The following is a 288,358-nucleotide window of genomic DNA, read 5'->3' as shown; positions in this document are numbered from 1 at the left end:
TCAGGAGTATCCAGATTTAAACACTTCCTTCATTATAATATGTCACTAATTCTCTATTCTTATTACAACTTGTATTGTCCGTGGGTTCGTTAGTCAGTCTCAGAATCTTCGTTTTCTTCGTTGTTCCAACTTACAGCTAACACGTAAGTGCTCTCATATATAAGCAAAATCGGCAATAAACGAATAAAATTTTTGGTGTCTCTCAGTCTTTATCTAATGATGACGTAGTCCAGTTTATGTACTACATTGCCACTCGAACTCTTAAAAGTAATTATAGCTTTTTGTACTGGTGCTTACCATCACCTTCACTCGCAAAGACTTGGCGTGATATCTGCCCCGTTTATAGTTTGTTCGAAGAAACTTTCGAAGTAACGACACATAACGCCATAAGCTCGTATCGAAATTATTCCGTAGTAAGCAATCGATTTTCGTCAGAGACTACTTTGCGGCAGCTCTTGGGTTAACAGTAAATTTATGTTGGAATACCATGACGTCAAACATGAAACACTAGAGGCAAAAGTCGAGCTCAAACTGTATTGTCTGCAAGTATCCTCAAATTTCGTGCGTAAATGATAACACAGTCAAACAGCAGATGTAATATGAAGCATTTTATAGATTTATTCCGGTGAACAGAGACACTGTAACCACTGTGCATCGCGACACTGAATGACACAGAATGGCATTGTGGCACGTGACGCGTAGGGAAAGCATATAAGCGGTGCAGAGAGGAATGGCGAATCACTGTAGCGACGAAACGGGTCGTAAGTGGGGAAAGCCACTGACATAAGGGACTTAGACATAGGGCGGATTGTTGTAGTATGGCTCCTGGAAACTAGCACATCGAAAACGGCGAATATGGTCATTGTTCGCCAAATACGGTCACGAGCGTCAATGTAAAGTGATTGTAGGACGGTGCGACAACGAGCAGGCAGCAAAATGTTTGACATCACAGAACGTGGTGGTCGGAGGGTTTCTCGGTTTGTGAAGTAGGGTAGGCAGTGATCTGCGCCAGATCTGGGAAAGAGAACAGTGACGGTGCCGGTAAAAAATTTTCGGAACACACCGTTCAGCGCGCAATGTAGAATATGCAGCGGAGACCCTTAAATATCCCACCCTGACCCAACGATATATTCAGTTGTAGTGGGAAATGGGACCGTTGATTACTGAAAACAGCGCAGTTGGTGGGATGAATGACGTTTCATGTTTTGCCAAGCCAATGACTGTGCCTGGACAGGCTATCATCTAGGCGAAAGACTGCACGAATCCTCCACCGCGTCACGAATACAGGCTGATGGGCACAAAATGACTAACCTTGGATAGACGGCGTTGGCATATTCTAGCAAAATAGTTGTCCACGTTACAGAGACAGTGATCTGAGGAGCATAATGGCGATCTACATTGATGTCTTGGCCACCAAAATTCCGTTGATGTGATCACGATGAAACCTATCTGAGACGCTACCGAGCGCCAGTCCCGCGCTCGCAAACCACTGGGTCACAATTTATAGGAATTTCTTGACCTGTGCGTAGACATCTGGTGTGACGCGCCTCCTGAAACCTACCATGGACTTGGCGAATCCACGCTGCGCAGAATCGCTGTTGAATTGCGCTCTAAAGGTGGACAACCTGGACAGTAAACAGGTGGTCGTAATGTTTCACTCATAGCAACACAACGTCAGATAGTCGTCTTGAAGCTGTCTAGAGAGTAAACACACTCATATTGTACAGAATATGTAAATCATAACAAGAGAACCACAGACGTGATTTGAAACATTTCATTAACATATATGGTCAGTGTGCATTGGCTTTATGACATCCTTCAATTCCAATGCAAGTTTCGCTGTTAAGCTGTCCGAAAAATGGTGTTTGTCTGAAACCACTCGTTTATTAAAGAATGCTTGTAGCGGCATTTCACGGTGTTACGAGACGCCATTTTTAAAGCTGCGGAATACAACAAACTGATTTGACAAAATTCTCTCGAGCTTCCAAGCGTGTCAAGTGCTTTAAAATCCACTGGCTGTCACTCACTCCGTGTTGAGCTGACAGACTGGGAGAATCAATATAATATTTATCTAAACTATTTTACACTGTTGATTTATTTATTTAAACACTTAGGAATGCCACCACCAGAGGACATCCCACCCCTCCTACAAAAAGTGTCGGGAAAAATCTCTCAGTCTGTGTTGGACTGTTGAACTGGGAAGATCTCACGACACTACGTTAATATGTGGCCAGTCACATTGCATTAAACAATTTAAGGCATTAGAATATTGTTTAAGCAATTTGTGGATGTCCTCCTATTGCATTGACGCGGGATTAAGCTGATGATATATATATGACAAGAAGTGCCACCACAGCTGTATCTTGAGAATGTCTTTGTCTCACACGACCAGTTTTCGTGGCACGTAACCGCCATCCTCAGGGCCTGTCCACCACTGCCAAAAGAGTATTAGATTTTGTTGGCGCATTTATTGTGGAGTCTTTGTTACTAGTACATTTAGGCCAGCTTCCATCAGAAGTCTCTACTGGACACCGACATTGGAGACAAAACGGTGTCGAATAGAGACTTCTGATGGAAGCTGGCTCACATGTGCTAGTAACAAAGACTCCACAATAAATGCGCCAACAAAATCTAATACTCTTTTGGCAGTGGTGGACAGCGCCTGAGGATGGCGGTAATGCGCCGCCGAAACCAGTCACGTGAGACAAGGAAGACATTCTCAAGATACAACTGTGGTGTTACCTATTCTCATATATTGTTTAACAAACTTGAAGTAAGGCAATGCAGAATGTTTATTCAACCAGTGTGGAGGGATGGATTTCACATGACTTATTTATTTATTTATTTCCAAAGATCAGAATACAGCTTGAAATTGACCATGTCAAACAATTGGTGAAATTCACAGTACCACTCGAAACAAGTATCACGCAGAGTCAGGCTCTACATAGAAAGTCTTTTCACTTGTTGTTGTTGTTGTTGTGGTAATCACTCCTGAGACTGGTTCGATGCAGCTCTCCATGCTACTCTATCCTGTGCGAGATTCTTCATCTCCCAGTACTTACTGCAACCTACATCCTTCTGAATCTGCTCAGTGTATTCATCTGTTGGTCTCCCTCTACGATTTTTACCCTCCACGCTGACCTCCAATGCTAAATTTGTGATCCCTTGATGCCTCGGAACATGTGCTACCAACCGGTCCCTCCTTCTTGTCAAGTTGTGCCACTAACTCTTCTTCTCCCCAATTCTGCTAAATACCTCCTCATTAGTGGTGTGATCTATCCATCTAATATTCAGCAGTCTTCTGTAGCACCACATTTCGAAAGCTTCTATTCTCTTCTTGTCCAAACTATTTATCGTTCATGTTTCACTTCCATACATGGCTACACTCGATACAAATACTTTCAGAAACGACTTCCTGACCCTTAAATCTATACTCGATGTTAGAAAATGTCTCTTCTTCAGAAACGCTTTCCTTGCCATTGACAGTCTACGTTTTATATTCTCCCTACTTTGACCATCATCAGTTATTTTGCCCCCCAAACTCATTTACTACTTTAAGCGTCCCATTTCCTAATCAAATTGCCTCAGAATCGATTCGACTACATTCGACTACAGTCCGTTATCCTCGTTTTGATTTTGTTGATGTTCATCTTATATCCTCCTTTCAAGACACTGTCCATTCCGTTCAACTGCTCTTCCAAGTCCTTTGCTGTCTGTGACATAATTACAATGTCATCGACGAACCTCAAAGTTTTTATTTCTTCTCCATGGATTTTAATACCTACTCCAAATTTTTCTTTTGTTTCTTTTACTGCTTGCTCAATATACATATTGAATAACATCGGGGAGAGGCTACGACCCTGTCTCACTCCCTTCCCAACCACTGCTTGACTTTCATGCCCCTCGAGTCCTTTAACTCCCATCTGGTTTCTGTACAAACCGTAAATAGCCTTTCGCTCCCAGTATTTTACCCCTGCTACCTTTAGAATTTGAAAGAGAGTATTCTAGTTAACATTGTCAAAAGCTTTCTCTAAGTCTACAGATGGTAGAATTGTAGGTTTGCGATCTTTCTTCTAAGAAAAGTCGTAAGGTCAGTCTTGCCTCTCGTGTTCCAATATTTCTACGGAATCCAAACTGATCTTTCCCGAGATCGGCTTCTACCAGTTTTTCCATTCGTCTGTAAAGAATTCGTGTTAGTATTTTGCAGCTGTGACTTATTAAACTGTAGTTTTCACATCTGTCAACAGCTGCTTTCTTTAGGATTTGAATTATTATATTCTTCTTGCAGTCTGAGGTTATTTCGCCTGTCTCATACATCTTGCTCACCAGATGGTAGAGTTTTGTCAGGACTGGTTCTCCCAAGGCCGTCAGTAGTTCTAATGGAATGTTGTCTACTCCCGGGGCCTTCTTTCGACTCAGGTATTTCAGTGCTCTGTCAAACTCTTCACGCAGTATCGTATCTCCCATTTCATCTTCATCTACATCCTCTTCCATTTCCATAATATTGTCCTCAAGTACACCGCCCGAGTATAGACCCTCTATACACTCCTTCCACCTTTCTGCTTTCCCTTCTTTGCTTAGAACCGGATTTCCATCTGAGCTCTTGATATTCATACAAGTGGTTCTCTTTTCTCCAAAGGTCTCTTTAATTTTCCTGTAGGCAGTATCTATCTTACCCCTAGTGAGATAAGCCTCTACATCCTTACATTTGTCCTCTAGCCATACCTGCTTAGCCATTTTGCACTTCCTGTCGATCTCATTTTTGAGACATTTGTATTCCTTTTTGCCTGCTTCATTTACTGAATTTTTATATTTTCTTCTGTTACCCAAGGATTTCTACTAGCCCTCGCCTTTTTACCTACTTGATCCTCTGCTGCCTTCGCTACTTCATCCCTCAAAGATACCCATTTTTCTTCTACTTTATTTTTTTCCCCCATTCCTGTCAGTTGTTCCCTTATGCTCTCACTGAAACTCTGCACAACCTCTGGTTTAGTCAGTTTATCCAGGTCCCATCTCCTTAAATTCCCACCTTTTTGCAGTTTCTTCAGTTTTAATCTACAGTTCATAACCAATAGATTGTGGTCAGAGTCCACAATTGCCCTCGGAAATGTCTGACAATTTAAAACCTGGTTCCTAAATCTCTGTCTTACCATTATATAATCTATCTGAAACCTGTCAGTATCTCCAGGATTTTTCCATGTATACAGCCTTCTTTCACGAATCTTGAACCAAGTGTTAGCTATGAAAATTCTGCAAGGCGGCTTCCTCTTGCATTTCTTAGCCCCAATCCATATTCACCTACTATGTTTCCTTCTCTCCCTTTTCCTACTCTCGAATTCCAGTCACCCATGACTTTTAAATTTTCATCTCCCTTCACTATCTGAATAATTTCTTTTCTCTCATCATACATTTCATCAATTTCTTCATCATCTGCAGAGTTAGTTGGCATTTAAACCTGCACTACTGTAGTAGGTGTGGGCTTCGTGCCTATCTTGACCACAATAATGCGTTGACTATGCTGTTTGTAGTAGCTTACCCGCACTCCTACTTTTTTATTCATTATTAAACCTACTCCTGCATTACCCCTATTTGATTTTGTATATATAACCCTGTATTCACCTGACCAAAAGTTTTGTTCCTCCTGCGACCGAACTTCACTTATTCCCACTATATCTAACTTTAACCCAGCGATTCCCCTTTTTAAATTTTCTAACCTACCTGTCCGATTAAGGAATCTGTCATTCCATCCTCCGATCTGTAGAACGCCAGTTTTCTTTCTGCTGATAACGACGTCCGCTTGAGTAGTCCCCGCCCGGAGATCCGAATGGGGGACTATTTTACTCCGGAATATTTTACCCAAGAGGACTACGTCATCATTTAACCATACAGTAAAGCTGCATGCCCTCGGGAAAAATTACGGCTGTAGTTTCCCCTTGCTTTCAGCCGTTCGCAGTACCAGCACAGCAAGGCCGTTTTGGTTAGTGTTACAAGGCCGGATCAGTCAATCATCCAGACTGTTGCACCTGCAACTACTGAAAAGGCTGCTGCCCCCCTTCAGGAACCACACGTTTGTCTGGCCTGTCAACATATACCCCTTCGTTGTGGTTGCACCTACGGTACGGCCATCTGTATCGCTGAGGCACACAAGCGTCCCCACCATCGGCAAGGTCCATGGTTCATGTCGAAAAAATATCTCACTTCAGCTACAAGTCGAAATACATCGAAAAGACGCTCCTATACTAAAAATACAGAGCGCGAATCAACTAAAGACACTTGCACATGGGCTCTAAACCACTTATACACCATATGTCAACACCGTTAAATACATATAAATGTTGCCTACAAAACACTGCATAAGGAGAACTGTAGTTCGCTTTGCAGATGACATGCTTTCCAAAGTTGGAGATGTTTCACAGGAAATATATCGTCTCAAAAGACGCTGGAACTTTTAGCACTGTCCTACAGACGAGAAACCCACGTATCTAATTGTCACCACTACACACTCAGAAAAAAATACCTGCTTTATTAATAATAATAATCACTACGCCCCGTCGCCGTGCGCGCGTGCTTAATGAGTGGAACGAATGCCGCGTGGCGATGCGCTCGCTGCCGCTTACCGCTATTAAATGAACACTGGCTGGAAGAGGGGTCGTCGGCTGTTGTGACATTAAGGATCGGGCCACCGCGTCCAGTACAAAGACCTGCTGGACACAGCTCCCGCCCCTGACAAGGAAGTGTGACGTCATGGATCACAGTGGGACAAGTGATTTCAGGAACTTTCCATCCATTGCCCTTCCTGATTGTGTACCCAAGCAAAATGAAGCCCCCTGATTGGCTGCCTGAAAAATGTGGTGAGTCTATACAAGCCTCCCACCCACCGCTCTCATCCTCACTTAGCTCTTGTCCACTGTGGAGACTACAGTTCCGTGTCTGTCCATACCAGCAGCAGTATCTTCGAGAGTGTTGCGGGCGAACGGCGTAGAGAGGTCGAAGACACAGCATTACCCCGTAAATAGACATTGAAAAGTGATTTTCATGTGTTCATAAACGAGTTTCATAGAGTGTGCTAATTTACTTTTCTTTTCTTTTTCTTCAGCGTTTTTCCACGAGATCTTAGCTGTTCTTGATCAGCAGCTGGTATCTGGAGGCTGAAAAACAGCAGAGGCACTCTGCAGTAATAGTAGAGGCAGCAGCGTATCAGGAATGTGAGCACATATATTTTTTTCGTAATATGTTGCTTTTAAACCCATTCTAAACATTTCATTGTTTCTGTGATATGCTCTCGGCTGAGCTATATATTCTTTGTTGTATATTCTTGATAGTGCCGATGGTCTAGGGGTAGCTCAGCCGTAGGAAAGCAGACACGGTACATTGGCGTGTTCGGTCAGACGGTTAGCTGCACTCTGTAATAAAAAACTGAGCGAACGGATCAGCGATGAACCTGAACAGGTGTCATGGGACACTCGCCTCGAACAAATGACACGAACCAGTTAGAACAAAATGAGATAAAAAAAGGGGGTAGCGTCTTTATTAGTAATCAAACTTTCTCAGTCACAGGTTCGAAACCAACCACCACTTAAATTTTTATTAATAATCAGCATTGGCGGCCGAAGACTTCCGGCATAAGAAGTCACTCTCATTCCGCCAAATGGCTTGTCAATGAGCGCGGAGGAGCAGACAGAGATTCAGGGCACTCTCTTGTCCTTGGGGTGGGAAACAGCTCCTAAGGGCGGAAGAATCAGCAATGATCAAAGGCTTGAGGATGAAAAAGGCAATGGGAGAAACTGCATTAAAGAGACATAACTTGTATCCACAGGACATGTGGGCTCTAATTGAAAAACTATCATGATGATCTCTCTATTGGCTAAAGATTTAGGAATAGTCCCTTATTCGGATTTCTGGGAGGGGACAGCCAAGGGGGAGGTTACCATGAGAAAAAGACTGAATAATCAACGAAACCATAACGTTCTACGAGTCGGGGCGTGGAACGTCAGAAGCTTGAATGTGATTGGTAAGCTAGAAAATCTGAAAGGGGAAATGCAAAGGCTCAATCTAGATATAGTAGGGGTCAGTGAAGTGAAATGGAAAGGAGACAAGGATTTCCGGTCAGATGAGTAGAGGGTAATGTCAACAGCAGCAGAAAATGGTACAATGGGAGTATGATTCGTTATGAATAGAAAGGTAGGACAATGAGTGTGTTACAGTGAACATTTCATTGATAGGATTGTTCTTGTCGGAATCGACACCGACAACGATAGTTCAGGTATACATGCCGACGTCGCAAGCTGAAGATGAAGAGTTAGAGGAAGTATATGAGGATATTGAAAGGGCAATACAGTACATAAAGGGAGACAAAAATCTAATAGTCATGGGGGACTGGAATACGGTTGTAGGGGAAGGATTAGAAGAAAAGGTTACAGGAGAATGTCGGTTTGGGACACGGAATGAGAGAGGAGAAAGACTAATTGAGTTCTGTAATAAATTTCAGCTAGCAATAGCAAATACTCTGTTTAAAAACACAAGAGGCGGAGATATACTTGAAAAAGACCCGGTGATATGGGAAGATTTCAGTTAGATTACATCATGGTCAGACAGAGATTTCGAAATCAGATACTGGATTGTAAGGCGTATCCAGGAGTAGATACAGACTCAAATCGTTAGATGAGTCAGGAAGAAACAACACGCAAAGAAGTGGGATACGGAAATACTAAGGGATGAAATATACTTGATGTTTTCTAAAGCTATAGATACAGCACTAAGGAACAGCTCAGTAGGCAGTATAGTTGAAGAGGACTCGACATATTTACAAAGGAAAATAACAGAAGTTGGAAAGAAAAACGTAGGTACAAAGAAGGACACTGCGAAGAAATTATGGGTAATAAAAGAAACGCTTCGGTTGATCGGTGAAAGAAGGAAGTGCAAAAATGTTGAGGGAAATTCAGAAATACAAGTCGCTGAGGAATGAAATAAATAGCAAGTGCAGGGAAACTAAGACGAAATGGCTGCTTGAAAAATGTGAATAAATCGAATCCATCGAAGATAGGAGCGCTCGGATTAAAAAGGATGTAAGACTGGAATGTAATATTTCCTCCCTGCTTTTCGATCTGTACATCGAAGGACCGACTCAGCATATAGGAAAGTCAAAACAACCTTCGGTGGCAACATGAAGAGTGCAACGGGAATTCCACTGTTAAACGCAAAAGAGAGAGCTGATAGATGGAAAGAGTACACTGAAGGCATCTAAGAAGGGGAAGAGTAACGCGGGATTAGCCGAGCGGTCTTCGGCGCTGCAGTCATGGACTGTGCAGCTGGTCCCGGCGGAGGTTCGAGTCCTCCCTCGGGCATGGGCGTGTGTTTTTGTCCTTAGCATAATTTAGGTTAAGTAGTGTGTAAGCTTAGGGACTGATGGCCTTAGCAGTTAAGTCCCATAAGATTTCACACACATTTTTTTGAAGGGGAAGATTTGTCTGATGTCATAGAAGAAGAAACAGGAGTCGACCTATAAAAGATATCGGATTCAGTATTAGAATCAGAATTTAAGAGAGGTTTGCAGTACTTAAGATCAAATAAGGCAGAAGGGATATATATTCCATCAGAATTTCTAAAACCATTGGGAGAAGTGGCAACAAAACGACTATTCACGTGGGTGTGTAGAATGTATGATTCTGGCTACATATGATCTGACTTTCGGAAAAATATCATCCACACAATTCCGAAGACCACAGGAGTTAAGAACTGTAAGAATTATCGCACAATCAGCTTAAGAGCTCATGCAACATTAAAGAAAAATAAAGAGTCGTTCATAGGATTTTTCGACTTGGAAAAGCGTCTGACAATGTAAAATGGTGCAAGATGTTCGAAATTCTGAGAAAACATTGGGATAAACTATAGGAAAAGACGGGAATACACATTAAGCAGAAAAGGCCAGAGGGAATAATAAGAGTAGACGACCAAGAACGAAGTGATCGGATTAAAAAGGGTGTAAGACTGGGATGTAATATTTCGCCCCAACTGTTCAATCTGTACATCGAAGAAGCATTAATGGAAATAAAAGAAAGGATCAGGAGTGGAATTAAAATTCAAGGTGTAAAGATATCAGTGAGATGATTCGCTGATAATATTGGTATGCTGACTGAAAGTGAAGAAGATTTACCTGATATGCTGAACTGAATGAACAATCTAATGAGTATGTAACGACAACTGTACATATAATAATTTTTTTCTTTATGGATTTAGATAAATTAATGTAAGCAATGTTTTGAACTTCTTTTTCGGTTCGTATCGTTATGTTAAAGAAACTGTGAGCAACTTTTGAAATGAATATTATTATTTATGTTAGATTTCAAATAATGTGGTAATCAAAGGGAAGTGTATTTAATATTAAAAACTATTGTAAGATGTGAAAATTGTAATTTATACACTTAGTCCATTCGTAGGTAATGCATTAGGATATGTGTAGTAGAAAACCTGTGGTGAATACCCTACCTGTAGGGGAGCGGAAAAAGGTGGGAACAAGCGAGCGCGGGAAAACGCACACTGGCGCGGTTCGGCACAACGGGCACAGTATAACAGTCGGAGGCGAGCAACAGTCGGAGTTATGAATCGGTCAGAGGAACACGTAGGCGGCTGCCCAGGAAAAGTGGATTCCATTGAGCCTCGGATGAACCGATTCCGACGACTACTTGGCATGGCTATATTCTGAGGCACAAAATTGGAAAGATTACGACGCTAAGAAGAAGGAAAGTGCCGATGTAGTGTGAGCCTTAGCCGTGCTTGTATGTGTGCCGTGCTTCTCGCTATCTCGCTGCCCGCCAACCGCCGCACCGACTTGCACAGGTCAAACATTTATTTCATCTTTAGAAGTGTATCTGTGTGGACCAGTGTCGAAACTGTTGCTAATTGTTCGATAATAACGTGACTTTTACCAGAATTGCCTTAGCCGTGACTTATCCTGATCACTGACCTAGACAGGATCCTTACCTCGTATTGTGCAACCCGAGTATCCTGAACTGAAAGTTTAAAAATTAGTGTTATCAGCAGACAAACCTATGTTATAAAGAAGTTTAAAGTTCTATGTGTTATTGCAAATGTTGGTAAAGAACAAAAGTATGACTAACTTGGAAGAGAGTTTTTTTTTTGAATTGAGTTAGCGATGTTATTTAATTAATTTGAGACAGAAATAATGACAGTTAAATTATTCAGAAGTAAGACAAAATAGTAGTTATCCATAGATTGATAAATTTGAGTGTTAATTTGCCTTCAGTATTTAATAGTTTCAGTATAACGACCATAACAGTTTCAGCCCCCCCCCCCTTTTCTTGACCATCCTTTCAAACCTTGAAATGTGCTGATCAGATTTGACCAGTAAAGCTAAATTCTATATTAATCCTAAGTGTATTAGTGTTTTTCCATCCTTAATAGTGACATTGTGTGTGTACTTTCAAGATTGTCGATGCTAGGGCAATCTATGCCCGATTTCAGTCTGATCAATATACAAAATGCAGTTCGTAGTAATCATTGCTGTGTGGTGTTGTGTAAATTTAGCTCGTCCAAATTAGTACAAAAGGAGAAAACTTTAGTTCAGTGGATTTTTCCGGTTCCAAACTTTGCCATATAACGCAACGTTACTACGTGTAGTTATGCTTGTACATGCACCCACTTGTACAAGGAAAAACTCACTCATTGCCTAAGTAGGCTGGCGACCGAATTATTAATTATAGGTAGCATCTACTGTGTGTACTTCTTGTCCATGCGAAAGAGTGACTATACTTTACATTCGCTTGACTGCATCATTGTAGTTACTGACTGGATATAAGTCCGATCTTGCTTCTATTAGGTACACGCGGTCAACTTATGTACTAAAATCCTTGTTTATAAGGTGAAGCCCGTGAACTTATTACAGTACAGGCTTTATACAGCTAACGTACGTCCGAGCGGGCGGTAGCGTTACAAGTACAGAATATGGATTGAGACTAATTGAAGAAAGACGAAAGTAATGAAAAGTAGCAGAATAACTGATAGAAGTAGCAGAGAGAAACATAACATCTGGATTGATGGTCGTGAAGTGAATAAAGTTTAGGAATTCTGCTACTTAGGCAGCAAAATAATCAATGACGGACGGAGAAAAGAGGATACCAAATGCAGACTATCCCTGGCAAAAAGGGCATTCCTGGCCAAGGGAAATCTCCTAGTATCAAACATAGGCCTTAATTTGTGGAAGAAATTTCTGAGAATGTATGTTTGGAGCGCAGCATTGTATGGTAGTGAAACAAGGACTGTGGGAAAACCAGGACAGAAGAGAATCGAAGCATTTGAGATGTTGTGCTACAGGTGAATGTTTAAAGTAAGGTGGAATATGTGAAAACACTGACAAGGAGATTCGACAGGAAGACAGAACATCTGTTAAGACATCATGAATGACTTCCATGGTACTAGAGGGAGCTGTAGAGCGCAAAAACTGTAGAGGAAGAAAGAGATTGGAGTACATTCAACAGCCGGCCAGAATGACCGAGCGGTTCTAGGCGCTTCAGTCTGGAGCCGCGCGACCGCTACGGTCGCAGGTTCGAATCCTGCCTCGGGCATGGATGTGTGTGATGTCTTTAGGTTAGTTAGGTTTAAGTAGTTCTAAGTTCTAGGGGACTGATGACCTCAGATGTTAAGTCCCATAGTGCTCAGAGCCATTTTACATTCAACAAATAATTGAAGTCGTAGGTTGCAAGTGCTACTGTGAGATGAAGAGGTTGTCAGAGGAGAGGAATTCGTGACGGACCGCATTCAACCAGTCAGAAGACCCAAACAATAAAAAGAAATAAAGAAAATGGAAGCAGCATTGATTGTTGATTCTGACGAGCACGAGGTACCAGAATGGGCCAGGGAAACTGGGGTGGAAGAAGAGTTATAAAGGCGCCATGACCTGGCCCTTAGACGAGGAGGACTTACCTGATTGGGTGGAGGATATCCCTGATGACATGGATGAAATCTCTTGCCCAGAACGGAAAACGTAATCACTATCTATGCTTATAACTATGTGATCGTCACACATAAGATATTTATTCTTCTTCTTCTCCTCTCTGGAACGTTGTACTTAATTTTCATTATTGTGCCTCCTACAGCGATGCCACTGCTCACGGAGGCTAGGATACCGGGTGCTGTGGCGGCCAAAGCAGCGGCTGCGAAACGCGGCCCGACGAGGCGTGTGCAGCCGTGGAAGGCACGTGTAGTCGCGACACGTGAAGCTGACGCAGCCGCGGCCGCGGCCGCCGCTCAACCAGCTCTCGGTGCTGCCCAGCTCTTGCGTCCTTGGATAGGACATTAGGAAGGGCAACGGTCTCCCATCCCTCAGGCTAACGGGTCGACAACCATCACCACAGCCAGGGTGTCCTCACTGGCCTGACCCAGTAGCGTAGTCTTTTCCTCCGCCATTTCGCCCCGGCAGAATCTGCGGCAACAAAAGTTATGCGCGCCCCAGTGCATACCCTCGAACACATCAGCGCAACCACAACAGGGTGGACGCAGTCTTCATCTAGTTATAGTATTAGTAATAGCAACGATATTGTGGCTAGCGGTATTTCCCTCTCCCGTCCGTTTAGTGAAGGGCATCAGAACAGTAACACCGTACTGCATTTAGAATACTTGGTGATTCTGACGCCTTTGAGGGGCGAATCTAGTTCACTAGGATCGAGAATCGAGACGGACGGTACGACGACCCTGCTGGGTTTCTAAGAATGTGCTTCCTCTCGTGGAAACCGAATCCTCAAGGTTGTTATTGATCCGCGGTATCCCGCCATTAAATAGGGTGCAATGCTGTGGATTGAACTGTCACACCTACCCCCCCTGCCCCCCTCCCACGCCACCAAAGTTGCCTCAAGAGACAAATCTTCATTATCTTTGGGGGGAGGAAATGGCATGACAATGTGGAACACATCAACCATCGAGTAGTTTCGTGAATCCACCATGAGAGCTACATTAGCCCAGTTTCCCAAGATTGAAGTTACGGGTTCAGCTAAAGCACTCAGCCATATACTACACCCGGACATCCATACACAAGTCTATGACTCAGTAAACAGAGGATCCAGCTATACAGAGCTACATAAAGATATAGCTGATAAGAAGGCATGCATTAATGTCCAAAATAAAACTGGTCACCCTTGTTTTGCGTGGCCAGTCCTGGCTTTCGAGAGAAATTAAACAAAAAATCCGCAGCACACATCTCCATACGACATAGGTATTGGCGTTGCTAAGTGTTGTAACTTTGATGGTATCGAGTTACCCGTCCAGATCCGGGACATACCTAAATTTGAGGCGCAGAATATCGCAATATCGGTTCATTTTTATAGCCTGGAGAAATGCAAGTTAGGTGAGCAGCGCAAGTATATAGTCGTTGGCTGCTCCATTTCTCAAAATTTGCTGGTGGGAGTAAGAAGCGTCTAAAGATACTCTTACTCTGCGATGAGAAAAATAAGGAGAAAGGCAATTATCAATATTTGTGGATCAAAGACTTGTGTAAAGCACATTGGCTTAAGGGTGTGAGTTATGTTTCCTCAGACAAGTTATTAGGACCATATCTAGTAGATTGCGCTTCCAAGGACCCAATACGTGTTACTGTACCTACTGAGGAAGACAATTTCTTAAAGTTTAAAAATGTTCACCCTCAGGAGCGATGCCTGTTTCCAGTATATGCCGACTTTGAATGCCTACTCATTCCTGTGACCCACTGTGAAGGTGACCCTACGACGTCACATACTACCTTTACGAAAAACACGTACCGTATACGGCAGTGTACCAAATTGTATCGTCCTATGGTTCAAGTCTTAACCACCAAAAATCTTTTGTTGGTGATAATCCTATGGTTTGACTTTTAAATGAGCGTCGAGAACTTTCATGGGAGACTGATAAGCTTTACAGCGACAACATTCCCATGACCAAATCGAAGGAAAATAACCCGTAACTTCTCTCAAACGGCTTTCCACGCAACGATGACTTACCGTTAGGTGACATCTTTCTATATACTAAGCGGCCTGTCTCATAGGCTGCACCTTATATACAGTCAGTTCCACAAGAAAGCGCACACCATAATTTTAAATGTGACGTCCGCAGCAACATTTCTGGTAGTGGTCTCGAATCTGTAATCAAAGCGCTTTTGCCCAATGTAAAGATAAACAGTGTGAGAGTTGAATGTTTTGTTTTGTCGGTTGCAGTTTAAAATGAGTGCAACATATCTGAAGCCTTACGACGCAGTGTTCCTCATAAATCCCAAACATTCACGTGGAGCTGCTGCTAAAACTCAAAGACATTCATGGTAATGCGGGTCAAACGATATTTAGAGCTGGAAACGTGGATGATTTACCGGAGAGAGGGCTAAGGTGCCTTGTGATAATCGATAATGGCGACGACTGGATTAACTGTTAGGTAACTGTGCAATTAGTAACAACATGTATTTTCATGTAAACTTGTATTTATAACAGCGTCTTTTATTTTATACAGATAACGGCGTAAAATTTCTTGTGGAACTGACTGTACATTTCGCTCAACCTTTACAATTAAGTCATGTACTTTCTTTTCAATTCCATCAACTCTTACAGCTAAGTCCTCTATTTTCTTTCTCAGAATGATGCAGGTGTACATCTCTAGTTACTTAACCCTAGCATCTAACGTTAATTAGTCTGAGAAGGGTCTGGGCACATGTTTCTAGCTCCTTAACTTTACGATCGAGAAACTGAAGTTTCCCATCCATATAAAAACGCCTTCTCTATCTATGCACACCTTCCCTCTCGGGCTGAGTGCCTTACATAGTAGTGAATTTGTCCATGGTATAGTGTATACTAATATACTCATCACCTTTCTCATAGTTGCATATACAGAAACTCCTGGAAGTTCCATTTACACTTACCGTCATTCAGTTTTCTTGATATACAGTAACAAGAAACCTGTACCATGTGTGATTCCAGCAATGTGCACATGTTCTTGTTGTTGTTGTGGTCTTCAGTCCGAACACTGATTTGATGCAACTCCCCATGCTACTCTGTAATGTGCAAGCCTCTACATCTTCGACTGGGGGACTATTTTACTCCGGAATATTTTACCCAAGAGGACTACGTCATCATTTAACCATACTGTAAAGCTGCATGCCCTCGGGAAAAATTACGGCTGTAGTTTCCCCTTGCTTTCAGCCGTTCGCAGTACCAGCACAGCAAGGCCGTTTTGGTTAGTGTTACAAGGCCGGATCAGTCAATCATCCAGACTGTTGCACCTGCAACTACTGAAAAGGCTGCTGCCCCCCTTCAGGAACCACACGTTTGTCTGGCCTGTCAACATATACCCCTTCGTTGTGGTTGCACCTACGGTACGGCCATCTGTATCGCTGAGGCACACAAGCGTCCCCACCATCGGCAAGGTCCATGGTTCATGTCGAAAAAATATCTCACTTCAGCTACAAGTCGAAATACATCGAAAAGACGCTCCTATACTAAAAATACAGAGCGCGAATCAACTAAAGACACTTGCACATGGGCTCTAAACCACTTATACACCATATGTCAACACCGTTAAATACATATAAATGTTGCCTACAAAACACTGCATAAGGAGAACTGTAGTTCGCTATGCAGATGACATGCTTTCCAAAGTTGGAGATGTTTCACAGGAAATACATCGTCTCAAAAGACGCTGGAACTTTTAGCACTGTCCTACAGACGAGAAACCCACGTATCTAATTGTCACCACTACACACTCAGAAAAAAATACCTGCTTTATTAATAATAATAATCACTACGCCCCGTCGCCGTGCGCGCGTGCTTAATGAGTGGAACGAATGCCGCGTGGCGATGCGCTCGCTGCCGCTTACCGCTATTGAATGAACACTGGCTGGAAGAGGGGTCGTCGGCTGTTGTGACATTAAGGATCGGGCCACCGCGTCCAGTACAAAGACCTGCTGGACACAGCTCCCGCCCCTGACAAGGAAGTGTGACGTCATGGATCACAGTGGGACAAGTGATTTCAGGAACTTTCCATCCATTGCCCTTCCTGATTGTGTACCCAAGCAAAATGAAGCCCCCTGATTGGCTGCCTGAAAAATGTGGTGAGTCTATACAAGCCTCCCACCCACCGCTCTCATCCTCACTTAGCTCTTGTCCACTGTGGAGACTACAGTTCCGTGTCTGTCCATACCAGCAGCAGTATCTTCGAGAGTGTTGCGGGCGAACGGCGTAGAGAGGTCGAAGACACAGCATTACCCCGTAAATAGACATTGAAAAGTGATTTTCATGTGTTCATAAACGAGTTTCATAGAGTGTGCTAATTTACTTTTCTTTTCTTTTTCTTCAGCGTTTTTCCACGAGATCTTAGCTGTTCTTGATCAGCAGCTGGTATCTGGAGGCTGAAAAACAGCAGAGGCACTCTGCAGTAATAGTAGAGGCAGCAGCGTATCAGGAATGTGAGCACATATATTTTTTTCGTAATATGTTGCTTTTAAACCCATTCTAAACATTTCATTGTTTCTGTGATATGCTCTCGGCTGAGCTATATATTCTTTGTTGTATATTCTTGATAGTGCCGATGGTCTAGGGGTAGCTCAGCCGTAGGAAAGCAGACACGGTACATTGGCGTGTTCGGTCAGACGGTTAGCTGCACTCTGTAATAAAAAACTGAGCGAACGGATCAGCGATGAACCTGAACAGGTGTCATGGGACACTCGCCTCGAACAAATGACACGAACCAGTTAGAACAAAATGAGATAAAAAAAGGGGGTAGCGTCTTTATTAGTAATCAAACTTTCTCAGTCACAGGTTCGAAACCAACCACCACTTAAATTTTTATTAATAATCAGCATTGGCGGCCGAAGACTTCCGGCATAAGAAGTCACTCTCATTCCGCCAAATGGCTTGTCAATGAGCGCGGAGGAGCAGACAGAGATTCAGGGCACTCTCTTGTCCTTGGGGTGGGAAACAGCTCCTAAGGGCGGAAGAATCAGCAATGATCAAAGGCTTGAGGATGAAAAAGGCAATGGGAGAAACTGCATTAAAGAGACATAACTTGTATCCACAGGACATGTGGGCTCTAATTGAAAAACTATCATGATGATCTCTCTATTGGCTAAAGATTTAGGAATAGTCCCTTATTCGGATTTCTGGGAGGGGACAGCCAAGGGGGAGGTTACCATGAGAAAAAGACTGAATAATCAACGAAACCATAACGTTCTACGAGTCGGGGCGTGGAACGTCAGAAGCTTGAATGTGATTGGTAAGCTAGAAAATCTGAAAGGGGAAATGCAAAGGCTCAATCTAGATATAGTAGGGGTCAGTGAAGTGAAATGGAAAGGAGACAAGGATTTCCGGTCAGATGAGTAGAGGGTAATGTCAACAGCAGCAGAAAATGGTACAATGGGAGTATGATTCGTTATGAATAGAAAGGTAGGACAATGAGTGTGTTACAGTGAACATTTCATTGATAGGATTGTTCTTGTCGGAATCGACACCGACAACGATAGTTCAGGTATACATGCCGACGTCGCAAGCTGAAGATGAAGAGTTAGAGGAAGTATATGAGGATATTGAAAGGGCAATACAGTACATAAAGGGAGACGAAAATCTAATAGTCATGGGGGACTGGAATACAGTTGTAGGGGAAGGATTAGAAGAAAAGGTTACAGGAGAATGTCGGTTTGGGACACGGAATGAGAGAGGAGAAAGACTAATTGAGTTCTGTAATAAATTTCAGCTAGCAATAGCAAATACTCTGTTTAAAAACACAAGAGGCGGAGATATACTTGAAAAAGACCCGGTGATATGGGAAGATTTCAGTTAGATTACATCATGGTCAGACAGAGATTTCGAAATCAGATACTGGATTGTAAGGCGTATCCAGGAGTAGATACAGACTCAAATCGTTAGATGAGTCAGGAAGAAACAACACGCAAAGAAGTGGGATACGGAAATACTAAGGGATGAAATATACTTGATGTTTTCTAAAGCTATAGATACAGCACTAAGGAACAGCTCAGTAGGCAGTATAGTTGAAGAGGACTCGACATATTTACAAAGGAAAATAACAGAAGTTGGAAAGAAAAACGTAGGTACAAAGAAGGACACTGCGAAGAAATTATGGGTAATAAAAGAAACGCTTCGGTTGATCGGTGAAAGAAGGAAGTGCAAAAATGTTGAGGGAAATTCAGAAATACAAGTCGCTGAGGAATGAAATAAATAGCAAGTGCAGGGAAACTAAGACGAAATGGCTGCTTGAAAAATGTGAATAAATCGAATCCATCGAAGATAGGAGCGCTCGGATTAAAAAGGATGTAAGACTGGAATGTAATATTTCCTCCCTGCTTTTCGATCTGTACATCGAAGGACCGACTCAGCATATAGGAAAGTCAAAACAACCTTCGGTGGCAACATGAAGAGTGCAACGGGAATTCCACTGTTAAACGCAAAAGAGAGAGCTGATAGATGGAAAGAGTACACTGAAGGCATCTAAGAAGGGGAAGAGTAACGCGGGATTAGCCGAGCGGTCTTCGGCGCTGCAGTCATGGACTGTGCAGCTGGTCCCGGCGGAGGTTCGAGTCCTCCCTCGGGCATGGGCGTGTGTTTTTGTCCTTAGCATAATTTAGGTTAAGTAGTGTGTAAGCTTAGGGACTGATGGCCTTAGCAGTTAAGTCCCATAAGATTTCACACACATTTTTTTGAAGGGGAAGATTTGTCTGATGTCATAGAAGAAGAAACAGGAGTCGACCTATAAAAGATATCGGATTCAGTATTAGAATCAGAATTTAAGAGAGGTTTGCAGTACTTAAGATCAAATAAGGCAGAAGGGATATATATTCCATCAGAATTTCTAAAACCATTGGGAGAAGTGGCAACAAAACGACTATTCACGTGGGTGTGTAGAATGTATGATTCTGGCTACATATGATCTGACTTTCGGAAAAATATCATCCACACAATTCCGAAGACCACAGGAGTTAAGAACTGTAAGAATTATCGCACAATCAGCTTAAGAGCTCATGCAACATTAAAGAAAAATAAAGAGTCGTTCATAGGATTTTTCGACTTGGAAAAGCGTCTGACAATGTAAAATGGTGCAAGATGTTCGAAATTCTGAGAAAACATTGGGATAAACTATAGGAAAAGACGGGAATACACATTAAGCAGAAAAGGCCAGAGGGAATAATAAGAGTAGACGACCAAGAACGAAGTGATCGGATTAAAAAGGGTGTAAGACTGGGATGTAATATTTCGCCCCAACTGTTCAATCTGTACATCGAAGAAGCATTAATGGAAATAAAAGAAAGGATCAGGAGTGGAATTAAAATTCAAGGTGTAAAGATATCAGTGAGATGATTCGCTGATAATATTGGTATGCTGACTGAAAGTGAAGAAGATTTACCTGATATGCTGAACTGAATGAACAATCTAATGAGTATGTAACGACAACTGTACATATAATAATTTTTTTCTTTATGGATTTAGATAAATTAATGTAAGCAATGTTTTGAACTTCTTTTTCGGTTCGTATCGTTATGTTAAAGAAACTGTGAGCAACTTTTGAAATGAATATTATTATTTATGTTAGATTTCAAATAATGTGGTAATCAAAGGGAAGTGTATTTAATATTAAAAACTATTGTAAGATGTGAAAATTGTAATTTATACACTTAGTCCATTCGTAGGTAATGCATTAGGATATGTGTAGTAGAAAACCTGTGGTGAATACCCTACCTGTAGGGGAGCGGAAAAAGGTGGGAACAAGCGAGCGCGGGAAAACGCACACTGGCGCGGTTCGGCACAACGGGCACAGTATAACAGTCGGAGGCGAGCAACAGTCGGAGTTATGAATCGGTCAGAGGAACACGTAGGCGGCTGCCCAGGAAAAGTGGATTCCATTGAGCCTCGGATGAACCGATTCCGACGACTACTTGGCATGGCTATATTCTGAGGCACAAAATTGGAAAGATTACGACGCTAAGAAGAAGGAAAGTGCCGATGTAGTGTGAGCCTTAGCCGTGCTTGCATGTGTGCTGTGCTGCCCGCTATCTCGCTGCCCGCCAACCGCCGCACCGACTTGCACAGGTCAAACATTTATTTCATCTTTAGAAGTGTATCTGTGTGGACCAGTGTCGAAACTGTTGCTAATTGTTCGATAATAACGTGACTTTTACCAGAATTGCCTTAGCCGTGACTTATCCTGATCACTGACCTAGACAGGATCCTTACCTCGTATTGTGCAACCCGAGTATCCTGAACTGAAAGTTTAAAAATTAGTGTTATCAGCAGACAAACCTATGTTATAAAGAAGTTTAAAGTTCTATGTGTTATTGCAAATGTTGGTAAAGAACAAAAGTATGACTAACTTGGAAGAGAGTTTTTTTTTTGAATTGAGTTAGCGATGTTATTTAATTAATTTGAGACAGAAATAATGACAGTTAAATTATTCAGAAGTAAGACAAAATAGTAGTTATCCATAGATTGATAAATTTGAGTGTTAATTTGCCTTCAGTATTTAATAGTTTCAGTATAACGACCATAACAGTTTCAGCCCCCCCCCCTTTTCTTGACCATCCTTTCAAACCTTGAAATGTGCTGATCAGATTTGACCAGTAAAGCTAAATTCTATATTAATCCTAAGTGTATTAGTGTTTTTCCATCCTTAATAGTGACATTGTGTGTGTACTTTCAAGATTGTCGATGCTAGGGCAATCTATGCCCGATTTCAGTCTGATCAATATACAAAATGCAGTTCGTAGTAATCATTGCTGTGTGGTGTTGTGTAAATTTAGCTCGTCCAAATTAGTACAAAAGGAGAAAACTTTAGTTCAGTGGATTTTTCCGGTTCCAAACTTTGCCATATAACGCAACGTTACTACGTGTAGTTATGCTTGTACATGCACCCACTTGTACAAGGAAAAACTCACTCATTGCCTAAGTAGGCTGGCGACCGAATTATTAATTATAGGTAGCATCTACTGTGTGTACTTCTTGTCCATGCGAAAGAGTGATTATACTTTACATTCGCTTGACTGCATCACTGTAGTTACTGACTGGATATAAGTCCGATCTTGCTTCTATTAGGTACACGCGGTCAACTTATGTACTAAAATCCTTGTTTATAAGGTGAAGCCCGTGAACTTATTACAGTACAGGCTTTATACAGCTAACGTACGTCCGAGCGGGCGGTAGCGTTACAAGTACAGAATATGGATTGAGACTAATTGAAGAAAGACGAAAGTAATGAAAAGTAGCAGAATAACTGATAGAAGTAGCAGAGAGAAACATAACATCTGGATTGATGGTCGTGAAGTGAATAAAGTTTAGGAATTCTGCTACTTAGGCAGCAAAATAATCAATGACGGACGGAGAAAAGAGGATACCAAATGCAGACTATCCCTGGCAAAAAGGGCATTCCTGGCCAAGGGAAATCTCCTAGTATCAAACATAGGCCTTAATTTGTGGAAGAAATTTCTGAGAATGTATGTTTGGAGCGCAGCATTGTATGGTAGTGAAACAAGGACTGTGGGAAAACCAGGACAGAAGAGAATCGAAGCATTTGAGATGTTGTGCTACAGGTGAATGTTTAAAGTAAGGTGGAATATGTGAAAACACTGACAAGGAGATTCGACAGGAAGACAGAACATCTGTTAAGACATCATGAATGACTTCCATGGTACTAGAGGGAGCTGTAGAGCGCAAAAACTGTAGAGGAAGAAAGAGATTGGAGTACATTCAACAGCCGGCCAGAATGACCGAGCGGTTCTAGGCGCTTCAGTCTGGAGCCGCGCGACCGCTACGGTCGCAGGTTCGAATCCTGCCTCGGGCATGGATGTGTGTGATGTCTTTAGGTTAGTTAGGTTTAAGTAGTTCTAAGTTCTAGGGGACTGATGACCTCAGATGTTAAGTCCCATAGTGCTCAGAGCCATTTTACATTCAACAAATAATTGAAGTCGTAGGTTGCAAGTGCTACTGTGAGATGAAGAGGTTGTCAGAGGAGAGGAATTCGTGACGGACCGCATTCAACCAGTCAGAAGACCCAAACAATAAAAAGAAATAAAGAAAATGGAAGCAGCATTGATTGTTGATTCTGACGAGCACGAGGTACCAGAATGGGCCAGGGAAACTGGGGTGGAAGAAGAGTTATAAAGGCGCCATGACCTGGCCCTTAGACGAGGAGGACTTACCTGATTGGGTGGAGGATATCCCTGATGACATGGATGAAATCTCTTGCCCAGAACGGAAAACGTAATCACTATCTATGCTTATAACTATGTGATCGTCACACATAAGATATTTATTCTTCTTCTTCTCCTCTCTGGAACGTTGTACTTAATTTTCATTATTGTGCCTCCTACAGCGATGCCACTGCTCACGGAGGCTAGGATACCGGGTGCTGTGGCGGCCAAAGCAGCGGCTGCGAAACGCGGCCCGACGAGGCGTGTGCAGCCGTGGAAGGCACGTGTAGTCGCGACACGTGAAGCTGACGCAGCCGCGGCCGCGGCCGCCGCTCAACCAGCTCTCGGTGCTGCCCAGCTCTTGCGTCCTTGGATAGGACATTAGGAAGGGCAACGGTCTCCCATCCCTCAGGCTAACGGGTCGACAACCATCACCACAGCCAGGGTGTCCTCACTGGCCTGACCCAGTAGCGTAGTCTTTTCCTCCGCCATTTCGCCCCGGCAGAATCTGCGGCAACAAAAGTTATGCGCGCCCCAGTGCATACCCTCGAACACATCAGCGCAACCACAACAGGGTGGACGCAGTCTTCATCTAGTTATAGTATTAGTAATAGCAACGATATTGTGGCTAGCGGTATTTCCCTCTCCCGTCCGTTTAGTGAAGGGCATCAGAACAGTAACACCGTACTGCATTTAGAATACTTGGTGATTCTGACGCCTTTGAGGGGCGAATCTAGTTCACTAGGATCGAGAATCGAGACGGACGGTACGACGACCCTGCTGGGTTTCTAAGAATGTGCTTCCTCTCGTGGAAACCGAATCCTCAAGGTTGTTATTGATCCGCGGTATCCCGCCATTAAATAGGGTGCAATGCTGTGGATTGAACTGTCACACCTACCCCCCCTGCCCCCCTCCCACGCCACCAAAGTTGCCTCAAGAGACAAATCTTCATTATCTTTGGGGGGAGGAAATGGCATGACAATGTGGAACACATCAACCATCGAGTAGTTTCGTGAATCCACCATGAGAGCTACATTAGCCCAGTTTCCCAAGATTGAAGTTACGGGTTCAGCTAAAGCACTCAGCCATATACTACACCCGGACATCCATACACAAGTCTATGACTCAGTAAACAGAGGATCCAGCTATACAGAGCTACATAAAGATATAGCTGATAAGAAGGCATGCATTAATGTCCAAAATAAAACTGGTCACCCTTGTTTTGCGTGGCCAGTCCTGGCTTTCGAGAGAAATTAAACAAAAAATCCGCAGCACACATCTCCATACGACATAGGTATTGGCGTTGCTAAGTGTTGTAACTTTGATGGTATCGAGTTACCCGTCCAGATCCGGGACATACCTAAATTTGAGGCGCAGAATATCGCAATATCGGTTCATTTTTATAGCCTGGAGAAATGCAAGTTAGGTGAGCAGCGCAAGTATATAGTCGTTGGCTGCTCCATTTCTCAAAATTTGCTGGTGGGAGTAAGAAGCGTCTAAAGATGCTCTTACTCTGCGATGAGAAAAATAAGGAGAAAGGCAATTATCAATATTTGTGGATCAAAGACTTGTGTAAAGCACATTGGCTTAAGGGTGTGAGTTATGTTTCCTCAGACAAGTTATTAGGACCATATCTAGTAGATTGCGCTTCCAAGGACCCAATACGTGTTACTGTACCTACTGAGGAAGACAATTTCTTAAAGTTTAAAAATGTTCACCCTCAGGAGCGATGCCTGTTTCCAGTATATGCCGACTTTGAATGCCTACTCATTCCTGTGACCCACTGTGAAGGTGACCCTACGACGTCACATACTACCTTTACGAAAAACACGTACCGTATACGGCAGTGTACCAAATTGTATCGTCCTATGGTTCAAGTCTTAACCACCAAAAATCTTTTGTCGGTGATAATCCTATGGTTTGACTTTTAAATGAGCGTCGAGAACTTTCATGGGAGACTGATAAGCTTTACAGCGACAACATTCCCATGACCAAATCGAAGGAAAATAACCCGTAACTTCTCTCAAACGGCTTTCCACGCAACGATGACTTACCGTTAGGTGACATCTTTCTATATACTAAGCGGCCTGTCTCATAGGCTGCACCTTATATACAGTCAGTTCCACAAGAAAGCGCACACCATAATTTTAAATGTGACGTCCGCAGCAACATTTCTGGTAGTGGTCTCGAATCTGTAATCAAAGCGCTTTTGCCCAATGTAAAGATAAACAGTGTGAGAGTTGAATGTTTTGTTTTGTCGGTTGCAGTTTAAAATGAGTGCAACATATCTGAAGCCTTACGACGCAGTGTTCCTCATAAATCCCAAACATTCACGTGGAGCTGCTGCTAAAACTCAAAGACATTCATGGTAATGCGGATCAAACGATATTTAGAGCTGGAAACGTGGATGATTTACCGGAGAGAGGGCTAAGGTGCCTTGTGATAATCGATAATGGCGACGACTGGATTAACTGTTAGGTAACTGTGCAATTAGTAACAACATGTATTTTCATGTAAACTTGTATTTATAACAGCGTCTTTTATTTTATACAGATAACGGCGTAAAATTTCTTGTGGAACTGACTGTACATTTCGCTCAACCTTTACAATTAAGTCATGTACTTTCTTTTCAATTCCATCAACTCTTACAGCTAAGTCCTCTATTTTCTTTCTCAGAATGATGCAGGTGTACATCTCTAGTTACTTAACCCTAGCATCTAACGTTTATTAGTCTGAGAAGGGTCTGGGCACATGTTTCTAGCTCCTTAACTTTACGATCGAGAAACTGAAGTTTCCCATCCATATAAAAACGCCTTCTCTATCTATGCACACCTTCCCTCTCGGGCTGAGTGCCTTACATAGTAGTGAATTTGTCCATGGTATAGTGTATACTAATATACTCATCACCTTTCTCATAGTTGCATATACAGAAACTCCTGGAAGTTCCATTTACACTTACCGTCATTCAGTTTTCTTGATATACAGTAACAAGAAACCTGTACCATGTGTGATTCCAGCAATGTGCGCATGTTCTTGTTGTTGTTGTGGTCTTCAGTCCGAACACTGATTTGATGCAACTCCCCATGCTACTCTGTAATGTGCAAGCCTCTACATCTTCGACTAACTACTGCGACTTGCATCTCTCTGAAACTGCTCACTGTGTTCAACTTTTGGTCTCCCTGTACGATTTTTACTTCACACGCTTCCCTACAGTACTAAATTGGTAATCCCTGGATGTCTCAGAATGTGTGCTACCAAACCGATCTCTTCTTTTGGTCAGGTTGTACCACAAATTTGTCTTCTCCCCAATTCTATTCAGTACCTCCAGATTAGTCTCATGATGTACCCGTCTAATCTTCAGCATTCTTCTGTAGCACCACATTTCAAAAGCTTCTATTCTCTTCATGTCTAAACTGTTTATCGACCATGATTCACTTCCATACATGGCTACATTCCATACAAATTCTTTCAGAAACGACTTCCTAACACTTAAATCTAAACTCGACGTTAACAAATTTCTCTTTTTCAGATACCTTTTCTTGTCATTGCCAGTATGCACTTTATATCTTCCCTACTTCGGCCATCATCACTCATTTTGCTTCCCAAGTAGCAAAACTCATTTTCTACTTTATTTGTCTCATTTCATAATCTACTTCCCTCAGCATCACCTAATTTAATTCGGCTACATTCCATTATCCTTGTTCTGCTTTTGTTGATGTTCATCTTTATCCTCCTTTAAAAATACTACTGCTCTTCCAAATCCTTTGCTGTGTCTGACAGAATTACAATGTCATCGGCGAACCTCAAGGTTTTTATTTCTTCTCCCTGGACTTTAATTACTACTCCAAATTTGTCTTTTGTTTCTTTTACTGGTTGCTCAACATACAGATTGAATAACATCGGAGATAGGCTACAACGCTGTCTCACACCCTTCTCAACCATAGCTTCCCCTTTGTGCTCCTCGACGTCTTATAACTGCCCTCTGGTTCCTGTACAAATTGTAAATAGCCGTTGGCTCCCTGTATTTTACCCCTGCCACTTTTAGAATTTGAAAGAGAATGTTCTAGTCAACATTGTCAAAAGCTTTCTCTAACTCTAGAAATGCTACAAATGTCGTTTTACCTTTCCTTCGTCTCTCTTCTATGAGAAGTCACAGGGTCAGTTTTGCCTCACGTGTTCGTACATTTTCAAGGAATCCAGTTTGATCTTGCCCGAGGTCGGCTTGTACGAGCTTTTCCCTTCTTCTGTAAATGATTCGTGTTAGTATTTTGCAGCCATGACCTATTGAACTGATGGTTTGGTAATTTTCACATCTGTCAACACCTGCATTCTTTGGAACTGCGATTATTACATTCTTATTGAAGTCTGAGAGTATTTCGCCTGTCTCGTTCGTCTTGCTTACCAGACGGAAGATTTTTGTGATGGCTGGCTCTCCCAAGCCTGTCAGTATCTCTATCGGAATGTTGGCTACTCCTGGGGTCTTGTTTCGACTTAGGTCTTTCAGTGCATTGTCAGATTCTTCCTCTACGTCCTCTTCCACTTCCATAATATTGCTCTAAATTCATCTCCCGTGTATAGACTCTCTATATATTCCTTCCACCTTTCCCTTCTTTCTTGGGACTGTTTTTCCTTCTGTGCTCTTGATATTCATACAAGTGGTTCTCTTTTCTCCAAAGTCCTCTTTAATTTTCCTGTAGGCAGTGTCCATCTTAGCCCTACTGATATATGTTTGTACATCTTTACATTTGCCCTCTAGCCATTACTGCTTAACAGTTCTGCACTTCCTGTCAATCTCATTTTTTACACGTTTGTATTCCCTTTCTCCTGCTTAATTTAGTGCATTTTTATATTTCCTTCTTTCATCAATTAAATTGAATATTTCTTCTGTTACCCAAGGATGCCTACTAGCCCTCGTCTTTTTCCCTACTTCATCCTCTGCTGCCTTCACTATTTCATCTCTCAAAGCTGCCTATTCTTCTTCTATATTCCCTTCCCCTGTTCTTGTCAATCGTTCTCTAATGCTCCTGAAACCCTCTACACCCTCTGGTTCTTTCAGTTTATCCAGATCCCATCTGCTTAACTTCCTGCCTTTTTGCAATTTCTTCAGTTTTAATCTGCAGTTCATAACCAATAAATTGTGATCTATCTTACAATTTTAAAATCTGATTCCTAAACCTCTAACAATTATATAACCAATCAGAAACCTTCCGTCGTCTCCAGGTCTCTTCCACGTATACAGCTTTCTCTCATGATTCTTAAATCAAGTATTAGTTATTACTAAATTATGCTCTGTGCAAAATTCTACCAGGCGGCTTCCTCTTTCATTCCTTTCTCTAGGCCATATTCAGCTACTACTTTTCCTTCTCTTTCTTTCCCTACTATCGAATTCCAGTCCCCCATGATAGTTAAATTTTCGACTCCCTTAAGAATCTGAATTATTTCTTTCATCTCATCATACATTCCCTCAATCTCCTCCACATCTACAGAGCTTGTTGACATATAAACTCGTACTACTGTGGTGGATGTGGGCTTCGTGTCACTTTTTGCTACAACAATGTGTCCACTATACTGTTCTTAGTAGCTTATCCGTGTTCCTATTATTTTACTCATTATTAAATATACTCCTGCGTTACCTCTATCTGATTTGGTATTTATAACCCTGTATTCACTTGACCAGAAGACTTGTTCCTCGTGCCACCGAACTTCACTAATTACCTAACTTTAACATATCCATTTCTCTTTTGAAATTTTCTAACAGATCTGCCCGATTAAGGTATCTGACATTTCATGCTCCGATCCGTGGAACGGCAGTTTTGCAGTTTTGTTTCTCCTGATGACGACTTAATTGTGAGTAGTCCCCACCTGGAGATCCGAATGGGGAACTATTTTACATCCGGAATATTTTACCTATGAGGATGCCGTCATCATTTAGCCGTACAGTTGAGCTGCACTCCCTCGGGAAAAATGACGGCTGTAGTTTCTCCTTGCTTTCAATTGTATGCGGTACCAGCATAGCAAGGCCGTTTTGTTTGATGTTACAAGGCGAGATCAGTCAATCATCCATACTGTTGCCCCAGTAGCTACTGAAAAGGCAGGGACCACATGCTTGTCTGGTCACTCGACAGACACCCCTCCATTGCGGTTGCGCCTATGCTGTGGCTGTCTGTATCGCTGAAGCGTGTAAGCCTCCTCACCATTGGCTAAGTCCATGGTTCACGGGCGGGGGGTGGGGAGTGGGGGAAGCGGAATCTGCGTATATGCGCATATCTCTACAAACATTCATTTAATGGTTTTGTAATCTGCATGTATCGTTACAAAATCATCAGATGACATGTCGGTTCCTACATGCACATGGTAAACATGTTTTAGAGTCAAATTGTCTTGTTTGAAAGCTATAATGACATCTGCATTATCTCTTCTTGAATATGACTGACTCTAATAAAATACGTCAAGACCCATACGACGACCAAAACATAAATATCATAGAATTTGAGCTTGGTTTTTCACAGCAACGTCGTCAAATACGAACACTGTGTTTGGCTTTACTATTTCTGGCAGGGGAATTTGTCTGCTTTGTCTGAATGTCGTGTGTTATACCATCCACACCCTGCAGTATATTTTAGAGTAGGCAGTACTTAGGTTTAAACAGCGCTTTTGAATCGTTTTTGAAAATACACATACATGCATAAAGCGGACTGCGTCTGGGTGTGTTAGTAGTGACATGAGAACATTTGTCTTGCCACAGTTAGATGGACCCACAATTATATCTATCAGGAATGAGAATTCTACTCTTTTTCTTTTTTTTTATTCTTCTTCCAGTCTTCTTCCACCCCATCACATCACTACTCACTTACAACAAAGTGCTGACGCCTCACCCACCATGTCATAATGCCAACTATATCAGGTCTTGGTGTACAATGGCTTTTGTAGAAAAATGGCCACTTGTAATGATGGTGATAATAATAATAATACACTCCTGGAAATTGAAATAAGAACACCGTGAATTCATTGTCCCAGGAAGGGGAAACTTTATTGACACATTCCTGGGGTCAGATACATCACATGATCACACTGACAGAACCATAGGCACATGGACACAGGCAACAGAGCATGCACAATGTCGGCACTAGTACAGTGTATATCCACCTTTCGCAGCAATGCAGGCTGCTATTCTCCCATGGAGACGATCGTAGAGATGCTGGATGTAGTCCTGTGGAACGGCTTGCCATGCCATTTCCACCTGGCGCCTCAGTTGGACCAGCGTTCGTGCTGGACGTGCAGACCGCGTGAGACGACGCTTCATCCAGTCCCAAACATGCTCAATGGGGGACAGATCCGGAGATCTTGCTGGCCAGGGTAGTTGACTTACACCTTCTAGAGCACGTTGGGTGGCACGGGATACATGCGGACGTGCATTGTCCTGTTGGAACAGCAAGTTCCCTTGCCGGTCTAGGAATAGTAGAACGATGGGTTCGATGACGGTTTGGATGTACCGTGCACTATTCAGTGTCCCCTCGACGATCACCAGTGGTGTACGGCCAGTGTAGGAGATCGCTCCCCACACCATGATGCCGGGTGTTGGCCCTGTGTGCCACGGTCGTATGCAGTCCTGATTGTGGCGCTCTCCTGCACGGCGCCAAACACGCATACGACCATCAGTGGCACCAAGGCAGAAGCGACTCTCATCGCTGAAGACGACACGTCTCCATTCGTCCCTCCATTCACGCCTGTCGCGGCACCACTGGAGGTGGGCTGCACGATGTTGGGGCGTGAGCGGAAGACGTCCTAACGGTGTACGGGACCGTAGCCCAGCTTCATGGAGGCGGTTGCGAATGGTCCTCGCCGATACCCCAGGAGCAACAGTGTCCCTAATTTGCTGGGAAGTGGCGGTGCGGTCCCCTACGGCACTGCGTAGGATCCTACGGTCTTGGCGTGCATCCGTGCGTCGCTGCGGTCCGGTCCCAGGTCGACGGGCACGTGCACCTTCCGCCGACCACTGGCGACAACATCGATGTACTGTGGAGACCTCACGCCCCACGTGTTGAGAAATTCGGCGGTACGTCCACCCGGCCTCCCGCATGCCCACTATACGCCCTCGCTCAAAGTCCGTCAACTGCACATACGGTTCACGTCCACGCTGTCGCGGCATGCTACCAGTGTTAAAGACTGCGATGGAGCTCCGTATGCCACGGCAAACTGGCTGACACTGACGGCGGCGGTGCACAAATGCTGCGCAGCTAGCGCCATTCGACGGCCAACACCACGGTTCCTGGTGTGTCCGCTGTGCCGTGCGTGTGATCATTGCTTGTACAGCCCTCTCGCAGTGTCCGGAGCAAGTATGGTGGGTCTGACACACCGGTGTCAATGTGTTCTTTTTTCCATTTCCAGGAGTGTGTGTGTAAACAGTATAGAGCAACATCTTACCGACTGAGCTACTGTGGTTGTGTTATAATGAGAGAGTTACAAAATAAGAAATAACACACGGGATTTGCGATTTCATACATTGGATGCGATTGTCTTACATTAGATGCAATATATCTGGCAAATCAACAGGTTCTTTCTTCACCATCACTCTCATACAGAATAAACCAGATAACAGTTTCTTGTGCACATTGAATCCAGTTTGAAATTATTTCAAACTTATTGGTTGTTCTTTAGTTTCCTTTGGCACTGTATTGATATGGGGGTGTAAATCGTTAGCATGTGCACTATTCACTTGGAAATAGTCTACAGTGCCTTTATACATACTTTTAACACAATGCAGGCATGTGTTCAGCATTTCAAACAGTTCAATAATGGCATTCCTAGACTGAACATGTTTGTAACAGTGGAGTGTCACAGATAAATTACATCAATGGAGTGCTGAGTCAACATACACTGCTGTTATTGAGAGAGGTAAGGCACTATAGTTAACATCTTGTGGGATACCAGTTGAATAACGCTCTGTGGTCGTCTGCTGATCGCCGCACGGAGTGACCGTGTGCTCTAAGGCCCCATATCACTGATTGCGCGGCCCCTCCCGCAGGGGATTGGAGTTCTCCCACGGGCATGGGTGTGTGTGTTGTTCTTAGCATAAGTTCGTTTAAGTTAGGTTAAGTGGTGTGTAAGTCTAGGGACCGATGACCTCAGTAGTTTGGTCCCTTAAGAATTCATCACACATTTTTGTTCATCTGCTGATCGATAAAGACTTTGGCACGTTTAATCTCATCATATTCGTGCCCAGTAAACTGCACATTTTCAATTTCTAACAACACACACCAGTCATGGGCTTCTACAGCTGCTAGTATACGTTTTGACGCGTATTTAACCGTTTTTAATCTGTACATGTTAAATTGTATACTAATCGAGAAGCATCAGAGCGCTAGGTGGAAGTGGTAGCTTCTGATTTACACCTCGTTCATCTAGGAATGACATCGGAATCTTCTGTGATGACTCGTTTGTTGTCAGCCAGTACTGACCTGTAGGATAGGGCCACTCGCATACTCATGCGTGTCAGGACAGACTGGGTGTATTCATCATTGAGTCGTATAGACAACTGCACATCAGTGTCCTGCTCCAGCATGCTGACCAGGTGAGCAGCAGGATCGCACGATGCCAATGCTGATGGTTGTCCTGAAAAGTCGGACGTTGTTGCAGTCCCTGACAAGTCGGTGGTCGTTGCTGCTGCTGATCTGGACATGTTGGAGGTCACCATTGGGCAAAGAAGAAGAAGCGATAAGCGTCCGCCCAGACCAGGAAAATGGAGTTCAACAAACGAAAAAATGGAACTGCAATGAAGCTATACACACACTGTATGTATATATATATCGTGTAGGGCCACCATGACCACACAGAAGTGCTATAATACGACGTGGCATGGACTCGACTAATGTCTCAAGTAGTGCTGGAGGTAGCTGACCCTACGAATCCTGCAGGGCTGTCCATAAATGCGCAAGAGAACGAGGGGATGTAGATCTTTTCTGAACAGCACGTTGCAGGGCATCCCATATATGCTCAATGATGTTCACGTCTGAAGAGTCTGGTGCCCAGCGGAAGTGTTTAAACTCAGAAGAGAGTTCCTGGAGCCAATTCTGGACGTGTGGTATGTCGCATTGTCCTGCTGAAATTGTCCAAGTCCGTTGGAATGGACAATGGACATAAACGGATGCAGGTGATGCTTATGTACATGTCACCTTTCAGAGTCGTATTTAGACTATAAGGGATCCCATATCACTCCAACTGGACACGCCCCATGCCATTACAGGGCCTCCACTAGCTTGTACAGTCGCATGCCGACAGCAGGGTCCATAAATTCATGAGATAGTCCATCCTCTCAATGCAATTTGAAACAAGACTCGTCTGACCAGGCAACATGTTTCCAGTCATCAATAGCCCAATGTTGGTGTTGACTGGCCCAGGCTAGATGTAAAGATTTGTGTCATGCAGTCATCAAGTGTACATGAGTGGGCCTTCGGCTCCGAAAGGCCATATCGATGATGTTACATCGAATGGTTCGCATGCTGGCACTTACTGATGGCCCAGCATTGAAATCTGCTGCACTTCTGTCATGTTGAATGACTCTTTTCAGTCGTCGTTGACTTCGTTCTTACAGGATATTTTTCTGGCCACAGTGATGTAGAGATCTAATGTTTTACCAGATTCCTGATATTCAGAGTACACTCGTGAAACGGTCGCACAAGAAAATTCCCACTTCATCGCTACCTCAGAAATGGTGTGCCCATCGCTCGTGCGCCGACTATAACACCACTTTCATTCCTACCATTGTAGCAGCAGTAACTGATCGAACAACTGCGCCAAACACTTGTTGTCTTATATAGGCGTCGCCGACCTCAGCGCCGTATTCTACCTGTTTACGTATTTCTTTCTTTGAATACACACGCCTATAGCAGTTTTTTGGCGGTTCAGTATTTTCTATTCTTCTATCGTGGTGTGCTGCATGATCTTGACTGCTGCTGGTGATGCTTCATTGTTCTTCTTCCACGTGCTGACTGAGACTGGCGAACTGCTGTGTCTGCATTATATACCCAATGTAGTGATCAGATGACTACATGTGGTGTTCCTGCATTCCTATTGGTTCATGAAAATTTTCAAGTGCTGGTGGAGGGGAGCAAGACCTCTGGTGGTAGCTTTTGCGAACTTCCTCACTCGATCTGGGTTGTTGCAGACATTCGTATCTTAGACATATTGACGCAGTATTTCGAAAAAGGCAGACACTCCCTGCACAAGTAGTATTCTCTATGAATTGTAAAATGCATCTTCACTCCATCTCGCTGCATCACCATTATTTGCTGGAAAGTATTCTTCCTTTTACGCTCATCCTTTATCTTTCCTTTCCAAACTTCAAGTAGGGAGCTATGGACGCTGTCCTCAGCTCTGTGCTTGCATGTAGTATACTTATTAAAATTATCCCTGCTCATTACCAGCATCTCCTCAATCGCATACACGGATTCTTGCACTGGAGGAGATGAGCGTGTTGTCTTCTTGTGTTACAGAAGACAGACTGGACTTCTGTTTAATGGCCTACAGTTCCAGCAGAAGCATTTATCAACATGTGTTGTGAAGTGTACCTTACACCCACCCTGCTGCATCTTCAAGTATTTCATGAAGCGTATTTATCTTATTCGTACATTCATCCAGTATCTTAGCTTTCCGAGCACAATGCAGGTAGCTTTGGACACAGTCCTCAGCTGCATGATTACAGGTAATGTAGGTGTTGAATTCTCCCTTGTCCGAAACAGACAGCTCGTCCATTGAACACACTGTCCAAAATAAAGTATTATATCTGTCCTGCCTGGCAGCTGAACACAGACTGAAGCTCCCTCACAAATGGAAATGGAGAGGGGGAGTGGGGAGAGAAGGGAATGGGGAGGGCAAACAGCGCCATCCATTGGTGGTGTTGTGAACCAGGTCAGCTAGTCTCTGAACCTTAGGGCAAACACACAAAATTTGAATAAATTTCAGTTCCTCGCCGTTTTTTTGGGAGGGAAGGGGTGTCGTCTGGTAGTGGTATTCTTAAATGTTTAAATAAATAAGTAATTGGGGCAAAATCGTTTAAAGAAATACTATATTGTTCCTACCAGTATGGCAGCTCAACACAGACTGCTTCATGCCATTTCCAGGTGTGGAGTTGGTGGTGGGTGGTGGGGGGAGAGGAGTGGGTGGGGGAAGGAGACGGGGTAGGGGTTGGGTGAAGAGTGGTGGGGGAAGGGACTGATGTGCCATCTGGGGAAAACCAATGGCATCATCAGGGGGTGAGTATAGTTAAATGAATAAATAATTAACTTGGATAATTAGTTTGATATCAATTTTATGTCAAAAGTATGACAGAATGAACATTGCCCGATTACTAACGTTTGAAGCTTTGTGGGCAGGGCCCTCCACCCAGCTCGAGATTTTGATAACCTAAAGTGCCAACTGGACAGAACCCAGGAGGATAATCAACAACTCTGTTAATCAATGCGAAGTCGAATAACTGCTTGGATAATGGCCAAAGGTGGACAACCTGTTACTGACTTGCTTAGTTTGAGAAGGTCTTTCTCTTGAATAAATCATCCTTTTTTTTTATTAAATAGTAATTTGTTTGACTATGCACGTGCATCACACCTACCGATTTCCATCTCATTTGGATAATTTCTTCACAGTGTGTCATTACTTTATTTTTTAAAGCTTTAATTTTATTTTGTTTTTGTCTTAGAGTGTATACGCCTGCCATTCTGAGGCCTACATCGTCCTTCACAGGCCTCAAGAGCTGCTGAATTTTTCCTGAAACCCTGAAGACAGAGTCAAATGTAGGAGCCGGCTGATCTTTCCTGTTACTGAGCCATGGAACGACAAAACCGCAAGATGCTTCGAATCCTCCTTGAGAACCGTCTGCTGAGGTGTCTTCGAAACAATGGATTATGACATTTAGCGGTTGTTGTAGCCGTTTTCCTTGAGTACTTTCCATATATGTCTCAGTTCCTTCGGAAAATTTGCAGCTCTGAGACTAATTCCGCTCAGTGCACTAAGTTCCTCAGAACAGAATGTTTCTGCGATGGATGGTGATAGCAGTTAGCGTGCACTCCATGTGAATGGGTTTCTGGTAAACACTGTGGGTAATAATTTGCTTTAGGGTGGACGACGACGTCAGGAAACGGCAAGCCACCATCTATGTGAATGTAGACTTTCCCGGCTTATACAGATGATGAAAGGCTCTCGGATTTCCAGCCAGGTGGAAGTACTATAAAACCGCAACGTTTCTAAAGGTTGCGAGGAACATACCAGGTATGTGCGGCTGGGACAGATGGAGAATTCGGCTGTAGTAGTACACAGAATCAAGGAAGAGCATGCATTTGACTTCGAGAACATCAGTATGCTCTGACAAGTCATCGGCTACTAGGACAGTGTCGTAAAAGAGTCCATCGAAATACAGATTAATGTGAATCTTGTAAACAGAGACGAAGCATACCAACTGAGTGCGGAATTGAACACAGTGAAAGCGGAAATTATCGAATGATGGCGGCAATTCGTCGAGTGCGCGCCCACCACCGACCTCCTCGCGAGACAGGACCAAAATGTTCTGACAGAGATGGGAACGGAGGCCCCGCTACTCCCACAACCGTGACTTCACCCCCCACCCTCCCATCAGCTTCTCTGTACCCAGCCTTACGGAGTCAGGTGGAGGGAGGCGGGGGGCACAGTGCAAAAATTACTAGGGCGGCGTCCGCAAAATCTCAGCAGTTCGCCAGAAGATGATGAGTATGTCACTCATCGAAACGTCGTGGTTTTTTAATACCGCCACACGGCTGGAAACCCGAGAGCTTTTCTTCAAAGGCACCATCTCTCTCTACCGCCATCCTGGAAGTGATGTTTCATAGATACTGTTGATGTGGTCGAAGAAACTACTTGACGCTACTGGAAAGTCGAGAGAAGTTTATCTGCATAAATCGTCACGAAACCTTGCATTCCTATACAACTAATTTCGTATGAAGAAAATATGAAAGTCTTCGAAGCTTGAAAGTAGAGGATAAATTAGCAGGAATATTTGTTGTTGTTGTCTTTCAGTCCGAAGACTGGTTAGGTGCCGTTTTCCAAACTACACTCCTGGAAATGGAAAAAAGAACACATTGACACCGGTGTGTCAGACCCACCATACTTGCTCCGGACACTGCGAGAGGGCTGTACAAGCAATGATCACACGCACGGCACAGCGGAGACACCAGGAACCGCGGTGTTGGCCGTCGAATGGCGCTAGCTGCGCAGCATTTGTGCACCGCCGCCGTCAGTGTCAGCCAGTTTGCCGTGGCATACGGAGCTCCATCGCAGTCTTTAACACTGGTAGCATGCCGCGACAGCGTGGACGTGAACCGTATGTGCAGTTGACGGACTTTGAGCGAGGGCGTATAGTGGGCATGCGAGAGGCCGGGTGGACGTACCGCCGAATTACTCAACACGTGGGGCGTGAGGTCTCCACAGTACATCGATGTTGTCGCCAGGGTCGGCGGAAGGTGCACGTGCCCGTCGACCTGGGACCGGACCGCAGCGACGCACGGATGCACGCCAAGACCGTAGGATCCTACGCAGTGCCGTAGGGGATCGCACCGCCACTTCCCAGCAAATTAGGGACACTGTTGCTCCTGGGGTATCGGCGAGGACCATTCGCAACCGTCTCCATGAAGCCGGGCTACGGTCCCGCACACCGTTAGGCCGTCTTCCGCTCACGCCCCAACATCGTGCAGCCCGCCTCCAGTGGTTTCGCGACAGGCGTGAATGGAGGGACGAATGGAGACGTGTCGTCTTCAGCGATGAGAGTCGCTTCTGCCTTGGTGCCAATGATGGTCGTATGCGTGTTTGGCGCCGTGCAGGTGAGTGCCACAATCAGGACTGCATACGACCGAGGCACACAGGGCCAACACCCGGCATCATGGTGTGGGGAGCGATCTCCTACACTGGCCGTACACCACTGGTGATCGTCGAGGGACACTGAATAGTGCACGGTACATCCCAACCGTCATCGAACCCATCGTTCTACCATTCCTAGACCAGCAAGGGAACTTGCTGTTCCAACAGGACAATGCACGTCCGCATGTATCCCGCGCCACCCAACGTGCTCTAGAAGGTGTAAGTCAACTACCCTGGCCAGCAAGATCTCCGGATCTGTCCCCCATTGAGCATGTTTGGGACTGGATGAAGCGTCGTCTCACGCGGTCTGCACGTCCAGCACGAACGCTGGTCCAACTGAGGCGCCAGATGGAAATGGCATGGCAAGCCGTTCCACAGGACTACATCCAGCATCTCTACGATCGTCTCCATGGGAGAATAGCAGCCTGCATTGCTGCGAAAGGTGGATATACACTGTACTAGTGCCGACATTGTGCATGCTCTGTTGCCTGTGTCTTTGTGCCTGTGGTTCTGTCAGTGTGATCATGTGATGTATCTGACCCCAGGAATGTGTCAATAAAGTTTCCCCTTCCTGGGACAATGAATTCACGGTGTTCTTATTTCAATTTCCAGGAGTGTAGTTTGTCTTGCTCAAGCCTTTTCACCTCTATGTAACTACTGTAGCCTACATCCATTTGCATCTGCATTTGTATACAAAGCCTTGATCCCTAATATCTACCTTCCACACCTTTTTAGATTACCAAACTACTAGTTGATACCTCAGGATGTTTCCTATGAACCGATCCCTAGCTTCAATCAAGTTGTACCATAAATTTCTTTCTTTCCAGTTCCTTTAAGTACCTCTTCATTCTTTATTCGATCTGTCGTCTAGTTTTTAACGTTCTTCTTCAGCACCACATTTCAGAAGCATCTGTCCTCTTCTTATGTGCACAGTTTATTGTCCGCTGTTCATTTCCCTACAGAGCTACACGCCATACAAACGCCTGGGAAAGATTTTTCTGAAACTTAAAATTGTATAGGATACTGTAAATTTCTCTTTTTCAGAAATGATTTTCTTGGAATTGCCAGTTTAATTTGATATTTATTCTATTTCGGTCATCGACATTTCACTGACCAAATGTAAAAACTAATTCTTTTAGAGCCTCATTTCAGAATGTGATTCTGTAGGCATCAGCTGATTTAGCTGAACTACCTTCCCTTACCTTTGTTCCACTCGTTCTTATAATCTGTTTTCAAGAAACTATCCATCCCGTTCTCCTGCTGCTTCAAGTTACAGGAGGGTATTCAATAGCAATACAATGACATCGGCAGGCCAGAAAGTTTTTATTCGTTTTCTCTGAGCATTAATTCTTTTTCCAAATTTCTTTTATTTTCTTTATTGCTTGCTCAAAGTACATATTGAATAACATCGGGTAGAGACTAATAGAGTATCTCACTCCCTTCTTTACCGCTCCTTTTCTTTCTTGCCCTTCGACTCTTAGAACTGCTGCCTGATTTCTGTACAGGTTAGAGATAATTTTTTGCTTTCTGCATTTTCAAATCCTGTATTGAGAATTTCGAAGTGTACATTCGTTTCCACAACATTGTCAAAAGTTTACCCTAAATCTACAAATTCTACACAAGTACGTTTGGCTTTTCTATTTCCTATGATGCTTCGTAGGTTCAGTAATACATCGTGGGTCCCTACATTTCTCCAAAACCCGAACTGATGTTACCGGAGGTCGGCACTTACCTCAGTTTTGCCATTCTATGTAACAGTTTCTGTGAATATTTTGCAACCATACCCTTCTTTGGAATAGTAATGATTACGTCCTTCTTGAAATCTGGTATGCAAGGGGCGATCAAAAAGTACACGTTCGAAAGCCGTAGATTGCAGAATCGGTATGCCAAGGAGGCAAAATCGCAGTGAACATTGCGGGAATCATCCTACCGATGCACCAGGTTCAACATGCCCGTTAAAACACAATGTTCTGCTGTGTGAAGAAGTCAGCAACTGCCAGCTGCACATCCTCGTCCGACTGGAATCGCCGACCCTTCAAGACCCTTTTTAAGGGACCAAAGGTGTGATAATCGCGTGGGGAGATATCAGGACTATAGGGCTAGTATTTCAGTGTCTGTAACTTGAGTTGGATGAGGGTAGCCTCCCAGATCGACCGGCAACTTTTGTCGAGTCACGACCAACTCACAACTTGAGGCATCATTCCTCAACGGAGGTTTCGACACACATGTACGTTCTTATCTCTAATAGATGTTTACAGGTGTTTGACCTTAATTCTTATTGTTTTTATTTGTTGTCTTTCTGGACGTGCCTCTACAGCCATGTCAACAATGTAATGTCAATTATGACGTTACGAAGGCAAGGACAACAGCCAGTCCCCGAGTGGAGAATATCTCCGACCCACCTGCTAATCGAACGCGGGAACCTTCGGTAAGCCATCAGCTGCACTGATCGCGCAGCTACCGAGGCTTACGGTGTTGGTTTTGTTTGGATGCATTTGGTAATAACGCCGCATTTGTCACACGCACGTCGGAAAGACACAAATGCCCAACTAATTCCTTGTCTACATGTCGGTGTTTACACTACTGGCCATTAAAATTGCTACACCACGAAGATGACGTGCTACAGACGTGAAATTTAACCGACAGGAAGAAGATGCTGTGAAATACAAATGATTAGCTTTTCAGAGCATTCACACAAGGTTGGCGCCGGTGGCGACACCTACGACGTGCTGACATGAGGAAAGTTTCCAAACGATTTCTCATACACAAACAGCAGTTGACCGGCGTTGCCTGGTGAAACGTTGTTGTGATGGTTCGTGTAAGAAGGAGAAATGCATACCATCACGTTTCCGACTTTGATGAAGGTCGGATTGTAGCCTATCGCGATTGCGGTTTATCGTATCGCGACATTGCTGCTCCCGTTGGTCGAGATCCAATGACTGTTAGCAGAATATGGAATCGGTGGGTTTAGGAGGGTAATACGGAACGCGGTGCTGGATCCCAACGGCCTCATATCACTAGCAGTCGAGATGACAGGCATGTTATCCGCAAGTGTGTAACGGATCATGCAGCCACGTCTCGATCCCTGAGTCAACAGATGGGGACGTTTGCAAGACCAACATATCGACGACGTTTGCAGCAGCTTGGACTATCAGCTCGGAGACCATGCTGCGGTTACCCTTGACGCTGCATCACAGACAGGTGTGCCTGCGATGGTGTACTCAACGACGAACCTGGGTGCATGAATGTCAAAACCTCATGTTTTTGGATGAATCCAGGTTCTGTTTATAGCATCATAATGGTCGCATCCATGTTTGGTGACATCGCGGTGAACGCACATTGGAAGCTTGTATTCGTCATCGCCATACTGGCGTATCACCGGGCGTGATGGTATAGGGTGCCATTTGTTACACGTCTCGGTCACCCCTTGTTCGCACTGACGGCACTTTGAACAGCGGACGTTCCATTTCAGATGTGTTACGACCCGTGGCTCTTCCCTTCATTCGATCCCTGCAAAACCCTACATTTCAGCAGGATAATGCACGACCGCATGTTGCAGGTACTGTGCGGGCCTTTCTGGATACAGAAAATGTTCGACTGCTGCCCTGGCCAGCACTTTCTCCAGATCTGTCACCAATTGAAAATGTCTGATCAATGGTGGCTGAGCAACAGGCTCGTCACAATAAGTCAGTCACTACTCTTGATGAGCTGTGGTATCGTGTTGAAGCTGCATGGGCAGCTGTACCTGTACACGCCATCCACGCTCTGTTTGACTCAATGCCCAGGCGTATCAAGGTCGTTGTTAACGGCCAGAGGTGGTTGTTCTGGGTACTGATTTCGAAGGATCTACGCACCCAAATTGCGTGAAAATGTAATGACATGTCAGTTCTAGTATAATATATGTATCCAATGAATACCCGTTCGTCATCGGCATTTCTTCTTGGTGTAGTAGTTTTAATGGCCAGTAGTATATATACCCTTGTCGGATTCGCGCTAAACTGCATATACACTGCAGCAGCGTCCTCAAACGGTAACTTTTTGGTCATCCCTGATATCTACCAGATAAGATGGAAGAGTGGTCAAGGGTCTCGTTAATTCTGATGGAAAATCGTCTACTCCATTGGACTTGTTTCCACCTAGGTGTTTCAGAGCTCTGTCAAATTATTCTAGCAGTATGGTCTTTTCCACGTCATTCTAATTTACTTCCTCTTTGCTTTCTATAAAACTGTTTTCAAATTAAATTTCTTTGTGTAGTCCTCGTGTATTCCACTTTTTAGCTTTCTCTTCCTTGCTTAGAAACGCTGAGGACTTCAAGTGGCGAAACCACGACAACACCACCCACTCCAAACAATGGTGGGCGCCGTGAGCTGAGGGCGAGGCCTGCGGCTGAAGATTGGCGGCTGGTCCGAGCAGTAGGGCGGCCGCCGGGGTCAAGCACGGCCGGCTCATCTCCATTGTGATTGCGCGCGAGTTGCGCCGCCGGCCCTCGGGAGCGGCCGCCCTGCAATTGACGGCGCGGCCAGCTGGCTTCCTATCAGCCGAGTTTGAGAGCGCGCAGTTGGCGGAACTGCGTCCGAGAGGAGCTAATTTCGCCATATCGCAGCCTGCAATGGTGTCCCAGGGGTAAGTGACCGCCGACCAGGCGGCGGCGACACGGAGGGGCCGCTGCCCGCCGCGTGCCGCCAACTTTCGGGGCCTCTGGAGGCGCCGAGTGTCTGTCGCCTCTGCCATTCGTCGACCACGACACAGGCGCTAAGCTAAATTAGTCTTTGTAATAAAAACTGCGTTAAAGTAATACTAGCCAACATCTGAAATGTGACTTGATTGTAACCAGTTGCTCTGTTCCAAATTTTCCACTGAAAATGATTACAACACTTAATGGGGTATCAGATGATTTATTCTAAATACAAAGCGGTTAAGCCGTAGTGTCTGCTTGTCTTTCTGCTGCAACACGCTGATCTCCAAAACTACAAAATGAATTTTGGTTTTCAAAGCAACTTGAGCGTATCTTGGGGTAACGCACAGGCTTTATTTCATAAAATAAAAAAAAATGGTTCAAATGGCTCTGAGCACTATGGGACGTAACTTCTAAGGTGATCAGTCCCCTAGAACTAAGAACTACTTAAACCTAACTAACCTAAGGACATCACACACATCCATGCCCGAGGCAGGATTCGAACCTGCGACCGTAGCGGTCGCGCAGTTCCAGACTGTAGCGCCTAGAACCGCTCGCCCACTCCGGCCGGCCATCAAAATGAGATAACACGAAAAAATGTCAGACTTCAAAGCTTTAGCTTAAAATCGTCTGCTCACCTTAGTAGTCCGGATGTTTAGTCATCACGGCGTAATACGCTGAAGACTCAATAGATGGCACAGTTAGTTTTTTCAACTCAGTGACAAATATATTTTCGTAAGTTTACGTCAGTGTCGGAGTAAGGAGCCGCAATTTTCTCTTCACGAATACAAACTAACAATGAATTTACCTGGCTGATTTCGCTTTGTGTATTAAAATCTTAATGACATTGATTTGTTTGTTTAGATGAGTTTTATTTGTATTCTTTGTGAGGAGAAACGGATTTACTAAGTTTACGTTATGATTTGGGTGCTTACTTGTAACATTTTGATTTCGTATTGTTAATGACTAAGACCACACACAAACGCTTAAAGTTGCTTTTCCCCAACGTAAGATCATAGAAGCGAGAAATTTTGACTTGAAGTGGAGCAGTATAGTGAGTTTTCACACAGAGAATCCCGTTTATTCCTATCAATTTAGTATTTTGCTTTAAACACGTACAATTCTCGGTGGGCCTATATTACGCTATGAAATTAACAAAGCACAATAGTAGAGGCTGAGTGTCGTAGGTATCAACCTCTGTGTCAGTTGCTTTTGCACAGCCAGTTCTACGTGCTCTCTCCCGTGATAGTGAAGCTAAGAAGCACTCGATTGATATCCCCAATAATATTAATTCAAACGTAGTATACAAAGAAACTTTATAAGTAAGATATAACTTCCACTTGTACAGAGTCTCAGGCTCAGCTACAAATACATGGGAAACGCCGAGTTTCGCAGGGCTAGCTGAACTGGACTAACATATAAACTGTTATCACACCACTGTTTACACCAATACATGGGTAACACGCCACACCAGCCGCGAAAAGCGAATGTCAACACATACTCACAGATCCCGTTTTGGAATGCCAAAGGGATCGCAAACAAAAGAGCCGAAATGGTTGCTTGCATGGAGTGAAACGGTATCCGAATCGTCTTAGTGACCGAAATGCCGGCCGGGGTGGCCGAGCGGTTCTAGGCGTTACAGTCTGGAACCGCGCGACCGCTACGGTCACAGATTCGAATCCTGCCTCGGGCATGGATGTGTGTGATGTCCTTCGGTTAGTTAGGTTTAAGTAGTTGTAAGTTCTAGGGAACTGATGACCTTAGAAGGTAAGTCCCATAGTGCTCAGAGCTATTTAAACCATTTAGTGAACGGAACACTGCTTACGCCTCACAAACAGCTAAACATCCCAGGTTATTGTGTTTATCGTACCGACCGAGCGAACGGCACGAAGTGGAGCTGCACAGCCGTCATCATACACAATGACGTAGAACACACGAACATCGAGCTCCCTGCGCTTGAGAGACTACAGACCACGGCTGTCAGTTTCAAGTTCAACAAAGCCAACACCGCACTAGTATCGCTGTACAACCTTCCCAAAAACAGTAACACGTCATATCAGCACAGTTCCCAATATAGCACCGCGGGTAATCACCGCTGGAGATCTAAACGCGCCGGCCGCGGTGGTCTTGCGGTTCTAGGCGCTGCAGTCCGGAACAGCGGGACTGCTACGGTCGCAGGTTCGAATCCTGCCTCGGGCATGGATGTGTGTGATGTCCTTAGGTTAGTTAGGTTTAAGTAGTTCTAAGTTCTAGGGGACTGATGACCTAAGATGTTAAGTCTCATAGTGCTCAGAGCCATTTGAACCATTTTTAGATCTAAACGCAAAACACCGCCACTGGAATTCACGAGTACGTACCTCCAACGGCAAGAAACTATACGAATATGCACTAGGCTGAAACTACATTCTATTTGGGCCAGAGGTTTCCATATACGGGCCAAACGCGTTAACATAACCCTCATCAAGGGCATCACATCTACTCTCAACCTTATGGTTGAAAATGATCGCCAGCCGGTGTGACCATGCGGTTCTAGGCACTTCAGTCTGGAACCGCGTGACCGCAACATTCGCAGGTTCGAATCCTGCCTCGGGCATAGATGTGTGTGATGTCCTTAGGTTAGTTAGGTTTAAGTAGTTCTAAGTTCTAGGGGACTGATGACCATAGACGTTAAGTCCCATAGTGCTCAGAGCCATTTGAACCATTCGAAAACGATCTGGACTCAGACCACATGTCTGTAATACTACACGCGGAAGAAACACTGCAGGACGCATAACTACGCAGAATACCGAACTACAACCCGCGAATTCGACCCTGTTCAAGGAAATGCTTGATAGTCGTATTCCAGACACCCACGAGATTAACAACGCACAACAAATAGATGAGACGGTGGAGGCTCATACTACTGCTGTCCAATACGCCATTCCACGTATAACAAAAATGGTTCAAATGGCTCTGAGCACTATGGGACTTAACATCTATGGTCATCAGTCCCCTAGAACTTAGAACTGCTTAAACCTAACTAACCTAAGGACATCACACACATCCATGCCCGAGGCAGGATTCGAACCTGCGACCGTAGCAGTCGCGCGGCTCCGGACTGAGCGCCTAGAACCGCTAGACCACCGCGGCCGAGGAACCGCCTCAGAAGATACTAGCAGCGTACCAGCCTCCCGTTCTATAAAGTGCACGTCAACAGACTCCAGGCTATAATACGGGATAAACGACAAACATTTCGAAGCGAACAATTGAGACAGAAACTCGTAGGGCTAGATATCACTCGGACTGGCGTGTGGAAGCTAACCAGACACTTCACCAGGGAGAAACATTACATTCCCACGCTACAAGGACCAGACGGCCCAGCCTACTCCGCGAAGGAGAAGGCAGAGCTTACGGCTACAACACTTGCAGCGTCTTGCATGCTGAATCTGGCTCCTTCAGACCCAGTATTCAAAATTGTAACGTCCAGGAGGTTACACATAGCCCAGCCCTCGTGCGACGAAAACAGACGTACCAGCACAAACGAAATTACTTGGGCTATCAAGCATACCAATGCTAGGAAAGACCATGGGCCCGATGACATTCAAAACCGTGTTCTCCAGGAGTTACGGAAAGAGCCGTAGAATACCTGGCACACATAACGAATGCCATCTTAAAACACCAACACTTCCCTGACTTTTGGAAGGCGGCCAAGGTACTGATGTTCAGGCAGCCATCGCTCCCAAAAAATTACCGACCTATCAGTCGGCTGTGCTCGCTCAGCTGATTATTGAGAAGGTAATACTTAAACACATCACTAGGCACTGCATCACCAATGACACCATAAATCCGGAGAAGTTCGGCTATAGGAATCACCACCCAACAACACAACAACTCCTCCGCGTGGTCGAACATATAACACAAGGCTACAACACGAACAAAGCTGCAGGGGCCGTGTTCCTGGACATCGAAAAAGCTTTCGATCGTCTCTAGCACAACGGTCTTGCATGCAAGCTAAGCGATGGTGGTTTCCCCGACTCGTACGTCTCATACACTCATATCTCACAAAAGATGTTTTAACACAATACAGACTGCACTCAGAACTGCCGAGCCTTGGTTGGAACAATGGCGTATTAAAGTAAACGTCGACAAGTGCGAAGTAGTTCTCTTCACACGCAGACCCTAGCTACTACGCAAATATCAACACTGTTGACAGGTAACACTACATGGACACCCAATACGTATCCAAGAGTAAGCCGGATATTTCGATGTCTTGATGGACCGCAAACTTGAATGGGGGGATCACATTGATTGCTCACAGAGCTCACGCGAGACTCAAACAACTCTACCCAATGCTCAACAGTGAAAGTACACTAAATAGGAGGGTGTCGAGATCCATAGACATGACACTGATTAGACCTCTGATGACGTACACAGCTGCCATCTGGGGATATGCCTGCGCTGCCTGCAGATCATACAGAACAAAGTCCTACGCATCATTAGCAAGGTTCCACACTACACACGCACCGTGGATCTTCACAATGAATACCACCTTGAAATCCTCAAGGAGATATTCAAAAAACTTCCCACATGATTATACAGGTGCTCGAGACACTCAAACAGTCCTTTCATCCCCACTCTGGTAGTCTATGATCATGACCACAGGTGGAAGCATAACCGGCCAAAGACTCTACTAGCTAGGGCATAACCACCTATGACAAGCTAACATACATCCACAAGCGACAACATCGGCAAGCTCCTGCATAATAGCAACGTTGACTAGATATGCTAGCTGCTCTTAAAGCCGACCAACAGGCTACAGCAGGGAAACGGACAAGCTCGCTCACCGACGCCAAAAAATCCGCCAAAAGTACGCTACTCTGTGAATCTGATATACTAGCTATCGGACACAAAATGATTATGAACGTAACTGTTAAAGGTATGCTGACGCTGACTAGAAATCAACACCGACACCCAGCGGTAGCCACCGAGTAACACCAACGCACAACGACATTGGCACCGAACTGCATGATACCAACCACTACTAACAAGGCCTACCCTTGCGTGATCTGTAGCAGGCAGCAAGAAAACCCCTATTGTTCTTACAGCCAGACCCACTATCGCAGAGGCTTTTTCCCACGGCTCTTACCTTGGCACTTTTTTTCTTCTGCCCTTCAAACCGCTACCCTTTGCTCAACTTTCGACCCTATCTATCTCCAGATGAGCGCGTATTAACGGTTAACCTTAACCATACGTACGCGAACATCACAGAACCCACATCCTGCGAGGCCTCACTTTAGTGAAAATTAAATGTAGAGATGGCGGTAGACCTTTTGCGTTGGCTGTATGCCAGTGTGGGAGTGGAGGAGCTCCACCTTCCGTAAAAAAAATTGGGTTTCCCAGGTAGATAAAAATAAATATGCATTCTTAAGCAGTTATTACGCTAGTTTCAAAGCAGATTTTACTTTTCTTCTTTCACGTACACTTCTGCAAAAATGGAATAAATTTTTCTTTATTTTTACAAGCGTTTTATTATGAAAACAAGCTGCATATTTGAGAGCGTCCTGATTTTTATGTCAGTGAGGTAGAATGGGAAGGAAAAAGCATTGGAGTGCAAAGGTGTGGCCAAACCGGTTGCATGTTGTGTCCTAGACTAAAAAAAATCTTGCATTGGTCGCTTATAGACTAAAATAAATTGCTTCCACCAATAAATTTGAATATGGGATTCATGAAGCAGTTTTTCACGACTTTCTTCTAGATGGATCTTGCTTCATGTACCTTGCTGTAAAAATTCAATTCATTAGTAGAGAAAAGTGAAGTTTGAAGTTTTTGTTCACCCGAAATTAACAAATTTGACTGTATAATCGATGTCAGAAAAAGATGCAGTTACCTTTAGGACTGAACCCCAAAAGTTTCTCGTGGAATAAAAAAATCCAGATTACAAAAGTAGGACGAAACTATGCTGCTAAATTCGAAGAAGCAAAGTATATTCAAGGGACAAGAATATAATTGAAGAGGAAGGGAAGATTAGAGCCATTAAGGTTGAAATTGATAGTGATATGAAGGAAAACTGATGAGGTTAAGAATGGCGAAGGATGAATACAGGTGGGAAGTCGTAGCAAGGAACAGGGGCCACAGAAAGAGAACAGTATCTCACAGTTCCGTCATTGGTACAAACAATAGATTTGCCTTTCCTCCTCAATTAACTAAAGAAGAGACTCAGGTAGATGTAAGTGTAGTTAATACGTGACAGACTTTCACCAGGAAACTAACTATTTAAAGAAAAAGTAGAAAGTTTGAGGAAAGTTCTGTTGTTAGGTAGTAGCCATAGAATGGCCGTGAGCCAGATTGTGTAGGAAAGATTAGTTGAGAGGTACCAGGTCATTAGTTATTTGAAGCCCAGTGACTGTCTTAGCCAAGTAACGGAGGATGTAGGAGCATCGTACAAGGGTTTTACAAAGCAGGATCATGTTGGTATAGTGCACCGAGCAGAAAACAGTATTGAAAGGGATCAGGGCTACAATATTGAATGTGACTGCGTAAAAATAGCATGTGCAATGAACCGTACAAATGGTGCGTTGGTTCCTGATTTTATGCTATACGGTCGGCACCAGTTGAACAGTTCTGTCGGGAGGGTCAATATGGATTTAGATCAGCTGCTTCAGGCGGCTACTTAGTGAGGCATAGGGTGGTTTCCTGTTGATGCTATTGGTGAGTGGGACTTCACGAGGTATGGACTGCATGTCAATAGAAAAGGGAGGGGTAAATTGGCCAAGATGATACCAAAATCCTGAAGGGAGGGGGCACAGAAACTCATGTGAGTACCTCCTTTTTTAGTATAAGATCAGTGTCCAATGTTTCGAAATTGAAAGATATCACAAGATGCTCATAAAACTACAGTGAAAAATAATGTTTGTATATTGAATCAGAACATAAGTGGATTAAAAAGCGAAATAGATTAACTTCTTGTTTATTTAGAAGATTCTGAAACTCAGAGTAGAACAGATGTACTAGACATGGAAAAGATAAATGTTGGTGGATATAAGCTTTCACAACATGTAAGCAGAGACATGATGGAGAGAGGATTTCCCTTACATGTTAAAATTTATCTTAGTGTGATAAATTTAGAAAGTAAAAAAATTTATGTAGAGCAACATATAGAAGTATGTGCCTGTGAGCGTAAACTAAATGATGATACTTTTATAATTGTAGCTGTGAGTAGGTCTCCATTGGGAAATTTTCAGATGTTCCTGAAGAACTTGGATTCTTTGTGGGCCTATCTGTCAGACAGATGAAAGCAAATTAACGTTTGTGAGGATTTCGGTGTAGATTTTCTGAAAGAGTCCGATACAAGGCATGAACTTGAAGTATTAGATGGTTCGTTCAATTTGGTATCAGTTAAGGATTTTCCTACTTGGATAGTACAGGAGAGCACCACACTGATAGATAATGTTTTTATAGACCAAGATGAATTTAATCAAACAAAAACTTTCCTGTTAAGAATGGTCATTCTGATCATGATGAACAGCTAGTTACGGTATGTGACATACCTCCATAAACTAATGCAAATTGGTCTTCCATAATAGTGCATACAATTGACGATCTGACAATAGCAAATTTATCAAATTTTAGAGAAAGCTTGCAACACTTAGACTGGGATGAGGTTTACAGGGAACCTGATGTTACTTTAAGATTTAACCCATTTCATAATACCTTTGTGATTATATTTGTAAACAGTTTCCCTGAGAAAACAGTGAAACGTAATTGTAAGAAACCGTCTAAAAAGCCATGGTTTACTAAAGGGATAAATATATCTTGTAAACAGAAAAGGGAACTGTATGTTATAGCTAGAAGGAGTAATGATCCAGAAACAGTAAAAAAATATAAAAACTACTGCACTGTATTAAGAAAGGTTATTAAAAAGTCCAGAAGTATGCACATTATGTCTGAGATTAGCGCCACTGATAGTAAAATTAAAACAGTTTGCAATATTCTTAAAAGGGAAACAGGGTAACTTAGAGCACAGGAAGACTGTATTTCTATCAAACTCAATGAATTTTTGTTAAAAAATGTCTGAAGAAATTACTTTTAGTAGTCATTTTTAAGTGTTGTAAAGAAAATAGGATCCAGCTGTTCATTAGAAAATGCAAGGCTGTATATGGAAAAGGCAATGTCTATGGAATCTGATAAAATTGAAGTTCAGCCGACCACTCCTACTGAAATTAAGAAAATAATAGAGTAGTAGTTCATTGAAACAGTACATTTTTCTGAACAGACTGAAATATGCTATTGTTAAACTAATCCATGAAAAAGAGGATACGCATGATGTGAAAAACTACCACCCAATCTCACTTCTGACAGCTTTACCCAAAGTTCTTTAAAAAGTAATATATTCAAGGATAGCTTCACATATTTATAAGAATGTAGTACTAACAAAATGTCAATTCGTTTTTCAGAAAAGCGTTCTAGCAGAAAATGCTACATAGGCTTTCACTGATCAAATATTAAACGCTCTGTATAACTGAACAACACCCACCAGGATTTTTAGTGAACTTTGACTGTGTGGATCATGAAATTCTTCTAGATAAGCTTAAGCATTGTGTTATGAGTGGGACAGTGCACAAATGGTTTATTTCATATTAAATGGAAGATTACAGAAGGTTGAAGTGAACAGTACAAATAGTCTGCAAAAATCAGCAGAGTCTTCTAACTGGGGAGGTATCAAGAGTAGTGTCCTACAGAGTTCAATCTTATTAATGACATGTCACTCTGTATTCATGAAGATGCAAAGCTAGTTCTTTTTACTGATGATGTAAGTATAGTAATCACACCCAAAAAACAAAAATTAGCTTCGGAAATTCTAAATAATGTCTTCCAGAAGCTTATTAAGTGGTTCTCTCCAAATGGACTCTCAATAAATTTTGAGAAAACACACTATATACAGCTCTTTACAGCAAATGGCATAACACCATTGATAAATGTAGACCTTGAACGGAAGTCTATTGCTAAGACAGAATATTCAAAATTTCTGGGTGCGAGCATTGATGAGAAATTGAACTGGTAGGAACACATTGATCACCTGCTGAAATGTTTAGGTTCAGCTACTTATACTCTTAGGTTTATTGCAAATTTTGGTGATCAACATATCAGTAAAATAGCCTACTGTGCCTATTTTCATTGACTGTTTTATCATGACATCATATTTTGGGGTAATTTGCCATTAAGAGAAAAAGTATTCATTACACAAAAGTGTGTAATCAGAATAAAAGCTGGAGCCCGCCAAAGACCACTTTGCAGACATTTAGTTAAAGAACTCTGGATAATCACAGTACCTTTACGATAAATGAATTTGTTGTTAATAGCTCATGCCATTTAAAAAATAGTGGCAAAGCAAATAGCTGCAACACTAGAAGAAAGGATGAACTTCACTATTATGGATCAAATGTGACTATGGCACAGAAAGAGATGAATTAGGTCATTCAGTGTATTCGGTCTGCTGGTCTTAGTTTGGCTGTGGCTGTTTTTTCGCGTTTCCACTTCACAGTCACATCACCAACAACCGTCTGTTGCAGCTTTCCAAGGACTGAAATGTCACTGATGAATTTATTACTCAGGTAACAGCCAGTGATTAGTCCATGCACGAAGTCACTGAGCTCTCCTGACTGACTTCTTCTGCCCTCAATACTTCTCTGCTGACAATAATGTAGTCTTGTTTCCTTGTATACTGGCGGGTCCACCTACCGTAACATCTTGTGGTCAATTTCGGATTACATAGGGGTGACCAGAGACTTTTGATTGTACTAAGGAGATGGAAATGTATGAGGAAACTTGAAATGAAAGTATTACGACCGAGTATTGTTGGGTGTCGAGGAGGGACAGTCAAGATAACAGTTCTGCAAGCAATAAAAAATGATGAGGTTAGAATATTAAATGTATATGCTCAACTAAGAGAGCTGTTTGTAGTATCTTTAATAAGTGCCTACAAACAACAGAATATTTGTAATTTTTCAGATTTACCCTGCGATTTGTTGAGATTCTGAGATGTCGGGTATTCTTCCAGATATAACGTCACCCGTTATCTTCATCATGTTCTAGCTGACACTGATTGTCGAGTGTATATAAGATGCGCGCCCCCTTTGCAACCGCACTAGCATGGTGACCATCACAAAACACTTTACATTTTTAGACATATGAATCTAGGTATCACAGGATACGGGGACTGTGATTTTGTCTGTATGTCTGGGAACGATTACCCATTAATATGGACCTTCATGGAGATACAAAGTGGACGGAAACGGTTGAAGGACAGCAAGTTTAAAGGCATTGGGAAAAATCTGCATGGCAAGCGTCATGGAGGAAAAAACCTTCGCCACAATCTGGATGGATAGCAAGAGCAGTGTTTTAGCAGTGGGTATCACGCAGCTAGATACCAGCGTCAAATCCACCTGTTCCTCATAAAGAAGTCAGTCCCAATCCGTGCTGCATTTTTTTTTTCATCTTCCTCACCCTGAGGGAGTGAGGCGGGCACATGGAGAGCCTATTGCTCTTTGGTACCTTATGTTAACTTAAGGTATGCTGTGGTGGCACTTTTTATTTTGAGAAGTGGGGTTTGGGTTTCCTAATCTTGTTCTGACTCTCATCTCATAAGTTATCGCTTTCTGTCGCGTGGGACGGTATTGAGATCCTGGCATTTGCCCGAGTGCTGAGAGAAACCTCCCTAAAACCTCAGCAAGGATCTGTTGAAGCTTCTCTTTCTTGTGTTTTGTTGTTTTCTCTTCTTTGTTGTCTTGTTAGTGTCCGGTCGTGATTTTCATTCTTGTTTTATGTGCCGTCTTCCTCTTCCGATTCTTCGTCCTGTAGGTGTTTTATCATGTCCTGTTGTATGTCATCGTCAGTGAAGTTTGTTGCTGAGTTCGCATCTATTACCTTTATGCTTGTTTTGATTACTATAGGCGGATAGGGGTATTTTGTTTGTGGGTATCTCAGTACGGTGTAATTTCTTAGTAAAATGTCTGTTGAGGCTGTTCTGTTGTGCAATCTGTTGGTGCCGATTTTAGCAGTTAATTCTAGCCATCTTCTCCTTAGGGGGTGCACTTGTGCGTTCCTGTATACTACTTCATTTCGTGTCCTGGGGTTCATCTGGCCTGTTATCCTTAGTATTTTCCATTCTGTTGCCATTATCCTCCAAGTCACTGTTTTATTCGCCATCCATACCGGAGCGGCATATTCCAGTATGGGGCGGACAAAAGCTTTGTAGGTGTATATCATTGTATCCCTTTTGGCTCCGTTTGTCCTGCCTCTGAGTAGGCGGAGTAGGTTTAGTCTTGTTTTGGCTTTTATCGTGATGTCCCTTGAGTGTGCCTCCCATGACATATATTTGTCGAGTGTAATGCCCAGGTATCTTGCCGTGTCTTTCGCTCTTATGGTTTGTCCCCATAGTTGTAACCTGCAATCTTCTTGGTTCTGTTTGCGCGTGCGGGCTCGTTTGTGTTTGAACAGAATAAGTTGTGTCTTGGTAGCGTTAGGCTTGATTTTCCATTGGATGAGCCAGCTTTCTAGGAGGGATAGGTAGCCTTGGGTTTGTCTGTTGGTTTCTTGTGTTGTTGGTGTATGGCACCAGTACGCTGTGTCGTCATCGCACGTCAGACCCTCGTTCCACTTGTTGGATAGTGGGATGTCTGCAGTGTACAGTGTATATAGCAGGGGAGATATGATGGCTCCCTGTGGGACTCCCGCTTTTGGCATAAAAGGGTCTGATTCTGCATCGTTGACGACGACCTTGGATGGGCGATTTTCGAGGATGTTCGACAAGAGTGTGTTGATCTTCGCTGTTACTCCCATTTTTAGGAGCTTGTAATATAGGCCATTGTGCCACACTTTGTCGAACGCCCTTTCAATGTCTAGAAATATGGCAGCGGCGCAGTCCAGGAGGTTTAGGCTTCTTGTGACGCCTCTACGTAGCTGTACTATTGGGTCTATGGTGGCGTGATTCTTTCTGAAACCTGACTGGCAGTCAGGTATTAGGTGATTTGTATCCGCAAAGGTGATTAGTCTGTTCTTGATTATTGTTTCGAAAACTTTCCCTATTACCGGAAGTAGGGTGATGGGCCGATATGATCTTGGGTCATTGGGTGGTTTCACTGGCTTGGGGGGGGGGGGGAGGGGGGGGGAGCATTAATATCTTCGCTTGTTTCCAGTGTACTAGGATATTGCCTATTTTCAAGGACGCATTGTATAAGGTCTTTAGACTGGTGATTATCTTTTCTCTAGGGGCCAATCGTATCTGCATTCTTTTGATGCCATCTTTTCCCGGTGCGCTGTTTTTTCCTTTTAGGATTGCTTCCTCCACTTCTGAGTCTGTAATTTCCGCCGTTAGCGCTGCTTCGGCTTCTGTCGGTGTAACGACGGTTTTTTGTAGTTTATCTAATTCGAGTGTGATCTCCCTTTCGTGTCTTAAGTCGAATTTTGGGTCAGTTGGGAAGCTGTGTACTTCGTCTAGAACTTCTCTAACTATATTAGCTTTTTGTTTGTCCTCTGTTATAATATTTCAGTCATGGTAAAGGGGTGGATCTGATTTGTGGTGGATTCCTGTTACTTTTCTAAAGGCATGCCAATATCTGTTTGTTTTTCTGTGGCCTAGGTTCGTGCTTATTTCTGCCCACTTGTCTGCTCTGAACTCTTTCAGCTGCTGCCTGACCAAATTGTTTAATCTATTCCATTCCCGTTTATATTCGCAGTTTGTTCGAAGTGCTTGTAGATGCGTCTTTTTCCTTTTATTGTACTTAGTATTCTCTGCGGAATTCTGTCTGCGTTAGGTTTAATGACTTTGATCGGCGCGTTGTTTGTCGTCGCGTCCGTGATCGCCTGTATAATGTTGGTGTTATATTGTTCCAGATCTTCAATGCTTGCGATTTCTTTGGCTGGTGGTAGGCTCTCCGTGAGTTCATTTTCGTAGCTTTGAACGTTTAGATGTTTAATGTCGATTATGGCTTCTCTGTTTTTGTTGTTAAGTGGTGAGTGCATTAGGTGCGTTCGTATTATTAGCGGTAGGTGATCTGACCCTGTGCTGTCCCCTTCCCATGGAGAGCTGAAGTGTGTATATATAGATTTTGCGCAAATGATGTGGTCTGGGATGGAAGTTCCCTGGTGGTTAATAAATGTTGGTTTGTTGTAGGGCAGTCTTACTCCGTTTTCGATGTCTTCCAAGTGCGTTGGCTGGCCGCGGTGGCCGTGCGGTTCTAGGCGCTTCAGTCCGGAATCGCGGGACTGCTACGGTCGCAGGTTCGAATCCTGCCTCGGGCATGGGTGTGTGTGATGTCCTTAGGTTAGTTAGGTTTAAGTAGTTCTAAGTTCTAGGGGACTGATGACCTAAGATGTTAAGTCCCATAGTGCTCAGAGCCATTTGAACCAAGTGCGTTGTTAATGCTATTCCGTTCCTGCTGTTCTTGGTGTAGCGCAATGGCCGTCTATGCCTCGCTTTGGCGCGGCAGCAGGTCCAGGTTGACTGCAGCTTCATCCACCAATGTCGTCTTCTTGCAGCTTCAGGCCGTGTAGCTCCCATCCTGTGCCGTCATCAGCTCAGTCGGTGAGGTTTCGGGGGCGCAGCTTCTTTACCTGTAGAGACGCCTAGAGCAACATCTCCAACGTGACGCAGCCGTTAGCGCTAGGCTAATCGATGTTCAGCCTAATATAGGCTCTCTCAACACGTGGCTGCAGCTGCTAGAATCTTCGCCCTATCGTCTGCTTCTTGTGATGGGCCATCTCGGTGCGATGGTCGTCTACTTGCAAGTTCCTTTTCTCTCCCTCCGCGGCACTGTTGAAGCTGTAGCAGGGCAGGAGCCCCTCGCTCTATTTGGTGGTCGCGTTCGAGTTCGACACACAGTTGCCCCTGCTGGTGGCATCGCTCCTATTTCTCGGCAGCAAGGGCGCCCACAAATGCAGCACTTCCTGCCACCATGACGGCTTTGAGGGTCGCAGCTGCTTCGCTGACTACGTTGTGTCTTGCGGCATGCACGCTGTTCGCTGCGTCTTCTTTGGATGAGGCAGTTTCTCCTGCCCTCCAGCTTGTGGCCGGCCTCTCCCACCATTGATAGAAGTTGAGGCTTTCGCGGGTGAGAGAATTCGCCACCAGGTCATCCCTCTGCTGTTCTGGCCTCGACTTTGCCGGCCGGCGACGTCGTCTTCTTCGCCGGTGCGTCCTTGTGGTCGCGGCTGCCATACCGCCGACGGTCACGCTGCGGGTTGAGAAAGCCCGGCAGCCTCGTCAGCTGGCAGTCTGAGGCCCACCACATGGTGGACGCAGGCACTGCTGCCTTGCCTGCAGCGTTGCGGCATTGCTGATATCCGAAATGCTGCGACTTTCCTGGCTGCAGAGCTTCCACCTTCACAGGGAAGCCCACACGCTTCCACATTTGGAAGAGTCGTCGCTTTTGGGAGCATCTGGTATGGCGATGGCAAAAAGCGGGGCCACTTCTTGTTTGTCCGGTTGTGTAGCACAGTTCTACATCCCGCAAGCTGGCACGTAACAGCACTTCAGACGATGCACTTTCGTCGCATATCCAAGGCAACCCATGAGCAGTGTCTTGTTAGCCTTCTCTCGCTGCTTTGGAGTTGTCTTCATTTCAGACGTCTCTATGATGTGGGCGACTTATTTTTCTTGGGTCAGCAGTCTTCTGACAGGTTTTATAAGGCCCACTACGAATTCCTCTCCTGTGTCAACCTCTTCATCTCAGAGTAGCACTTGCAACCTCCGTCCTCAAATGTTTGCCGGATATATTCCAATCTTTCTCTTTCTCTACAGTTTTTCACCTCTGCAGCTCCATTTAGTACCATGGAAGTCATTCCATGATGTCTTAACAGATGTACTACCATTCTTTCCCTTCTGCTTGTCAGTGTTTTCCACATATTCCTTTCCTCTCCGCATCTGCACAGAACCTCCTAATTGCTTTCCTTACCTTATCAGTCCACCTAATTTTTAACATTCGCCTGTAGCACCACATCTCAAATGTTTCGATTCTCTTCTGTTCCGGTTTGCCTACAGTCTGTGTTTCACAACCTTACATTGCTGTGCTCCAGACGTACATTCTCAGAAATTTCATCCTCAAATTAGGGCTAATGTTTGGAACTAGTAGACTTCTCTTAGCCAGGAATGCCCTTTTTGCCAGCGCTAGTCTGCTTTTGATGTCCTCCTCTCTCTGTCCAACATTGGTTATTTTTCTGCCTAGCTAGCAGAATTCCTTAACTCCATATGCTTTCTGACCATCAGTCCCCATGTTAAGTTTCTAGCTGTTCTCATTTCTGCTACTTGTCATTACTTTCATCTTTCATCGATTTACTCTCGACCCGTACTCTGTACCCATTCATTCCACTCAGGACAGCAATGTCATCAGCGACTCGTATTATTAATTTCCTTTCACCTTGAATTTTAATTTCACTCCTCAACCTTTCTTTTATTGCCATCATTGCTTCTTCGATGTATAGATTAAACAGTAGAGGAGAAAGACTACATACCTATCTTACACCCTTTTGGATCCGAGAGCTTCGTTCTTGGTCGTCCACTTTTGTTATTCCTTCTTGGCTCTTGTACATATTGTATACTACCCGTCTCTTCCTATAGCTTACCGCTGTTTTTATCCGAAATTCGTTCGAATTTTACTTTGTCGAATGTTTTTTCCATGTCTACAATCCTATGAAGATGTTCTGATTTTTCTTTAGTCTTGCTTCCATTGTCAATCGCAACGTCAGTTGTCAGCAACTTAGATGCATGAGCTGTTAAGCTGATTGTGCGATAATTCTCGCACTTGTCAGCTCTTGCAGTCTTCGGAATTGTGTGTATGAAATTTTTCCGAAAGATATTGGCAAACTCTTACATTGTACACACCAACATGAATAGTCATTTTGTTGCCACTTCCCCTAATGATTTTAGAAATTCTGATGGAATGTTATCGACCCCTTCAACCTTATTTGATCTTAAGTACTCCAAAGCTCTCTTAAATTCTGATTCTAATGTTGGATCCCCTACCTCTTGTAAATCGACTCCTGTTTCTTCTTCTATCACATAAGACACACTTCCCCTTCACAGAGGCCTTCAGTGTACTCTTTCCACCTATCCGCTCTGTGTTCTCTATTTAACGGTGGAATTCCCGTTGTGCTCCTCATGTTGCCACCGTTGCTTTTAATGTCACCTAACGTTTTTGTGACTTTCCTGTATGCTGGGTCATTCCTTCTGAGAATCGTTTCTTTTTCGAGTTCTTCACACCTTTCATGGAGCCATTTCGTCTTAGCTTCCCTGCACTTCCTATTTATTTCATTCCTCAGCGACTTGTATTTCAGTAATCCTGAGTTCATCTCAGCATTCTTGTACTTCTTTTTTTCATCGATCAAGAGAAGTATTTCTTCTGTTACCCATTGTTTCTTCGCAGTAACCTTCTTTGAACATATGTTTTTCTTTACAATATCTGTGATGGCCCTTTTATGAGATGTCCATTCCTCTTCCGCTGTACTGTCTGCTGTGCAATTCCTTATTGGTATATCTACAGTCTCAGAGAACTTTAGCTGGCCGCTGGTGGCCGAGCGGTTAAGGCGCTTCAGTGTGGAACCGCGTGACCGCTACGGTCGCAGGTTCGAATCCTGCCTCGGGGATGGATGTGTGTGATGTGCATAGGTTAGTTAGGTTTAAGTAGTTCTAAGTTCTAGGGGACTGATGACCTCAGACGTTAAGTCCCATAATGCTCAGAGCAATTTGAACCATTTTTAGAGAACTTTAAGCGTATCTCTTCATTCCTAAGTGCTTCTGTATCTTTGCTTATTGATTCTTCCTGACTAATGTCTTAAACTTCAGATTAATCTTCATCACTACTATGTATGTGATCTGAGTCTATATCTGCTCCTGGGTACGGTTTACAATTCAGTATCTGATTTCGGAATCTCTGTCTGACCATGATGTAATCTATCTGAAATCTTCCCCTATCACCCGGCCTTTTCCAGCTATACCTCTTCCTCTTGTGATTCTTCAACAGAGTGTTCGCTATTACTAGCTGAAATTTATTACAGAAATCAGTTAGTCTTCCTCCTTCCTCAATCCTTGTCCAAAGCCCATATTCTCCTGTAACCTTTTCTTCTTCCCCTACAATTGCATTCCAGTCCCCCATGACTATTATATTTTCGTCTCCCCTTACGTGGTCTGTTACTCCCTCAATATCCTCACATGCTTTCTTTGTATCTTCATCTTCAGCTAGCGGCGTCAGCATGTACACCTGAACTATCATTGTCGGCGTTGGTTTGCTGTCGATTCTGACTAGAACAGCCCTATGTCTGAACTGTTCACTGTAGGACATTCTTTGCCCTACCTTTCTTTTCATAACGAATCCTACTGCTACTGTTGATATTACCCCGTACTCATCTGACCAGAAATCATTGTCCTTTTCCCATTTCACTTCACTGATCCCTACTATAACTAGATTGAGCCTTTTCACGTTATCCATCTTCCCTACCACATTCAAGCTTCTGATATTCCATGCCCCGACTTTTAGAACGTTAACCTTTCGTTGATTGTTCGGTCTCTTTCTCATGGTTCAGATGGCTCTGAGCACTATGGGACTTAACATCTGTGGTCATCAGTCCCCTAGAACTTAGAACTACTTAAACCTAACTAACCTAAGGACATCACACACAGCCATGCCCGAGACAGGATTCGAACCTGCGACCGTAGTGGTCACGCGGTTCCAGACTGAAGCGCCTAGAACCGCAAGGCCACACCGGTCGGCTTTCTCATGGTCACCTCACCACTGGCAGTCCCCTGCCGGAGACTAAAAAGCCCTTGAGTTACCTATAGTCGGCTACGCTCGCTGCCCGCGGCTCGATTGTGGTGTTAAGAGTCAACGCACCCGATGCCAACTTCGTGTTTGCAGGAGCTGACTACGTCATCGTACAAGTCTGTGCATCCGGTACCTCTGCAGCGGATGGGCTGTACAGAGGAGGGACGTATGTGTGGTCGTCTTCTGTCTCCTGTTGAGCGGCAGACTTGCTGATTTGCACGATCGAAAGCCTCTTGACTTTGTCGGCTCTCTTGCATCCGCGTCGTTTGCCCACGATGTGACAGTTTGGTTTGCGACATAAGAATGACACTCACGACAATTTGCTCTTGCACTCGCTACACTACAAGCACACCATCTCATCTCTTGTCAATCGATATACCGGAGGACGCTTGAACAGATATGCGCTCGCTGTGGCTGCTTGAGATGTAGAAGTGTGCTTGTCGAGTAGAAAGGAGTGGAGCCATTGCACGCCCACACTAGCACGGTGACCGTCACAAAAAGTTATACTGTCGCCTCTGCAATATGCTTAGTATTCAAATGTAGGCGTCACAGTATGCAGGTCTGTGACGATGTCCATAGGTCTGAGAATGATCACCCACCAATACAGTCCTATTAGGAGATCGTTGACACGAAGTGATTGATGAACAGTGGCGTTAAGGGCAGAGGAAGAAAAATGTTAAGGAATGTACCATGGAAAAAGAAAAAAGAAAACTCTGTGATAGCTGATGCAGGTAGTAGATCTACTGGCGTGCTTGTGCCACTAGCGAAAGTGCACGCTTGGGTCTTCGGAAATGTTAGTGGAGAGGTGCTATCATTGAAGCTAGGGTTCAACGAAATCTCCTAGGGCAGTTGCAGCATCAATGTGCCTGCAACATATCGAGTCGTCATCTGCGCGGTCAGTCTGATTATAAAATGGGCCGCTTGTGTGAAGTTGTGTGTGGCACAGGTTGAAAATACCGCTTCAGTTGTAAATTACTTTATTTGCGCACGACCAGTTTCGGACTGTTATAAGCCCATCCTCAGGTGTCGTACTGGAAACAGCAAAAGACGGGAGATAATTTTCACACGTTGCAACATACATAAAAAACTAAAAATAATATTTTTCTTTTTTCTAAAAAGTTTTAAAAACTTTTAAAAGACATTTCGGAACCGCCGGTCTGGATAGGTGCCGTGAAAAAAAATTTTTTTTTAGTTTTTATGTGTGTTGCGACGTGTGAAAATGATCTCCCGTCTTTTGCTGTTTTCAGTACGACACCTGAAGATGGGCTTATAACAGTCCGAACCGGCCGTGTGAAAATAAAGTAATTTACAACTGAAGCGGTATTTTCAAACTCTGCTACAATGCTCAGTTGCAGATCTGCTGCAATACAGGAGTTGGTTGTATGATCAATTTAAGCCTTCCGTTGGTGGTTCATTTTCCCTAAGCGCCGCACGGGATTAGCCGAGCGGTTTAAGGCGCTGCAGTCATGGACTGTGCGGCTGGTCCCGGCGGAGGTTCGACTCCTCCCTCGGGCACGGGTGTGCGTGTTTGTCCTTAGGTTAATTTGGGTTAAGTAGTGTGTAAGCTTAGGGACTGATGACCTTAGCAGTTAAGTCCCATAAGATTTCACACACATTTGAACATTTTTTTCCCTAAGCGAAAGTGTTTTTGGATGGTTATGCTTCCTCCTGTGGTTGTGATTGTAGTTCCCCAGGTTCGAATGTCTTGAGCTCTTGTACAGTCATGTGGCGAGTTTTTTGAATACCTCTATGTGATTATCTTTTTATTAATGTTAAGATCGCCAAAGTTAAGATCGCAATCAAAGCTACATTAGCCAAATTTGCCATTATGTCCAGTTATAAGTTGTAAATGTTGTCCTACCTACATACCGAACAAAAACTAAATAAGATTTTGAAAGCATTTTACATGTATGAAGATAATTTTAGTACCAAAAGAAGTTACGATTTAATACACGATAAACAGCATTGAAATCCGTTGATGGTGCAAGGTCTACGTAATTAGGTACTAAAAATTTGTATACAAACGTACAATAAAAGGAATTAATAGACAAGAAATAGATGACTTTATAGACCTACTAGAAAATGCGCTAAGTTCAACTGTTTCTCATTTGATGATAAAATATATTATCAAAAATGAGACCTAGCAACGGCCAATTCTTTAGCCGGTACTGTAGGTGATATTTTTGTAAATTTTATTGAATTTTAAAAGTAATCCACAGAATGCAAATAAAATTCTCTACTCTAGGAAGGTATGTGGATGATTCTATAATTTTATATAACCGTTCCAAAGAAGACGGTGTCACTAACGTTTTTACCAGTATTCATCCCAAGTTAGTATTTTAGATTGAACATGAGAATAACAGAAGTATACATTTTTTGTGTTCTACGATCTCAAATTGCAATAGTAAACATCGTTTCACAATTTAAAGAAGCTAGCCGCATCTGATGTGATCATAAATGTGTCATCTTGTCGCTCACTTAAGTACAAAATGGCGTTTTTATGATCTATGATGAACACAGTGTTGAAACTGTCCCTTGAACCCACTGATATTCAAAGAGAATTAGGTACTTTAAAGCTAATTTCTGAAGCCAACAATTTTAACACTAATGTAGTTGACGCTTTATCTTATAAGTTACAACCGTGCAGTAGCACTTCTGTAGCTCCTAATAGGAAACTTGCTAAAATGACAAGTATGGGAACTACTTCAGACAGAATAAACAGATTATTTAAGTGATCATTTCTTTTACTACTAACGATCTAACACAAACTACACTGAAGCATACAAATGGCAAAGTGCAGTAATAGGTACTTAAATTCTGGTGTATGTGAAATATTGTGCCAAGATTGTGAAAAACAATGTACTGACCAGGCTGCAAGAAACTTTCTTTGCTGTTCAAGGAACATACAGTAGGTGCCTCTCCAACAAACAGCTAGTTATCAACATTTGACTCTGAATAAGCATTCAGAAGGTTCCACTGAAGAAAGCTTCAGAATTCTAGAGAATTCTACATAGTGCATCTACGGGATTAATACTCAGTACCCTCATGGAGATGAAAATGTATGCACATTTTAAAACTAAACCACTATGAGTGTTGAATGAACAATTTCATTTTAGGGAACGATAATTCTCTAAAACTGTTAAATATTTACTGCAGGGCTGCCGCAGCCTTTTATTTATACTTTCATAATAAAGAAATCACGAGCGCCTTCATCTCACACCAACAATACTATTAAGAATATTATTGCTCTATATATTATCGTACCATTGATACACCCATGGATGGCCTCTTACATTATCTTTTAGCCAAATATTTTAGGATTTGAATTATGCTTATATAAATACTACTGTTTGTTGTAACAGTCAATCATTCCTTTACCGTTATAACCAGTGTATTTCACATACACTGAATGATCTTCCTTTATTTCACGTTTTTCTGTAGCCAGTGAACGTGGTGACGATTATATATCTTTCAGAGGACGTCACATTATTGTTATCTCACACAGAATTTATTTATGAAGCCATTCTACTGTTACATTAAAGAAAACACTTCGTGCAAGGCTAGGTAGTTTATAGAAATTTGAAGCCAGCACTTGTCAAAGCTTTATAACGGTTCTTTTGCAGTAATGTACAGTCTTCGGAAGTGATCTCTTCAGTTGTTTCTTGCGATCACTGGAAGCCGAACTGTGGCAGCCAGTTTCTTTGCTACTATCGTCTACCAAAGCTGAAATACGACGATCGACTTCGAAGTCATCTGGTAACTGCCACCTCCTCAGCGTTCTGTCCTCTACCATAGTGTTTGTGGTGGGCATCACTGGGACGTAACTATTGATACAAGCAAGCAGTTGCTGTGTAACAATATAGCCATGTCTGCTACGACTAGTTTCAACAAGTTCACACAAATGCCCATAAAGGGCAGTCAACACACTAAACCGATCAAATTATGTCTGTTATTGCGTTTCTTTATTTTAAATAGATGATGAAAGGATTTGTCGTGAGCCAATGTGTATTTTTGTATCTATTTTTCTTGTAAATTTCAGCTGTACTTTTTAATATAACATACCTCACATAATGAGTAAATGACAGGTTGTCAATGAGATCATGTCATACGCGATGGACGAGTCTTACACTATGTATTCTCGAGCAATGTTGTCTTATTCAGCGTGACGGACCGCAGTCCTAAGGGGCCCGGGTTCTCTTCCCGGTTGCGCGATGATTTCCTCCGCTCAAGGAGTGGGTGTTGTGTTGTCTTCATCATCATTTCATCCCCATCCGGCGCGCAGGTTGCCCAATGTGGCGTCGAATGTAATACGACCTGCACCAAGGCGGCCGGACCTGCCCCGTAAAGTTGCCTCCCGGCCAATGACGCCAAACACTCATTTCCATTCAGCAATTGACGTCCGTGTTTTTACGGATTTTGCTCCATCCATCACCATCAGTCGTCATCATGGGTACAACATTTTACTGTGTTGATATTGTAGCCATTATTTGTGATGTTTTTAGCCATGTTACCATCTCTTCATGTGGCACTCCCTCTTAAAAAGTATTACTATTACATACTATTACATTGCAGTGTTTACAACCTGAAGATGGTCTTAATTATAGACCGAAACCGGTTGCCAACTAAAATAAATATTGTTGTGATCGAGACTTTTACTGAATTTTAATATTTCTGTGTCATAAATATACATAATTATTATCTTAATGGTAGATGAACACAATCAATTTCATTTATCGTTACTTATTATTCAATAAGACTTACATGGACAATTTTTTGTACAAATACAAGAAAGAAGGACACAATACAGTAGCTAACACTACAGGAATGAAGTGAGCGACCAAAAATTACACAGTTTTCTATTTTACACAAGGAGATAAAAATTAAATCAGCGTAATTACAGTACAAGTCCAAACGCTATATGAATTCTTTTCTCGTCATAAAAGTAATGTTTTCTGTTCAATGAAACAGCACTGTCTGTTTAAGGTATGTTACACAGGCTAAGAAAGGAAAAACATAATTGTGATGCTTCACTTTCCGCTTAATTTAAGAACAGGAATGGTTACATTACAACGCTGAAATAAATTAGATGTAATTTTAACAGAATTACAGTTTTCATACATTACGAATACTTAGTAACGTCAGTGGATTATAAATTCTCCTTTTTTACATATGTCAGAATTTCCCACCTACAGGTCTGGATCAATATTCGTAATACACTCATGGGGTTTAATTGATTTTTTTTCCTTCCATTCAGGTGAAGCCAACTGGAAAAGGCTGAGAGCAAAAACTGCTACACGATCTGTAGACTTTACGTTCGATTTGTACAATTGATTAGCTGTGAGATAGAACAAATCATTCATTATGTACTTTTTGAATCATACACATTATTCAGGTATACGCGCATAGAGATGAACTTTTCACCATATAAAGCTTTCAATTGGCGCTACAAATACTTATTTTTTAAGATCTACGCTCGTTATATAACCATTGTGAATAAAAGATTCATTAATTGTTAACTTTTTTGTGCTCACATTGTGACTTAACAATAAGGCACGAATTATTTAATTGTTACGACAGTTTCTTTCTTTGAAAGAGTTTTAGATAAAAAATGAGTTCTTTCATTTATTTCAGTTTCAGTGGGAACATAGACTGGGATGGATTGGCAACGGTTGCATTGCCGACGAACAGACTACAGACACGGTTGCATGAGGACCCAGGAACCATCATTAGAGAGCAGGACCATGCAGGAAAGGTCTTCGGAATCAGTAGACGGGACACGTGGAGGTCGCTCAGGATAGGATACAAGGATGTTGTGGACACGTCCTTGTTTGGTGGATTGCGAGAAAAGATACAGGTGCGTAGATTAGAACAACTGCACATACGGAACACGAATGTGTGCAGAAAGAAAAGTTCATGTTAGTGTACAACTTGTTCGAGTTTAACAGAGTTCTTTTGGACTAGCTACCGGAGCGGCGGTGCTTACTCGTTTGTTGGATAATATCCTTGGTGACTTGAAGTTAGTCTGTGTCTATAATTATTCGGACGACTTGGTTATCTACAGTCGTTCGTTTGCGGTTCATTTGGAGCATACCCGGCAAGTTCTCTTGAGGTTACGGGGAGCCGGTATAACTGTTAAGCCTAGTAAAATCACGCTAGATAAGCAGGAGGTGTCTTTCTTAAGCCATTTAGTGTCGGGTCAGAGTATTCGCACTGACCAAGAGCGAACGAAAGCCCTGCGGGCATTGTCTCCTCCTGCTGATAAGCGGGGAATTGCTAAATTTATAGGCATGGCAATTTACTTTAGGAGCTTTGTTCATAATTTTGCTCAGTTAGCGGCACCCTTAAATCAGTTACGCCAAAAGGGTGTGCCGTGTACCGTTTGAAGGGGGACCCCCCCAGTAGGCTGTAGCTAACCCGCGACAAGAAGAGAATAGAAGCTTTAGAAATGTGGTGCTACGGAAGAAAGCTGAAGATTAGATGGGTAGATCACATAACTAATGAGGAAGTATTGAACAGAATTGGGGAGAAGAGAAATTTGTGCCACAACTTGACTAGAAGAAGGGATCGGTTGGTAGGACATATTCCGAGGCATCAAGGGATCGCCAATTTAGTATTGGAGGGCAGCGTGGAGGGTAAAAACCGTAGAGGGAGACCAAGAGATGAAAACACTAAACAGATTCAGACGGAAGTAGGTTGCAGTAGGTACTGGGAGATGAAGAAGTTTGCATAGTGTAGAGTAGCATGGAGAGCTGCAACAAAGCAGTCTCTAACCCGCCGTTTCTTGGGGTATCCGATTTTAATAAAAGGTTTATTGCGCAGAACGACGCTTCTAATGCGGGGATTTCAGCTGTTCTCCTCCAGGAGTTTGAGGTGTGCAGAGACAGCCATTAGCTTACGCGTCTCGTCAGTTAACTGATGCCGAGCTTAAGTACTCTGTCTACAGGTGCGAGGCCTTGGCCGCTTTGTTTGCCTTAGAGAAGTATCGCTTCTGCCTTGAACATCGGGTTTTCCAATTGGAAACCGACAATCAAGCTTTGAGCTGGGTATTGGCTAGGCCGCGTAAAACTGGCCGTATTGCCAGGTGGGCAGTGCGAATTTTGGCATTTCAGTTTAAAGTTAAACATGTGAATGGTTCTGAAAATGTCCTTGCTGATGTTCTCAGCCGGATGTTTACCGAAGCTATGGTTAAAGAGAGAAGGGAGCAAGTGGGGCGCGACAATCTTAATTGCATGCTGTTGGGTGAATTCCCCTTTTGGTCGAAATTGCTCAGCATCAGGATCAGGACCCTGTTTGGGCAGGTATTAAGCAACGTCTGTTGGAAGGGGAGCTGTCAGACGAGTATGAGGTCAAGAGGAGTATTCTTTGCAGGAAGGTTGGCAATGCTAATCGGTCTAAGATCTGTTTTCCTGTAACGTTGGTAAATCCGGTTTTTCGTTATTTTCATGATTCGTTGGTGGGTGCCCATTTAGGGACTTATAAGACTCCCCATGAAATCAAGAAGCATTTAACTTGGCCCTCCATGGAGTAGGATGTGAGACAAATGGTATCCCAATGCCGCTTGTGTAATGTAGCCAAACCCAGCAATGCTCTTCAACAAGGGTGGTTGAGTTATGAACGAGAGTCCTCTCCCATGCACAAGCTCTATATTCATTATTTGGGGCCTTTACCTCGTACTAAAAGAGGGCACCGATATGTACTGGTTGTAATCGATACGTTCTCTAGATTTACTTGGCTCCTTCCGAGCCGTAACGTTGCCGCTACCATCACCATTAATCATTTAAGTAGTATCTTCAGTGTTTTTGGGCCACCCAAGCAGTTAGTTAGCGATAACGCTCGTGCCTTTCTTTCGGGCCCTTTCAAGGCCTTCTGTTTTCAGAGCAGTGTCAAGCATGTCACCACCTCCCGGTATTATCCCCAGGGATCGTTTGCGGAGAGCGTTAATCAGAATCTTAAGTCAACTCTGTTTATTTGTCATCAGAACACTCCCAGTAAATTGGACTCCAGTCTTCCCTGTCTTAGTTTTGCCTGTAATACCGCCAGTCATGAAGGCTTGCGAGCTACGCCTGCATTCTTGATCTTTTCCTACCCAGTTAATTCCTCTCTTTCGAACTTGTGGGAAATTCAAGATCTTATTCCAGCCGAAGTTAATCCACGTGTTATCAAGGAAAACTGGAACCGGACCAGGCGTAATATACTTAGAGCTAATTATAAGCAAGCGGAGCGTTATAATCGTAGTCGGGAAACCTTTAAGGGTAGGCCTGGGGACCAGGTTTATATGCGCAATTTCCAAGGGAGGCAGGTGCGCGATGGGAATGTTAGTAAATTTACTCCTCTTCTCCTGCGTCTGTGCACTATCATGCGTATGTTAGTCCCAGTAAATCTGTTGGTCAAGGAGAACAGCTAAGGTAAGCAATATTGGATTCACCTTAGTCAGGTTAAGTTCAAGTAGCTCAGCGTTTGGAATATCCCCTCCCTGGGTTAAGTTAACGGGGGGAGGTTGAGCCATGTTGTCCCCGGCTTATCTGTGGTTTTAAAACATGGCTGTTACTCTGCGTTTGGTTTCCCGCGGTTATTGCGGTTATGCTGTGGTTATTCCTCCTTTTACTTATGGCAGCAGTGGTGTGTATTGATATTTGCACCGTATGCTATCTTTGTTCTGGTGTTTATAGTTTTGGCTTGGTAGTGTGCAGACAGTTGGTCGGTTGGAGCGGATTAGCAAGCAAATCTCCGCGCGGCGCCGTTAGCCGGACCTGCCGGCGGTCTCTATGCAGTGTCGGAGCGTGTGGGGGCTATTCCGAGTGCTACGAGGTTCATGGCTCACCGACCCAGGACATGAAAGTTGAGTGGTTATTTAACTACCGAAGACACGTCTGTTCACGTTGCCTCCTTGGTTGGTGGTTCGCTGTTGGAAGTATTCCTGGGAGCAACAGCGAGTGTTCGAGGTAGTGAAGATTTAGCCGATGTGTGGTGGAATTAACTATATTTGTCGGTTTTGAAATTCAAGTGCACCAGCGGATTTTTCTGCCTTGTAACCGTTAGTGTTCCGGTTACCTGCTCTGGTTGCTGGCGTAAATTCAGGCAGTGTCCTTTCCTCACCTGTTGTCGCTGTCCAACATGATGTGTGGTTTTTGATAGCTTAGTACCCGTGGTCTAGGGGTAGCGTCTTTGATTCACAATCAAAACGTCTTCGGTCCCGGTTCGATCCCCGCCACTGCCTAATTTTTGATAAATAATCAGCATTGGCGGCCGAAGACTTCCGGTATAAGAAGTCAGCCTCATTCTGCCAACGGCCTTGTCAAAGAGGGCGGAGGAGCGGATAGAGGTTCAGGGCACTCTCTTGTCCTAGGGGTGGGAAATTGCCCCTAAAGGCGGAAGAATCAGCAATGATCAACGACATGAGGATGCAGAAGGCAATGGAAACCACTGCATTAAAGACACGTAACGTGTATCCACAGGACATGTGACCTGTAATTGAAGAAGTGTCATGATGATCTCTCCAATGGCAAAAGATTCCGGAATAGTCCCCCATTCGGATCTCCTGGAGGGGACTGCCAAGGGGGAGGTTACCATGAGAAAAAGACTCAATAATCAACGAAATGATAACGTTCTACGAGTCGGGGCGTGGAATGTCAGAAGCTTGAACGTGGCAGGGAAACTAGAAAATTGGAAGAGGGAAATGCAAAGGCTCAATCTAGATATAGTAGGGGTCAGTGAAGTGAAGTGGAAGGAAGACAAGGATTTCTGGTCAGATGAGTATCGGGTAATATCAACAGCAGCAGCAAATGGTATAACAGGTGTAGGATTCGTTATGAATAGGAAGGTAGGGCAGAGGGTGTGTTACTGTGAACAGTTCAGTGACAGGGTTGTTCTAATCAGAATCTACAGCAGACCAACACCGACAACGATAGTTCAGGTATGCATGCCGACGTCGCACCTGAAGATGGACAGATAGAGAAAGTGTATGAGGATATTGAAAGAGTAATGCAGTATGTAAAGGAGGACGAAAATCTAATAGTCATGGGCGACTGGAATGCAGTTGTAGGGGAAGGAGCAGAAGAAAAGGTTACAGGAGAATATGGGCTTGGGACAAGGAATGAAAGAGGAGAAAGACTAATTGAGTTCTGTGACAAGTTTCAGCTAGTAATAGCGAATACCCTGTTCAAGAATCACAAGAGGAGGAGGTATACTTGGAAAAGGCCGGGAGATGCGGGAAGATTTCAATTAGACTACGTCATGGTCAGACAGAGATTCCGAAATCAGAAACTGGATTCTAAGGTGTACCCAGGAGCAGATATAGACTCAGATCACAATATAGGTGTGATGAAGAGTAGGCTGAAGTTTAAGACATTAGTCATGAAGAATCAATACGCAAAGAAGTGAGATACGGAAGTACTAAGGAATGGGGAGATACGTTTGAAGTTCTCTAACGCTATAGATACAGCAATAAGGAATAGCGCAGTAGGCAGTACAGTTTAAGAGGAATGGACATCTCTAAAAAGGGCCATCACAGAAGTTGCGAAGGAAAACACAGGTACAAAGAAGAAAGATGCGAAGAAACAATGGGTAACAGAAGAAATAGTTCAATTGACAGATGAAAGAAAGAAGTACAAACACGTTCCGGGAAAATCAGGAATACAGAAATAGAAGTCGCTGAGGAATGAAATAAATAGGAAGTGCAGGGAAGCTAAGACGAAATGGCTACAGGAAAATTGTGAAGACATCGAAAAAGATATGATTGTCGGAAGGACAGACTCAGCATACAGGAAAGTCAAAACAACCTTTGGTGACATTAAAAGCAACGGTGGTAACATTAAGAGTGCAACGGGAATTCCACTGTTAAATGCAGAGGAGACAGCAGATAAGTGGAAAGAATACATTGAAAGCCTCTATGAGGGTGAAGATTTGTCTGATGTGATAGAGGAAGAAACAGGAGTCGATTTAGAAGAGATAGGGGATCCAGTATTAGAATCGGAATTTAAAAGAGCTTTGGAGGACGTACGGTCAAATAAGGCAGAAGGGATAGATAACGTTCCATCAGAATTTCTAAAATCATTGGGGGAAGTGGCAACAAAACGACTATTCACGTTGGTGTGTAGAATATATGAGTCTGGCGATATACCATCTGACTTTCGGAAAAGCATCATCCACACAATTCCGAAGACGGCAAGAGCTGACAAGTGCGAGAATTATCGCACAATCCGCTTAATAGCTCATGCATCGAAGCTGCTTACAAGAATAATACACAGAAGAATGGAAAAGAAAATTGAGAATGCGCTAGGTGACGATCAGTTTGGGTTTAGGAAAAGTAAAGGGACGAGAGAGGCAATTCTGACGTTACGGCTAATAATGGAAGCATGGCTAAAGAAAAATCAAGACACTTTCATAAGATTTGTCGACCTGGAAAAAGCGTTCGACAATATAAAATGGTGCAAGCTGTTCGAGATTCTGAAAAAAGTAGGGGTAAGCTATAGGGAGAGACGGGTCATATACAATATGTACAACAACCAATAGGGAATAATAAGAGTGGACGATCAAGAACGAAGTGCTCGTATTAAGAAGGGTGTAAGACAAGGCTGTAGCCTTTCGCCCCTACTCTTCAATCTGTACATCGAGGAAGCAATGATGGAAATAAAAGAAAGGTTCAGGAGTGGAATTGAAATACAAAGTGAAAGGATATCAATGATACGATTCGCTGATGACATTGCTATCCTGAGTGAAAGTGAAGAAGAATTAAATGATCTGCATAACGGAATGAACAGCCTAATGAGACACAGTATGGATTGAGAGTAAATCGGAGAAAGACGAAGGTAATGAGAAGTAGTAGAAATGAGAACAGGGAGAAACTTAACATCAGGATTGATGGTCACGAAGTCAATGAAGTTAAGGAATTCTGCTACCTAGGCAGTAAAATAACCAATAACGGACGGAGCAAGGAGGACATCAAAAGCAGACTCGCTATGGCAAAAAAGGCATTTCTGCCCAAGAGAAGTCTACTAATATCAAATACCGGCCTTAATTTGAGGAAGAAATTTCTGAGGATGTACGTCTGGAGTACAGCATTGTATGGTAGTGAAACATTGGACTGTGGGAAAACCGGAACAGAAGAGAATCGAAGCATTTGAGGTGTGGTGCTATAGACGAACGTTGAAAATTATGTGGACTGATAAGGTAAGGAATGAGGAGATTCTACGCAGAATCGGAGAGGAAAGGAATACGTGGAAAAGACTGATAAGGAGAAGGGACAGGATGATAGGACATCTGCTAAGACATGAGGGAATGACTTCCATGGTACTAGAGGGAGCTGTAGAGGGCAAAAACTGTAGAGGAAGACAGAGATTGGAATACGTCAAGCAAATAACTGAGGACGTAGGTTGCAAGTGCTACTCTGAGATGAAGAGGTTAGCACAGGAAAGGAATTCGTGGCGGGCCGCATCAAACCAGTCAGTAGACCGATGACAAAAAAAATAGTGTATTTATGGTTGCGGTCTGCTGGCGGCTATGTCTGTAACGTTTTGGATTTAGAATTCTCGTTTACTGGTCGGTGGTTAGCATGTCGTCTTGTCCGTCTCTTGGTTGTGTTGCCGGCGGATCGAGTGTAGTTGGTCCGATTTCTTGTCTCACCACAGCGAATGTTAAAGATTTCAAGAGCAGACCGAGCCCCCTGGAAACTTCTGAGCGCCGTTGCCTATACTGCCTTTCCTGTTGGCGTTTAATTGTGTACTTTTAATGGCTCATAGCCGATGGTTGGAATTTGTGTGCTTGAATTTTTTTAAAAAAAATCAAAGGCCTTCTGTCGTTTTAAAGATAAGTTTTTCTAAATTGGGAAAGTCTTACATTGTCTGAAGATAAAGCTTGGGCCTTCTGTCTGTTCAAAATTCAGTTTTAAGGATCCTACCTATCAAGATTTTGGGAAGATAAAGCTGTGGGCTTCCTGCCCGTTGAAAATTTATTGTAGCGTATTGTTTTTAAAAGCATTGGCCTTCAGCCACTTTAAGTTTTAAGGATCCTAATTATCAAGTATTATCTTTTGGAAGACAAAGCTGTGAGCTTTCTGCCTGTTGAAACTTTAATATAGTTGTATTGTTTTTGAAAAGCATGGCCCTCAGCCGCTTTAAGTTTAAGAGTTCTTACTTATCAAGTAATACATTCCTTCAAGGTAAAGCTGTGAGTCTTCTGCTTGTTGAAAATTTATTGTAGTTGTATTGCTTTTAAAATTATGAGCCTTCAGCCACTTTGAAATTTTGGGTTTTTGCTTATCAAGTCTTACAACACTTGGGCTTAAATACTATTTAAGGTTCAAGACCAGAGCCTTCTGTCTCAGTCCTGAGACTGGTTTGATGCAGCTCTCCATTCTACTCTATCCTGTGCAACCTTCTTCATCTAGCAGTAACTACTGGAACCTACATCCTTCTGGATCTGCTTAGTGTATTCATCTCTTGGTCTCCCTCTACGATTTTTACCCTCCATGCTGCCCTCCAATACTAAATTGGTGATCCCTCGATGTCTCAGAACATGTCCTACCAACCGATCCCTTCTTCTAGTCAAGTTGTGGCACAAGATCCTCTTCTCCCCAATTCTATTCAATACCTCCTCCTTAGTTATGTGATCTACCCGTCTAATCTTCAGCATTCTTCTGTAGCACCACATTTCGAAAGCTTCTCTTCTCTTCTCTTCTCTTCTCTTCTCTTCTCTTCTCTTCTCTTCTCTTCTCTTCTCTTCTCTTCTCTTCTCTTCTCTTCTCTTCTCTTCTCTTCTCTTCTCTTCTCTTCTCTTCTCTTCTCTTCTCTTCTCTTCTCTTCTCTTCTCTTCTCTTCTCTTCTCTTCTCTTCTCTTCTCTTCTCTTCTCTTCTCTTCTCTTCTCTTCTCTTCTCTTATAGCATTTGTATTTAATTCATGGGCCTTCAGCCACTTTACAATTAAAGACGTTTTCTGACGATAGTCAAGTTTAAAAGTTGCACTGTAATGTTTGGGCAACTAAAGAAAGTGTTATGTTTGGAGTGTAACTGACAGCCGCTTATTCTGGCCCCCTTCCACAATTCCCACTACTTGTCCTGTCCTGCGGGTTTAGCAGGGCGTCTCACTAGTAGCAGAGCTTGGTTGCGCTTGTGCTTGCCATTCTAGTTGCTGTCAGTTTCACTCTTGTTTCTGTTTGTATTTAGTGGTACCGTATTGCTCTCGGTGTGACTTGTTTCAGGTGTGTGTCAAAATGGCAGTCAGACAGTGTCCGGGGATCGGCCTGCTCAGGAAAGACGACCTCGTCTACGAGTTGGCAATAAGGCGCCAACCGACTGAGGGAAGATTTCTGGAATTGGTGGCCCGTTTGCGCGCTGCCGTACTGCAGCCGGTTGACGTCACGTCGGCGGCGAGACAGGAGTGCTGATTAAATTTCTGTTTGAGGTGATTAAGGGCCTTGAGGACACTATTTGTAATAAAAAAACTGGTTTCAGATGACGTTGTATAATATGATGATGTTGTATAATACGATGATTTGTAATAGGACCTGTATCTTTATTAATTTCATGGAATTTTTTACTTAAGTATACGCCACAATGTTTTTATCGGTGTTAATACAGTGACCATAAATTACAGGTGGCCTATTATTGAACCAATAATGTTAAAAAGGCTAGTGTAGATATTCAGTAGTTGAGTTTGGTGTAGTGTTCGTATGCAAAAAGTGGATTTAAACGGTAGTCATTATGTATTTACAATGCCTTAAGGTCTCCATTGAATGGCTTTGACCCACTTCATTCAGTACACACTTGCGTCTCTAAGGTCGAGAGAAAGAGTCAATAAATCCTTCTGCTTGCTTTTCAACAGTGTGTGTCAATTCTCTTATTCAATTTTTTGGAGTTTATTGATACTGCTGTTTATTCTGTATATCTGCTTCACGGATGGATGTATTATTTCCAGTGTCTACTATCTGCTGATGTGTATTACGGACTAAGTTTGATAAAATTTGGGTTAGTTTTTGGGTATGTCTCAGAACATAAAAATTTGTTTTGAAACTTGGCCGCAGTGGTGAAAAAGTATAATCTGCTTTAAAGTTTAGAAAAAGGAAGAAATCCGGCCTCTGTGATAAACCAATAAATAACTTTATTCTAAATATTATTTTATTTTTGGTCAGCACTTTACTTCTCCCGAATCCTAGTCCACTACGTGTTTAATAACCCTGCATGATGACTTTCACAAGACAGGCAACATTGCTTTCAGAGCAGTTCGTAGTTCATTCTGCATGTCATCAGCCGGCGATACAAAATTAATCTTATCGTCACTGACTGTGTCATATTCAACAAGAAGTAGAGTACTATTACACGTGATAGTTATTTTTAACAATTATACCTCGATAGTTCTCACATGAAGTTTCTGATAGTCTTGAGTCTTCGCTTGTGTGAATCAACGGGAAGCTAATTGTAGAGCAATCATCGCCACTTTCGACGTGCTGCGTAGAAACTTCACTCCACGCTCAGCTTGGTAGACTTTTTCCTGATATTTTGGTTTCCCTCCATCTGATGTGTACTGCAGTTTAATGCAGCTATTAATCAGAAGTACTTTCGCTGACAATGAACTATCAGCGATTATAATGTAATCATTATGAGTAGATCACATCATTCGTTATTTTGATTATTGCAGACTAAATGGCAGTTACTGCTAATGAAATATTTCAGACGATGCAGCCAATACTCTCAGCGTTATGTGTTCCTTGTTACATATGCTGATGATAGCTGCCTATCCCTTAATGTACAGACAGGAATCAAATTTGTGCCGCGCTCCCTCAATAAGTCCATTTCTTTGTGAGTTTGAGCGCCCTTGACTAACTTGATAGGAAACTTTACGTTACTCGTAGTTTTCCCGATAGTGCCAATGGAAATATGCTTAATAAAAATTGTTTGTAAGTTCATAATGATTAAAATAATATAAAGTTTCACCTCATCGCAAGGTTTACAATATAACCACGGTCGGGGGTTGAAAAAAAGAAGTTGAAATTTAGACGTTTTTTGGGGGGGGGGGGGGGGGGGGCGGGGAAAGTTGACTACTGATTCTACTGTGATGTGCATACACAAATTCTGAGTCTAAGATAATATTATCGCGAGTGGTAGCGAGCGAACAGTTGTTCAGAGTAGTTGGACGCAGCCTGTGGTACAGAGAAGCCGCGCGACGGATGAGGTCGCAGCCTGCCTTGATGGTGCTAGTAGCGCTGGGAAGCATTTTTTCAGATTTTTGTACGCATAAATTGCGAGTAATATTTGTATCTTTGTTGTGTCTAGATACGTGATTATTGATTTCAGATATTGTGGAATAATTCAAGCTTTTGCTAATGATACAGTCCAAGAAAAGGATAGATCCGTGTAAAGTTTGTCAGTGTATAAATTGTCAAATTTCAGAATACAGTAAATTAAAAGTTTTATTTGCTTCTTTCATATTTTTATATCGCGTAAGGCTTCTTGACGATACCCCTCCTGATAATTCTGATTCTGTATTCAAAAATGGCGGTAACTCTATCAGTAATTGTGACTATGCATGGCACTCTGAATGGATCGCAGTATTTCTTTTGAATTATGTTATCGTGTTGCTGGATGGAGACGAGGCAAGTTATCCGTTGCGTGCAGGAGTCTTATTGTATTAATTGTTACAAGATGTTAAAAAATATTTTTATAATCGCAGTCGGATCCAAGAGAATTTGATTTTTCATGATTTATAGGAAGAGTAATATTTTTTTTTAAAATCAGAATACTAATATTGTCAGAGATACAGGTTTACACATTTCCGTATGTCTTTCACCAGAACGATAAAAATTACAAATAAAGAACTAAACAACTTTCACCTGTCGACTGTCTGCCAGGATTTCGGTTCTTTGGATGATTTTGCAGTTAGAGATGCTTACTGCATTTGAAAAATTTTCTGCAGTAGTAGTTGGCTAGCAGTCACTGCATTTTTGTTGCTTGCGCGCTACTTTGAATTAATTCAAAATCTTTTATTTTAGAAGTTTTCTGGTTCAGAATTTATTTATTTATTTTGTACACTGAAGTTTTTTTGTTAAGATATTTGTCTCGCATTTTGTCATTTTCTTTCTTGCTACAGCGACAGTGAAAACTAGGGTACAAGAACAAATGGACAAGACTGAAGAGCCTGCCGGAGTGGCCGAGCGGTTCTAGGCGCTACAGTCTGGAACCGCGCGACTGCTACGGTCGCAGGTTCGAATCCTGCCTCGGGCATGGATGTGTGTGATGTCCTTAGGTTAGTTAGGTTTAAGTAGTTCTAAGTTCAAGGGGACTGATGACCACAGCACTTAAGTCCCATAGTGCTCAGAGCCATTTGAACCATTTTTTGAACAAGACTGAAGAAGTAGCTACAAACAAAGTTTCGGAAAATTTGAGACATAATGTAGAAAATTCTTCTCAGAATGATGAAGATAGTGAAATTTCGATCAATAATGTGAATGATCGGAGTGTATGCTATCATTTTCCAGTCATGCGTGATGAACCGCAGGGAACTACACGCAGTTCAGGAGATGAGCATACAGTGACACAATCCGATTTTGTTATGAAACATTCTGATATGGGTTTTACTTCTACTGAGCAAAAAAACTTTGTTCAAAAAATTAGTTCAAATGGCTCTGAGCACTATGGGACCCAACATCTATGGTCATTAGTCCCCTAGAACTTAGAACTACTTAAACCTAACTAACCTTAGGACATCACACAACACCCAGTCATCACGAGGCAGAGAAAATCTCTGACTCAGCCGGGAATAGAACCCAGGAACCCAGGCGCGGAAAGCGAGAACGCAACCGCACGACAACGAGCTGCGGACAAAATAACTTTGCCCTTCCCTCTTAAAGTAATAATGTTACATAATTAATATTATCTCAGCTTCATGTGATTAGAAAGTTCAATAATGAAATTACAAAACCCAACAATAAAATTAAATAATCCAATGATCAAATTAGAGAATTTAATAATGAGATTAAAAAATCTAATCAAGATCTTCATGGAGAGATCAAAGAAGGTAGGGATGAGATTAATGACAATTTAAATCGTAAATTCTAGTAAAATTCAGAACGGTTGAAAACTCAGGTATATGAGGAATTCAAGTCTGATAATAATATCCTTAGTCCAGAGTTGACATGTACAGTGTGGTGTGTGTACTGCAAGACCTTCGGTACACACACCATCAGATTATTTGACTTGTCGCTCTAACGAAGTAGGCGAGTGTCAGCAATATGTCTCATGGTCTTATTGTGGCATATTTATCTTCTGCCGTTAGGTTAGACGATAGAAATGCCACTTGCACGCTTAGGGTAGCAGATTGATGGTGACCAACTTTAAACAGAACTTGATCAATTTTCACACACATTTATTAAAATAATAAAAAGCATTGACATTACGTAACTTGATTCTGGATGCTGTTTACAATTGACAATCTGAAGTTCCTTTGGTCTTGGTACGTTAATCTTATTCTCACATATCTCTGATACTTGACGAAGTGTCTATACATTTATCTTTACTGCTATGTACAGGAATATGATAATCTTCTTAGGTGCAGACTGAAACTTGATTATAGACTGGTGCAGACAAATGAAGACTGGTACAGACTGGTGCAGACAAATGCAGACTGACTAATCGGAGGTCTGTACACTCGTTATAACACCTCGCGTGTTCAGGTATCACTGCGCGAGTGTGATCCGCGAGGAAAAAAGGATCTACGTTAGCAGCAATCTCATTAGTTGCGTTACATATTAATACGCGGATTGGCGAAAGCAGAATTTTGTCCGCCTCTAAGGCAGTGCCATCTCGTAGTGCGGAGACGGACGAGCGCTGCGCCTGCCCTGTTGTGCTTAGCGGGGCGCGCTCTAGTGGGAAAGTTGTGTATGCGCTGACTACGCGGAACTATCTACACAAATACAGTCTGTTGATATTGTCGAGTTGAGATAACAGACTACACAAAAAGAATTGGAAGTACAGGAATTAGCACAAAAGTTCGAGTCATTACAGTTACAGTCTAACACTGAAGTTTCAAAGACGCAAAATCAGTTGATGACTCTTGCTAAGCGAGTCGAAGAAGTATGAGAGAGTGTTATGCAAACGAACAGTGAATCAGTTTAAAGGTTAGACGACACTCAGTCGGTTCCTTTCTCTGATACCAAAGAATTTCAGTCCCTGCAACGTTTTAAAGAAGGGCAGATGACATTTAATCAGCAAAATAAACGTGACGTGAGAAAGATGCAGGAGCAGCTTGCCAATATCAATAAAAAGATCGGTTGTGATAGCGATAGCAGTAGGTTCAATAATTATCGTGCTGGAAATCACAATGAATACACTAATTTTGGAAATGCTGATCACTTCTGTCGGTTACATGATATGCTTACAGGACACAATGACTAGAATGCGAGTTACACTATGACAGAAAACTCATCCGTTCAGAAAATATGTGGTTTTGATTACATACATTTTCTCACAGTCAGGATATTAAATTTTTTTCGCAATGCCAAAGAAAATGGTTACAACAATTTGACTATTCTTTGCCACCAAGATTGCCAGTCTGCCGTAAACTTGAATTCATTTGTAGTTATCTCGAAGGAAAACCTGCTACAAGAATAAGGTCGATAGCATGTAAACGTAACACGTATAGTAATTTTTATCATGCATTTCTGTCCACATACCGGTCTGAAACAACTCAAGATCGCATCAAACATAACATTATCATTATGCAAAATTATGAAAAATCGAATATCTCAACTCCGGTAGGATAAATCTAGAAAGACTACGGGTTTGCTGCCGAATCTCTAAACTAGAAAATATCTTCGGGTTTGCTGTCTAATCTCCAACTCCATAGTCCAATGAATATGTTTCTCAGATTATCCATTTTCCTTAAAAACAGCCATCAGATGTGTAAGTTCTTGGACTAAACGGTCCACGTCGGAAATGACACTCTCTGCGTACCATAGTACTAAGGACGCCACTGCGTTGGTTTGGTGGACAACAAACCTCAGCACGCAGATACCGATCAGTGTACGTCGGCTTTCGGTGAATACTACGTCCCAGAGTACCATCTGGTTTTTTGTAACCATGACGTCCAAGAATCCAAGAATGGAAGTATCTCATTACTTTCGACTTACGAGGTAAATTTAATTCTGGGTTGAAGACAGTTGAAGTGGTCCAACAATCTGTTTAGAGCATCACGTGCATGTGATCAGACGAGAAAGGTATCATCTGGATACCTCCAGAAGCACGTTGGTTGCAAAGCCGAAGTCCTCTGTGCCATATCGTCGAAGTACTCCATAAATAAATTAGTGACTATAGGTGATAAAGGGCTTTTCATAGCCACTTCGTCATTCTGTTGAAAAACGGGGCTGTTAAGTGAAAGATACATGTATGTCAGTAAATGACCAAAAAAGCTAAATCAGTTCGTTATCCAGTATTTCAATAATCAAACTAAGGGACTGTTCCTGAGGGACTCGTGTAAACAGAGATACCACATCAAACCTCGCTAATACATCTGAAGGACCCAACCTCAAAGATTACAACTGTCGAAAGAAATCCTCCGAACTGGATACCTGTATTCACACTTTTCAACAAATGGACTGAGAACAGATGTTAACTACGTCGCCAGGTTTAAGTGGGTTCACCCAAATTACTAACAGTAAGGTGTAGTGGAACCCCCTTCCTTGTGTAACTTAGGCAGACCATACATCCTTGGCCAAATTTCAGCACCACGATGAAGTTTCGTAAGTGTATCTTCTGCAAGTCGGGTCGTTGAGTAGTAAATCCATTTTATGGACGTAATCATTCTGTGATATTACAACCATTGCATTCACTTGTCAAGGCCGGCCGCTGTGTCCGAGTGGTTGTAGGCGCTTCAGTCCGGAACCGAGCTGCTGCTACGGCCGCAGGTTCGAGTCCTGCCTCGAGCATGGATGTGTGTGATGTCGTTAGGTTAGTTAGGTTTAAGTAGTTCTAAGTCTAGTGGACTGATGACCTCAGATGTTAAGTTCCATAGTGCTTAGAGCCGTTTGAACCATTTGAACCCCCTGTCAGCTGGTAAAACTACTACTTCATCATCATTCCTAAGCGAACGAATGGTTGCTCTCTTTGGGGAAGGATGTGGCCGAGCCCAACATAATGTGTGTGACACTTCTTGCCTTATGTCTTCCGCCTGGTCCTCAGGGAGGCTGTATACTGCTTGTTCTACAGAGCTGATAAATTCTGTGACAGGACTTCTCTTTGGAGTGAGAGCAAAATTTAAACATTTCCCAACACCGCCACTGTGGCCCTTTCCGACGCCTTGGTAGAAATATTTCTCGTCCTACGGCATCAGAAGGGGATACACTTCGACGCACTGTGGTTAATGTTCCCAACAAGGCTTTGGGTGGGCCCACAGTGGCGGTGTTGGAGAAAGGTTTAAGCCTTACTCCCACTCCAAGGAGACTTCATGTTCCCAACAAGGCTTTGGGTGGGCCCACAGTGGCGGTGTTGGAGAAAGGTTTAAGCCTTACTCCCACTCCACACTGCGACAATCTTCCAAAGAAGGTGACCCATTGGCCTTAACCCATAAATGAAGATTGGAATCAGAATTTATCTTAAGACGTCTACGACAAGTCAAAGACAAACTCCCATGTGGCATAATGTAGGAACCCTCACCAGAGATAATAATCTCTGATACAGGTATAGTACGGGAGGCCAAAATTTCACGGGTTTCAAAGGATTCCAAACCAGCTCTCCCTGCACTGTTACAGGCAACGAAAGCAACAGTTATCCATCCATTACCCAAACTCGAAGAAGTTGAAGTTTTCATTAGAGAAAAATTAAACCTCGCCCCACAAAACAATGTAGGTCCGTTTAAAAGAACAAATTGAGCTTCCGCATCTTCCTCGAAGGGAAAAAAGAACGAAGTACGGGGAGTAGGTAAAACTGCTCAATTTGTTCTTTTAAACGGACCTACATTGTTTTGTGGGGCGAGGTTTAATTTTTCTCTAATGAAAACTTCAACTTCTTCGAGTTTGGGTAATGGATGGATAACTGTTGCTTTCGTTGCCTGTAACAGTGCAGGGAGAGCTGGTTTGGAATCCTTTGAAACCCGTGAAATTTTGGCCTACCGTACTATACCTGTATCAGAGATTATTATCTCTGGTGAGGGTTCCTACATTATGCCACATGGGAGTTTGTCTTTGACTTGTCGTAGACGTCTTAAGATAAATTCTGATTCCAATCTTCATTTATGGGTTAAGGCCAGTGGGTCACCTTCTTTGGAAGATTGTCGCATTGTGGGCGACTGTACAGTGTATAACCATTGAAGCAGTTCTCAACAAATCTGATTGAAATGTGATACTGTTACATCATTTCATGAGCTTGGAACTTTTCTCTTGTGATCTTGGTATAGCAGAGTAGACATGGTTTTGAGGTACGAAGATTACCATTTTTATTTTCTTTAGGAAGATTGTTTGCACATGTAATGAAGGTTTCTTGTGACTTGTGGTAACTTGTCACGTGCATTTTGCTTATCTTTACCAGACAAAATACTGTTTTATTTTTGAGGGAAGTGCATGAGATGACCTTTTCCGTAGGTACATTTTTGTGAGGAAGGTCATGAATTTTAGAGGTATAGCCAACTGTTGACTTTATTTTGCATAAGAGGCTGTATTAGTGGTTCTGAGTTGAAAATGATATTCGGGATGCGTGGTTATTTAACTAGGAACATTTCCGACTGATGCTTGTTCTGCTCTAGAGCAAGTATCTTACAGAGTAATAATTTCAGAGTAGTGTGCACACACATAATAAATCTGCGGAATACTGTGCGATATGGATATGGAAGATGATGAGGAATTTTGCTTGACTGCCATGTGAGCCTTATGGTATTACTTTGTTATGGTGCAACTATGGTACATTATGGTGGGATTGTGGTATATTATGTTAAGTAGATTGCGATTCATAGGACATTATGCTGACGGTTTATGAAATATGTTGTTCTGAGGAAGACACACGAGGTATTGTATATTATTAAGTGAGGAAGCATTGTTTTTGCAGCTATTTATGGAATAAGACAAGGTAAGGGATGTACATTCCTTAAATGGGGCAACCCACAGCCTTACTAAATACGTGAAGGTTCTGTTTGTGCACATTTTGTTTGAAGGTAGAGTCACAGTGATATTTTCAAGAGAGATTTATTTGTCACGAACGGATTTCTGAGAGGACAGTACTATTGAAGTTTTGTGGCTACTGCCGAGATGTATTATGATGTTAAGAGATATCGATTTTGGAAAGAACACTAATTACAGTTTGAGATACCAATCATACCCGCTATATACACTGCAAACTGCAGGAAACGCGGAACATTTATCTGTATGAAACATCGTCGCTTACAGATGATACATTTTCTTTTTATATATTTGGGGATGAGAATGCATGGATGTAAATGGGGAGCAATGAGCATGAATGGTTTTACAAAAAATTTTTTGCTCTGCTGCTGAATAATGTGATGTAAGAGTGAGATGAATTTCCTAGCTTTGTGAAGTTGTGGAATGAAATTGTCTGAGCTACAAAAATTTTATCTCTATTTATTACTGTTTACATTTATTATACTATATTTTGTGTGCGTGATGTAATCATAATTGAATATTTCTATTGGAGAAGTACTAAAAAACACACAACTGTGGGCATTTGTACAAACTAATTTGAACTGAACAGTATTTGCAGATCGGAGTGTAACGCACATAGCGAGCGAGTTATATTCTAAGAATGCAAATGCTGCCGTGGTCTGTCACGGAGTACTAGACATCCCAGAAGTACCCAGTCATGTTAAAAACATTGATCCATGACTTGTATGTAAATATGTTATGCATTTTGACAACTTTTTCTTTTCAGCTTAGAGTATTTTTACGCCTCAAAGCAAGTTGATCTGCTACATTTTTATGCACGTTATAAAGAGGTGTATAAAATAAGTTACTTCAACACTTTAAACGATTTTATCTCAGAAATTTTCTTATGGTGATGAATGAAAACGCAGGTCCTGCCACAAAAGTGACGCAGTGCTGATTCTAGCAGGTTAACTTAATGATTGTAGGATGATGATTTTTTTATCTTGTCATTAAGCAATACTGAAGCTTAAGAGGAGTTGTCTGCTTTATTTTTGGTTAATAAATCACGTATTTCAGCTATTACTGAACAGTTTGAGCATAAATATTTTTTGTGTTTCATCTTAGAGTATGTTATGTCAATATCTGTTGCTTTATAAGCTATACATTTTGAATGTCATATTTGTTTTACTGTTGTGATTAACTCCGTATGGCCATACAATTCTGACTCCACACAAAGACAAGTTGACATCCGACGATATTGAGCTTGTGATCTACTTGCTATTTTCTGTTCGATAATCATGTAAACATTAGTCTGATCTAACGAGAAATGAAATATTTGTACTGTAATAAAAAGAAAGTGCTCTAATAATCACTGACGCAATACTCAATGACTGAATGTGTAGTAAGTTATGTAAATTGAACTGACTATATAGTAATAAAAAATGATCCTCTCTACTAGCTTATGTTGAGTGGAGATCAGGTCCCTTATAATGTATAAAAGGGAATTGCATGTAGCACACACATAGTTTTCTTTAAAAATATCTACCACAGAAACTGGAGTATATGACCTTCATATTTTGATTGTTTACCTTTAATTTTACGGTGTACATGAATGCGTCTTTGAGAAATACTAATTTTCTATTGTATTATAATTTAAATCATGTGTAATTACTATGTATAGATGCACTCTGTTAATTATGATTAATTTTAACATTTTTAAATACGTCACCATTAATGTCCTTAGACAAATATGTATGTCATTCAGTGATGTTATATGTCACACATTTTCCTTGTTCTAGATCGAAACATGTGCTTCATGGTATGCTGTGTACTGCACCATGAGCAAATGAATTAGTTTAGAACAAGTTTGCCACCATGTGATTGGCCTGAACTCAGTATTTACAAATGTTCTTCAACAATCGTGCCACACTTATATAATTATCTGTAGCCATACATATTTTGTTTGAGTCATTAACTGAGCACTGCGCTTATGTGCCTATTGATGTGATATATATTTCATTTTCAAGTGTATAAGTTACTATTATTCTTTTATTCACTATAATTCGCTTCTTTTATTTTGTCATATATGTAACTTATGATCTTCTGTATCAACTGCACTAACCTGTTTTCTCAAAGGAACACAATTTCAATGCTTTTATGATCCTATCAAGAATTTTTTTGTTACTCAACAAGGTATTCTGTACAGTCTCTCTATCTGAACACCAAAAAGAGTGACACACTAAAACATTTAGATGTAGTAATCAGTGGACATAATGTATGTAACTAATCCCTTAGTCTGCTTACACCTCAAATTTGTGCGTTCTCAATTGAATATATTAACATTTAGCTGTAGTTGTCAGTGGACATGGTGTATGTAACTAGTCCCTGCATCTGCTTACACCTCAAACTTGTATGGCCTCAAAGGAATATATTAATACTTCGGTGTGCTTGTCAGTGGATATAGTGTGAGTTGTCCCTGAGTCTTTTCTTTGCTTAGTTTTCTATTGCCAGATGACTTTTACTCTCTTGAAGAACAGTAAATAATATTTTGTTATCTTGTGAAATGTACTACAACCAATGTAGTGCAGAGTGCTCACTTGCACAGTGATACTTTTGTATTTATTTTCTCTCTATTTACACTATTTTCATATACATAACTGGATGACATTTCTACTGTCTTGAAAAATTGTAAATGACATTTTGTTATTTTGTCACATGAACTACCGCCAGGGCCATGCAGATACGACTGATTACCTGCACAGTGATGCTTGTATATTTATTTTCTCTCTCTTGGCGCTATTTGTAATTCCATGTAATATTTGTATCTACACACCCGAAACAATTTTTTTACACTCTTTCAAGTGTAGTACTACCAATGTCATGTGGATATGAGTGCTTGCATGCACAAGATGATACTTGTATATTATTTTCCTTGACTACATTGTACAGATTATCAGTTTCCTGTTATGTATATAACTTACGTAATCTTATGGTTATGTTTATGTGTTTTTCCACTCGTTTAAAACATGTGACGCTATTTTTCTCAATTTTGTTATGTGAGAATTTTGCGTTTGCTCCTTGCCAACATGTTAGACAAGAATCACCCCAGAAACTTATTAAAAATGAGGTTGGGGTTTATGAAAGTTGGATTTTAATGTTTCTTTAGAATGCTGGCCATTGATTCTGCTGTGGTGTGCATACGCAAACTCTGAGTCTGAAATATTATTATCGCTATTGGTAGCGACTGAGCAATTGTTGAGAATAGTCGGACGCACCTTGCGGTGGAGAGAAGCAGATGCGGTTGCAGGCTGCTGTGATCGCGCTGGTAGCGCCGGAGGAGACTGGTATTAATGGAAGATTTTTGGGAGTGTGTCTTTTTTCTTCACGTAGTTATTGTCTGATTGCGCACTGGAAGAATTTTATCAGATTTGTGTATGCATATATTGAGAGTGATATTCGTATCTTTGTTGTGTCTAGGTCGTGATTATTGATTATAGCCATTGTGGAATAACTAAAGTCTTTGCTTATCATACAGTCGAAGAAAAGGAAAGGTCCGTGTAAAGTTTGTCAATGTTTAAAGTGTCAGTTTTCAGAAGGTAGTGATTTAAAAGTTTTAATGGTATCTTTTACTTTTTCACATCGCGTAAGGCTTTTTGACCAAACACCCATTGATCATTCAATTTCTCTATAAAAATGGCATTAGTTATATCAGTTAATTGTGACAATGCATTGCACTCTTCATGGATCGCAGTATTTCTTTTGAAGTGTGTTAGCATGTTGCTGGATGGAGAATATTCATGCAGTTGCAGCGCAAGACGAGGTAAGTTGTCTGCTGCGTGCAGGAGTATTATTGTATTAGTTATTAGGAGAGATTAACAAATATTTTCATAGTCGCGTCAGATACAAGTGAATTTGATTTTTCATAATTTATAGGAAGAGTAACAAATTTATGTTTTACTTATTTATTTATTCTTTATTATCGTGGTGCAGTCTAATCATCCGGATACTGTTCGTAAGTACACTTTAGACCCAAATCATAGTTATAGAAACTCGATTAAACCTTGTTGGGCTACGCTTTAGGGATTATGGCTACCAATTAACGGGGTAGCAGTCAGCGTCGCCACATATTCAAAGCCTCTTACCGAGCTGTAAGCTTCCAGATCAGAAGCCATTCAGGAAATCTTAATCATAGTACCATAACTCTTATCGTAATCTCCATTTAGTACCCGTAGATGAAAAGGTGAAAAATTTAAGAAGTTCTGACATATCCTCGATAAATCTTACATTTTTCTCGTTACATCGTCATACTTCTCTCGTTTAGTAAGAGTATCCAGGTAAAGTGCAGTTCATTTGTGTTAGAACAGTTCATATTTTTGCAGCGTTTCTCTTTGATTTACTGAATACAACAGAAAAACATGAGAGCGAAATAAATACTCAACAATATTTTTCCCCACATTACCTTTTGTTTTTTTTATCGAATGGCTAGGGCCCCCCATCGGGCAGTCCGTTTGTCGGGTGCCGGTCTTTCAATTTGACGCCAGTTCGGCGACCTGCAGTCGATGAGGATGATAGGATGATGATGAGGACAGCACAACACCCAGTCCCTGGGCGGAGAAAATTCCCAGACCCAGCCGGGAATCGAACCCAGGCCCAGAGGATTGACAATCCGTCACGCTGACGATTCAGCTACCGGGGTCGGACCCCACATTAACTAACACTGTCTGATTATTCCCAGACAGCTTTTGGATTCAAAGTCCGTTGGAAGCTACTGGTTCGGATATGAAGGCGTCATCATTCCAAGCATAAAGTGCATTTTCGACCCAAAGGAATTCTAATTATTCCCAGGTAGTTTCTGGATTCCACGTTCGTAGAAAGCTACTGGTTCTGAAAGAAATAAGTCACCATTCTAAGTATAAAGTATATTTTCGTCCGCAAAGAAATTTTCTTTATAGACGTTCGATTAAGACCGAGAAAGGCAAGAGCTTGATGGTGCAAGATAAGAAAAATAAGTGTGGTAAATATCGCTTTCCGGCCACGCTCTGAGCTAAGTTCTTTTGTGAAATCAACAGGATATTAACGGGCGCTTTCATGCTTTAACAACACCTATTGCATTTCTCTCGGTAGCTTTCGTATACTGCGACCGTAAAAGTGTCTCACATGTTGTCAATAGATTCTACTTGCGATGTACACACTAATGGGATGCACTTGTCAACACGAAACTCCTTTTCCGTGCCACCAGACGCATAACGTCACATTCTGAGGACATACACTGCATTTTGCTTCAGACCTTATTTTATTTTCATGAAATTGATATACAGTGGTTCAAATCCGCGGCTAATCATACTGTTTTAGACATCCGTTACTTCCCAAAAAGCAGCGAAGCAAGTGCTGTCATTTTTACTTTGAAAGGGCACGCTCAATTTCCTTCCTCGTCCTACTCAGTTGCAGCTTCTCCTTCGTTCCTAATGATCTAGTACACAACAGGACGCTTAACATTACGCTTTCTTTCTTTCGTCTCCTCAGCATTACCCATTGGACGCAAATATCTTACGAACGTTACATGGTCACAAGTTATCACATTTTCCAGTAACCGGCTGCACCATGTTGGTAAACGACAAATGTATTTCATCAAAGCCTGTTCATGTACTTTCACCTTTGCTGCCTGCTCAAATGTTTAAATTGCCAAGGGACCAAACTGCTGAGGTCATCGATCCGTTACATACTACTTAAACTAACTTATGTTAAGAATAACACACACACTCATGCCCGGTGGAGGACTCGAACCTCCGGCGGAAGGGGCCGCGCAATCCGTGACATGACACCTCAAACCGCGCGGCTACTCTTCGCGGCTTACTGCCTGCCACATTCTTTTAAATGAAAAGAGAACAAAATGTCACAAATGCCACAATTTTTCCCCGTTTCACCCTCCGTTTTTTATCTCTTTCAGAACAGACCCCATAATCTTTAAATGTGCACCATCCAATAAGTAACAGCAAAGGAACGGTAAAACCTCGAATAAAATACTACCATTGATCAATATGCCTATAGAAACGTGCATGACAACAGGAGAAACAAAACCACCAGGAACTCATGGACCAACATTCTTTCTTCTGTTAAATTTGATCCTGGTGGGTTACCTACATCGATATTCTTGCCACACTATGCTGGATGAGTAAGGGTCACTACTCCCTTGGCTAAGCAATTAGGTGAAACAAAGTTCTGTTTAAGAAATTAAAGAAGAGAGTGTGCTCTGTATCTGGACTTTGCGTTTGCATTATGCCACATTTATTAGTAGATCAATAATGCAGTATATACATCCGCACAGAACCTCAAGTGGAAAGCAACACTTCCAACAGAAATTTCCGAGCCCTTCTGCGATACCAGTTAGTGCAGCTGGCTGTTATGTGATTTTATTTCACTAATTATAACATCAGATCAAAAGTAAGCTTTAGGCAGCCAAGGCTTCAGATGAGGACTGATGTGACCGAACAAGGAAATTTGGAAATTTGTGGTAAGGACTATGGGACCAAACTGCTGAGGTCATTGGTCCATATTCTTACACCCGACTTAATCTAGTTTAAACTAAGTTACGCTAAGGACAAGACATACACACATGCCCGAGGGGGCACTCGAACCTCCGACGGTGGGAGCCGCTCGGACCTTGACAAGGCGTCTCAGACGCATGACTACCCCGTGCGGCCCGATCTAACTCCAATAAATCCTTATGACAAAATCATGAAGCAATGCTCCGTGTGGTCGATGATCTGTTGGAATGATTCCTGCTTTGTGTGTCTGAGACCTTATTTCGGTTTACACATCAGACAAACACGAACAGACCCTCATCACCTCTCTTAGCACCAGCTGAACAATGTAGGGTGCCAAATCCACTTTAAACACAACGTCTCTGTACCAGATACTGAAGAAAAGCCGGTATAGCCTGTGTAAGTTGGGTCAGGACACAGGCGGAAGTTACGACAACTAGAATCTCTGTCCGCAGTAAGCTTTCTTACACGAAAAATTTTATTTTATTGATGTGCCAATGAGCATTTGGATTTGAGATGAAAAAATTCAAATTGGGCTGGGATTCGTACACTGATCTCCCGTTTCGCCGGGTCTGTCCTCTTTGATACGACAGTTTCATCATTTCCATGTTGCCCCAAGGTTCCACATTGCTCAACATATCCGATATCGAATCTTGGTCGAGCACAAAAATTTTCGTCGTGTTATTTCCAGCTGTAGTAGTATGCCCACACCAAACTACAAATGAAAAATAGTTACGATGTTTAACCCCTCCCCATGGGTTGACAACTATTGAGAGTGGTGCTGGTTTCGTGTCCCAGACACAGAACAATTTATCACGTCATTTAAGGTTCAAATGTGTCACACCTAGTTACTGGTTCCACAAGGTTCCACATTGCTCAACATATCCGATATCGAATCTTGGTCGAGCACAAAAATTTTCGTCGTGTTATTTCCAGCTGTAGTAGTATGCCCACACCAAACTACAAATGAAAAATAGTTACGATGTTTAACCCCTCCCCATGGGTTGACAACTATTGAGAGTGGTGCTGGTTTCGTGTCCCAGACACAGAACAATTTATCATGTCATTTAAGGTTCAAATGTGTCACACCTAGTTACTGGCGAAGAGGGAATTCAGTAGTGAACGTCTCTTCGTGTGTAGCCAACAACGGTGAAATGTGCAGCGTCCGCTTTCCACTGAGCGCAGAACTTTTCGTCACGTTATTACCAATTCAGTCATGTACACATCTCGCCACGGTGATATAAATCTTTATTTAAAGTATATTTGTGTTCAGAAAAGAACGACCACAGGCGCTGTGTTGGAACCCCGGTCAGAAAAAGTTTTTGTCACATCATTTCAGTTTCAGTTATCTCGCTACCGGTCAAAAATTTCGATATGTAACATTTGTTTGTGCTTAGTTAACAATCCGATTATGTGCTTCTCTCGAATTCCCGTCCATCACAAAACTTTGTGATACATCATTTCAAGGTTTAAACGTGCGCATCCTTTCTTACTTGTGTTTGAAATGTTTGAAAGCTGGGCTCGAATTCCAGTACAACATAAAACTTTGTGCGTCACATCATTTCAAGTTAATACGTGTTCACACTTTCTTACTTGTGTAAGATCTTTCGTTGACTGTCAGCAGATACAATAGTTACTAGATTGATGTCCCGTGTCCCAGTCCAGTACAAAATTTGTTGTGTTATTTCAAGCTGAAACTTGCATTTTGAAATATCATTGCTATAAACTTGAGTTTACAAGCTTCAAAGACTGTGTCATCTCAATAACGTTATGGCGTTATAATGGTATTAATTTGCATATGAGGGCATAACGATACAACACAGTTATCTCTAGTGCCCCTTGTGCAAGACCCAGAAAAAAGACCTCTCGTACTTGGAGCGACCGCTATGTGAGCTGTGGTGGAATTGATGTGGAGGGGATATCGGTCGATAGCGGTGCATGCGCTGTTTTCAGTGAGCACAATGGTTTGGGTACGTGAACATCGTGTGGTTATGGTGAAGGAGAATATCCGAAACGGCGATTATGTGGTTACTGTTCAGCGAGAATTTTACATCCGGCTCGAACTTGGTCTATAGGGTTCTGTTCCTGACAGAAAAAATATTCGAGTTTGAACATCAAACTTTAGAGCATCAGTTTCTTCAGTGGTAATAAAATCTGCTGGCCGACCTGGGACTGCAAAAAGGCAGGAAAATGCGGCGCGTTGGGGAGCGTCTGTTCAGCTTTCCTGGGATTGTCTGACAGGAGTGTAAGAAGTATCCTGTACAGACACCTTCACATGCACCCGCAAAAAGTGATGGTTACGCAAGAATTAAGCGAGGGAGATTCTGAAATTCACTGAGCTCTGTGTGACGAAATTCATGAGAACATTCCGTCTGGCGCTATATTGATTTCTTCTGATGCTCACTGCAGTTTCTCAGTTATTGTGAATAAACAAACTCTTCGCTACTGAGCAGCAAAAGACCCTCAGGAACTTCGTCAACGACCATTTCACACCCGTCGCTCACAGTTTGTGAGCCGTTCCTGAATTTGGTGGGTGGGATCCGTATTTTCTCGAAGAAGATGGGGTAATGGTAACGGTTAGTTCAAATTGATACTGGCATATGATAGAGGCCTTCCTCTGACCTAACTTAAACCAGTTCGAAATGTTCAAATGTGTGTTAATTCTGCTGAAGTCGTCGGTCCCTAGCCTTACACACTACATAAACTAACTTACGATAAGAACAACACACACACACACACACACACACACACACACACACACGCGCACACACACACACACACACACACACACACACACACACACACACACACACACGCACACACACATGCACGAGGAAGGACTCGAACCTCCGGCGTGAGGGTAAACTAGTTCGTTGAGGATCATTAAAAGGAAGAAGTCTGGTTCCAGCAAGATGGAGCCACAGCTCACACTTCTAGGTATTCTCTTGAAATTTTGAGAGAGTTGTTTTCTGGACGTCTTTTCTCGTCGCATGGAGATATTGCCTGCCCTGAAGGCCAACTGATTTATTGCCTTGTGTATTTATTCTGTGAGGACACTTAAAGGCTCAGGTGTACCAACATCGCCCCACAACTGTGCGAGGACCTAAGGAGGTAACCACCCAGGAAATGGCTGCCATTCCACCGGAAATGACACGAGTAACTACCGACAGTTTTCGGGAATGTGTGTCAGCAGTTGAGGACGCCATTTACCAGACATAATTTTTACAACCAACTAATTTAAAATGGTGCAGTATTTGTTCGTTTATAATCATATTCTGAAATATGGGAGGTATTTTTGCGAGACGGTGTAGTAACCATTTTGTACAGACAAAAGATTATGCCGAAAAGAAATCAGGCGCCCCGCAAGACTTGTAAGTTATGTGGGTTGCATGCAAGTCAGGTGAAACGCAGTTCAGGTCTTCGGATACTTATGAGTATAAAAGAATTTCATTTCATTTGTATGTATATATCGCTTCTACCTAGAAAAACAACTATAATGAACTATATGAAACATGGACTGTCGGAAAACCGGAACAGAAGAGAATCCAAGCACCTGAGATGTGGTGCTACAGACGAATGTTGAAAATTAGGTGGACTGATAAGGTAAGGAATGAGGAGGTTCCGCGCAGAATTGGAGAGGAAGGGAACATGTGGAAAACACTGATAAGGAGAAGGGACAGGATGATAGGACATCTGTTAAGACATCAGGGAATGACTTCTATGGTCCTAGAGGGAGCTGTAGAGGGCAAAGGCTGTAGGGGAAGACAGAGGTTGGAATACATACAGCAAATAATTGAGGACGTACGTTGCAAGTGCTACTCTGAGATGAAGAGGTTAGCACAGGAGAGGAATTTGTGGCGAGCCGCATAAAACCAGTCAGAAGACTGAGGACAATAAAGAAAAAAGCGATTGAAAGGAACTCTGACTGCACAACTGTATGTTAAGGAGATTCTGGCGGAGATTCTGCCTCCTGATGCGGTACCTGTGATGCGACAGTATAGTGGTCCCGTTAGCTGCAGGATAATGCTCGCCCACAAATTCTCGTATCTCTATGAATTGACTGCATGATACTGAGGTACGTCCATGGCCAGCAAGAACACCAGATCCATCCTGTGTGGGTCCGGTGCCAATTCCAACTGTCGTGAAGCAGCTTGCCACAGAGAGGATTATAGGACAGTGCTGTTTCAAGGAGAGAGTTGGTGCAACGTCGTACTGATAAGCTGGCTCTTATTGCCAAGTACTTCGTAAATTTTACTCGATTTTGCTGTCACCGAAATAACATTGCATTCCTTTCACTAAAATCTTTACGATTTACAATAATCGCCACCTCGAATAAATCACTCGAGCTGTCGATAGCTATCCCCACCTTCTACATCTACATCTACATGATTACTCTGCAATTCACATTTAAGTGCTTGGCAGAGGGTTCATCAAACCACAATCATACTATCTCTCAATCATTTCACTCCCGAACAGCGCGCGGGAAAAACGAACACCTATACCTTTCTGTTCGAGCTCTGATTTCTACCTATGTAGGTTGGGCTCAACAAAATATTTTTCGCATTCGAAAGAGAAAGTTGGTGACTGAAATTTCGTAAATAGATCTCGCCGCGACGAAAAACGCCTTTGCTTTAATGACTTCCATCCCAACTCGCGTATCACATCTGCCACACTCTTTCCCCTACTACGTGATAATACATAACGAGCAGCCCTTTTTTGCACCCTCTCGATGTCATCCGTAAATCCCACCTCGTAAGGATCCCACACCGTTCAGAAATATTCTAACAGAGGACGAACAAGTGTGGTGTAAGCTGTCTCTTTAGTGGACTTGTTGCATCTTCTAAGTGTCCTGCCAATGAAACGCAACCTTTGGCTCGCCTTTCCCACAATATTATCTCTGTGGTCTTTCCAACTGAAGTTGTTTTTAATTTTAACACCCAGGTACTTAGTTGAATTGACAGCCTTGAGAATTGTACTATTTATCGAGTAATACAATTACAACGGATTTCTTTTGGAACTCATGTGGATCACGTCACACTTTTCGTTATTTAGAGTCAACTGCCACCTGCCACACCATACAGCAATCTTTTCTAAATAGCTTTGCAATTGATACTGGTCTTCGGATGACCTTACTAGACGGTAAATTACAGCATCTGCGAACAACCTAAGAGGACTACTCAGATTGTCACCCAGGTCATTTATATAGATCAGGAACAGCAGAGGTCCCAGGACGCTTCCCTGCGGAACACCTGATATCACTTCAGTTTTACTCTACGATTTTCCGTCTATTACTACGAACTGCGACCTTCCTGACAGGAAATCACGAATCCAGTCGCACAACTGAGACGATACCCCATAGGCCCGCAGCTTGATTAGAAGTCGCTTGTGAGGAACGGTGTCAAAAGTTTTCCGGAATCAGGAGTTAAAATCACTGACTACCGTGGCTGGTAAGGTGTTCTGCTAATATAGATGTCATGGCAGCGTCATTGTGACCCATCCACGGAAGGCTAGTTGGGTTTCTCCTATCAGTTCCGTACCGCCGCGGGACTATGTGACGTGAGGTGGCACGAACGGGCCTGTCCACGTTTCAAGCTGCCATTCCCTTGTCTCCACAAGCGTAAAGTCTTAAGCTTTGCTTTCGCTCAGTGTCAAAAGCCCGCCTTCTTGCCCGACTAAGTGTGTATATATACCTGGTGTCCTTCGTAATTGTTACTGTTTGTTCTAATTTCGGCCGCTTCTTTAATGACAGAATCCTAATATGAATATTTTTTAGTCAGAACTACCGTCTTTTCTGGTTGCCAATTTCTAGGCACGGCCGACTTCTCAAGTTCACTTTTGGTTGCTCCACTATGTTTTTAAGTTTTCTTTCAAGCAGTGCACAAATCAAGTCGACATTAAGAGTGTAATCACACAACCACTGTTAAACGCATGTGAGAGAGCACAAAGTTAGAGTGAGTTCACTGAAGGCCTCTACGAGGGGAAGGAGATACCTGATGGCTGCCGATGTGGAAGAGATAGGGGAACCAGTATTAGAATGAGGGAGTTTAATAGAGCCCCGCAAGACTTGCGATCGCAGCAGAAGGGATAGCTAACGTTTAATCGGAATTCCTAAACTCGTGGGAACCAAGCGATTATTCAGGTTGATTTCTGAAATATAGATGTAGATATATACCATCAGATGTTCGAAAGAATATCATTCAAATAACCCCGAATATGCAAGGGCATACAAGCGTGAGAACTATCACACAATCAGCTTGACGATTAATGAAACTATGAATACTCCACAGAAGACTGGAACTGTAAAAACACCAGTGACACAGTTCTGACGATGCTGTTGATAATGAAAAAAGACGGAATATGATATGTTCCTAGGATTTTTCGATCGAGAAAAAGGGCTTGACAGTATGAAATGATACACGATATTCGATATTTTGATTAGAAGTAGGAGGAAGCTATAGGGAAAGACGGGCAGTAAACAACATGTACAAGGATCGATAGGAAAAATAAGACTGGAAGAGAATGAAAGAAATGCTCAGATTAAGAGGGGTGTAAGACAGGAATGCAGTCTTTCGCCTCTTACTGTTCAATTTATACATCGAAGTAGCAAAGATGGACGTAAAAAAAATGTTTCAAGTTGGGACTGAAATTTAGGGAGAAAGGGTATCACTGTAATATTCGCTGGTGATGTTGCTATCCTGAGTGGAAGGGCAGAAGAATTACAGAAGCTGTTGAATGGAATGAACACTCTAATGAGTACAGAATATGACTGAGAGCAAGCGGAAGAAATATGAGAGCTATGAAGAGTAGAAACAACAAAAGTAGTGATACACTTATCATAAAAATCGAAGACCGTGAAAGAGACGAAGTTAAAGAAATCTGTTACGCTGCAAGTAAAATAACATACCTAGGATAAAGCAAGAAGGAAATAAAAAGTAGACTAGCAGAGGCAAAGAGGCATTCCTGGCCAAAAGGAACCTACTGTTATCAAATATCGGCCTAAGTTCGAAGCATTGCATTTTGAGGTAGTGAATCATAAACTGTGAGAAATTCGGAAAAAAGAGAATCGAAGCGTTTGAAATATTGTATTATAGAAAGATGTTGGAAATTAGGTGAAATGCTAAGCAATGAAGATATACTCCATAGGAACGGTGGAAGGAGAAACACGCGGGAAAAAAGTGACAAGAAAATGCACAGAATGATAGAACATGTCTTGAGACATTAGGAAATAATTTTCAGGATGCTAGAGGTACCTGTAGGGCGTAAAAATTGTAGGGGGAAACAGAAATTGGAATAAAGCAACAAATAATTGAGAATGTTGCAAGTTCTATTCTGAAATGACGATATTTACACAAGAGATGAATTCGTCGCGAGCAGCATCAAACCAAACAACAGATTGAACACCGCCCCCCCCCCCCCCCCCCGGCCCCCCAACGCCCGGCCCAAAAAATAAAATGCTGACCAGGTATTCAGTGTCATAGGAGGGGACAGAGCTCCTTTGAAACTGGGCACACTATAGCCTCTGAATTACCTAATTACCAAACAAATTCTTACTTTTCAGTAGGGCACGAAAACTTCGTTGAAGGAAACTGAAAAATGAGATGCAGATGGCTTGACGGATTAGATTGCTTCTGTAACATTCTAATGCCTTATCAGATCTCTTTGATGGACACACACTCGGCCCTTCACTTTCGTATAACGTTCCAACTTTACTTTGTCCGCTCCAGGCAAGTGCTCTGCCAGGGTATAGAGTGTGACATTCACTCATTTATATGTGGCCATATCTGACGATTTCTTGACACCAGGTCACGGGGACGTGAAGAATGAATGTCGGCTCATACTTGATATTACTCAGAATCAGTCTTGAACACCAATTAAGTGCTGTGAAATGCCTTGCCACAGCCTTCTCCTTTCAGATCTTACCATACTTAATAAAAATTCCACTCTCTTCCGCCTCATACATGTGACTCTGTTTTTCTGTGTTTATCACTCTATTGGTGCTTGTACCTTACTTCTAAAAATGTTAACTTGTATCTACACACATCAAAAAAAGATTTGCATCACCTCGCTTCCGAGAGTTCCGCAACTTGTACCGAAAATTGGAATAGAGATCAATATAAACATCATTTCCGCCCTTTTTATTGCGCATGAAAACCACACATTGCATGTTGTACTACCATACAGCGATACCTTCAGAGGTGGTAGTCCTTATTGCTGTACACACAGGTACCTCTAATCCCCAGTAGCACGTCCTCTTGCATTGGTGCATGCCTATATTCGTCGTGGCATACTATCCACAGTTCATCAAGCCACTGTTGGTCCAGACTGTCCCACTCCTCAACTGCGATTCGGCGTAGATCCCTCAGAGTGGTTGGTAGGTCACGTCTTCCATAAATAGACCTTTACAATCTATCCCAGCCATGTTCGATAGGGTTCATGTCTGGAGAACATGCTGGCCACTCTAGTCGAGTGACTTCGTTATCCTGAACGAAGTCACCCACAAGATGTGCACGATGGGGGCGCGAATTGTCGTCCATAAAGACTAATGCCTCGCCAACATGCTACCGATATGGTTGCACTAACGGTCGCAGGATGGCATTCACGTATCATACAGCCGTTACGGCGCCTCCCATGACCACCAGCGGCGTACGTCGGGCCCACATAATGCCACCCAAATACAGCAGGGAACCTCCATCTTACTGCGCTCGTTTGACAGTGTCGCTAAAGCGTTCAGCCTGACCGGGTTGCCTCCAAGCACGTCTCCGACTATTGTCTGGTTGAAGTCATATGTGACACTCGTCGGTTAAGAGATCATGATGCCAATCCTCAGCGGTCCATTTGGGTATGTTGTAGGGCCTACCTGTACCACGCTGCATGGTATCGTGGTTGCAAAGATGGAAAAGATGGACCTCGCCATGGACGTCAGGAGTGAAGCTGCGCATCATGCAGCCTGTTGCGTACGTTTTGAGTCGTATCACGACGTCCTGTGGCTGCAAGGAAGCATTATTCAACATGGTGGCGTTACTGTCAGGGTTCCTCCGAGCCGTAATCCGTAGGTAGCAGTCATCCACTGCAGTAGTAGCTCTTGGGTGGGCAGAGCGAAGCATGTCATCGACAGTTTCTGTTCTCTGTATCTCCTCCATGTCCGAACAACGTCGCCTTGGTTTACTCCGAGACGCCTGGGCACTTCCCTTGTTGAGAGAGCCCTTCGGCTGAAAGTAACAATGAGAACGTGATCGAACCACGATATTGACCATCTAGGCATGGTTGAACTATAGACAACACGAGCCGTGTACCTCCTCCCTGATGGAATTACTGGAAATGATCGGCTCTCGCACCCCCTTCGTCTAATATTCGCTGCACATGCATGGTTGTTTACAGCTTTGGGTGGGTTTACTGACATCTCTGGACAGTCAAAGGGATTGTGTCTGTGATGCAATATCCACAGTGAACGTCTATCTTCAGGAGTTCTGGGAACCAGGGTGATACAAAACTTTTTTGATGTGTGTATATGCCTTTCCATGCTGCCTTAACTTCCATTTCTGCATGGTGGAAGCAAACGTCTTTCATGCGACGTCGATCACACATTGTTTTTTGATCCATGCAAGGGTGTTGCGGCTAGTTCTCCATGAGTTACGGCAATTGATGTACTGACGTGAAGAACTGTTTCCTGTTATTTGCAGCTGTACGCACCAGATTCTTCTGCGAATCTTAATGTATGTTCGTCCTGATCTGCGAGCGCCGTCCATTAACCGGAGCAGCGAATCTTGCCGCAACTACCAATCTACCACCGTTAGGTGTGCTGTCCTCTATGGATTCTGGATGACGGTTTGTTGCTGGGAACGTTGTTTTCACATTGAAACTGCACTAATCCATACTAGGAAATGCTGGCCGGAGTGGCCGTGCGGTTCTAGGCGCTACAGTCTGGAACCGAGCGACCGCTACGGTCACAGGTGAATCCTGCCTCGGGCATGGATGTGTGTGATGTCCTTAGGTTAGTTAGGTTTAATTACTTCTAAGTTTTACGGGACTGATGACCTCAGAAGTTAAGTCGCGTAGTGCTCAGAGCCATACTAGGAAATATTACAAGATTAAACACAGGAAACAGGTTTACTTGTCTCAGGGCTGTTTTACGACGATAATGCATAGTTAATTTTCAGTACCTCTTATTGTAGTATTATAGGCTTTTTAAACGTGTCTCAAGAAGGGTGATATTTTAAAAACGTGTTGCAGTATGCTTCTTACAATATATTGTCGTCACCGACATTATCAATACACTCCCAAATGCTGAGAGGTGTATCAGCCAGTGTAGTTAATGCTCCTGTTTGCTGGATGCTTAAACCTGCGATCGAAATTTAATTTTCCACGGCGCACCATAACCAAGATTAGGAGCCTCCATATATAGCGACCAGTCCTGCAACAGTCACACTGAGGTGGGACGAATTCCAATCGTCTGCCTGATATTCGATAGGCAATCTCGAGAAACAGCACCCACACCATCAAAGAGACAATAAAAGTTTGTGACGAGTAGGAAATGATTTGCAGACTTCAAAACGCAGTGTGCTGTCTTGATGTTAATAATGTAAATAGCTTACGATTAGATATGAGAAGTACACACTACTTTATATGTGGGGCAACCGCTGCCGGAATATTCCATGATTTGAATAAACAAGACTGCTGCGATTGTTACAATTCTTTATTGGAGAACACGACCTCTTTCGCAGATTAAATTTGCGTCTTCAGGTGCTTCACTGTATACAAAGGTATAAAAAAAACATCAGAAATTTAGCCATGCCAAGAAACGGACAAATAAAGCCGATAATATCAATATCTACTTACAGTCAAAAGATTAAAGGTTCTATTTAAATCGGATAAAGCCATTCACAACATTTATATCCGGGTATTTAAAACTTTTGACTCACGAATGTGCGAGCGTCTATGATAAATGTTTTGGGGGCTAAAGCCATCCCCAAACTAAACAAGAACGTAGTAAGAACGTCAAAGTGAGAAGGTAGTAGTATAAAAATAATTCATAGCAAAAATTGATGAAATACTTAGCAAAAACGCCGCATTTGTAACGTTAAATGAGAAACAGTTTTCAATAGTGTCGCACTTTAGTTCCTTTGTTGATAGGCTGCGGAGGAAGCGTTGTTGTTGCCGGCGCAAATGGTAGAACGATGGGTTCGATGACGGTTTGGATGTACCGTGCACTATTCAGTGTCCCCTCGACGATCACCAGTGGTGTACGACCAGTGTAGGAGATCGCTCCCCACACCGTGATGCCGGGTGTTGGCCCTGTGTGCCTCGGTCGTATGCAGTCCTGATTGTGGCGCTCACCTGCACGGCGCCAAACACGCATACGACCTGTAGCCGGACCTACGCGGAAAGCCGCGCATATGCGGTGCCACAAACATTAAGTAATTAGATACCTTGACTGAAATGTTGGGGGCCGGCTGGACATTTTAAACTACCAAACTGCAATAATCGGCAACAATACACTTTGCTTATGAGTCGAGTCGAATAAGTCAGAATTACTGTTACAACTAATTTCAAAAGAATTCCCGATACTATCTACGGTCCTATACGTTATATGTCAGCACTATCCAATACAGCGTCCTTACAGTTAATAAAATTGTTTTCACAAATGAAAAGCCTCTTACATGAATAAAACAGAGTGTGTTATTTCTGATTACCGCATTTTGGTAATTTAAAATGTGCAGCCAGCTTCCAGCATTTCAATCAAGGTATTTAATTACCTAATGTTTGTGATACCGAACAGGCGTGGCTTTCTTCTAAGGCCTCCCGCCAGATGGCGGTTAACTGGCGCCGGCAGCAGAGACGCTTCCTCGCAAGGCCCTCTACAATGGAGGTAAAGTGCGACACTGTTGACAGCTGTTTCTGTTTTAATGTTAGAAACGCGGTGTTTTTGCCAAGTATTTTAATTATTTTTCTCATAAATTATTTTAATAGCTACTACCTTCTCACCTTGACGTTCCCACTAGGTTCTTTTTTAAGTTGAGGATGGCCTTACCCCCCCCAATAATTTTATCATAGACGCTCGCATATTCTTGAGCCAGAAGTTTTAAATCCCTGGGTATAAATGTTGTGAATAGTTTTATCTGGTTTACATGAATCTTTAATCTTCTGACTCTAAGCAGACATTAATACACTCCTGGAAATTGAAATAAGAACACCGTGAATTCATTGTCCCAGGAAGGGGAAACTTTATTGACACATTCCTGGGGTCAGATACATCACATGATCACACTGACAGAACCACAGGCACATAGACACAGGCAACAGAGCATGCACAATGTCGGCACTAGTACAGTGTATATCCACCTTTCGCAGCAATGCACGCTGCTATTCTCCCATGGAGACGATCGTAGAGATGCTGGATGTAGTCCTGTGGAACGGCTTGCCATGCCATTTCCACCTGGCGCCTCAGTTGGACCAGCGTTCGTGCTGGACGTGCAGACCGCGTGAGACGACGCTTCATCCAGTCCCAAACATGCTCAATGGGGGACAGATCCGGAGATCTTGCTGGCCAGGGTAGTTGACTTACACCTTCTAGAGCACGTTGGGTGGCACGGGATACATGCGGACGTGCATTGTCCTGTTGGAACAGCAAGTTCCCTTGCCGGTCTAGGAATGGTAGAACGATGGGTTCGATGACGGTTTGGATGTACCGTGCACTATTCAGTGTCCCCTCGACGATCACCAGTGGTGTACGGCCAGTGTAGGAGATCGCTCCCCACACCGTGATGCCGGGTGTTGGCCCTGTGTGCCTCGGTCGTATGCAGTCCTGATTGTGGCGCTCACCTGCACGGCGCCAAACACGCATACGACCATCATTGGCACCAAGGCAGAAGCGACTCTCATCGCTGAAGACGTCTCCATTCGTCCCTCCATTCACGCCTGTCGCGACACCACTGGAGGCGGGCTGTACGATGTTGGGGCGTGAGCGGAAGACGGCCTAACGGTGTGCGGGACCGTAGCCCAGCTTCATGGAGACGGTTGCGAATGGTCCTCGCCGATACCCCAGGAGCAACAGTGTCCCTAATTTGTTGGGAAGTGGCGGTGCGGTCCCCTACGGCACTGCGTAGGATCCTACGGTCTTGGCGTGCATCCGTGCGTCGCTGCGGTCCGGTCCCAGGTCGACGGGCACGTGCTCCTTCCGCCGACCACTGGCGACAACATCGATGTACTGTAGAGACTTCACGCCCCACGTGTTGAGGAATTCGGCGGTACGTCCACCCGGCCTCCCGCATGCCCACTATACGCCCTCGCTCAAAATCCGTCAACTGCACATACGGTTCACGTCCACGCTGTCGCGGCATGCTACCAGTGTTAAAGACTGCGATGGAGCTCCGTATGCCACGGCAAACTGGCTGACACTGACGGCGGCGGTGCACAAATGCTGCGCAGCTAGCGCCATTCGACGGCCAACACCGCGGTTCCTGGTGTGTCCGCTGTGCCGTGCGTGTGATCATTGCTTGTACAGCCCTCTCGCAGTGTCCGGAGCAAGTATGGTGGGTCTGACACACCGGTGTCAATGTGTTCTTTTTTCCATTTCCAGGAGTCTATTATCGCCTTTAAATGTTGTGAATGGCTTTATCCGATTTAAATAGAACCTTTAATCTTTTGACTGTAAGTAGATATTGATATTATCGGCTTTATTTGTCCGTTTCTTGGCATGGCTAAATTACTGATGTATTTTTATGCCTTTGTACACAATGAAGCATCTGAAGACGCAAATTTAATTTGCGAAAGAGGTCGTGTTCTCCAGTAAGGAATTCTAGCAATAGCAGTAGTCTTGTTGATTCAAATCACGTATATCAGAAGTGTTGTTCTGCTGATAATACTATTTATTCATTCACTCATCAGTTTCATCAGGGATGGAAGTCGAAACAGCACCAGGCGGTATTTTCCACGACTTTTCAAGAGGCATAACGCAAATTACATTTTGTTACAAAAAATGACATTTATCGAGTTAACGATGTTTATCTTAAAAAATGCGGAAATTAAATGTAAAGCTCTCAAGTTTTTTGTTGAATGAGTTCGTCGAAACGCCGTGGCGTTTCAGTTGAAAGTGTTGTGCTTCAAAGGTCATCGACGGTGGGCAGGGGAAATTTTTCTGATTGCGGAGAAATCTTTAACGCAGTTGCAAAAAATTCAGTATTGGCACCACTGTTATTTTCTATTTATGTCAATTATCTTCGATTTAAAAGACATACCTCAGATTTTGTTCATTTTACACATTGGAAAAGCAATAAAATCAATCAAACGTGCGCCAGGAAAGATTAAAGATTACAGCACAGGTGGCAAATCTGAATCATGGGTAAGAGTTAATAAGAATGACAAAATCTTCCAAAATTTTTGGGTGTGTTATTGAGCATAATTTAAAAAAACCCTTATAGTTTCTCAGACAGCTAAATTCAGCCACTAAAATGTTAGAAGAGGAAGCAGACCTCCATCATTAGTCATTTAAACTGCCTCTAGCTCATAGAGAATAATTCTGCTACAAAAATCTTTGATTACTTACCCACTGATATTAAATATATGACAGATAACACAGATTCTCGGTAACTCCTGCTATTTCGTAGAAACATTTTTGTTTAGAAACGTGTGTATTTCAGCTTAAAAGTGTTAAGTACTTAATTCTATTAATAACATAAATATTCTTTTCTGTTACGTGAACTTATCTTTAAATGGTAAATATGCTGTAAACTGACTCGTTCCTTGTCATTACGACATTTTTACGTTGTTAGTATGTAGCTCCATGCAAATAAGGGCCTGAGAAACCCTCTCACAACGAATGACATAAGGAAGTTACAGACTGTCGAATGGTTAAGTGACAAGCGGTAGACGCAGAGGCGCTAGGCGCTACTGCGACATGGAAAGATTTAGCAACATTTTGAAAACTTTCCACTCACACTGGTAGCCACAGCAGTGAAAAAGAGCTGCCAGAAAGAATTCAGAGAAGGTAAAAATAGTAATGATTTTAATACAACACTCATGGCTGACTGAGAAACTAAACAAACCTGTCTAATTGAAAGAATAATGCTGATTCGACGCTGAGGGTGTGAGAAGAGTGCCAGGTAGTGAGCTTTTACAGGCTCGTTTATAGGGAGTAGGACTACGTTCTGAGACAGGGACTTTTCGCCTCAGACTCTACCAGCGGTAATGTGCACCATGGGAGAGTACTGCTGACGCGTCTCGTCCAGGAAATCCCTTGCTGTCTGCTGTCCAGTCACCTCTTACCCCTTGCCTGCCTGTACGACAAAGTTAAGTGTAACATTACCAGTAACACTCTGCCCCTGTTTGTTGGGTGTCATGCTTAACGCCATATGTAACGTTCCAAGTAACTAGCAACATTACACGCAGTTTCTGTCATTCTCTCATACGCTGCCCGTCGATGACACTGATGAGATGAGACATCTATAACAAAGTAGCTGTCGCAGAACGCTGGAGCAACTAAGTGTACCTAGCGACTGGAAAAAATCGCAGGCCATTCCCGTTCTCAAGAAGCCCCTTAGGACAAATGCACATAATTAGAGGGATGTATAGTTGACGTCAGTTCGTTGTAGAACGATGGAAAATGTTTCTTGCTCAAGAATTCGGTTGTTTTTGGAGAACGAAAATCTCCTCTATAAAAACTGACATGGATTCCGCAAACAGAGATCTTGCGAAACGCAGCTTACTCTGTTCTCCATGAGATCCACAGCGCTGTAGACAACGGCGCTCAGGTTGATACCGTGTTTCTTGACACGACTGACAACGTCCAGCACTGCAGGTCAGTGAAAATAAGTATTACCTGATTGAGTATCGGACCAAATTTGTGACTGATTTCAAGGCTTCAAAAATGGTTCAAACGGTTCTGAGCACTATGGGACTTAACATCTGAGGTCATCAGTCCCCTAGAACTTAGAAATACTTAAACCTAACTAACCTAAGGACATCACACACATCCCTGCCCCAGGCAGGATTCGAACCTGCGACCGTAGTGGTCGCGCGGTTCCAGACTGAAGCGCCTAGAACCGCATGGCCACAACGGCCGGCTTCAAGGCTTCCTTGCTGACATAACTCAACACGTTGCCCTTAACGGAACGATATCGACGAATCTAAAGGCAATTTCCGGAGTGGCTCACAGAGACTTGATAGAACCGTTACTTACTGTTTACAGTGTATATAAATGATCTAGTAGGAGGCGTCGGAAGCTCTTTAAAGACTGTTCGCAGCTGATACAGTTGTCTATAGGAAAGCAGCAATGCCAGAAAACAGTACTGATTTGCAGAATGATTTGCAGAGGACTAATGAATGATGATGATCTCATTTGAACTAAGATTGCAGTACACGCGAGATGCCTAGTTGTTTCCACCACCCCGAGTGGAATGCATGACTGAATAATGATCACCAACCTGCAGTCTTCTGTAGTTCTCCCTTCCGCAGAAAACAGCACATAGGTCGCGAGTCCATTATCTTGAGGCTACAATAAACTGTTAGCAAGGAACTGTTACTGGTTAAATAATTAAATTTTGATCTGGTTTGTTTAAACGGGAAGCAGCTCTTTTTCTTAATAGCAGACTACTGTAAATTTATCGACCACTCTATGAATCAAAAATAATTTGCATTCTTCACACTTTCTCAGTGCATAAAAATAACAATGATCTGTGTGAGTGCATAATTACTATCACACTAGTTCTCAAATACATGTCCCAAAGACCGGAGACTGCTGTTGAGGATATTTGCCTGAAATTTTGATATCATTAATAATAATTTACAATCAGATCTTTTGTAAAACGAAAGTATGTATTTATTTTAACTGAATTTCTTATTTTGGCATAAACATTGTACACAAAACAGTATATTACTATAATTACAATATACACAGTATCTGGTTTACAGCTGTAATGTACATAACTATTTCATAGGAAGAATATTACATGTTACAATTTACACACACATGTAAGGTGTGACAACAATATAGGATAGAAGTATATTTTTTTATATGTATCATTTTTGTGGACAAGAGACAAGAATTACAATTTTCTATACAAAATTATACACTTTAGCTACAAATATTACTTCAATAAGGAAATGTATATATATATATATATATATATATATATGTGTGTTATGTATTACATTATATTTAATCACTGACACAATTAATGTTATAACTTGTTAATTGCATATCCTGTAATATCTAGATATAACACAGATCGAGTAATTATTTTACATATTAAATATCGTGCACTACCTAGACAATAAATTTAAAAAACAATGACGTCACATTACATACTCGAATCATTCCTTACACATCATTCATGACATAGCGCAAAGTATGAAAATAGAGACAAAAGTTATTTATAGTGTTGCATTTATGACACACCCTATACATAAATTTGAAAATGAAATGATATAACACTGAAGGAAAATTTGGGGCTCAAAATTTCCCAAAAGTGTTAGCACTTCTGTGAGTACACACATAACTTCTCACTCGCAGATAGACATAAGTTACATATGACAGTTACGATGTAATGTATTTACACTTTATACTATTTAGAATTCATGTAAGCATAATTTCTTAATTCTGCTGAAGACACTCACTTCTATATGAATTTCATTCTTGTTCATATGAAGTATCCACATACACAATGAGTTAAAATAAATTATTTACTAAATATCAGAATTTATCTGAACAGCTAATGTGAAACCCAGATGGAACTTCCATTACAAAAGTTTCTTTATTGTCGACAGAAAAGATGAAAATAGATATCCAAATATAACAGACTCGTAAATAACATGATAACTTACTGTGCGCTTGTAAATTGTTTATCAGGTTGGGTAAAGAAATTCCAGTTCCTGCATATTAACATTTTTCTGCGATAAGTTTGACGCTTTGAAATATTTTTTAGATTTTAGCTGACACAAGTAATCTGAAACACAATCTATATCAAAACAAGCTGAAGAAGTCATTGTAATTAGTGAAATTCCTTCACAGTCACACTTGGGAGAAAATTAGTGTTTTCACAGGTATAAATCGAACTTTTTATTTGATATTGAGTAACTATTTACTAACAGTACACAACAAGTATATATTTAAATAATTTGTAACATGTTGCACCTCAAATTTAGAATTTAAAAGTACATCCAGTTGGATGTTGTTCTGTTACACGAAAGACATCAGTATGAGTCAGTCATTTGAAAATTGCTATACCTGTACATACAATGTCATTTATTCATAACTGTAATGACTAAATGCATCATATAACTAGCACCATCCTTCGTTGCAGTATTTATAACTAAACTGTTAACTGTTTAACTCTGACACACAAATCAGTAGATAAATAATTAAACTACCAAGATAGCTAAGAAATCAATCATGTACTTCTAATAAAATTTCAGTCTATCATGTATTTCTAGAAGAGTAACTTTCTTCATACCGATATAAAAAAAAAACATGAAATGAGTTTTGCTTATCTAACAAATACTGCACTACCATTCATTTAGATACGAATATTGTTTCGTTTGGAAAAAGAATTTAAAATTTGGAATGAATGTTCATATTGTTATCAATTCTCCAAACATAGCTTGTTATCAACTGATTTTATTTAATTATGCATAAGAAAACTTCCTTTGGTTTCTTGTGAAGAAATTCCCTAATGAAGTACTGTGAAATACCATAAATAAAAGTAAAAATGGTTACTCATATTTGCAACAAACAGTAAGTAAGCATTATTTTCATAGAATGAAAGTCATGATAATGTATAAAAGGATGAGTATGGAGTAAACGATACGATAACGAAAAGAAACTGAGACAACAGGTAATTTTTGCCAAGAAATATCGAAACGTCGTTTTGAAAGAGAGATAACTAGCATCCTTTAAGTCCCCCATTACGTCGTTTTAAGGCAACAACAAGTATTCAGTCAAAACATTTACACACTGGACGTAGTACAAAAGATACATTCACTTCTGTGAGTGTGTCCTCAATGATTGTACTAGCAATTGGTGGTGATAAAAGAATAAACCATCTTTCATTCTTATCGCCATAAAATGTATGCACTACATGCTATTTGAATTTAAAAATCAGGGCATTTTCAAGATTATTAAAAAAATTACAACTGCTGAATTAACAATCATCCACTCTTCATACAACGATAAAGAGAAAGTTATTGGAGCCCTAGATGGTCCGTTAACGAAAAGAAGAAGTTTCTGATTCAGTTGGAACGTTCAATTTAAAAACATTATCCAGGAGGCTTATTTGTCTTAACTTTGTTTAAAACAATGTTTCATAATTCGTAGTGCTGTGGCGCTATAACAATGGAGAGGAACACAATGATCGCTACTCTGTTCTATGATGACATAGAGATGGTTGACGATGATGGCAGTTATCATACAGAGTATTAACATTTACATTACTTAACAAACACTTCTTTATTTATTCAGAAATATGTTGTTTTTCATCTCGTTGTCAGCCGAAAAGGTCTAAAACTTGAAGCAAAGTTAAGAGTCAGATGACAGTCACTTACAAATTAACACCTTATTGAAATACTTAATAAAAGATTTATACGATCACTGTCTAAACAAGAGTGTGTAGCAAGAACTTGCTAAACTTCATAAAAAAATATGCTCTGAATTATTTGTTGTTATTATGGCGTTATGATGTGTAGAATTCTAAACATGCAATAGTTTCATCTTCTGCTGACAAGGTGCATGTAAATTAAGTGCGTAACTTTGACACGCTAACAGGGTTGGTATGTGGTACATACACTGTTCTTTGATTGACTTTGGTTATAAGCGAGTTAACATCAGAACAAGCTGATCGCACACGTCTCGATGACACTGTGAAAAATTTCTGCTCTGTGTTTTTCAAGTTTATAGTGATTTTTGTACCTGATTCAGTGTTTCAGATACTTCCTAGTCATTCACTGATGTGTTGTATGAAATATTGGGAAAACTGTATACAAAATATAAAACAACAAATTCTGTTTCTGCGTGTTGCCTAGCTACTGTCGTGGGGTGACTGAGGACAAATAATTTCATAGTAGTTTTTATCACTTTCATGGACAACCGAGGTAGGTGATACAATAGTAAATGAATGGAATTTTTTTCCTGTTGGTTCTGTCCTACAATGAGATCACGAGGACTCGGAAAACGTTTTTTAGTGAGCTAATGGTTCCGGCTGTGGTATTTGCAGTATGAATGTTAACGTAATAGAGGAATATGTTTGTACACCATCTTTAGAATAACTTGAATAATTCTTCCAGGCGTAGTAAAACTATATAACTGAAACAAAGTTGTCCTGATTGCCAGAGCTGGCAGTGCGAGAGCAAACTCCTCGCAGGAAATTATCCTCAAACACGTCCAGTGTCAAGGCGATACAGGCCACATTTTAAATTTATGTCTCCACTCACCAGTACACACGTACTCTACAGCGGCGTTTCTCTTTATATGGGGCGGGTGGCAACTTGTACGAAAACTACACCTTAGCCTAGTTATTGCTGTATGCGTGTCACGTTATAATAAAGATGGTGTTTCGTCTTGGCTTATCTTTTGTTTTGTGATCCCAAGCTTGTCTTGCGGTTTCCTCCATGCCGCTAGGAACATGAACAGCTCAGCGACTCGGACGCCGTCGCTTTTTATGTCCGGGCTGTGACTATCGGCGGCGTACAACTTGCACTTGACGTCCACCGCCGTCACTTGGCGACGCGTGAGGGGGCCCAGTGGTGGACGCTGCAGCCGGGGCGACGACACATCACCTCCGCTGCGGATGCTGCTGATGTTGGTGGTGGTGCTTATCTTTTCCGGGTTTGCCCTGGGCATCGCGCCCCCGCCGGCAGCGGGCGCAAAGCCAGCAGCAAACCACAAACAAACATCATTTGAAGAGGATCCTGCGGAACGCCCTGCGGAAGTCCTTGTTGAAGATGGTGTAGATGACGGGGTTGAGCGCTGAGTTGGTGTAGCCGAGCCAGAAGGCGGTGGCGAATGCGCTGTCTGGGATGTCGCAGCCGGGACACAGTGGCAGCAGGATGTACAGGAAGAAGAAGGGCAGCCAGCAGGCGATGAAGGAGCCCATGATGAGGCCCAGGATGAGCGTGGCGCGCTTCTCCTTCTTCCGGGCTAGGCGGCGCTTCTCGCGCTCGGGGTCGCGCGGCTTCTGAGGCGCAACCACCTGCGGAAGACAACAAAAACATTATAAACATGTGCGCACTAAGTCGTATAGAGTGCTCCTAGTTAGGGAAAAATCGTTCTTAGGCAAGTTACCGGAAAGGATGAATAACAAATTACGATGTTGGCCATGTGGTTTGACTAGTGACGTAGTGAACATGCGACAAATAATTTGAACAACATGGAGATGGTGATGTCATATTATTAACGATACTTTGAATCATGAGCAACACATATAGTTTTGATGACGAGAATTTACTGTATTTGGGAAAAAATAATTGGAATACGATTTAAAAAACGACACACTAAGAAGTAATTATCCCAATGGGACAAAAATCTGTGGGTGTGACGTCCATGTACAGATAAGCGAATGATTACAATTTCAGAAAAAAATGGATGATTTATTCAAAAGAATGAGCTTCACTAAGTGAGCAGTTAAATAACTCGTTGGTCCACCTCCAGCCCTTATGGAATCAGTTACTCGGCTTTGCATTGATTGATAAGAGTTGTTGGATGTCCTCCTGGGAGATATTGTGCCAAATTCTGTCCAACTGGCACGTGATATCGGCAAAATCCTGAGCTGGTTGGAGGCCCCTGCCCATAAAACTCCAATCGTTCTCAACTGGAAAGAGATCTAGGTAGGGTTTGACAAGCGAGCAGACAAGCAGTAGAAATAATCCTGGCCGTGGGTGGGTGGGCATTATCTTGCTGAAATGTAAGCCGAAGATGGGTTGCCGTGAAGGACAACAAACGGACCGTGGAATATCGTCGACGTACCTCTGTGCTTTAAGAGTGTCGCAGATGGTAACCAAACGGATTTTGCTATTTAAGAAATGGACCCTGGAACATCAGTCCTGGTTGTCGGGGCGTGTGATGGTGGGCATCAGTCAGGTTGGCATCCTGCCCCTGTCTGGGATGCCTCCTTTTCTATCTTTGTCCTGGAATCTCGTTAACCGTAGTAGAATTGCCTGCAGTGATGTGTCTCACTTCCAGTTGAGTCACGATGACCAGAGAACACGTGTCTGGTGCGTAGGGAGCAGAGGTAAATCAACGAATTATTGACTTGCTCAATTTACGAAGCTCTTTTGCTTGAATAAATCATCCAATTTTTTTTGAAATTGTAATCATTATTTTGTCTGTACATCACATCTACCGATTTTCACCCAATTCGGATAATTCCTTCGTTGAGCGTCTTTCTTTTGTTTGAGTGTATTACGACCTATCAATATGTTTCACTAAATTAAAGTACCATGTCACTTTTTCTGCCATTGTTTGAAGATTAGTTTCAGAAACTACTGTAGGCATTTTGAGACAGTTTTCACTAACAGATACATTGATTCACAAAGCAGGTTTGTCTACATAATTCGTAGTTGCAGTAATGATGACTGAGTATTTATAGGGTAATTCCATGATTAAGTTACAAACTTTCAGGGATGCTGGAGAAGAGTAAACTTATCAAGACGTAAGGCACCCTGGACCGGAAACGAACGAGTCGAAAGCTGTAAACGAAAATCGCTCTGATAGATCTTACAATGGACCTCGTCCACTGCAAGCTCTTTGCTTTCCATGTTTAGGGAGGCTGTATTATTTAACAAAATATTTGCTCAAAACGTACGCCCTAACCCTCGCAATGCCCGAAGTGTGTGTGGTTGCGATTTTTTAGGAATTGTCAGAGTAATGCCCTTAGTACTCGCACATTATGTTGTTTTATCGGACTACTAAAGGTGTACAAAGTTTGAAGCAAAGCTGTGCCCCCAACGTCTCCCCTTGTGAAAGTTACCAGTGCGAACCCGTCGCTACCCACACATAAGTAAGAGAAACATTTCCTAAAATGTAAACGAGTCGAGTACCGCGAAAACAAGCACTACAGCTGTGTTGGTCATCATGACACACAATACGAACACAGAAATAACCTGTCGTAAATAAATCATAGGTGGTATCGGAAAATACACGTTGCCTATGTAGCTCAAGCGGAGACTCGCAAGAACCAACTGTGGAAAAGAAACCGAATCGAGTATCGCAGTACACAGTACGAACTAAAAAATAATATTCATCGTAGAAAGAAATCGAGGCTAGAATCGAAAAATGTTTTCCAGCTATGTAGTTTAAGTTGAGATTGCCACACACACATACCGATATATGCATCAGTAGTGACTCGAAACAGCTGTCACAAAAGAATAATATATTTATTGGATAGAAAACGAAACGAGTGTCATAAAGCAAATCTCCACCACGATAAACAGTCCGTGAGAGTTCGTAAGCTTCCACAGCCAGAGTCATCTGAATAAAATAATTCTGCGTGTTGGGCTGCTTCATTATGAAACACGAGATAAACTCAGCGGTTCCAGTCCAGCGGACGGCGTGTGTTCGCCAGCCAGCAGCACCACTTGACCCGGGTTGCGCAGCATAAACTGTGGTCACGAGAGAACTGCGGTACTGCTGTAACGCTTTGCTGCAGGAAACCATAACCCCTGCATACCAGCTGCCAATTTGCTGTTGCCTACCTATCACATACAGCACTGGCAAAATCCTGCCGATTCACTATTCCAAATCAACACCTACTAGAGTTGTCTTTCAATCACCTACCGCAACAGCGCAGGGAATAGCCTACTGCACAACCATCCCCAAATACAGCACTTCCCTTCAAATTGTACAATGGCTTTCCTGATATGTAATGTCAGTAGCCGTCAAATAACACAAATAGACAATTTATAGAGTAAGACATACACCAGTATACGGCAGTCAACCGCCCTGAATAGGGCCGTTACAATCCAGTCAAAACTGGGAAACTCAGTTTACTCAGTTTAGTCTTTTATAATAGTGTGCCCCAACACACAAAATTATTTGATTCAAACGCAGGGCAGAATGTTGTACCTTTGAAAACTTTTCAAACATTCATGTCTAGCCACCCCTGCAATAAAATATTAATACACTTGCTTATTCCAGTTTGAAATGACAGTATTCACGTTTTCTTGCTGCAGTCTTTTTCTGAAATTAGAAAAATTGCTCTGGAAAAGTAAATTTCTTTTTCCAAACGTTATACGCTATTCGATGGTACATCATGGTCAAGTACCTAGGAATAAACATTCTACTCAAATTTGCTGTAACTGAGAAAATCTTGTCGGTGTGGTATTCAATAGTCAATGTGTTACATTAGTACTCCAATAAATATTAATAATGCGTAAGTGAAATGAAATTAATATAAGGTATTATGAAAACCAGTTACAAGTAAAAACATTTAGAAATAGTGGCTCATGGCACTTAATATAAATTTCCATTTTTAAGACAGCGCAAATACTTATGGCATTAAGGAAACTGAGTTAATTTGCACATATCACATGTTCCATGTTAGAAGACCATCAGTCTCAAGGTACAAGCTGGTGCACTGTCGCAATGCCCTCTTACTACCGCCTCATTTTTATTTATTTAGCATTGTCTGAGGCGTTAGGATATAACATCCCGCTCAGCTTCGCTAATACTTGACGACTAGTAATTTACTAGATGAAACCCAACGAGACTTCGCCCAGCACCATAATAAAACTTCAACTACAATGTAAATGAAATGAGTGTACGACATTGTTGGACGGGAGGTCCCAAGCGGGGAAGTCCGGCCGCCAAGTGCAAGTCTTACTGCGGTCGACACCACACTGGACGAGTTGCACGCTGGTGATGAGGATGAAGTAAGGACGAGGACAACATAACATTCGGGCCACGAGCGGAGAAAATCTCCAATCCAGCCGGGAATCGAGACTGTGTCCGCTGCACGGAAGGCAAACACGTTACGATCCAGCTAAGCAGACGGATTTCAGCTGCAATAAAAGTAACAGACAGAAGGCGAGTATCACGCGTTTCTCAAATTTTACTTCTTTTGTAGTGTTGACTAAAACAGCCATTTCTTTCCTCCGTGCCCACAACGAAGGTTTCACTTCTAAGTGATGTGGCATTTGGCTTGCAGAAAACTAAGACATGAGCATCTGCGCACACAAGGTTGAAGATTGACGGTAGCCACCAAAAATACTTTCTTAAGCAGGTTACAGTCAATGCCATCTCAAAATCCTTCGTGTTCAGATAAGCATATACCGAACACCTTATTAGAATGGTAATAAGCCAATATGGTAAACATAAAAAATCGGCAACTCCTTGGGAATCACCGGTCTTCTGACTGGTTTGCGCCACATTACTAATTCCTCTCCTAGTCTAACCTTTTCGTCTCACAATAGCACTTGCACCCTACGTCTTCAATTGTTAGTTTGATGTAGTCCGTTATATAATTCCCCCTACTCTTTTGACCCTCTACAGCTTCCTCTGTTTAGCGAAGGTTGTTCTACGCATATCTTATCATCCTGTCCCTTCATCTTGTCAATGTTTTCCAAATATTTCTCTCTCCGCCAATTCTGCGGAAAACCTCTTTCTTTATCTCACCATTCCACCTAATATTCAACGTTCTTGTGAAACAAGAGATCTCAGACGCTTCGATTCTCTTTTGTTACGGTTTAACCAACTTATCACGTTTCACAAACATACAATGCTGTGCTAGAAATGTACAGTCTAAGAAATTTCTTTCCTAAATTAACGCCTATCTTTAATACTAGTGCACTTCTCTCTTTGCTTGAGCTAGTCTGATTTTCATGTTCTCCTACCTTCGTCCGTCAAGGCTTATAGAATTATGCAAGAAATTTCAGTTATTAATAAGAAATACGCTATTCAAAAACCATGAAAGGAAAAAGGTTTCTTGGGAAAGGCCTGGATATGTGAGAATATTCCAGCTGGACATCTTGCTTACTCAGGAGATACTGAAATCATATGTAGGACTGTAAGGCGTACCCAGAAGCAGATACAGACTCAGATCACATCTTAGTTGTTATGAAGAACAGACTGGAGTTCAAGGGAAACGGCCAGAGGAATCGTTGTGGAAAGAATTGCGATACTGAAGTACTAAAGAATGATGAAGTACGTTTTACGTTTTGTAAGGCTATAGATAATGCGCTGATTATCACGATAAGTAGTTCAATGGAACAGGAATGAACATCTCTAAAAAGGGCAATTACAGAAGTAGAACAAATACGTAACTGAGACGAAGCAGTGGGTAACAGAAGAAATAATTCAACTGGTAAAGAGTATAAAAATATTCAGGATGTTACAGGAATACAGGAATGTGATTCACTAAGTAATGAAATTAAAAAGGCGTGCAGGAAAGCCAAGGAAAATCGACAACAAGAAAAATGACAAGAAATTGGAAAATAAATTTTCCTTGGAAGTTTACACACTGCGTCTAGAAAAGTCAAAACAGTCTTCTCTGAAATTAAAAGAAAAGGTTTCGACATTAACAGTACAAGAGAAACTGCACTTGAAGTCCTCTAGTGAGGGAGGAGTTGGTAAGTGCTAGGAGAAGAAATAGCAGTCAACAGGAAGACATAGGCGATTCAGTATTAGAGCTTAGGACAGCTTGGGAATAATTGCTATCAAATAAGCTGGAAGGCATTGATAATATTTCTTTGGAATTCCTAACATAGTAGGGGAAGCGGAAGCCAAACGATTATTCAAGTTGGTTCGTAGAGACCGTGACTCTGGAGATACACCAAAAGACCTTCACAAAAACGTCATCCACACAATAGTAAAGATAACAAGATAAGTGAACGATGTATCAAAAATCAGTATTATATTTAATGAATCCAAGTTTCTGAACATCAACAAAAGCAAAACGAGGATAATGGAATGTAGTCGAATTAAGTCAGGTGATGTTGAGGGTATTGGATTAGGAAATGAGACACTTAAAGTAGTAAAGGAGTTTTGATATTTGGGGAGCAAAATAAATGACGATGGTCGAAGTAGAGAGGATATAAAATGTAGACTGGCAATGGGAAGGAAAGCGTTTCTGAAGAAGAGAAATCTGTTAGCATCGAGTATGGATTTAAGTGTCAGGAAGTCGTTTCTGAAAGTATTTGTATGGAGTGTAGCCATGTATGGAAGTGAAACATGGACGATAAATAGTTTAGACAAGAAGAGAATAGAAGCTTTCGAAATGTGGTGCTACAGAAGAATGCTGAAGATTAGCTGGGCAGATCACATAACTAATGAGGAGGTGTTGAATAGGATTGGGGAGAAGAGAAGTTTGTGGCACAACTTGACTAGAAGAAGGGATCGGTTGGTAGGACATGTTCTGAGGCATCAAGGGATCACCAGTTTAGTATTGGAGGGCAGCGTGGAGGGTAAAAATCGTACAGGGAGACCAAGAGATGAATACACCAAGCAGATTCAGAAGGATGTAGATTGTAGTAGGTACTGGGAGATGAAGAAGCTTGCACAGGATAGAGTAGCATGGAGAGCTGCATCAAACCAGTCTCAGGACTGAAGACCACAACAACAACAAGTTTCTGACAAGACTGTTATAATGAACAGTGAAAAATAAAATTGAGGATATGTTAGATGACGATCTGTTTGACATTATGAATGATAAAGACACTAGAGAATCAATTCTGAGGAGTGCTTGATGGTAAAATAAATTCTTAAGAAAAAGTGGATTCAAGTGTTTGATAATGTAAACTAGTAGGATATATAATATATGTCCAAGAACAAAGAGGGAATAGTACGTATGGTAGACAAAGATGAAGTTTTCGGTTTAGAGGTATTCTGTCTGTCACTGGAACGCGAAGGCTTCATTAATTTGCTTGATTTAACAGTACTGTCTCGAACAGTGTTGTATTATGGGACATATTTTCAATAGGCTTGCAGAAGAACTGGAAAAATCAAGTCATAAGCCCCATGTAGTCAATCCAACTTGAAAGGTTTCGTTGTGGCACACTCATTCTGATCTGTATATAAATTCCTCGCAATAGTTCTGCAATTGTTATTTACTCGTAGGCTATATCCTCTTACATGTTTTTCGTGTTTTATTAATTCCTTCATTTACAACCGCTGTAATTAGTATTCTGTAAACCAAATACTGACTCCTTTCAAGACTAAGTAGATGTGATTCGCATGGTTTAACGGATACTGATAGTGATACAAATTAACAATTCAGGACGCTAGGTGCTAGGTGCAAATACTACTGTGAGATACTGAGATTGGCACAGGAGAGGACTGTTACTCCCGAAATTACATTAACCAAATACTCCTTTGCCATTGTAGCAGTCTTTTCTTATTATTTTTATTATAATCATCATTACTATTAAATTTGTGTTGTGGCACTTGACTTACTGTCATTCGCCTTCTTGCTTCACAATACAATGTGGTTGAGTATGAATTACAATCACTTAATTTTCTACGTTCTCTTAAATGCTCTTTGTTCATGATCGAAACAATCTTGTGACACAGTACACATTCTGGGAACAGCAGGTTGGTGATTTTATGCAGATAAGCGGCAGAACTATCAGGTGCTGTAGTCAAGCCCAATATGTTTACTGCAACTTTTCTTTGCCTGTCAGGGAATATCGAGTCGTCCACGAGCTTTTTTCCAGATCTTTTCCTCACCGACACGTTGTTGGATCATTGTAATTCCTCTTGAAATATCTTCATAATAATGCATTTCAGTGCAAAATCTGACCAGGTAGTTTCTCCAGTCTGGTTAATTTTTGCTACAAAATCCGCTTTGCATTACAATATAAGGTACACAGAGATGATACCCACTGAACTACAATTGTCTCGTTCTTCTCTTGTATATATTTAATTATTTCTTCGATATCTTCAACTTGAACGATTTTGGATCTTATGTGTTGATAAATGCTATATTTCTGCTCTGGAATCACATAATTTAGTTGCTTCGTCGAATGTGTGTGAACAGTTGTTTAACTGATTTGCTGAAATTCTCTTGCCATCAACTTCACCTTCAAAATATGAATGGCGAGGACGTAAAGTTCAATAGAACGAGAAAATTTTGTTGTAACGTGTGCCAACGTTTCCTTCTTTTTCCATTCATGAAGCATCTGTGTAGATATGGAGCCACTGATCTTCAGGGCTTATGAGACATATTGCTTCCAGTGCAATAGCTCTCGTTATTAATCTAGTGGTTTCAATTTTTTTGGAATTAACCATTGTATCTAACTGGCATTGCAACTGAAGAAGCAGAATTGACGTAACTGAGGAAATCATTTTTTAGCATCAGCTTTCGGTAGTCGATATTACGATCTTACGTTTTAATATTTTTGAGGAAGCTACTTTGTATTTTCAGCTAAGTACTATTATTGTTACATTGATTTTTATATTTAGCCATTTAATATGATCGGGTGGATGAATCACTTTCTCACTATCAAGTAGTGCTAATCTTTGGAAAATCACTTCAATTTATTTGAAGAAATTTTTAATACGGCTCCTGGTAAAATTCTTTATTTACCTCACACGTTTTCGTCGACTGGCCATCATCAGGTTCACAAAAGTATTCACAGCTTCATACTAAGCGAAATATAAAGTCATTAACGTCAAATGATAAAACCATGAATTAGACCATTTTATCATACAATGTAATATAAATAACATCGTCAGTCTATAAAAACGGTGGTAGGTAGAGTACGTATTCATATTATAACTACAATAGGCGTGAAGATTCGTAACAAAAAAATGGCTCTGAGCACTATGGGACTTATCTTCTAAGGTTATCAGTCCCCCAGAACTTAAACCTAACTAACCTAAGGACATGCCCGAGGCAGGATTCGAACCTGCGACCTTAGGGTCGCGCGGTTCCAGACTGAAGCGCCTAGAACCGCCCGGCCACCCCGGACGGCGATTCGTAACACACTTCAAGAGCGACTGCAGTTATAACATAAATAAGTACACTGTATAGCAAAGCTTTATAGACTGACGATGTAATATATGTTATAATACGGTAACAGTGTCTAATTTAGGGTTGTATCATGTGAAGATAAATATTATATATATTTCACCTAACATTGAGGCTTTAAATATTTTTATGAAACTGATGATAGCAAAGAAAGAATTTTTCCCAGAAGCCCAAGGTGGTAATATATACGAGCTATGGGGCACCATCTCCTGAAAAAATATCGCCTTATAATGTAGTTAGAACTCAAATATGTGTGGAAGTTTTTCTAAACTGTTGACATTTTTAATATTACCCGCAACAACTGCTTCGTTACCATATGTTAAAATTGATATTTTGTGGTGTTTTAGGTGAATTTGAGTACTGTCCTTGAACATCCCCATTTAATACGAGGAAATCTTTTCACTATGCAACTTCCTCAGCGGTATAATTTATATGGATCTACTAACTTAATTTTGGCACATGTATACCCCTTTTGTAGAAAGTTGCATCGTGAATACATATCGTTATACGTACGAGAACGTAAAATAAGTAAAGCAACACATTTTTTCCTCGGCCAGTTTCAGTAGAAAAATGCGGCGTTTGTTGTGGGACTTCCTGGAACATTCCCGTTGCAGCCCCTATAGTTTCATGAAGTTCCGACTGGTGGCGTAGCTGTACGTAGCCTTCAAAATGGCGTGTATAACGTACATGAGCTCCAGGCGGAGAGCTGGGACTGACTTTCTTTTGGCGGAAAACCAGAATATCGCAGGATTTATATGCAGACCTGGCAGTGAACAATACCTACGCGAGTCGCTGGGGGAGGCGTCAGTCATCACCACAAGATCGCGCCCACTTGTCTGATCTTCCACCTGCCGGCCACACACACTGTTGTGACTCATCTATTACTGGAACGTGAGGACACCATCATTCGACGGAATCGACGGATCACAAGCGCACACTTGGCTGCTGAACTGAATGTCTCGGCTCGTAGTGGTGACACACTCGTCCAGCAGTGGGTTATTCATAGGTGTGCGTCCGCTGGATTCTAAGCTATGTAACAGAAGCCCGTAAAGAGAAACTTCCAACTGTTTGGCGCAATGAAGGATGCACTCGGCGGGAAGCAAGGCATGGGTGATGGGGAGGCTATTGATGCAGCGAGACGTTGGCTGCGACGCTGACCAGTAGAGGGGTACACTACTGGCCATTAAAATTGCTACACCAAGAAGAAATGCAGATGATAAACGTGTATTCATTAGACAAATATATTATACTAGAACTGACATGAGATTACATTTTCAAGCAAATTTGGGTGCACAGATCCTGAGAAATCAGTACTCAGAACAACCACCTCTGGCTGTAACAACGGCCTTGATACGCCTGGGCATTGAGTAAAACAGAGCTTGGATGGCGTGTACAGGTAATGCAGCTTCAACACGATACCACAGTTCATCAAGAGAAGTGACTGGCGTATTGTGACGAGCCAGTTGCTCGGATACCATTGACCAGCGTATCCAAAAAGGACAGGACCTGCAACATGCGGTCGTCCATTATCCTGCTGAAATGTAGTGTTTCGCAGGGATCGAATGAAGGGTAGAGCCACGGGTCGTAACACATCTGAAATGTAACGTCCACTGTTCGAAGTGCCGTCAGTGCGAACAAGGGGTGACCGAGACGTGTAACAAATGGCACCCTATACCATCACGCTGGGTGATACGGCAGTATGGCGATGACGAATACACGCTTCCAATGTGCGTTCACCGCGATGTCGCCAAACACGGATGCGACCATGATGATGCTGTAAACAGAACCTGGATTCATCCGAAAAAATGACGTTTTGTCGTTCGTGCACACAGGTTCGTCGTTGAGTACACCATCGCAGGCGCTCCTGTCTGTGATGCAGCGTCTAGGGTAACCGCAGCCATGGTCTCCGAGCCAATAGTCCCTGCTGCTGCAAACGTCGTGGAACTGTTAGTGCAGATGGTTGTTGTCTTGCAAACGTCCTCATCTGTTGACTCAGGGATCGAGACGTGGCTGCACGATCCGTTACAGCCATGCGGATAAGATGCCTGTCGTCTCGACTGCTAGTGATACGAGGCCGTTGGGATCCAGCACGGCGTTCTGTATTACCCTCCTGAACCCACCGATTCCATATTCTGCTAACAGCCATTGGATCTCGACCAGCGCGAGCAGCAATGTCGCGGTACGATAAACCGCAATCGCGATAGACTACAATCCGACCTTTATCAAAGTCGGAAACGTGATGTTACGCATTTCTCCTCCTTACACGAGGCGTCACAACAACTTTTCACCAGGCAACGCCAGTCAACTGCTGTTTGTGTATGAGAAATCGTTTGGAAATTTTCCTCATGTCAGCACGTTGTAGGTGTCGCCACCGGCGCCAACCTTCTGTGAATGCTCTGAAAAGCTAATCATTTGCATGTCACAGCATCTTCTTCCTGTCAGTTAAATTTCACGTCTGGAGGAGGTCATCGTGGTGTAGCAATTTTAATGGCCAGTTGCGTATCATCCCGACATACGGGCCCTTGCATTGAGTTGCCATAAGGCCGTCGCACTCAACGGAGATAATATTAAAAAGTAGGATTTTATAGTGAAAAGAGTGGGAAATGGTATGGTGTACTGGAATTCGAGTAAAATCAATCAGCTTTCAGAAAAAAAAATGTGCTGCATTACTTATCGAATGCCGCTCGTATTTTTCCATCACTACTCACGTTTATACGTGTTCAGTTATGATAGTAAGGCTTTCTTGCGCATTTAGTACTGAACTGAATTGTGTGAACGGCGAACCATTCAACACAACATGGTTAACAGCAAAGTCTGATGGGAAGGCAATACTTCTAGAACAGCCGATAACACAAACCATATGTAGCCGTGAGGAAGGAGGGACCGCGGGGAAAGGGTGTTTGCCCGCTATGCGGCGTGAGCCGCCGCGGGCATCCTACTGGTCTACTCACCTCGACGCCTGGCCTCTTGCCCGCCGCTTTGGACTTGCGGCCGCCGAAGATGGGCTCGCAGAGGCGCAGCTTGAGCGGCTTGACGACGGCGCAGCGGCTGATGACGCCCGAGTCCGAGCTGGAGGGGTCGAACTCGCTGACGAGGTCGGTGTCGATGCCGACGCTGGGCGCCCGGCAGCGCGCCACCACGTCGCCGTTCACCGACAGCGTCGAGCCGCTCAGCCGGCACGCCGACAGCCGCGACACCTGCCGGCCACACGAGGTGCCCGTGTCAGCTAACTGCAGCGTCCCGTCGGCAAGCACTCTCACCGGTACCATAATCCATACTAAGAGTCGACATTTGTGATGGCGAAGAGTTCTCGGGCTTCCAGCCGGGTGGCGGTGTCTTCAAACTGCGACGTTTCGACGAGTAACGTACTCGCCATCTTCTGGCGAAGTGCCGAGACTTAGCGGATGCCGGTCCCTTTATACCTGCGGCGTGCCCACCACCACCTGGCCGCGGGAGGCTGGATCCAGAGGAACCGATGGGAGGGGGTGGAGGGGGAAGCGGGTGCGCCGTTCGTGTCTCCGTCAGAGCATTCCGGTCGCTTCCCGTGAGCTGGACGGTTCTTGGTGCGTTCCTGGCGTATTGCGGCTAATGCTGCATTCCAGGCCGCGCTCAGTTCACAAGATTGTCGTAGACCCGTATTTCTATTGATTCTTTAATGACGCTGTCCCAATAGCTCCCGGCTCGGCACAGCACCCTGGCGTTCTCCAAATGAAAGGTGTGGTTTTCTTTGATGCTATGTTCCGCTATAGCAGATTTCTCTACCTGTCCAAGTCGGACATGCCTGATGTGTTCCTCGCACCTTTTAGAGATGCAGCGCTGCGTTTGACCAATGTACTGCACACCACATTCGCAGGCAATGCTGTATATACCAGCTGTGTTGCGTTTGAGTGGGTCTTTAGCTGAGCCCAGCAGCTCTTTCGTCTTCGGCGGTGGTCGGAAGACGGTATTTATGTTTGATTTTCTCAGTAGCCTCCCGATTTTGGCTGATATGGGCCCCAAATATGGAAGAAAGGCGAGTCTCTTGTTAACTTCTCCTTCCTCTTCTTCCTCTTCCTGCAATTTGTCAGCCTGTCTCCTCTTGAAGGCCCTACCAATCTGTGTTTCACTGTACCCGTCGAAACTTCGCAGTTTGAAGACACCGTCACCCGGCTGGAAGCCCGATAACTCTTCGCCAGCTGTATACGACGGGAAAGCATACATTAACATTTTTGATGTTTCTATAATGATATTTACACTCTGCAGCGGAGTGTGTGTTGATAAGAAAGATCCTGGTAGCTTAAAACAGTGTGCCGGAGCGAGACTAGATCTCGGAATCGTTCCTTTTACGAGCAATTGGTCTATCAACTTAACTTTCGAATCATGATGGCTGGTTCAAATGACTCTGAGCACTATGGGACTCAACTGCTGAGGTCATTAATCCCCTAGAACTTAGAACTAGTTAAACCTAACTAACCTAAGGACATCACAAACATCCATGCCCGAGGCAGGATTCGAACCTGCGACCGTAGCGGTCTTGCGGTTCCAGACTGCAGCGCCTTTAACCGCACGGCCACTTCGGCCGGCTCGAATCATGACCCTGGCTCCTTCCTCAGAACTGTAGTTCCGCCGTACCTCATCTCCTACCTCCCAAGTTTGCCTTGCATGCTAAAACGATTGCGGGTGAATTGTGCAGGATTGCTCAGTCGGTAGAGCAATTGCTCGCAAAAGGCAAGGATCAAAATGTTGAAATGTGTGTGAAATCTTATGGGACTTAACTGCTAAGGTCATCAGTCTCTAAGCTTACACACTGTTTAACCTAAATTATCCTAAGGACAAACACAGACACCCATGCCCGAGGGAGGACTCGAACCTCCGCCGGGACCAGCCGCCCGGCAAGGATCCCGACTTCGAATATTGGCATGGCACACAGTTTTAATCTGCCAGGAAGATTTTGCGTTTGATACTAATTATGGAAATTACGTCCAGTACTGCAATTTCTGCAGAACGAATCGAGAATGTGGGTGAAAGACTGAAAATGATGCTGCTGAAACTGATTAGGACAATCTGCAACATAGGAGAGACACCAAGGCGACTTCCAGTAACGCGTCATGATTCCTAAACCAAAGAAGGTGGTAGCTATAAGAAGTGCACAGTACCAAAATTAAGCCCATTACGCATGCATTAAGAATCCTCAACAGATAATTCTTATGAGAGCTGAAGGTGGAGGGTAGAGTGAACAACAGTTTGTATTTACAAAAGGATTAGAAACAAGACAGGCGACTCTGGCACAAAGTCTACTTATAGAAAATAAAACGGAGAGAAAAATAAACATGTAGGGTGTAATGGGTGTTACCTTAGATATTTCTATACATGACTGAGTATGGTGTACTGAACAATATTACATCAGTATTAACGTCAATTACAGAATAATAATTATAGCTATTTTTAGGTTGGCAAGAGCGAGGTATTAATGCTTATTTTCCCCTGAGCAGCAAGTCAGCTGCTGCACTAAGTGATTAATGACTCCCTGGGGATAATTAGCCCTTCGGAGAAACCCGCTACTCCTCTCCCCCCAACCCCAACTCCAGGTCCCATCCACCTCTCTGGGAAAAGTGATGCGGATCCCAGCGCCATTTTGATACCAAATAAATCGACTAATTGAACTGATCAATTAGTTAACCATTTTTCTCTGGGAAATGTCCATCCCATTGAAGGGCCGCGCTTCTCCCCACCCAACCTTCCTACTGGCGAAAAGCTCACAAATCGGTGGGAAATACCAGATTCCGTACTAAATTTGAATTTTGGCGATAAATTCATATGGTGATTATATAGTATTTCAGAGGACACAACAACAAATAATAATAATACACTCTTTATTTTTAGAAAATCAATTTGCACATTGCTCTTGTGGAACGATGTAGAGTATCCGCTTTGTTTTATCATCTTTGGAATAGTGGTACAGTCTGTGACATCACAGTGCAAAATGACCGACCCAGAACACGAGTTTAGTCTAACTTCCCTTCGCCTACTGGCGGGACATTCAAAATTTGGTGGAAAAATAAAAAAAAAATTCTCTGGCTGTGAGTCATGGGAGTTGGGAAGGGATAGTTGCCAGCACTAGACAGTTCCGTCAGTAACTACTACATGTAGAGAGGACACTTTCGCCATTCGTCCAGCAAAAGAGAGTTGCTCCAGCCAGTCTACACAATAGCCATATGTGGGAAGGATGGGTAATACGACCGGAAGCTACCATTCAAGCGCATGGAAGTAGCTTTTTGCTGATCTACAAGTTAATAGCAGGTGGGAGGGACATAACGATGGGTAACAGTATTAGAACAGCGACCTAATGTCCTAGTGCGGCTGCAAATCCCTGTCACTTATGTACAGGACTTCTGTATCAACATCACTGGAGAATGAAACATACCTACACCTACGGTATTTACGAGTTGCAAGTCACATCCTAGTTAACAGAAATATGGGAAATAGAATGTATGATACTTTTTACAAGTGTAGTGCTTATTATCTTACTTGAACACATCATCTCAAGAAGAAAAATTTTACCACTCACCTCCAGTCTAGTCCATGGCCATCTAACGAGTGTATAGTGTACCTGGCCGACTAGTCACAATTTTTCTTTGTTAACTGCCACTCATGACGGGCTTAAGCTGCAATGTCCGTTCACTGAACCTTTGTGACCACTGCTGCCGATGGCCATGGCACAATGCAAACAAGCAGACGCAACTTGTACTAATAGTTCTAACTGCAATTCCAACACCGACATAGCCCCTCCTGTTTAAAAAAAAACCCACTTTACCCAATCAAAAAGGGGACATTATTTTGTCAATAAACCTCGAATTTCTTACTCGAAATGTAGATTCCTTCTTTTGTACGACGTTTTTTCTTTTTTTTTTTTGACAAAGCCCGCATCTCGTGGTCGTGCGGTAGCGTTCTCGCTTCCCACGCCCGGGTTCCCGGGTTCGATTCCCGGCGGGGTCAGGGATTTTCTCTGCCTCGTGATGGCTGGGTGTTGTGTGCTGTCCTTAGGTTAGTTAGGTTTAAGTAGTTCTAAGTTCTATCGGACTGATGACCATAGATGTTAAGTCCCATAGTGCTCAGAGCCATTTTTGAAAAATGAAAAATCGGAATATATACACGTTTCACATCACTAAAGTATCGTTACTTTGTGTAAAAATCCTATACAATACTAGGGCATAGGCTATATTTCCTGTAAGTATGATCTCATCAGGTAGAAAATTTCTTATCAGCTTAATATCTGCCACAGCCTGTATTACAGGGCTAGAACATTAAAGTCATTTTTGGCTCATGATGGAGTGCCAAAAGCATAATGTACCTCTATCGCAGGGTGCCTCCTCACCTTGAAACTCTCTGAAACTAACCTCATCATCTACGAGGTAGCGGCACAGAGGAGTTGTAAATAAAAGGTTTATGTAGCATAACACTTTATAAATTCGGTAATATAGCTGATTTTATTACGATGATCGTCTGTCTCTGTAGCTGTTACATTGAAATTCCATTAAAAGATCTCCCTCGCTTGCACCCACGCAGTGGCACCTCATTGATCGTGAAAGTCGCTTTGCATGGCGGATGACATTTTTCCTGCAGTCGCTTTACACTCACCAAATAACTGTTACAGACGTTTCCATGACGTCTGTGGAGGGTTTCCACAGGCTAGGTAGTCACTTCATCTGATACCAAAATGAGTGGTAACTGTCGTCAAATAGCTGAGGGTATCAAACGCTAACTGCGTCCTGCCTCTCCGTTGCCTTGTTATGCTAATGGAAGTAAGTAACTTAGAATTCTGGTTTACTGCTCCCGAACTAATCCTGCTGAGACCCGTCGGTTTTGGGGGCAGTGGAACGAGATTTCACTCTCTTCTCCACCGGCGCGACGCCACTGCCGCCATCTCCGCCGCCTCCAGCGGGGTCACTGTAAACAGCTACCACCAACGCCATCAGGTTGCAAACCTTTGTCTGAGGATCAGGGCTGTACCGATGGTGGCCGACAAACCACCGCTCGCCCTATCGGACAGCTGATACTGATCCCAGACTCACTGAAGTTGTCCCATCCTTTCCACAAGGATTGGGTGATTAAATGTCACTTGGGGGAATTACCACGATGTTGAACAATGTGCTTCGCTTCAACCCTCTTGCAAACCAAAAAGTCCTGAGATTTTTTTAAATTTCCCCGGAAGACTAATCCAGCGAACAAAAGTAAAATACTTGTCTGCTCACCACCCCATCTCAAACGTGTATGAATCTGCAAACCTACGTCTCCCTCAGAATGCAGCGCTGTAGATGTGTTCCTATTGGCTCCCGCCAAATGGGTGGGTTGGTGCTTCAATAAATCAAACTGGAATCCCTGGAGGTAGTGCAATGTTCTTTTTGAGCAACACTACTGAGAACCGAGATTTGAAGCTGATTGCAGACGGATTCTACTGCTGCGAACATACATTTCACATACGGACAACAAAGATAAATCAGCTCTCATACGGTGGCATATAAATAGTGTTTTTCTCTCTCACCATATTTGTGAGTGGTTCAAAAATGGTTTAAATGGCTCTGAGCAATATGGGACTTGACATCTGACGTCATCAGTCCCCTGCAACTTAGAACTACTTAAACCTAACTAATCTAAGGACATCACACACATCCATGCCTGGGGCAGGATTCGAACCTGCGTTTGTGAGTGGAATAGGATATGAAATGAGTAGTAGCAGTATAGGGTACCCTCCACCATGCACTACATGGTGGCTTGTGAGGTATGCTTATAGATGTAGAAGTACAGTCCTCCTATTAAGACGTCAGTGTACCCTATTGTAGGCACAGAAACCTCACGGAAGTATGTGGTCTCTTGCTTATCGAGAGAACAAAAGGTGGAACTTCCACTGGTGATAGTAACCCTGTGTAGGCACAGAAACCTCACGGAAGTATGTGGTCTCTTGCTTATCGAGAGAACAAAAGGTGGAACTTCCACTGGTGATAGTAACCCTGTAGGAAACTTTGCATTAGATCTTAATTTTATCATTGCAGTCACTTCGCGAGTCTTTTGTGAGAGACTGTAATATGTTTGCCATCAATATTTAGATGGAGCGGTATGGAACTCAGCTATCAAATTGCCTTCCGTCAGAGTATCGCTTACCTGACGTATTCCCACGAATTCTCCAACATTTGAATACACCTAATTTCGACGAGTAAGAGGTGTCCCACGCCAACTCACATGCCCCTGCTAGTTATCTTGAAATCCCATCACGTTCCCACATCACTGTTCCATTGATCAAACGGCCGTCTACTAATCCACTAGTCACTGATTAGGTAGAGAGCTATCACAAAGTGAAAAACTGCACACGAACGTACGGGAGGAAACTCATAACCGTGCAGAATATACACAGACTGCAGAAAGAAATTCAGAAGCGTAACACATACAATTAATCGAAACTGAATGACTGTCTATAATGTCCCCCAGTATATAACCTAATCTCCTTTCTCATATTCCTACGATTACTGCGCTAGAAATACGACAGTGTAGTGGTGCCAGAGTCTTCGTTAACTGCGCAGTCTCTCTCTCTCACATGCTTTCTCTTCTCATTACTTTTCTAACATCCAACGAAGTAGAACTACAAAGTAAAAAGTTCCTCTGTTAGAGAACTCGATAAGGCTTAACCGCGTTTCTGTCTACTGATAAATCGAAAAAAAATACCATCTGCACTGCGCGTGGTAGCCTCGCGGTCTTAAGCGCCTTCCCACGGTTCGCACGCCTCCCCCGTCGGAGATTCGAGTCCTCCCTCGGGCATAGGTGTGTGTGTTGTTCTTACATTAGTTTTAGTTAGATTAAGTAGTGTGTAAGCCTAGGGACAGATGACCTCAGCAGTTTGGTCCCACAGGAACTTACCACAAATTTCCAATTCTGTCTGCTTGTTGACATCAAGCGTGTGTGGTGATCTCATCGAATAGATTCGTTTGGTCCACTGTAGCAGGTTGGAAGACCTGCGTAATGTTTTGTCACCTGTACTGGAGGAAGAGCACTGGCCACAGATTGTCAATCACAACAGAAGGTTCTTGTGTTACCGACGTTGCAGAGCATTTGCAAACAGGTCTCCGAAAGCGATGACCTGTAGATGTAATCTTATTTTCCACAGTATTGGAGTAGGAGATGTCTCTATGTTCTGTTTTTGAACAGACCAAGAGCATTGATTCCTCATATTGGTGGCGCATATTGCGTCCAGGTATATCATCACCGTATTGTCCGCCCATGGTATCTGAGTGGTCAGCGCGACAGAATGTTATACCTAACGGCCCGGGTTCGATTCCCGGCTGGGTCAGAGATTTTCTCCGCTGAGGGACTGGGTGTTGTGTTGTCCTTGTCATCCTCATTTCGTCCTCATCGACACGCAAGTCGCCGAAGTAGCGTCAACTCGAAAGACTTGCACCAGGTGAACGGTCTACCCGACGGGAGGCCCTAGCCACACGGCATCACCGTATTGGCGTCCTAGTTGATGGTCATCCTGACCTCCAAATCTCTGGACTTGCGTCTATCTTTCTTATGACTTACAGTGCATAACCAAATGAGGAACAGGGGGTATACTGCAGGACTTAAACTCACAGAGCACAGATAGTGAGCTCCCCAAATTTTTGCCGTACACCTCAGTTTTACGTACTTACCACCAAGTTTCGTAATTTAATCAGGTTTTCCGTAACTTAATCGCATTTCACCCAAGTACTCGAGTTCCAAACCACCACTTTTGATATGACTTGTCATATGAACAAAACATTTCACTATGTTCTCTCGTGATGTTATCAGCCATGACATTGCAGCACGATTCTCAATTTATGTAACACTGTTAAACTACCCCCAACGAAATTATTACTTTGTGAGAGCTATAGACATGTGTACATATCGTGAACCCTATTACACTGTCCCATAACACAAATACTGTTTCCTGAATGAGATTTTCACTCTACAGCGGAGTGTGCGCTGATATGAAACTTCCTGACAGATTAAAACTGTGTGCCGGACAGAGACTCGAACTCGGACCTTTGCCTTTCGCGGGCAAGTGCTCTACCAACTGAGCTACCCAAGCACGACTCACGCCCCGTCCTCAAAACTTTACTTCTGCCAGTAGCTCGTCTCCTACCTTCCAAACTTGGCAGAAGCTCCCCTGCAGACATTGCAGAACTAGCACTCCTGAAAGAAAGGATACTGCGGAGACATGGCTTAGCCACAGCCTGGGGGGTGTTTCCAGAATGAGATTTTCACTCAGCAGATAGGAGACGAGGTACTGGCAGAAGTAAAGCTGTGAGGACGGGGCGTGAGTCGTGCTTGGGTAACTCAGTTGGTAGAGCACTTGCCCGCGAAGTTAAAATTGAAGCAATGGGAACCAGGCAAAACAATCGCTTATCGTTGGAGTCGTAAGACTAATGGAATAGACTGTTTAACTTGGATGACCAACAAATGTGGAGAAATAATTTTATATATGTCGGATGACAAGCCCAGATGTAGCCACAAAGTTATAGGCAAACACGATATACATTTCTATAACGTGGCCGGACATGTGACAGTGATAAATTTTGTTCTCCTTAACTAAAGAGCATTGTATTACCAGCTTTTATATTGCAGGACTGCAATATACAACTATAGATGGGATCATATGCTTGACCCTGTGCAAGACTGTTCAAGCGTTTTAAGCTCTGACAAACAGTATTTACAAAGTGCTTCTCTGTACTCTCTACCAATGACAACCATGCGGTGTCAGCTAACAAATACCATACAAAACAGTTGCAGCATGATTCAACATGTTTTGGTTACGGGAATACATGTAAGTTGACTACTGTGTTGGATGCTTCCCTAGAGAAGAGAATCATCTGACATGGATTGGCGTTATAGGCTGGTAGAAAGTGGATGGACTAATCGGTTGCGATGGGAGGGGTTTATAACAAGGTGGGATCTAATGGTGATGACAGATTCTAGAGAGAGGGACAGAGAGAGAGAGAGAGAGAGAGAGAATCAGATGTTGTGGTAAGTCATTTATCGCACATTTAGCATTTTTTACAGTGTTCTCTCAAGCTGTAGCAGTTGTGTGGTGCAACCTACATCTGACCCAGATACAACTGCGTAATCTGTATCTGGCTTAGAGCGTTACGTATCTGCAATCGTTAACAGCAAACCTCCCGATATCATAGTCAGCAGAGGACTTCCAACGCATGTGTGATGAATCACATCCACCAAAGCGATCGAAAACCTACTTCAGCACTCTCCTCTAGATGAACGAAGATGCAAAGTACTACATTTCCCTGCCACATCTTGGACGTAAATCGAGTCGTCAGTTACATCTCTGTAATGATTCTAAGTAATTAACAGGTGTTTGTGAGGTACTGCAATCCCTATGTATACATTTGCTTGAACAATGCTGTCTGTAGAACAGATTATGTAATTTCACATGCCAAACACTGCTGCTATGAATTTATCTATTTCCTCATAAAACATCGTTGTTTCATGCATTTTTCCGTCGCTGACGATAATTTTATAGGACTGATGTGTGGACAGCATAATTTCCAAATCATAATAGGATGTGAACACTGAGTACTGCAACTTCCGTGAAACTATGTCTTTTTTTTCCCTTGGTGTAGAAAGTAGTAGTTTTATCATCTTAAAATTTCTCGCCATAGTGAGTGGGATAGAAAATTTCCAAGCTGAATGTATGTCGGATGTTGAAAATATATTTCCTGCATTGGGGTATTAACAGCGTTGAATTCCAAGTGACTAATATATTGCAACCACATGGTTTTCACATTATGCATATTTAAGTGCAGTACTGTGTCGCCTTAGGAGTGTGTGTTTATGTTCTATGATAATTTCTATCTTTTGAGTACCTTCTTTGTATAATATCCAAACATTAAAACAATATAACTGAATAGATAGCACAAGTGATTTACATAAAATGTGTAAAACTCTCTCCATGTGGAGTTCCATCATGCAAAACCATGTTTCTTCTTGTTTCTTCTTCTTCGAAGCTGTCTGTTATATCACCACAATAGTCTAAAAAAAAAAAAAAAAAAGGTTCAAATGGCTGTGAGCACCATTGGATTAAACATCTGAGGTCTTCAGTCCCCTAGACTTAGAACTACTTAAACCTAACAAACCTAAGGTCATCACACACATCCATGCCCGTGGCACGACTCAAACCTGCGACCGTAGCAGCCGCGTGGTTCCAGACTGAAGCGTCTAGAGCCGCTCGGCCACCGCGGGCGGCTACTCACAAATGTATCAGACTCATACCTACTATATACCAATAAGGAGTGCTAATATCTTCAGCATGCAAACGTCCAGAGAGATCATGTGTAATTGGGTGTGTGACATGAATAACATTGGTACAGAACACTCTTCGCTGAATGGCGATTACATTAATATCAGTAGCGTCAGCCGGTTGTGGCGCTTTGGATCATACGTTATGCTCTGTCTGAAGGCAAAATATCAAAGTGTATTGCTTATGTGGAGCTCAACTAGCCTTATTCCTTCACGAAATGTATAATGTCATTTGTACAGTTCCCTCCAACTTCTGGTCAGTTCCAAATTAACTTGGAGACAATGTTACAGGGAGGTTTGGTTTAAGACAGATGAACACTTACAAGACGCATGGAGGGACAACTATGGTTTTGCTCAGGATCCTTGAATGCGAAAATACTTTGTGACCGCCATCAACATAGGGAGAGATGGGTAACCATAATAAAAGCGTATGGAATTTATAAAGCGTTTTGGTTAAAGAACGTAGTTTTTGCGCTTCCTCTCTTTTGATGGCTATTTGCTGCACTAATAAACAGTGTTTAATTGTGTTATATGTTGTAAGCAATGTAACACGGCACACGTCATGTGCACATGTTCAAAAATGGCTCTGAGCACTACGGAACTTAACTTCTGAGGTCATCAGTCCCCTAGAACTTAGAACTACTTAAACCTAACTAACCTAAGGACATCACACACATCCATGCCCAAGGCAGGATTCGAACCTGCGACCGTAGCGGTCCCGCGATTCCAGACTGTAGTGCCTAGAACCGCTCGGTCACTCAGGGCGGCCCATGTGCACATGAATATAGCACTCAAAACTATTATTTGGCAATGATACATAAATTGAGAATCATGCGGCAATGTCATTGGCTGATAGCACCACGATATCGACGTGATAAGAAGTTTTGTTGACGTGACAAGTCGACGAGAGTTGTGGTTTGGAACTCAAGTGAGTGGATAAAATGAGTTTAAATTATAGAAAACCTGACGAACTTACGAAAATTGATGGAAAATACGTAAAACTGAGATATATGATCAAAAATTTGGATGAATGAGGATACTTACATGCTCGCCTGGATGTGCGAAAATCTTTCTGTTTCTCCACAGGTGCGATTGACAACTGATGGTGCGTACTATCCATGCTATTCCTGCAGAATACCCCTTGTTAACGAGCATTTCGCTCTCATTTAAGTTATATCCGAAAGAGTCAGACTTCAGAAATTGTGAAACGAACCCTGTCGTCCAGGACTGGATGGCACAAAGGGCGCAGAATCACCAAGATGTGGGGAAACTCACAGGCGTCTATTGTCTATTGAGGCCTAAGCGCTGTAGTGTGCGAGGGAGACAGACGAGAACCTACGTCATAGGGAAACCCAGTAGAAGGCTTTTATGTCCAAGGAGACGTAGCAGTGTTAAATAGGCAGACTTAAGATAGGCCATAAAGGGAAACATTCATGAAAACTATTTAATTCCGAAGTAGTGCAGTGAATCAAGTCACAGTAATTTTAATCTGCCATCCTCCATAAATTTTCGTTGTGATCCCAATGAAACTTGAATATTGTCGTATCTGTAATAGTTTAGGATTTACTGTTAAAGTGAAATTAACAAGTTTTGTAACAAAGACCTGAATGCTAAAATCTGAACGCTTTGGTCGATCTTAACGATCGACATTTCACATAGAAGCGCATCATTAAAATGACAGCCATTGTAAATATCAACTATGTAACTTAATTTGTTTAAAAGAAGTAGTAAATTTAAATTATCAGTATTTTCAGTTAGGCATCAGATCATCATTTTCTACAGACAAAACGCATTGAACGATGACAGCATGACACCTTATTGAATCATTAGGCAATGTAATATTTTTTGTAAAATTTAGTGCATAATATTTACTTTTGTTCTTTATTTATTTATCAGAAAGCACATTGGTGCAAGGCTACTGGCCTGACACTCAAAGTTAAGATGGAAATTGTATTGGTCTTTTGTAAAAGAATTTAACGTTTATTATGTAATGGGTATTAATGTCGCTTTATTTAGAACGTGAAAGTGGTCAACCTTTGATCATTTAAATATATTAAAATGTAAAGTAATGTACAATAAACCGTAGCCAATCAGATGGACGGCTTCAGGAAAGGGAACTGCGCTAGTCAGTTGAGCGAAGATGTTCAGCGCGCGGGAAACGCGGTCGGAGACGGGAACAGGGCATTTCTGGTCGAGATACGAAAGGGGACAGTTCGGATGGAGACGCGAAAACGGACAGTTCGGCTGGAGACACCAAAGTGAACAGTTCGGATGCAGACGCGAAAGCGGACGGTCGGTCTTTAGGCAGCTAGGAAGTGAAACGACTTGGAAAATTTCGCGTTGTGTGGTATCGAGGGACTTAGCGGTGAGCAGCCGTGCGCTTGGTGTGAACTCCAACTTTTTGTGAAGATAAGGAAGTGGAATGTTATATTAACTTTGTATTTCGCAAACTTGCCATCAGCCAGAAAATTTAACCAAATGGTCACAAGTGTCTAATTTAGTGCGTGTAATGCGACATGTGCGGTTCAACCCCTTGACGAGTTTGAGCCAAGACAATTCGACGGAGAGGAACCGCATGTGAGCCTGAACATCTAAGGGATGTTATGCATTGTAAACCATAAAAATGAATGACGCAGTTTTAAGAGATTTGGAGGTGAGGATAATCATCTTCGAGGACACGATGGTTTCTATAGAGAGACAATCAGCAGAAGAAGTTCCATCTTTTGTTATCTCGATTAATACGAGTAAGAGAAAACACTCTTCCATGAGTTGTGGCTATAAATGGATGAACTGACATATTAACAGGTAGACAATATTTGCCCTCTATATATATTTGTATATCTCGCAAGAAATCGTATGGTGCAGGGAAGAGTGTTCCCTGTACCACTGCGAGTCATTTAATTTCCTATTCCACTCGCAAATAGGGCGCGGTAGAGAAATACTGTCTGTAATCCTATGTATGCACGAAAATTTGTCGTATGCTATCTTCACGGTCGTACACAAAATGGATCTGGTGGCATTAGAATCCTTGTGCTGTCACCATCAAATGTCAGTTCTTAATATTGATCCTCATTAGCATTAGCTCCACGAATTCCAGTTTGAGTTCTCGAAAGATCCGTCGACTTATTTGAGGAGAGCCAATAGCAGCGCTTCTGCAGGGCTACATTCTAAGAGAAACTTAGGTCTGCAGACTCATACACGCTTGTGATGAGGCGGTCAGAAGGCAGGTATTTTTCTATTGCTCACTGTTTCATCTTTTCTGGGATATTGCGAAATCACATCTCAAAACGTTTCATTTGGTAGGAGGGATGAGGGAAAGCATATTGCTCAACATCCTCGTATTTATGTCAACGACATCTAAGCGTCCAGTCCTTCTGAGACTGATAGGATAACGTTTACGAGTGTGGAATCATTAACAGCTGGCCGTATGGCGAACAGATGTTGTCGGTCGGGAATGTTACAGGCCTGACGCTCCGGCAGAAGTTCGCTACGTAGTAGCAGAAGTGGCAACTGGTCACACGCGACTTGGTGGCGGCGGCGGAGATAGAGGCAGAGGTGACGCAGTGGTGGAGAATATAGTGAAACGTCCTACTGCCCCCATAGACGGGCATGTCTCAGCAGAATTCGATTTTTCAGCAATATACCAGGATTCCAAATGATTTAGCTGGCCATTGTGGACGAGCGGTTCTAGGCACTTCAGTCCGGAACCGCGCTACTGATAAGGCCGTAGTTTCGAATCCTGCCTCGGGCGTGGATGTCTGTGATGACCTTAGGTTAGTTAGGTTTAAGTAGTTCTAACTCTAGGGAACTGATGACCTCAGATGCAAAGTCCCATAGTTCACAGAGCCATCTGAACCATCTAAATGACTGACTTCTACAAACATGACAAGGCAACTGAGAGTCAGAACATCATTAGCATTGCATATCTTCAGATATTGATGACGGTTACCACCCATTTTTGTATCAGAGGAAGTGACTACCTAGCCTGCAGGCAGACTCCATGGACATCAAGGATATGTCTGTAATGATTACCTGGTGAGTGTAGTCTGACTGTATGAAAAAATGCAGAGGGACTTTCACAATCAATTTAATTAATTAATCAATCAATTTGATATCAATGAAGAGCCGTTGGGTGGATGGAAGCAAGGGTGGGAATACTACAGATATGGTTCGTGAGTTGGAGTGGTGATAAGGCATTTACTCATTGTGCCAAGATCTTCTAAAGGAATTTCAATCCCCCAACTACACAGGGGGAGTTAACCATCGTAATGAAATTAATTATTTTACCGAATTTATAAAGCGATATCTAGCATAAAACTGTTAATTACAATTCCTCTGTGCTGCTAACTTTCGAGACATTGTAGATGATGAGGCGTTTGATTACTTTAAGGGAGTCCATTGGTGAGAAGGCATCCTGTGATAGAGGTAGAACATTCTCTTAGCCGTCCGTTATGTGCCAAAATTTTGTTTAATATTCTAGTCCTGTGATGCAGAACGTGGCAGATATTAAGCTGATAAGAACAAATTTTTCCACCTGATGTGAGAATACTGAGATGAAATATAGTCTATGCCATAGTATTGCACAGAATTTTCACCCCAGGTAACAATGTATTAGAGATGTGAAGATGTGTGTATGGTCAGATTCCTTCTATTTCGAAAATAACTTGTATAAAAGGGAGTAATCTACATTTTGTGCGAGAAATTTAAGGTGTATTGACAAATCAGCATCCCTGATTTGGACTGGGTACAGCGGGGCGGAACTGCAGTTAGAATTACATGTCCAAGATGCTTCTGCTTGTCTCATTTTGTGCCGCAGCTATTGGCAGGAATGGTCACAAGAGATTGGCAACTGGAAGCCACGGCTTAAGCCTGTAGCGAATGGCGGTTGCAAAGAAAATTTCTGCTGACTAGTCTTCAGGTACACAATACTCTTAGTAGATGGTTATGGACTAGACTGAAGGTGACTGGAATGATTTTTCTTCTTGAGATGCTGTGTTCAAGTAAGATAGTAAGGAGTACATCTGTAAAAAATATCATTCGTCGTGTTTCCCATATTTCCTTTTGCTTGGATGAGACTTGCAATTTGTAAATAGGTGCAAGTGTGTTTCATTCCCCAATGATGTTGCTACAGAAGTCCTGTATATAACAGGCAGGGATTTATAGCCACGCCGGGACAGTGGGTCGTAGTTCTAACATTACCCTTCCTTATATCCTTCCCAGCAGCTATTCACTTGTAGGCCGACAGGAGGTTACTCCCTTGCACTTCAGTGTTGGCTTGCTGCCCTATTATCTTTCCCACATAGAGCTACTGGCTAGACTGGTTGGAGCAACTCTTTACTACTAGACTAATAGAGAAAACGTTCTCTCTGCATCCAGCAGTTATTGATGGAACTGGATAGAACTGCTGTCTAGTTCTCAATAATAATGTTTCACAGCCAAAGGGATTTTCCTGCAAAATTTTGAATTTACCACCAACAGGAGGAGCAGGGGAGCTAGACTGCACCATTATTCTGGGTTGGACATCTTCGAATGTGATTTAATGAACTGTGTCAGTATCCTGAAGATGGTAAAATAAAGGAAGTACATTACATCCTTGCAAACCATTGATGTGCAAATTTATTTTCTATAGTAAAGAATATGCACTCCGCAAAGCCATTTATTTAGCATATGAATTTAACACCAAAATTTGAATTCATTACTTATAGTTTCTCGCCGATTTGTGAACGTTCCGCCAGTAGTGAGGTGGGTAGGGAATAGAAGACGCCCTCTGATAGGCTGGGGATTTTCCGGAGGGAAAGGGGGTAATTAATTGATCAAGTAAATTAATTATTCAGTTGATTTGGTATCAAAAGTGCGCTGGGATCGGCATCCCTTTTTCCAAAGGGGTTCGTAGGGGGAGAGATGGAGGAGTTCTCAGAAGGACAGTTGGTCATAAACCACTTAGGAGAACAATAGGCTAAGAGGAAGGGAGGGGAATGTTAGTTTAATTGATCTGATAAACAAGCACCCGATCTTCACCGATGAGGACTGGCGCTACATGACTGACCCAGCAGTAATGTACATCCAGGCAACAGACGCCGCCAGTGGACTTCTCCCGCCTGAAGAAAATAGAATTCGGGCAGCCAGGAAGCAGCAAGAAAAAGAAGAATAAGAAGCCGCTGGAATCAGCCGGCAGATAATTCTTCATCTACGGAAACCAGAGGCCAATCCTAACCGAGAAGAAAAACATTCCCAACAGAAAGGATTCAGGAGGAACAGATTATCCAAGCTTGAACTCCTATACCTCGGGCCAAGGCAGGCCCGTCAATATAGTGAGTGAGTTAGTGAGTGAGTCAGCACAGCATTCGTCAGGAACCACCTTAAGATGGCAGCGGGTGCGTCTGCCGAAATACTGTGGAGAAATTACGACGATATCCGGTCAGATACTCGAGAACTGTTCAAATTGGAAATATGCCGGGAAAACTCCAGATCGATTTTATTCACCATGTGGAATTTTGGCTGTTGTTGTTAGACCTCTAAAATAATATTTGCGCAACTCCAAAGAGAGAGTAATATTTGTTACGTTTACCTATCTAAATAATTATTGGTTTCATTTATCGTTTTTCAAGATTTGGGGGCAAACACATCTGGCACTCCCTGTGTGTGTATGTAGATGAAGGACGGTGGCTTGGCAGTGTGGTGGATTTCATTATTTACGGTAGTCGACCTTTGCTGCTGAGCCTTCCAGTTAAGTTACGTACACCGTAAGCGAGTCGGCAGAAGTGCAGAGCTGCGCTGCTTACCCTGAGGGTGTCCTTGGCGGGCGCCTGCAGGTAGCAGGTGGCAGAGGCCTGGCCGCCGTCGGCCGCGGAGTCGCCGTTGTCGGGCGCGTTGTCGCTGATGCTGAGGTCGGACGCGAGGTCGCACGTCACGATGGGGATGGCGACGGGCGCCGAGGCGGGCTGCGCGATCGTGGCGATGCCCCCGCCGCCCCCTTGCTCCAGCGTCACGCCGCCCTGCACCACCAGGCCGCGCTGCGGAGACGCGCCGCCGCCGCCGCTGCCGCCAGCACCTGCAAACGCCGTACCCGCTGGTGACTCCTGCCACAATTTAACAATACAACCGTCGACGTCGCTAGATAATATGTCCTTATTTATTTCGACGTTTCAGCATCTGCCATCATCAGATGTCAAAAAACCTTGAACTTGCGAAACAATATTTATTGTCATGTGGAATAATCGGGTCTACTGCCGGATGTTTGTGTCGCTCTGCCACAATATTTCGGCCACGTAACTCGTTGCCTTCTTCAGGTACTACCTGAAGAAGGCAACGAGTTACGTGGCCGAAATATTGTGCCAGAGCGACACAAACATCCGGCAGTAGACCCGATTATTCCACATGTCAAGATCTCGCCGGGAAAGCCTGAAGAGTTACAATATTTATTGTGTCTCACTGTTTAGAGTCACAAAATGCGTGGGTGTTTTCAGCTCCTTACTAAATGCAAATAAGTAGGAGGCCGAGTTGCTAGGAGTTGAAGGAGTCCAGGTTGCAAGGCTGTCAATTCAACTAAGTACCTGGGTGTTAAAATTACGAACAACTTAACTTGGAAAGACTACATAGATAATATTGTGGGGAACGCGAGCCAAAGGTTGCGTTTCATTGGCAGGACACTTAGAAGATGCAACAAGTCCACTAAAGAGACAGCTTACACTACACTTGTTCGTCCTCTGTTAGAATATTGCTACGCGGTGTGGGATCCTTACCAGGAGGGATTGACGGAGGACATCGAAAGGGTGCAAAAGAGGGCAGCTCGTTTTGTTTTATCACGTAATAGGGGAGAGAGTGTGGCAGATATGATACGCGATCTGGGATGGAAGTCATTAAAGCAAAGACGTTTTTCGTCACGGCGAGATCTATTTACGAAATTTCAGTCACCAACTTTCTCTTCCGAATGCGAAAATATTTTGTTGAGCCCAACCTACATAGGTAGGAATGATCATCAAAATAAAATAAGAGAAATCAGAGCTCGAACAGAAAGGTTTAGGTGTTCGTTTTTCCCGCGTGCTGTTCGGGAGTGGAATGGTAGGGAGATAGTATGATTGTGGTTCGATGAACCCTCTGCCAAGCACTTAAATGTGAATTGCAGAGTAATCATGTAGATGAAATATGCGGTACGACACACTGTTAGAGAGAAGGATTATTATTCAAGAAACACATAGTACAATGATATTACTTATCTTCAGTAGTTTGTAGGACTGCAGCTATGAACTGACAATCTCGTAACTTGAAATACCATGAACTAATACAACGTATTCTCAGGGACTAAGCCCGATGGGCCCTCCTCAGAGAATCAATGCAAGCATTACAGAACTGACTGAGGGCCGATTATGAAAGTGCGTCTGCCTAGGTTGAAATCTAGCTAAGAAGTGCACGAGGCACACACCAGTTCGGTCGAGCTGCACAGCCCGCTAGAGTGCGCTGTGCTCGGCAGACGACGAGGTGCCAACCATGTGTTGGCGCGGCGTTGTAGTAGTATCTGTGGCAATGATACTACAATATTCATCGCCAGTATTAATTTTAATCTATTAATTATGATGCTGAACATCGTTTAGCAAGGACAGAAGCTGAAGAAATGAATTAAATTTTTTGCCACAGGTAAGACTTGTAGCCAGGTGTCCTGATTAATAGACAGATACGCTAACCACGACACCACTGTAATATTCTGGAAGAAACAGCTGCACGGACATCCCCAAGCCAATGCGTTCCCTACCAGTACTTCAATTAACTCCTTCAATTCCTGTTCGGGCGTTGGACTTGTGCAGTCCTTGCAGGTCTGTTAGCGACACTGCTACGGTAGTGTAATGGTTAACACGATTGCCCAGTAAACAGCACACCTGGGCTCAAGTCCCAGCTCTGGCAAAAATCTTAATCCATTGCTTCAGCTTCCGTCCTAGTCAAAGATAAAGTTGACACTCATATGTCTGCAGGAAACGGTAATTCTATCAAATCAGCTGCTTAACAAGATAATCATAAAAAACTTCGAACTTTCAAAACAAGTTTTAGTTACAATATCAACAATAATTTTCTTATGTCTGAGGATACGTGATTCTTTGGAAATTTGTGGCAAGTTCCTATTGGACCAAACTGCTGATTCATCGGTCCCTAGGCTTACACAGTAATTAATCTAACTTTAAACTAACTTAAGCTATGGATAACACGCACACCCATGCCCGAGGGAGGACACGAACCTCCCACGGGGGAGCCACGCGAACCGTGACAAGGTGCCCGAGACCGAGCTGCTACCCCGGCCGGCGATGATAACTGCACATGCCGAAACTTTGTAACACAAAAAGACATTTTATTTAGCGATGTAGATGGTTTTATTCATAAAATATTCATGACAATCATGCGGGAAATTTGTTTTCATTATTAACCTGTCAACCTGCTACGTGCAACGGATGAGTACAGTACCATGACATGATGTAAAAAAAGAAAACAATTGGCCAAGCACTAGTAGGACTCGCTCTCGGAGAGTCCCGTAAAAGCTTAATTACGTATATTGTTAGTTCATCCATCCCAGGAATAGAGAATAGAGAATATCGACCATTTTTCTCTGTTACTGATGTCAACATTTGGAAGATACTTGTTCTGGGAACTCCCAGACTTCCGAGAATGTTTTAATTTTAAGTTTGTTGCGTAATTTTGTATTTGCTATTCTTATTTTTCATTTACTTTATTAATTCCGGAGTGCTATGCTAATTAACAACACCAATTACTTTTTGTGCAATGTAATCACTAATTAACAATTTTCTGATTTTTCCTTTTCTGGTATTGTGAAACCTTCTTTCTTGCCAACTTATGTGAATCCCGATCAACAGGAACTATCGTACTGGCTTTGATGAGTAAGTTCGCGTGTTTCAAACAATATGACATAAATGGCCACATCATATGACTGCATTGACTTAGAAGCTTAAATTTTTTACATCTTTAAAGGAAGATAAGCCTTGGTATGTGACATAAATTTCACCTTTCAACTTCCTGAGGAGAAGGGGTCTTATGAGACGGACAGGCAGACAGTCGCATAACAAAGGGTACATAAATGTTTTTTCGTGGAATATAACTATAAATTAGAAATATTCGGATTTTTTCTTTATTTTTACTGTGAATCCTCGCTTCTTTTCAAATATCGTGATTCTAGGCCAATGAGAAGTTGATGAGTGAATATGCTTGATTCAGAATATTTGGCGTAAATGACCACATCCTTCGCGTTCATTGTCTTAGAAGCTTAAAGGCTTAATGTCGCCAATGAACCATAGCATGTGACATAAATTTGAACGTGACACACCTAACCATTCATGAGAAAAGGGGGTCTTAACAGTCGGACAGACAGACAGACAGATAACAAACTGATCCTATAAGATTTCCACTTCTACCGATTGTGGAACAGAACATTAACTATGACACTGTACCACACTCATAAAACTTTTGTATCAATTGACTCTGACTGCGGAAGCCTACGCAATCATATCGAGACGAATGACTATCAGTAAATTAAATGTGCCTTATTGTATGCCTTCGACCCAAGTGCCTATTATTTATAACCATAAATAATTCCGATTCCCGCATGACAATCAGTACAGGTGTGCCTCAAGACTCAACCCTTTCTCCACTCTTGTGTATCCTTTACATGGCCAATATGCCTAACTCCTCTTCTGTATACAAACGGCAACGTCTTCTGGACCGTAAACTCCACGAATACCACTACTCTTCTCAACTCCATGTCTAACAGTTTACCTGCTGTTGCAACCAGTTTGTGCTCAAACCCACACCTTCTATGATTTGAGCAATAATTACAGTAATTATAAGACGAAAATTCCGCAGCTGCGTCCTAATGACTTCTAACTTACAATCGTACTGTCTTTTTAAGCAACAGACTAGAACACCCTCAACTGTATTCTGAAGTGAAAACCATTTCTATGTTGTGGCATCAGCTGCAGGCAAGACTTCGCAACAAGGCAATGGGTGTCCAGGCATGTCTTTGAAGAAATCCTGCATCTGACTAGTAAAAGTAATGCAGGTATGACATTCTGCAAAGCAGAAGTCTACCACAGCACTGGGTCGGTGATGCCATAGGGCAACGCTGCACTTCTACAACTGTGTACATGATGGGACATGGGCTCCTACCATACCACAGGTGGACCTGTGAGTAAAAATATCTACACTGATGGACTTCCAACTTCCGCCAGCACCATTATAATCTCCACACTGTTTTAGAAACCCTATCGAGGTTTTCCTGTTTAAAAATCTTTGACATCGCCGCATATGTGAAATGACTACGGTGTACATTACATATTAGAGAAAAGTTTTGAAGCACGGTGTCTTTTAGTTTTTGCGCAGTTTAGTGTACAATGTACAACTTTTTACTGAGAAGAGTTTTTCCTCATGGATTTTGTTTTCCAGTCGATGAGATGTTAATAATGCACTTTTCACTTTTAAATGGCAGCCACCAGATCTGGTCTTTGGAAGAGTTCCATTATTTAACACCAAACTGACGTCACTAACTCAGGTTAATTACTATTTCCTCGACTTAGGGCTGAAGGTTTAACATAATGAATAGTTTGGAAATTCTTACTGAGTGAGGCTACTGCTTTGGAACAGAACGATGAAAAGGAATATTCTAATTCATAAAAATTATTAACTTCGGTTTCACTCACAATTTCACTCGCTTAGGGCGTTTGGTAGTCCTTGTTACTTACTCGACATGAAAAAAACAACTATGGGTTTCCCAGTGGGCAATGGAGCGATTCATTGTGATAATTGGTAGAACAGCCTGGAAAATAAACCGAGTGATCAGCAAACAGACTGAAGTGAGAGATGTAATTGCGGTTGTAATGATAGTAAAATGTAGATGGGAGGGACATGTAGCTAGATGCATGCATAACAGATGGTCGAAGAAAATTCAGTGTTATATTACAAGTCACGTGATGAGATCGAGGCTTTCACGTGATGTAAGGCGAGCAGACGAGATTAAACAACAAAAGGAACGTGGACGCGCTTCACGGAAGAGGCCTTTATCCAGCAAAGGATCTCGACCTGTTGATGACGTGTTAAAGATGAAGAAAACCCAAAGACGTGTCGATGATGGACAAATCCCAAAGACGTATCTGACAGTAAAAAATTTCCTTAGAGAATATAGCAGGTCACTTCATTCCTTCACGGCATAAAGCTCAGCAGTCTTTATAATCAATCATTTTCGTAGTCGTTTGGTAATTTATTTCTTATAGTCCTTCATAGCAAAATATTACGGAGCCAACGTTGCAACTTTCTAATGATTAACACGTTGTACAAATCCAATATTTTCATTTTTCTTCTTTACACTGAAGTAGTATTAAATTGCGACGAAGGAAATAAAATATTTGCTGTTCCTGTTCTATTGACTGAAAGTGAACAAGGTATCCCTGAAACTTCATTTGGAAAGTCACTCGAACCTAATCAGCTGATATAATCCAATTTTTCCTGCCACTGTTATTCTGATTAAAAGTTAACAGAGTTTATACACTCAATGCGTCGTTAACTGGATCGGGTGATCTGTTTTAGGCAGGCCACATAATGCACACAAATCCGATCTACTTGGTAAATCGATTGGCTTTCCGAACAAGCAAATGGTGTTTTGGGATTACCTTATATACTTCTCTCTTAGCTTATATACTTTTCTTGAAATAGTAAGCTTTTTTGACGGGTACCGCGAGATTTCTAACAAATAAAATTGTCATTTGAGACAAGTTAAAGAATATTACATTACACAAATCAGAAAAATAAGTTTAAATGTTAAAAGGTCTGAAGATTGAAATCCTTGTGCTGTGTTGAGCAGGAATTAATGAGGTGAAACTTTTGGAAGAGGTCAAATATTTTTGGTCAGGCAGTATGATGTAAATTTTCGATGGCATCAGCACATAGTGTAATTGGGTTTTGCCCTAGGGAAGTAGGTAAAAGAGTGAGTTACTAAGATTAACATACTGATGCATTTATTCTTCTGCGGTCAGAAATGAAAACAACAGCAGGATGCAAACACTGCAAGCTCAGGATAAAATTCATAAAACATATAGATAAATTGAGGAACAGACAAAATAAACGAGACACGGTGAAAAATCACATGGAAGATAGTACCCCTAAAACAGAGCGGAAAACATAGCACTATTATTGGAAAATTATCTCATTCAGAAAACAACGAAAGGGGCCACAAGCTCTGGGAATTCTGAGATACGTTTTCTCAGACTGTTGCGTACATCGCTTTAAAGAAATCGCTAGAAAACGTTCTCTTGCAACGACTTGTGTGTTGTACAGAGTGTATACAATGTTCACTACCACCAACTGCCAACGATCCAAATTGTATGTGTGCTTCTGGGAGATTGGAAAGAAAACAACTGATTAAAATCCGTTGTTAACTTTCGAATGCATGGTAATGAAACGGCAATATTCATAACAGAGAATTATGTATAAAAGTGGCTTGTATTTAACAGGATATAATGAGGCTTTATTATACTAGGTGTTTCACAATTCCTGCAACAGTCTCATTAATGCTGTAGAAAGGATTTATTAGATACAAATTTGACAACAACCAATGCATGGAAATAATTTGTTTCGATGCAAAATAGTCAGATCCACAAGAAAGTTTACGTCATAATTTTAAATGCAACGTCCGCAGCGACATCTCTGGTAGTGGTCTCCAATTTGTAATCTGTTGTGCAAAATATCTGAAATGTCACGACGCAGCGTACCCTTTTAAACCATCCAAAAGGACCAAAGCTTTCATATGGGGCTGCTGCTAAAATTCTGAGAAAGTCACAGACATTCGTTGCGAAGTGGGTCAAACGATATTTAGATGTTGCATGATTTACAGGAGAGAGGGCTATGGTCCAGGCTATAATCGATAACGGTGGGGATTGGATAACTATAAAGTAACAGTGAAGTTAGTAATAACATGTACTTCAATGTAAATATATAATTATAATAGTGCCTTTTAATTCATACAGATAACGGCGTACACTTCTCTGTGGAATTGACTGTAAGTTTTAAGATCGGTCCATTCTCATATCTACCGGTTAACGGTAGACCACTAAATGAAAATTTCAAAATGTTACCGACTAAAGAAAGGTCATAAAACGGACTTGTTGGAATAATGGGAGGTATATTCACATCACAAAAGTATGAAGACAAGGTATTAAATGTAAAAAATGGCAAGGAAATCAGGGAATTTCTTCCAGTACTTTGATAGTATGCTCAGATAAAAACAGTGGTACAAGCAAAGAAGTGCCTTTGTGAATACTGTACGTATAAGAAAATAATGATCCAAATGTTTAAGATAAATATTCACTACACGAAAGAATATTATAACATGCCTTGCGAACAATATGTAAAAATATCTTTCGTCACTGTTTTATTTCCATACGTTTGCTATTTACGTTGTGTACTGTGCACAGATAGTTGCGTGCGACGTTTATACGTGTGAATTTCTGCACAAGTTGAGCACAAGGAAATTGTAAGTAGTAGTTTTTGCGACTTTGCCACTAAGTCTATATAAAGATCAGTAAATAGTTAACAATTGGACGTGTATTTATACATTACAGTAGAGTCAAGAGAACAATGCAGCGTTTTACACATCGGAAACATCAAGAATAAATGGCATACTACTCGGAAAATGCAGCTGAATATGGGAATCATTTCCCGAAACGTATAGTGAGAAGTATAAATAAAAAGAAAATCGTGAATGGTAACAGACAAAGAAAATTTATAAACAAACTCATTGTTTCTACCGTTGTACGCTTTCACCAACAGTTTTTAACGGATAAAATCAGATTCAGCGAGTTAACACTCTTGAATGTGCTAATGAAAATCATCTCTCGTATTCTCTATAAGCAACAGCGTTTCTATTACAAAACGTGTGCAGACGTCGCGCTCGACGTCAGTAAATGTATTTGGTGTACCGGTACTTCAACAAGACAGTAAAATTGACCAACAATCCTCAAACACAGCCACAGCTGAAAACTCTATTAAGTAAAGTCAAGCATTACTTTACTACTCGATCTTGAAAACAAAAATAACAATCGATAAATAGATTAACGATATCTGTTGTAACAACATGGGAAAAAACTTGTCTTTATAACCAGCTGTATAACTATTACTAAAAATTTCGATACATATTATATGAAACGTTTAGAATTAATATGTACTACCTCCTCCCAAAAATTTCACTGTTGCTTCTAAAACACCCACTGTACACAAACATTGCTGTATGCAGTAAGGTGACATGAAACTTGAAGCGTGCAACGGTACTTCGCGGCTGTCCGAGCGGAACTTATTGATACTCACATATAAGACCAGTTTACCGTCTCCGAAACCTAATCTTCTCACTGTACTCCCAGATAAATTCAGTGCAGTCTTTCCAAGTGGCTGAACGCAGAGCGTTGTCTTTTAAGGAGAGAAATCGCCGAAAGTGACAGGTACTTAATCAGACTCGTGTCTGTGTTATACCGACTAGTAAAACTACCTAAGGAATAGTCTTAGATTCTGATCTGGTTTTGAATACGTTGTAGTGCAGAGCAAAATAAGACACATATTTTTGTTATACATGCGCAACGGCCATTAAAGGGATGAAGCATGCCCTTGAAGAAAACTGAGTTTAATATTTCTGAGTGAATATGACTGAAACGGTAACAATTATAAAAAAGATTAAAATAAAAGTTCTAGGGTTTTAAATCTACGTTACAACAGTGCACACAGATTCGTTTAAAAAGTCTCCTCCCCCTCTATTTTGTTTTTCATTTCGGCATTTCACTAATAACAAAACGTATAGCATCATTAATACCAAATTCTCCCATATATGATGAAGTGGTATTCCAAAGCAAATAAGCTAGAAGTATCTCTATGTCACTGAACACGCGTCTCACACGTGTCCATTCGAACGCTAGTTGTCATGCGCGGTGTTGCCCAGGTAAAAATATTCCAAATACTTATTCTTCATATATCGTTCTGTATAAGTCTTTTAATGCTATGAAATATAAAAGAGCTTTGGTTTTATTTGTGTTTTCTTTTTACATTTGGTGTAACATTTGTTTTAAATCTGTAGCCTTTCCAGATTTGATTACGTTACAATTGAATTTGTTTCTACATTATTGTTGTATAATTATTGGAAATCTGTACATTGATGGGGAGGTGCAGAATTATTTGGGTCAAAAAATGCTGAATGTTCTTCAATTTTGGGCACCAAGCCCATAGGACAGTCGCAATTTCAAGACAGGAACGGAAAGGAAAAGACAATGTCGGTGAACCCAAAAAAATTTTGGATTTACTACGTAAAAAGATTCAGCAGCCACAATGCAATGTGAAAACTACGATCACTAGTGAAGAAATTACTTATGTTTAAGATGCTGCTAATAATAACGTATTTATGGGAAGTCACCCTAAGGTTTGATGACGAAAGGACAATTACAAATCCTATTCTGATTGAAGAATATCATAAGACGTATTATGAAGAAACGTTAAAAAATGATAAAAAACCAAATCGTGTCATCATTTTAAACGAAAAAAATTTGACTGAGTCAGTCCATTTCGTCGATTGTTCACACCAACTGGACACAATTTACGGAGACGGTACCACGGAATGTTGTCTCTGTAAGTTTTGTTCAATTAATGTGTATGAAATGGACCGGCGCTGCAAAAGTTTTTTTCTATACAAGTGATCTAAAAACGGTGATTTAATTTCGTTGAAACTAGTAATCATTCTGTATTGTTGTGCGATCAAATAAACTTATGTTACAACCGTGTTCAGAAGCTGAAATTTCCTCTAGTACAGCTGACAATGTCAGATAATCATTATAGATTTGAAACTTAAAACATGCAAAGAGAAAGGTCACAAAGAGAGAAGATAAAAATGGGAATCGCAAACTGCTACAAGTGGGATGAGAAATGAAAAGGAATTTCCATGTACATATTAGATACATTTCAAATTTCCGTGGAGAAGTCAGTAGCGGTACATGATCTGGATATAAAGAGGTGGGATTTGCATGGAATGGACGATGGTACTTTATGACAAAATATTTTGTTCAAGTCTTCTTCAAAATTGATTCATAATTTTAAAGTAAGACACCGGATTGTTTCAAGGAAAATCAATATTCATAATGGAAGCGCGAATAGCAAATAAAAGAGAGTCGAGGGGGAAAGCTTAAGGGTTTGTGGAGACTGTGAAATCGAAAAGTGTGCAAGTCCGACCAGTCAGGTTTTAATTTTGAAATACATGGACGACGAACGTTATTATTCAGAGGAACAGCAAAAGTTGCAATTCTGAATCTTTTAACATACAAATATACAGTACAACCCATTATATCTGCAAGCGGAGAGTTTATGTCCCCATTCTCAGAGACTTGAAGAAAAAAATGGCAATTTTGGACCAAAAGTTGAAAACTATTTGCACAAAGCAGATAATATCCTCGTGTTCGCCTCTACATCCGGTAAAATGGGATCGGGGCGTGTAAGGAAATGGTTTAGCAGGCTTATATACGTAATACAAATGAAAAATCTGTCTTACGTTTAGGTTCATGGACCGGGAAAAAGAAAAATATATTTTAACGATTCCTGTCTGAACGACCAATATGTATCAATACTGGACTTCGAAAAAAAAAAATGTTTATTTGGAGAAATTTGGGTGCACCATTCTTACAGTAAAAACCATTGAACTTTCATTAGAAGTTTTTTTTTTTTTTTTCTTTTTTTTTTTTTTTTTTTTTTTTTTTACATCCGTCACCATTTCAACGGTATTCACTCAGAAATATTAAACTTAAATTTTTGGAGGTGTGTGTCACCTCTTTAACGGCCGTATGGATGCATGTACATTTCTCTTATTTTGCCCTATACTACATCATATTGAAAGCCGATCAGAATCGAATCGTATCCCTTGAGTAGATTTACCAGTACGTCTACATCATCACGTACGCCTTTCTAATCCTCTATTGGGAAAAAATGCCTTAAGGCTCAAATTAATATCTGTATGGAATCAATCACGAGGGATTTTAAGATTTCTGTATATTGAAAGCCATGGATATCTCAGATGATGACGTGAAATGGGAACACTATCTGGAAGGAAAATATTAAGAATTTTTTATTGTGGCGTCAGTGTGTTAACTGGTTTAATACGATATTACATGGTTTCCTCTCTACTTCCAGCCTCTTCAAATCAAAGAAGAACTTTAGCGCATCGATATCAATTAGAGATATTCCAATCTTCCCCGACAATTTTCATCCTCTGCGACTCTTTCCAGGAGCACGCTCATGTCCTATTATCCTGTCCCATCTTACAGCAAGTGTTTTTCTTGACAAGTCTGCGATTAATCTCCTCATTTATTCTCATATGGGCGCATTTAAATTTCATCAAATTTCTGTAACACAAAATATCCACCGCTTAGAATCTTCTTTTACAGTTTCCCCACCGACCGTGATTCACTTCCATACAAAACTGTGCTCCAGACGTACATATTTAGAATTTTATTCCTCAAATTAAGGCTACCTTTTGATACTAGTGAACTTTCTTTAGTCATCAATGCTCTATTTACCTGTGCTAGATAGCTTCATTTAGCCTACTTTTCAGGATTCTTTCACTTCATATCCTTTATGGTCCACGATTTTCATGCTTAATTTATCTGAGTTCTTCTGATTATCTTCGCATTTCTTTGGTTCACTCTCAGAGCATATTTTGTGATCATTCGACGGTTCATTACATTCACTCTTACTTTTATCGAGGATAGAATGTCATCATTGGATGTTATCACTGATATTTTTTCAGATTGATATTTAATACCTCTCCTGAAAATTTCTGTCATTGCTTTTGTAATGTGCAAGTTGAACAGTCGGGGAGAAAGGCTGGATGCCTGCCTTACGCTATTTTTAATCCGACCTCTTGTGAAGCTACTACTGAAGTCCAATGTAATTCTTTTCCCATTTATTTGTTTTTTTTTTTTTATTTTCGTTTCTCATACAAAAAAATGTTCAAATGTGTGTTAAATCTTATGGGACTTAACTGCTAAGGTCATCAGTCCCTAAGCTTACACACCACTTAACCTAAATTATCCCAAGGACAAACACACATACGCACGCCCGAAGGAGGACTCGAACCTCCGCCGAGACCAGCCGCACAGTCCATGACTGCAGCGCCTGAGACAGCTCTGCTACTCATACAAGACAACCACAATCGTGCAGGTTTTCTGTTTCTTGTTCTGTACGTCCAGCAACTTCTGTCTCTGGCATCTTTCATTTTCTGCTGTTATTTGGTCAAACATTTATTAAGATGTTACTAAAATACGAAGGGCGTTCAATGAGTAATTCAACACATTTATTATCTCGGCCAGTTTCGGTTGAAAAAATGTGGAATTTGCTACGGGACATCGTGGAATATTCCCGCTTCAGTCCTTATAGCTTCGTGAAGTTACAACAGATGGCGGCGGTATATGTAGCGTTGGAAAGGCTGTTAGGAAAGGAGATGCGTTCCAAGCAGAGAGCTGTCATTGAGTTTCTTTTGGCAGAAAATCAGAGCATCATAGATATTCATAGGCGCTTGCAGGATGTCTATGGAAACCTGACAGCGAACAAAAGTACCATGAGTCATTTGGAGAGGCATCTGTCATCATCGCAACAAGGTCGCGCAAGCCCGTCCGATCTTCCGCACGCCGGCCGGCCGCACGCAGCTGTGATTCCTACAAGATTGAAACGTGCGGACACACTCATTGAAGGTGATCGACGGATCACAAACAAACACCTCTCGGCAGGACGGGACGTCTCAGTTGGTAGCGCTGACATACTCATCCATCAGAACACAGAGAAAGCAACGAAGGACCATCTTTTTCTTGAGGCTCACCGTGACAGTTTTTTGTCGAACATCGTCAAAGGCTGTTAAACATGAGTTCATCACTTCGAACCGGAAACAAAACGGTAATTCATGGATGGCGTCACATCGCCTCTCGTCCGAAGAAAAAATTCAAAGTCCCTCCTTCAGCCGGTGAAGTCATGGCGACGGTCTTCTTGGACGCCGAAGTGGTTATTGTGTTTGCTACCCTCCATCATTGTGCAAGGATCACCTCTGAAGTGTATTGTGCTATCATCGGGAAACTGAATAAACGACTTCAGCGATTCGTCGCCATAGAAATGCAAACGAACTTCTCCTTCTCCATGACAACGCAAGGCGTCATACAAGAGCTCACAAAACCTCATTGGACTGTTCTTCCTCATCCATCCTACAGCTTGGATCTCGCACCTTCCTACTTCCCATCTGTTCGGCCAAATAAAAGATGCACTCCACTGCAAGCTGTACGTGGATACGTGGATGATGAGGAGGTTATTGAGACAGAAAAAACAGAGCCTCCGACGTCGACTAGTAGAGAGGTACGACGCGAGCATGCAGGCCTTCTCATTAAGGTGCCGTAAGGTGATTACGTCGAAAAGTATGGTTTTGTAGCCAAAAGAGTGGCGAATAATATGGACTATTGCAATCCTGAATAGAAGTACCCTGTTTTCAGAAAAGCAAGTGTTGCATTACTTATTGACCACCCTTCGTATTTCTATGTGCATTAAATAGTACATTAATGTAAAATTCTAATTAATGTAACACGCTACGAGAGAGACGAGCTTCAAAATGTAGGCGATAGGCCTCTACGCGTAGTGACGGGAGCAGTTACTGACGTTTTTTCTTCACAAGGGCGTATCATTTGTTGCCAGACCTCCTCCCTCTCCCCTCGTAGACTTCCACCCCTGTCAGTTTTCGCTACTGTTTTCTATACGCACATATACAAATTTTGCACCTACGCGACCCTCGCGGCCACCGCCTATTGGTGCCCGAAGCGGCCGCTGTTAATTGCGATACGTCCTGTGTAGAAATCATACGGCTGTGGCACCCTCTGGCAACCCAAGCGGCGAACGACGGCTTGCGTCGCTTTGGCCTGAAACAGGCCCTGTGTAGTAGTAACAAGGATCAGGAGGGAAGTGGCGAGACTGATTACTGCTGCGCTTGACTAAGGAAATGGCGCGTTGATACCAACAACTTTAGCCTGTGTATTAGGTATATAACGCGAAATATTTTCTATATATATCGCGGACTGTGGAGATGAAATATACGACAGTAATCCCAAAAGAAAGGTCTTCTATTTTTTCATAAGTACAGAACGCTGTTTGTGTGGCAGTTGGTCACACTGTTGGGAAGAGTGCTTCACGCGATGTGTGTAAACAAGCGCACGCCGCGCTGAGGCTCTCAGTCTTGGCTTGGCAGCCATAGAGAATGGAGGTCCTGTTGGATGTAACCGCCAAGTGCGAATTGCGCGCAGTTGTTCGGTTCGTGAACGCAAATAACACTGCGCCAGTTGGAATCCATCGGCAATTGATGTAACTGTATGGTGAGTCGTGCATGGATGTCAAAAATGTTAGTAAGTGGTGTAGAGAGTTTGCAGCTGGTCGGACCGAAATTCACGACGAACAAAGGAGCGGGAGACCATCAATTTCTGAGAAGACAGTGTTGAAGGTTGAGCAAAGCATTTGTGAAGATCGGCGGATCACCCTGGATGATCTCTGCATGTTGGTTCCTGAGGTTTCCCGAAGCACCGCTCACAGAATTTTAACGGAAACATTGAACTAACGGAAGGTGTGCGCAAGTGGGTGCCACGCTTACTGACTGAGGACCATATGCGGCCACGAGTCGATGCTTCCCGCGCACTTCTTCACCGCCTTGCAGCCGAACAACACAACTTTCTAGTCTCAAGTGTCACGGGTGACGAAACATGGGCATATCACTTTACACTTGAGACAAAGCAACAATCACGCCAGTTGGGGCATCCTTCTTCGCCAAAGCCGCGGAGCTGGCGGCGAGCTCGTATGACATAGGCATACAAAAACTGCCACAGAGTCTACAAAAGTGCATCAACAGAAATGGTGATTATGTCGAAAAATAGCTAAGTGTTCAAGACGTAAACCATTGTAGAAATAAACGGGTCTATGTACTTATAAAAAATAGGAGACCTTACTTTTGGGATTACCCTCGTAGGTACACTTCCGGAAGTGACTGATGTACAGTAAAGAAGTTTCGGGCATACATTTGTCTAAGTGACATATTTAAGTTATTAACATTGCAACATCATAAGTTAATTTAAGCGCGAGATAATCCATTGCAAATGCGCAATAGTGGTGCATTAATAATGGTGTAACCGACAGAATGTTGAGTGCAAGCGTGTAAACGTGCATGGATTGAGTTCCACAGTTGCCGGATGTCATTTTGCGTGAGGAATTCCATGCCTGTTGAACTTGGTCGGTCAATACAGGGACAGTTAATGCCGTTTGTGGATGACGCTGGAGTTGTCGTCTGACGATATCCCATACGTGCTCGATTGTATACATATTTGGTGGTCTAGTAGGCGAAGACAAATTATCGACACTCTGTAGAGAACGTTGTTACAACACCGGTGTGTCCGCTAGCGTTATCCTATTTATTTTATTCTCGAGTCAGAAACATACAAATTTACAGTAGCCATACACATAAGTAAATATGTACATATATATATGTATATATATGTACATATTTACTGATGTGTGTGGCTACTGTGAATTTGTATGTTTCTGACTCGAGAATAGAATAAAGCAAGCCACTCCAAGCGCCTTGGTGTTGCAAAGTACTGGGCACATATATAAATTGTATTGATATTACATATGCCCAGTACTTTGCAACACCAAGGCGCTTGGAGTGGCTTGCAGGAGATCAATCATCGTGCAGGATGCAGGGCACAAAAGGCACTGGAGCATGTGATTTGTGGTTTGTTCTTGTCCACAATCACAGGACGTATCTTCTATTATGAAGCCCCATCTCTTCAGGTTGTCTCTGGATCGTCCAACTCCTGATCGTAATCTGTTTAAAGATTTCCACACCAGCCAGCTCTCGTTGTGTCCAGGTGGCAGTTCTTCAGCTTCTGGCGTCTGCAGGTGAGGCGTCGACTTCTTCCATAACTCCAGCCTTGCCTCCTCTGGTGAAATGGTGAGCTTCTCGCATGCTCTCAGGAAGCTCTTCCGCGATCTCAGCCGTTGCTGTGGTGGATTATGTCCGTGCAGTGGATATGCACTGTCCTGTTCCACTTTCAGTCTCTCCTTGTTGGCAGCCACTGATCTGCCTACCTATGGTGGCGCTATTCCAGCCAGGCAGTATAGCTTATCAGTTGGGGTAGGTCTTAAGCAACCTGTGATCAACCTGCAGGTTTCGTTGACAGCAATGTCTACTTGTCTGGCATGAGATGACCTGTACCAGACTGGAGAAGCATATTCAGCAGTAGAAAAGCACAGTGCCATTGCAGAACAGCGAATAGTTTGTGGATGTGATCCCCACTGTGTCCCCGCTAGTTTGCCAATTAGGTTGTTTCGAGCGGTAATTTTCATTTTGGTGTTCTTGCAGTGAGTTTTGAATGTCAGAGTTCTATCGAGAGTGATTCCCAAGTATTTAGGTGCGTGATGATGCTGGAGTTGGATGCCTGACCATGTAATATGTAGCTCACGATTAGCTTCCCTGTTCCATAAATGAAACGTCGAACAGATGTGCAGAACTATAGACCTATATCGATAACGTCGATCAGTTGTAGAATTTTGGACCACGTATTATGTTCGAGTATAATGACTTTTCTGGAGACTAGAAATCCACTCTGTAGGAATCAGCATGGGTTTCGAAAAAGACGATCGTGTGAAACCCAGCTCGCGCTATTCGTCCACGAGACTCACACGGGTTCACAGGTAGATGCCGTGTTTCTTGACTTCCGCAAGGCGTTCGATACAGTTCGCCACAGTCATTTAATGAACAAAGTAAGAGCATATGGACTATCAGACCCATTGTGTGATTGGATTGAAGAGTTCCTAGATGACAGAACGCAGCATGTCATTCTCAATGGAGAGAAGTGTTCCGAAGTGGGAGTGATTTCAGGTGTGCCGCAGGGGAATGTAGTAGGACCTTTTGTAAGTAGGCTGTTTCGGTTTTTATATGGGTAACGCCACGTAGCGCTCTGATGAAAATCACTCGCTGTGCTGTGTGCAGTCAGTGGCTGGTTGGCATTGTTGTAATACTCGCCATTGTAGTGTTGGGCAGCTGGATGTTAACAGCGCGTAGCGTTGTGCAGTTGGAGGTGAGCCGCCAGCAGTGGTGGATGTGGGGAGAGAGATGGCGGAGTTTTGAAATTTTTAAGACTGGATGTCATGAACTGCTATGTGTATTATGACTTTTCAACACTATTAAGGTAAATACGTTGTTTGTTCTCTATCAAAATCTTTCATTAGGTAACTATGCCTATCAGTTGTTAATGCCTTCAGTAGTTTGAATCTTTTATTTAGCTGGCAGTAGTGGCGCTCGCTGCATTGAGGTAGTTCGAGTAACGAAGATTTTTGGTGAGGTAAGTGATTTGTGAAAGGTATAGGTTAATGTTAGTCAGGGCAATTCTTTTGTAGGGACTTTTGAAAGTCAGATTGCGTTGCGCTAAAAGTATTGTGTGTCACTTTAGTGAATGTTTGAGTACGTTCAGTTTTGCTCAGCCGTTTGAAAAGCAAATAATGTAAGAGGTTTATCAGCACAGTAATTCAGAAATTTTTCTAAGGAGACGTTTCATATGTTGACCCTTAGCCGAGGATACCCCACTGAAATCTTCTGATTTTTTCTTGTAGTTTGTGTAATTAGTGTAGCTTTTGTTTATTGCTAGCGCGTAATTGTAGAGAGAATCTCCTTCGTAGTTGCAGTCTTTCATTGTTGTACAGTAAAACAGTTGTGGCATGCATGCAGATTTGCACCAAGTATTCCGCAGCTGCGCTTGCGATTAACTAGATATTATTTTCAGTGCTATGGTAATGTGTTTTCTTATTTTTTCTCTTCAAATTGTGCTTTTCTGTGTTATCGTGTGAAATATTGTGACAATTATGGCGTGTGAAAAACGTAATACTAGGCTTCAAAGTAAACTGAGAAATGACAGTGAAGACGAAAACAGTGTGTTAGCGTCACCGTGTAATGAGTTAACTAATGTTCAACATAGTAATTTGGTAATTGTGCATAGGGAAATGGAGCGGGCGGCAAACAATGGCGTAGACAGTGAAACAATTAGTGAACAGGGAAGCATTATCGATCGTTCGGTCGGCAACAGCTCACCTCAGGATTCCGAAATGACAGGACACAATCTTGCAAATACTGTAGATTCAGGTTTTGCGTCCTCACCGTTTTCTCAAATAAATCAAGACACATTTTCTGCTTTTCAAAATGCGAATATTGCCGGTTCAAATGCACTGCCGAATAGCACTGAGGAACATGTTTCAGACACCAGTGGACTGTTATTACAGTTAATGCAACAAATGGGACAAAGACACCACACTTGAACAAACACGTGAAGATTTAACTACTGAGTTACGTAACATTGAATCGAAATGTCAAAAAGTCTGTAATGACGAAAAAACACAAATTTGTGAGCATTTTCAACCTATTTTTTCGCGGCATGAAAATGCATTACAGAATCACGAAGCAGCCATAAAAGAACTGCGAACCATTGTTCATGAAAATAATGAGACCTTGTGGGCTAAAATTGACTCAGTTGCATCTACCGATTCGGTTACGCAACTTGCAAAAGCTCGGGAAAATTTAAAGGACACAGTACATGCGATTTCAACACAAATGGACACTCTGAAACTTGGTTCAGAAAAACACACTGAGGAAATGTGTTCACTATCGGAGAAAGTAGCCGAACTTTCGGATCAGTTCACTAACTTATCTACAAAGGTAGATGATGATCTGAATGACACAAGGCCCGTAGCCTTCACTGACACGGAAGAGTATGAACAAATTAAGAAATTCAAACAAAATCAGAATCAAATTAATACGCAACACAAAAGAGAAATCCGGGAAGTACAAGATCAGTTGACGCAGGTAATACAAGAATTACATATTTCAGAGGACACTCGCGCTCCAGTACGGGAAGAGGGACATAGAAATACGGAAAAGCCACAAAATAATAACACAGGGCATTTCGGAAATTATGAAAGAAATTGGCAAGGTGCACCGAATTTTGAGATGGAACCGCCGACACGACGTAACAATGACCGATATGCTACTCGCCGACACGATGATTTTGACTATAAGCTGTTCATTACTACACGTAAATTCAAAACATTTAAGAATTCTGGCAACGACATTCATCCACAAGCGTGGCTCCATCAATTGTCTCATTGTTTTCCTCCCAGCTGGTCATTAGACAACATATTAGAATTTATGTGTGGCTATTTAGAGAATGAACCAGCTGTAAGAATGCGATCGGTCATTCACGATTGCCACAGTGAAGGAGAATTTTATCATGCATTCCTCTCAGCATATTGGTCTCAACCTACACAATACCGAGTAAAACATAGCATCATAATGATGAAACATTTCTAACAATCTGAATTTTCCAGTCTTGTGAAATATTTTGAAGACATTTTGCATAAGAACCAGTATCTTTTAAACCTATACAGCCCCTCAGAACTCATCCGCATTTGCTTAATCAAACTGCCTGAACATTTACGACATATTATTTTAGCAGGACGTTTCAAAGACGACATTGAAGCATTTCAGGGACTGTTCCAAGAACTGGAAATTGACACTGACAATCGCGGAACGCGAAAACAGGAGCACAACAATTACAGGTCATATCTGTCACAATTCCGCGATGACAGAAATAATACACGATAAGGATATTCTTACAACATAAATTGTGACCAAAACAGACACCACCCGTATGACAACCGTTGGCAGAGTAGTAATAATTACAGGGAAAGATCACCTCTTCGCGGTAGTGACTATAACAGAGACAAACATAGAAACAGACAATATGGCAACCAGAACTATTATTATCACGGGAGACAGAATAACTTCAGATGCAACGGTTCAGCGCGCAGTTACGTTTCAGAGAGAAATTCTCCACCACGTGACCGACAAGAAAGAAACTATGGAATCTACCGACATGACGACAGACGATACGATCGTAACGACAGACCTGAATTCCATCAGAACTGGCGAGCTTCAAGCAGGGCAGGGCCTTCTTGTCAAGGTGAATTTGTAGAAGTTAGGTCTCCTAATCCCAATAACGACGCTCACCAACAAAGAGACAGACAATGACTCGCACCGCAGGCAACCACGTGCGCCGGCTGGCTCAGCAAAAAATAACATAGACGCAAACCTTGAGAAAAATTTTAGCATTCCTTACCGACGTATACAACATGATAACTGCTTTGAAGTTTAAACTCTGTCCACTAGGAAGAGTAAAAGATTGCCACACATTTCACATGTAAAACCATATATTGAGAGATAATCTGCCTTTTTAACTTAGTCTTTGCCATAAAATTTTTCACTTCACGCTACTAGTACGCGTTGTCACACTTAGAAACCGTTATCATGCAACAATGTTTTGAAGTTAAATATCTAACCAAGAACCAAGATAACTTATTTAAACAGAAATTACGAATGCATTGTTATAGTGAACAGGCGTCACAGTGTTATTGTGTGTGTACATTCTTTCTTGTTAGTTGCACGATTACATAACGACTATAAGGCTTACATACTTAGAACATATACTGGTACTGCTAATGAGATTTTATTGCAGTATTTTGGTCCTCAGGGGGTACACGCCTACTTTGTGTACCATGTGTTTGGCAAGCACAAGGAGCCCTAGGTAATATGGTATTTGCTTATACAACTTTACACATCGGTACCATATTTCTCTAACAAATAAATTACATCGCTATCTGATCATTTAACTGAGAGACAAACAATTTTTTTACTACATCAGTGACAAATGTTTACGTAATTACACAGTTGGATAACTTCACACTTATGAAACTGTATTTTGTCTGTACTTTGTGAACTGTTCATATTTTTTCAGAACCATTGTGATACTATGAGAGCTTTGAATGATGTATTTGGTATGAGATCATGATTTTTAAAATACGTTTAAGGTAGATGGCGCTATTGAAATGAGTAGAGAATTTTTTTTAGGGTTTGAAATTATTGCAGAAAGCTACGACGTTTTTGAGATTTGGCTGAGGTTTTATGATATTATTATGATGACAATATGTATTATGCTGTTGAGGTATATTTATGATCAATAAGCTGATGCTATATGAGGAATTTGATTCTGCTACATATTTATTATGATGAAATATTGAAGAAGTGTTGACAAATATGTATATGTGTAATAAGGTAAGGAATAATGAGTAGTGGTTAGGGGCTCTGATTTATGAAATGTTGGAAACCAAGAATCGTACTTTAAGAGTTATGAAATGTGTGTAAATGCGTGAATGTATCACAATGCCGACGAAAATGTTTTGGACACTTTTATATTTATAGGATTTTGTTTCTATACATTTGTAACTTTTCGACCTGTGAAATTTTTATATGAGACTATCACTGTAGCAGAAACTGCTGTCGTGAATATTTCGGTAAGAAAGGTAAGTGACGGTGACGTAATGCGTTGTGAGTGGGCAGGTGTGCCAGCTGCCTTGAGAAAAAGCCATTAGGTGGGGAAGAAAGAGGCCATTATCCTCGCTATTGACATTTCTTTGTAGAAAGCATCGCAAATACGACACGCTCAAACTTGAAAACATATGATTATACTGTGGAGCTGTTAATTTATAATATTTACTAAAATGCCTAATGAAATGATGAGGAACATTTTACATCTATTGACTTTCTAGTTGAGAGAATTTTGTTTTTGCCTTTGGAGAGGCCATTTGCCTAGTGAACGATGTTTCATATGTTGCTTTATATATATATTTGCTCAATTTGTTTAATATCTAGTTTCTAGCTGCACTGCAGCATTGGTTAAAATAAAATTTTATGGATGTACTAATATAAATATTTTATGCCTACAGATCCAGTAAATAATAACTTTATGATGTACTTAAAAAAAACGATGGAGCACAAAAAGACATTTCCCTTCACAGGAATTGCATACAGAATTTTCTTTTCAAGTACTTGGTAATTTCTTTTGTAGAGTAAGTTGAGGTGCACCACTTTAATTACATAGACATTAAGATGTAAATAGACATTTCCCTTATCTGCATTGTTGTCTTTAGTGTACTATTTTTTTTTTATGCTTGTGGGTTTGTCATGATTAGATATACATTATCGCATTTGCTGCTGAATTTCACTTTGTATTATTCTGTTAAGCCAGTTTTTCTACTGATTTATTTTTCTTATTTGCTGCACATTGCCTTATATTAGTTGTAATATTGCAATTGCTTTGCTAATTTAGATATACTGCTGCTTGCTATGCCAATTTGCATTTTTTTGTCCTTGCAGTTTGTGTTAATTTGTTATGTGCTGCTGCATTGCCTTGTCCATTGGTATATGTATCTGAGCTCAGTAGATTTAAGTTATCTTAAGAGAGGGGTAGACTATATAAGAAACTAACTATGATGGATTGGAAGAAATGCATTGAGAAGCTATAAGAAAATGGTTTGGCCAAAAAAAGTAGTGTACAGTGGAGAAAAACTATATTTGAAAGAGGATATGAACAAAAAAGTAGGGTTTAGTGACAACAGGTTTAACTAGGATTTTCTTGGAAATAAATGATGAGGTAAGATAATGGAAAATAAATAATGAGGTAAGAAATATGTGAACATATAAATACAGAAAGCATGCTTGGATATGATTTTTTTTGGTGGAAACAGATGTTGAAATAAGACGAAAGATCTATGGAATGAAGTTTTGGGTTGGACTGCAGTATCAAATTTTACACTGAAAACAAACCCTGTCCTTTCCTCCTGTGTTATTCTGCTATGTGTTTGTGTACTCTTGTGTATTTGTGTTTTTCCTGTCTTTATGTGTTTAGCTAATATGATTTATGTTGTCGAATTTTCTGGTACTAAGCTACATTCACTATGATGAGGAATACTGTTATCCTCAAATATAATTTGCATTTATAATATGTCATTTTCTTTGTAAACATGTTTACACTTTATTAATGCTGTTCTGTTTCAATTCTCATGTGTGAAATTAATGTTTCGAAAACTATTCTCATTATTTTATTTATTTACGTATGTCGTAATTCTTGTAACACTGATGTATATGTTTATTTCTATTCTTTTGTAAAGTCTGTGTTACTACAAATGTTATCTGTACTGTTTTGTTTTTAATGATGTATTTTGTACCATTATTACTGTATTCTTATGTTACAAAATTGTAATTGGCACCAGTTCATCAAATTAAGTAACTTGTATGTTACATTTCACCGCACACGTTTCTGTTGGTCATAGTATATGGACAATATTTGAGAAGTAGGAACTGATAGTGTTTGCACGTGTGTTAATAATTCAGCAAGGGACTGATTAACAGCATTGCTGGTTCTAAGGACAATTAGGAAAAAAAAACTTTGTGAATGCACAAGTGGTGGTTTATGGACTTGCTGTATTATCCGCAAGACTCTTCAATGGTGATTGTGCACCTGCACAGTTAACAGATGGCTGCTGGCCATCTCTACAAGCACTACAGTGGGTCTGCACCTCTGGTGGCCCACCAATACCGTAATCTCGACCAGGACTACAGTGGGTCTACTCTGTGATGACCTACCTACCAATATTCTTCAAAACTTCGAATGACTCTGCTGTGGGTTTGCTCTGTTGTGGCCCATTACCTGTCTGCTTGTCGAGAGTCAGCACTGTCTTTCCGTTGGAAGGACAACACTACTTCTTCAGGACTGCTTGGAAATCCACTACTTCCGTGTGCATTTTCTTTTACTGCTCAGACTTTAAGAAAAAAAAACACTGTAATTTTACTATGATGAACGATCAGGACTATCTTTATAGACAGTGAGAAAATTTTAGCTTTTGACCAACATTGTATCAAGAAGTGTGTGCCTCTGATTTCTTTGTTATTGTTATTATGAAAATTTTTTTCAAATCTGTATTGGCCACTGCCCAAAACAATTTGTAAAGTTTTTTGTGGGGAGCATGGGGGTATGTAAGTAGGCTGTTTAGGTTTTTATACTGGTAACGCCACGTAGCGCTCTGATGAAAATCACTGGCTGTGCTGTGTGTAGTCAGTGGCTGGTTGGCATTGTTGTAATACTCGCCATTGTAGTGTTGGGCAGCTGGATGTTGTCATGAACTGCTATGTATATTATGACTTTTCAACACTATTAAGGTAAATACATTGTTCTCTATCAAAATCTTTCATTTGCTAACTATGCCTATGAGTAGTTAGTGCCTTCAGTAGTTTGAATCTTTTATTTAGCTGGCAGTAGTGGCGCTCACTGTATTGCAGTAGTTCGAGTAACGAAGATTTTTGGTGACGTAAGTGATTTGTGAAAGGTATATGTTAATGTTAGTCAGGGCAATTCTTTTGTAGGGATTTTTGAAACTCAGATTGCTTTGCGCTAAAAGTATTGTGTGTCACTTTAGTGAATGTTTGAGTACGTTCAGTTTTGCTCAGCTGTTTGAAAAGCAAATAATGTAAGAGGTTTATCAGCACAGTAATTCAGAAATTTTTCCAAGGGGACGTTTCACTTTGCTATTCACAATATACATAAATGACCTTGTGGATGACATCGGAAGTTCACTGAGACTTTTTGCGGATGATGCTGTGGTATATCGAGTGGTTGTAACAATGGAAAATTGTACTGAAATGCAGGAGGATCTGCAGCGAATTGACGCATGGTGCAGGGAATGGCAATTGAATCTCAATGTAGACAAGTGTAATGTGCTGCGAATACATAGAAAGATAGATCCCTTATCATTTAGCTACAATATAGCAGGTCAGCAATTGGAAGCAGTTAATTCCATAAATTTAAGTGATTTAAGTGATTTAAAATGGAATGATCATTTAAAGTTGATCGTCGATAAAGCAGATGCCAGACTGAGATTCATTGGAAGAATCCTAAGGAAATGCAATCAGAAAACAAAGGAAGTAGGTTACAGTACGCTTGTTCGCCCACTGCTTGAAAACTGCTCAGCAGTGTGGGATCCGTACCGGATAGGGTTGACAGAAGAGATAGAGAAGATCCAACGGAGAGCAGCGCGCTTCGTTACAGGATTATTTAGTAATCGCGAAAGCGTTACGGAGATGATAGATAAACTCCAGTGGAAGACTCTGCAGGAGAGACGCTCAGTAGCTCGGTACGGGCTTTTGTTGAAGATTTGAGAACATAGATTCACCGAGGAGCCAAGCAGTATATTGCTCCCTCCTACGTACATCTCGCGAAGAGACCATGAGGATAAAATCAGAGAGATTAGAGCCCACACAGAGGCATACCGACAATCCTTCTTTCCACGAACAATACGAGACTGGAATAGAAGGGAGAACCGATAGAGGTACTCAAGGTACCCTTCGCCACACACCGTCAGGTGGCTTGCGGAGTGTGGATGTGGATGTAGAGTTGGTTCCGATTGTAGTAGCTTGACAGTGTTCTAAGTGCTATTGTCAGGTTTCTTTCCAATCTTTCAAAGCATGAGCTGTTCATGAATAGCAGCACAACAGGTGCAATCTCGAGATTGACGTAGAAAGTTGCTGCCGTGATGCGTGTTATAACCACGACAGTGCTCCTCCTCTCCTACGAAATCGCACCCCAGACTATAGCTCCAGGCGTAGGTTCGGTGTATCCAGGACGCAGACAGGTCCACTGCAGGCCTTCAACTGGCCTCCTTGCAATCAACTCGAAGCCATTACTGGCACCGAGGCGGAACCGACTCAACGGACCTGCCTTCCAGTGAACTATCAATTGACACAACTAAAATCGTAAATGGTGGTGGTGGAGCTGATGTAATGCACCCTACAGGGCAACTGGTTCGGAGTTGTGCTTGAAGTAACCGATTTGTAATGGTTCGTTGTCACTGTATGCCAACTGTTGCTCAAATTGCTGCTGCAGGTGCAGCACTATAGACCAGATCCATACGAAGAATATGATGGTATTCCCTCTCTGTCGTCCCACATCACTGTCCGGAGCCAGGTCTTCTTGCGACCGTACATTCTTCTGATCACTGCTGCCAGCAATCACGTACTGTGGCTATATTCCTGCCAAGTCGTTCTACAATATCGCAGAAGGAACATCCAGTTTCTCGTAGCCCTGTTACACGACCTCGTTGAAACTCAGTGAGTTGTTGACGTCCTTGTCGCCTGAAGGGTATTGTTGACTAACATCGACTCACCAACTAACTATCGCTCACGACCGATACTGTGTGTATTTTAAGGCAAGTCAGATTTTAATCAACACAATAGCACTACTAGCGTTACTCTTATGTGACTGGCGGTAATTCTGAATCGATATCATCTTACATATGTAGAAACAGGCCTACCAGTTTCCGTTTACGTCGCATAACGTGTTTCACGTGTTGCGAATTTTTCCCGTCAATGTATATAGAAGTGTTTCATGTTGTGCGCTACCATCTCACAAAATAATTGGAAAATTTCAGTGTTTTGACAGTGTAGTAATGTGTTTTAGGTGCATAGAGCGGACTGTGAACCTGCTTGGGGTATAAACAAAGCGAGTCCCGTTACAAGCTATATTAACGTGAAACCTACAAAATTGGAATTGTAAAGAGACAAGTTAACCAAACTGACTGCCTTTGACACACAGGACGGACTGTGAAGTACAAGTATGCTTGATAAAAAAGTTTCATGAGTATCGTACCATTTGATAATGTGACAAATTTTACCGGAGAAACCAATGTTACATTATAACGCTGTACGATACTCAGAAAACTTTTGTCAATTGACTCTGGGCACAATTATACAAATATGTTCCTTTTCATGGGCTAATATGTCGGAAAGTGTTCCAAAAACTACGATGTTCGCACAGTCGAGTTATATGTTTACAATGTGGACTGTTTTCGACATTTAGTAAGTGCCCTGAACAATAAATACACGTAACCGACCAAAGGTATATCAACTAACGAGGAGGTTGTAAACAACTCGTTTATTACTGACTCGCATTAGAAATCGTAATTTTCCAGAGATCAGTAACAACAGCAATTCTGAATAACGATTACACTTCTAGTTTATGGGCCGCCATCAAAACAAAAAGACGTATGTAATAAACGTATCATATTTTTACTGAAATTACTTTTACGAATTGTTACCTCATTTATGCAACTCAAATCTCTGGCACTTCAAATCATGCTTTCTGTAATTTAAAAAGGTTAAACAAAAACTGATTTCTTTTATTAAATAATTTTTCGTGGCAAAACAATATATATTTACAAACACTTTCTCTACTGACATTTCTTTCATTCTTGTAGCATTTGATATAAAATTTTTCATTTTAAGTTTTGTTCATTTTCATTACAAATAAATGTGCATTTTGAGTATTTGTGAGCGTTATTCCATCTTTTGTACATTTAACCAATTTGCATGTAGAATTATGTGGTTTTGTGCACTTTGCTAGTAAAAAGGGTCCGTCGTTTAGCGTCCACCGTTCAACCAGTAGCCTACGACCGGTCAGGAAAGAGAAGGTGGATTTTCATTGGTGAAAACTGAAACCCAAGTGAAACACTTGTATCTTATAGATGCGTGTTGGCGGGAGTTTGTTTACATTTCAGAACTCATCATAGTATGGTATTCGAGAACCATGATTAGACCTTACCTGTTTCAGAGATCGTAACTATTTCTGTCGCGTTTCAGTCTTGCTTTCGTTATCAAGCGTAATGTTATAACTGCCTCTCCGGTCCTCTTATCTTTCTGAAAGGCAGACTGCTCTTCTAACAGACCCTCAACTTTCTTACCCAACTTCGTTATACTGTTCTTGTTGTCAACATGGACGATTGAGTTGTTAAGTTAATTTTGCCATACTTCTCACACTGATTTGTTCTGTTACCTCCGGGAGTGTGTGAATGACTTTTCTCCGACTGATGCCGTATTTCCAATCTTAAAGACCTTAAAAAGTAACCTGGAACGACAATATACTTTCAAATTAACTGACGACGAAGGAGAAGAAAAATAATAGGGAATTAGGTATCTCAAACTTTTGTCCTACATGATAGGTTAGAAATAAAATGTCGTGAAAATGACGATACACATATTGTTTTTCTTTATTTTATTGATCCTTTTACTTTCTTAATTTAGAGAGCCAATAGTTGGAAAAGTTTATCATGTATGTTGTTCAGTTTTATGAGAATGACTAATCTTAATATATTTAGTGGAAATAATACTGTTTGTAATTATTTTTAAGCAGGGTTATAAATATGAAGATTCTCAAGAAGCCTGTTGAAAACAGGTGGATCACATGGTGGCGAGATAAATACGGTACGCCGTTTTGTATCAGTCCAGATGAGCATCTGAATATATAAACAATCAGTTATTTCCGCCTGTTAATGCATACTATCTTGTACCTGTTTGTAAGGGTAGCTAGCGTTGGTACTCTTTCTTGAGGTACATCGAGAGCTGTCAGTAATTTCGCTCTTGGGTGTTTCTCCCCCTTTATTCGCACATCAACTGTTGAAACCAACCGTATTTTAGCCACTAACGAGAAAGCACGTATTTTGTTTGGCAGGTGGCGAAGAAACGTTGCTACCATGACGTACTCAATGGCGGGGAGGAGAGGGGACTGAATGGCAGCTGCTCCTCCAAAAAAATTGTTTTCACAAACCCAACTCCAGTCTTTCCCTCAACGTAGGTGGACGTATCAGTTTTCAGTCTGAATAAAGGCGGAATATGTTATGATTAATGAGTAGTAGCAAGATTACTCAGAATAGAGACGCTAAAATCTCAGAACTACTTCATCATTCACTGTGAAAATTATGTAAGTTGGCGCGCCTCTCACCCCCTCCTCAACCCACACATATAACAAACTTTCTGTATACGCTCTTGATTACACCAACAATCAGAAATTGTGTTGTGTACTCATAAACGAAAATAAAGTGGAATTTTGTTTTGTACGATCAGTTTTTCTATAATACAAGGCAATTCTTGAAGAGGGAAAGCTTGGTTTGTATATTAAAAACGCTCGTAAATTTACAAATAGTAGCCACCAGTAATATAACTGGGTTGTTGTTGTTGTTGTTGTGGTCTTCAGTCCTGAGACTGGTTTGATGCAGCTCTCAATGCTACTCTATCCTGTGCAAGCTTTTTCATCTCCCAGTACCTACTGCAACCTACATCCTTCTGAATCTGCTTACTGTATACATCTCTTGGTCTCCCTCTACGATTTTTACCCTCCACGCTGCCCTCCAATACTAAATTGGTGATCCCTTGATGCCTCAGAACATGTCCTATCAACCGATCCCTTCTTCTGGTCAAGTTGTGCCACAAACTTCTCTTCTCCCCAATCCTATTCAATACTTACTCATTAGTTATGTGATCTACCCATCTAATCTTCAGCATTCTTCTGTAGCACCACATTTCGAAAGCTTCTATTCTCTTCTTGTCCAAACTATTTATCGTCCATGTTTCACTTCCATACATGGCTACACTCCATACGAATACTTTCAGAAATGACTTCTGACACTTAAATCAATACTGGATGTTAACAAATTCCTCTTCTTCAGAAACGCTTTCCTTGCCATTGCCAGCCTACATTTTATATCCTCTCTACTTCGACCATCATCAGTTATTTTGCTCCCCAAATAGCAAAACTCCTTTACTACTTTAAGTGCCTCATTTCCTAATCTAATTCCCTCAGCATCACCCGACTTAATTAGACTACATTCCATTATCCTTGTTTTGCTTTTGTTGATGTTCATCTTATATCCTCCTTTCAAGACACTGTCCATTCCATTCAACTGCTCTTCCAAGTCCTTTGCTGTCTCTGACAGAATTACAATGTCATCGGCGAACCTCAAAGTTTTTATTTCTTCTCCATGAATTTTAATACCTACTCCGAATTTTTCTCTTGTTTCCTTTACTGCTTGCTCAATATACAGATTGAACAACATCGGGGAGAGGCTACAACCTTGTCTTACTCCCTTCCCAACCACTGCTTCCTTTTCATGTCCCTCGACTCTTATAACTGCCATCTGGTTTCTGTACAAATTGTAAATAGCCTTTCGTTCCCTATATTTTACCCCTGCCACCTTTAGAATTTGAAAGAGAGTATTCCAGTCAACATTGTCAAAAGCCTTCTCTAAGTCTACAAATGCTAGAAACATAGGTTTGCCTTTCCTTAATCTTTCTTCTAAGATAAGTCGTAAGGTCAGTATTGCCTCACGTGTTCCAGTGTTTCTACGGAATCCAAACTGATCTTCCCCGAGGTTGGCTTCTACTAGTTTTTCCATTCGTCTGTAAAGAATTCGTGTTAGTATTTTGCAGCTGTGACTTATTAAGCTGATAGTTCGGTAATTTTCACATCTGTCAACACCTGCTTTCTTTGGGACTGGAATTATTATATTCTTCTTGAAGTCTGAGGGTATTTCGCCTGTTTCATACATCTTGTTCACCAGATGGTAGAGTTTTGTCAGGACTGGCCCTCCCACTGCCGTCAGTAGTTCCAATGGAATATTGTCTGCTCCGGGGGCCTTGTTTCGACTCAGGTCTTTCAGTGCTCTGTCAAACTCTTCACGCAGTGTCATATCTCCCATTTCATCTTCATCTACATCCTCTTCCGTTTCCATATAACTGGGTAGTGGAGCATATCTGACCTGCTTCCTTTCTAGAAATCCGGATCACTCAATATGGATTTTTAATCACTTTTACGCTTCATTATTTCGCTAACTTGCGATTAACTGGAATTATACAAGGCGTTAGACCCTTTACTGAGGTGTTATGTAATGTGAATGAAATCAGTTTCGTCCTACGTTAAATCGCAGCCTTAGGAAGCTGTTCCAGCTATTATCACCTGCGGGAGACTTGTGACTACTGTCATTGACGCGATGTACGTACTTCGAGGACGAAGGAGCGTTACACAGCACTAAGAGACGCGTCAAAACTATGCACTTGCAAAAAAGCGGTCTCTGGCTACACTCGGCGGGGGTGATCCACCGCAGGAATGTAGTCTTGGACTCAAATGAAACGAGAGTGATAGGCAGTTAAGACACGGAGGGAGAAGTAACTTTTCAGATGTGATGCTACGAGAAAATGAGGAAGATTAGATGGGTAAATCGGATAACTAGTGAGGATGTACTGAATCGAATTAGGAAGAAAGAAATGGTAACACAATTTGACTAAAACAAGCGATTAGTTGACAGTATGCATCCTGAGGCATCATGGGATCGGTAGTTTAGTGATGGATATAGGTGTGGGGTAAAAATTGCAAAGGGAGACCAAGGCTTGACTAGACTAAGCAGGTTGGCTTAGTTGTGTAGAGATTGACACACTATAGTGGAGAGCAGCATGAAACTAGTATACAGGCTGAAGCAAACATCAGCAATGGTGGCTAATTTTTGAGTATCACTATAAAAGGAAATGCTCTCGCTCACTGACTGACCAGTCATCGCCCAGAAATAAATAAAACTACGTGTTTCAAAAAGGAGTGAAATAATGGGTGAAATTTTGTAATTGAAAATAAATCATTGTTAAAGAACTAGTAAAATAGTTTTAAAACAATATTTTTGAAGATAGGTATTTGACTACATTGTTAGAAATAAAACATACTTGTTTCAGTGTTTTTTTTTTTGGTAATTCGGCTCCTAAGGGTATATAACACGGCCTTACTGATTCACTGACCCACATAGCCTAGTGCAAGACGCTAAGAAGATAAATTCGAAATTTGGGGAGGGAATCGATCTTATACTGCAGGTGTCGTTGAACAAGGGATTTTTCGAAATTTTGCCCCTAAAGAGGTGAAGCAATGGATGAAAGGTCTTATAAAAATATGTTTGTATTAAGAATAATGGAAGCTTGAACTTTGGCGAGGGTGTTGGTCTTGTACAGTGGGAATCGTTTAAGAAGGGATTTTTCAAAATTCCATACATAATTGTATGAAATGGGTGAAATTTCTATTAAAATATATTGCTATTAAGGTCACTTTGAAGCTATCAATACGAAAACTGATGTTTGTTTTTACAGTGTTTGCACAGCGTATTGATTTACAACAACACAATTCAATTAATGAAAATAAATTGTGTTGGCCATACAGTGAACGCGCGGAGGAGCGGGCGCTAAGCTTGTTTCCTGTAAAGTATAAAACAAAATATGCATTATTACTACCAATTTCCCTTACTTTACGTCAATGGTCGCAATTTTTCGTCGTCAAACTACCGGTTTCGGTCTATAATGACCATCTTCAGGTCTCTTTTATTATTATTTTTGTGTTAATGTGTACACAAATTGCATGGTAATGTGTATTTCATTTAAAAGAAAACACATTTCTCTTTATTTGCCTATATCTCGTTTCGCTGAATGATCTGCCTCCCAGGTAAAACCTAAGTCCTCCCGTGTATTAATTAATCAAAAGCCAGTGAGTCACCTCATGGCCAAACGTAGAAGCTACACGATATATGTAAGATGATTAGATGCGAATCTCGGAAAGGCAAGTTTTGAAGTGCCGGTTCTAATATGTTGGTCGGAGAACGGGGCACCAAATCGAAGGAGACAAAGAGAACCTACGTAATCAAGGGAAATGCTTTTTCATGTTGTGGATACAACGAATGTCTTGTGGCCTTTAGTATTTGGCACATCAGTGGCCATACAAGACGAACAATGGGACACTTACGTATAAGAAAAGGCACCACTGAACGCTAATAACGATATCTGAAAAAGGAAATTACCTTAAAATTAAATTTATCCCGTAAATCATTCTTGATAATTGCCTCTCTGCAATTAAAGAATCAATTTTGTGAGCGGAATAAATTTTACCGTCCCTTCCTAGCAGGAGTCAGCTTGGCGTCAGCGGTTTTGCAACAACTCGGCGAAAGTCGGAGCCGCCGTGAGAGGGACATCCGTTAGGAAGAAGGCTGAATTCGCTCTGCACTGATGTAATTATGGAACTTGTTGCTTAAAAAAAAATTAATGGGGCATTTAATTCACCTCGTCTGTGAAGGAGGGTGTTTCAACATTTTATGGCCTACGTATGGGGCGTTCCTTAATCGCCACCACTAAAAAGTGACGACAAGAGGGAAAATTCATCTACCTTGTTCAACAGCTCCTATGATTAGCAATAGCATCAAGACAGCGGAAGGCCGACGAACGTTTCTTTTGTCAGCAACACAAAGTCTATGTTCCCTCTAGAGACGCGACGAATTTAGTACCACAGTGGTTAACAGATGGGGTTGGTAGTTGAGTGAATCACGATCCAAATCCATCTCTTGACGTAATTTGCCAAGGAAAATCTTGTTCTTAATTCCAGTTCCAGCGAGCCTCAATCGCCGGAAAGATGTGAGATCCCTGGTACGTGGACGCGGTAGGTACGTAGAAAGACTGTGTGGTAGGGCATAGAAACTGCACAAGTCATAATAATCGTCACTCGTTAGACAAATAGATTTTCAGCCACGTGAGTTATCTCTGTCCAGCAAAACGTGTCGTTTTAACTTCAGTATTGACATGATGCAAACCTTCTTCCTTCTCGAGCTGCTGTCGGACTAACAACTTTGGAAAGAGTGTTTCGAATGAAACTTGCAGTAACTGCCGAAGAGTTCGCTGACGGGAATTAACTCATAAAGTGACGAAGAGCTCCAGGTCAGGATATTTTTACAGTATAAAAGTGCCGCTATTTTCCCCTTCGAGGACTGAAATGTAAGTGAAAATATCCCACGTACCGATATTGTGAGACCCACGTTTCGAACACCTAAACGCTTTTAACAGAAGCTCAGACGCTCTGCGACGGTTTTGAACGACGTTTTCCCTATCTCTGCTATCGAGAAGAGGATTATGGATGCCCTCAATAGGTACAGAGCGCACTACATGCAGGAGGCGACTTTACTATGGTAGCGGAGTACGTGTGGCACGCATATGTGAGTTTTTGAAGATAAGAGAAATCCCGCTACACACACGACAATACGTTCTGATTGCAGACAGGAGGGAATATTATCTCCATAACATTCGCCGTGGCAAGCTGGAGAAAGAAAATGTATTATTTAACTGCACGTGTGTCTGTGGGAGGGTCCCGTAACTACTTGCTCTTATGAACGTCACGAATACTTCCACAGTATTTGTACGTGCACGGAAGTGCACAGTACCAGCATGTTCGAAAAATACACATTGAATGGAATTCTCAAAGAAATGAAAATATATTGAGGTGTTGAAGTGCTGGTAAAATAGAGTGAGTGTCCAATTTGTCGCGTTAGCTCTTTTATTATAGTCGCTCAAAGACGTAATATTGTTTGCAATGTTCCAAAAAGCAGCACGCGAAAATGCGATTTTTCAGGGAGTCATATCGCTGGTTATGTTGATCAGAAAGAAAAGGAATCAAGTGTTTTGGACAGCCCCTGACCGAATGACCATTTGTATACCTATCGGAAGAAGGACCATGCTGTATCTTACTGGATAGGGTCAAAATTTAAACATTATACATTTCCTCCAACAGGCAAATTGAGCAAATCGTTTGGTTATTCTGCATTAGGTGTGGTTTAGGGTCGACCTTCGGCGGCTAACAAAAGCACCATTTAATTATTGGTGGCCCTGAGAAAAGCACGAAAAACCATGATTTTTGAGTACTTAAGTACCAATTATGGGGATGGCCACTTTAATTCCTACTCATGTCAGGTCGTTAAAAATTTTACAGTATGGTCTCAAAATGCTATTATCGGAGAACTTCGGAACTTTTTTTAAATGTCATTATCCGTTACTTAAATCCAGACGTTCAAACTTACCGTACTTACGCAAGAAAATAAAAGAAAGAAAAAACAGCTTTAGCCGTTTTTGCACCGTGGGCCGCAATTGCCTAAATAACTAACAACATCAAATAGCTGAAATTTTAGCTGTACATTCTGTCGACGCTAATCTTGAGATGCCATTTTCTCGTTTTCAAAAATATATATACATAATCAAGATACAAGGAAAAGCCATGATTGTTGGTACTAAGGTACCAATTGTGGGGATAGCCACTTCTATAATACTTACTATGCGATATCATCGAAATTTTTACCATATGCTCTTAAGATGATGTTCTCGGGGAACCTTGAAACTTTTTTCGTTATCATTACCCGTTACCAAGATTCAGAAGTCCACTTATTTCTAGAGTTCTGACGTCACCAAACTATGTTGTTAGTATTTTTTCACCAATAAAACTTTATGACGCACTGTCTCTGTATAATGGGCACTTCAAGCCTATACAGATATGCCCAAAGTGATACTCTAGTGACAAAAAATGGTCTTAATTTGCCTGAAAGAACTAAAACTTACTGCCAAAAATTACGTAAAAATGGAAAGACTGAAAATTCAGTAAAATATTTCTAATAACATTTCTACTCTTTTAAGTTTCAAATCACAAGCAGAAAATTTGGGAACCAGTTGCCTAAATCCCTATCCACCTTTCTCACAAAATTCTGTCATTTTTTTGTGAGAACGACCAACAGAGAGTCAATGACAATAGAAGAGAGAGGAGACAGTGCCGTTGGGAGAGAAAGAGAGAGGTGACAATGAAGGTGAGAGATAGAAACCGACAGTGGAAGAAAAACAAAGATGAATAAAGACAATAGCATTGAGAGTCAGAGAGGAGATATTGAAGATGAGTAAGAGACAGTGACAGTAAAAGAGAAAGAGAGATGGATGGAGATAGAAGCAGTGGAAGCAAAATGGAGAGGAAACAGTGGAAACGAAAAATACAGATGAGTGGAGACCATACATAGGCTCCAAGACTTGGAGCGTCTGGCTCCTCCCAAACCGGCGAACTTTAACGAGTAGGTACAGGAGAGGGCACTTTTTGGACCTAAATTTTAAACACGTGAGTATAGGGGAAAAATAAGTTGGGTCTCCTAGAATTTTTGAGCTGATGAGTTATGGTGGCGACAGTGGCAATGGGAAAGTACCACAAACGTATACAGTGTAATCGAGAATGCAGACAATGGCAGTGCAATATATTATAAATCAATAGGAGAAAAAAAGAGGGCAAGAGACAGGGGACCCAAATAGAGATTGGCAGTGAGAGGAGGATGCTGAGTATGAAGGCTTGACTACAAAATGATACTGGGTAAAAGGATTCAGAACGTTTTGTGTTAAAAAAATTCGAATATGTTCGCATGCCAAAATTTTGGTTGAGAAACGTGGAATGAGGATTTAAGCAACTGGTCTCTAACTTTTGTGTCCTTTAAAAAGGGAAATATTTGCTTTCCTTATACCTTTGATTCTACCAAACGGTAAATAAAAAACTTTCTGTTCATCTTAGTGCTCCAGTTTCATCTTAGTGCACTTGGAGTCTCATTGCTGTTTAAAAACGTTGTACTGCAGCATTGGAACTCAATACGACAACTTGCAACGAGATAGCGAGAAGAAGAAGATTCTGTTTTCTCTTAAGTTATTTGATTTAGTAATTTTAAAGGGTTTTTGAAACAGAAATATTCTGAGAAAAAGTTTCATGTGTAGTAGCCAATGATACGGGAGCGGATTAGGTGCAACCTTCTTGAAATAAATGTGCGGAATTTCCTAAGGTGACAGGGGCTGACTGTCGGAAGCATCTACCAAATCATTCGAATTCTAAGAAAGCTCTTTCAGAGAACAGTCAATGAAACTATCAAATCAATTTACAAAACCTGATTGTATTGTTTCAGCGCTGCAAAGCGGATTAAATACTGTTTTAGCAATAATTTGTTTTGTGTTATATGTTACATCGTATGTAAAAAAAAATGCCGTAAATTTTGAGGTTCTATAGTGAACGAAAAAATGAACCTTCGGATTGCTAAAGTTGTGAGGAGCAGTTTAACTGCGTGTACGTGAAATGTTTAGTTGAAGGAATGTTCAGTAGACATAATAAAATCAGAAGCGATAGTCCGAACCGAACACAAAAGAAATTAGGAGTGGATTAACCAAAAATCAACGCATATAGCATCCAGTCGACAGCAGGAAGTTCGTCTTACTAATTATCAGCTTGCTTAGTATTCATATAACGGGCAAATCGAACATAACAACAGCATCTGGATTCTGCAATAAAAGATATTTACTTGAGCAGTGTACCAGGAAGGAGTCAATACTTAGTGAAGTATTGGATCATATTCGTCACAAGTACAAATCACGACCACGGTATTTGCTATCTGCACAACGATCAGCTCTCTTCGTTCAGAGATGAAGATTTTCTCTATCTGTATTCAGTAAACTGCCTAATCACCAGTTGGATGGTCTACTTGATGGTCTCTCAAGATTATTTTCGCAAAATTCCAACGTAGTGCGGTCAGATGTCTATAAGGTTTCAATTTTGCTGTTAAGTAAATCAATTAAAACACCATACTGACTCATTTAATAAATGAGTAAATCGGTTGGGACAACTGGTACGCAAGTTATGAGCGGTACCTCCTGCTTCTAGAACTGCGAGGACAGTAGCTTTAACGACACTATTTCGCGTCGTTTATATTTCAAGCGGTTAGGATTGCAATGTTCAGTGGTAGTATTCTAATCATATGGTGATAAGCCATACATAAACTTTCCTGTTGAAACGGACAGTATCCTTTTGAATGTTCATTAGAGTATCATGAAAATATTTGACGTAAATCAGGTAAGAACTTTCCGGGAATTTTGCTAACAACTCTCCCATATTGTATATGCATATATATATATATATACATACGAAGCTTATAGTAGTTCAAATGTTTATTAGAACAGCGTCTAACATTTGGAAGTAAATCACTCAAGAACTTCTCGAGATTTTTTGTGATAACGCTTCCATTTCATGTGGTGTGTATGTACTTCCATCATATAAAATGTACATTAAAAATATGTTGCCTACGTCCGTCCCAACATTTATTGGAGTGTCGTATAAATAATTCGAGGTAAATAGGTCAAAAACTGTTCGGGACTTCTGCTGAAATATTTTCTCTATACGTATATTATTATATACATAGTTATCAACATATATTGCAAAATCTGACATGTCCGTGCGAACCTTTGTAAGCGGACTTGTAAAAATTTGAATTAAATCCTTCTAGAACTTTTCGATGTTTTTGTCGACAAAGTTTCCTCTGAACACTATATAAATATATAAAAATTGTAGCCTACGTCCGTCTGAACGTTTAATGGAGTATCATGTAAAAATCTGAAGTTAATCGCCCAAGAACTTTTCAGAAGTTTTTAAAACAATGTTAAAAATGTCTTCGGACAGTAGAATTCGTCTTAAAAATGTATTTGTGTAATACATATATTTTTTTAAAATGTATCCTATCTCTGTCCGAAGGTTTATTACAGTATTGCCCAAACATTTTGAAGTAACTCGCTCAAGTACTTTAGGAGATTTTTGGTAACCACGGTAACTGACAACTTGTCTTTATGTGGTAGCATACTTCTAAATTTGAGATTATCCTTTGCAAGAATTGTCATGGATGTCATGTGTTGCCTGATGACATCTGAAGAACAATATTACCTGTCTCGTTAGAACATCAACAGATAAATTTCCTATGTAGTATTACCGGAAATATAAAGGTGTGCACCGCGTGACCGCTACGGTCGCAGGTTCGAATCCTGCCTCGGGCATGGATGTGTGTGATGTCCTTAGGTTAGTTAGGTTTAAGTAGTTCTAAGTTCTAGGGGACCGATGATCGCAGATGTTAAGTCCCATAGTGCTCAGAGCCATTTTTTTTATAAAGGTGTGCAAATCTTAAGGACAAAAATTACTTTTTATGAAGTGCGATTGATAAGAAACATAACTCAAGGAAGCTTGGAAAATGTATAGATATTAACTACTATACTACAGTACAGAAAGTAATTAAAGGAAACGCATGATGAGACGAAAAGAAATGACATTTATATTCAATGACAATAATTATGCTGCAATCACCGCGAGTTGTGATGGTCCCAGGAACATTACAAAAGGTGATATGTGTTTCTTAATACGGTGCGTGATCTCCCCAGGCATGCACTGCAACGTGCTCTCTTCCTGGGCACAAGGTTGAGAAAAGTTGATGTGGTTGGGCGGCGATTCCTATACCAGCGCTGGATGATCGTTGGTACGTAAGGACATGTTGCAATACGTCACCCCAACGCATCCCACACATTCCAGACAGGATTTAACTCGGGGAAACGAGCAGATCCGAATATCCTCTGGCTGCTAGAGCCCGTCCGCCTGCGCTGTTGTATGCGGTCGCGGAATGTCATCCACACAAATGAAGAAAGTGCGGACGCAAGCCTGGAGAGACACACTTGGGGAAGGAATTCAATGTCACAATAACATTGACCGGTGAGTGTAATGTGTTCAGAGATTTGGGTGTCTTGGATGTTAGTGCGCTCGTGCAACATTATGCCTCCCAACACCGTAATACTTGAACCACAAAAACGATCATGCTCGATGTGGTAGTGGGTGCAGTGTGTATCTTTATACGGCGAGAGCTGGGAAAACGTTGATTTCTATCAGCAGACCCCTAGTTTTACCGACACTATTTATGGGTATTATTATATTCCTTATCAGAGCATCTTTTCCAAGAAATACGAAATACTTTCTTTAATAGTTCTTAGCAACACTCACTGTATTTCCTTCTTACCCTTTCATTCCAGATTTTTAATTTCTGCATTTCTATTTGCATCCCAGCAGCTGACGTTTCACGGCATCTCATAATGCTGTATTTTCCTAGTCTTCTTCTGTTCATATTATGATACCTGCATCTTCGTGTGCATCCTCCAGTCCTTTCACTCGCAATTATTTTTTCAGCTTGTCCGCAACTCGTGGTCTAGTGGCTAAAGTTGCTGCCTCGGGATCACGGGGTCCCGGGTTCGACAGCCGGCCGGGTTGGGGATTTTCTCTGCCCGGGGACTGGGTGTTTGTGTTATCCTCCTCCTCTTCATCATTTGTGACAGTGACTAAATTAGACTGAGTAAAGAAATTGGACTGTGTGAAAAATTGGGATTTGTATGGGCGCTGATGACCGCGCAGTTGAGCACCCAACAAAACCAAACATTATCATCGTCATTCTTTCAGCTTAATAAATTTTTACTTTGAGTGAAAGAGAAATTGATCAGTCCTTTGTTACTCTTTGTGTTTATATGCATTTGATCTTCGCACATTTCACGCTTAAGTAAAAAATAATTCTCATCACAAAATGACAATCTACTTTGAACGCTGTACAGATATTAGAGAAATTGTTTCTGTGGTAGGTTGATTTCGTGTACTTAGGATCGCTGAAGCGGATTACGAGCAATTGAACGGATTTGTGTGTGTCTTAGTGGTATACTGCCAACGGCCTTGCCGCAGTGGTAACACCGGTTTCCGTCAGATCACCGAAGTTAAACGCTGTCGGGCTGGGCTAGCACTTGGATTGGTTACCGTCCGGTCTGTCGAGTGCTGTTGGCATGCGGGGTGCACTCAGCTTTTCTGAGGCAAACTGAGGAGCTACTTGATCGAGAAGTAGAGGCTGCGGTCTCGTAAACTGACATACGGCCGGGAGAGTGGTGTGCTGGCAACATGCCCCTCCATATCCGCATTTGGTGACGCCTGTAGGCTGAGGATGACACGGCGGAGTGGTATACTACCAGGTTTTGTGTAAATATTTTGCAAGATCAGTCCATGGTCTGTGAGGATCATTCAGCATTCCACCTAATAGACTTTCAGAATGATGTCTACCTGGCTGCCATAACAGACGTTTGCATACTGACCAATATTATTTAAAAATATGTAATTAGGTCGTATTAACTCCGAGGGTATTTGGTGTGACTGCTACCCTGAATGAAGAGACTAGCACGGGAAAGAAAACCGTGACTCGGCGCATATAACTAGTCAGAAGACATATGACCCTCCCCCCTCCCCCCTCCCCCCCCTCCCCCCCCCTCCCCCCAAAGTCGAACTACGGTTCTCGTCCCTCCTTGCACTAACATCTCTGCGAAACATTTGAGGCATTCAAACTTATTTACAATCATTCCCATCCACCTACAAAAAAAATCACTCAAACCTCTCTCTGTCTGTCTCTCTCTCTCTCTCTCTCTCTCTCTCTCTCTCTCTTTCTCTCTCTTTCCACTCTCCCTATGCCTCCCTCTCCCACAAACACATACACACACGATTACGATAAAAACTTCATTCACCGATTAGTAACACGAACAACGAAGGGCTACATAGAAAACAATTGAATAGACAACATGCAGAGTGCGGACAACGTGAAACTACAGAAGTTTTAAGAAAGTGGGTTGAAGTGTAAATAAAACCAAGGCATCTTAAGAAAAAATGGATTCCAAAACGGCGAAGAACTGCTGAGGGTGAATGCAGCCGAGTTTATTCAGACCTCAACTTCCACTACCAACGAAGTCCAAAGTAGTGGTTTCCAGAATATGTAAACAAGAGGCAAAAGACCATAAGTAAATTCTACGCCAATTCTAAAATGAAATACTATAAGTACCCTACACACACCAAAATGTATAACATATTATGAATTTCTATTTAGAGAATGATTATGAATGATGCTTTACAAATGGAAGCGAAATGCATGTGCTGAAAAATATTCTTTATCTGCGGTAAGCTTAAGACGGATAATCCAATGATAATTGAGCTCGAGCATTATTTGGTTTTCCATTATTAATCTGTGAGAGAAGAGACCAGACAATTCTCAAAAATTGTGTTGTGGCCTTCAGTCCAAAGACTGGTTTTATGCAGCTTTCATGCTACTCTACCGTGTGCGAGCCTCTTCATCTCCGAGTAACTACTACAACCTACGTCTTTCTTATTCTGCTTACTGTGTTCATCTCTTGGTCTCCCTCTACTATTTTACCTCCCGCACTTCCCTGCAATACTAAACTGGTGATCCCTTGATGTCTCAGAATGTGTCCCATCAACCGATCCCTTCTTTTGGTCGATTTGTGCCACAAATTTCTTGTCTCGTCTGTTCTCTTCAGTACTTCCTGATTAGTCACGTGGTCGACCCTTATAATCTTCAGCATTCTTCTGTAACACCACTTTCCGAAAGTTTATGTTCTCTTTCCGTCTAAGCTGTTCATCTTCCATGTTTCACTTCCATACATAGCAACACTTCAGGCAAATACCTTCAGCAAAGATTACCTAACACTTAATCTATATTGGATGTTTACATAGTTCTCCATTTCGGAAATGTTTTTCTTGGCACTGCCAATCTACATTTCATATCCTCGCTACTTCGGTCATCATCAGTTATTTTGCTGCCCCAATAGCAAAAATCGTCTACTGCTGTAAGTGTCTCGTTTGATAATCTGATTCCCTTAGCATCACCTGATTTAATACGATTACAATCCATTATTCATCTTACATCCTCGTTTCACGACACTGTCCACTCCGTTCAACTTCTTTTCCAAGTTCTTTGCTTTCTCTAACATAATTACTGCCTCATGGGCAAACCTGTTACAGAGTTTTCTTTCGGTTCCTTTAGTGCTTGTTCATTATACATATTGAATAACATCAGGGCTAGGATACAACCCTGTCTCAATCCCTTTTCACTCGTGGGGACAATAGCTATAGGATCAGGCCAGGTTGAGGAAGTAGGTTTGTAGACATTTGTAATCGCCGTATTCTCTATTTATACAGATGTGGCAAAGAAATAATGGTATTCCGAGGTCGGCGTTACGTTGTACTGACATATGTCGTTTTTAATATATGTGGCAATTCAGTACTGGACATGGTGATGTGTTGCCATTACATACGACACCATTTGGAAGAAAGATCTTTTATTAAAACTGATCAAGGTGGTCCCCTGTGTGAAGATATCAACTTCAATTGAAATATGCTAAGTAACAGACTAATTCAAGTTTACTCAGAAAACAGCAGAAGCCGATTCCGAAAATTGAGTAATGGTCTACCACAAGGTTCAGTCCTCTCACCAGCACTTTTCAATTTATACACTCATGATCTGCCCAACACTCTGTCCTGCAAATTCATATATGCGGATGATATCAACCTCACTGTTAAACGCACTAATTTTGCAGAAGAAGAGAATGTCCTCAACCATGACCTTGTACTCCTGGATGAATACTTTAAGAAAACCCTCACAATTGTGAGATATCTACTTTTCACCTGGACAATAAGCTCTCAAATTATCAACCAAGAGTCAACTTTAGAGGGGAAGCATTACGGTTCAATGGCACGCCTACATATCTGGGTATGACTTTGGAAAGGACCTTAACATATAAGAGCCAATAACGTAAATCTGCTGCAATGCTGAAGAGCCGTAATAACCTTCTTCAGCGGCTAGCTGGTACATCATGGGGATCTGACGCCAACACATTGAGAACATCTGCTCTAGCACTCGTCTGTTCCTCATTAGAGTACTGCTCTGCAGTATGGCTAAATAGCTGCCATACTCACCTTGTGGACATTCAACTTCGTCACACTATGTGTATCACATCTGGAACATTACTTGCTGCTCCAGTCCAATGGCTGCCGGTGTTGCGTAACATACCACCTCCTCACATCAGAAGGCAAAAACATCTTGGTCATCTCTAGTCAAGAATACTGAATAACTCGTCACTCCAAATTCACGAATATGTGAGACAGCTAGAATCATCCAGCTTGAAGTCCCGTAAACCGGCATGTAAAACGGCCATGGAATTATTAAGCAACCATTTCGACCCCAAAGACAGCTGGCGGAAAGAATGGACGTCTTCTACTCCACAGGGCATCTTGAAAGTAGAAGAACCAACAGTAAGGCTCAATGGTTTCAGCTTGCCAAGATACACTTGGGGCAGGCTTAACCGTTTCAGATGTGGTGTGGGAAGAAGTGTTTCGATTCTTCATAAATAGGGTTGGGTGGACTCCCCATACTGTGACTGTGCCGACGTTCTACAAACAATGAAGCATATGGCAGTGGACTGCCCCCTCCGTGCCTTCCCTGGAAGTCTAATGGATTCGAACCTGGTTACTTCCGAAGTGGTGGATTGGATCAATGGCTTAGATATAAAGATCTAAACTCTATTTCAATGTGTCTGTGGTACTGTATTTTATGTGTTATTGTGATTGTTATGTATCATATGCTAAATGATAAAATGTCCCTTTTCAACCACTGCCTCCCTTTCATGCCCCTCCACTGCAACGAATGTACTCTAGTTTCTGGACAAGCTATAAATAGCGTATTTTACCTCTGATACCTTCAGAATTTCAAAGAGAGTTTTCCAGTCAATATCGTCACAAGGTTTCTCTAAGACTACAAATGCTGTAAATGTAGATTTGCCTTCACGTAACCTGTCTTCTAAGAAAAGTTGGAGGGTCAGTATTGCCTTGCGTGCTCCTACATTTCTCCGGAATCCAAACTGATCTTCCCGAGGTCAGCTTCTACCAGTTTTTCAATTCGTCTGTAAAGAATTCGTGTTAGTATTTTGCAACCATTATTTATTAAACTGATAGTTCGGTAATTTTCACAACTGTCAGTAACTACTTTCCTTGGAATTGAAATTATTATATTTTCCTTGAAATCTGAGTGTATTTCCCCTGTGTCATACATTCATACATCCTGCACACCGGATGGCAGAGTTTTGTCATGGCTGCCTTTCCCAAGGCTATCAGTAGTTCTGATGGAATGTTGTCTACCCCTGGGGCCTTGTTTCGAGTTATATCTTTCAGATCTTCGTCAAGTTCTTCTCGCAGTATTTCTCATCTCATCTTCACCTACGTCCACTTCTGTTTATATAAAATTGATTTCAAGTTCAGCTCCCTTGTGTACACAATCTATATACCTTTTTACCTTTCAGCTTTCCCATCTTTGCTTGGAACTGATTAACCATCTGAGCTGTTGATATTCATACAGCTGCTTCTATTTTCCCCAAAGCATCTCTAATTTTCCTTTAGGCGGTAACTATTTTTTCCTAGTGAAATACGCTTCTAGATCCTGACGTTAGTCCTCTAGCCACTCCTGCACAGAAAATCCGCTCTTCCTGTCAATCTCTTTTTTAAACGTTTGTATTTCCTTTCACCTGCTTCATTGTCTGCATTTTTAAATTTCCTCCTTTCATAAGTTACATTCAATCTCTTGTGTTATCTAAGGATTTCTACTAGGCTTTCTCTCCTTATCTATTTGAGCATCTACGGCCCTTCACTATTTCATCTTTAAAACGTACCCATTCTTCTGTTGCATTCCTTTCCCTGTTCTAGTCAACCGTTACATATCATTCGTGAGTTTACAGGGAAATATACGCTACATAACACAAAGCCGCGCGTAGTGGCCGCGGCGTTAGAAGCGCCATGTCACGGAGTGCGCGGTCAGTCCCGCCGGAGGTTCGAGTCCTCCCCCGGGCATTGGTGCGTGTGTGGTTCTTAGCATAAGTTAGTGTAAGTTAGTTTAAGTAGTGTGTTAGTCTAGGGACCGATGACCTCAGCAGTTTGGTCCCTTAGAAATTCACAAACATTTGAAAATATAACACAAAATTTGGTTAACAAAAAAAAAAGGATTAAATTTAACGGAATGGATTGGAGTGTTTTGTACCAAACAATTATTGGGAAATATATAGTAAAAGGGCCGACAGATTTCTAGTTCGAAGGAAGCACGCATATACAACACATCATAAAGAACGGAGACATCTGCTCGGAGGATGCTAATCAAATTTTTACTCAATAAATTGCTTATTTGGCGTATATTACAGACACAGAATTGCGAAGGAGGATTGTGACGTTTTGCAAATTGACTCATAGTTGTATGGTAGTGAAACATAGTAGATGTGAAAATTGGAGAAAACGATGGTGCTGAGATTTGGAACGTATTGCTAAAGAAATTATAATAGAAAGAATTGAGAGCAAAGAAGATTTGCGAAATAGGGGTCTGGGTAGATGTATGTGTGTTATAACCTTCAGAGTTTTTCGAAACATGGTCTGCTTATGCTGGTGAATCTGGGATAGCACAATACACTTACTTCTAATCTTCCACTATTTGATTTGGTCGTTATATTCCACGTTCGATTGAGCGGACAGTCGTGTAGATGACTGAAGACATCGTTTTGTAACTATGCAGTCGACAATATTTTACGCTTATCAACAGCCAACATAAAGTTGATTTTAATATGTAAAATAAGTATCACAGTGCGTGTTAGCGGTTCAGAGATATATATATATAGAGAGAGAGAAATCCTTGTAAGGTAAAAATAAAGCAGAAACCGAATATTTTGTGCATTCTGGTAAGTAGATGAAAAAGTGGAACAAGATTGGAAGAAATGTGCACTATGGTGGGAAGGACTGTGAATTAGAAGCATATCATTACGTCCAAGAAGCGACTCTCACAATTTGTTCCGATACATAAAATAGAGACTGAGAGAAACTGTAGCAGTAGTTTATATGCCATGGTGTCATGAAGTCGATACTTACAACAAAGCAGCAGAGGATCCATAAGACAAGGAGTCTGTAGGGATTTGAGAAACCCTTGAATTACGAAATAATAGAAATCGATCTTAAACGCTGACAGCGTACATTGAGCTTCTAAACTAACAACTATTCATGATCCTCGTATATTGACAGGTGGTATTGATTCACTGTTTAATACTTTAGTGTAATTCGTTAGTTAGTTACATCCATAGGTCATTTGAACGATTCTTTTGTAGAACTGATGTGGAATGAGTCAGTTTACACGATATGTAAACATGATTAGTGTTAAGATTAATGAACACATTATTATTTTTAGTACTACTCGTACAACTGCTCTTAATTTTTTAAAAGGCTACCAGTTCTTTAGTAGAAAATCGACAATGGACTAGATGTAGTTTCCTAGAAGAAATGATATTAAATTAGGTTTAAAACTTGCTTCGCTCTCTTCAGACATTTTACATTATTAAACAGACGATCAAAAATTTTTGTTGTTGCATACTGAATTCCTTTCTGCATCACTGCCAGGTTCAGCAGTGGGTAATACAGGTCATTTTTCCCTCTAGCGCTGAAGGTGTTGATATCATTGTGATGGATTATTTACGACAGATGGAGGAGCAGACGTAAGTAGCAAAGTCAGTTCCTTACCCCTTCACAAAGTCAAACTAGAACTTTGAACACATATTTTCGTTCCCAAGGATGAGCAGAGCTTACTACCTATCGTGTAAATGATTCATCTGTATGCATGAACGTAGTTAGTATGCTCTCTTGTACGAATTCGAGAATGTGGGGAAGAGCCAGCCAGGGGCATCCGACCATTAGTCTTGTTGCGGCGCTACTGATTGTATATTAATATTCATGTGCTGGTCATCGCTAAAGCTGTCACATTAACAGGCGTGTATTTACGTAATACATGGAACACAGTTAAAATGGTAAGTTATGCACGGACTGTGCCAATACCAATTAAGTGCGTTTCGCGCAATTGTGTTATTTATTGCATAGGTTAGAAGTGGGGCGTGCAGAGACAAGATTCAGCCTTACGCACAGCTGCATGTTAATAACTGAATTCTCGAAGCACTAGCGTTACAAATAAGTCGCTGCTTTAATGTGCGCGCTACCAGTGTTATTTCCAGATAGAATAGCCATACTAAATCAAAGACAAATACAAACTCCGTACCGATGCGTAATGAATTTCAGAATGTACGGGGAAGCGAGAGCATTTGAAACTTAGATTCAAGCTCAAATAGAAAATAATTACAAGCATTTTAAGGCTAGGAAAACAGATTTCGTTTTTTTCTGCCGTATGAGCAAGACAGGCAAGTATATGTATTATCCTCCGAGAAAACATCCCGGTTAACAGTGTCTTTGTTTTCCACTACAGCAGCACTGTTAGTGGGGTTGTAGTGAAGAAGAGGAATTGGTCACTTACAATCATGAGAACCTAGAAAGAGGACTTTTAGAAAGACAGTAATATACGTAAAAGACCTTCTCTCTTGATCTTCGATTTGGTAACATACAGTTATAAATACTTTCTACACACCTGATGCATGGAGCTGTTTGTTGTAACATTACTGAAATGCTACAGATACAGTACTTAGGTATTTATGTTCCAAGATACAATGGAAACCATGTAAGTAATAAAATTATGAACTCTAAAGCTTCAAATTTGTAATAAATGACGATGACTGCACCTGATTAAGGTGAACGTTCGGATAAGTAATGTTCATTGAATTGTTCACTATAGCAATTATTTGTTGAGTAATTTTTTGGTTCATCCTTTTTCACAACCACTTGTAATTTTTACTATCGCTCTCTACGTCAGTATCAACTGCAAATCCAGAGCACTGGTAAATCTTTTCACTTTAGTTCCAGATACTTTTCCTTTAAAGAACGAAGTATCATTTTCGGTGGAGAGATTAAACAACTAAGGAGCTAAAGAGTACCTTTGATTTTACATTGTTCTTCATTAGTCTCTATTCTTACATTTTAGTCGGGATATATGTTTAAAATTTTTGCTCTTTTCGACTCCAAGGGAGCACGTTGCAAGATCTATAAGGGTATCTCCCAGCTAATATTCTTTAATGTCTATTCTAGTTAAATAAAGGCTAGTATTCCTACTCTAACCTTCTCTGTAACAAACTCTTGAGTGCTATGATGGCTTCTTTTGTCCCTAATTTTGGTCTAAGATCATAGTGATTCTCCTTAAGTTCTAGTTTGAATGATATTTTGTTTCGTCTTTTTGAGTCCTTAGGCTCATCGTACTTTCTACACACCTGATGCCTGACGCTGTTTGTTGTAACATTACTGAACTCCAAGCTTGAACTTCCGAATAAATACTATAAATACAGTACTTAGGTATTTATGTGCCACGATACAATGGAAACAATGCAAATAATAAAATTATGAAATGGATGAAGTGCATCACTCAGTTGTATTCCCTGTATCGCTTGCACAGTATTTTTGGAAATGCTTTCCTTGTGTTTGGAGTAGTATCAGAGCTGTAGTGATGGAATCTGGACTATTCTGCCTCTACAGATGTCAATGTAACTATCGGTTTGTAGAGTCACAGCTTCTTCACTTCGCATTGACTATAAAGTAAAGTAAAAACTAAACAAGGAACTAATATAATTGTTTCTTTATAATTAATGAACTGTATTATTAATGTTTATTATTTATATTTATTGTAATTTCTAACTGTATTGTAAATGTTTTATTAATTCATATCGTCGCATTTGGGACATAAGTTCCTTTATACATCGTAAAATAAAATCCATAGTTTCTGTTTGAGATAATGCCATAATGCAAACTAGCAAACGGAGAATGTTGTGTGGGTATACTAATTTTGAATGCAACTTAAGACTGGTATTTAAATTAATGTACAGTCATTACTTCTACATCCATATACAGTAAAATAAGTAACACAAATATATTAATATTTTGTGAAAAGTTGCACAATACCTCAATTTGGTGTCTTATTGAACCTTCTATGAAACACGAAGTGGACACGTTGCTACGCAACTGAGATTCATTTTATTCCGTAACTAATTATGAAATTGTTTTAATTGTTAAAGTATTTAACGATACATTTACATTCTTTTTCGCTGTTGGCCTCCTTTTCTAGCAGTGCCTTCACTATTAGAGGTCATTCAACAACTCCTTTTTGTATTTTCGTGAAACAGTTTTAAGGGCTTGTTGCTAAAATTAAGTATATATTTGTATGAGTTTTAGTATAGTTTTATGGCCAAGCTCCCAAAGACTCTGCCCACTGTGCGGTACCAAAAACGTCGAAAGACTTACTGCAGCTGTTGGGCCACATTACACTTTATGAAATGCTGAAGAACCATGTAGTTGTAAAGCTAAATAAAATAAATTGTAGTGGTTTTTCCTTATTATGTACATAGGATATCTTCTTTGACCAGCTTATACTTTTAGTTTTTTTCTTTGCTTAATTGTTGCCGTAACAAAACTCATAGGACGTTTCACAGCTGTAATAATAACATAATATTATTATTAGCAGAATCAGTTAATGTCTTCTGATTTCTTCTGTGCTGCTTTTAAACGATGATGTTTCATTTAAGAAATCCCTTTAAGCAACTAATGAGGAACGTTGCAGTGCCCAGCAGATAAATTGTACCATTTATATGTACTTGTAAGGTTACTCGAGCGCTCATACATGTGAGTAAATACGTTTGTGAGGTAACGGACGAGCTGTGGCGCCCTGAAAATGTCTCAAGTTCAGATTTGGTGGCCACCGCTCGGCAAGGCGCGTCTCACCAGCAAGCGCGTGGGGCCGCACAAGGCCGGACCACGTGGTCCATCAAGCACGTGGCTGGGAATTCCTTGCTGACGCTGTGCTCCGGGAGTGCCAAAGATGGCGGACTTTGTGAAACCATAATGGCAGACTTTCACAGTTCGTATGGAAAATTAACCCTTTGTTGCCTGACGGTACTTAAAAGTACCAGTAAGTTTTGACTCTCATTATTTTCTCGTGGTGCAGTTTCGTGATCTGAGAGCCTGTCGGTACGTAACAGTAACTCTGCTCTACTGTTTCATAGATGTTATTGTGCAATACATAGACCTCTCTGGCGGTCAGAACTTGAAATTGTTTTTTGCGCGCTGCTGTGAAAACAGAAGATTGTATGTGCTTGTTTCCATGGAGTTGCCTGAATTTGTGCGCAATTTATTGAAACTTTCGTTGAGTTTTCCATTGTACGTACTTACCTTCTTCGTTTTTTTATAATAGTTTGAACCATTACGTTACAAGTGAATGAGATAAAGTGGAAAATATAAGGCGGACTTATTAGTACCGTCAGGTTGTGCGAACACTTTATTGTAGCAACAATGCGTTACCTCTCACTAGTTGTTCTGTCCACTTTTCCTCATACAGAAATCGGTAAATACATTTGCCTGTGGAACAATTAGAACAAACAGGAAAGGTTTGCCAAGGAATTTACCTAAAGAAAAATGTCTAAATCCAATCACAGAGAGTCATCTTTAGACCTAACAGTATTTCAATGGAAGGAAAATAAAGTAGTGTATTTTGCGTCAAACTTCCATGGCACTGAACCGAGCGTAGTGACAAGAAAACAGAAAGATGGAACTAGTATGACTATACCATGTCCAGTTATTGTATGTGATTACAATAAAAACGTGGGTGGTGTGGATCATGCAGACAGATTACTTTCAACTTATGGTCTTGACAAGCGATCAAAGAAATGGTGGCACCGTCTCTTCTGGGGAGCAATAGAAACTGCTTTTGTCAATGCTTACGCCATTTTGAGTGACTTACATGGGGCACTGCCGCTGCTGGAATTCAGGCGTGCTGTGGCACTAGGGCTAATGAATGAACAGCAAGTGCCAAATCTCAAGAAGAGAAACTCTTGTAAAGATGAAATAACTCTCGCAAAGAGAAGGGTAACTTTGCTCTTCTGAAGGATGTACGTCTTGGCAACCGAGGAAACCATTTTGTAGTGTTCGGTTGTAAAAGAGGACGATGCGAAATGTGTGGGAAAAATAAAATTCAGTCGAGACCACATTCACAATGTAGTACATGTAAAGTGTATTTGTGCTGCAATGAGAAAAAGAACTGTTTCCTACAATTTCATGAGGTATCACTAAATATGTGATATGTATATACTGTCAAAAATGTGTAGCTAAGTTACTATGTATTGTGAAGTTGCTCTAGAATAAATTTATGCGAAATTTAAAAAAAAATTCAGAAATAGCATATTTCTGTAAATTAATTTTCTAATGTAAAAATATTTAATATTTATGTGGAATAAAGTACAAGCTATAAAAATTTGAGCATTTTTCTGTGAATGTTGTGATTCTGTCCATGGAGTCTGACGGTACTTCTGAGTACCAGGTGAGAAAAAAGTTGTGAAAAATAAAATAAAATTTTACAAAAAATCCTACCGTCATTTGAGGCCACAATAGCATAAATTCTGCAAAGAAAATGTTAAAAAGTAAATTTTTTCTTATGCCAGGAAACAAAGGGTTAATAGTAGCCAGATGGCTCATGATACCTCAAAAAGAAACGTGTACATTTCTATTATTTGCAGGACGATTATGATGGTGTCATCAGATTTCCAATACCTTTATTACTTTAAAGTTTAGTATCTGAAGGTAAATTATACAAGTAACACTTAGCAACGAATTTCCAAAATCTAAACGCTTCACCCGATTTTGTTGATCTCCATGTCTTTAGGAAGCTATTAGTGTAAACCTAAATTGGTGTGAATTACAGGCATGTCACTTAAATAGTACATGAGTTATTGGAGGTCAAGGTGGCTGATTATTACCGATCGCGTCAGGCCGTAAGTACTCCATAGTTACACGAAAAAACGGTAGCAGCATACTTATAAATATATTTATTTATCTATGTCTTTGTTTATATCCGATATATACTATTCATGAAGAAATTGGTAGAATATTTACTGTGTTTTAGAAAGCACAGAGACATTAGGCTACTGGCCTACTTTTTGTTGCTATTCCTTTGATATTTGTTTATTTAATTTGTTTATGTATTTAATAATGTGTGTTAGAGCGTGTTTATGGTCGAGCCGTAGAAATATTTATTTAATTTCAAGTATTTAAATGTAAATCCAGTATTTCGTGTGTGTTTATGTATGTTTGTGAGTGCACGTTGGCTTGGAGACATGGAGGATGCGTTCTAGCCAATCACAGCGCTCGTTAATGGTAAGACTGTATGGAAGTGGGGGAGGGGGATCGTTTCGAGAGAGGATAGGGAGAGCTGAGCAGGGTGGCGCGAGGTAGTCGCAGACGACACATGGAATGCTGGAGTACGGCATAGGACACTGGAAGTGCTGGATGCGGCGTCGCGACGGACGCGGAGTCGGCGGAAAGACTTGGACAGTGGAGCAGTTTGCTCGTGGTCGCGGAGGATAGAAATATTTCGGAGTGCCGACCTGTGCTCTTGTGTGATTTCCGTGGCTCCCGCAGTGAAGGCGTAGTATGCGTTCTGAAGTGAATATCTCGCGAGCTACGTAGTTGTTTATAACTAATTACGTGAAGTAGGAATCTATTGTTTCCCTGTTATTCAACCTATATTTTATTTAATTGGTGGACCATCGACACCAATAAGTGTTTTGCAGAAATATACAGGATTTTCAAAAGTACTTCTACTATCGTACTCATCATTTAAAGTCGTTGAGATAGTACCGGCAGATTTTATTTAATTGCAATCTTTCATTTATAAATATATATGTTACTTTCATAATTCGCAACTGGCGAGTGATAGAAACCTTTGACCATTCGATTCATGTGTGTATTCTTATCGTATACTGTAGACTCAGCAGTATTTGCCCTGTAATGCGGCAACTACGTATCCCAGCCCCTAGACAACGAAGCCAGCCAAAACTTTTAATATTTCAACGTTGATTCGGAGGGAACGTAGTTGAGGGCCACCTCATTTCATTCATTTTCTATTTCGAAAACCCGCACGTTACTTCCGATTTTAGCTGTCACAGACAAAATCTGCTGCGTTATTTGAACTAAAACGTTGTAACTGCTTTGTGAAATCCTTTGATATTGTCTATTTGTGAACTACGCTTTGCCATAATGTTATTAAACATACTAAATGTTTTTTACTTGATTGTTTTGGGCTTTATTTGTATACTTGTGTGTTGATATGGAGACTGCAATACAAAATGGCTCTGAGCACTATGGGACTCAACTGCTGAGGTCATAAGTGCCCTAGAACTCAGAACTACTTAAACCTAACTAACCTAAGGACAACACACACACCCATGCCCGAGGCAGGATTCGAACCTTCGACCGTAGCGGTCGCGCGGTTCCAGACTGTAGCGCCAGAACCGTTCGGCCACCAGCGGCCGGCACTGCAGTACAGTCCGTGACATGTGCACCTAATCTCAAAGTACTTCACACTGATGACGGCGTACTGAAAGGCTAGCTCTGTGAAATTTAAGTACCTACGGTGATAGTAATACTGCCGTGTAATGTAGCTATCGTAATTTACCCATGCGCCGTCGCTCGTACAAACACACAAACACACACACACACACACACACACACACACACACACACACACATGCACGCACAGACAACGGTATACAAATTTCGTCCGAGTGTCATTGATTTAGTCGTACCGTTTAATTAATCAGGGAGCTGTAGTCCGGGATGAGGGAAATTTTGTAATATTAACGATTTGAACGCTACAGGTGATGCTTTACTTATAAGAACAGCAGAGCGTCGGTTGCACGAATTGGATTCATGGAATTTCCAGTCGGGCTGACACTTGGTGACGTATGGACGTCGGACCTGCGCCTCTTGTCTTTCGGGTGCAATTTTGAATCTACTCTATGCATTCAAATAAACCAGTAACTGCTTCATCAAATGCCCTTCTTACCGACAGGAACTGCAAATTGATATTTACCAGGATTGATGCTACTCGGAAAGAAGCTGAGAACGCTGCGTTTAGGACAAAATATATATCAGCATCTGTCTACTGAAAAATCGTAGTACTCGTATTAAAAAAAAAAACTACGCAAGACTTCCAACATTACTAGTCGTATTACCTTACTCAGTATTTATTGTTATACAGGATTTTCAAAAGAAATAGTAAATACTTTAGGTGCGTTTAGTACAAACGTAAACATCAGTCACCGGTAGGCGTGAGGCCTCTTACCACTTGACGACGGCTGCCAGTCGTTTCTGCCAATAGGTTCGAACCCAATGGTGCCGTTGCTTCCTTACTCAGTTTATTATAAGTAAATGCTAATTCGAATAGAACAGTCTATATAACATGTGCCCAGTTTTTTATTGACTACAGAGACACATTTGTCAAATGCAACCCAAACACATGCTCAGAATGAAACTGATTAAGTTCAGAGCTGATTTTCATAATTTTTTTTTTTGACATCAACTTTTTTGAGATTACTATATGTACTTCTTCAGAGGTAGCTTTTTGGCGTTCTTTTATAAGCGCAGCATTATTCATAACTCTAGTGATCAATTCTTCCTTTAATTTTTCTTTATAGAATTCCTCTTTAAATCATCCCCACAGCAAAATCTAAACGAATACGATTCAGAGGCCTAGGGAAAAGAAGCCGTTTCTGCCACACGATTCCAGAGAATGTTAGATTTTATTGTGGCTTCACCTGCCGGCTGGAATGAGCAGAGGCCCCTTCATGTTTACGAGAAATAACCATCAATATAGCCAAATGAGCGTCTATCAATAGTGCTGGAAGATCGTTTTTAAGGATAGATAACGGGTCACTGTAAGACGGCATGGTAGGACAACAGGCGTAATAAACTGATAGTCTATCGCCCATGGTATAGGTATAGCGTCTTTCAGTACTAATCAGATCACACAACCGCTTAAATTCTGATTAATAGTAATCAGCATTGGTGGCCGAAGACTTCCGGCATAAGAAGTCACCCCCATTCTGCCGACGGCCTTGTCAGAGAGGGCGGAGGAGCGGAGGAGCGGAGAGAGGTTCAGCACACTCTCCTGTCCTTGAGGTGCGAAACTTTCGCTCAAGGCTGAAGAATCAGCAATGATCAAAGGCATGAGGATGCAAAAGGCAATGGAAACCACTGCATTAAAGACACACAAACACCTCGCTTCTCAACTGGACTTTTCTGTTGGTAGTGCCGACACACTCATCCACCAGTTGGGGTTCAAATGGCTCTGAGCACTATGGGACCTAACATCTATGGTCATCAGTCCCCTAGAACTTAGAACTACTTAAACCTAACTAACCTAAGGACATCACACAACACCCAGTCATCACAAGGCAGAGAAAATCCCTGGCCCCGCCGGGAATCGAACCCGGGAACCCGGGCGTGGGAAGCGAGAACGCTACCGCACGACCACGAGCTGCGGACCAGTTGGGATTCCTCACCGCCTGAGAGAAGATCATAAGGAGCATCATGATATGTATTCGCAGTGCGAATATGAACTTTCAGCTGCTTACTGGAATGACGACAAAGAAAATTTGTGCTGGACCGGGACTCAAAGCCGTATTTCCCGCTTGTCGCAAGCTGTCGTCTTACCATTAGGCTAGCGGAGCAAGTCTTACTGCAAGACCCAAAGTTCCGCTTGTCATTGTCCACGCGTCTACAACCAGAACTCGTACGTCCATTACGTATATTTCTGTGCAGCAGAGATATTTTAACTGAAAGTTCGTTGCAGATACGATACTGAAGCGCCTGTGTTGTTCATAACTACGACGCAGTGTTCCATCGGATATGCATGCATATGTCATCAACCGCGCGTCTAAAATTAGCATTCGTACATCCGTTATGTATATTCCCTTACAAGAGAGACATTTCAACTGAATGTCGCTTGTACGTTACCGGCGGATAAATACGGTATTGCAGTTCCTCTGATGTTCGTAACTGCGATGTAATGTTTCTTCAGTCGTGCGTGCATTTACGAAGCAACATTACGTTGTACCTTTGAACAACAGAGGCACTGCAATATCGTATTTATCTGCCGATACCAGGCAAGTGACTTCCAGTTAAATGTCTCCCCTGTACAGAAATATACTATATAAGGAATGTACGTGCGCTAATTGTGGAAACAGGCTTCAAGACGTATGGAAGTGGCCGCGAGGCGTGCTCAGGTGACTTAATGGTAAGATGACCAGTGGCAATAAGCGGGAAATCCGGGTTCGAGGCCCGCTACGGTGTACATTTTCACTGATGTCTTTCCAGTATACAGCTTATGATTGATCATATTCACAGTTACGAATACATTTCATGATTTCATAACGGCTATAGTCGACACAGTGCCTGTTCCTTCGAACATGCATGTAGGTTCGAAGGAACATTGCATCGTACTTATGTACAACAGAAGAACTGCAATATCGTATAAAGAGCATCTGTTTGGCCCAATGAGCAATGCTCTACGTGGATGATGGGGAGATTATTGATGCGGCAAGACTTTGGCTCCGACGTCGACCAGTAGAGTGATACCATAGAGCCACTCCCAGTAAAGCAGCGTAGGCCTGTCGAACTGAACGGAGATATGCATAAGGACAGGGTTTTGTAGGCAGAAGAGTGGGGAATAATATGATGTAATGGAATCCTGAATAAATCCGACCTGCTTTTAGAAAATAATGTGTTGTATTACTCATTGAAGGCCCGAAGTGCGTGTGCTTGTCGAAAAACGTGAATAGTAATGCCTTCTACTTCATCCACTCTCTGTTCTTTGTATACATTCCGATAAAATATGAATGCTCTGCACAGTACGTCTCACGTAGCGTAGAGAAGACGAAAATCTGGTACTCTGCGGTCAGGAAACCGTATTCCCTGCTCTCTACAAACAGCAGCGTTTCCATTACAGAATCAGTACTCGAATACCATATGGCGATACTCGGCATTTGTAAATAAATGCGACACGCTTGAACGATACAGTAGAATTGATTAACAAACCAGTCACAACCACAGATGACGAATTCGGTTACTTAAATTCAATCACAATTTCACAACTTGGACTTCAAAACAATAATGACAATCGATAAGTAAATGCATAGCACTTGGAGTACCTACACGCGAAATGAAATGTATATCTCTGCGATATAGAAATTGTACACATGTTACACGTAATACTGTCACATCCCTGAATATTTGCAATTCCTCCTGAAACAGCGTGTATTAACCCTCCAACTGTGGATGATTTACCGATTTTTCCTTACGACATCGCGGGAATTTTTTTATTCGATAATATAGTTGTGAGGATAGAATTACAGAAATGTAACAAGAAAACTAGAGGCATACTTCAAGGTTGAGTTTTGACATTTAACGTAAATTAAATGTAAAAGCAGAAAAAATGTATTGCGAAATTTTCTGTACGTTGTTTTTCTTAAAGTAAGGTATTATAAACAAGTTGTGGAATACGATTACAAAACTGCTGCCACGATAAGTTATATATGCATGTCAGTGAGACAGGAGAATGTATCAAAAGCGACTCCCGCTGTTTTCCATGGGAAAATAGCTCTCTCTGATGTTGCTGAGCAGTAGAAAAAAATTGACGAGAAGATAGCAGCCTGTGATGCTTCAGAGCAACGGAAAAGGATTCGCCGGGAATATCGTGACCTCCTACGTTCAGAAAGAGCAGAAATTACGTCCAAGGTGATATTCGCGTACTCCGCGAGATAGTCTGGCAAGAGCTGAATTATACGTCCTCGTCGCCAGCGCTGGAGGGTTAAAGCTCTCCATGACATTAACAAGGGAAAGCGACGACGTTCAGGTCACGGATTTACTTAAAACGTTGTATACTTTTTGTAGACCATTAGGACAACATAATATGCAAGAAGTACGGCGCATTCCTTAGGCAATTTCGAGAAGATCACACGAGAGTTTTACGCGTCAGTGATGTAATGGGTAGTTGTCGTTCAGGCTGCGTAATCGGTGGATCGTTAGATTGAGCCCAGCCTATGTTTTCTTTTTAATTTATATATTTTAAACACTCTTGCAGTTGCGGTCTTCAGTCCGGAAACTGGTTTGAATCAGCTCTCCAAACTACTCTGTCCTGTGTGAGCCTCTTCACCTCCGAATAACTACTGCCACTCACATCCTTCTCATCTCTTTGTCTCTCTCTTAAGGATTTTAACTCCTCCCTCTCCCTTCCCCACTTCCCTTCTGTACTAAACTGGTGATCTTTTGATATCTTACAATGTGTCCTATCAGCCGATCCCTGCTTTTCGTCAAGTTACGTTGCAACTTTCATGTCTACCCAATTCTATTCAGTACCGCCGCATTAGTTACGTGATCTACCCACCTAATTTTCAGCTTTCTTCTGTAGCACCATATTTCAAAAGTTACTTTTCTCATTTTCTCTAAACTGTTTATTGCCATGTTTCACTTCCTAACAGTCAAATCTATATTCGATGTTAACAAATTTCTCTTATACAGAAATGCTTTTCTTGTCATTGCCAGTCTATGTTTTATGTCCTTTCAACTTCGGCTGTCATCAGGTGTCTTGCTGCTCGAATAAGAGGACTCATCTACTACTTTTAGTGTCTCGTTTCCTACGCTAATTCCCTCAGCATCACCTGTTTTAATTAGGCTACATTGGTAATATGTAAATATCTTAACTGAAATTTAATACAATGACTTACAATACGACAGAATATGAGGGTAATTTACAATTAATCGTCTCATGTGCCTTAGACTTGACAAGATACAGGATGATATTTTTCACACATAAACGGAAATCATAATTTGAAAATGCATCTACTACATCGAGTGAATGTAATATCTTAACTGAAATTTAATACAATGACTTACAATACGACAGAGTATGAGGGTAATTCACAATTAATCGTCTCATGTGCTTTAGACTTGACAAGATACAGGATGATATTTTTCACACATAAACGGAAAACATAATTTGAAAATGCATCTACTACATCGAGTGAATGTAATTTTCCTCCAAGCACAAGGAATCTCCAGCTGGCTGACATGAAAAATTTTTCTTTCTTCTGACAAACTGGATGCAAATCGTGCGTGACGAAACATTTTCGTAAATGTATCTGCTGAAAGTTGGCGATGTACTATTGAACGCATTTTAATGGCATCTTCACGAGAAGCAATTTCTTGTTCGTTGTTAATCAAATAGGAACAAGTCTGAAGGCGCTTGATAAAGTTTTTACCTAGCCTACACAAATAAAACTCATGTAATACTTTTTGTAATAATACAAATTAGTAAACAATCAAGCACCATTGGAAATTTAATAAAAATTAATGCAAATACACCAGTCTTTTCATCGTATTACCAAATGAGATATGTATGAAATAACAGAACTAGAAAAAATATAAAGTAAAAGAAATGTTAGTGGGACTCAATCCACTGAGCCACCCATTAAGGAACTTGAGCGCTATCCACTTGACAGCCACCAGTTCGTGTTCATGGTTGCCAGGCACCACTCCATCATTGATGTGTAAAACTTCTCTTGCGATTTTCTCGAATTCGCCTAAGTGGTACACCTTACCACATGCACATTATGCTGTCCTAATGGACACTAAAAGTGTGCAAAGTTTGAAGTAAATCTGTGACCCGAACTTCTACTTCCAGGATAATTACCTATAAACTTACTAACACTTAGGTAACTGGGCTTAATGACAGCACAATGGCAGGTGCAATACCTAACACTACAATCAACTGATTATTCGTAAATAAAACTCGATCAATGCTGTTTTGTTTTAAATAACGGACCACCAGAAAGATCTGTATTATTTTTTCAGTATCTGTAGATTTGAAACTCGAACAACACTGTTTCGTTTTCAGTAATGATCACTGCACAGGTTCGTACTACGGAGCACTACCTGCAGCTTTGAAACAGTGCTCGAATCGATAGTTCACATCCTGAATTTTCGATTACATTCACAGATCCTATCTTCATCAACACCATTCGTGACAATACCTTACTGCAGATCCCATCAACAGAATACACTACCAGTTCAAACATTTCTGAAAGATTACAAACAAAAATTCCTTTGGCGTGAATGTAATCGGAAATCGAACACCAATACAGTTGGATAAGGTAAGACATCAAGTTATCACTAATAAATAACATACAAGTGGTATATAAAGTCACAAATTTACGTGTTCATTTTTCCTGATTGGAGTAAAAACAAATTAGAAAGGCGACTTAAGGTCGAGCAAGGTAGGAAAATGTGCACGCAAACATGACATAAAACACCAGTATAAACATTTATATCTGATAACTAGAACAAATTCCTGCAACGCATTGCATTAAACATGAGCAAACACAACTGATGCAGTACGTTATTATATTAATCATTAATGACATGATTTATGCTTCCTAAAAACATTGACTGTGATTAACGAAACTAAATGAGCTGTGTTCCACCACTTCACATTGCAAGGTGGCGTTTAGCTATAGATGTAGACACAGACCAATGTAAGGTAATGGCGACTCACTTTCGGGTATTTATGGACAATCCAAGACCTCTAAGCAAATAAATTCTATCATAAATCTTTGTTAAGTGTTTCATCAATTGTAATTGTTGGTAGACAGAGGTTTTTCACATGACTATCACTATAGCAGATGACCTGTTGTTGTTGTTGTGGTCTTCAGTCCTGATACTGGTTTGATGCAACTCTCCATGCTACTCTATCCTGTGCAAGCTTCTTCATCTCCCAGTACTTACTGCAACCTACATCCTTCTGAATCTGTTTAGTGTATTCATCTCTTGGTCTCCCTCTACGATTTTTACCCTCCACGCTGCCCTCCAATGCTAAATTTGTGATCCCATGATGCCTCAAAGCATGTCCGACCAAACGGTCCCTTCTTCTAGTCAAGTTGTGCCACAAACTCCTCTTCTCTCCAATTCTATTCAATACCTCCTCATTAGTTATATGATCTACCCATCCAATCTTCAGCATTCTTCTGTAGCACCACATTTCGAAAGCTTCTATTCTCTTCTTGTCCAAACTAGTTATCGTCCATGTTTTCACTTCCATACATGGCTACACTCCATACAAATACTTTCAGAAACGACTTCCTGACACTTAAATCTATACTCGATGTTAACAAATTTCTCTTCTTCAGAAACACTTTCCTTGCCATTGCCAGTCTACATTTGATATCCTCTCTACTTCGACCATCATCAGTTATTTTGCTCTACAAACAGCAAAACTCTGACATTAAAATCGGATGGCGATGGTGGCAATACATGGAAAAAAATCAGAACTTTTGTTTCTATACTGGACGACTGTAGTATTGCTGGCAATTCTTGTGGTTGTCGAAGAAGAACCAACTGTCGAACTGTCTGACGTGGTAAACAACATGATTAGTAGGAGAGCAATATTCTTAGAAAACAAACTGATTACTGGCCACTGGGTTACCTGCATACAGGTGGCAGCGACGGAGAGGTGTCATCAGATGCCTGATCTCTCTCCAACATCCCCTTCTTCTAAGCCAATATATGTATATTTTGCTGCATCTATCACAGCCCAGCACCAGATGTTAAAACGAAACAGCCAATCATTATGTACGACGGAGCCGGCCATGCAGCTCTCTTTAGCCTACTTGACTTACAAACACGGCAGTTGTTCGATATTTGTACCAAAGTAAACTAGCACTTTAAATAAACTAAAAATATATGCATGACGTGTCAAAATAAGTAGAGATATTAGAACTAATTTTTAAAGTATAAGATACACTTTGTGCCAGCTGCGGTTTCTTTCGTTTTACCCACTTGGCACAAGGTACAATTGAACTTCGCATTATGTATCACAACGTATTTTCCATGTCTAAATTGTCTATATCCTTCATCAAAAATCCGCCTTAGTTCGACTACAATCTAGACACCATATGCCAGATTCCGATGATCTCAGGACGAAATATATATATACTGATCGAAAACTGTCGCCCCAGTGCGGGAATCCACAAAATTCTGAATACAGTGCACCTGCCATATGTTAATTAAAAAAACTTCACGTGCCTTTTATTTCCTGCAATAGTAATTTTGTTGTCAATGCACATCCTCTTGGAGGTAGTTATCCCACAAGTTTAAAAGTCAGCAAATGAGTTTTCTGTTGCTAGATGCACTATGACAATGCCACCACATTTAGATACAATATGAACATCCTATTTAAATGGATCTTAATTGGAAAGAGGGTACATAAATATATTTTTCGTGTAAGCTTTGTTGCAGAAAGGACCAGTGTATCCATTGTAATCTGTGAGTGCTCCAATCTGCTGCCACTTTCCATGGGTATTTCCAGTAAATGATAATAACTTGTGTTCCCCAGTCATACAACGAATTTCTTTATACAATGTTTAAAGTAATTTGTATGCTGTCCTTGCTTATTTGCAATGCATTGTTCTTTTTCCAGTAGCAGTTTATATTCTTCCTTCTAGAAATAGTTCTCCTGCTTATGCTTTTTTTTTTTTTTGTTCATTTACTTTGACGTCTCCCGTCACCAATTCTCTTTTGTGTCAATGTAACTCGTTAAATGTAATTCTGCATTAAGAGTGGTGTAAATCTGACACACTGCTTCTTTTTCTCTTAAGACCTGTGGAATAACAAATCGTGACTACCAGTCTTAATCTGGCAGTACCTATATTTGACAGTACAGTTGCGAACAACATCTTGGTTTGAGGAAACAAGTGTTTCTGGTTTTAATATAAAAAAAGGAAGATCAGGATTTATCAATCGTCGATATCGATGTCATTAGAGTTTAACTTAGCAAAGTGCTTCTGTAATATGCTTATATCAGAGAAGATTGTTTTAACAAGTTCCGCATAGCTGACACGTAAATAATTAAAAGTACAGGTCGACAGAGTACAGTTTATAATCTTTTCTCACTCATGAATGTCTGGATCGTTTGTTTGTACTCCAGTCACATTTTGCGAACGATTTTGTTGAACACTTTTAAACACGACGCAGAAGCTGTAATTTAAGCTATCCAATAGTCTATGCTACGTAGAAACAGTTAACACAAAGTACAACAGTGCATTATATAAATACCGTGTGTTGTGGTTTAATACACTTAGACATTCCTCCACAATGTCAAATCCACCATCCACATTAATGAATCATATCTTCCAGTCTGTTAATATCATCTTCTTTTGCAAGGACGACAAAACGCGTATCAGGACACTTTACAAAATCTACAAAGTAGTTTCCAGTGCCAGTGTTCATTTCTGGGCTGGTAATATCACATATAAAGATGTTACACATTTTTATTTTATTACAGGAACTCATTCACATTAAACGGTCTATTCCATATTTTATCGTTTTTCACAATTACGTTACTGTTTCCTTGGCAGACACAGAAGTCTTAGTGATGTTAGGTGATCATGTATCTACATTTTGACGCGCGGGATTAGCCGGGCGGTCTAGGGCTCTGCAGTGGTGGACTGTGCGACTGGTCCCGGCGGAGGTTCGAGTCCTCCCTCGGGCATGGGTGTGTGTGTGTGTGTGTGTGTTTGTCCTTACGATAATTTAGGTTAAGTAGTGTGTAAGCTTCGGGACTGATGACCTAGCAGTTAAGTCTCATTAGATATCACACACATTTGAACAACATCTACATTTTGTTAAAAATTCGAGCAAAATGTTTTGTTATAATCTGATCTTTAATCTCACAGTCGCCTACATAGAGAACTGCAACACTTCAGAACAATCATCTTGGAGAATTTACTATGTAGATAATTGTTAAATACATCACATATTTCCTTCTTTAAACTAATTGTTCTTGGCGATGCACTACCACATAACTGCCCTCCTCTGACAGCTGGCTGATACATGTGCAGCCCACTTTTCTGTAATACAGCAAACAAAACACGTGTTTGTCTGAAAGCATAAAAAAATCTCGACTCACCTGAAACCTTGGTGATGGATATGTACATGTCTTAACACATTCGCCCTGACTTGACACACATGTCGCAAGGAGGGAATGGGAGGAATGGGATGGAGCCGCCTATACGTGACGTCAAATTGATAGGTAAAATACAAAGTTCATTAGCGACAGTGGTATGTAACGCATGTTAGGCTTACATTATGTAATTCTCAATCTTCCGATGACTCATGCGCAAGGTGGAGAACACAAACAGTAATGGCGTTAGTCACCTTATATTTAAGGTTACGTTGCTTTCAATGTTTATCTCAGACAAGCAGTGGCTTGTTGATATTTGATGCGCGTTAAAGGAACAATTGATGCTCTCTCCAAATATATCATATTTCGTAGTGTTGACTTCAATGCAAGTGCGAGAAGCATTTTCCTCGTCACCAGTCGACGACAATTTCGATCACAATATCATGACTTCCGTTCCGGTTATACCTACTATGTTTAGAGTTAGTCTCGGGTAGTCTGAGAACTTGCTGACTAAACATACGTAGCTAGCACATACCTCCTATGTTTAGAGCTAGTCTCGGGTTGTCTGAGAACTTGCTGACTAAATATACGTACCTAGCACAGGCTTCCTGACACCATATGCTTGCGCATCAACGTCCCACTCCTCCCACATCCTCCTCACCAAATATGTGTGATGTCATTGAGACGGTGATAATATGTGTACAATCACTTAGACGCAAGGTCTCACATGTATCAGAATTTGCTGATGCATTCAAACTTCCAGATGTCTTATTTACCATATTATGCAAATGTTGGCTTCAAAGGACGGCAGCTGTGTACTAATGGACTGCCAAGAACAATCTGAGAATGGAATGCCTGTGATGTAAAACAAGAAAATGTCTGATGTATCTGCGTAGTAAATGCCCCAGGAAGAGCTGCCTGGGATATTGCAACAACTTCGTGTAGATGGTTTTCACTGTATGGATCTGGATATAAGTCAAGATTTTGCTGGGAATTTTAACAAAATGAAGATATATGAATATCGAATGTCAAGCCATGACTTTATTAGTGAGAAGACTGCCAAAGAAAAGTAAATGTGATTCTAAACAGCTATGAGACAGTTATGGAATAGACAGTTTAATGTGGATGAGATACAATTGTAGAATAAAGGTATGTAACATATTTATATGTCAAATTACGAACCAAGAAGTAAACAATAATGCTGGTAACTAACTGATAGGTTTTATAATGTATTCCTGATACGTGTATGTCAGAAACATTTATATTCTTCGGCTAAAGACCATCTTATTATCAGATTGGATGCTACGATTTTTAACTGTGGATGGTATGTTTTACCTTGTGGAAGACTGTATATATAATAAACAACAACAAACATTATTTACAATGTGCTCTTCTGTGTTATGTGTTAATCACTTCCATTTGCTGTAAACTATGGGTACCTTACAGGACAGTTGCTGTGTTATATTTTACAGTATTCTGTAATTTCTCTGTCGCGGCAATGACAATACACGATTGTTGACTGGTGAACAAGTAACCTAACCGACTAATCAAGACCGAGAGTCCTGTCTGTCTACAGTTTCAAATTGTCACGTGTAAACTATGTGGAAATTGATAACACATACTTATCACAAAGAGGGTGTAAATAAGTGTTGCATTAAAGTTGGATAAACAATTTTTTCAATCCAGGACATTATTTTCTACAGTACCATCAAATACAGATATAGCTGAAATGGGATTGGTTCCCACGTATAATGTTACCACCTAGCGAGGTGGCGCAGTGGTTAGCACACTGGACTAGCATTCGCTAGGATGACATGTTCAAACCCGCGGCCGGCCATCCTGATTTAGGTTTTCTGTGATTTCCCTAAATCGAGTCAGACAAAGGCTGGGACGGTTCCTTTGAAAGGACATGGCCGGTTTCCTTCCCCATCCTTCCATAATCCGATGGGACCGATGACCTCGCTGTTTGGTCCCCTCTCTCAAATCATCAACCAACCAACCAATAATGTTACCCTGTAGATATGAAGAAATAAAGAATCAAATGTGTGTGTGTGAAATCTTATGGGACCTAACTGCTAAGGTCATCACTCCCTAAGCGTACACACTACTTAACCTAAATTATCGTAAGGACAAACACACACACACACCTATGCCCGAGGGAGGACTCGAACCTCCGCCGGGACCAGCCGCACACTCCATGACTGCAGCGCCTTACACAGCTCGGCTAATCCCACGCGGCAAATAAAGAATCAATGCATCAAACAGTTTTAAAGAAATCCCTACTACAGAAATTACTGTTTTAAGCCCAGTTAAGATTTTCTGTGTACACAAAAGAAAAACAGGAGTTTCATTTACAAGGAGACAGCTAGGACGATGTAATTAATGTTTTTGGGCTCTACTCCTGGATAGTCTAACAGGGGATGGATTTCGAAAAGCAATATGACATTCTTACTGCTTAAATTAAAGGACAATAGCATTGCAAAAATTAAATCAAGTGCTCTGAAATTAGAAATTAATCTAGTTACAAAATTACAATTTGTAGAAACAGTCATTTCCTTTCTTTATAATGCACCCATATGGGAACAACTATGTAATATTACACTTATTTGAGTAAAAGTTGTCATTCGTACCTCATTCATACCTGCGACTAAAAACGTGAACCCCGTCGACTTGTGATAGAATTAAAGGTACTCTCTACCACATTAAGTAAATCATACAGTTATCACGTACATTTTGACCTTAGATCCAAACTATTACAGATAATTGTATTGTGCCAATAAGCTGGCATGTACACCACGTTCATTAGCGAAATTCAATCAAACTTGAAGCTTTGGCAACACGCCAGATTTAGTTACTATTCTGATGGCAGTTTGTGGTTCTTTGATTTTCGTCAACATATTGAGTTTGTGGGAGACCTTAGTTTCTCCCAGAGCGTACAATGTTCAAATAACTTACGGGAATGTAGCCGGTGACGTCGTCGATATTTCGACAGGAGCACACCCTTCCTTGAAACTGGCAGGGTGCGCTACTTTCGAAATATCGATGGTTGTCTACGACATCACTCGAGTGCATTACGGTAAGTTATTTGAATGTTGAGTAGCATTTCTACAGAAGAGGCGTCATGTAACAATTCCTTTTTTGAATTTGCTGTTGCATTAGGAATGTCACTAAAATGTAATAAAAAAGACGATTTATCTGCTACATAAAAGACTTGAACTACGTCTTATGACCACAACTCACCGAGAGATCGAGTGCCATCTGGTGACATTGTTGGCAGGCCGCGCAGTAATGAAACAATGTAAATGGGCCAGAGGTAAGTGGGGAATTATTTTAGCGACGGTATGGGCTGCGACTTGTGTGATCCGCTGCCGTAAACGACTCCGACAAAGGACAAACTGTTATGGTCCAATGCCTGGGAGCGACCATCTCGGAAACGGAGAAAATCATTGACTACTCGCACGCTTCTGTCGTGAGCTTCTATGAAGAGTTGTTGAACACCGAGGGAGCTACAAGGTGTTGGACGTCCATTGCACATTAGAGAACGTGGAGGTTGGATGTTTATGCACTTTGTAATGCGGAATGGACGCATGGCGATCTGTGGCAGATCTGATGACAGACTAGAATGCTGGGAAAGGTACGTGTGTTGCGAAGCACACCGTTCATGTTGAACATGCGGTTACGTAGCACTGCATCCATATTGAACCACCAACATCGGCAATCAAGAATGCAGAAGTCCCAGTATCATCCCACGGATCAATGGAAATGCTTCACCTGGTTGTGTGAAGCACGTTTCTTGCTGTATATGGCGCTTTCCTGGGGAAAGGCTTCTCCAAATATGCACCGCCGCACGGACGCAGTGGTGGCAGTATTATTCTATGGAAGACGTTCGTCTGAGCTTCCATGGGCCCCGTGGTAGTAATTGAAGGCACCACAAAAGCTGTGGACTACATGAGGGCTATTGTGCATCACCTGCAATCTCTTCATGCTTGATACATTCCCCAACAGCAATAGCATCTTCCAGCGAGGTAACTGTGGTGTCACCGCCAGACACCACACTTGCTAGGTGGTAGCCTTTAAATCGGCCGCGGTCCATTAGTATACGTCGGACCCGCGTGTCGCCACTGTCAGTGATTGCAGACCGAGCGCCGCGACACGGCAGGTCTAGAGAGACTTCCTAGCACTCGCCCCAGTTGTACAGCCGACTTTGCTAGCGATGGTTCACTGCATACTTACGTTCTCATTTGCCGAGACGATAGTTTAGCATAGCCTTCAGCTACGTCATTTGCTATGACCTAGCAAGGCGCCATTATCAGATACTATTGATATTGTAAATCATGTACTGTCAAGACCGACGTTCATCATTAATGGATTAAAGTTATGTATTCCACCAGCTACGTCCCTTTTTCTAAATTCTAATTTCCTTGTCCTGTTCCAGACCTCATGCCAGCCTGCGTGAGCTAAAACGCGTGCATTTCGGCCTCCCCTAGTAACACGGTGTTGGCTCTCCTGCCAACCACAACATTGGCGACGAGGTAAAACCGCGTTCTTATCGATATTGCACTGAATTACTTGTGTAATGGCGTCGCCACAATCTCCAGATGTACTGTCCTAATTTTATCGCTTACAGAATCAGCAGACGCAGGCCTTACTGGATGCCCTTGGACAGCTCGTCCAGGATCAACGTGCAGTGCAAAACGATGCGGCAGCAGCCGCTCAACGGCTAACGCAGCCACAACGCGCAGTTGCACCGACTTTTCGACCTTTTGATGCTGCACTGGAAAGCTGGACGGAGTGGTCACGCCAATTTGGATTCCATCTCGTCGCCTACAGAATTCAAGGTAACGAGCGGCATCCTTTTTTGTTATCATCAGTCAGGGTGAACGCGTACCGTGTGATAGTCAAATTATTTCCCCGAGGCGATGTAGCAACTCTGTCCTACGAAGAAATTTTGTCTGCATTAGATGCATATTTCAAAGAATCAGTCAATGTAGTTGCAAAAAGGTATACCTTCTTTCGTACAAAACGTATGGCAGGTCAGACTAATCGGGAGAGGGTTGCAACCTTGCAAGGCCTTACTAGGGATTGTGCTTCTGAGTGTCAATGTGGACTCCCTTACTCAGATGCTATGGTACGTGATGCAATTGCACAGAACGTTTCTGATGTTCGTATAAGGGAACAGATTTTGAAACTAGTCAATCCCTCCCTTCAATAAGTGATGGACATATTGGATCGGCAGGACACACTTGACTTTGCTCAGGAATCATTTGAAACTTCGCCACCCATGTGTCAGGTTAACTGGCCCGCCGGGCGAGCTGCACGGAACAGTAAACAGTCCTCGTGCCCGGCCGCGCCGCTGCCGCCAGGCTCTCAGCCACGGGTCCCGCGACGGCAAGCAAATGCAATGCTAAAATCATGCCCGTGGTGCGCTACTAGACATTCGCGTGAGAATTGTCCGTCACGCTAAGCTATTTGCTTTTTCTGTAATAAAAAAGGACATGTTCAGAGTGTTTGCCAGAAAAAGCTCAGATCAGAAGCTCAAAACCATTCCACGCCCTTTGCTTCGCGCCAGAATCGGAATCGAACCAAGGATACTCAGGCTCGCGAAACTTCGCCCATGGAAATTCATGTAGTTCATTCCACTCTGCGCAGTGCCACTCTCTCTAACAGTGACTGTGTTCGTCCCACAAATAGTGTGCGTCGACATCGCCTGAACTCCCGTCAAGTCGCAAGTGATTTTGTACCAGTGTCAGTTCACATTGCACGAGACAGTCGCTCTTGTCGTCAGCATGACAATAACTTTTTGTGGACTTGGACATTAACGGCAAAGAGATACCATTCCAGCTCGATACCGGGGCTGCAGTTTCACTGATCAATCAAGACACTTACAAACTGCTGGGCACACCTCCATTGCATGCCGCATGCTAGTCATCTTCAGGTGAGACGTCGCAGACTGGCGAAAACGTCGTCCGTTCCGCAATATATACCGTACTGTAACTATTCTGCACATGCATCGAAAACTTGATAGTTGAACCACACTGCCCGCCGGCAGCGCCCTCGCTGGTCGAATAGCGGTACTCAGTCGCCCTCTGCGTTGCTGTTTGCGACGGTAGTTGACGCAATCTGTCGTCTTCGATTTGAGTAAATCGTGGAGATGATGGGATTCCATGCACTGTCCAGCTGGTATCCGCTGTCACGGTTTAACAGATATTCCGGCTGTCGTATTTCTACGGATTCTTTAATAATGGAGATCCAGAAAGACGTTGCTGTGGACAAAGTCATTGTTTTCTCATACTCCGTTGAATGTCCAGTAGAAACACAATGTTCAGCAATAGCAGACTTGCTTGGCTGCAAAAGGCGGGTGTAACGTTGATGTTCAGTGCAGCGTTCTTTCACGGTGCCTGTGGTTTGACCTATGTAAGCCATACCACATTGGCACGGTATCTTGTAAATTCCGGCCTTTCGTAGTAACAGATTGTCCTTAACTGATCACACAAGGTCCGCAATCTTCGATGGTGGGCGGAAAACCACTTTACCTGAAATTTTTGGAGGATTCTTGCTATTTTAAACGAAGTGTTGCCAACGAAAGGAAGAAAAGCTAAAGATTGTTCCGGCATGTTCTCCTCTTTATTCACTTCCTACTTCTTAGTTTTAACTGTTAGTGCCCTGTTAATCTGCCAGATGGAATACCCATTTTCGCTGAATACTGTCTTTAGATGGGCGAGTTCTTGAGGTAAGCTATCTAGATCTGAGACAGTGTGAGCTCTATGAACAAGTGTTTTAAGCAAACTCATGGTTTTCGATGGGTGATGGCAACTCGATGCTTGCAGGTAAAAATCAGTATGAGTAGGTTTCCGGTAAACTGAATGCCCTAGAGAACCATCATTCTTCCTTCGAACCAGGACATCCAAGAAAGGCAAACAACCATCTTTCTCTATTTCCATGGTGAACAGGATGTTGCTATGAATGGAGTTGAGGTGATGTAGAAACTCCATTAATTTATCTTCTCCATGAGGCCACACTATGAAAGTGTCATCCACATACCGCCAAAAAACTGTTGGCTTCAGGGCAGCTGATTCAAGCGCTCTCTCTTCAAAATCCTCCATAAAAAGGTTGGCCACCAAAGGAGACGGGGGACTACCCGTGGCGACACCGTCAGTCTGTTCAAAATATTCTTGATTAAACATAAAATAAGCTGAGGAAAGAGCGTGCCTGAACAAAGCAGTGATATCAACAGGAAACATGTTACCAATCAGTGTCAAAGAATCAGCAAGAGGAACTTTTGTAAAAAGTGAGACCACATCAAAACTTACTAGAAGGTCTACACTGGTAAGACGAAGAGCCCCCAGTCGATTGATAAAATCAGCTGAGTTTCGTATGTGATGTGATCACTTGCCTACGAAAGGTCTCAGTAAGGAAGCGAGATGTTTAGCTAAATCATATGTAGGAGCTCCAATGTTGCTCACTATTGGACGCAGAGGAAGACCCTCTTTATGAATCTTTGGAAGGCCATACAGTCTTGGAGGTACACAACCATGTGGTTTTAACCTCTTGATGGTCTCTTGCGGTAAGGAGGAGGAATTTAATAGTGCTGAAGTTTTTCGTTGCACACGTCCTGTAGGATCGTAATCAATCCTCCTATAGATAGTCACTTAGCAGACCATACATCTTATCTTTATACACACCACAAGGTAACAAAACAGTTGCATTATCTTTGTCAGCTTTCAATACCACTACGTCAGGGTCCTCTCTCAGATTTCGTAATGCAGCCCTTTCTGCAGAGGTTAAATTACTGCGTTGGGTAGGAGCCTTCAACAGAGCACGGCAAGTTTCCCTTCTTATTTCGTCTGCAGCATCCAAAGGAAGACGTCGTACAGCTTCTTCAACACCACTCAAAATACTTATTATTGGCGGTGCTGTAGGTGTAGGTGCAAAATTGCAGTGTGGTTCAACTATCAAGTTTTCGACGCATGTGCAGAATAGTTACAGTACGCTATATATTGCGGAACGGACTACGTTTTCGCCAGTCTGCGACGGCTCACCAGAAGATGACTGGCAGGTGCCCAGTTGAAATATCGTGCGAAGTATAGAACGACGACCGGCTGCAAGACCGAAATTTGTTTGAACAGTCAATTCGCCGGGATAATTTTAAAATTCACAACACGCATCTTGGGTTGTATCAATTCAAACGACTGTCATTCGGGTGTGCATCCGCCCATGCATTGTTTCAGCAATATCTACAAACTGTTTGTGCGTCGGTCCCTACTGCAGCAAATTATCTGGACGATATTGTGATCTCCGGAAAGACGGAAGAAGAACATTTGGCCAATCTCAGAACACTATTTCAGGTCTTGCGACAAAATGGTCTTCGCTTGCGGAAGGACAAATGTGTGTTTTTTGCTCGTGATTTGCCATACCTGGGACATGTACTCAGTGCCCAAGGCATACATCCCAGTCCCACGCACCTTCGTGCCATACAAGACTTGCCTTCGTCGCAGAATTTGAAGCAGCTACACAGTGTGCTGGGAAAAATAAATTACTATAACAGATATGTGCCACATGCCTCTTCCATTTCAGCTCCGCTTCATCGCTTACGCCGTAAAGGTGTTCCGTTCGTCTGGACGACGGAATGCGAACGCGCCTTTCGCCAGTTTAAATCGGCGTTGCTTCCCAATACTTGCCTTACGCCATTCGATCCCCAGAAGCCCCTTTTGTTGATGGTGGATGCATCGGATTTAGGGATCGGTGCTGTGCTTGCGCACAAAGATGGATCGCACGATCGCCCTATTGCCTTTGCGTCCAAATTGCTCTCGTCTGCGCAAAGAAATTATTCACAGATCGAGAAAGAAGCATTGGCTCTCGTATTTGGTGTTACAAAGTTTCATGATTTCTTGTATGGTCGTCACTTTACCATCATCACAGACCACAAACCTTTGACGTCGCTTTTTCATCCGACCAAGCCTGTACCTCCACGTACAGCGCAGAAATTCATTCGCTGGTCTATTTTCCTCTCGCAGTACCGCTACGATATCTTGTATCGGTCCACTGCTAAGCACGGAAACGCCGATGCTTTGTCCCGCTTGCCTGTTGCTGAGGATACGGCATTCGATTCCTCCGAACTTGCTTGCATGTTCATTGATTCGGAAACCGATGACGTGGTCGAATCGTTTCCGATTGACTTTCGTCGTGTAGCTACAGCCACAGCTGCCGACCCTGTCCTTGCTACCGTTCTGTGTTTTGTTGCTACGCAATGGCCCTTGTCAAAGTAACGGATCGGGGACCCGTTGGTTCGCCGATTTTTTGCTCACAAGGAGCGACTTTTTGTTCGACGTGGTGTTTTGCTGTTGCGTTCTGATAGTGATCAGTCCAGGGTCGTGGTCCCACGTTCGTTACAGTCCTCTGTCTTACAGCTTCTCCACCAACGACATTGGGGTATAGTGAGAACGAAACAACTTGCTCGTCAGCACTGTGCTTGGTTCGGAATCGATGCCGCGATTACGAATATGTGCTCTTCTTGCATGGTGTGTGCCGAACAACAATCAGCACCACCGCGGAAATTCTTTGCATGGCCAAAAGCCACTTCCCCTTGGCAACGCTTACACATCGATTTTGCTGGTCCATTTTGGAATGATCGATGGTTGGTTGTGGCAGATTCATTCAGTAATTTTCTTTTTGTTGTCCGGATGTCTTCCACGACGTCATCTGCCACCATCCAAGCGTTATCTGCTATCTTTTGCATTGAAGGCCTTCCACAGACTATTGTTTCCGACAATGGCCCACAATTCATGTCCACAGAATTTCAGTCATTCTGCAAGGCCAATGGTATTCAACACCTGAAGTCCGCGCCGTTTTCGTCACAGTCAAACGGTGCCGCTGAACGATTGGTCAGGACTTTCAAGTCACAGATGTTGAAGTTAAAAGAGTCGTATTCTCGGGAGGACGCGTTATTGCTCTTTTTGTCCTCGTATTGCTCTCAGCCCCGAGATGGTCGCTCGCCGGTTGAGTTGCTCCAAGGTCGCCCTCATCGCACCTTGATGTCTTTGCTACATCAGCCGCATCAGGTTCCTGTGCAGCGGCAGACACCTGCTTTTGCCCCAGGCGACGTTGTCTACTACCGCCACTACCGAGGTTCACGGCGTTGGCTCGAAGGGCGCATTCTTCGCTGCCTCGGACGCGCTATGTATCTGGTTTTGGGGGCCTCTGGTGAGGTGCGCCGGCATCTCAACCAGCTGCGCCTCTGTCGTCGCACGGGATCTGCCGCTCTCCGTTTGCTTTCAGCGACGGTGCCGTCCGGTCAGCGCCCTGGGGACCCATCTACTGGCTCGCCTCAGCCCCAGGTGTTACCGACGCTGCCTTCCATTTTGCCCCATGGCGACGCGCCGCCGCCACCGCCGCCGCCGCTTGTTCTCCCGCCGGTGACGCCCGCCGTGGACGCGTCGCTGCAACCGCCGGGCGCCTCCCTGGGTCACGCGCCGCCGATCGCTTCCCGTGACCAGTTGTCCTCCGACATGGAACTCTTGCCCGTTCCGGACCGTATGTTCTCTTCGCCCGTCGGGTGCCCCGGCCCGATGGAGGTCAACCCTTCGGCCCCTCCTGTCTCTCTGCGGGCGCATACACCGCATGTTGGCGTGCACCCTGGAGCAGGTTTTCAGGTGTTTCCTAGCTTCCCGCGGTCCGAATGGCAGGGTGCGGGCGGCACAGCCTCGCCTGTTGTTAGGCTCCCCACCTCGTCGCATACGTCACCATGGGGTCCTCCCCACGGCGGGCGGAAGCCTTATGCCACAACCGTACGCCGATTTGCGGGGGAGGAATGTGGTGTCACCGCCAGACACCACACTTGCTAGGTGGTAGCCTTTAAATCGGCCGCGGTCCGTTAGTATACGTCGGACCCGCGTGTCGCCACTATCAGTGACTGCAGACCGAGCGCCGCCACACGGCAGGTCTAGAGAGACTTCCTAGCATTCGCCCCAGTTGTACAGCCAACTTTGCTAGCGATGGTTTACTGCCTACTTACGTTCTCATTTGCCGAGACGATAGTTTAGCATAGCCTTCAGCTACGTCATTTGCTACGACCTAGCAAGGCGCCATTATCAGATACTATTCATATTGTAAATCATGTACCGTCAAGACCGACGTTCATCATTAATGGATTAAAGTTATGTATTCCACCAGCTACGTCCGTTTTTCTAAATTCTAATTTCCTTGTCTTGTTCCAGACCTCACGCCAGCCTGCGTGAGCTAAAGTGCGTGCATTTCGGCCTCCTCTAGTAACACGGTGTTGGCTCTCCTGCCAACCACAACAGTAACTGTCCGTGTTATAAGATTTGCACCGCATAACAATGAACCCACATTGATGTCTTGGCCACCTCATTCGCTTAACATGAACTCGAGTGAAATCATACGGAACGAGATTTATTATTCAAGTAAATAAATTTCTTCTTCATAAATCAAATTTATTTGGCAAGAAATATAAAAACAGGTATCAGATTTATAATATTCTTATCACTATTATCAGAACCCAGCTCCCCCACGTCACCGACCCGTAACTTACGGCACTGCGCGACCTGTGCATAGACGTCTGGTACCCGTACGTCCAGAAATCCACCAAAGACTTCGTTCCGTGACTCGCTGAATAGCTGCTGTATTGCTTCCGAAAGGAGGACCAAACCTCTTTAGAGCGGATTGTTATACTGCCTTGGCTTATCTGTGTAACTGCAGTTGAAAAGCCACCACTGACTTCAAGCACAGTAACACTAGGGTCTGTTCAAAGAAAAGTCGATTTAAATAAATTACTATCAGCAATATCACTAACGATGTACCTCTTACACTGAGGTGGCAAATGTCCTGGGATACCTCCTAATATCGTGTCAGACCTCATGTTGCCCTGCGTAGCGCAGCTACTCAACTTGTCATGGTCTCAACAATTTGCTGGAAGTTCCCTGCAGAAATATTGAGCCATGCTGCCTCTATAGCTGTCCATAATTACGAAAGTGTTGCTGGTGCAGGATTTCGTGCATGAACTGATCTGTCGATTATGTCTAATAAATGTCAGGCGGAATTCATGTCGAGTGATATGCGTAGCCAAATCATTCGCTCAAACTGTCCAGAATGTTCTTCAAATCATTCGTGAACAATTGTGGCCCAGTGACATGGCGCATCGTCACTGACAAAAACAAAGTCTATCATTGTTTGCAAACCTGAAGCCCACGAATGGCTGAAAATGGGCTCCAAGTAACCGAAGATAACCATTTACAGACGATGATCGGTTCATATGGACCAGAGTGAGCCGGATAGCTGATCGCCATAGTTTATCTTTCCTATTTACGACTAGTGAACTTTCGTCACAGAGGTTAGTGAGCACAGAGGAAAGTCTTTGGAGGGGTATGCAGTAGAGAGTTACGCCTTGGCTGTCAATGCGAACGGTGATGCTGTGGGTTTTGGATTGGCTTGCCACGTGATAGCATGTAGGTTTCACTGTGTGTGTGCTTTCAGAGGAAAGAAGCGGCCTGTATGAGGAAGTAAACACGCTCGGTTGGAGAGGAACGCCGCTGCTTGTGGAGGTTTCAGTACGGGCTGTTGGCACGGTGCAACGTGCTAGTTCCAACCCATAAGAAATTACGAAATGATGGCCTCGGTGTTTGTGTGAGAGGCACAGGCGGAATTCGTTAGAAGCTATCCATTCCCCTTTTGCTAGATCAGTGTTGACAGCAGCAGGCTCCTGCTACGGTGAGAACAGTTATTATTTGCTTCCGCAGACTACTACGAAGGTGTGGGCTGCCTCCTCAAGATTCTTCCGCTATCGCCAGCCGTTCTGGTTAGTCGTTACGCAATTTGAATTGCCTGACCGTACTTACTGATCTGTGTCGGCTCAATCTTCCCCTCCTTATATTGAGATATTTTTACTCTGTTTCCTTAACAATTTCACAGAGAGAGTGATTGCTGTGTACGTTTCGTCTGGCGCCTTGGCATCTCACGTATGTTTGTTTAATTGGCGGCTCCGGCCACCAACTTGTATTTCAGTAACAAAATATTACCTTGCGGCTCCTACTTATTAATGTGGGGCCAGCATAATTCAGTTTAGGTTCTCATTTCTGTTATTGTATTTGTTAGTACCGGATGGTAACAGAACGTTGTATTCTGTTGTAGACTTGTGGACACTCCCACCGCCATTTGTATACGAGCTTATCGGTAATCTATGAATGTTGTCACCTCAGTTTTTAACACTTGAAGGCCTGATTATCGAAAATTCTCTCAAAATCAAATCTAATTTTCAAACTATATCAGTCCGGACATTATTACAACCTCAACTTATGTGGTTCTACTGCGTTGCACAAAGATGTTTTGAAGATAAATTCCATAAAATTGGAAACAATAAAATTTTGAATACTGGCGGCTGGAAACTGGAAAGAAACATAGTCAAACGTATTACAAGCTGTAGAAAGTGAAAGTAATGAAGTGACTGTCGAAGGTGTAGTGGATAAAATATCAGAGTACAAACCCTAAGATCCGGAGTCAAACCTTCTGTCGGTCCTGCAGTTTTTTCTGTTGACATCTATGTTATCTCTATTAATATGAAAAACACCCAGTTGTGCCCTTTCTTGCAGTTCACGTTAAACGGTAAACTCCCCAATAATTTACTGCTTCAGTCAGTGTATAGGTCGAAGAAAGACAAGAGCTTACCACATACACTAGGACCACATCTGGTAACATGGTTATCTTCAAACAAATCTTGTGGTCGACAATGGTTTTACTAATTAATGAAGACGACACTGACCTAAAAATGAATATTTGTATACGGGCTTAGTGAATAAGTTCGTAGCGCTTTCCCATACGTTTAATAAACACAAGAGACACACATAACTGAGACTTTAGTCATCGATAATACAGTCTTTCTCACTATTTATAAGAGTTTACCAACGCTAGGGTAACTTTTCGATTCAGTGACTGTAGAAATCATGTTGTTTTGAGGCGAATAACTTGTCGAGCCACGTTCGGAGCGTATTTTCATCCGGAATGGAAATTGCTTGAGGGCTGTTTGACAGAAAGCGGAAAAGGTGAAAATGTGAGAGCGCAAGATCACGTAAATAAGGTGGGTGCGGAATGATTTCCTAAACCAACTCCTATAAAGTGTTTTTTGTCAGCGTAGCAGAATGCGGGTGGGTGTTACCGTGGACTGGCATCACTTCACGCTGTCTTCCAGGTCGTTGTTCTTGGTCTGCGCTCAGAAGACGTCTCAGTTGTTGACAATAAATGTCAGCAGTGACGGTTACACAAATGGTTCAAATGGCTCTGAGCACTATGGGACTTAACATCTGAGGTCATCAGTCCCCTAGAACTTAGACCTAACTATCCTAAGGACATCACACACATCCATGCCCGAGGCAGGATTAGAACCTGCGACTGTAGCGGTCGCGCGATTCCAGACTGAAGCGCCTAGAACCGCTCGGCCACCGGGGACGGCGCGGTTAGACATAGGGGAAGAAATTCGTACCACACTACATGGTCGCTGTTCCTCCAGATAACATTATCTTTTGTGGATGCGCGCAGCTCTTTGTACGGGGAGTTTCTGCTTTTGTTTGGGCTCAACCAGTCGTTTATTTTCCCAAGGTTAGCATAAAGACATCTCGTTAGCAGTAACGATACAAGAGGGGAATGGTCAGTGTTGTTCAAGAGCCAATTGATGACGACCAAGCAGATGCACTTGTGGGCACCCGCTGATTTCTGTGTTTTTGGTTTAGAACACGCAGTATCCGTAAACCCGATTTTTGAAAGTTCCTTATTGCATGCAAATGTCGCGCGATGCTGGACTGTTCACGATTCATCATATCTGTAGTTCTCGCATACACTGACGTCGGTCATTGTAGCTTAATGTGACACAACAATCTTCATCAAACGCCGATGGTCTTCCTAGACTTGGAGAGTCACTAATGTCAAAACGATGCTCCTTGAAACTAGAAAACCATTTCCTTACCGAGCTCTGTCCAATGGTGTTATCTCCGTACAAGGCTCAAATGTTTCTGGCTGGTTACACAGCTGTTACCTCTCAATTTAACTCAAACAGGAGAACATGCCGCAAAAATTCCGATTTCTCCACTCGGTACTCCATTTTATAGCGTCCGTCCACAGCTCCGCTGAGTATAACCAAATGACAAAATGACAATATGTAATCTCAAGCAGCAACAGTGAGCTACAAGTAGAAAACGACAAGCCATGAATAAACCTATAGCAATTGGAATATCAACATGCAAAACAAAAACGCTACGAACTTACCCACCATCCTAATAAAATAATTACCCACTTTTAAGTATTACTGTATAGTTTTCGAGACAATATTCTTGCCCGCTAAGAAAAAAAGTACATATTCTGAACAAAGATACTGAAGAGAATATAGTCCCGTTATTAATCAGAAGCCGAATAATTAATTTTGAAAAGAACTGTAAGTGAATCTATCTCGTATTTAATTAAGGAAGCATTTGTGATATTTCGCGAATGTTTTGTGAGACGATTTGAAAACCAAATCAGGATCTGCCATATGCATTAGTGGGAGTGGTGGTAGTCGATGCTGGGTGAGCAGAGTGACACGCTTCGGCAAAGTGTCATTCCACTTTTACAGCTTTTGAATACAAATGAAAGGCAGACAAACCAAAACAGAATCATATGATCTTTAGAATGGAGTTTGACTCCTACTTTTAACTTCAGTATTCTTGATAGTCATCTGATATTGCCAGGTAAAATAACATAAAAATAACAGACGCTATATGTATTGTTTTAGCATACGGCAATTGAGCAACTAATAATAGCAAATCTGTATGAAATACACTAATATAAAAGGTACAAAAATCCTCTATAACTCTACGTAATTCAGACGAGAGCGCGAGCTAAAATAAAAGCTACTGGTGATGGTAAAACTTTGCTGAAAAGAGTTGTGCGCACGTATTTACTACGTAACGAACTGCTTTGTAAGTCCTTGGACTAAAGACAAAACCTTAATGGAAATTTTCTTCCGCCGTTCATGCCTTCTTCATATGCAGCATTATTTCTTTTACATTTCGCCGTTCAGTTTCCCTCTGTGATAGAAAAAATAATTCTTTAAATGTGTACTCCTACAATAAATCAAGAAATGAAGAGAAAGAAGAAACAAAACTTAGATATCTCGAAGCGGTCCAGAATAAATGGAATTCGCCAAACTCTGACATTTTCTTAACACACTGACAAAAATACAGGAAGTGAAACACGATTTTAAATCGCGTTTACAGGAACAAAGAAATACAGTTGGCGGTATGATGCGTCACCATTGTACCGATTCGTTTGTAAACACATCTTACCGTTCCTTCAGTTTCAACACTCTTCGCTGCTACCCCAAACGAAAACGTTTCTTGTCACGGATAAACTGTTCGTAAGCAAACGCCACTTTATATTGCTACAAAAAGTATTGTGTAGTTTGTACACTTCACTAAACACGACTCGATTGTGATATACGTTTTTCTTCAACGTTCAACAGTAGCGTCACTACTGAAACCCACGATATATTAAAACATTAGATGTGAATAAAATAAGTTTTCATTGTTGAGCTTTGTTTAGAGAATCATAAATTAGTATCCCACAAAAAACTCAATTCCTATCATAGGTAAAGTTACTTGCATCATTAATGTACATACTTGTTTTGCTATTGTCATCAGCATTACATCGAAATCGATATCTCAGATTTATAAAGAACCAGGAGTTGCCCATTCTGTGATTAGCCTCAGCTCGTCTCGTATTTCTATGAGCAATGTAATGAGAGACACGTAACACGCAGTAACACCTCTTTCACACTTCACCATAATGCGATGACCCGTCCAGGCATCCGTAGAACACAAAGGAATCCCAAAGGCTTTGGGGAATTACCATGACAGATGACAATTTGTGCGCAACTCACGAAAACTGGTCTCATTTTGTTTCATGGTACTTCCATATCGGTCGATCGTTTCAAATATGTGACCAATAGAATTGAAGTATGGTAATTTGTATTGACAGTAAATCTTAGTATATTATAGTATCGTTCTCATGGGCTGCTCCTCAAATTATTCCTACACAATTCGGAAGTGATGAGGTGTTGTAGGTGCAGATCCCTGAAAATTAAGGGGTCTCATGAGAAATGAGGTCCTACAGAGAATTGGTAAGGAAAGAAAAATATGCACAACACTAACTGTAGCAAGGAGTAAGGTGACAGGCCATATGTTAATACATCAGGGAATAACTTGCTTTAAATTAGAGGGAGCTGTAGAGGGTAAAAACTTTAGGCGAAGACTGGCATTTGAAGTATGTATACCACAGATAAGTGATGGTTTAAGATTGGAACATATCGTACAACACATAAATGATGGCCTTGGGTGTAGGTCCTTCTCTGAGACTGACACAAAAGAAGTTAACGTGGAGGACCGCGTGGGACCATTTGGAGGAGTGATGAAAAACAAAACAAGCTGCATTGTAATCGTGTACACCCTGCTATAGTCCACAGTATTCGATGGTGACAATTACGAACATCAACACTTCGTGGTCATCATTGTCTGGCGGTCTGTCCTTACCTTTAAGTTTTCTAGATGTATGTAAGTCAGTGTAAATCACTGAAGGAGAGCGGAAACTCCTGTTAAAAAACACGAACGCTACACGCGGTCAAAAAAAGTACGAAATCTGAGTTAGTGGAAAATTAGGCGAAATACGGCCAAGACACTGATTTCAACAGCATAGGTGTAATATAGCAAAGGAAAGCAACACTTATGGAAAGGAAGTCCAAAAAAAAAAAGATTTACTAGAAAGAATTCAGTTTCAGTAGACAAGTTGGCTACAGGCTTCCAGTTTTGTGGCTCCCCGTCAAACAGAAAGTATGAAAGGAACACAGACTACGACCAGGAAGCCATCTGTGCATCATGACCATAATAAACGTTTCCCCTTTCTCTCCCTCTGATTTTTCGCTTTCTATCCTTTGGAAATGGCCACCGATATAACTCAGAAGAATTTTATCCAGTAACCCCACTTCTTCAGAATAAGCGCCAGGAAACTCCCTTTCGTAAGCGTACGTGACACTGGTCTTTGGCACTTCTCAGCCAAGAAGGACATCTTAGCACAGTGGTCGAAACATCCACTGTGTAAGAAGAAACTCATCGGCAACGTGAGGCGGTCTGACAGTCTAAAAAATTTTACCTTTAATGTAAAACAAGTTTACCTCAAATAACGGCGTTGACATCACTAAAGTCAACCATCTTTTGTTCAGATTAAAGGCCATCCCCTGAAGGTCTAACTTCTTCCTATTTACGTGAAACCCTCAAATATTCCACTCGCCGACACGATAGCAACATTATGTAATTCAGAGGCTGTAGAATGTACATGGAAAACACCAGTGTTTACAGTGTATGACCCGTTCTTAAAACAGATCTATAGTCAACACATTGCCAAAGATATAAATTAGCTATTTGCTAATTGAATTTTCTCTCATTTTAAGCTGACAATGGAAATACTATTGCCAAATAATCTGTGGGACTAACTTTACAACTGACACTTTGCACCTGGACTCCTATTAAATGTGTTTATTTATTTACAACTGCGATTTTGGGCTATATGCCATTCTAAAGAGATAGCATATTCATTCCTCTTGAGTTCATTATTCTCGTGGCAGCCTGGCTGGACTGTGAATGAAACACGTAATAATGATTAAAAATGGGTGGATGGCCTCTTAACAGGAATGATAACTCGTCAGCCGACTTCATAATGACTGTTACTTTAAAATAGCACAACAGCTCAAATCCGCTACTGTACACAAGTACACACATTTAATAAGAGTCCTAGAGGAAAATATTATTTATAATAATGTGGAGGATTATGGATGCCAATAAACAGAAAACACTCGTAGTTGGAAGAACTATCTGAAATAAAATTATGTAATTTATGGGAGACGGGGACACATTTGTTCAGGGACCACGTATAAGCAGAGCACTTTTGTCAAGAACCATTCTTGTTAGAGCGACAGTGGAAGATCAGTGCAGTCATCTACTGAGGGCTCCCACAAACTTTACGGCACCATCTGAGCGTACGTCTTCACGCGAAGAGCTTAGCTGTGTTTTTGTGCAATGTGAGCAAATTTTGTTACCAAATATTGAAGGTGCTATGGAGGGGACCTCTGGCTGGTCCCGACGGAGGTTCGAGTCCTCCCTCGGGGATGAATGTGTGTGTGTTTGTCCTTAGGTTAATTTACGTTAAGTAGTGTGTAAGCTTAGGGACTGATGACCTTAGCAGTTAAGTCCCATAAGATTTCACACACATTTTTGAGGGTACCTTTTAGAATTTAGAGTAAATGAACAAAAGATAATTCTGCTTTACATGGTAGATTAGTATAATTCGAAAGCCTGAAAGTTGCTACTGTAGTTTCGAAACTAATGCAAACATGGCGATGGAGACGTTTACGCATGTGTGTTTCGACAGGCTTACGCACTATTTTGTATTTCTATCTTAACGGATACCCCACTCGAGGAAACTTCAAGGCAACACCAATTGGAAACGCAGTCTAAAGCAATGATGATACACGAGAATAAAAGGTAGCTAAAACTGCTGTATGAATCTAATGAATCTCAAACAGAAAGCATTAATTCTATGAGAGCGAGGACTGATAAGGGCAAGAAATTGCTAAAAGCAAGCACATGTGTTCTTTAGTGTTCTGGCCAATGGCGGGTTTTCATATGGTAATTCTCCATGCGCTCCTATTTTCTGCCATCTACATCACTACTCTCCAATTTACAATTAAATGCCTGGCAGAGGGTTCATCGAACCACCTTGGACCTGTTACTCTACCATTTCGCTCTCTAGCAGCGAGTGGGGAAAGAATGAACACGTAAATCTTTCTGTAGAAGCTCTGGTTTAGTTTATTTTATTACGATGATGATTTCTTCCATCTAGGTTGGCGGCAACAAAATATCTTCACATTCATAGGAGAATGTTGGTGATTGAAATTTCGTGAGAAGATCTCGCCGTAAAACAAAACGCCTTTGTTTTAACGACTGCCAATCTCAACTCGATTATTATACTCGCGACACTTTCTCCCTTATTTCGCGGCAATATACGTAAAACGCGTTGCCCTTCTTTTTGGATATTTTCGATGTCCACCATCAATCCTATCTAGTGAGAATCTCTCAACGTACAACAGTACTCTAGCAGAGGACAAAAAACGCAATGGGTACAGTCTCTTTAGTGGGCCTGTTGCATCTGCAAAGTGTTCTGCCAATAAAACGCGGTCTTTGTTTTGCCTTCCCCACATCTTTAACTATATGGTCGTTCCAGCTTAAGTTATTCGTAATTGTGTTTTCTAAGTATTAACTCGAGTTGACAGTCTTTAAATTTGTGTGATTTATTGTGTAAACGAAATTTAACCGAATCCTTTATGTACTTATGTGTGTGACCTCACACTTTCCCTAATTGGGAGACAACTGGCACTTTTCTTAACATTCAAATATCATGTCTACATCATTTTGCAATTGGTTTTGAATTTCCGATGGTTTTACTAGAGGGTAAATGTCAGCATCATCAGCAAACAATCTAAGAGGGTTGCTCATATTGTGTCCTATAACACTTCTTTGACGGATACCAGATTTTCACTCGTGTTTCAATCATTGACTTCCAACCAGTTACTACCAACTGTAAGCTTTCTGACGGATAATCACGAATACAATCGTACAGCTGAAGCAATACTCTATAGCCACGCAATTTTATTAGAAGTCTCTTGTGTGAAACAGTGTCAGGAGCCTTCTGGAAATCTAGAAATATGGAATAAGTTTGAGGTGCCCTTTCAACAGCATGCCCTGTCGATAGCACTCATTACATCGTGCGAATAACGAGCTAGATGTGTTTCATAAGAACGATATTTTCTTAATCTTTGCTTACTGTGTGTCAATAGACCGTTATCTTCGAGGTAAATCTTCATGCTCGAACACAGCGTACGTTCAAAAATCCTACTGTAAAGCGACGTCAGTGATACGGGTCTGTAATTCAGCGGATTACAACTATGGACGGAGGAAGGCAATGGCAAACCACCTCCACTAGGACCTTGCCTAGTACGGCGGTGCGGGTCTCCCGCATCGTTCCCCTACGCTCTGTCAAGGAGTGTGGGACTTCATCATCATCACCATCATCACTCTTATGGAGTACTGAATTCGTGATTTATTGTTCGTAGTGATTGACGAGAAGTCATTTAGTGAAAGAGAAGTGATACCTGCATTTTCCTAAAGAAGTCTTATATGCCACCTACTGTTCTTAATGTACGTGCATTGATTAATACACAGAGCAGCTGTCTTTGTTTGAAGATGATACTGTCGTTTACCTTCTAGAATCATCAGAATAGCAGCACGACATGACAAACGAGTTTTACAAGTATCTGTACGGTGCGAAAGTGGAAAATGCCCTAATAAATAGAAAGTGTTAGGTCCTTCATTTGAGTACTAAGAAGAATCTAATAATTCGCCGCCACACAATAGCTCACACAAATTTCAAGGCAGTCGATTCCCCTAAACATCTAGTGATTTAAAACAACGAAAAAATTTTAGAACTATCAGATTGAATATGATGTGGGGAAGAGGAAACAAAAGCAGTCTTTTATTAAAAGAACACTTAGAAAACGAAACAAATCTACCAACGTGACTGCCTACACTACGCTTGTGCGTTCTCTTCTGCAGTAGCGCTGGACGGTATGTGATCTTTAGCACATAGGACCAGCGGAGGACATCGAAAGCGTTCAAAGGACAGATCGTTTGTATTATCGCAACATAGGGGAGAGTGCTTCACAGGTGTGGTACGCTAGTTAGGGTGGCAGTTGTTAGACAGTTTTCCTTTGTGGCGATATCTTTTCGTGAAGTTACAAGGCCCGACAATGTCCTCCAAATGTGAACATCTTTTATTGACTCCAACCTACATAGGGAGAAATGATCATCACAATAAAATATGCGAAATACGAGGGTTGTCCAGCAAGTAAGTTCCGATCGGTCACGAAATGGAAACCACTGGAAAAATCAAGTAAAGCTTTGCACAGATGTGTTGGGCAGTGTCTCTAGTATGTCCGTCGATCGTGTCGCGTCGCTCTTTTCAGTTTTGAGTGAACAGTGAGCACGTAAAGATCCGTAGCGAATAGCATCTCCCGCCAAGTATGAGAGCTGATTAGAGATTTCGCCTGTGTCATGCAGCCCACATAACACAACTGTCGAGCAGTTCCTTTTTCATGTCAATTCTCGGCCACACTGCAGGGGCAACGATGACGCTCCTGCAGCGTTTCCGATGAGAAGTGTTTGATCACCAACAATACAGTCCGTAATTGGCTCCCCCTGAGTCTCATTTCTGCTCACAGGAACCGCTGGCTATGAAGACAAAATTTTTCCACAGACAACGAGCTGCAGACCAGTGCAGATAACGGGCCGAAATCACCGGCGGCTGCTTTTTACGACGAGGATATTGGAAAGTTGATACAACACTATGACAACACTCGAATCTGGAGTGGCCACTATGTAGAGAAGTACGTGGAGGGTGTACCTAACTTTTCTTGTTTTCACTGTGGTTTCCATTTCGCAACCGATCGGAACTTACTTTCAGGACAATCCTCGCAAATGCTCGCAGTGAAACATATTGGCACGTTTCATTCGGGAGTGGAATATTCTAGAAATATTCTGAAAGTGGTAGTATGAACCCTGTACCAAATACTTAAGTGTGAGAGCTTACACTCTGCAGAGTAGTCATGTCATTGTACAGGTACACATAAAGTCCTACAATACACAGAATACAGATACGCGGCCGAGTCATATTAATGCGACCACCGCCTATGTTTGACCTCAACGTGTAGTCAACACCACCAGCAGTGGAGGGCATATATGTGTATCGGGGGATTCGGAAAGTAGTTGTCACTGTCGTAATGTGGAAACGAAGCTCGTATTTATCCAACGTCCAAAACAGCCTTCCGGCCAAGGGTGGGTGCATTTAGAAAACGGCTAGTTTTTAAATTTTACGCGTGCCGTTCTGGTTTAAGTGCACCCTGCATGACAAGATGGCGCTGCCGAAACCCAACGTCGAGGTAACCGTGATGCACGACGGGCCATATATGACAAGAGTGAAGAACGGCTGCGGAGCCGTGGACGGGCGAACAAACGTGCAGCTGTTGAGCAACTGACGACCCTTAATCAAGGACCTGCTGACCGTGTCTTCTGGACGACGCCTGGTTCATGTATCCATTCTGGCTACTACCCTTCGGCGACGAAGGCTGGAATTTGTATGTCACTACTGCAACTGGACGTCCACTGAGTGACGACTGGTAGTCTTTTCAGATGTATGACGTTTCATGCACCATCGCACATGACCGTTGGCGTTTACAGCGTGAAACGTCTTAAAGCCAACTCACTGCAACAATCGTCGGAAAGGTCCAGGCCTGAGGGTATTCTATGGTTGATACTGGAACGCACAGTGGATCAACATAAGTGCCCAACTATCCTTGCGAACCACATCCAAACTATAGGTAGTTAATTTTTCCTCGGTACGATGGCATCTACCAGCAGGACCACGCAATGTATCACACATCTCGCAGTGTACGTGCGTGGTTTCGCAGAACACCAGGATGAGTTACCGTAGTCGCTCGGCCATCGAACACTCCACATTTAAATCCAATCGAGAAGCTGCTTAGGGTGTTCGCGCCGTGGATCCTCAACTGAGAAACTTGGTGCAGTTGATCAACGCACTACAGTGGCCAAGGCTCCAACTTCTCGTCAGTATCATCCATAACCTCATTGACTTCCTGCATTCTCGCAATGGTAGGGAAGTTGGTTATTTAGGCTCGTGACAGGTAGTCACATTTATGTGATTGGACACTGTAAATTAACTAGATATTACATATCGAACTCCATCTAACGGTCGCTCAGAAGTCCCTTGCAGTATCCCCCGTATCCCATACCTGTTCCTGCCAATAGGTAGAGTTAGTAGATACTCTTTCTTCCCAAACGGCTAGTGGGTAGAGAGACAAAGAGTACGCACCGGCGGCGGAGGCAGGCGTGGCCTCGGTGTCTGCGCCGGCGCCGGGCGAGGCGGGCGTCGTGGTGAAGGAGGTGCACTTGTCGTCGGGCGGCGGTCGCCGCGGCGGCTTGCGGATGCCGCGGCGCGCGCGCGCTTTGGCCGCGTAGTAGATGCGGATGTAGACGAACACCATGATGCAGCTCGGGATGTAGAACGAGCCCAGCGCCGAGTACAGCACGTAGCCAATATCGTTGCTCAGCTGCAACAAGCAAAAGCACCAGCCTGTGTCATTCGACTGTATGCAATGACGTCACTGAAAAGTATAGCATATGATAAAAGTTTGCAGTTAGGTCCAGAGAAAAACCTTCCTTCATAAATCCCAGTGTAAAATTGTAGATGCACTGAAGCACGCGTATTCCAATACACAGATATGTAAACAGGCAGAATTTGACGCTGCGGTCTACAACGCCTTTGGTTGTTTGCGGATGACGCTGTCGTTTATCGACTAATAAAGTCATCAGAAGACAAAAAAAACTGCAAAACGATTTACAAAAAATATCTGAATGGTTTGGCAGGACACTTAGAAAATGTAACAGAGCTACTAAGGAGACTGCCTACACTACGCTTGTCCGTCCTCTTTTAGAATACTGCTTCGCGGTGTGGGATCCTTACCAGGTAGGACTGACGGAGTACATCGAAAAAGTTCAAAGAAAGGCAACACGTTTTGTATTATCGCGAAATATGGGAGAGACTGTCACAGAAATGATAAAGGATTTGGGCTGGAAATCATTAAAAGAAAGGGGTATTTCCTTGCGACGGAATCTTCTCACGAAATTCCAATCACCAACTTTCTCCTCCGAATGCGAATGTATTTTGTTGACACCGACCTACATAGGGCGGAACGATCACCACGATAAAATAAGGGAAATCAGAGCTTGTACGGAAAGATATAGGTGTTCATTTTTTCCGCGCGCTATACGAGATTAGAATAATAGAGAATTGTGAAGGTGGTTCGATGAAACCTCTGCCAGGCACTTAAATGTGATTTGCAGAGTACCCATGTAGATGTAGATAAGACAATAAGTGTCTGGTGCAGTTTCTACATCGGTTACTACTACTAGAAGGGCTTGTTATTAATATGTAAGTGAGTTAGAACGTCGTGTTATAGTCGGCGCACGACCGACGGGACACAGCATCTCCGTGGTAACGATGAAGTGGGGATTTTCGCGTGCGATTATTTCACGAGTGTAGCGTGAATATTAGGAGTCCGATAAACACAAAATCTCCGACATCGCTGCGCCCGGAAAAAAAATCCTGCAAGAATGGGACGAACGACGACCGAAGAGAATCACTCAACATGACAGAAGTGCAATCCTACATAGCTGCAGGTTTCAACGCTGAGCCATTAACAAGTGTCGGCGTGCGAAACATTCAACGATATGGGATTCCGGAGCCAAAGGCCTACTCCTGTACTCTTGATGACTACACGACACAAAGCTTTACGCTTTGCCTGGGAACGTCAACATCGACATTTGACTGTTGGTGACTGGAAACATGTTGCCTGGTCGGACGAATCTCGTTTCAAATTGTATCCAGCGGCTGGACTTGTACAGGTATAGAGCCAATCTCATGAATGCATGGACCCTGTATGTCAGCAGGGGACTTTTCAAGCTGGTGGAGCCACTGTAATGTTGTGGGGCGCGTGTAGTAGTAGTGATTTGGGACCCCCGATGTGTCTAAATACTACTTTGACAGGTGACACGTACATAAGTCTCCTGTCTGATCACTTGCATCCATTAATGTCTATTGTGATTTCGACAGACATGAACAATTCCACCAGGACAATGCGACACCCCCACGCCCAGAACTGCTATAGAGTGGATTCAGGAACACTCTTCTGAGTTCAAACACGTCCACTGGCCACCCAACTACCGAGCGAGGTGGCGCAGTGGTTAGCACACTGGACTCGCATTCGGGAGGACGACGGTTCAATCCCGTCTCCGGCCATCCTGATTTAGGTTTTCCGTGATTTCCCTAAATCGCTTCAGGCAAATGCCGGGATGGTTCCTCTGAAAGGGCACGGCCGATTTCCTTCCCCATCCTTCCCTCACCCGAGCTTGCGCTCCGTCTCTAATGACCTCGTTGTCGACGGGACGTTAAACACTAATCACCACCACCACCGCCACCCAACTCCCCAGACATGAATATTATTGAGCATATCTGGGATGCCTTGCAATGTGCTGTTCAGAAGAGATCTCCATCCCCTTTTACGGATTAATGGACAGCCCTGCAGGATTCATGGTATCAGTTCCCTCCAGCAATACTTCAGACATTAGTTGATTCCATGCCACATTGTGTTGTGGGACTTCCGCGTGCGCGCAGGTGCCCTAGACGATGTTAGGCAGGTGTACCAGTTTCTTTGTCCCTTCAGTGTATGTTTTTAGTTGTAACATAACGATTTCTGAGAGACAAAGGATATGGACACATAATAAACAACAGGAAGCGCCTCTAAAGTTTTACGTATAAACAACTAAAGACTCCTAGCAAATTTTAAATGTATCACGACAATCGTATTTCGGTCAATTAACACTTTTAATACTGATATGATGTAAAAAAATGTATTATGTACAGTAAAACATTACAAATGCAGGTATGTCATAAAAAAATTATTGCACGGCTGTATTCTGTGCACGCAAAATGTGTGGAAACGTTGTATTTCATGTTTCGTTAATGACATTGTGCTCTCTAATGTAGATAATGGTTTGAGAATGAACAAAAGTATTCGAAACTATTCAGTAATAAAAACATTTTTTCCAACCCTAGCAGAAACTCTAGCTAATAAATTACTTAAATCTGTATTCGATGTTAATATTCGAAGTTAACAAATTTCTATTCTTGAGAAACGCTTAGCTTTCCAGTGCCGGTCTCCATTGTATATCCTCTCTAATTTGGCCGTAATCAGTTATTATACCGCCCAAATAGCAAGACTCATCTACTATATTTAGTGTCTCGAGTCTAAGGTAACTCCCTTGGCATCACCTGATTTCATTCGAACTACACTCCATAGTCCTTGTTCTGCTTTTGTTAACGTACATCTTTTTCAATACGCTGTCCATTACGTTGAACTGCTCTTCCAAGTCCTTTGCCATCGTTACAGACTTAAAATGTCATGGGCAAAGCTCGACGTTTTTGTTTCTTCTCCCAGAACTTTAATCCCTTTTCCAAATTTTTGTTTGGTTTCCCTTACTTCTTGTTCAGTGTACAGTTTTTATAATACCTGGGTAGGTTACAACCCTATCTCATGCTCTTCTTAACCAATGATTCCCTTTCATACTCTTCGACTTTTATAACTTCCGTCTGGTTACAAGTTGTAAGCAGACTTTCGCTTTGTTACCTTCTGTGTTTCCAAAGTGTTTTTCAGTCAACTTTCTCAAAAGCTTCCTCTAGGAACACAAATACTATAAACGTAGCTTTGCCTTTCCCTTAACGCATCTTCTATGAAGTCGTAGGATCAGTACCGTCTCGTAAGTTACTACATTTCTGCGTAATCCAAACTGATCTCCCCAGAGGTCGGATTCTACCACTTTTTCTATTCCTATGTAAAGAATTCGCTTAGTATTTTGCAATCATGAGTTATTGAACTAATAGTCCCGTAATATTCATGCCTGTCAGCACCTTCTTTCTTTGGAGTTGTAATTATTTCATTCTTACTTAACCCCCCCCTCCCCACCCCATGAGCCATGGACCTTGCCGTTGGTGGGGAAGCTTGCGTGCCGCAGCGATACACATAGCCGTACCGTAGGTGCAATCACAACGGAGGGGTATCTGTTGAGAGGCCAGACAAACGTGTGATTCCTGAAGAGGGGCAGCAGCCTTTTCAGTAGTTGCAGGGGCAACAGTCTGGATGATTGACTGATCTGGCCTTGTAACACTAACCAAAACGTCCTTGCTGTGGTGGTACTGCGAACGGCTGAAAGCAATGGGAAACTACAGCCGTAATTTTTCCCGAGGGCATGCAGCTTTACTGTACGGTGAAATGATGATGACGTCCTCTAGGGTAAAATATTCCGGAGGTAAAATAGTCCCCCATTCGGATCTCCGGTTGGGGACTACTCAAGAGGACGTCGTTATTATGAGAAACAAAACTGGCGTTCTACGGAACGGAGCGTGGAATGTCAGAGCCCTTAATCGGGCAGGTAGGTGAAAAAATTTAAAAAGGGAAATGGATAGGTTAAAGTTACATATAGCAGGAATCAGTGAAGTTCGGTGGCAGGAGGAACAAGACTTTTGGTCAGGTGAATACAGGGTTATAAATACAAAATCAAATAGGGGTAATGCAAGAGTAAGCTTAATAATGAATAAAAAAATAAGAATGCGGGTAAGCTACTACAAACAGCATAGTGAACACATTATTGCAGCCAAGGTAGATACAAAGCCCACACCTACCACAGTATTTCAAGTTTATATTCCGACTAGCTCCACAGATGACGAAGAGATTGATGAAATGTATGATGAGACAAAAGAAATTATTCAGATAGTGAAGGGAGACAAAAATTTAATAGTCATGGGTGACTGGAAATCGACAGTAGGAAAAGGAAGAGAAGGAAACATAGTAGGTGAATATGGATTGGGGCTAAGAAATGCAAGAGGAAGCCGCCTGGTAGAATTTTGCACAGAGCATGACTTAATTATAGCTAACACTTGGTTCAAGAATCATGAAAGAAGATTGTATACATGGAAGGACCCTGGAGATACTGACAGATTTCAGATAGATTATATAATGGTAAGACAGAGATTTAGGAACCAGGTTTTAAATTTTAAGACATTTCCAGGGGCAGATGTGGACTCTGACCACAATCTATTGGTTATGAACTGTAGATTAAAACTGAAGAAACTGCAAAAAAGTGGGAATTTAAGGATATGGGACCTGGATGAACTGAGAGAACGAGAGGTTGCACAGAGTTTCAGGGAGAGCATAAGGGAACAATTGACAGGAATGGGGGAAATAAATACTGTAGAAGAAGAATGGGTAGCTTTGAGGGATGAAGTAGTGAAGGCAGCAGAGGATCAAGTAGGTAAAAAGACAAGGGCTAGTAGAAATCCTTGGGTAACAAAAGAAATATTGAATTTAATTGATGAAAGGAGAAAATATAAAAATGCAGTAAATGAAGCAGGCAAAAAGGAATACAAACGTCTCAAAAATGAGATCGACAGGAAGTGCAAATGGCTTACCAGGGATGGCTAGAGGCCAAATGTAAGGATGTAGAAATGCATATCACTAGGGGTAAGACAGATACTGCCTACGGGAATATTAAAGAGACCTTTGGAGAAAAGAGAACCACTTGCATGAATATCAAGAGCTCAGATGGAAACCCTGTTCTAAGCAAAGAAGGGAAAGCAAAAAGGTGGAAGGAGTATGTAGAGGGTCTATACAAGGGCGATGTACTTGAGGACAATATTATGGAAAAGGGAGAGGATGCAGATGAAGATGAAATGGGAGATACGATACTGCGTGCAGAGTTTGCCAGAGCACTGAAAGACCTGAGTCGAAACAAGGCCCCGGGAGTAAACAACATTCCATTAGAACTACTGACGGCCTTCGTAGAGCCAGTCCTGATAAAACTCTACCATCTGGTGAGCAAGATGTATGAGACAGGTGAAATACCATCAGACTTCAAGATGAATATAATAATTCAAATCCCAAAGAAAGCAGGTGTTGACAGACGTGAAAGTTACCGAACTATCAGTCACGGCTGCAAAATACTAACGTAATTTCTTTACAGACGAATGGAAAAACTAGTAGAAGCCGACGTCGGGGAAGATCAGTTAGGATTCCGTAGAAATGTTGGAACACGTGAGGCAACTTATCTTAGAAGCTAGAGTTAGGGAAGGCAATCTTACGTTTCTAGCATTTGTAGACTTAGAGAACGCTTTTGACAATGTTGATTGGAATACTCTCTTTCAAATTCTGAAGGTGGCAGGGGTAAAATACAGGGAGCGAAAGGCTATTTACAATTTATACAGAAACCATATGGCAGTTATAAGAGTTGAGGGACATGAAAGGGAAGCAGTGGTTGGGAAGGGAGTGAGACAGGGTTGTAGCCTCTCCCCAATGTTATTCAATCTGTATATTGAGCAAGCAGTGAAGGAAAGAAAAGATAAATTCGGAGTAGGTATTAAAATCCATGGAGAATAAATAAAAACTTTGAGTTCGCCGATGACATTGTAATTCTGTCAGAGACAGCAAAGTACTTGGAAGAGCAGTTGATTGGAATGGACAGTGTCTTGAAAGGAGGATATAAAATGAACATCACCAAAAGCAAAACGAGAATAATGGAAAGTAGTCGAATTAAGTCGGGTGATGCTGAGGGAATTAGATTAGAAAATGAGACAAAGTAGTAAAAGAGTTTTGCTATTTGGAGAGGAAAATAACTGATGATGGTCGAAGGAGAGAGGATATAAAATGTTGACTGTCAATGGCAAGGAAAGCGTTTCTGAAGAAGAGAAATTTGTTAATATCGAGTATAGATTTAAGTGTCAAGAAGTCGTTTCTGAAAGTATTTGTATGGAGTGTAACCATCTATGGAAAAGAAACATGGACGATAAATAGTTTGGACAAGAAGAGAATAGAAGCTTTCGAAATGTTGTGCTACAGAAGAATGCTGAAGATTAGATGGGTAGATCACATAACTAATGAGGAGGTATTGAATAGGATTGAGGAGAACAGAAGTTTCTGGCACAACTTGACTAGAAGAAGGGATCGGTTGGTAGGGCATACTCTGAGACATCAAAGGATCACCAATTTAGTATTGGAGGGTAGCGTGGAGGGTTAAAATCGTAGAGGGAGACCAAGAGAGGAATACACTAAGGAGATTCAGAAGGATGTAGGTTGCAGTAGGTACTGGGAGATGAAGAAGCTTGCACAGGATAGAGTAGCGTGGAGAACTGCATCAAACCAGTCTCAGGACTGAAGGGCACAACAACAACAACTTAATCCTAATGGCGTTTGGCCTATCTCACACATTTTGCACTACTTGTGGAGCAGTTTTGTCATGGCTAGCCCTCCCACGGCTGTCAGAAGTTCTGACGGAATATCGTATACTCCAGGGGCTTTTGTTTCGATTTGGGTTTTGCATTGATTTGTCAAGTTCTTCTCGCAGTATGACTCGTTCCATGTGAGATTTATCTACGTCCTCTTTCTTTTCCGTGTTACTGCCTTCAAGTCCAGTTGCCTTGTGTAGCTCCTCTATTTTCTCCTTCAACGTTTCAATCTTTCCCGTACTTGCTTAATGCTGGTTTTCTACTTGAGAGTTTGGAAAGTTTTAATTGTCATCTAGAAAAAAAATAATATTACATGATGGTTTTGTTTATTTGCTGGTCACAGTACCGCACCAGGCCGCTAGAGCAGCCGCAAGAAAGTGGCACAGATTGCCGATAAAACGGAATATAGTTCTGTACTTCATTTTCTACATTCACAGGGTGAGGGGGAGCAGTCGAAAATTCACGCTCAGTTGGCGGAAATTTACAGCAACAATGTACCTTCATATGACACGGTAGATAAATGCCATAGACGCTTCTAGTGGGGGGAAACAAGTATCAACAACGAAGGACAAAGAGCCAGATCATGTTGAATGAAATAATTTTCGGTATTGGGCCACTTAATTATAAACAACTGGATCAACTGAATTTCCATCGACATGCTGCTATCCTCTTCATGGCGATCCAAGCCGGAACAGTGTGGTTCAAGTGAACCGCCCTGAAAAGGATGTAATGACGTGGCCCAATACTCAAAATTGTTTTATTCAAAATGATACCGGGCATGGAAGCCTACCGTCTCAGATCATGTTTCTATTAAGAACTGGGAATCGCAACAGAAGTTCAAATGGTTCAAATGGCTCTGAGCACTATGGGACTCAACTGCTGAGGTCATTAGTCCCCTAGAACTTAGAACTAGTTAAACCTAACTAACCTAAGGACATCAGAAACATCCATGCCCGAGACAGGATTCGAACCTGCGACCGTAGCAGTCTTGCGGTTCCAGACTGCAGCGCCTTTAATCGCACGGCCACTCCGGCCGGCGTACAACAGAAGTGAACAACCTGCTGCACGTAGTCACAACACAGTCGAGACCTTAAAGAAGATATAAAAATCAGTTATGTATCAGTTTTCAACATTTTTCACGACATTATAAACATCACATCCGCCGCCCGCTGGGTTCCACAACTGCTAACATACATTCAAAAAGACCGCCGAATCAAGGCGGCATCGCAAATGCGGTGTGACAAAAAAAAAATAGAAATGACTTCTTTAGCAGCCTATTTACCATGGAAGATCGCTGGATGAGTCGCTGAACAAAGGAGTAAAGCAAGAAAACGATATATGGATTCACCACCGCCGAAGACCCAACCACTATCGGGTAAGATGAATATTTTTGGAAATCCTACGATGAGGGCACAACACATTATCCGAGTTAGGAGAAAATCATCACAGGTGCACTCTACAGAATTGTCTGACTAGGTTACGGTTTACCCTCAAGACGAAGCGTCTTGAAGGTTTACCATAAGTAACGCTTCCTTAACAGGGAAAATGGAGACATCGACAACCATGGTATCCCCAAAGTCACATATAGTTGGAAAAATGTGTCTCACCGGAGGATGAATGTACAGAAAAGTACTAATACTGTCATCAAACGTCATGGTCACAGTCTCATTTTATTCTAGACCTTAATTAAAACCTAATGATTATCCTTGCACAACAAAAAGACCGCCAACGTCTCTCGAAATTTCATTTCCGTGTTACCGTGTATTCCACAGAGAGCCATTCGGTCATTATCTGATGAGGAGTGTCCGGACACACTATGTAACGGGCAACAGATCACTAAGTTTCACGAGAGGCGGTTCCGTCAGTCTACAAAGAGGTGGCGAGTAACGTGTTATCAGCAGAGATGCAGTAACAGCAAAATAGGGTGTTCAAAAGAGCTGTCACTTCGAACGCGGACTGATCATTGTATTTCCAACAGGGTCATTTCAACCTTCGGCCTTCTAATGCTGCCGGAGTTGTCTGTTGGTGACGTAACTGTGAAGTAGAATCGTGAAATAATAACCACAGTAAAAACCGGGCCAGGAAGACCTCATCTTCTGACGAACTGGAACATTGCGTAGGCTGGCTGCAGAAAATCGCGTGAAATGTTGAGTTAGAATGTGATAGCAGTGGTGCAATAGTCCAACTAGCACAGTGACCAAGTTTTTTATTTTTTTAAAATATTTTTTAAATTTTTTAAAGCAAGTCTTGCCATCCTGCTCTTTTCCTTGTCAGTGTTTTTCATACTGTGCGTTCCTTTTCTTCGCCGAGTCTGCGGAGAATCGCCTTATTCCTTTGTTTTGCCGTCATGTTCAGTGCCAACAGTAAAATACGGAGGAAATGGTGTTACCGTATGGGGGTTTTCCTCGTGGACACATCTTACGGTATTGTGTGCTGTATACGGTAGAGTAACAGTTCATTATCGGTGATTATATCGGCTTCACAGTGCATCCTGTCTTAAAGTAGCATCAACGAGCCAAAGGTATGTGTACGATAACATTCCTGAAGTGGACTAGCCTGCCTAGGCTCCCGACATGAACCCTAAGGAACACCTCTGCGACGAGTTAGAACGTCGACTTCTCCCTACGCCTGAGCATTCAACTAGCGGCTTCGGCTCTTGAGGAAGACGACAGACAAACATTCCTACAGATATTCACACACCAAACTGAAAGTGTCTTTAGCACAGTTCAAGCCATCATAAAAGCGCCAAAGTAAGGAAGGCAGATCAGTTGACAGCGAGGTCATTAAAGACAAAGGACAACATCGCGTTAGGAAAGGAAGGGAAAGAACTCGGCCGTGTCCATTCAAAGGAAGCATGCCGGCATTTACCTTCAGTGACTTAGGGGGAGCCCTGGAAACATAAATCTGGATGTTCAGGGGCTGTGGGAGAGAAGGGGATTAGGGAATTTGAACCGTCGTCCTCTATAATTCTAGTCCGGTGTGTTAAGCAATGCGCCTGTTCGTCTCGGTATCCGCGGATTCAGTGAGGCAGACGCTGACGGAAGGAACCCGTGTTCGATTCCCGGCCTCGTCCCTCATTTTCTCCGCTCGAGGACTGGGTGTCGTGTTGTCCTTACTGTCGTATCGCCATAACCGACACGAAAATCGCCTGCGTGGCGTCACATGACATGTCTCAGAATACTTTCTGACCCTAATGAATTTCTGAATTCACGTCACACAGTGTCGTATCGTTTTCCAATGCTGAGCTGAGTGTGCAGGCACTTCCCGAAAGCCAATGAATAAATAATATTATTAATAATAAAGTATTGCGCAACCTCGCTCGGTCGTAAGGGTGAAGGCTGGACACACTCCATAATAATGTCCATTAATGGGTGTCCAGATATTTTGAGAAGATAGAGTATATCATTTATCATAATCTCGGGCAACAGGCCACACCAGTGCGTACAGTCACAGTGGAATCGCGATTTTCACTGTATGAACTACATAGCGACTGCGGAACCGAAAATAAATAAGTTTTATTCTTTAATGAAATGTAAACAACTTCTCAGTTTGTAACTTTATAAAAAAAAGTTAATTTCTCCGTTTGTCATACCAGCATATATTAAACAGACTGAATATTGCAAGTCAGAATACTTGGATTCGGTAGTTAGACGAGGACATCAAGGCTAGCAACGATAGTGACGCTAATCAGGGGTAGTACGCTACGCACTAACTCAGATCTCTTACCTCTTAGTTTCAGAGTGTTTGTGTTCAGCCACAAGAACTGCACAAGGCTCCAGAAACTGAAATAACACTCTTACAGATCTGTTACGCATTTCGGAATAAGGCAGTAGATAAATACTCTTAACGATCGCCTTATCATGCAAATTAAAAGGAATTACATGGAAAAATATCAAATAGACAAAATTTCATTTTATTAACTTTCAAAAAATATGTAATACTGGTTTATGTATTCAACGAGCAAATAAAAATTATACCTATCTAGATTGTTGCTGTTGTCAATTGTGGAAATATTATTGCAGTGGTCGGTCCGTCAAAGACTTTAGGAATATCTAAATTTGCCGTGTCCCAATTTTCCCAATTACATTTACTTCAAAATCATGTATTGCAAAGAAATCAAACATTCATAAAAGTGAATCTACTTTTTCTACGTTAGCAGGAAGGGCTAATATGGCACAAGACGTTCCACAGGAGACATCTGAATAGCCATTTTACTAAGAGAGGATGTCGCCATTGTTAATGTAATCAAAAGCAAGCAGTTGGCCTTCACAAGGCTGCAATGCAGCGTCTTTTGTGAGCACGAACGCATAGAGCGAAGGTTACCCTCTGGTTATTGCCACTAATTGTAATAGCACAAGAGAGTTTAATTAAACCTTTTAGTACGGTGAGACGCCGACGTTAAACGGTATCGCGAGGCGAAACGATTAGTGTTGTAGCATAAACAAACGCAATACTCTGCAATCGGTGAGCTTACTTGTACATCTTTTATGTCTTTCTTCCTTATTTTTCCACTAATTTACTTGTACATTTCCACTAGCGAAAATGTGGCTTATATATATTTCCTACTGCTCATACTACAGGTTTGGAGCCGCATAGCGTCCTTTCTAAGAGAAAAAATAAGCTATCCTCTCAGATATTAATGTTTACCTATGTCTACTGTCTTTGTCTATACCAGCTTTCACAGTTTGTTATGAAATTCAAGAGTTGATTTCACGTATTTATACATATTTGCCGATACGCTTAATTACAAAATTTTTGTCTATATAGCTGCCACATTTGAAACTGTATCAGTCGACTTCCCGTAACTTTATTTTCTATAATATAGAAATAAAGCACAGTTTCTTACAAAATTGTCATTAAACCGATTCGGGTTTATTCGTAGAGTAGACTTGGTGATGGTACCTTACTGAAAACTTTAAGACCACGAATAGTTGTGCCTCCTTACGTTGTGTTGACTCTTACAAATTCCTTTAACAGGTTACCTCTGCCATCTACCGCATCTGATTGAGTGTTAATGTCATTCATTGTATCGTTATTTTCTTTTTCTTTTATGTCTCTACCGTCGCTTTGCAGGTTACCTGTCTAGGATTTTTGAGGGGGAGGGGGGAAGGGGAAAGGGCACGGGAGAACACGTATATACCCTCTCCCACACAGGCAGCTGTATTAGTTTAGTACCAGTTGGAAGAAAGTCGGAAAATTATAATGACTGGTATCAATTTCCCGTCAAATGTCCAAACTACGTATTCGCCACTATTCCCTTGAAACTGAAAATGCCAGATAGATCTATGTGCGAAAAGGATTCCAGCAGAGTTGTAGCTGCAATACACAGTGCTTTTCTCTATTGTTACCATTCAATGTACAAACTACTAACAAGATGAACGTGTAACGTACTGACATGTGTTGAAGTATTACCTGCCCTACAATCATATACACTGAAGAACCAAAGAAACTGGTACACCTACCTAATATCGTGTAGAGGCCCCGCGAACACGCAGAAGGGCCGCAACACGACGTGGCATGGACTAGACTAACTGAAATAGTGCTGTAGGGTATTGACACCATGAATCCTGCAGAGCTGTCCATAAATTCGTAAGAGTACGAGAGGGTGGAGATCTCTTATGAACAGCATGTTGCAAGGCATCCCAGAAATACCCAATAATGTCCATGCCTGGGGAGTCTGGTGGCCAGTGCAGGTGTTTAAACTGAGAGGAGTGTTTCTGGAGTCATTCCGTAGCAATTCTGGAGTGTCTCATTGTCTTACTGGAGTTGCCCAAGACCGTCGGAATGTACAAAGGAAATGAATGAATGCAGGTGAACAGACAGGATGCTTACATACGTGCCATATGTCACAGTCGTATCTAGACGTATCAGACATCCCATATGACTCCAATTACACAAGGCCGACACCATTAAAGAGCCTCCATCAGCTTGAACAGTCCCCTGCTGACATGCAGGGATCATGGATTCATGAGGCTGTCTCCCTACGCGTACACGTTCATCCGCTCGATACAGTTTTAAACGATACTCGTCCGACCAGGCAATAAGTTTCCAGTAATCAACAGTCCAACGTCGGTGTTGACGGGTCCAGGCGAGGCGTAAGGCTTTGTGTCGTCCAGTTATCATGGGTACACGAGTGGACTTTCGGCTCCGGATGCCCATGTCAACGATGTTTCATGATTCGCACGCTGACACTTGTTGACGATGGCCCAGCTGTGAAATCTGCAGCAATTTGCGGAAGGATTTCACTTCTGTCACGTTGATCGATTCTCTTCAGTCGTCGTTGGTCTGAGCACTATGGGAGGTCATCAGTCCTCTAGAACTTAGAACTACTTAAACCTAACTAACCTAAGGACATCACACACACCCATGCCCGAGGCAGGATTCGAACCTGCAAACGTAGCGGTCACGCGGTTCCAGGCTGAAGCGCCTAGAACCGCTCGGCTACACCTGCCGGCGGTTGATTCTGTTCTTGCAAGATCTTTTTCCTTCCGCAGCAAAGACTTGATGTTTTACCGGATTCCTGATATTCACGGTTCACTTGTGAAATGGTCGTAAGGGAAAATTTCCACTTCATCGCTGCCTCGGAGATGCTGCTTCCCATCGCTCGTACGGCGACTATAACACCATGTTCAAAGTCACTTAAATCTTGATAACCTGCCATTGTAGCAGCAGTTAACGATCTAACAAGTGCGCCAGATACTTGTTGCCTTATATAGGCTTTGCCGACCGCAGCACCGTATTCTGCCTGTTTACATATCTCTGTATTTGACTACGCATTCCTATACCAGTTCTTTTGGCGCTTCAGTGCAGTATACAGGGTGTGAAGAGAACAAGTCAAGATGTCTCTATTGGTGACTAAAAGCGGTGTACTGAACAATATTAAATCGGTATTTTCGTCATTTGCGTACTAAAAAGTATAGCTATTACAAGTCATATGATTTTAGATTGGTTAACACCTCCAAATACTTGTGGTAAGACCAAGATATTAATGCTTATTTTTCGTGGGCAGCGAGTCACATGTTACAGGATGGACGCGTAAACGCAAAACGGTTAATTTATACTGATAAGCATAGTACTCTTAGTGTTGCCGTTAAGACCGTGCGGGGGAAAAGTCAAGTAATGAGTAAACTGACGTGTTTTTGGGAGACTGTTCGAAGCAGAAACAAAACAACAAATAGATTGACGCATATACATACTAACGTATGACGTATAAAAATGTATGACTTTATAGATGTTAAGACCTGCATAAAAAAATATACACTCCTCACAGTTACGTACGTTGCTAGTACTAGGTAGTAGGTTTGGTGATTAACAAATTTCTTAATGAGATTTTGTTGGACGTCGTGCTTCGTTTGCTTCTCCACTTCCCTTTCCACAAAACTAAAATCACTTTCTCCCATTACCTCTCTAAGCTCAGATGCTGGCTATAACTGTTGCCTGTGATCCGTCTGAGCACTTTCCTGCTTCATTCCGCAATGAAGACACGTTACAGCGACGAATACAGAGCAGAACATTTATTATAGTTATTCGCGCAGTGCGATTCATCCTTCCTGTTATTATGTTAATAGAATTACGCCCTATGCATTATCGCCAACAATTTAACGAACGAAAATATGGAACCCAGCGCAAACTCAACTTTGGATTTATATGAAATGATAATGCAGTAAGGGATGAAATTTTTAGCGCTGAAGTGTCCTCATCAAATCGATTAAAAATAAAGTTGCCACTTATTAATGGCGAAGTAAAATCATATTCCAAAATGTGTAGGATAAATCAGTTCCTTCTTTGCTTCTCCCTCGCTAAATCAACTAGATTTACCTAATTGGCAATTGCCGTGGACCACTTTTTTCGTGAATTTTCTTTACTGCTACATAACGTACCACATAAATGAAATTAATTCAGTACATCCATCAGTATCCCCCCCCCCCCCCCCCACACACATTTATAACACCAAATATCGCGTGCTATTTATTAGCTTCTCAGCGTTGTAAATATTTCTGAAACTTCCCGGCGTGCCTCGGACTATATTTGAGCGCAACTTATTCTCTTGTGCTTTTGGTGATAAGCTCAAAGTCATCACCAGATGATGATAAACAGATGCTTCGACCTAATATGGCACACCCCCAAACGTAATTCCTACATGTTTTCTTCTACGCTTACTTCAATTTGTAGTGAAAAGAGACGATACTAGAAAGAGGATGTCTGATAATTTCTGCAAAATTTTGAGAACCTACGTTCTGAAACGATTCAAGAAATAGTAAAGTCTCCCAAAATCCTTATCGCATAGTGAATACGGAGATAAAAGCATTTGAATTCTGCTCCACAGCCAGCTCCCAACAACATCTCTTCGTAAATGGGGGAAAAGTGTAGCTTGCACGATATGCACCCTCCTCCATACGCCATACTGCTGCATTCAACGTCCAGCTGTAGTTGTACAGACCGTGCTGGAAATGTATATTCGTAAAAAACTCTCTTTTGTTTCCGGAATGTGGCTACCAACATGCATGTGAAGTTTCCGCTAAAACATTTCACGAACTTTGCATGTTCCTCAATTTCGAATTTTTAAACCATGTGTGACCTTACTTCACTCGCAAGCTACCTGCTGAGAAATTTACTGGCAACTGTAATAGCAGTCCCTCCCGTTTTCCGCCAGTTGTTCAGGCTGTGACTTACTTTTTCATCTCTGTTTTTTATTTCTGTTTCAGTGGCATAAAGTGAATCTCATTTCGTTGCCATGTCAGCACCTTCGAGCAGTCTACAATGAATTTACACTGCATACCGTTTAGGCGCGCAGTTTCTACCCTGCATTCGGACACAGACACTGCGAAATGGCATGTCACTTCTTCGACTTGTTGCAGTTTGAATCGTCAATCAACAGTGTACGTAAATAGAAGAATTGTAGCGATGCCGTTGTTTTTCATGTGTTATGCAGACGAAAAACCGGCTTCAGCATATATTGCTGAAAGTAGAGCAAAGCCATCAACTACCGTATGTTTTTCTATACAATGTCTGTTCTGAAATTATTACAATATTTTTCTTTGTATCTAACAGACGTCTGCAGAAAATATCATTTTCTTAAGCAATAAATGGAATACCATCATTTACATAGAAGATGTTACAAAAATCATTAAATAAAAAATGATAGAAAATAACAATTCTGTTCTTGTTCTGGAGACTAATCACTGCACTAGTGCAAACTTACATATAATCCTGCGTCAGGTGATCGCTATTAAATAATCGTTGGCGTGAAAACTGCTCTGTACAGAGAACCTGTTTTTTGCCAGATCTTTCTAGCAGGCAAGTAGTGATCAGGTGAACCACACGCTGAGTTGCTGACCCGTCAGTCTAATCAAAAGATATACTTAGGGTACCATACCAATAATACCACGAAATTATATCTGCGATAGATTATGATAGAGTTCGAATGACAAAAGAGGTAATATAATAAATAAATAATATACATTCGTTTTGTCTAGTTAGAGGCGATCGTTGAAATTATGGAGATGACAGAGACAGAGTACAGCGAAAGAGATTACTTGAACTTATACAGGAACCTGACAGCATTTACAAGAATCGCAGTACATGAAATAGGGGAGGGGAGGCATTAATGAAGGAAGGGAGTGAGATTGGTTGCAGTCTATCCCAGACGTTATTATATTTGTGCACTCAGCAAGCTGCGAAGGCAGCCAATGAGATATTTGGTAAAGGAATTGAAGTTCATGGAAAACAAATAATAAACCTGATGTTTGTTGGAGACACTGAAATTCTGTCAGAGCAGTTGAACTGAGTGGATACTGCCCTGAAAAGTTAGTATAGCGAGGAACATCAATAAATGTAAGAGAAAAGGAATAAAATGTAGTCGAATTAAATCAAGTGATGCACAGGGAACTATATTAGGAAATAAGACACTTGAAGTAGTAGATAAATTTAATTATTTGGGCATGAAAATAACGTAATAAGGCACGCGAAGTAGTAGATCTGTTTTGTTATTTGGACAGCAAAAAACTAACGATGACTGAAGTATAAAAGATATAAAATGCAGCGTGGTAATAGCAATGAAAGTGTTTCTGGAACAGTAAAAAAATGGTAAAATAAAACATAATTTTAAATATTAGGTAATCTTCCGAAAGGATTTGTTTGGAGTACAGCTAGTACGGAAGTAAACGTGTATTATAACAATTCATACTGGAAGAAAAAAATGGTTCAAATGGCTCTGAGCACTATGGGACTTAACTACTGAGATCACCAGTCCGCTAGAACTTAGAACTACTTAAACCTAACTAACCTAAGGACATCACACACATCCATGCCCGAAGCAGGATTCGAACCTGCGACCGTAGTGGTCGCGCGGTTCCAGACTGTAGCGCCTAGAACCGCTCGGCCACTCCGGCCGGCACCATACTGGAAGAGACAGCATGCGTTTGAAATGTTGTGGTACAGAAGAATTCAGAAAAGTGGATCAGGTAGCAAATAAAGAGGTGCTGAACGTAATCCGGGAGAAAAGAAATTTTAGCGCAACTTGAATAAAGAGAGCGTATTGGCAGATAGAACACATACTGAGACGTCGAGAATCATGAATTCTTGAAGGAGGTCACAGTTTGAGTATAGTAAGCAGGTTCAAATGGCTGTAGAAAGAAGTTATGCAGAAATGAACAGTTGGCACAGGACAGACTAACGAGGAGAATTAGCCTTTACACCGAAAACAACAGCAACAGCAAAAACAACAACAACGATAGAAATCACGGTTTGCCATAGCCGCTATATGGTAAACTTGACATGTGGTGCCACATCTGGTGAGGTGATAAAAATCATGGGATACCTCCTAACGTCATGTCGGATATTCTCGGCGTGGACACAACTAGTCGTTGGGAGTCCTCTGTATACTGTCTTTACAGCCGTCCGTAATTGCGAAGGTGTTCCGATGCAGGATTTTGTGAACGAACTAACTCCTCGATTATCGATTTGAATGGGCAGATTATTCACTCGAACTGTGCAGAATGTTCTTGAAACCAATCACGAACAGTTGTGCCCCACTGACCTGACGCATTGTTGGCTGGGAACCCGAAATCCCTGAATGGTTCAAAATGGTCTCCAAGTAGTCTAAAATAACCGTGTCTAGTCAACGATAGATTCACTTTGACCACAGGACCCATACTACTCCATGTAAATACAGCCCACACTTGTACAGTGCCTTGTTGACAACTTCGTGGAGTCTGTGCCAAGCATGAACACTACCACTAGCTGTTAGCAGGTGAAATCTCGACCCATGTGATCAGGCCACGGTTTTCCAGTCGTCTACACAAAGACAGTTGCTCTCCGTCGTTAATTGAAGGCCGTTGGCCACTGCGTCGTCCTTGGTGAGAGATGCTGCCTGAAATTTGGTAATCTCAGCGAACTCTTGTTAATGTGAATGTCGCAGTACTGAATTTCCTCACGTTTTCTGAAGTGGAGTATCCCAACCGTCTAGCTACAGCTACCGAAATTATGGGTTCCCGTCATGCGGTCATAATCACGTCGGAGACCTCTTCACATGTACCACCAGTGTACGAATGAGAGTTCCGTCAATGCACTGCCCTTTTATACCTCGTCTACACGATACTATCTCCATTTCTGCATGTACATATCGCGGTCCCATGACCTCTGTCACCCCACTGTATATAAAAAAAAGGATAAATAAATGAGGAAATGCGAATCACTGCAATGTGAAAAAATTGTTCCCTATTTACTAGTACATTGATTACCTTGTAGATCAGAACCCCTAAATACGTTGTTGGTCAGACTAGCACGCAAAATGTATACAGTTCCCTTTACGAGGGTTTCACAAGCGCTTGGTACATCGGGCAGAATTACTATTCAACTCACATAGCAGACCACGAACGGAGCGCGAGATGCATTGACTCAGATAATACAAAAGTCATAGTCCTGCTATATTTAGACTTCATTTTCTTTCGATTTACTCAGATAAATTGAATTCAGCACATTCGTTGATGATTTTGAAGGATTGTGGCCCGGAAAATTCACCATTAGCTGTAGTGGTCGCTATAGGATTCCCACAGGTTTCAGTCACCAGTTATCTGACTGGTTTCATCCAACCTGCCTGAACTTGCCCTCTTATACCAACTTACTAATCTGAGAGCAGCACATGTTTTGCATATACACTATGTGATCGAAAGTATCCAGACACCTGGCTGAAAATGATTTACAAGTTCGCGGCGCCCTCCATCGGTAATGCCGGAATTCAGTATGATGTTGGTCCTCCTTAGCCTTGATGAGGGAGCAGCTTCCACTCTCGTAGGCATACGTTCAGTCAGGTGCTGGAAGGTTTCTTGGGGAATGGCAGCAAATTCTTCACGGAGTGCTGCACTGAGGGGAGTTATCGATGTCGGTCGGTGAGGCCTGGTACGAAATCGGCGTTCCAAAACATTCCATTGGTGTTATAGAATTTAGGTCAGGACTCTGTGCAGGCCAGTCCATTACAGGGATGTTATTGTCGTACAACCACTCCGCCACAGACCGTGCATTATGAAAAGGTCGCCGATCGTGTTGAAAGATGCAATCGCCATCCGCTAATTGCTCTTCAGCAGTGAGAACCAAGAAGGTGCTTAAAACATCAATGTAGGCCTGTGCTGTGATAGTGCCACGCAAAACAACAACGGGTGCTAGCCCCCTCCATGAAAAATACGACCACACTGTTAACACCACCGCCACCGAATTTTACTGTTGACACTACACACGCAAGCTGACAGATGACGTTCACCGGGGATTCGCCTTACCCACACTCTGTCATCGGATCGCCACATTATGTACCGTGATTCGTCACTCCACACAACGTTTTTCCACAGTTCAGTTGTCTAATGTTTACGCTCCTTACATCAAGCGAGGCGTCGTTGGGCATTTACCGGCGTGAAATGTGGCTTATGAGCAGCCACTTGACCTTGAAATCCAAGATTTCCAGCTCCTGCCTAACTGTCATAGTACATGCAGTTCATCCTGATGCAGTTTGGAATTCCTGTTTGATGGTCTGGATAGATGTCTGCCTATGACACATTACGACTCTCTTCAACTGTCGGCGGTCTCTGTCAGTCAACAGACGAGGTCGGCCTGTACGCTTTTGTGCTGTACGTGTCTCTTCACGTCTCCACTTCACTGTCATATCGGAAACAGTGGACATAGGAATGTTTAGGAGTGTGAAAATCTCGCGTAAAAACGTATGACACAAGTGACACCCAATCACCTGACCACGTTCGAAGTCCGTGAGTTCCGGGGAGCGCCCCATTCTTCTCTCTCACGATGCCTAATGACTACTGAGGTCGCGGTAGGTGGCAGAACAAAGCACCTAATATGAAGAACGTATGTTTTTTGTGGGGGAATCCGGATAGTTCTGATCACATGGTGTATTCCTTCTCTCACTGACCGTATAGAGGACTTAATTTAAATGGTGTCAGTCTACTTAATTTATGGCGTAACTGTAACATCACATCTCAATTGCTCTAATTCTCCTCTTTTCATTATTTCCCACAGTCTGTTGTTCTCTTCCATAGAATACTATGATCCAAACCTAATTTCTCAGCATTTTTTGGCTTCGCTTGAGTCTAATAGACTTTTGCAGCGAGGAATGCTCCCTTTCTCTTTCAGAGTCTTTTTCTATATGCTCCCTCACTCTTCCGTCATTAGCAACTATGCTCGGAGGTAGAAGAATGCCTTTACTTCATCAACTTCATGGTCTACAGGTTTTATGTAAAAGCTATCCAAGTTTATTGCTAATCTCCTTAATTTGGTCCTCATTTCGTTTACTCTCAGTCCATATTCTGTCCCCGTCTTCGTTGAGAACAGCAATGTCATCGGAGAATCTTATCACAGATATTCTTGTACCCTGAATTTTTATCCCACTTCTGAAACTTTCTTTGACCTCTTTTGCCTCTTCTACAGGTTGAGAAACAGGGGCGGTGGGGGGGGGGTGTTTCTTGTGTGTCTTGGGGGGGGGTGTTTATTGTGTGTCTTGGATTCCACCAATGTTATGCACATCCGTCATGGGCGCTGCGGAACACTATGACTGTATGTAAGGTAAAATGCTGATAACTGCACTGACTCAGATGAAAATGTCTGTTTATTTCCACAATATTTTTCGAGAAATGTGAGTCTCATGTTCAGACGGGACATGCAGAAGTTATAAATGTACTTGTGTTCATCACATCTTTCAACATAAATACATTGTCTGATAACAAAAGTGAAACACCGAAAATGGAAGGAGGAAACGAAATGAAACTTCAGAGGTTCAGAGGGTATGTCGTGTTATTTCGGTGATCGCAATATCGAGTAGATTTACGAAGATCTTGGCACTATGAACGCAATTATCAGTATTACGTTGCACGCACTCTGATATGGATGCATGTAGTGATTCACTTGAGAAGGGTTTCATAAATCCGTTAATACTTCCCCGAGACAAGTTGGCTGACAATTGTTGTAAGTGGACCTCGATATGAAGGATACTGGAACTTCAAAATGGTTCAAATGGCTCTGAGCACTAAGGGACTTAACATCTGAGGTCATTAGTCTCCTAAAACTTAGAACTACTTAAACCTAACTAACCTAAGGACATCACATACAGCCATGCCCGAAGCAGGATTCGAACCTGCGACCGTAGCAGTCGCGTGGTTCCGGATACTGGAACTGAGACAGAGTTAAAATTCGAGCTGGGTACGCATATATTGTATCAGGGCAGATATGAGGAACCTCGATGGTCACGGGAATACCTCACCATCAAGCAGACAGTTCATGGAAGCACGTTGAGAGAGGACGAATCACTTTTAGACAGTGTCGTTAACACCCTTTGTGAACAGACATGGCGACCATTAAAATTCCCCGTTTTTCACATTCACTATCGAGAGAGCTGTCAGGTGGTGTCACCCTTCTGCCTGCATAGTTTTTTGGGAAGCCTCAGGCCCTCGAAATAGTTTCAGAAGGAACGTAACATTTATGGCGGCTCTGAAATGATCAGTGTTGGGACAGAAGAGCACTTCTCTTAGTTTAGCCGTAGCCCTTGGTCGGACATGCTGTAACGTTCAGGACTTCCAGATAATGATGTCAATGATAAATGTGTTGTTCGCTTTAGAGCTATACTGAAACTCAAAACACGACTACTAAAATGGCCATGGGGGCACAATGTCTTTGCGAGACAATGATTGGCTGCTTCTCCTGAAAAGAGAAAAATACAGGGCAACTCAAAAGACCTTGGACACCTTCATAAGTTGGAAGATTGAAGGGAAAATTGAAATGTGATGATGGGAACATAGGTTTGACGTGGGACCACAACATTTGGAGTGAATGTTATTGTCCCTTTAATCTTCCAACTTATGTAGGTGTCGAAGTACTTTTGACTCACCCTGTATTGTTCACTCTGATTGGGATTGGCGTATGACTAGAGCAGACGAGTTAGAGAGGAGATAGGCAGCTCGTGAAGTTTTGTGATTGGTACTAAATCCTTGAGGGGGCGGTTGAAGGAGTGCTTTTGTGGAGTTTACAGAGGTTTGATAGAAATGAGGAGAAGCCTGGTCTTGCGACTGAGACTCCAGTCTGGAGTGGTCTTCTGGCTCAGACTCCGGTCTGGAGAGGATTCTGGTCTTTTATTACGAGTGGGTTGCTCTTGGGACACTTGTCCTGAGAGTTACTTCACACTAACATTGATTTTGACTGGGGAGCCTGCTGCGAGGACTTGTAACAGGTCTGCCGCCTTGACATTTGATCTACTTGTGTGCACTGCCATATAAATAGGACCATGGTATGACCGGTGAGTGGGAGTGTCACACGCTGGAATCTGCCGAGATTTAAGGGCTCTGTTAGAGAGTGATTGCGACCCGTCTAATAGATGGCTAGCCAAGAATCTGCTTATTTCGTCCCCACGATAACGAATTACAGGCACCGCACATCGCTGCACTGCAGACACTTGAACCGCAACCGTCTCCTGAGACAGCTCTTCACATCGAGGAATGGGTACAGTATTGCTGCTCCAGCTTGTTATGCAAACAGAATCACTGTCTCGCCACTTGTTCTCAGCAGTACCAACATTGTATAACTTCTGTGTATAATAAATCCATCAAAGTCTATTCAATGTTAGATAATTTCAGACTGCGTTATCCTTATTTTGAGTTAGAGTAAATAGTTCAACCAGACAAACCTTAGTCTTTGCCACCCTGTCACCACCCAGTGGAGTGTTAACTATTTTTCGCGTCTATTTGTGTTCCTGACATTTCATGTTTTATTTGTCATCACGTTAACGTTATTGTTTTTCCTATTATTTTCATCAATAAACTTGTGCCATAACTTTTATAAAACATCACTGACGTGTTTATATATTAATCACCCATCTACAACTGACTAAAATAATGACAGGGCCATCATTTCATTGATATTATTTCAGCACTTAAGTTCATGTAAAGTTTGAGAAATGTGACATCCTCAAATGCAGGTTAACAACACCAAACACAGTGAATTTAGCATTTTCATTTGCCATGTAGTGAAGTGGAAGGCTCACTAGTTACAAGTGATTGCTGTCAGGGAATAAAGTCATAGTCACCTGTAGCCTTTCAGAACACAGCGCAAATCCAGTGTAGTCTTGCAACGTACCAAGTGTGGACGAGAATCGTCCCCTCTAAAAATGGCACCATGGCACAGTTACATGAACAGCAGCAAATCAGAAGACAGAATGTCCTTGACGTACCATTCTAAATGTATATGAAGATGGTACCTGTTCTTTCGGACAAGAACAGATACCATTGGTGATCATGCAGCTCGTTAGCATGAAATTACAATGAAATGAATACCCCTGGCTGCATACAGGCGTTGATACCAGCCAATGGGGATAGTTGAAAATGTGTGCCCCGACCGGGACTCGACCCGGGATCTGCTTCTTACATGGCAGACACTCTATCCATCTAGCCACCTAGGACACAGAGGACAGTGCAACTGCAGGGACTTATCTCTGGCACGCCTCCCGTGATACCCACATTCGCAACTTATTGTCCCGCACTATATTCATAGTGCCCCTGCCCATTATACTCATTACTTCCGGCTTTACTGCCGATTCCCGTAAGAGTTTGGGCACTGTTTGTGCATCTGCACAGCAGAAGATGGTCAAATGGCCGGTGTATATATATATATATATATATGAAGATGGTATCTGTTCTTTCGGACAGGCACCATGGTACAGTTACACAGAAAGCAGCAAATCAGGAGGCAGAGCGTCCGTGACGTAGCATTCTGCCGTCAGAGTTCCCGTCACTACCAGTCGTGACTTGAAGTCATACCAGATTGCTCCCCACTCCATGTCGCAAAGAGTAGCTCTGCTCCACCTTTCCAGATCAATGGAAGAATGGGGCCTGTCCCTATGTCGCCGTCACCCTCGCCGATGTAATCGTCTATGGTACTGGAGAATTGCTGTTCATCGTTGCACGCGATGGGATGGCAGTCGTAAGCAATTCATTCTTTCTGGTTTTTACTCGAAACTCAGTCGTTAGTACTGTGATGCTAACGGCAGCCTACTCGTGGGAATGTAATTCCCTAGTCCGTCTGCGACTAGTCGCGACCAGTGGTACAGGATAACAGAGAACGCTGCAATTACACTACCTGTTGTCAGATGTCAAGCACAGGTGTGAAGGGGTTACGATGTGCTTGGCAAACCTCCCTTCTGGTGGTAAGATGTGACTGGCCCCAGAAACTAGACGACGAGTATATTTCCCCTTATGTTCCCATGCAGTCAAGTATCGCGACACTATTAGATCCGAATGTCCCACAAATATAGATGTTGCATGATTCGGCAAGCCCTCCGAAAGGAAACCCATAATGAGGCTCCTTTCAAATTCATTCAGGTGCTGATAATGGTTTCTCACACTTGACGTTATTAACGACATTTCTACACCTTAACAGGCCTGGTAACAACACTAAACCAACAACGCTAATGCACTCTGGTGGCCATTCCAACTGTTACACAGAATTGCAAGTGTAATAATTTACATTTCCGCAGATGTTGTGTATGTCTACAAAGTTACATTTAATTTCGACCATGTCTTGTGGATGCTTCACTTTGTTTGTCAGGCTGTGTATGTAACTTACGCATATCCCGCCCGGAGGTAAAGTGCAAAACGCTCGGAACAAGTTTATGGACATAAATATTTACCAAATCACTGCTCGCAGTTCTTTGTAATTATAAGCTATTCCAGATTATTGTTGTTCTACCAGCTACTATTTTTTCTGAATAGATGTACCTTCGGCCTTTATTTATGGCTCTGAGCACTATGGGACTCAACTGCTGTGGTCATAAGTCCCCTAGAACTTAGAACTACTTAAACCTAACTAACCTAAGGACAGCACACAACACCCAGCCATCACGAGGCAGAGAAAATCCCTGACCCCGCCGGGAATCGAACCCGGGAACCCGGGCGTGGGAAGCGAGAACGCTACCGCACGACCACGAGATGCGGGCCAAGGCCTTTATTTAATTTACATTAAAGTCATAATTTAAATACATCGGCAGTGTCTTGCTACGGACGAAATTAAGATTGATCTGAGAAGCTAAAAAGTCGAAAGGCCAGACAACTTAAGGTGATGCAGAAACTAATCTTAAAGTGCTCTACCCATTGCTAAAGAAAATCTAGCACGAAGAGGATTCCGCAGAGTAATGGAAAATTGGTTGATGGTTAAGTTCCCAAAGAGATACATGTGTGCGATTGCAACAAATTGGCAAGGTATTAACTGATGTCAGTGCCTTGATGGTACAGCTTCCAAAAAAGGAAATGTGTGGGATTGTAACAACTGCCGTGGTGTTACTTGCCGTCAGTGTCTAGTTAAGTCGTGCACAGAATAAGCTTGAATAGAATTAAAGACTCCCTTGAAAATCGACTACGAAATGAACAGACCAATTTCGGGCACAAATGCATTTCCGTCGACCTCATTGATAATCGTACGATCATCATAGAGCAAAGTAAAGAATTCCAAGGAATCACATACCTGGCATTCATTCAGTCCAAAAAGCCCTTCGATCCTGTTGGAAGTCAAGCATTTTGTCGGGCGTTGCCGAAGTATAGTATACCACAGAAAATCTTATACATCATAATCAGGCGTATGTTCCACAATGGACTTCTCACAGAGCCAAGAGTGGTAACAACCGAAGACCGGCACGGAAGTATGTTGTTACCAACACTTCCTCTGCTAGTCCTTGACTCAGTTATGAGAAGAGGAACCGGAGAATATGGACATAGCAGAAGACGTAGTTTTATCAGCTCAAAGACTGAAAGATATGAAGGATAAATGAAATTTTCTGCCGGCCGCGGTGGCCATGCAGTTCTAGGCGCTGCAGTCCGGAACCGCGGGACTGCTACGGTCGCAGGTTCGAATCCTGCCTCGGGCATGGATGTGTGTGATGTCCTTAGGTTAGTTAGCTTTAAGTAGTTCTAAGTTCTAGGGGACTGATGACCTAAGATGTTAAGTCCCATAGTGCTCAGAGCCATTTTTTGAAATTCTCTAAAAAAAGGAAACAGGGTTTTATGACCTCAAATATAGGTCAAATAAAACAAATGACAGTAAATTCTGAGAACACAGAGGGGTACTTGTTTATAGGTGAGTAGCAGGTGTAGACTGTTATTTCATTCTTATACATGGGTAGGATTTTGACAAAAGCTGGTGGAGCTGGAAAAGATGTGAAGATCCGCATGACGAACACGACTGTTGCCTTCATACAACTGTATCCTTGTGGCGGGAAAGAAACGTCATATGCAAAACAAAATTTCACTTTTTTTCTTCAAATGACAAGGGGATCCTTCTTTACGCCAGAGGAAATTGGAAAGAAAATAACAATATTACGTCACGGTTAAAGGACTTCATAAATAGGTGTATCCAGCACATCATGAATAACTGGTAGCCAGAAAAAAATAACTAAGTTATCGAGGCAAACGAATCAGATACATAAAGAAAACCAGATACATGAGGCAAGATGGTGAAGGAAAGAGCGTGCATTGATAAATCCAGACGGAGCAGTTGAGAAGAAGGCACTGGAATGCAATCTCCACAAAGCAGAGAGGCAGGCCCATAGGTACATGGAGGAGGAAGGTGGAAAGGTAAGCAAGAAGAGTTCATAAGATTTGGTCGGAACTGACGAAAACAGACAAAGGCAGACGTGGATCGTGAGTGCTCCTAGACGTCCTGTGCTCTCAAAGGGGCTACAGGAGTTAAGTCAAGTATGACTCTTTCGTAATTATGTTTACCACAACAGTATGTTCTCTGATAAATTTGTTTCTGTCAACACATAACCCTCCAACTCCAACTGAACCACAGACTCTCAGATGTTGTGTCTTTTTACATTAACGTTCATGTTCCGCTGCCATAAGTCCATATCATCATCATTTCTGAATCTGGAAGACAGTGAAACGCGAACGATGGGAGACATGTTGTGTCAAATGAGGTTAGAAAAGGCAGGTGCGAAGTAGGGTACGAACTATTGCAGAACGGAAAATCTAAATGGCAAAAGCATTTGTTTCATTCTACATTAACCTTCATTTTCGTTCGAAATACTAGGGTAAATAATTTTCAGTGAGTCACAGGATGGTTCTGAACACTCGTGGCTGGGATTTGTCAAGCTATTTGTGCTATTAAATGCAATAGTCTGGTCAAAGGAGGCAACGTTAAAAACAGCTACATTTTTAAATATTGACTGCTAATCTTCTATTAAGTCGTCGGGAATCCAGAAAGAAAAATATTGTTTAACCTACTGTTCATGCAGCTGCGTATGGCGTGGACAGTGTTTTACAAGCAGATTGCACCATTTGGAGTCGTCGTCCGACGTGAAGCGGTGATTCGCCTTTTCAGCGCAAAGCTCGGTGTGGGACCTGTTCTAAAGGTCCCAGTAGTCAGCTGAATTCCTTGATTGTGCCAATGTCCAGTACTTTTAAATAAGACGTTCGTGCAGACCCATACATCTTGCACCCATAATCAAGTCGAGATAGCACGAAGGGTCTGTAAAACTGGAGCAGGATAAGTTCGGTCTGCTCTCCATGAATTGTGATTAAGGCATTTTAATGTTCTGAGAGATTTCAGAGACCTTCTCTTCATATACCTAAGGTGTGGCAGCCATGTAAGTTCCGAGTCCCTCACCACGTCTTCAAAATTAAGAGTAGTGCGTCCCACCCGCAATTCAGGTAAATTTAAAACAGAACTTGAACGGTTAAAAAGAACGCACATAGGCTCTTCAGTGGCGAAATTAAAACTCTTTTACCTGCCCACTCCTCCAATAATCGAACTGTCAGTTGCAACTGACGAATTGTATTTGCGAGGCTTGATGAGATATAAAAGTCAGACAAGTCGTCAACAGGAAAGGAACCTAGGACAACATAATTTAACTACTGACGTGATACTACTAATAACTATGACATAGACACTCACACTCGCAACATTACACAGAGGTATACCGTTCTCTTACTCAAAGCAACCAGAGAATGTCACCGATTCTTTATATGAAATAGTTTGGTGAGAGAAAAGACCATATAAAGATGGAGAGACATCCTCTAAAATTCCATTTATGTAGATGCTCGAGGATAATACCGTACGATGTAGTATCGTAGGTCTTTTCGATGTCAAAAGGAATATACCGAGGAGGTGTTGCTGGCGCAGGAAAACCCGTTTTACAGACACTTGTGGGACGGCCAGGTTACCGACGGTGGAGCGACACCTCTTGAATCCACACTGAGCGCTTCTAACGAGCTGCATGGACAAGGCGGTGGTTGACCATCCGCTGCAAGATCTTTTCCAGGAAGCTATTGAGGACAACACACGGTATAACTATTCTGGAATGTGAGGAGAGTGACATAACGCCCTTAACGCCTAAATGAAAATGTGACGAGGATTTATTAACGTCGCGCTGTGAAGTGGCATAACATACCATAATTAACCCTATCGTGACCAGGTGTCGTGCCACGATCTGCAGGTAACGCAGCATCCAGCTGCCACAGGGAGAAGAAGCAGTTGCTTTCTTGATCAGTGGTGGAACGCAAGATCCAACTGCCCCTCTCAGCAGCTACTCTGTTTCGTCAGAAAGCTGAATACTGGCTGGTAGTTGCGATACGCGTGGCAAAATAGGCCGCCATAGTCTGGACAATGTCTCGAAAGTTGGTCTGGAGACTTCCATTCCCCATCACAGCAGCCGTGGGATACCTCCCTTCTTTTCCAGAAATCCTCCCGATGCTCTCTCATACGAATGTACTCTTAGTGGAACAGTCTAAGGTGATCAAGACAACTGACACGATGTTTTATCGCTCTCTATAAAAATTAGGTGACATTTCTCCCTCACTACCCGGTGGTCTGCGAGTATCTCTCCAGTTGGCACTGGAACCTACGCAGAGCCGTTCTCCTGGTCTTAATTGCAGTGTCTTTATTGCAGTGTGCCATTTGTCATGATACCAAGGAGCAGGGTGCCTTTTCAGCCGGCCTGAAGAAAACTACAGAATCAATGCTTCAGCGGCCTGTACGATCATTTAGCTAACACGATCCATCCATCCCTGGATCCCGTCACAGCAAGTTGACTGTAAACGTTCAATCTTCCCTACTGAGCACCCATCGCCTATCGCGGCGGTTTTCTTTCGGGCAGCACTCTCTCCAGCTGGTGAATCTGGATCGAGAAGTGATCAATTGTGTGCAAGTCATCGAACATTTCCCACTGAGCCGTGGGAGAGCGTATTGAGAGATCGATAGCAACCTGGACCGAAGTCGACGTTTTGACTCACTCGAAAGGTATTCCACTGGGTAAAGATCGGTTTTCTGGAAAGGCCAGTCCGTTTCAGGGATGTTATTTTCCGTAAAGCATTGACTCATAGATGCTACTTTTTGATAGGATGCCTTGTCTCTCTGATACAAATAATAATGGACTCCGAACTGTTTTACTGTACGCAGTGCACAAAATTGTAAATTGTGTTTACATACTTCCGCACTTAGCTTTCTTAAGCGCAATAAGGGGATCAGACCCTAAACAAGAAAAATACGCCTCTAAAGTAACTACACCAACATCATTCTGGCACTACGCACTATGGCAGGTAACATTCTCCAAGCACTAGCCGAACGCAAACCCATAAATCGGAGTGCCACAGGGTACAGTGTGATCCGTCGCTCAAATCACTAGTTTCCAATCACCGAGATCCAGTGGTGTCGTCCTTTGCATCTCCTCAGGCGTTGCTTTGTTAAAGAGGAGCTGCTCGACCATCGTACCCTACTTTTGTAACCCGCTATGCATAGTCATTGTGCTAGCTGGAATTCTGGTACCACTTTGAAAATTAAGAGTGATTTGTTCCACTGATTTAATGCTAATTTTTACAACTTTGTTCCGCAAAGATCGACAGTCTCTATCTCACAGTCCATGATTGATACCACAGCACCGAGATATTGCGAATAATAGTAAAAAATCACTCAGCACTCAATAACCATTCAAATTGTCGTAAAAATAATGGTATTTTAAAAGTCAAGAATGAAGAGGTGTTTGCAAAATGTGCTTTATTCGCTGCTACCAGTTTCATGCCTGGATAGACGCATCTTCAGGTGTGTAATGGTCATATATTCATAATGCAGACCGACAGGCCGATGTGATGAAAGCAGTGTTTGTAGACTGCCAATATGCTCGTTATACGGTTTTGTGTACTTGTGGTTGTTCCTTCGCGGCTCCACTTCACAATGGCAGCGTCAACAGTCGGCATGGTGTGTTTTAGAAGGGTTGAAATGTCCTGATGGATTTGTTACTCAGGTGAAATTCCATGACTAGTCCACGTTCGAAGGCATTGAGTTCTGCTAACATTCTCATTCTGTTGTTAGTACTAATCTAATGACAACGCAGTACTCAGCGCCTACTCTCAAACTGGCGGTTTCGCCTCTCGTGACGTCTAGTAATCTGTTAACATAGGGGGGGTTATGTAGGGATTTTACTAAAGAGGATCAGTGATTGTGGGTGGGGCTGGTAATAGTATTGATAGGGATGGGGAGTATAACATAGATGGTAACCTGGAAAAGATAGCCACTCAGACTGGCAACACGAATGTGCATTTCGTGGAACTGTTTCAGCGTCACGATCGGCCTCATCTTAATACAGCCGTCAGGCGTAATAACATGAGACTCGGGGGTGCGCTGATGACGGAAAGCATGGGTCACATTTCAGTGGTGTCGGTGGAGTCTATCAGCAGGACGGGTTTCACTAGACACGGCCTGCACCTCAACAGGTATGGGAAGGGGAGGTTGGCAAAGCTTATAGGTGACAGCATAGGTGGGGTTGGTGGGATCACTCATGGGAAAATTCCTGCAGTAGTGGGTGTTAGAGCTGCACCTTTTTTAGATTGAAGTCAGCTGATAGGTATTCCTGTTTAAGGGAAGTCTCTCTAACAGGGGAATCACTTTTGACAAAGCTTATGTATCCGAGTAATGAGGGAATTAGTACATTTCATCAAAATATACAAGGTATTAGATATAAAGTTAGTGAACTGCTTATAGATGTCGACTCTGAAATTATTGGTTTATCCGAACACTTATTAAATAAGGAGATAATTCAGAGGCTTCCTTTACCAGGATACAGGTTGGCTGGCAGCTTTTCGAGGAGCTCTTTGCGGTCTGGGGGAGTAGCCATGTATGTGAAAAACGGCATCCCATTTGAGTCAATTGATGTTTCAAAGTACTGCACTGAAAAGGTGTTTGAATGTTGTGCAGGTGTGGTTAAATTTAACGGAGCTAAACTTCTAACTGTTGTTATTTATAGATCCCCAGACTCCGATTTCACAACATTTTTGCTAAAGCTAGAGGAGGTTCTTGGTTCACTTTATAGGAAATACAAAAAGTTAGTTATATGTGGTGACTTCAATAATAATTGTATAAGTGACTGTGCAAGGAAGAGGATGCTGGTAGACCTCTTTAATTCATATAATCTTATGCAAATCGTATTCTTTCCAACGAGAGTGCAAGGGAACAGTAGAACAACCATAGACAACATTTTCGTTCATTCCTCATTACTAGAAGGACATTCTGTTAGCAAAAAGGTGAATGGCCTTTCAGATCATGATGCACAAATTTTAACTTTAAAAGATTTTTGTGCTGCAGCACGTGTTAAATATAGTCATCAGCTGTTCAGTAAAGCTGATCCAGTTGCTGTGGAGACCTTTGTAAACCTTATAAAGGAACAAGAGTGGCAAGATGTTTATAGCGCTGATACAGTAGACGATAAATATAATGCTTTTCTCAACACTTTTCTCATGCTCTTTGGAAGTTGCTTTCCGTTAGAACGTTTAAAACAGGGTACTAGCACAAACAGGCAGCCTGGGTGGCTGACTAGAGGGATAAGAATATCTTGTAGAACAAAGTGGCAATTATATCAAAACGTTAGAAACAGTCAAAATCTAAATGCAGCAGCCCATTACAAACATTATTGTAAGGTGCTTAAAAATGTTATTAGGAAGGCAAAAAGTATGTGGTATGCAGATGGAATAGCTGAGTCTCAGGATAAAATTAAAACCACATGGTCAGTCGTAAAGGAAGTTGCTGGTCTGCAGAGACAGGTCGAGGATGTAAAATCAGTGCGTAGTGGGAATGTTCGTGTTACTGATAAGTCGCATATATGTACAGTATTTAATAATCACTTTCTGAATATAGCAGGTGAACTAAATAGAAACCTAGTCCCAACAGGGAATCATATAGCGCTCTTAGAAAAAAGTGTTCCGAGACTGTTATCTGAAATGCTCCTCCATGATACTGACAAGAGGGAGATTGAGTTAATAATTAAATCACTAAAGACCAAGAACTCTCATGGATATGACGGGGTATCTAGCAGAATACTGAAGTACTGTTCTCTGTATGTTAGCCCAGTTCTCAGCCATATCTGTAACATTTCCTTAAGGAGTGGTCGGTTTCCTGACCGATTAAAGTACTCGGTAGTGAGGCCACTTTATAAAAAGGGAGACATTGATAATGTTGACAATTTTAGACCTATTTCTATGCCATCGGTGTTTGCTAAAGTTATCGAGAAATTTGTATATACAAGGTTACTGGAGCATTTAAATTCACATAATTTGCTGTCAAATGTTCAGTTTGGTTTTAGAAATGGTTTAACAACTGAAAATGCTATATTCTCTTTTCTCTGTGAGGTTTTGGACGGATTAAATAAAAGGTTGCGAACGCTAGGTGTTTTCTTTGATTTAACGAAGGCTTTCGACTGTGTTGACCACAAAATATTACTGCATTAGTTGGACCATTATGGAGTAAGGGGAGTAGCTTACAATTGGTTCGCCTCTTACTTTAAGAACAGAAAGCAGAAGGTAATTCTCCACAATACTGAGAGTGGTAGTGATGTTCAGTCCCAATGGGTCACTGTTAAGTGGGGCGTTCCCCAAGGGTCGGTGCTGGGGCCACTGCTGTTTCTTATTTATATAAATGATATGCCTTCTAGTATTACAGGTGATTCAAAAATATTTCTGTTTGCTGATGACACCAGCTTGATAGTGAAGGATCTTGTGTGTAATATTGAAACAGTAACAAATAATGTAGTTCATGAAATAAGTTCGTGGCTTGTGGAAAATAATTTGATGCTAAATCAAAGTAAGACTCAGTTTTTACAGTTTCTAACTCACAATTCAACAAGAACCGATATTTTGATCAGACAGAATAGGCATATTATAAGCGAGACGGAACAGTTCAAGTTCCTAGGCGTTCGGAAAGATAGTAATCTGTTGTGGAAAGCCCATGTCCAGGATCTTGTTCAGAAACTAAATGCTGCTTTATTTACCATTAGAACAGTATCTAAAATAAGTGACACTTCAACACGAAAAGTAGTCTACTTCGCATATTTTCATACGCTTATGTCGTATGGTATTATTTTTTTAGGGTAATTCTTCTGATTCAAAAAGGGTATTTTTGGCTCAAAAACGGGCTGTTCGAGCTATATGTGGTGTAAGTTCGAGAACCTCTTGTCGACCCCTATTCAAAAATCTGGGAATTCTGACATTGCCCTCGCAGTATATATTTTCTTTAATGTCGTTTGTTGTTAGCAATATTAGCCTATTCCCAAGAGTTAGCAGCTTTCACTCAGTTAATACTAGGCAGAAATCAAATCTGCATGTAGAATGCACTTCCTTGACTCTTGTGCAGAAAGGAGTGCAGTATTCTGCTGCATCCATTTTCAATAAGCTACCACAAGAACTCAAAAATCTTAGCAGTAGCCCAAACGCTTTTAAGTCTAAACTGAAGAGTTTCCTCATGGCTCACTCCTTCTATTCTGTCGAGGAGTTCCTGGAAGAGCTAAAAAATTAAGCAAATTCCAGTGTTACATTGTTGATTTTCTTCATTTAAACTTACGATTTGTCACCTGAATATTTTTTTTTATATTTCATTTTATCTGTTTCTAATATCGTGTTATAATTTCATGTATTGAATCATTCCTTGACTATGGAGACTTCTCCTTAATTTGGTCCCACGGAACAATAAACAAATAAATAAATAAATAAACAACTGTTTCCGTATACTTCCGATCTGCTACTGTATGTTTCCTAAAGAATTTTTTTGTACCTTGTTTCTTCTAGTAATTGTCAGCATTAATCTTTTCAGCGCGTCCGCCTGTGTAGCAGGGTAGTCAGCGTGTTGGATTCGGAGTACTGGAAAATTGGAAATTCGTGGTAAGGTTCTATGGGACCAAACTGCCAAGATCTTCGGTCCCTAGGCTTACACACCAATTAAACTAATTTACGCTACATCTACATCTACATCTACATGATAACTCTGCAATTCACATTTAAGTGCTTGGCAGATGGTTCATCGAACCACAATCACACTGTCTCCCTACCATTCCACTCCCGAACAGCCCGCGGGAAAAACGAACACGTAAACCTTACTGTTCGAGCTCTGATTTCTCTTATATTATTTTGATGATCATTCCTACCTATGTAGATTGGGCTCAACAAAATATTTTCGCGTTGGGAAGAGAAAGTTGGGTGACTGAAATTTCGTAAATAGATCTCGCCGCGACGAAAAGCGTCTTTGGTTTAATGACTTCCATCCCAACTCGCCTATCTCCCCTATTACGTGATAATACATAACGAGCTGCCCTTTTTTGCACCCTTTTGATGTCCTCCGCCAATCCCACCTGGTAAGGATCCCACACCGCGCAGCAATATTCTAACAGAGGACGAACGAGTGTAGTGTAAGCTAAGGACGACCCATATACCCATGCCCAAGGGATGTCTCGAAACTCCGACGGGGGAGCCTCGCGAACTGTGACAAGGCGCCCTAGACCGCATGGCTATCGGAATACTGCTAAGGGTGTTTTTCTTGTTGTGGAGGAGTGGCATGGGGTACCAACTGAGGAGTTAATTCACCTAATAGTAGCTGCTCCACAATCTGGAGACCTGCAAAACGGCCGTGGGAGCGGTGCTTTGACGACATGCCCTCTATAACGAATGGGCTTAATGCCGCAAGGCAGAGGATGACACGGCGGCCGGATGACATCTCTTGGGTCTTCAAGTCCTGGGGGGTTAACAGTTCTCCAATGTCCACTGAACATTCCTCAGGTTACGAGTGGTTTTCCACAGCTAATCTCATGTCCTACTTCCGTGAGCCCGTATCTTTGCCAGTTCTGGAAAACGACGAAAGTTTGGCGTTACGAGCCGGACGCCACGTATTACGAAACGAAGTTAGAGCAGGTGGAGTCGCGAGTGAGATACGAACTATTGCAGGGCTGGAGGTGGAGACTGTAGCGTTTAATAACTTGGCTGCGAGCGCCTAAGTTCAGCTGCTCGCCCGAAGTTAAGGCTACAACGACGCCACTGCAGTGCAGTTAAGCGGCTGTCGGAATGGGGGAGGGACGGCTCGTTGGGATGGGCCATGCAAAGTGTCCGGGCGACGCCGCGACTCATCAGCGGCACGTCCGCCGGGCGGGAGCGCGATATGCAAATGAAGCGCTGCTGCTGCCACGCCGACAGCTCGCCACAGAAGCGCTGCCGCGGGCGGCGCCGGCTCGTCTCCGCGCTGGATACACTGTGCGTGCGTGCCGGGCGGCCAGTCTCATTTCCGTGACGCCCCTCGAGCTCTAGGCACCCCTCCGACGCCCAGACAGAATCTGGCCCATTACAGTAAGAGTGGGTGAACTGGCAGACAGTGTTACGTCCCTTTTCAAAGGGTCAACGTATGTTCACGAATGCATCTACTACGCATAAGCCCTTTATGTCTGCGACGTTGTGGCTTCAGTGGATTCAGTTCCGAGAATCATTCCGTGAGAGAAAGCAAATATTAACTGAGGTATGCGGTAAGAGAAGTAAAAGTGGTATTAGTCGCAACTCTCTTTCATTTATTAATGCTTCTTATATCAGTAAGTCTTATATCAATAAGTCAAAACAGGGCCCCCGGAGTAGACAACATTCCATTAGAACTACTGGAAGCCTTGGGAGAGCCAGTCCTGACAAAACTCTACCGTCTGGTGAGCAAGATGAGCCAGTCCTGACAAAACTCTACCGTCTGGTGAGCAAGATGTATGAGACAGGCGAAATACCCTCAGACTTCAAGAAGAATATAATAATTCCAATTCCAAAGAAAGAAGGTGTTGACAGATGTGAAAATTACCGAACTATCAGTTTAATAAATCACAGCTGCAAAATACTAACGCGAATTCCTTACAGACGAATGGAGAAATTGGTAGAAGCCGACCTCGGGGAAGATCAGTTTGGATTCCGTAGAAATGTTGGTACACGTGAGGCAATACTGACCCTACGACTTATCTTAGAAGAGAGATTGATGAAAGCCAAACCTTCGTTTCTAGCATTTGTAGACTTAGAGAAAGCTTTTGACAATGTTAATTGCAATAGTCTCTTTCAAATTATGAAGGTGTCAGGGGTAAAATACAGGCAGCGAAAGGCTATTTACAATTTGTGTAGAAACCAGATGGCAGTTATAAGAGTCGAGGGGCATGAAAGGGAAGCAGTGGTTGGGAAGGGAGTGAGGCAGGGTTGTAGCCTATCCCCGATGTTATTCAATCTGTATATTCAGCAAGCAATAAAGGAAACAAAAGAAAAGTTCGGAGTAGGTTTTAAAATCCGTGTAGAAGAAATGAAAACTCTGAGGTTCTCCAATTCTGTCAGAGACAGCAAAGGACCTGGAAGAGCAGCTGAGCGGGATGGATAGTGTCTTGAAAGGAGGATATAAGACGAACATCAACAAAAGCAAAACAAGGATAATGGATTGTAGTCGAATTAAATCGGGCGATGTTGCGGGAATTAGATTAGAAAATGAGACGTTTAAAGTAGTTAATGAGTTTTGCTATTTGGGGAGCAAAATAACTGATGATGGTCGAAGTAGAGAGGATATAAAATGTAGACTGGCAATGGCAAGGAGAGCGTTTCTGAAGAAGAGAAATTTGTTAACATCGAGTACTGATTTGTCAGGAAGTCGTTTCTGAAAGTATTTGTTTGGAGTGTAGCCTTATATGGAAGTGAAACGTGAACGCTAAATAGTTTAGACAAGAAGAGAATAGAAGCTTTCGAAATGTGGTGTTATAGAAGAATGCTGAAGATTGCATGGGTAGATCACATAACTAATGAGGAGATATTGAATAGAATTGGAGAGAAGAGCAGTTTGTGGCACAACGTGACTAGAAAAAGGGATCGGTTGGTAGGGCATACTCTGAGACATCAAGGGATCACCAATTTAGTATTGGAGGGAAGCGTGGAGGGTTAAAATCGTAGAGGGAGACCAAGAGATGAATACACTAAACAGATTCAGAAGGATGTAGGTTGCAGAAGGTACTGGGCGATGAAGAGGATAGAGTAACATGGAGAGCTGCATCAAACCAGTCTCTGGACTGAAGACCACAACAAGAAACTGAGGTATGCGGTAAGAGAGGTAAAAGTGGTATTAGTCGCGACTCTCTTTCATTTATTAATGCTTCTTATATCAACAATTCTGGTATTAACCAATGAAAAGCATTAGTTTGCTTTCATTCTACAGTATTACTTTTATTGTGATAACCGTTTTTCAGCTTACAAGCCCATCTTCAGACATTTACTGAGTATTGTCACCAAAGAAGTTACAATGTTTGTAAACAACACTGGAAGAGAAGTTACACGTCCAGGATGAAGCAGAAACACACAGTAACATCCTTGACAGTGTGGTAGTAAGGCAATGAAAAAGTAAAAAATTTGACAGTAAATAAATAAAAAACGGAGAAGGCAGCAAAAGCTTCTACACTAATTAGGAGCAGCTTGCCTACATAAGTTTCTATTAATAAACAAAACTAATACAGTAAAATAAAATTAGAGCTTGACAAGTTTACTTCAGGAGGAATAAAACATGGAGAGTGATACACAGACCAATTAATAGAAGAAACAGTTATCAATGTAACTACAGAATATACCAATATAAGGAACTTAAAAAATATTAACAAGATAAAGAAAATGGAGGAGTGTGAGGGAACATACAGTAAATGCAATCTTTGATAGTGTGGTGGTACTGCGTTTTGAAAGGTAAAAAGACAATAGACAAATTTTTCCTGTGTACTGCCTTTATATTTATTTACTGTTCAATTTTTTACTTTTTCATTGCATTATCACCACACTGTCCTAGATGTTACTTAATGTATGTTTCTGCTTCAGTTTGGACGTGTAACTTCTTTTTCCAATGTTGTTACAAACGTTGTAACTTCTTTGGTGACAATACTTAGTAAATATCTGATGATGGGCTTGTAAGCCGAAAACCGGTTAACACAGTACAAGTGATACTGTAGAACAAAAGCAAACGTGTGCTTTTCATTTATTATAATGTTTCTAGAATGAAATTTTCACTCTACAACGGAGTGTAGGCTGATATGCAACTTCCTGGGAGATTAAAACTGTGTGCCGTGAGTCATGCTTGGGTAGCTCAGTTGGTAGAGCACTTGCCCGCGAAAGGCAAAGAACCCGAGTTCGAATATCGGTCCGGCACACAGTTTTAATCTGCCAGGAAGTTTCTTATTATAACGTTGTTCTACCAAGAACCGACAAAAGATTCAGTTAACAATACTGGTCTTATTGACTGTCGTATTTATGGTTGTCTCAGTAGTAAGAAATCATACACAATATTTACATTTCCTTTCATTACCAGTTACCTTTTAATAACTCTAGTATTATGTAATGCGACACGAGCGAAAGAACACACAGCACGTATGTAAACTGATGGTGTTCCCGGTGCTGCAGTACGTGCTGTATTCATAGCAGGATACTGACACATCGTAGGCATGTTCATTAATACGTTTGTGGAGTACACTGAGAAACAATAAAACTTCCACTTGATGCCATTAGATGAAAATATGACGCTGTAAGCGATCAGGATATGCTGTTCGTGCAACGATGAAACACATAACAACGGTGGTTGTGGCATGTTTATTAGAATATGGTCACAAATTACAATTTTAAAACATGCGTTCTATTTGGTTTCCCGACTCAACAACGTGCAGCATCTGCAACATGGCATGGTTGGCAGTTGCTGCAGTTTGATCAGAGAGATATTTCGTCATATGCTACCTTTCATATCAGGACGAGTCGGATACATCCCTGACAGACACGATCTTTCAGACTGCCCCACAACCAGAAGTCGCACGAATTTAGGTCAGGGACTCTGGAGGACACATTATGAATCGTTAACGAAGGCTTTTCGAAGCAAATCTTTCACGTGGCAAGCGACCTGTTCTATATGCCCACCTTGGATGAAATTAATAGTATGGGCACAGTCAGGTTCTTGCAAAGCCGCAAGGAGGTAATTATAACCTGCAGTTGTTGCTGTACACGTAACAGGCCCGCAATATGTCATATTCTCGAGGAAAAAACGGACCGAGCAAGAAGGAACTTCTGGAAGCACACCATACTGTCACTTAGGATGGGTACGGTAGACGTTCCTGCGCAACGAGTAGCAGATTAGAACAAAATGGTTCAAATGGCTCTCAGCACTATGGGACTTAACTTCTGAGGTCATCAGTCCCCTAGAACTTAGAACTACTTAAACCTAACTAACCTAAGGACACCACATACATCCATGCCCGAGGCAGGATTCGAACCTGCGACCGTAGCGGTCCTGCGGTTCCAGACTGTAGCACCTAGAACCGCACGGCCACCCCGGCCGGCCGGATTAGAACTCCATATGCAACTGTTCCGTGCATTCACGGCATCGTCTAGAGTAAAACGTGCTTCGTCCGTCCAAAGAATGTTCCCCGGCCATATGTCATCCTCTTCAATCCGTGCCAAAAAAACCAAGGCAACGTCCCTGTATTGTAGCCTACTTTGGCTCTTCATTTCGTGCAAATTCGTATCTTATACGGAGGGATACCAGAGTAAAAGGCGCCTCCTTTGAACTACTGACTCGGAAAGAGATAGTTCCATGGCACAGCTCGTGCACTGACTGCAGAATTTGAAGCATGTGCTGCGCAGTCGGCTACAGCTACAGCAACTTTATGAACAACGGTCTTCAGATTGGGTCACCTCCATCTCCCTGCTGCACCATCTAATTCACCGATTTCGTCAAATTTATTCATCATATTCTTCACAAAAGAAATCAATACGCGTCATCAAGCGTGAAACACCGTAGTGACGCAAAAATAGGAAAAATTTCACAATATGACCGACTAAAGCGCTGTATTTTCACCTGGTGGTAGGAAATGGAACTATCATCTTTTTCAGCATATTCCACGAGCACATCGATTAACATTTCTGCTACGAACGGGTATAATGGAACTATCACAGTTACGATTTTTCGTGGGTACTTATACTTTCGGTCGTGTTTACAATTTGAAAATCTGTGTATTTGTTTATTACAGATCCATTAGTGTTATTCACTTAACATATCCCAAAATACGTACCCAAATTTAGAATTATTTTTCATGATTCAAGGGAGTGTTTTTGTCAACCATTAATATGTTTGTTACGATATTGGTAGGTAATAGAATTTTATTTGTAGCCTTGTTATTCCATTATACTGTCATATTGCTGTCATGCTGTACTTCAATTTTCGTTGTTGGGATACGAGAACAATGGTAACAATGAATTGCACAGGTATTTCTTATTATTCTCATCGGCGGCACTCTAAGCTTTCATTTCTGAGCGTAAACGTGGACATGGGGTACCGTGTGCAGGAGTCTGAAAAAGTTATAAATACTGATAATCGAGAATATCTGTGTGATGAAGATCATGTTATGTAAAACTTGTGGAACAATGAAGATAAAAGGGATAATGTGAGATAATTGAAGGAGTTGACTGTGTCACAGAAATGAGTTAACTGCATTAAATGACAGAGCCACCAGGATCAGAAAATTTGTTAGAAGACGGCACCCAGGATGAGGGTCGAACTCTTTCTGGTACGTTCAACTCTAGTGTTGATCCATCATGGCATTCTACACCCTCCCGTCATCGAAGAAGGAAATTTCTTCGACAAAGGCCTGGTGTTATAAAAAGCAATAAAACTGTAAATTCAGTTGTAATTGTGTTTGCTTTAATTCCTCCTGAAAAGTTGCATGTTACTATGTGTGTACATACTAATGAAAAAGTTTAAGAAGTATTCCGAATAACAATGATTCTCACCTAGAACAATCTAAAGAATGGCACAACATGACAAATCAGCAGTTGTTGGCATTTATTTCCATGCTACTGGCTGCAAGAAACACTCATGCAAATCGATCTAGTGGTTCTGAGTTGCAGGCTAACGACCCCGCTTTTCGAAATACATTTCTCACGGCTTTTATGTCAGGCACCAGATTTCAACCATTATTAGATGTTTTGATTTATTGACATAACCACTTGCAGCATCATAATTGCAGAAGAAAATGTCAAGCGTCGGGAAATGAGAGAGGTTTTTGATATCTTTGTGAACACACGCATGAATTATTACATCTGTAAATGCTGGTGAAAGACTGGCAAACTTCCGTGGCAACTTCCCATTTCGAGTATATATGACAGCGAAACCAGGAAAGTACGGAATAAAAATATGGGAGGTGCAAATGCTAAAAAGAGAAATGCATGTAATGTACAAGTATGTAAAGGCATGAAGCACAACCAGATATAAGTAAATCAATGGCAACGTGTTGTGTTGGATATACTTCGGCAAAATTTTCAGTTTGTAAGGGAAATTACTACAGATAATTGTTTTACTTCCATAGTGCTAGCCGAAAATTGTTGTATCACAACTTAACATTGCTTGGAACTCTTAGAGCAAACAAAAGAGAAATACCATAAGAATTCTTGCTTAATGCAACAAAAGAGGAAAAATTTTCAGTGTCTGGATTTACAAGAAAATGATCATTGTTTGATACGTTCCAAAGAAAAAGATTGTTGTTCAGCTTTCAACCCAACCCAATTAAAGCTCTGTTGAAGAAGAAGGGGAAAAAAACAGGCCACCTAACATAACGGCTCACTCTCGTGAGAGTAAAGAGGAAGTAGATATGGGTGAAACGATGACAAGACGATACAGCTATGTATGGACGATAAGTCTTTGGCCGTACCGAATGTGCATGGAAATGGTGGACACTAAACGTAGATGCTCTGTGGTCACAGTAATATCCAGGCTGGCAGAAAGGTTCCACAAGAAGAAGGAGGCCTTTCCTACAGGAACGTGTCCTGAAGTTATCAAAACGGCATGTGGGAGAACGAGCAGGAAATCCAACTGGACTAAATACAGAAGTTGTAAGAGCCGTCGAAACTATTTGAACTGAAATAAAGAAGACACAGTTTACTGAGGGTAGCAAAGAAGAGATTTCAAAATTACCAAATTGCATTGTGACCGAGAAATAAAGACCGAAAAACTATATTTATGTGCACAAAGTGTAAGAAATAAGTACTGCAAATCCATAGAAGAGGTACAATTGTAGAGAAATGTTCTCACTGTTAAGAAAAATTAACAAGAAACTAAAATTGTTTGGTATTTAAAATTTTGATTTTCTGTTGTGTCAGCAAAGTGAGTATACCCCTAATAGCCTACATTACGTATATTTTGACAATAAACCACCAATGAATTCTTCAAATCTTCAACAAAGCATCAGTTTACAATAATAAGTGACATTCTGAATTATTTTATGACTTTATGAAATATAACAACAAAAATTTTCACAGTGTTGACCGGGGTGATTATATTATCCCCTTTCGTAACCTAAAGATGTAAAATAATCTTTGTAGCAGAAGAGTTAATGAGCCTACCTACGACGCTAACAGTGTTCTGAGTGCTGCAATGCTTGCTGTACTCATCGTAGGACACTCAAACGTCCTTCCATGCGTTAGTTTAATTATAACCATCCACTATATTGTGAAATTTCGAGCAATGCAAGGCGACATTCCCTTAGAATCGACTATCGCTGCTGACTAGAGATGTGAATAATACTAAAATTCCTAGACGTGCGAGGATACTGAACCCTCCGAACTGCATGTAGCAATTTCCAGTAAGCGAACGCCTACTAGCGGACGCGAATACAATTCAACAATTTACAGGAGCTGTGGACCTGTGCTGCAAGACAACTTTTGAAGGTTTGGTACTTAACGTGCTGACAGCCCTTGAGGAGCCGTCTCCATGTTCCGATAGGATAGTGACGTATCAGTGAGCAGGTGGATCCGCCGTTGTAGCCAGCCCACAGAGGCCGTTCACGAGCCTCAGGGCGGGCCACCCTTTGCGACACGCCGGAAGAGGGTCCCGTAAAGTGGTTCTGTTTGCGGCCGCTTCCCGCTCCTGGCAGCCCGTGCAACGTCGAGTGCCGCCTTCAGATAACGCGTAGCCCGATGATAAACCGGCACAATCCTTTTTAGCCCTCCTGCACGGCGCAGTACGGCGCTGTGGGCCCTGCCAAACGCCCAGATAAATATATTTTCGCTATCGACTACTGCGCGGTTGTGCCACTGCTTATTCCGGATATGGAGGAACCAAGTTTCTCCTCTCTGGTTCATTTCAGAGAAAATATGAAGGAGATCCGTCAACGACGACATTCTACTCAAACTGTGTAAATGTGCCGTAACACACATAGTAGAAAGTACTTGTACTGACACTACTTCTTCTGATTTACAGGAAGAGGATTCCGCACATTTACTGTCTACTACCAGAGCACCAGGGGATAAAACTCATATGAGAAACATCAGAGACAAACTTACATTGCTAGAAAAGAGTACTGGTGAACAACCTGAGTTCTCAAGAATTTTCTCTGTATCTGATATTTCTGCTGCTCCAAGGACTGCAAAGCAGGAAAGGCGTCCGGAAGAGATGAAATCTATCCCGAATTTCTTCTGCATTGTGGGAACATGCAAAAAGGTGGCTGGTGTATTTCTTCCCCGGCATTATAAAATGGGCGATAAAAAATTTTCCGTTTAGGGGCCTTGCTGCAGTCTCTATGCAACGTATCTCGACTCCGATGCGGCTACAGAAACTCTGATGTAGACACGTAGGCAAGGGATAGAGTGGCTTTCGTGTGACATGTACTAAAAATGTGGTGTCACCGCCAGACACCACACTTGCTAGGTGGTAGCCTTTAAGTCGGCCGCGGTCCGTTCGTGTACGTCGGACCCGCGTGTCGCCACTATCAGTGATTGCAGACCGAGCGCCGCCACACGGTAAGTCTAGTCTAGAGAGACTCCCTAACATTCGCCCCAGTTGTACAGCTGACTCTGCTAGCGATGGTTCACTGACTACATACGCTCTCATTTGCCGAGACGACAGCTTAGCATAGCCTTCAGCTACGTCATTTGCTACGACCTAGCAAGGCGCCATATTCAGTTACTATTCTGAACAGATAATATTGTGAATCATGTACCGTCAAGAGCGACGTTCATCATTAATGGATTAACGTTATCAAACTAATGACGTCCGCTTTCTGAATTCTAATTCCTTGTCATGTTCCAGACCTCATGTCAGTATAGTTCTTACCTTCTCACGCCAGCCTGCGTGAGCCAAATGCGTGCCTTTCGGCCTCCTCTAGTAACACGGTGTTGGCTCTTCTGCCAATACTACAAAAACGTGAACTATGGGGAGGTTATTACCAAATGCTTTCAAACAGGACCAACGTGCTATTATTCTGTTCTTGGCTGCCGAAGGATAAACACCGGTGGACATTCATCGAAGACCTAAGAATTTGTGTGGGCTGCATGTTTGTCGAAAATCACAGCTTTGGAACGGTGTGCCAAGTTCCGAACCGATTACGAATCGACAGAAGACACCAATCGATAGCGAAGGTTTGACGATTCCTGTCAGACGAGGATGTGCATCATGCAGTTACGAACTTCTTCCAGCAGTAGGACAAGATGTTTTACCATTCACATATCTCCAACCTGGGACGCCGGTGGGATGATCGCTTCAGTGCTCAAGGCGCTGTTGGTTGATCGGTACACCGATTCTGGGCTCTACGGTCTTCGAACGGAAACTTTTTAATCGTCTCTTACAATATCTGGTTCAATCTTACAGAAAATGAAGCAATCATAAGTCATAGCGATACTGAAGCATATCATCAGTCAACAGACCAGTCAAAGAACTATCGTCCAATACCACTGTTGAGCACTATTTGTGAATTCCTTAAGACAATTTTATACAGTCGGATTAATATAATGATATAGGAGAACCTTCCTATTGAACAACGTGGATTACGCCACGTTATTACTAATTGTTTGCTTTGTGTTGCATATCCTCACATCCTGGAAAACTTCCTCGAACTGAACCCACACTTTTGCTCGGCTTATCCACTAAGGATAGAGCATTCTGTATATTCTTCTTGTCAGCAACTTCGTTGCATGAGCTGTTAACCTGATTGTGCTATAATTCTCGCGCTTGTCAGTTCTTGCAGTCTTCGGAATTGTGTGGATGATTTTTTTCCGAAAGTCAGATGGTTTGTCGCCAGACTCATACATTCTACACACCAATGTGAATAGGCATTTTGTTGCCACTTCTTCCAATGATTTTACAAATTCTGATGGAATGTTATCTATCCCTTCTGCCTTATTTGATCTTAAGTCCTCGAAAGCTCTCTTAAATTCTGATTCTAATACTGCATCCTCTATCTCTTCTAAATCATCTTGTTCTATCACTCCAGGCAAATCTTCCCCTCATAGAGGCCTTAAATGTACTCTTTCCACCTATCCGCTATCTCCCGTGCATTTAACAGAGTAGTTTCAGTTGCAGTCTTAATGTTACTACCCTCGCATTTGATTTCATCGAAGGTTATTTTGACCTTCTTATATGCTGAGCCAGTCCTTCCGACAGTCATTTCTTTTTCGATTTCTTCACATTTTTCATGCATCCATTTCGTCTTAGCTTCCCTGCGCTTCCTATTTATTTCACTCCTCAGCGACTTGTATTTCTGTATTACTTAGTTTCCCGGAACATTTTTGTACTTCCTCCTCTGATCGACCAATTGAAGTATTTCTTTTGTTACCCTTGGTTTCTTCGCAGTTAGCTTCTTTGTACCTATGTTTTTCTTACCAACTTCCGTAACTCCCCTTTTTAGAGATGTCCATACCTCTTAAACTGTAATGCCTACTGAGCTATTCCTTATTACTGTAACTACAGCCTTAGAGAACTTCAAGCGTATCTCGTCATTCTTGAGTACTTATGTATCCTACTTCTTTGAGTATGGATTCTTCCTGATTCATGTCTTCAACTTCAGCCTACTCTACGTCACTACTTCATTGTGATCTGAGTCTATATCTGCTCCTGGGTACGCCTTACAATGCCGTATCGTCCGGCCTTTTCCAAGAATACCTCCTCGTCTTGTGATTCTTGAACAGAGTATTCGCTATTACTAGCTGAAACTTGTTACAGAACTCCATTAGTCTTTCTCCACTCTCATTCATTGTCCCAAACCCATATTTCCCTTTAAGCTTTTCTTCTACTCCTTCCCCTACAACTACATTTCAGTCCCCAGCGAAGAATAGATTTTCATCACACTTTATGTACTGTATTGTCCTTACAGTATCCTCATACACTTTCCCTCTCTCTTCATCTTCATCTCGCGATGTCAACTTGTATACCTGCACTATCGCTGTCGGTGTTCTGACACGAACAACCCTATCACTCAACAGTTCACAGTAACACACTTTCTGCCCTACCTTCCTATTTATAATGAATCTTACTCCCGTTATTCCCTTTTCTGCTGCTGTTGATATTACCCTATACTCATCTGACTAGAAATCCTTGTCTTTTTCTCATTTCACTTCACTGTTCCCTACTATGCCTTTGCATTTCACTTTTTAGATTTTCTAGCTTTCCTACCACGTTCAAGTTTCTGAGATTCCACGCTACGACTCGTAGAACGTTACCCTTTCGTTGGTTATTCACTCTTTTTCTTTTTCTCATGGTCACCTCCTCTTTATCAGTCCACTCCCGGTGTTCCACGTCGGGGACTATTCCGGAATCATTTGCCAATGGAGAGGTCATCATGACACTTCTTCAATTACAGGCCACATGTCCTGTGGATACACGTGCCGAATACAAGTGTATATCAGCTTCATTTTAAAATCTATTCTACAACAGCATGCTTCAAGGTCTTCGCTACAAACGTCTAGGGCTGACAGATTACGTAACAGAGAACAATTTTTTGATAGAGGCAAACTGCTCACCGAAGCTTTCCGGCGACGCTAGGCATCTTTTACGACTTGTTAAGCTCCTGAGAGGCAGCAAGGGAGTAGTAGGCATTCTTGCAGCGTTCGAACGCATTGTCTGTTGCCTATTATCCAGTCTTCTTCTTTGCGTGAGATAGGCTGCACAAAACTGAAGTCCCTGATGCGCTTCTAAAATATCTTTCTCCGCTTAGAAGCGTCCATTCTTACGGTTTCACTGTTGAGAGTGATTATCAATTTACTGGGGTAGGTATTATGCTACACACCTAGTTATTATACACTTTTATTTCGGTGAAATCTAGTCGTCCCAAGGATCTACATGACTACTCTGCAATTCACATTTAAGTGCTTGGCAGAGGGTCCATCGAACCACAATCATACTATCTCTCTACGATTCCACTCCAGAACAGCGCGAGGGAAAAACGAACACCTAAACCTTTCTGTTCGAGCTCTGATTTCGTTATTTTATTTTGATGATCATTCCTACCTATGTATGTTGGGCTCCACAAAATATTTTCGCATTGGGAAGAGAAAGTTGGTGACTGAAATTTCGTAAATAGATCTCGCCGCGACGAAAAACGTCTTTACTTTAATGACTTCCATCCCAACTCGCGTATGATATCTGCCACACTCTCTCCCTTATTACGTGATAATACAAAACGAGCTTCCCTTCTTTGCACCCTTTCGATGTCCTCCGTCAATCCCACCTGGTAAGGATCCCACACCGCACAGCAATATTCTAACAGAGGACGAACGAGTGTAGTGTAAGCTGTCTCTTTAGTGGACTTGTTGCATCTTCTAAGTGTCCTGCCAATGAAACGCAACCTTTGGCTCGCGTTCCCCACAATATTATCTATGTGGTCTTTCCAACTGAAGTTGTTCGTAATTTTAACACCCAGTTACTTAATTGAATTGACAGCCTTGAGAATTGTACTATTTATCGAGTAATCGAATTCCAAAGGATTTCTTTTGGAACTCATGTGGATCATCCCCACACTTTTCGTTTTTTAGCGTCAACTGCCACCTGCCACACCATACGGCAATCTTTTCTAAATCGCTTTGCAACTGATACTGGTCTTCGGATGACCTTACTAGACGGTAAATTACAGCATCATCTGCGAACAACCTAAGAGAACTGCTCAGATTGTCACCCAGGTCACTTATATAGATCAGAAACAGCAGAGGTCCCAGGACGCTACCCTGGGGAACACCTGATATCACTTCAGTTTTACTCGATGATTTGCCGTCTATTACTACGAACTGCGACCTTCATGACAGGAAATCACGAATCCAGTCGCACAACTGAGACGATACCCCATAGGCCCGCAGCTTGATTAGAAGTCGCTTGTGAGGAACGGTGTCAAAAGCTTTCCGGAAATCCAGAAATACGGAATCAACCTGAGATCCCCTGTCGATAGCGGCCATTACTTCGTGCGAATAAAGCTAGTTGCGTTGCACAAGAACGATGTTTTCTGAAACCATGCTGATTACGTATCAATAGATCGTTTCCTTCGAGGTGATTCATAATGTTTGAATACAGTATATGCTCCAAAACCCTACTGCAAACTGACGTCAATGATATAGGTCTGTAGTTCGATGGATTACTCCTATTACCCTTCTTAAACACTGGTGCGACCTGCGCAATTTTCCAATCTGTAGGTACAGATCTATCGGTGAGCGAGCGGTTGTATATGATTGCTAAGTAGGGAGCTATTGTATCAGCGTAATCAGAAAGGAACCTAATCGGTATACAATCTGGACCTGAAGACTTGTCCGTATCAAGCGATTTGAGTTGCTTCGCAACCCCTAAGGTATCTACTTCTAAGAAACTCATGCTAGCAGCTGCTCGTGTTTCAAATTCTGGAAAATTCGATTCGTCTTCCCTGGTGAAGGAATTTCGGAAAACTGCGTTCAAAAACTCCGCTTTAGCGGCACAGTCGTCGGTAACAGTACCATCGGCACTGCGCAGCGAAGGTATTGACTGCGTCTTGCTGCTTGTGTGCTTTACATACGACCAGAATTTCTTCGGACTTTCTACCAAATTTCGGGACAATGTTTCGTTGTGGAACCTATTAAAGGCACCTCGCATTGAAGTCCGTGCCAAATTTCGCGCGTCTGTAAATTTTAGTCAATCTTCGGGATTTCGCGTTCTTCTGAACTTCCATGCTTTTTCCGTTGCCTCTGCAACAGCGTTCGGACCCGTTTTGTGTACCATGGGGGATCAGTTCCATCTCTTACCAATTTATGAGGTATGAATCTCTCAATTGCTGTTGCTATTATATCTTTGAATTTGAGCCACATCTCGTCTACATTTGCATAGTCAGTTCGGAAGGAATGGAGATTGTCTCTCAGTAAGGCTTCTAGCGACACTTTATCCGCTTTTTTTAAAAAAATTATTTTGCGTTTGTTTCTGGTGGCTTTGGAAGAGACGGTATTGAGCCTAGCTACAACGATCTTGCGATCACTAATCCCTGTATCAGTCATGATGCTCTCTATTAGCTCTGGATTGTTTGTGGCTAAGAGGTCAAGCGTGTTTTTGCGACCATTTACAATTCGCGTGTGTTCGTGGACCTTTTTGCTCGAAATAATTTTCGGAGGAAGCATTTAGGACAATCTCGGAAGTTGTTTTCTGCCTACCACCGGTTTTGAACAAGTATTTTTGCAACATATCGAGGGAAGGTTGAAGTCCCCACCAACTATAGCCGTATGAGTGGGGTATTTATTTGTTACGAGACTCAAATATTCTCTGAACTGTTCAGCAACTATATCATCGGAGTCTGGGGGTCGGTAGGAGGAGCCAATTATTAACTTAGTTCGGCTGTTAAGTATAACCTCCACCCATACCAATTCGCACGGAGTATCTACTTCGACTTCACTACAAGGTAAACCACTAGTGACAGACACAAACACTCCACCATCAATTCTGCCTAATCTATCTTTCCTGAACACCGTCTGAGACTTCGTAAAAATTTCTGCAGAACTTATTTCAGACTTTAGCCACCTTTCTGTACCTATAACGATTTCAGCTTCTGTGCTTTCTATTAGCGCTTGTAGCTCAGGGACTTTCCCCGCACAACTACAACAGTTTACGGCTACAATTCCGACTGTTCCTTGATCCAAGCAGGTCCTGTATTTGCCATGCACCCTTTGAGATTGCAGCCCACCCTGTACTTTCCCGAGGACTTCTAACCTAAAAAACAGACCAGTCCACGCCACACAGCCTCCGCTACCCGTGTAGCCGCCAGCTGAGTGTAGTGAACTCCTGACCTATTCAGCGGAACCCGAAACCCCACCACCCTATGGCGCAAGTCAAGGAATCTGCAGCCAACACGGTCACAAAACCGTCGAGCCTCTGATTCGGAACCTCCACCCGGCTCTGCACCAAAGATCGGCAGTCGGTTCTGTCAATAGTGAAAGTCAGTACTGAAGGTCAAGTAACTGCGAATCGTCAGCGAACATTTTGTCTCTAACAAATGTTGTCCCCATGACGTGATCGATCACAAATAGACGTTAAATTGCAGCCGAAATAAGGTACAACGTTAGTGCAGCCATATGAATCGAAATCGAGGCTGGCTGTTAGTAAGGACTTATTAAGTGAAGGTAAAAGAAACTCTGACATGAACGTTCTGTGAATGACGTGGTCATTAGAATAAATGCCTCCATTAACTGTTGAACTAATAAGGCAGTTAAATTATTGTGAAGCGTGTTTCCGTAACAGTACCTCTGAATATTTGATATTTCCTTTTAACTGAGACAGCCTGGGTAATCGCCTCACCAGAGCAGTAGTGTCTCTCGATGAGAAACGGGGCTACTGAATGTTTGGATCTGCATGTTCCTCCAGCTTCTTCTTTACTCAAACGTGTCTTTGCGTCTTCAGCTATTTAGATTTTAGCGTGTCTTAGCAAATACGTGAAAGAAAGATGGGGAAGGTAGTAAATTGACAAGTGACTGATGAAATGTTTTTCTGTTCGGTGAGCTTCCTGTACGTCATCAGTAGTCAGTTCCTAAGTAAGTATCATTGAGGATTGAATTCCTGCATGGTGCTGTAACTTGGTGAAACAGTAATTTTTACTGTATCTAGCACTTAATATTTATTTATTCAGTATCGAGGTCACTGTATTCGCATGTAAAAATTTTTAATATCCTCAGTGTTTGATGCGTAATAAAGAGCCGCCAGGTTTCAAATCAGCATGACATGGGCAAAAACATGAAGTTCTTTTAGTGTTTCGAATTTCTTAGCCATTGTTTGCCTTGTAATCTCCTTTTCCTTCTAGTTACAGTTACATCTATAATGCACCCATTCATTGGAAATAAATTGTAATAAGAAGAAAGATTACAATGAATTATTCACTTTATAGACAAGCCATTGGCAGGCGACAGTGCAGAACTAAATTCAAAATATGCATCATATTTTTCGGTAGATAGTAGCAATAATGCCGTCATCAACTGAGGTAGATATAATTTGCAAGATTTTTAAGCAAACCAGTGGTAAATAATTCCAAAAGGAAAGTAAAAGTTTGTATGCAAGGAGTCTGTGATTTATTCATCTCCTTCATAAAATTTAGAATATAAATTCCTTACGTTTTCCCTCTATCAATATGATATTACCGAACATTAAAAGAACTGAAACCGATTGCTCCTCGTAACCCTAATTCATTGTTTTCGTTGTGATCCTCTCGTAGCAGTAAACGCGGTGAGAATAACGCAAATTTATTGCAGCCTTTATTTACTAGCGCTTGTTTATTCTGGTTGTATATCCTACGCACAATAATTTACTGATAGTCTCGTTATCAAAATATATATTTTAAACGTTGTCTCTTATGTGGTATTTTATTTACTGTGCGATAATTATCTTTTAACGGTCAATTACCTCATAATTTGAAATGAAAGTAACAATGTTAACACATGTTGCACACAAAATGATAGAGTAATAGCACACTTGACGTAGTGCATGAAACTCGATAATAATTGCTGATGTGATCATAGCTGATTCGCTTCCAATAGATTCACCTGTTCGCATTAACATAAATTGATAGCACAGGAGAAAATTGCACAAGGAACGTTTAACGCGCATAGAAGGCAGGAATAAAGGTTAAAAATTTAAATTGTAACACACAGATGTGTGACGCTACTAAAAATATTTGCTTATTCTTGGGAGATGTTCGTCTAGTGTCACTAAATGAAATGCTATCTGTATTGTGTCATACGCATTTCACTTCTTTATATTTGTATAACTTCTTCAGTGGCCGGTAACAAATGGTTCAAATGGCTCTAAGCACTATGGGACTTAACATCTGAGGTCATCAGTCACGTAGAACTTAGAACTACTTAAACCTAACTAACCTAAGGTCATCAAACACATCCATGCCCGAGGCAAGATACGAACCTGCGACCGTAGCGGTCGCGCGGTTCCAAACTGTAGCGCCTAGAACCGCTCGTCCACTCTGGCCGGCGGCCGGTAACACATGTTTGTTTTTGGAACTAGTAACTCCATTATATAATAATACAAATTTCTTATTACATTACTGTTTTTTATTATTTTCTAGGCGTTAGGTGAGATACAACTTTTTGTAGCACAAGCTTAGTGAGATTAAATTACTTTTTGTTTCCACGTATGATTAGTGGTGTAATTAATGGATATGGGACGTTATGGAGCTGTACTTAGATGGTCTGTGTAACCAGGACCGATTTGCGACGCTCCATGAACACATTTCGTCTTAACGCATCACTTTCACTGTTCATTGTATTTTAGTTTACACTACATAGTGTGTGCAGCTGTCGCTATGTGATTTTCTTTCGTATTTTGCTTGTGTTACAATGTCTGTATGTAGTTTAACATTATCTGTATGTCTGTCTGCCTGTCTGTGTGTGTGTGTGTGTGTGTGTGTGTGTGTGTGTGTGTGTGTGTGTGTGTCCTTTTGGTTGGGAGGGAGAGGTTGGTATTGAGTTATTATTTACTGTGGTTACGTTCTACATCTGTTTGTGATCATTATATTGGCTAACATAATCAGTTAGTTATTAGTTATATCCGTTTGTTTATTTACTTTTTGTTGTTCATTGCAATAACTCTTTCTATGTGAAAGTCTTCATGTAACGTTAGGAATTTTCTGTTGTGATTGTTCCTTCTAATAATCTTAACATCCTGTTCTATGTTAGATGCTTCATGTTCATGGTCTATTAGGTCATTGGCAATGATAGAATGGTATTTTCATATTCCCAGCTTCTTATGTATTCCATACACCCGTTTAGAAATTTCTACCTGACATTCCCAGGTACACCGTTTTGCAATCATGGTATTTTAAGTGATACTTACCAGCTGCTTCGTATTTGTCTCTTTCTTCTAATGGTGTTTGTAAATGTGACTGGAGTGAATTTCTTGTTCCGTATGCTATGTGTGGTCCTTATTTCGTCAGTATAGTTGCTAATCTGTGAGATGATTAGTGTTATTGTGTATCATTTCATTTTGTTAGTTATGTGGTGTTGGTGTGAACTGTAGTGTTTGTGGAGTTTAGTCGTACTTGTGTCCTCTCCTTATTCTTATTTTTCTTTAATTTTATTTTGATTTTTGGGTTGAGTTTTTGTATCATGTGGTTGGGTTTGCCTGTATGCTGTAACGTTTCTAATGATTTTTCATAGTGTTCTCTGCTGAGCGAATTTAGTTTGTGCATCATGCGTTGGAAAGCTGCTAGTTTGTGATTTTGTGGGTGGTTCAGCGTCTCATGTATGAGTGTGTTCGTCGCTGTTGGCTTTCTATAAATGTCAGACTTGTACTTGTTGTCTTCTCACTTTATTGTTATACCCAATAAGTGTTATAGTTTTTGATTTCTTCGTCTGTGGTGAATCAGATATATTTATTCTCATATACTACTCGTATATGAGTCTGCATGAAGTTAATGTATTTCCTGTACTGGTTCATACACCATATGAATTACATCACCCACAAATCTGTACCAGTAAACATTTTGTATTCTTCCTTTGTGATGACTGTATCAAAGACTGAATCTTCTATGTCCTTGATGAATATGTTTGACAATGTTCTTGATATTGAGGACCCCACTGGAAGATCATCTCAGTTTTCCTTTCAGCGACATTTGTGACAACTTATTTCGTATGTTAAATAAAGTATTTGTTGCTGTATTACTTACTAATCTTCCACATTGTGTAGAGAACAGAACTGGACTCTATCGTATAGGTAAACAGTTTCCTGCTAAAGGTCATGCCTTTTTTCCATTTACTAGTGACGTTGTAGCAAAAAAAAAGGAATGTTAAAAATGACAAAATGCCTGCATTTAGAAGAGAATCTTTTGTAATCGTAATACCTCTCGGTGTCCTTACGGAAACTAAAGAAAGACAAACGTGGAGTCTTATTTTAACTATTGCTGCAATTTGTTGCATTATATATGTCTCCCTTTGGGAAAATAGTATGATGCGTCAATATAGGCGACACTATTCTCGTTCATAAGATATCGACTCAGCAGTGCAACTCATTGGCCATTTGGCTCGTTTTTGTCCCAACGCCTTACGACAATCAGTAGCAGCATCGCATCTGTAGATCGTAGTGTTACAAATTTCGTGCTGGACGTCCGATTAACTTTCATTGCCTTGAAGTAATAATCAGCATTACGATTAATGCAACTCTAACCTCCAGTTGGGACCATCTACCAACCGACACAATGATTGGCACTTCGTTATTACGAATGATCTGAATTTTTGCTTCAACGATCTGCCAACATATGTCGGCAAACCTTTTCCGTTCACTTATTCTCTGCCCGATAAACGTGTTTCAGAATCTCTTCCACACGTCTACTTTCGCACCTTCTTTTTAAAAATGGTTCTGACCACTATGGGACTTAACTTCTAAGGTCACCAGTCCCCTAGAACTTAGAACTACTTAAAACTATCTAACGTAAAGACATCACACACATCCATGTCCGAGGCAGGTTTCGAACCTGCGACCGTAGCGGTCGCGCGGATCCAGACTGTAGCGCCTAGAACAGCTCGGCCACCACGGACGGCCCTTCCTTTTAACTGATATCAATTATTCCTACAGCAGGAACTATAATAATTTGTGTGTTTCACTTTTATTGTATGTTTTGTTGTTCGCCTGCTTGTCTGAGTGGTAATGTGCTCGCATCCCATGCAGCGGGCCCGAGTTCGATTCCAGGCCGGTTTGGAGATTTTCTACATTGTGGACCGGGTGTAGTGTTGTCGTCATCATCATTTCATCCTCATCACCGGCACGCAAGTCGCTCAGTGTGGCGTCGATTGAAATAAGACTTGCATTCGGCGGCCGAGCAGCGGGGGGTAGCCGCGTGGTCTAGGCACCTTATCACGGTCCGCGCGGCTCCCCCCGTTGGAGGTTCGCGTCCTCCCTCGGGCATGAGTGTGCGCGTTGTCCTTAGCGTGTTAGATTATGTAGTGCGTAAGCTTAGGGACCGATGACCTCAGTAGTTTGATCCCATAAGACCTTACCACAAATTTCCAAATTTTCGGCGGCCGAACTTCCCCGGATGGGGCCTCCCGGATAACAATGCCATACGCTCATTTCATTTCCAAGTATGTTTTGCTGTATTAATTTTTCAGTAAGTGTTGATGTGTGTTTTTGTGTATCTGTGTGACGCATGTATCATCAATCATGTATAAGGAAATGAGGTAGCTGCCAAATATTTGAATAAATACATTCGCTAAGGGTGGAAGCTTTCTGTATTAAGTACAATTTGACAGACGAGACTTGTCATGCGCATTCGGCAAGGTGTTACCTATGACAGCACAGTATAATCCTGCTATCAGAGTTTATGTTACACAGCGTGAGGAGAGAACATCAGTTTAGGTCGAAGTTGTTAATTTCCGTCGGAGATACTGTAGAGCACGTGAGTGCTTAGAAGCTACACGATTATACATGACACTGACGTAACCAATCAATCTTGGATCAGTACCAGATAAAAGAGACAGAGAAGATCGAAAGAAGAGCAACAAGTTTAGTCACCGTTTCGTTGTATAAGCGCGGGAGCGTCACAGACGTCCTCAAATAACTTCAGTCTTAGACACCCCAACAGAAGCGTTATGCATCACGAAACCATATTCCCATAGCAACAGTTCTATAAAAAAATTGGGCACCAAAGAACTTCTTTGAACATATATCTCACGAAATGATCACGATGAGAAAATAAGAGATTTCTGATGCATTTCCACGGAATGGATATTTGGATTCGGTCCGCAGTTGTATAAGCGGTTTTGTGGGGGAAGGAGATCTACAGAATAGTTATGTAGACAGGGTACTATGTATGTGCTGTTTAATACGTTCATCATTTGGGAAAATGTTAATCGGAACTAAGGCGTTTTACATTCTGTCGAAGTTAAGGTATACGTATGTCCTATACCATGATTGTGCTTACCATCGTTATCACAAAATCATAGTACGACGTCCACAGGCATTTGCTCTAATGACGTGCCGTAAGTTATAATGCGTATTAAGGCACCAACTGTACCCTATGTCGCTGTTAATGTATTAAAGACACTATGTTCAAAAATTTGAATAACCAAACAACAAATTTTTCTTTAACTCTACAGCAATGGTAGCGAAAATGTTTCCGAAAAACGGACTTAGACTCTGCAAGCGTGATCAGGCGGGCACTATATCGTACGCGCGCTGTAGTCTTACTGACAGCACGCGTACCCTGCTGCGCCGAGCGAAGTCGAGAGGGTTGCGTCACCGACTCGCTAGGCGCTCAGTGGGCAATGCGGCACTATGATTTGGATTTTTTTCAAACTGTCGCATCGTTGAGCCCCCGGTTCGCGATGTACATCCAGCAGCTACAGAGGTCAAGGATCACACTTTATTAATAATTGTTTACAAAGTAATATCTCCAGTTACAGTTACATTATCAGCAAGTACACCAAGTCCTTTCATCAATACATGTGTTTTTTCATCATTACTAACTTTTCTACAGGAACGGGTATACAATGTAAAAGGCATATTACTATACACATAACTACGTCTACTTTGAGTCTTCGGGCCGATTCCACAATGCCACGTCTTGTAGGCGATAACATCCGGATCGGCGAAGGATTCCAGTCCAGGAAGGGAGAGGTTTTCACAACGAACAATAGCTAGAGTAAACCAACCACTGCCAGAGTAATAATGTAACTGTAACTGGAGATATTACTTTGTACTATAATTATTAATAAAGTGTGATCTTTGACCTCTGTAACCGCTAGATGTACATCGCGTACCAGGGGCTCAGGATGCAGCAGTTTGAAAAAAAGTCGAAAACATAGTGCCGCATTGCCCGCTGAGCGCCTAGCGAGTCGGTGACCGAATGCGGAAAAAATCCAAATACGAGGTGTGGCTTGTAAACCACATATCGCCGTGTGTGTCGATAGACCTGCATTCGCTCTTTGTTTTCTGCGACGCATAATGCTGTTGCTGTGGCAAAAGAGAGTCTTGGGATTCCCCGAGATTGAGGCATCTCACGCTCGCCTCAGCGCGGAGTAGGACCCAAAATAGAAAAGAGTAATTGAGTGGTACAAAGGATAGTATATGGTGAACGCATTGAGGCTGTATCATAATTCGTGCGTGTTATGAACTTACATGCTTATATACCTGCCGCGCCTTCTAGACTGAAACAGGGAGATCATGGTAATGCTCTCGACCTGTCTAGTATGGTTGTAAAAATGCTTCGTATTTATGTATTAGAATTGCGTATGGAAGGTGTAGCTCTGAACAAATTTTCAGAATAGAGCTGATATTACCAAAACTGTGCTACTTACATGGTATAATGGGACACATTCCCTCCGTGTCGAACTTTTATACCGCGCTGAAGCATTTCAGCGAACGGCAATGCCAGGAAGGAAGGAGCAGCCGGCGTTGAAGTTTCAAGTACGTCACGGTCGTAAAACAAACTTTACTATTGAAGGCTACGCACAAAAAATTGGAAACTGTCTGCGACAAAACCTTTTACGTCAAAACGTTTCTTATAATCATTACTGTTCGCTTTATACACTTTTGCAGTAGTATGAACTTTTGTTTTAATGCTTCTACGAGAATACAGTCTCTAAATGTACCATGAGTAATGTGAAACCAATTGCTCTAAATTCCGATTACAGTGTCGCCCATGTACAGTGATCTGCAACAGCCTTTCCTGACATTAACTGTTGAATTTAATTTAATTTCAATGTCTGTGGAGCTAGTTATTCTAAAATGAATCTGACTACCTGTAAATGAAACTGAATGTCAAGAATGGCTACTAACAGTAAACAGAATGGCTTCCTCATCAGACAATCATAACACGTTGGCTAATTGACGCTTAAAGAAACTGTGCCCTGTTAGGGAATGCACCTACTGAATTAGGCGAAAAATTTGCAAATGAGTATTCTTACGTAACTCCATCTAAAAAAATCGTTTAATTCCTACAATTGTTTCTTATTTGCAACTGATAATTCAGCTCTTCTCTTTCTGCTTATCCGCATAATACGATATATTGAAATGCATTTACTTGAAATAAATCCCTACGCGGCTAATTGCCTTGGTATTTATTTGAAGCTATTTTATGAAATGAGAACTTGTATCTTCCTAAAAACGCACAATAGTGCAGGACGTGACATTGACAATGACAGTTAAGATTTACATTCAAACTGAGAAGATAAACATAGTGAAATGTTTCAGATGAATGAAAAGGCTGTTTTAAACAATAAGAAGATTGTTTTAAATTGAAGTGGTATTATTTGACACAGAAGTGAATAGAACTAACATGAAACTAAGATCTTCCTTTACTTATCATAAACAATGAACACTGATTCAGACAAACAGCCTTAAGTAAAGAAATTTATTCTTTGCTTTTCTTATACTTTTGACCGGAAAAAGGATGGGTGAAGAATAATCAGAATTCTGAACTGATGACCGATAACTCGCCTTGGATACCAAAACGTAGATACTGTTGAACAGAAAAAGGAACTTTACACTGCAATTATCACAAGGTTAGCGCTTGCAACAATTAAGAACTTTTGTCATGTTGCCCTTTTCCACATATACCGTCTCTCTATGAAATCGCCTCAAAATCACCCACAACATCATTCGCACCCCAAACTTCGCAAATAAAATTCATTTCCTATTCAGCATTCATTTTCTGTTCAGCAGGTCCGTCATCAAAGTTCCTCACTCACTGGGCGCACAGCAATCTCTCTCTCAGCAGATTCCCTCATTCTGTCGTCTTCTACCAGTCCAACAACCTCTCGTAACCAAAGAGCAGCATATCACT

At 41.9% G+C, this 288,358-nt stretch overlaps 1 protein-coding gene and 1 pseudogene across 1 annotated transcript; one reads left to right on the top strand and one right to left on the bottom strand.

Annotated features, from left to right (window-relative positions):
* Positions 1-108,858: 108,858 nt before the first annotated feature.
* LOC124788965 (alpha-2B adrenergic receptor-like) lies at positions 108,859-240,506 on the bottom strand. The gene is made up of 6 exons (XM_047256255.1): positions 240,498-240,506; positions 228,538-228,733; positions 140,142-140,428; positions 123,012-123,290; positions 118,387-118,419; positions 108,859-111,291 (listed from the first exon to the last, which is right to left on the bottom strand). The coding sequence occupies exons 1-6, from the start codon at positions 240,504-240,506 to the stop codon at positions 110,995-110,997; spliced, it is 1,101 nt and encodes a 366-aa protein (XP_047112211.1). The 3' UTR covers positions 108,859-110,994.
* On the top strand, positions 180,572-180,689 carry LOC124790408 (annotated as a pseudogene).
* Positions 240,507-288,358: the final 47,852 nt, after the last annotated feature.

This window comes from Schistocerca piceifrons, chromosome 3, assembly GCF_021461385.2.
Source record: "Schistocerca piceifrons isolate TAMUIC-IGC-003096 chromosome 3, iqSchPice1.1, whole genome shotgun sequence".
NCBI classification, from domain to species: Eukaryota; Metazoa; Arthropoda; class Insecta; order Orthoptera; family Acrididae; genus Schistocerca; species Schistocerca piceifrons.
Note: the sequence above shows the minus strand (reverse complement) of the source record. Positions and strands in the feature narration are given on the sequence as shown.

Coding starts and splice junctions, on each gene's coding strand:
- LOC124788965 (XM_047256255.1), bottom strand. Junction 123,291..140,141: donor CCGCCAAGGACACCCTCAGG/GTAAGCAGCGCA, acceptor GGGACGCTGCAG/TTAGCTGACACGGGCACCTC. Junction 111,292..118,386: donor CAAAGGAGTATTTGGTTAAT/GTAATTTCGGGA, acceptor TGTCTTCCGCAG/GTGGTTGCGCCTCAGAAGCC.